We start from the raw sequence: 288,358 nt of genomic DNA, 5'->3' as shown, positions 1-288,358 counted from the left end.
GATTTAACTATGGGGATCAAACAGAGGGTTACTGGAGGGGTTGGGGGAGGGGGGATGGGCTACATGGGTAAAGGGCATTAAGGAATCTACTCCTGAAACCATTGTTGCACTAGATGCTAACTAATTTGGATGTCAATTAAAAAAAATAGAATTACAAAAATAAAAAAAAAAATAAATGAAATAAAATTGGAAAAAACAAAATAAAACACTGGGGAGAGGTGAGAGCTTCCATATTTGATAAATAGGCAAAAGGGACACCAAAAGCTGGGTTTCTCCCTCCGAAAGTGGCCAGGGGCTCTGAAGATCTGGATTCTGAAAGTCTTCCTTCCGGCATCCGCGTATCTCCAGGGAAATGACTAATTCCTCTGTACCTCACTTCCAGAGAAAAGATCAAAAGTGGCAGAAAAATTTCCAGCTCCACAGAGATATCACTGTGAATGAGCGAACTGTGGCTTATCGTTCACGTGATTGAGGTCAGAGTTTTCCACGACAAAGGGGACTTCAGTCGCGTACAGAGAAACAGCCGGCGAGCCCACGACAGGCCGTGGGTCGTATCCGCTCCACGTAGAACTGTTGTCGCCGCTCGGGGCCCTTTATAAATGAGCAGATCTGCAAATGCCAATCCGTACTGTGAATTGCCACGTTTTCGCTTGTCCATCGCACACCCCGGCAGTGGCATTTGCAGCTCTGCTTCGGCGCCCATACGTTCTGAAACACGCAGCTTGGCTTGGTGGTTGGATAAAAAAGCATTCATCAAGCAAAATTTAATTGCCTGCCCTTCCAGCGAGACTCTGGGCCTGGGAACCCCTTCCCGTCCCACACTGACATTTTGAAGGCTGACTTTCCGTTCATTTTCCCTTTTGACCACTAATGAAAGGAATGGAACTCTTTGTACTTTCGCGAGTAAGACAGGAGCCCTGTCGATGATCCCCCAAGGAAACTAACTAGGCAAACCAATCTTGGGGGAGGTGGTATCCACCCTGGCAGGTGGGTCAGCCTCCTTCCTATTTTCCTGGTTCTGTTTCCTCCAGCTTCTCACTGATGGATCTGCCAGAACTTTCCTGGACAAACCTGAACAACCGCAAGGCGGGGAGGCGAATCTACATCTGGCTGCTCCTGTGGTTAGGAGCTCGTGGGCCCAAGAGAACCTCAAAGTGCCTCCAGGGCACGCCTCCCACCCCAATATTTCAACACAGTCTGTAGCAGTGGGCTCCTGCCTCAGTTTCCCTGGCTAGCGATCGGATGCACGCTGAGGAGCAGAGGAGGGCTCTGGGTCCCGGCCCACCTGGCCAGTTGCCAAACTCTTGCCTATGCAGGGGTTAGAATCCCAGCACGACAAGCCTTTCAGCAGACACTGTGTGGCACCAGGACATCTTGCGCATTTCAGGCTGGGCCTCTCTTCTACGACGCCTGCGCAAAGCGGGCTGAGCGGAGCCTTCTGGACTACAGCGACGCCAGGTTCCCAGTCCCCGTCCTGCCTGGCCTGTTTCTCTCCCTCCTCATCCGTTTACCCCAAAAGCAGTGTAACCCTCTGTCAGAGCACCCCAAAGAACTGGGACTCCTTGTTGCTGGAGCATCCCAGGGGGTTCCAGTTCCTGCTGTCTCTGGGATAACGTACCAGAGTAGAGTTCTGGAGCTCCGTCCCCATGTTGGGGAAGACAACCTCCAAAGCTTTGCTCCAGCCCATTTTCCCTCTGGATCCGGACTGACTTTCCCATCCATTCGAAGTGTTGATTCTCACTGTCGGTCCTTTGACGCTTCGACAGATGACACGACGCTGCTTTCGAAGGAAGAGAGTAACTGAGATCCATTTCCACTCGTCTCCCCATCACCTTTTTAAAACCATATGAGCATAGGGCAAGTTGGAACTTCTGGAAGGTGAGCCCACTTCTACTCTAGATGGAGAGAGACGCGGGCAAAGGGTGAGGCGGCCTGGGACACTGCACCGGATGGGGCTCAGCCTCCTGGGTTTTCCCACCAGAGACTGGAAAGTAATACCACGCTCCTGGTAGATGGTGCCGTTCCTGGGGGCCTTTCCCCATCTTTCCGAACAAGAGGGATTTGTATCATTTTGTAAAAACATTCTTCCTGTTTGGGAATAACTGCAGATTCCCAGGAGGTTGCAGAGAGTATAAGAAGGTCCCCTGTCCTCTTTCCCCGGTTTCCCTCAATGGTGACATTTTTCCATAGCGATTGTATAACATCCAGAGGAGGAAACTGACACTGGGGCAAAGGTGGGTGTGTAGTTCTAAGCCATTTTATCACATGCGTAGATGTATGTAACCACCACAGTCAAGATACTGACTCTTCCATTACCACAATGCTCCTCTTTCCTCTTTATAGTCCAACATGCTCCCCTTATCCCCACCACCCCCAATCCCTAGAAACCACCAATTTAGCCTCCGTCCCTATACTTTTGTCATTTTGAGAGTGTTATATCCGGGGAATCACGCGGGGTGTGACCTTTAAGACTGGCGTTTTTCATTCGTCCCAACGCCCCTGGGCTCGAGCCAAAGTGTGGTGTACCTCAAGAATTAATTTCCTTTCATTATTGAGTGGAGTCCATGGTATGGATGTACCACAGCTATTCACCCATCAGAGGACATTGAGGTCATTTCTAGTTTTTGGCTCTTGGAAATAAAGCTGCTATAATAACAGTGCTCAAGTTTCCGTATAGATGTAAGTTTTCTCCTCTCTGGGATCAATGTCCAGGAGTGTAATTGTGGGGTTTGTGGTAAGTATACGCCTATCTTAAAAAAAGAATCTGGGTGGCTCAGTCAGTTAAACATCGGACCCCTTCCAACCGCTTCAGTGAAATGTCCCTTCGTGTCTTCTGCCCAATTTCTAGTTGGATTGTTCGAGTTGTTCTCAGTGTTGAATCCCGAGTGTTGTAGGTATGAACCCCCTGTCAGACACGAGGTTTAAGAAAGTTTTCTCCCAGTCGGTGGCTTGTCTTTTCAACCTCTTGACAGGGTAATTTGCAGAGCGAACATTTTTAATTTTGATAAAACCCAACTTGCCAATTTTATTCTTTTATGGATCGTGCTTTTGGCGTGTTGTGCCTAAGAACTCTTTGCTTGGACCTACATCGGAAAGATTATTCTTCTATGTCTTTTTTTTTTCTAGAAGTCTCTAGGTTTTACATCTTACATTTACATTTATAATCCATTCTGTCCTAATTCCTGCATAAGGTGTGAGATTTAGGTCAAGACTCCCCCTGCCTTGAATATCCCATTGTTCCGGCACCATTCTGGAAAAACTATCCTTCCTCCATTGAATTGCTTTTACATCTTTGTATCTGTATGGATTTATTTCTGGGTTCTGTTCTCTGCCACACAGTCTTGCTTACTGTAGCCATAGAACGAGTCTTAAAATTGGGTAGAGTGATTCCTCTTGCTTTATTCTTCTTCTTTAAAACTAGTTTTAGTTATTGTAGCCCCTTTACCTTCCAGTGTGAGTTTTAGAAGCATCTTGACCACATCTACAGAAGGTTTTGCTGGGATGCGGATAGGAATTGGATTAAACCTACATACGGACATGGAACGCACATCTGTACTCTGGTTAGTCTTTCAATCCACGAACTCAATGTGTCTCTCCATTTGTTTAGATCCTTGATTGTGTCCTCGGCACTTTGTAATTTTCGGTATACAAATTCTGTACGTGTTTTGTTAGATTACATGCAAATATTGCATTGGGGATGAATTTTAAGTTGTCCTTTAAATTGTGTTTTTTGACAGGTCCATTGCTAGTTTAGAGGAATACACTTGATTTTTGTACGTCAATCTTTTGTCCTGCAACGTCGCTGAACTCACTTATTAGTTGCGCACTCCTCCATCGGGCCTCTGAGGTTTCAGTGAGAAATTTTCTGTTTGTTTTAATTATTTTCCCCTACAAGTCAGTGTTATGTCTCTCTCCCTGATCGCAAGATTTTCACTTGGCTTTTAGTTTCCTGAAGTTCACTTACAATATGTCTTGATACGGATTTCCTTGGATTTCTCCAGTTTGGGCTCACGTAACATCTTTAATCTGTAGTTTTACGTCTTTTGCCAAAGTTGGAAAAAGTCAGCCATTATTTCTTCAAGTACTTTTTCAGCCCACTCCCTTCTCCTTTCCCTCTGGGACTTTGCGGACATGAGTGTTCGATCTTTTTTTATGGTGACACAGTTCCTTCTGCTCTTTTTTTCTTAAGTCAGTTTTGTCTCTGTTTTCAGGATTGACTGATTACAATTGTTCTCTCAGTTCACTGATTATTTCTCTGTCCTCTGCCAGCCTACTATTGAGCCCTTGTAGTGAGTTTTTTTTCATTTTCATCATTGTGTTTCTTCAGGTCTAAAATTTCCCATTTCTGCTTTGTAGCTGAGACTTTCCCTTTTTTAATTTGTTACACGTGTGTTCATAGTTGCTTTTTTGAAGCATTGTTATGATTCGCAATGTGGAGGTGGAGAATTTTCCCTTCCTCCCTTCGAGGTCCTTTGGCCGGTCTAATAATTCAATTGATGGAAGGCAGGTTAACAGGAGAAAAACAAAAGTTCCAAAGCATGTACACCTCCTGTGTATTTGGGAGAGACCCAAGAACTTGAGTAACTCCTTGAAATGGCTGAAACCATCCCCTCAAAACCATCTCCAGCTAAAGACAGAAGATGTTGGGGGTGGGAGTCAGTTATGGGAGGTGACCAGGAAAAGCCTAGGAAACAGTGATGAGGTTGTTATGCAGATTCAAGTCACTGTCTTCTCCACTGATAAGAATTTCTAGAGATTTAGAGTCTTCCCCCTCTTCCTAGGACAGCCAGGGAAACATCCTTAAAATGGAGATTTCCCTTATAAATGTAAATACCTCTTATAAAAGGGTAACTTCTGCTCCGTTTTCACAACTTCATCCGTGTTTGCTGTTTCTTCAAAATAACCAGTTTAAAATAATCCCCACACCAAAGAGACATGGTAGGGGGCAAATTCTGCTCCCCTTCAACAGTTACCTTTTTTCCCCCCCGAATAATGCACTAGGATACTTATAAATAATTTCTGTGCTTATTATTTTAAAGCTCTTCTCTGTAGATTTCTTTGCACTTTTGACATATTATGTTCTATTACATATTATATATATTATAGTAATATATATTATAGTCATATATATTATCTATTATAAATTTTATATATTTATATATTTTAAATTATATTTAAATTATGTATGTGAAGATATACAAAATATATTATAAATTTTTATATAAAATTTAGAGAATTGTGTAAAAAGGGAGAATTACCATACATAATTTTCATAGGCCTCAGTGAATTTTATTTTAGCATGAAGTTTTTCATACTTAAAATTCACATGAAATATTTTGTGGATTATTCATTTAAAAGCTTTTTTAATGTTTATTTTTGAAAGAGAAAAGACAGAGTGTGAGCATGGGAAGGGCAGAGAGAGAGAGAGGGAGACACAGAATTGGAAGCAGGCTCCAGGCTCTGAGCTGTCAGCACAGAGCTCGACGAGGGGCTCAAACCCACAAACCGTGAGATCGTGACCTGAGTCGAAGTCAGAGGTTTAAGCGACTGAGCCACCCAGGCACCCCTGGATTGGTCATTTTGTTTCATTGTGAAATGTATTTGCAACTTGGTTGAGCTATACACACCTCAATTCTCTTCTTTTCATACCAAGTAACTCTTAAGTCACCAACTCCACATTTTCCCAAATCCCTCCTTGGGATGCAAATCTGAGTTTACATTTTTAAGAGGCATGTGCCCCAAACTCCCCTACTCAGATTACATATAAACACCCATAGTTGAAAATGAAAGGTTTATTTTGGTTTACCAGAAGTCAAGTCGAAAAGATAAAAGATAAGGTGATGTCATAAAGCAAGAGAGTAAAGTTAATTTTCCCAGAGAGAGGAAACACCCATACACGCACACACACACACACACACACACACACACATACACACCCCGACAGAAGGTAGCAACTAAGTCCTAGACACAATACAAAAAAATACTTTGTAGAGAAATGTTTTTATGTACTTCACATAGGAGTGGCAAACAACACAAGGCTGTGTCAAGAATTTTCAAAAAGGAATCATAGCAGCTACCATTTACTGGGGACTTTGCCTGTGTTGGACCTCTGCACCTTCTGCACACATTAACTCATAGAATTCCTGCAACCATTCTGGGATATGAGCAGATAGGATTATCCCAGTTGTACAGATAAAGAAACTGGGTTTCAGAGGGGCTAAGCAATTTGTCCAAGGTCACCCTGCCGGTGTGGACTTGAGCCCTGGCTTAATTCTGAATTTGTGTGACTTCCAATCCTACTTTCTTAAATACTATGTGTATTGCTTTCTAGAACCTTCCTTGGCAGCAAAAACAGATATTGTGTGTTCTGTTTCAAAAAGGATAATAATAACAAACTCATAATGGAAGCATTAAACTAGTTTACTTAAATGTTTGTCCATTTTACTATATGAAGATGAAGATTGTCTATCAGAGGATACCTTGGATGACATATAGGGAGGAATCTTGAGTTAATCCCTGCTTCCCTCTTGTGTCAGAGACCAGTAATGACAATTCCAATAGCTGCACACTGACTTCTACCTTCTTTATCTCCCCTTTTATTCATCCTGTAAATGACTCCATTTCTTCTCCATCCAAGTGAAGAAAAAGTCTGAATTTGAAAATTGTTTAATGTTTTTATGTATTTTTGAGAGAAAGAGAGAGATAGAGCCTGAGCAGGGGAGGGACAGGGAGTGAGGGAGACACAGAATGTGAAACAGGCTCCAGGCTCTGAGCTGTCAGCACAGAGCCTGACGTGGGACTTGAACTCACGAACCATGAAGTCATGACTTGAGCCAAAGTCCAAAGTCAAACGCTTAACTGACTGAGCCACCCAGGCGCCCTCTGAATTTGAAAAGTTGATCTGCTCGCAAAGAACACCTCAGATCCCTTGAAACTCTTAGTAAAATGTATCTATTTCCTTAAAAGCACCAATGTCAGGGTGGTAGAATAAGATTAAATCAATGCAACACCATGAAATAACCCTTCTTTGTCTCCTGTCTTCCACACAAACAATTTTCAGTATTAAGTGATGCTCTGACCAAGTAAGTGATGAACACTTTTCTGGAAGAAGCTGAAGGAACATGGGTGCCCTGCTGGGCTTTGGGTCTATTTTAGGACGTTGGTCACTGGTTTATAAATTACAGACGAATCCTTTCTGTTTACATGGCTATACCTCTGAAAAGTCATGCTACTTATTGCATCATTACATGCTTTGGAAGGGCTTTCTATCTAAAGAAAACTTTCAGGGAATCATTTTTCTAGAGCAAATAATGACTCTTCAATATTAGCTGATTTACAAATCCACTTTTTATGCAGATCGGGTTTACTCAAGAATGCTCTAGAAGCCAAAGCATAAGAGACGCTTAAAAACTGAGAACAAACTGAGGGTTGATGGGGGGTGGGAGTGAGAGGAGGGTAGGTGATGGGTATTGAAGAGGGCATCTTTTGGGATGAGCACTGGGTGTTGTATGGAAACCAATTTGACAAAAAAATTCATCTATTAAAAAAAAAGAATGCTCTAGAATTTTCATATAAAGGGATCTTATGGGTAACAGCTTACTTGGGAGTAGGGGCTGAATACTTGGCAACTGCCTCTTCATGGACTGTATGTTTCTCCAGGATGGTTTTAGAGGGTGGTTATTGATGCCATTGGCAGGGGTATTCAAGGATCTCCCCAGTTCCGGTCACCTTTTGGCATCGGTGCTGAAATTATCACTAAATATCTCTTCTTTCTGCTACAAAACTTGGTAAAGAGAGTAGTGTAGTCAAGATGCACAGTTCTACATGGGCTACTCTCCCTTTTCTCTGTATCTTACTGTCACTAAACTTGTCTCCCAAACCCGTATCAATAGCTCTCTACAGATTACTGCCTCTGAAAAGCTCATGTCTGGCCTTGTTGTTTGAGTTATGCCCGGGCACAGCTATGCCAGGAAGCAGAAACTGACTCTAAGGTGTCTGGGCCACCCAGTCAAGCTCTCATCTCTAAAGAAGCAGGTGCTTTGGAGTCACACGGTGGACAGAGTAAAGGGTGTTTTCGCATAGTGGGCTCGGTTATAGGGCAATTGGTAAATTTGACTGAAGTAGGAACACTCTAGCAGATCAGAGACATTTACATAGAGAAGTAACTAGTGACTGAACTGTACTAGCTAATACAGTTGTCACTAACCACCAATGGCTAGTTAAGTTGAAATCAATTAAAACTAAATAAAACTAGGGGGCACCCGGGTGGGTCAGTCGGTTAAGCGTCTGACTTCAGCTCAGGTCATGATCTCATGGTATGTGAGTTCGAGCCCCACATCGGGCTCTGGCCTGCAGCATAGAGCCTACTTCTGATCCTCTGTCTCCCTGTCTCTGCCTCTTTCACACACACGCATGCACACTGTGTATGTCTCTCTCTCTACCAAAATAAACATTAATTAAAAAAAAACTAAAGAAAACTAAAAATTCAGCTCCTTAGTTGCATTAGCCACATGTTACATGCTCACCAGCTACATGTGGCTACTGGTTACCATATTGGATAGCACAGAGATACAACATTTCTGTCACCACATAAAGTGCTCAAAGAAAATGCTTCTGGAAGACTGTGTTTCACATGACATTTCTTAACTCCGACGAGCTCATAATCAATGGCCCAAAGAATAGAGATTGAGAACTCCTGGAGCGTTTTCCCTTATAATTGTAAGTGGTTGAGCGTAATGCGGGAAAGAAGAGAATAGAGTAAATGCAGGGTTGAAGGTCCCATGGGGCCGGGAGCGGAGGTTGACTTTTCCCCTACCTGAAACTGGATCCTGAACCACTGTGGCTGGATTAAGGCACCAACATAGAAATTCAGTTTTGCAAGAAGTATGGAATACTTACACTCTTACATACATGCTCTTGCAACACCCTTAACCTTAGAACTCTTGGAAGGAAAAAAAAAGAAAAAACCCAGTGGAATATTTGTAGCAGAATAGACACAAAAGCACACCGTATAATTTTCAGGGTTGTGCACGTACCTCAATACATCTATGGGATAGTTTGGAAGGTCACACATTCAACACGCAGAAGTGACTTCGGACTATAATTATGCAAGTGAACTCCAGAAGATGATCTCTGACTCTGAAAATGCAAAGGTAGAAGGGATGTACAATTTCATGTTGACTAACACAAAGGACAAGTAGAACGCCCACGATGAAGTAGATTTTCCCACTCACGCTCATCACCATCCTGGTTCCATTCTGAGATTTCACGGTGGTTCTCTCGTGCTTCTCTGTTGCTGTAACATGGATAATGCCCCTCTCCAATGCACCCAATATCTTACTCACAGAGAAAAATATGAGCCAGCCTCATCCAACCTGTAAGAGTTAGACCCTGTACGTGGGAAGCGGCCCACTTAGAGAGAGGCACTGCACAGCATGGAATATGTCAACGGCCCACATCTAGAAACATTTGGAGCCTTTATAAATTCTAAGTCACGGTGCAGACTTGACATCATGGCATGAACATTCATGCTTCAACTAAGCCATACACGCTTCATGTAAGCCGTGCATGAAGGAAATTTTAATTGTCCTGTTGCAGAGTCTTGACTGGTGACTCAGTGATGCCCCCGCCTTAGCCCCATCTAGGTCCCCTATCGTACACAATCTCATTTTGCCCGTGCGGTAAATTCAGGGAGTAGATATTATCAGCCCTGTCACATTGGCAAAGAAGCTGCCAAGAGTATATTTTAGAGTTGAGTTTCAGGAGTGGAGTACTTGAAGGGTTTCTAGATACATCTCTTGCAAATTGTTCCTCTTAAATGTCAGGCATCTACTGCTCTTATGTGAAAATGCCACATGGAAAAAAAGTCCTAGACCATACGAGAACCACGTTAACTGCCTTTGTGTGTCTTCTGTCTGTGGTTCCTTTTTCAAAACCAGGTCCTGACAAGTACCTCTAGTGGGTTGGACGGTTTATTGGGCTGGTCAAAGATAGCGTACCTCCCTAGGTGCATTCCCAATTCTCTGCCCACTGAATGAGCTGACATTTCATTTCTTTTCCGACGAGTCTTCCAGTCTTCTCAATTGGGGCACACATTTTGAGTATATTCAAATATATCCGAGTACATACTAACATTTTTAAATTCATCTTACAAAAATGAACCTTCACATTGGCCTAAGGAGAGAACAAATCAGCACAAGAATACGGACAGATCTTTAAGAACCCCAGGACAGGGGTGCAACTGGACCACAGGAAGCCCCAGAACCAGGAGCCTGAGTGAGGACAGACCTCTTTCCCTCGCCCGTATCTGTCCATCTGATTTGTTGTTCTTTCTTGTTCTGCAGAACCACAAGACAGGAAACATAGCTAACAACATCTCTTGAGCTTTTTATTTTTATAGCTTTGGCCCCAAGACAGACACCAAGAGGACTTGTTTCCAAATGAACGTGCCAAGGAAGAGAGGTATCAACCCAGCCTGGAACAGATTCTGTCTTTGCACAAGTCAGCTCTGGATGTGGACCAGATCATGTTATTTAAAACAGCAAGTGGCTAACTGTGGGGAGTGTGTGTGTGTGTGTGTGTGCACATTCATGCCTGTGTCAGCTTGTTTACCAAGAATTATCACCGCTATTTTTCTCAGCCCCTTTTTTTCTTTAAAGTCAACATCTCAAAATATCACTAATGAATTTCTTTCTAGTTACCTGGGAAACTGGGAATAAAATAACTTCATATTTAAACATACCTTTAAATTATACAAACACCTCCCCCCTCCCGTTAACAAAATACTTCCAGGTACCAAGACTACAGTGTTTTTCACAAGGTGTCATTAGGCTGATCGAGCATCTTATCATCTGGATGCAATACATTTTGAATTGTCTGAAATATTTGAATTAAGTTGACATTGATCTCCCTTTTCAAAGAATTTTTTCATTATAAAAGCATAGTTGAGAACACTAAATGACACGCTGTGGATTCATAATATTTATTTCACCTAAAACAATCATGATTAGGGCTTATGCTTTGAGCATCACAAAAAGGAAAATATTAGCCATATCATTACTTCTCTTTTAACCCAAATTTTCCTTAACTGTCTACTCACAGACACTGTGTCCCTATTTACATTTTTATTCTAAATCATGATCACTTGTTGTCTTGAAGACAACCCATCAATCTGATAATAAGAGAAAAATGGAAAATAATAAATAGAATAGATCCTCTTTGGTAATAGGCAAGATTGAAAGTAGGCATCATTAAAATAAGCAAAAAAAAGATAATGAAAATAAGAAACTATCTCCAAACAGATATTTTTTAAAATGGGCAAAGGGTCTGAATAGGCACCTTTCAAAAGAAGACATACACGTGTCCAAAGGGCCCCTGAAAATATGCTTTCACACACAGCCACCAGGAAAATGCGAATCAGGGCCATAGTGATATGCCCCTTCACGCTCACTAGGATAGCGATCATCAAAAAGACAGAAAATAACAAGTGTTGACAAAGATGCAGAGATCTCGGATGTTCCCGGGAGGAATGTAAAAGGGCGCATCTGCTCCAGGAAATACTCTTGCAGCTTCCGAAAAGTTAAACAGAGTAGAATCCACAGTTTCACACCCAGGTACATAGCCAAGAGCACCGAAAACACATGCCCACATAAAAGCTTGTACACGATGTTCACAAAAGTGTTAATAATAGTCAAATAGCGGACACAACCCAAATGTCCATCAATAGATGAATGTATAAATAGAGTGTGATATGGCCACACCGTGAAATATGATTCAGCCATAAAAAGAAATACCGATAGAAGTACTGATCAGTGTTACCGCATCGATGAACTTTGAAATCATTAAGCCAGGTGAACAAAGCCAGATATAAAAGGTCCATAGTGTATGATTCCGTTTATGTAAAATGCCCAGAATAGGCCAATCCATAGAGATTAGGAAATATAGCGGTTGCCAGGATCTGGGGCGCAGGAGGGGGCATGAAATGACCGCTAAAAGGTATGAGGCTTCTTTAGGGGATGACGAGACTGTTCTGGAATTACGTAATGGTGATATTTCACACCTGGGTGAATATCCTAACGCTACTGAATTATACACTTTACAAGGTAGGAGGAAATAAACGAAGTGAGTCCTGTTATCCCTATTTCGCAGATGATAAAAAGGAGTCACTCAAGATAAGCCATGTATCCTATGTCGCACAATTACAGCCCAAACTTTAACCACCGCGTCATGCTGAACTCTTGCAAAGTCCTCCTTCCTAGCAAAAGTTCAACCAAGAAACCCAACAGCTGGCACTGATTTCTTTCCAGCTGGAGACAATGATATGCAATAGAGATATTTGTGCCACTTTTGGAAATTGGGTCGTTTACCCCAATATTCTACAGGATTCCAATGACCCATGATGAAATCTACAGGCACCTTTACAGAAATTGCCTCTCATTGGCTCATTTGTAAACCTGCGCCTTCTCTGCCACATTTGGAAGCTTTTCCTATAGTGGAACAGGAATTAGGCTTTTGCCCGCAGAATCAGTACCAGTGGGGACTGTCACTTCCTGTTTCACAAAATGGCTTAACTTCTCGGTGCTTAGTTTGGTTGACTCTAATACCGGGATAATAACAGCGCCCCCTTGGAGGATGAATGCGAGGATTAAGCACTTAAATTAATACACTTAATCTGCTGAGGTCAGTGCCACGGACAGAGTGATTATTCATAAATGTTAGTGATTATCGTCATCATTAATATTATGCTCACATCAATTCCATGAACAAATTATCACTTTTCCCCATAATTCTTATTACCATAGTTTACCACAGAAAAAAAACATAGGAGACTTTTTTTTAACCCGAAGGAGACGCTGGTCATCATGCACAAGCCACTACAATTGAGGCAAGAACAGGTAACCGCTCACAGGCGGAGGAACCGAGATGGAGTTCAATGACGCAGGGACAGCCACGCAGGGATGCGTTCTGCTGAACGACTGCATGTTTTCTTCAAGTGAAATCTTTGCAAGTGGATGCAAACTAAGGCCCGTTGAACTTTCAAAGGATTGCCAGGCTGAGGAATGGATCCCCGCAGGATCCGTCAGGCACAGCGCGTGGCCATTGAGAAGCACCTGGTACCTGCCTTTGCGGGTGGACTCACCCCCACCCCCTCCCTCTTCACCCCGCAATCCATTTGGAGGTCTTTGGGTTCCTTCTCTTGGCTCCTTGCCAGAGAAAGCTAACTGCCAGGGCCTCTGTGGCTAACCAGAAGTGGCCACGGGACAGCGGTCAGTGCCCGCGAGAGCCTGGAGGTCAGCAGATCACCACCGCTGGGCCCCACTTTGGCACCACGCGGCGCACAGTAGTCACTCAGTTAAACAAGCACAGCTTCTCGCGTGTAACTGACAGCTGTTTGAGGTTGTTACTCTTTCCCCACCCCCTTTTTCTTTTTCTCTTTCTCTTTCTTTCTTTCTTTCTTTCTTTCTTTCTTTCTTTCTTAGTAGGTGCATTTTAAAAAAGGAGACAAGGAGGCCAAAACCTAAAATCCAGACCGACTTGCTTTTTTAAAAGCTGATCATTAGTTTAGAGCAAATGTCTTAGACTTTAGCGAGACAAAATCGACCCACAATTACCCTGCGTTTCATTTGAACTGCATTTAAACTACTACAGGAACGCAGGCTGCGGTTGCTTAAAAATACTTGAGAGGGGCTTCTGGGTGGCTTAGTCGGTTAAGCATGGACTCTTGGTTTCGGCTCAAGTCACGATTTCACAGTTGGTGAGTCTGAGCCCCACACCCCTGTCAGGCTCAGGGCTGACAGGGTAGAGGCTGCTTGGGATTCTGTCCTCTCTCTCTGCCCCTCCCCTGCTCGCTCTCCCTGCCCTCCTCAAAATAAAATAACAACAACAAAACACTTGAGAAAAACCAACAAAACTCTTAACATTAAAAATTCAGTGTTACAAGAGTCTAAGGGTTATGCTGAATATTTAAGCTAATCTCTTTTCCAGAGATCTGGAATTTTTAAAAAACCATAAAGGAAGAGATTGTTAAAATCACTTAGTTCGAGTTCCAAGTTTAATAGAAATAAAAAGAAAGGCACACAAAAAGTTACATGTTATAAAAAATAATTATAACGGTAGGTGACTTCTCTAAGGTCAGAGCCAGTCAATACACTGTTTCTTTCAACCCCCTGCCTAAAGCAAATTCCCCTGTATGTGAAACTTCCTTATTTATTTGAATATATTGTTTAAAATAGTCCTTACTTATTTAGCTGTTATTTATAAAAATAAGCAATGCTCTTTATGAAAAAAAATAATATGTGTGTAAATATATAGTGATTAAAATGCAGGAAATATTATTCATGCCCCATCAACTTCCTCCAGTTAAATAAATTTTCCTTGTCACTTAAAGTATGGAATTATTTTAATTCCCCATTTACGTAACCATGGCTTATTGAGGATTCACAGTGTGGCTCTGTGCTGACATCTGGCTATGTCTCACCATAACACATCCCCGGGATGTTTCTGTACACCTGCTTATATTTCTGAATCGGTTTCTTGCAGCCTGTTGGGGAGTTGCTGGCTAGAGTTTGATGTACCCGTCATGGATCCTCGAAGATCTTTTTATTCGACACACTGTTGGGATACAATTTCCCATGCGTCTCTTGTGTTTCTGTGCGTTTTGGAAGCCGGGGACAGAGTGCCCCTCATGGCAGGCCATGTTTTCCAGTATTTTCTAACAGGAAACAGTGTTGGAAGATAGGAAGACCACCTCCCTCCAGAGCAAAGGATGGACATGCTTTCTGCCCATGATAAAAGCTTCGATTTCCTGAACTCAAGGCTCCCCTACCGTAATGCAGCCCACTTCGTCTCCAAGCACCCTCTGGCCCTCTTTGAGGTGAACAGGATTTGGAGGAGTGCACACAGAGTTTCCACACTCGGTTACTGGTGCACAGCTACTGCGGACTTCAGGGTCCCCTGCCTTCTGCCAATGGGCTAATCCGTGAGCTGTCTTTCTCCCAAACCCATGCCCTCAGACCATATAAAAGTAGGTAGAACACTAAATATCCTTAAACTGTCCTTGTAGAAAAGAATAAAAATCTGGTCTCAGGTAAAGTGGGAAGAGAGCCAAATAGTCATCCGTCCACCATATTTGAAAATAAGGTGCCTGGAGCAGCCCCTCTAATTATAAGGCAAAAAGAAAAACCATGTCACATATGCTAATATCCTAATGTAACATCGTTAAAATACACACACACACACACACACACACACACACACACACACACATCAAGGACAAATAAAGAGATTAGCCGGGAAGAAAATATAAGTTAATTCTCTACAGCTGATTTCTGCTATGAATAACTTAAAAATAGCATTGATTCAATAAAATAATATCCTAAAGATAAGTTATAAAACACCAGAAGAGGGAGACTGGAAACGCAAGAAATGAATTGTCAACCAAAACCACATCTCTTTATACGGAAACCGATTTGACAACAAATTTCATATTAAACACACACACACACACACATACACACACACACACACAATCTCCTTGGAAGCAGTTGATTAGGAAAAGCAAGGAACAGAATAGGCATTCCTGAAATTCAAACGAATCACAGAAAGGAAATATTCAAATGAAGATTTAAATGGGAAACAAAAGATTAGAGAGAAACTCATAAACAGAGAACAGAAGGATGATCCCACATAAGAATACATTTTTTTTATGTTTATTTATTTATTTTTGAGACCGAGAGAGTGGGAAAGGGCAGAGTGAGGGGGTGTGGTGGGGGAGAGCATCCCAAGCAGATTCTGCACTGTCAGCACAGAGCCCCACACAGGACTCCAAGTCACGAACTGTGAGATCATGACCTGGGCCAACATCAAGAGTGGGACGCTTAACCGACTGAGCCACCCAGGTGCCCCGAGAATATTTTTTACCTACAGGCGAGAATCCATCAAATTGAACAGTTCCCTGTTATTCCTTCATGGTCACAAGCAGAAATATATGGGACGTTTTCACCCTGTTTGTTACTGGTTTCTCTTTCTTTTTTCCTACTAGTGCTATTATTATCATATTCTGATTTGAGTAAATGGAGGTATGATGTCAGTTCTTTGGGATTTTTTTTCGGATTTTCTTGAGGCTTATTTGGGAATTAGTTTGAGGGGGATGGCTTATATATCCTTGAGAAAGAAATATATATTCTGAATGGGCAAGATGTATTTTCGATGTACATAATTGTGTGTTTCCACTGTTGGGAGCCACCTCTCCATTCTTTCTAGCATCTACTAGAAAAGTGTTGAGGAATCTCGAGACTGATCTCCGACTCTTCATCTGGACTTCTTTTCCTCATGAAACTTTTAGTATCTTTTCTTTGCCATTCATGAGATGTGCCTTACTGTACTTTCTTGCTTTGCTTTATTTCCATTCTATATGCTTGGTATTCTGGGGGCCATTTCAGTCTGGGGATCTCATGTTCCAGAATTCTAAAAAATGTGCTGATGTTATTTGTTTGAAAATCTCCTCCTCATTTTTTCCCCTCTTTTTAGGAAACCACCATTATTTGGATGCTGGATCTGGCTGACCATTCCTTAAGATATTGTCTGTATTTCCATCCGATTTTCTGTACCTTTATCTTTACGACTCTGACATTCTTCCTTAACTTTACCCGTCAATGGTTGCAGAGCTAATGGCAAACATGAGGAGATGGAAGATAGATGGGCGCCTGGGTGGCTCAGTCCGTTGAATGACCAACTTCAGCTCAGGTCAAGATCTCACGGTTTGTGAGTTCGAGCCCCTCATTGGGCTCTGTGCTGACAGCTCAGAGCCTGGCCTGCTTCAGATTCTGTGTCTCCCTCTCTCTCTCTCTGCCCCTCCCCCATTCATGCTCTGTCTCTCTCTGTCTCAGAAATAAATAAACATAAAAAAATTAAAAAAAAGAAAATAGAAGATAGAAGTGAAAAATCTAGATATGGAGTCCAGCAGTCCCAGTTTTTATAAAAATTCCATGTGTTCACAATTCTGCTCCAGGCATAGGTTTACCTAAGGGATGATTAGGAACGCCACAACAGGAAAGCAAAGAAGATATGTTGGGGCTTTCGAGTCCGCACCCTGACAATTACCTAGAAAGCCAAGCTTTTTTGAAAGTGAAATGACCGTCTAAATGACTCAGGTTTACTGGGTATGTTAAGAAGAACTGGTGTGTCCGAACGTTCAGTTAATTGTGAATCAGAAATAGGGGGACTTGAGGATATGATATACACAGAGATGTAGAAAAAAATCTTTCACTTTTGTTCCCTGGAGAGGGAGAGGAGGTCACATACTAGTGTCTGGATTCCCATTCTCCATGGGCTCCTCAATGTCAAAGTTCAAGGGGAGGAGTCAAGCAGTTGGGAGTTGGCTGTAAAGCAATGGAAGAAAAGGAATCTGGGACCGTTGAGGTCCAGTGACCTGCTTCCTGGGTACAGCCTCAGGAAGCTGCCAGCTTCTAGAGAAGTCCACCTTTGGTTCTCAACCATGGCCCACTTGACACGAAAACAATAGTTCTGAAGGGCAAAGGAAATAGTTAGATAGATGGCACTGAGGTCTCCATCCTGGTTTCTCAGAGTCTAGGTTTGACCCTTTGCCAGATTTAGTCAACACAGGTGAATCAGTTTTAAATTTGAATTTCAGATAATGATAAGAACTTTGAAGAAAACAAAAGAGGGTAACGGAAAGAAAGGGATTTGGGGAACCAAACCTCCCCTGAGAGTCTCAGTAGGTGGTAGCAGCTGTGTGATTCTGGGGAAGAGTATTCCAGGCTGAGGAGACAGCAGGTGCAAAGGCCCTGAGGAGGCCAGTGCGGCTTCGTGGTAGGAGATGAGATCAGAGTGGAAGCTGGGGTCACATCACTGACAGCCCTCTCAGTCATGATAAGGGAAGACATTAGTGGGTTTTAATACAGAAGTAATATGACAAGATTTCTCCTGGTAATGCCATTTCTTCCTGTTGTGTAAGGAAGACTCTGTTGAGACACACGAGTAGATGCAAAGAGAACAGGAAGGTGATTATTTCTGTTGGCCGCGCAAAGGATAACGGCTGAGACCAAGAGAAGTGACAGATTGGGGATATATCTTAGAGGTGGGGCTGACGGGACCAGATGGTAGACTTGATGTGGGGAATGAAGCCAGAACATGGTATAGTCAAAACCCCCCGAATAATAGAGAGTCACCTTCCCCATCATCCTTTAGCCAGAAGTTAATAATCATCCAGAATGCCATACGTTTTATATAAATGTCTTCCTGCGAGGTCGTTCCGGCTGGGTTAACAGCAGGCAAAGAAAAGCCAACACTAAACAAAATCAGGCAAATTCTGGAAATACGTGCTCAACCCCACTTTTCTTCTGGAAGAAGTAATGGATGATGTAAAGTAAATGGAAAGTCCTCATAGGCTACCTGTTTTCAAACCGGAAGTGAGCCGCCACAAGGTGAAAGGTTGATAGATGGTAATGTCTATGCATACGTAGTGAAGAGGAAATTCTCACCAGCAGGAGCCCTGACAGCAGACCTGAGAAGATAAGTCTACACGTTCCCTCCCTCTGAGCCAGAGCCAATGCTCCTAGCTTTGATAAAACATCAGTTCACTTTCAAGGAAGGAAGGAAGGAAGGAAGGAAGGAAGGAAGGAAATAAGGAGCCAGGGAGAGAAGGAAGGAAGGGAGGAAGGAAAGAGAGGGAAAGGAATGGAGGTAAAGAAGGCAAGGAAGAAAAAAAAAGAAAATCAGTAACACTAGGTGGCAGTGATTTCATGATTTATAAGATTCCAAATTGGGCAGACCATTGGCTTCATTGTTAAGATGGATTCTAGGATGAAACGAGACATCCAGGAGGCCCCAGAGACTTTTCTCCACTTCTACTTCCGACATTGCTGTGCAGCTGAGGCTGGGTTCATGTTCCTCGGCCTTCAGAACAGGTAAGTACATTTCTTTTTTTTATATATATACAATTTTTTTAATGTTTATTCATTTTTTTTTAATTTTCTTTTCAACATTTATTTATTTTTGGGACAGAGAGAGACAGAGCGTGAACAGGGGAGGGGCAGAGAGAGAGAGACACAGAATCGGAAACAGGCTCCAGGCTCCGAGCCATCAGCCCAGAGCCCGACGCGGGGCTCGAACTCACGGACCGTGAGATCGTGACCTGGCTGAAGTCGGACGCTTAACCAACTGCGCCACCCAGGCGCCCCAAATGTTTATTCATTTTTGAGAGACAGAGAGAAACAGCGCATGAGCAGGGGAGGGACAGAGAGAGGGAGACACAGAATCCGAAGCAGGTCAGCACGGAGCCTGACTCAGGACTCGAACCCACAAACCATGAGATCATGACCTGAGCTGAAACCGGACGCGTAACTGACTGAGCCACCCAGGAGCCCCGGAACGTAAGTAAATTTCAGAGTTCCTTCATATATCACATCTTTAGCAACTGCTGTCCCTTCCAAGACCCTTGTTAAGGGTGCAAAATTGGTACATTTACCTACCATTAAAGTTCCAAGCCTCAGTTGATTCTAGAGCTTGGTTCCAACCTTGGAGTCACCTGAAGAGTTTGTACACAATAACGATGTTTGAGTCCCATTGAAACTGATTAAACTGGGATACCTCTGTGTAGACCATGCAGTGGGATTTTTTTTTAAAGCTCCCCAAGTGACTCTAGTTTGCAACTGGATTTGAGAAACACCAAAGAACCAGAAAATGAGCCAGCCACCGCCATTGGTCTCTGAGCGAGTGTTGTCACAGCGATCCTACAGTGCGACCTGTAGTAAATCAGCCAACACAGACTTGTTTCTCCGGTTGGCTCTCTGGGAGGCTGGAGGTCCTCTCGAGCTCAGCCTACCAGTTAGGTGACACGTGACCCGCCCCCGCCCCCCAGAACCAGGAGCAGCACCAGCAGTATGACTCAGAGGCCAAGGACGGGCTCAGACTCCAGACCAGATGGACGCCAGCGTGACTTACTAGCTGTGACATCAGGCGGTGACTTTCTCTCTCTGAGCCTCAGTTCTCTTCTCTGTAAAATAGGAAGAATTATCACAACTCACAGACTGTAAATACGAATCTGACATATGTAAAACATCCAGAGCCATCCCTGGCATGACAAATTACAGCTGTGGGTCATCAGATTTCCTGCCGAGAGCCCATCAGGTGCAGCGTCAGTGCTCTGGGTTCCAGAGGCAATGATGAATTCTAATTCTGTTGCAAATAAAAAGCAGACAAGCGAATAAGACTTGAGGTGGAAAGTCCTGGCATTTACTTCCCGCTGCAGCCACTGCGGCTGCTCTCAGCTCTGGACGATATCCTTTGCTGCCATCCCCACTACTGTCGCATTTCAAACCTGCATGAGGGAGCCAGGTGATGGTAATATTGTCCAGTCTCTGTCCCTCGCAGCGTTATAGGTGGCAATGAAGACCGAAATACCAGACATTCAGTGGTGAGGGAGGAATTGAACAAATGGTGTCTTCCTTTCAATGGCGTAGCATGCGACAACGAAAAGGGGGAGGCTTTTGAGGAATCTCAAAAGATTTACAAGACGTTCAGAATACACAGTTAACCCTTGAACAACCTGGGGGTTAGGGGTGCGGACCCCTCATGCAGCCAAAAAGCCACGGATAACTTTAACGCCCCTCCCAAACGTAACTACTCATAGCCTACTGTTGACCAAAACCTTACCCATTATATCAACAGTCGTGTAACACATACTTTTTTTTTCCAAGTTGTTTTTCTTGAGTACAGCAGACATACAGTGTTATATTAGTTTCAGGCACACAACGCAGTGATTCAACAAATCGGTCTGTTTTTGCTACGCTCACTGCTGCTCAACATGATGTGGCTACCATCCATCACCAGATGTTATAATATCCTTGACTATCTTCCTTACGCTGTGCTTTTTATTCCCATGACTTATTCATTCCGTAACTGGAAGTCTGTATCTTCCACTCTTTCTTCACTCATGTCGCCCAACCCCCCATCCCCTCCCCTCTGACAACCACTGGTTTATTCTCTTCTGTATTTACAGGTCTGATTCTGTTTTTGAGTAACACATACTTTTTTATGTTATACGTTTTTATATACTCTCTCCTTAGAATGGCCACTATTTCATTTTTTTCCTGGTATTTTTAGGCTACATGATTCATCTCCAAAGATTTTCAAATTGTCACAAATCTCAAAAATTTTCCAATGTATTTACTGAAAAAAATTCGTGTGTAAGCAGACTCATGCAATTCAAATCTGGGTCGTTCGTGTAATGTTAAGTGACGAAAGAAGGATCAGACTGATTACATGGGTCAGTTCCAACCGTGCAGGTGGATGTATGTCTATGGAAAAACAGTCAGTTCTGATTAGAAGCCTCTCTTGAACTCTACCCCACATGCTGGTCTGAGACCAGTCGAATATTCTTGGAGGTAACTTTCTTTGAAAGAAACAATTATCCTCTCAGTGTATCTAAAAGATGGTAGTGTCTACCCAGTTATCCTGAGTTTTTTAAGAATTAGGCAAGGATGGGGCGCCTGGGTGGCTCAGTCGGTTGAGTGTCCGACTTCGGCTCAGGTCATGATCTCACAGTCTGTGAGTTCAAGCCCCGCATCGGGCTCTGTGCTGACAGCTCAGAGCCTGGAGCCTGTTTCGGACTCTGTGTCTCCCTCTCTCTCTGCCCCTCCCCCGTTCATGCTCTGTCTCTCTCTGTCTCAAAAATAAATAAACGTTAATAAAAAAAAATTTTTTAAAGAAAAAAAAGAATTAGGCAGGGGTTAATTGATAGAGATCAATTGCATAGATAAACAGATGAATTCTTTTTTCTAAAAGTATTTACATTCAGATATTTCCTGGGCTCCTAAGATGCCATAAAGGTTAAATTTCATCTACAGTCTGTGTCTCAGAGTAGGGTTTTCACTATTTTTCTTTGGGTGTACACGAGATAAAAGATATTCACAGACTGGGCACACCTCTGTGAATGTCCTCTGATTTATACACGATTCCCAGAGTGATCGTTGTAACCTCAGTTGTTTCATTAAAACCCCGGAAATGTAGGGGCGCCTGGGTGGCACAGTCGGTTAAGCGTCCGACTTCAGCCAGGTCACGATCTCGCAGTCCGTGAGTTCGAGCCCCGCGTCAGGCTCTGTGCTGACGGCTCAGAGCCTGGAGCCTGTTTCCGATTCTGTGTCTCCCTCTCTCTCTGCCCCTCCCCCGTTCATGCTCTGTCTCTTTCTGTCCCAAAAATAAATAAACGTTGAAAAAAAAATTAAAAAAAATAAATAAATAAAATCCCGGAAGTGTAGACTATTTGTGCATACACCACGGCAATCTGTCACTCATGCATTAACTAAACATCCAGCATTCTCTGTCTTTTAAGTTGTGGAGAGGAGCTTTCACTTGGGTTCCTGTTCGATGAGAAGGATTGATTTTTCATCCTGTGATACGGCCGACACCACAGCTCTGAAACGTCAGGAGATACAAACACCAGATGCAAGCCTATCGGGTCTTATGGCCACTGAGAGCCTTTCTCCTCTGCTGCCCAGATAGCCAACGAAAGAGCTCCTCTCACACCTTTCCTTTTCCCGATTATCTTCAACAAAACTTGAGGGCAACGTTTCCTCTGGCCATCAGGGCTGGCCTAAAGCACAGCGTGATCTGTTTCAAAGATGCAAAAGCAAGGAAAGTAAAGGTCCAAGAACACTGGCCCATTTGTACTCGGCGTTTATCTCTCTTTCTTGCAAAAGCCTAGCTGATACGGTGGCTATGCTCTGTGAAGTCCCCCAAGCCCCTGATCCCTCCTTCCCAGTTTCTCTTTCACCCTAGTCCTTGCCAACTCCACCACTATACCTGCATTCCAGCCCTGAAAAGGAAGAAAGGAGAAAGTAGGTCAGAGGCATGGACCTTCCCCTGATGAACCCAGACAGGGTGGAGATCACTTCCGTAAGTAGCCTCTGGCCATTGCTAAATCACACAGCTACACCCAGCCGAAAGCAAGACCGGGAAATGTAGACAGTGTTCTCCAGCACGGACCCATCTGACACCAGGGCACATGGGGAGGGTGGCCAATGAAGAGCGGCTTGCAGTTTCCCCCACAGTGAGGATATATGAAGAATCCGAAGGAAGAGCTTACGGGAACTTTGAAAACGGATTCCTATTCAGAAACTCTTGTGTTGTGACCCTCGTTTCTCGCCCAGACTGAATTCACGCTGCAGGTAGTTCAAAACAAGTACAAAGAGGACTATGGTGTGACTAGATTGACTTATTTTCTGGAAATCTAAGGTCTTGCCAGAACTTCTTTATTAATGTGGGTAAAACTTCCCCCCTTTCCTGTCCATCAGACAGAAATAGTCACACCTCAGAATGACTAAGTGTCTTTGTAGTCGACCTCAGAAGATAATAGCTTCGGGAAAATAACGAGACCCCCCCCCCCCCGTTTCTGCACCATAAATGTCTTAAGTGGATTTGGATCTTTAAATACTAGGGCCAGTGTTGATTTCCGGTCCCTGTAAGTTTCTCAGGGGTAAAGATCAAATAGTCAATCAACTGGGATGTTTGAAAAATGGTTTCAACGTTTTGTGCTCCGTCTTCTACTTGTCATTCTGTCTTCCCGAACACCTGAAATGCAAATGAGAAGTCAGCTGTGAAGAGTCACCTGGGAAGGTTGTTAAAGCACAGATCCCTGGACCCCCTTCTCCACTGAGTCTGGATTGGTTTCCAGGCACTTGTATTTTTCAAAAGCTTTAACATTTTTAAATTTATTTAAAAAAATTTTTTTTTTAATTTTGTTAATGTTTATTTTTAAGAGAGAGAGGGAGACAGAGAGTGAGCACGGGAAGGGCAGAGAGGGAAGGAGACACAGAATCGGAAGCAGGCCCCAAGCTCCCAGCTGTCAGCACAGAGCCTGACGCGGGGATCGAACTCACGAAAGTGAGATCATGACCTGAGACGAAGTTGGACGCTTAACTGACTGAGCCACCCAGGTGCCCCAAAATTTAGCTTTTTAACTTAAAGTTTATTTATGTATTTTGAGAAGGTGGAGGGGTGGAGAGAGAGGGAGAGAGAATTCCAAGCAGGCCCCACCCGCTCAGCATGCAGCCCCACATAGCGCTTGAACCCACAAGCCCGTACACCGTGAGATCATGACCTGAGCCAAAATGAGAGTCAGGTGCTTAACCGACTGAGCCACACGGGCTCCCCTAGTTTTTTAAATTTAAAATCCATGGTCAGGTTTGAAGTTCACAAGCTAGTCATGGGGATATCATCCCATGTCATAAATAATTATATGGATCAATCAATATATATATAAGCAAACCAGCATGAATTAATATCTACAATATTTAGAAATATTTTTCAGCAATGCTATTAAAAGCATGTTGATATATACATATATATATATGACCGTTACGAATCCCTTTACTAAATTTCTAGTAAGTAGCTTTTATTATACATAAAAATGTGTTCATGGAGTTGCATTGTATTTTCTGTAAGAACTGAAAGAGAACCTTGAATTTTTGTATTGGTCACTGACCCGCTGACCATTGAGAGTCGTGATTATGATAATAGATGCTGTTACAGACAATCAGAGAATAAGGCACTCTGTAAGTGATTGTATCCATTCGTTTTGTAGCCAGAAGAACAAAAAGGTCCTCAGATATTTACAACAGAGGGAATTTCCTGCAGGGAAGTGGTTACACGCAGCGGTGAGAAGGCTGAGAAACCAAACGGAGGCAGCGGATGAACCGGCGATTAGCAACAGTAGAAAGCCACTACTGTCCTTGGGCTGAGGACAAAAGGAAGAAACAGTGCCACCTGGGACTTGGGACCAGCACCACCTACTGAAAACTGGAGTCACCTCAGGTCTGTCTGGTAGGAGCTGGGGTCTCAAGCAGGTGTCGCTGCCACCTAAGACTGTGGGGTAGGAAAGCAATGACCTGTCTTGAACCCTCCCTAATCCTCCCATCTGTCCTCAGTTAGCTGCACCCAATGGAAAGCCAACCGATGGGGGAGACTGAGCAACGCATCCCGTGGAGGTCAGACACCAAGTGGGACAGGGGCAGGCGGAGGACCAGCTCGGACTAAGAGATGCTGTGAGGAGAAGCACGTTAGTGGTTAGGGGTGTGAAATAAAAGAAACTATGATCTGAAACAAAGAATGTTGCCAAAGATTACTCGTAGGCCAAGAAAGGATGCTTGATAATGAAGTTCAAAATAGAATGCAACAGGTAGAGATCAGGCTTTTTTCCTTCTGCTCTAAATTAGACTCCCATGTCTAAAAAAGTTCTGGGAAAATAAAATGCATCCTGTAAGCATGTGGCATATTTCAAAAGTCATAATCACGTCATCTTTATTAAAAACTGTCCTTTATTCGTTTAAACATCTCAGGACTGTTAGGGTTCAAAAATATGAATTAATCGGAGGTCAATTATACAGACTAGAGAAAAAGATGAAAAAAAGGTATCTGATTTTAGAATTTAAGTTAGGAGACAACTGTGGGCAATTCTGTGCCAACAAATTGGGTAACCTAGAAGAAATGGATAAATTCCTAGAAAGATACAACCTTCCAAGACTGAATCATGAAGTAGATCATCTGAGCGGACCAATTACTGGTAAGGAGATTGAATCAGTAATCAAAAATCTCCCAACAAAGAAAAGCCCAGCCCAGGATCAGATGGTTTCACAGGCAAAATCTACCAAACATTTAAAGAATAATTAATTTCAATCTTTCTCAAACTCTTCCAAAAAATTGAGAGAAGGGCACACTCCTAAATTCATTTTATAAGGCAAGCATTACCCTGATATGGAAGCCAGATAAGAATACTGCAAGAAAAGAAAACTGCTGTCCAATATCCCCGATGAATATAGATGTGGACATTCTCAGCTAAATAACAGCAAACCAATTCCACAGCACATCAAAATGATCATTCACCACGATCAAGTGGGATTCACTCATAGCATGCAAGATTGGTTCAAAATATGCAAGGCAATAAATGATACATCACATTTATAGAATGAAAGATAAAAACCATACGATAATCTCAAGAGGCGCAGAAAAAGCATTTGCCAAAATTCAACATCATGGTAAACACTCAACAGATTGAATGTAGAGGGAACGTACCTAACATATTAAAGGCCGTATATGACAGAACCACAGCTAACATCGTGCTCAATGACGAAAGCTTTTCCTTTAAGGTCAGGAACAAAAGAAGGATGTCCACTCCCACCACTCCTATTCAAGATAGTACTGAAAGTTCTACCCAAGGCAAGAGAAATAAATGAAATTCACCCAAGTCAGAAAGGAAGAAGTAAAAATGTCTCTGCTGCTGATGACACAATCTTATATATAGAAAACCCTAGGGGCACCTGGGTGGCTCAGTCGGTTGAGCTTCCAACTTCGGCTCAGGTCATGATCTCATGGTTTGTGAGTTCGAGCCCCGCATCAGGCTCTGTGCTGACAGCTTGGAGCCTGGAGCCTGCTTCGGATTCTGTGTCTCCCTCTCTCTCTCTGCCCCTCCCCTGCTCATGTTCTGTCTCTCTCTGTCTCAAAAATAAATAAAACATTTAAAAAAGAAAGAAAGAAAGAAAACCCTAAAGACTCCACCAAAAACCTGCTCGAACTAATAAACAAATTCAGTAAGGCTGCAGGATACAAAATCAACATACAAAAATCAGTTACATTTCTGTACTTTAATAATGAGCTATCTGCGAGAGTTATAAAGAGAAACCATCTCATTTACAATAGCATCAAAAACAATAAAACATTTGGGAATAAATTTAACCAAGGAGGTGAAAGGTCTGTGCACTGAAAACGATAAGACGTTGACAAAAGAAATCAAAGATACAAATAAACAGGAAGATATCTTGTGTTCATGGATTGGAAGAATGTTCTTAAAAATGTCCATAATATCAAAAGTGATCTTCATATCAAGTGCAATTCCTATCAATATTCCAATTGCAGGGCGGCTGTGGTTAAGTATCTGACTCTTGATTTTGGCTTAGGTCATAACCTCATGGTTTGTAAGTTCAAGCCCTGTGCTGTCAGTGCACAGCCTGCTTTGGATTCTCTCTCTCCCTCTCTCTCTGCCCCTCTCCTGCTCATGCTTTCTCTCAAAATAAGTAAATAAACTTAAAAAAATATTTCAGTTGCAGTTTTCACTGAAACAGAAAAAAATCAATCCTAAATTCATGTGGAACCACAAGAGGCAATGTAACTAAAGCAATCTTGGAAAAGAAACAAAGCAGGAGGCATTATACATCCTGATTTCAAACTATATTGAAAAACTAGAGTAATTAAAACAGTATGATACCAGCATAAAAACAGACACACGGGGGGGCGCCTGGGTGGCTCAGTCGGTTGGGCGGCCGACTTCGGCTCAGGTCATGATCTCACAGTCTGTGAGTTCGAGCCCCGCATCGGGCTCTGTGCTAACAGCTCAGAGCCTGGAGCCTGTTTCAGATTCTGTGTCTCCCTCTCTCTGATCCTCCCCCATTCATGCTCTGTCTCTCTCTGTCTCAAAAATAAATAAACGTTAAAAAAAAAACAGACACATGGACCAATAGAACAGAATTGACACCCAAGATAAACACAGGAATATACTATCAACTATTATCAAACAAGGGAGCTGAGAATACTCAATGGGAAAAAGATAGTCTCTTTAATAAATGGTGTTCGTAAAACTGGATATCCACACAAAAAAGAATGAAACTCTGTCCCTATCTTACAACATACACAAACATTAACTCAATATGTAATAAGAAAAAAAAATGTAACATAAGACCTGAAACCATAATTCTCCTAGAAGAAAATATAGTGAAAAACCCCTTGACATGAGTCTTAGCGATAATTTTTTGTATGTGATACCAAAAGTTCAAGCAACAGAAGCAAATTAAACAAGTGGGACTGTATCAAATTAAAAGTTTCTGCTCAGCAAAAGAAACAATAAACAAGATGAAAAGACATTCTATGGAAAGGGAGAAAATATATGCAAATGACATTTGATGAGCAGTAAATATCCAAAATACATAAGAAACTCATATAAGTCAATGGCAAAATAATAATAACCCAATTAAAAATGGGCAGGAGAATTGAGTAAACATTTTTTTCCAAAGAAGACATGTAAATGGCACATGAAAAGATGCTCAGCACCACTAGTCGTCAGGGAAGTACAAGCTTAAAGTACATTGATATATCACATCACATGTGTTAGAATGGTTATTATCAAAAGGACAAGAAATAACAAGGGCTGGTGAGAATGGAGAATAGAGAACATCAGTGTAGGCTCATATTGTAACAAATGTACCCCTTTGGTGTGAGATATTAATAACGGGGGAAGCTATGCATGTGTTGAGGCAGGGGGTATATGGGAAATCTCTGTACCTTCAGCTCACTTTTGCTGTGAACATAAAACTGTTCTAAAAGATAAAATCTGTTAAAAAAAACTTATAAATACTTAATGCAGTGACTATAACTATTAACTGAGTTTGTCAAGGTTATAGAACACATGGTCAATAAACAAATAAGTTGTGTTTCTTTATACCATCAGAAATTAGGAGTGCCTGGGTGGCTCAGTCAGTTAAGCATCTGACTTCAGCTCAGGTCATGATCTCACGGTTTGTAGGTTCGAGCCCCGCATTGTGCTCTGTGCTGACAGCTCAGAGCCTATAGCCTGCTTTGGGTTCTCTGTCTCCCTCTCTCTCTGCCCCTCCCCTGTTCACACTCTGTGTGTCTCTCTCTCTCAAAAATAAGTAAACATTTTAAAACAATTCAAAGAAAAAGAAATGAAATGTTTAAACACTTTCTGCTTACATTAGTATAAAAAATAAAATATTTTAACAAAAGATATGCAACAACTGCATACTGAAAACTACAAGCACGGCTGGGAAAAATCAAGGAAGGTGTAAATAAAGGGAGAAATATACCATGTTCATGGATTAGAAGACATTGTCACGATGTTAATTTACTTCAAATTGGGGCGCCTGGGTGGCGCAGTCGGTTAAGCGTCCGACTTCAGCCAGGTCACGATCTCGCGGTCCGTGAGTTCGAGCCCCGCGTCGGGCTCTGGGCTGATGGCTCAGAGCCTGGAGCCTGTTTCCGATTCTGTGTCTCCCTCTCTCTCTGCCCCTCCCCCGTTCATGCTCTGTCTCTCTCTGTCCCAAAAATAAATAAACGTTGAAAAAAAAAATTTACTTCAAACTGATTTATAGATTCCACGAATCCTTATAAAAATTGCATTTTTTGTAGACGTTGACAAGAAGATTCTAAGATGTACATGGAAATTCAAAGGATCTATAGTAGTCAAAGCAATCTTGAAAAAAATGAAGTTAGAGAAATATCCTTTCTTACTTTAGCACTTTTATGGAGCTTTAACAGACAAGATAATGTGTCACTGGTATAAATATAGACCAATAGATAATGGAACAGTAAAGAGAGTCCAGATAGAGGCCCAAACTTATGTGGTCAATTAATTGGTTTTTAACTGAGACACCAAAGCAATTATATGAGAAAATGTGTGATGTAAGTGCCCGAAATTGAGCTTTTGATTGCCAAGGCATCCATTTCAAAATACATCCATCTTGAGTAAACATATTGCCAACTTTAAGGCACAGGTACCCGCAAAACAACCAGACAAGGAACCAGATTACTTCTCCCATGAAGGTCCTTATTTCAGAAAGCCCTAGGTGACCTTGAAAATTGACTACATGCATAGTCCCACTTCTCCTTTCCTACTCTCTAACTCCCACTCTTATGCCTTACACATTAAAGAATGAACCACAAAACCCTAGATACCCTACTTTGAGACCCTTAATAAAGGCAGAAACCCAGGCTCATACTCTTGTTCTCTCTCTACCCAGGCTTTTCTATGTGGTCTCTTGGGTATGCCCCTCTCCCCTCCAGGACTTGTGAGTCAGTAATCTTCTTCATCAAAACAGCCTAATGATTTACTGCTAAAGTGTGCCCCTTGATCATAATAAAAATGATAAGAGCTGGTTCAACCGTAAATAGTGGCCACAGTAGAAGACATGTCTATGGTACTTCCTATGAGTGACGGGTGCCTGGGTGAGTGCTGCAGGCATTCCTAACTGAGTGCACTACCATCAATAACCTCAGGCAGGACCCATGGAACAGTAAGCCATTTAACAAATGGTAATGGAAAAATTGGGTATCCATATGGAGTAAAATGTACCTGATGTACACCTCACACTGCATGCAAAAATTAATTTAAGGTGGATTTGAGACCTAAAACAAAAACTTTTATTTTTTTTAATTTTTTTTTTCAACATTTATTTATTTTGGGGACAGAGAGAGACAGAGCATGAACGGGGGAGGGGCAGAGAGAGAGGGAGACACAGAATCGGAAACAGGCTCCAGGCTCTGAGCCATCAGCCCAGAGCCTGACGCGGGGCTCGAACTCACGGACCGCGAGATCGTGACCTGGCTGAAGTCAGACGCTTAACCGACTGCGCCACCCAGGCGCCCCAACAAAAACTTTTAGATAAAACTATAAGACTTCTAGAAGAATCATAAAAGAATACCTTCATGACCTGGTGGTGGGTCATGACCTGGTGGCGGGGTAGACAAATATTTATTAGACAGGATTCAGAAATTGCTAACTATAAACAATTGTTGATTAATTATGTTTCATCAAAATAAAAAACTTCTTATCGAAAACACTTAAGAAAATGAAGGGGACAAGCCATAGACTGGGAGAAACTATTTGCCACACCTATATCTGAGAACAGAGCTTGTTTCCAGAAAATATATGTAAAAAAAAAAACCCTCCAATTCAATAGTAAAAAGTCTATTAAAACACGGGCAAATCAACTTGAATAGACACTTCATAAGGGAATTTATAATCAGTGGCCAATAAGCATATGAAAAATGCCCAAATGTGTTTTATTAGAGAAATTCAGATTAAAATCACAGAGAGATATTATTGCACACCCACTAAAATGGCTAAAATTTAAAATACTGAGTAATCGGAAATTGCATGTATTGCTGGTAAGAGTGGTACAACCACTTTGGAAAAAATTTAACAGCTTCTTGTAATCTTTTTTTCCCCCTATTACCCAGCAATTGCACTCCTAAGAGAAATGAAAACATATGCCCACACAAAGTCTTGTAAACAAGTGTTTATTCATAATAGCCCCAAACTAGAAACAACCTGAAGCCCTTCAATTTATGAACAAATAAACCTCAGAAAGATAAAATGTGAGCATACTCAGCCATACAAAAGCCCTTTCACGAAGGTAAATGTGTGCCTTGGTCAAGTGAGAAGGCCTCTAGGAAGCTTCAGGGTGTTGTCCTTTAGTCAGCTCACCTGCTGCCTAAGAGAGTGAAATGATTATCTTGCAAACATTCGTAGATGTGGCTTTTATCAAATGGAGTGAAATCAGTAAAATTCGCTAAAGACCCACAAACTTGAGAAAATTGTTTCAGCAGAAACATGGCCAGCTTGGGCTAAAGAGGACAAAGAGAACAGGAAATTAAAAAAAAAAAAAAAAAGACAGTTGATTCCCAAAATTCTCTGCAGGAAGCTGGCTGCTTGGCTACTAAAATTGCTCAACTCCTTCATGAAAAAGGAAGGAGTCAGAGGATAGAACCAAGAGCCTAAACAGCGGATCTGGGAACCAGGGAGAATTATTCCCGGGCCTTGAAATCTGATCAGGAAATTCCCACTTGCTCAGCTGGATTTCAGGACTGCCTTTAATGGCAAATGGAAGAGCTGTATGTTCCATTTTACCATTTTTGGAACCACAATATCTGCAACTATTCTTCATACTCCTCCGAGTATGTTGGGAGCAAATAATTTATATCTTTTCACAAATGCACAGATGGAGAAAATTTGTGCCCTAGCCACTGTACTCAATGGATTACACCTAGCAGCCTTATTCCCACCTGGCACTGGTTTACATTTTGTATATGAGTTGATAAAATGTAGGTGAGATTTTGGGCTCTGAATGGATACTACAGTGGGATGAGACTCTTGGGAATATTTGGAGGGATGGATGTATTTCACATTTGGGAGGAATCTAAATGATCAAGAGCCAAGGTGTCTACTGTGGTAGGCAAAATTCTGTCCCGGTCCCCAAGATTCCCACCCCACGGCATATACGCCTTATATAACCCCTTCCCTTCGTTGTAGGCATTAACTGGAGCATGAACAGGTATGTCCCCATGATCGGGCTGAAAATCAGTTGACTTGGAATTAAACAAAAGACAGGTCATTGTGGGTGGGTCTCATCTAATCAGGTAGGCCCTTATAGAGAAAGAAAGCAAGAGTAGCCGTGCTGATTCTCTACATCCCTCTTTTAGAAATTTCTCTCAGTAAGGATGCGTTCTTTGACAATGCTCCGGGAATGGAAAAGGTGAAGTAATAATAAAAAAGTGTCAAAGTGCCATCCTGGTGGCAGGCCCGTTTTCTATGATGTGACTGAGTTCAGAGTACTTTTCAGGTCAAAATACCTTCATTCTGCTGGCTTGCTTTACCTGTGTGGACCATCCCCATGGCTTTGTTGTGCCTTTATTGAGGGATGCCTCCAGACACCAATATTTTGAACTGATTGCTTGATTGAAGGCATGGAATTTTTCAAACCCCAGGGTAACATCAGATTAAGATCTCAGGTGAGAGGTCTGCCTCTCTACGATATAGTAAAAGCAGAGGGATTGCGAGGGAGAGGAGGCCAAGGAGAACAGCATGAAGAGTTGCCCCAATTGCTTTCTATACAGATCATTTTTGGGAAAAAGGACCCAGAAAGGTCAAGAATCTGGAAATGAAGTCTTCAAGAACTACTTGATCCCTGTATCACCTGGAAAGTCTTCATGTAGCCCACGTTCCCCAGTTTGGAAATTGTAAATTGAAATATTCCTGAGTTAAAAGTCTAGAAACGTAACTTCTAAAAGTATGGGCCAGGGCAAAACAGGTCCTCCACAGTTTTTCTGACCTGAAAGAGACATTTAAAAAACAATTACTGGAAATTACTATGAAAGAACTTAATTCAAAACAACCAAGGTCTTTTAGTTTCATTTTAGCTATACACCAGAAAGCTGTGTGTGTGTGTGTGTGTGTGTGTGTGTGTGTGTGTGTGTGTTCTTCAGCATGTCTTTAAACAAATATTCTGTATAAGAAAGTAAACTAGCAACTCTAACCGAGCTGATAATACAATTTTGGGTATTTTTGTATTAGTCAAATCTTATCTAATATGGTGGCTCCACTGGAGCATCTGGGCCCAAAGACCCAGCTCAGGGATGGTGTTCAGTCAAAATATTCCATTGACCCATAGTAAACACCTGAGTATAAGGTTTGATATTACTTTATGACTCAAAATATCATAATTCAGAAAGACGAATGAATCCAAGGAGATGACTTCTATTTTGATAAGGTCTTTAAAAGTAACAACATTTTTTTTTTGTCCATTTCATTGTGTTCTTTGACTTACAGAGTAATTAAAGTCAAGTTTTGGTGAATGGCAGTAGGAAGTAATATATTTTCAGGACCTAAAGTGAAGCTATAAATCTCGTCTTTGCGTGGTATAGATGGAAAGAAGTGTTTGTAGAGTTTCACTACACCAAAACTCTGTGAGCAGTTCATTAACCTTCAGGTTGCTGCCATTTATTACATCCAAAGACAAGGAAAATCAAAACTTAATCCATCTCAGGGCAGCCAAGGTAATGAAGATAGGTCAATAATATTTTCTTGATTCTGAACATAACATGTCAGCCCTTGATAGAAGTAGCATGGCTGACTGAGTGCAATGCAGAAAGGAATATCCTTTCTATGTTATTATGACTCTCCCCTGGCTTTGCTCGCATAAGATCACCTGTTTTCTAGAATGCAACTGGCAAGTCTGTTTAATTTAGAAAGAGTCATGACCAGGAATTTTCAGAGCAAATTTCAAAAGCCATATTGGGGACTGGAAACTAGCTCTAAACTTGGAAGAAGTTTATCAGCCCGGGGTTACTGTATTTCATTCAAATCTGTTAAGTGCTATGACGCACTAATTTCTGCTTAGCACAAGCAATAAAAATTATAAGTAATATTTGGTAATTATGTAAGTAATTATTATAAGTAATAATAAGAACAGTCTTTTTACCTTTTCACTCTGCATCAAGAGCTGTTCTTAACATCCATGATTTCATGAAATTCTTACAATAACTCTATGAGACAAATTGTTTTTATTCCTCATTTTATATACAGAGAAAGTGGCAGGAGAATTGGGTTATCACAAAGCATTAAGGAATATGTGTGTGATGAACTCAAAGGAATTTGCATCATGGAGGTATTATCTTCACATTGAAAACACTTTGGTTTCAAACAAAACACGAATGTAATCTGTGATGTTATAGAAGGTCGCTGATTTTATCAGTGTTACACTTTTGCTTATTTCGTTTCAAGTCTTTATTTAAATTGCAGTTAGTGCAATATAATAGGGTATATTTGTTTCAGGAGTAGAATTTAGTGAGCATGGGGTGTGATAGGGAAGTGATGAATCACTTTTGCTTACTTTTTAAATTCTAAGTTTCATGGTTAAGAACCATAAACATAAACTTTGTGCCCCATTTATATTTATATAGGTTTGAATAATAGCTAACTTAACAATATATAACATATTGTGTTTTCTTTTAAGGGACTTGTGTTTTCTCACGTTTGTGGGGCAGTAGAGCACATCTGATACTATAAGAATGTATAAGCAAGAACTGATGATACCCTGGAGGGGAGAACATTGAAGGTAGAGAAATAAACACGTTAGAAGGATCTTCAGTTATTTGAAAGGTTGTTGCCCAAAGGAGTCAATGTGTGTTTCCTCATGGCCTGAAGTGCTAGAGCTATACTAAGTGTGTCAAAGCCACACACACACACACACACACACACACACACACACTCAAAGTTGTGGCAACATGGGACAGGCTACCCTGTGTGGAAATTAATTTCTTTCCATTAGGGACACTTCAGCATAGAATTTCATGATCAGTTGAGGTCTTGGGTGTAGACTGGACGCGGAGACCAAAAGGCCTTTAAGGTCCCTTCCTGTGCTGAGATTCTGTCTCTTAAGGAAAGAGCATTGAAACCAGGAAAGCAGAAGATAGACTTCACCCAGTACCATTTCTCCAGATCTACATCTGCTTGTGATGAAATTGGAAAACTAGGCAGTACCCCAGAGACATAGGAAGCACCAACTAACATTTAAAAAGCAGTAGTTGTTATTCCTAGGGAAGCTCCTTAACCACCGAAAGTGCTCCGGTTACCTCTCTCTTTGCTACACATTTAGATGGACAAGCGACCTCCCCAGACTTCCTTTTCATGACCCACTGTATTCCTAAGAAAAATATAAAACAGGGCTCATTCTCCACCCCAGAGAAGCCCTGATAAGAGACAAACGTTTATTGACAGACAGACAATAGATGAACTCAAAGGAAATACAGCACGCCACAATTTTAGAAGCACTGGCAGAAATGAGAGTCTCGGGGAAGTGACTAAGTCCAGGGCATTAAAGCTGACAGAGAACAAGAAGAGTCTGGTGACAGTGGAAGCGTCTACATTCCTTTCAGAGTCACTGTCTGTAACCAAACAATTGGTCACCTTATGTCTCGGTAAATAAGCACCTATGGACCAACGGAGTATCTTCGTCCTTTTCTGCAGTGTAACATTTAAAATTTTGCTTTGCAATTTCAAAATCCTGTAAAACGTAGGTAGATGAGAGGACACACTGGAAATGATTTTCTGTTTCCATGAAAAATATAGCTAATATTTCTGTAAAGCCGTACTGATTCAAGATATCCAACTTGACTTCTAGTATAAAATAAGCAACACCACCCAGATTTTATTTTCCCTTGGTTGGTGTACTAGCAAAGAGAAATGGGGAACACATCTGCAAATTATGCCTGAGTGATTATCTATTTCCCTCTCCTAGTGGTCCCAGCATGAGTCTATCACACCAGACCCACCTCCTCACCCAGGACGACAGTCCACCTCTCCCTCTCATACTTCTCGTTACCTAACTCTGTCTACTGTTCCTATGTTTCATAATTACCTTCGAAAACAATTGATAGTATACTTCTTTATTTGTTTATTATTCATTGTCCCCTCCTTGTAGAGTAAGGGGTCTATGACAGCCGCAATCTCTGCTCTTTTTTTTAACTAGCATACCCCATGTCCAACACAGCCTGATGAAGAGTAGGCACACAATCCGTACTTGTTGCTGAATAAATACCAATCTTCTATTTCTTACCTGTTTTTTTTCCCCGCAAAGTTGTCAATTCCTTAGAGACAGGAACCATTTGTAATTTGTGATGATATCCCAGCACACAATAAGCACTTGACAATGTTGAGTGAATTGAGAAAGGAAAAAAGAGCAGCCCGTGAGGTTCAGAGGCTGGGCCGGCACTCACGGGGAAGTCATGTTCTTCTCTCATTAGATGTAAACAATTTCACAGAATACCAACCTCAAACAAGGTTACTCTGAGACCACGACAAAACGAGATGAAGCGACTGCATAATTCTGTCTAAGCACAGACAAAACAAGGTCCCTGTGCCACCCACAAATACCAGACATTCCTCCTTCTTGCCTAAAATGAGTGACTTCACCGCTGTATTTTTATTTTAGTCTCCTCTCCCTATATGTAAGATTTATCGAGACACTCAGTCTTAGACATTATCCAATCTAGAGAAAACCTCTACTTGCTTTGACCTCCCCCAATTCACCCTGAGTCTACAAGTGGTTCTTTTCAATGCTTTCTTATGGGGATACCCCATTTTCCCCTACGGTGTGTGTTCTCACTCGATGCAATAAGTAATAATCTCAAGTTGTTGCACTACACATGTGTTTTTGGTTGCCCTTGGCTGAAGAACATTGACAGAATAAATGAATCAATTTACACAACCATTTCATAACTTATCTGCCTGGGGATTGCTTAATATCTTGAACTTTACAACTTCCCAAAGCGATGGGAAGGAAAAAGGCTTCATGTCTCTTCTTCTCCAGAAAAAGAGATGTTCCCCCATCTCTGGACGAACTTGAGGATACTTATTTCAATGGGATTTTGTCATCTAAAAGTAAATCCATCAGTCAGGGATGAGGGATGTGAAAGCCTTATGAGACATTTTTAAATTATAAAATGAACTACATTATACATGTGTTGTGTATTTATTCATTACCACAATGCCATCACTTATAAAAACAACTAATTCAAACTACAGCTCTGATCTGTGGACTGTTGCTTTTCTAAGGTACTGATACATCAAAGGCTTTAGCAGTTCTCTGAAGTTCAAAGTAATGACTCTTACTATAAAGTCTGTGTTATATAAACCCAGGGAAAAGGCAATAAAGGGAGGACACAGAAGGAATAGGGATTTGGAAGTCATTCTTGAATGGTGTGATGTCCAAGATAAGAATTGCCTGGACACTGCTTAAAGGCGCAATAGGGCAGAGAGTCTAACATAAGTCAACTTCATCTTCTATCTGTGCAGAGGTGACTGGGTGTTTTAAAGGGAGAATTGTAGGATTCAGGGGAAGTGGAGAAGCGATGGAGGCCAGAGAAGAGTTGAGGAAGTAGAAATTTACAAAAAGAGGCAGGAGGGCTGGTCAATGCCTTTAGGTCATTGGGTTTGTTCACCGGGGCTTATTCTTTTATTTTTAATATAATTTATTGTCAAATTGTCTAACATACAGTGTATCCAGTGTGCTCTTGGTTTCGGGGGTAGATTCCCGTGGTTCATCGCTTACATACAGCACCCAGTACTCATCCCAACAAGTGCCCTCCTCAATGCCCATCACCCATTTTCCCCTCTCCCCTGCAGCCCCCATCAACCCTCAGTTTGTTCTCCGTATTTAAGAGTCTCTTATGGTTCACCTCCCTCCCTCTCTGTTTGTAACTATTTTTTCCTCTTCCCTTCCCCCATGGAACTTATTCAAGTTAAGCTCCTGCCCTCCCACAGAGACTGGGACACAAGGGTGCTATCTTCAGGTGCTGATTGGACCAAACAGTGAATCTTTTCTCAGCCTTGAGTTTTCCCAGTCAGGAACTTAAGGAGGACTAGGGTCATCCCGAGGACCTTGAGCTGTTAGAAACTATGATCCTGCTTGCTTGAGTCTCCTGGTAGGGGTGGTTGGATGAAATCTTTTACGCTGAGTGTCTACAGTTCTTACTGGCCAAGGTTGAGGACTAGTCAAGACAAGGGCTCGGAGGAACCTGAGTTTGGTCAGAAAGAGGGTTTTGTCAATGGTAACATTGACCAAGCAGTCCTGGAGTTCAGTGTCCCCACACAATGAACATAAATGGCTTCTGCCAACGCAGTAACTAGGTTACTGGTATAAACAGAAGCAGACATTAAAACTGTCTTCACAACATCCACACTGCCTCCCTCTGTGTATAGCAGCCATACAACTTGAGAGCGTCTGGCCCCATTCTCAGCTTATGGGAGCAGGGGGTGATGGGGAGGTTGATGGCTCTGAACAGGATAGTCCCTGCCCTCTTAGTTCAGGTGCCCAAGTCTTAGCCAGTTGGCACACACCATTACCCTAGTGAATCCATGTGGATTCACAGGTGTGAGCCAGTTTGTGAGAAGCTCCCTGCTTATGCTAGGCGGCAGTGAGAAGTCACTTCATCTCTCTTCAGGCGTGCTGTGGTCGAGCTATGATTGTTAGCCAACTCCTTGCAGTGAGAGACACCAGCCCAAGGATGAGCTGGGATACCGAAGAGGGCAGAGTGCAAAGAAACATCTGGAACTAGAACCAGCGTTCTGATCAAACAGTGACGCCTACTCTGTCTCTAGCCAATAAATCCCCCTTTTTGTTTAAGACTACCTGGGTTTGCCTTCCTATTATTTGAAACTAAAGCATCCAACTGAAAAGTCAATTTTAATATAACCTTTTGAAAGCAAACAGTACAAACACAATCAGAGGACAAACTCTTCATTCGTTTTCAGTGGAACTGCAATGAGAAACAAATACACACAGAACTGTTTTACAATGTAATGGTTTGGTGTTTCGTGTCTCAGAGAGAAATTTCCAATCCTGCTCCTCCATGTGGAAAGATGGTGGGTAAGTGGAGACCTAGGAGTGACCACAGACATCATTCTTGGTACTGAGTGCGTTTGTTCACTGGGTACCTTTTATTATCCCCAGTAGTAATTGGTTGCTCCTAAGTATCTGTGAAAGTAAAATTAGTTAGTGAATAATAACCCCTTTTAAATTCATGTACCATAATGACTTCAATTTATTTGACTACTTGGCTTAAAAAGCCATTGTATTGAACTGGGCATATGTACATTGACGTGCCAGTGCCTTTTACACCCCTGTGCTCTCTACCCTCTCATCCATTATCTCCTAATTAAACAACAAAGGTTCTCTGGAAATGCCCCAGTTAGACATCATTACTAAGCATTTTGCCATCATTTGCTGGATTAATGTGACTAATTATGCAACCTGCAGCAATGAGTCAAGACCTTGGTGAAACAGTTGAAATGAGGTGTACAAATCCCTTTGTAAATTGCTTTAAATCAAAGCAAGTTCACATGTTATTGATAGACTAGATTACTTTAGATGTCAGTATCTCTCTTTCCTTCATAGTCATTGCATGCTCTAGAAGGTGATTGGATGATTTATAGCTCTTGGGAGTTAACTCTCTGGAACAGCATTGGATACATTTTCAGCTTCAGAACAGCAAATATTTAGGCTGGGTCAGGGACTAGATATTACACTAGGTGTTCTCCTGGTATAGATTAGGAGATAGATAAGAAGAAAAGTCTACAAAATGAATATCACATATTTGATAACCATTTATGTCTAACAGGATTGAAAGAGGAGAGCCTGGCTGGCTTAGTCCATGAAGCATGTGACTCTCAATCCCAAGGTTTTGAGTTTGAGCCCCATGTTGGGTTTAAAGATTTCCTAAAAAGAAAATCTTTAAAAAATGAAATGAAATAAAAGGATTGGAAGGGACACTTAGTGGTTTAAAAGGTGGGCTCTGAGGATAAATCACCAGGATTCAGATCCTGGCCCTACGCTAGCTGTACAACCTTAGGGAAATTATGTGATCCTTTCAAGCCTTATTTTCCCATTCTGTAAAATGGGTATAATAACTAACTATCACATGATGTTTTGAGAAGTCAGTGCTTATGAAGTGCTCAGCCACAATGCTTACTAATGGTCCATAAAAGTTACCTTACAATTTTATGAAAAGGAAAAGTGTAATCTGATGTAAAAAAAAATTGAGGGGCTCCTGGGTGGCTCAGTCAGTTAAGCATCTGACTCTTGGTTTCAACTCAGGTCATGATCTCGTGGTTCCTGGGTTCGAGCCCTGCATCGGTCTCTAGGCTGACTGTGCAGAGCCTGATTGGGATTCTCTGTCTCTCCCTCTCTGTCTGCCCCTTCCCTATTTGGGCTCTCTCTCTCTCAAAATAAATAAATAAAACTTAAGAAAATTGAACATTAATACAAATATGTTTATACTTATGTTTTTTCTTATTGCAGATTAGTGGCACCTCAGAAGAAAGATTTAAGGAATTTCTAAGATTTTGAAGTTTGATTAATGTGGGACTCAACTAGGTAAAGACCAAGATATAATAGTTGAGTATTCATGATAATAACAGTAAAAGGATTTCTACACCAGATGTTCAGATAGTCTCAGGGCAGAAAGTATTGTTTGCCGTTTTCTAAGGTTTGCTGATGAGTCTCAGAAAATCCTTGCAACGAGCAATAAGGGTATTTGCAACTTTTATTTTCCTGAGCGAGAGGAAAATTCTGTTGACGAACAGATTGAAATAATAAAGTCACGTTAATGTGGACAATAAGCTGTGTGAATTTCTGATTTTAATGGAAAATAAAATAGTGGTTAACTCATAATTCATTTCCATGGAAAATTTTATTTTTTAAAGTGTATTTATTTGTTCTAAGACAGAGAAAGAGAGAAAACATGTGAGCAGGGGAGAGACAGAAAGGGAAGGAAAGACAGAATCCCAAGCAAGTTCGGTGCATCTCACGAACCGAGAGATCATGATGCGAGCCGAGTTCAAGAGTCAGACACTTAACCGACTGAGTCACCCAGGCGCCCCTCTGTGGAAAATTTTCTATGATTAGTTATTGCAACAAATTGCTGTTTCAAATTTTATTTTGTAAAAAGTGCTGCTAAGTACCTGGGTGTTCATTTAGTATTTCCTACGTATGTGTGTAAGAAAAAGAACCAGGAAGGAAAGGAGTCAGCCTCAGATTACGATTTCTCTTTAGAGAATCCACATTCGCGGAATTAAGAAGCTAATTAGCATAATGAACAATCAAGAATTACATCAAGGGTCTGGTCTCTTTATTTGGGATATTCTCGAGGTTTAATTGGGGATCGCACCACTGACATCTTTTTTTTGTTTCTTTTTTGGAGATGAAGGAGAAAAGAATTATCGAGAACATGGCAACTCTCTTTATCCATCATTGGCGTCCACCATATTTTCTTACCATACAAGCTCCTTCTTGGTTCCACATCTTTCTTCATTCAACTCATAGTCTATAAATCAATTGGCAGGCACTCCCACATGCTAACACTTCAAATCTCTTGCCCCTTTCTTCCTGAATCCCACTTACCTTGAAAAACACCATCCATTGACGAGCCCAATTATTACAAAGGAGAGCCATGCCCACTTTTACTTAGCCACACAGACTTCTTGTTTATTTCTGATAACCGTAGTATGGAAAGTTTGAGCTGGGTGAGGGTTGGCTACTTCCTCACAAATCCATCCCTTGATTATAATAAAGTCAAGGCACAGATAAATACTGCCACAAATACAGACTTTTCGTGAACAATTACTTATTAACAAGCAGGTGATAAGAGCTTCTGTAGGTTCAGATTACGGACCTTCTAGAGATCTATGCACATCTTGCATGAAACTGACTCGAGGAAGACACAACATGGCAGGAACAGGATTCTGTTACCCTTATGTTCATCATTAATCAGAAAACCTTTAACCAATGTCTAGACCTGGGTCCATTTAGGGATAGACTTCACTCCTGTAAGAGTAAGTAACAGCTCCAAAATATTTTAGGCAACCCACATACCTTGAATACCCCTGATGTCACCACTGACAGCCCATTTCCAACAATTACGAGCCTCTAATTTCACAAATAAAATGCATTTTTAACATTAATTGTGCTAATAAGAAAAAAATCTTAGTGTTGATCAGGGATCAAAAGAGCTATATTTCTTGCAGTTAATGCCTATGAAGTGTGGCCTTTCTGGTATCCTTGAAAGGTAAATTTCTAAGATGACAAAGGACTGATCTCCCAACAGATTTTCTCCATTTTTTTAATCTGGAGGAACTTTTAAATGATTTTCAGATACAAAATGCTAAAGAGGTATGGTGTATGTGGCAGATTGTATATGCAAGTGGGCATTTTTCCCCTTGTTTTAAATTAAAAATAATGTGAATCAACCTTTGCTGGAAAAAAGGAAAAACAGATAATTAAGCTTAGTTTACCTTTCTAAAAATTAAGCTCTTCCTCTCCTTTTAGACATTTTAAACAATCATAAAACAAAGATAATAAATTTCTGTTATAACTGGTTTAAGCCAACATAGAATTTAATTTTTCTAAAGTTGTCTCAATAGAGGTAATTTAAAGAAAGATTATGAATTTACTTAATGTCATTTGTAGAATGAAAATATATTTACAGATAATAAATAGGAAAGCTTCTAAAATCATAAGCCAAAGCAAAATGAATAAAAAAACAACTCAAGAAATGATTTCACATGATGCTTTGAAAAACGTTTCTTCCGAAGAGATATAATTCAACTCAGGTATGGGCCTAGCCATTACAAAATGATATGTGTTGATTTCTTCATCTTTTTGATAAGCCTAGATGTGATGTGCATTTAAAAAGTGTTATTTTTGAAACTGAAAATAAAGGATGAAATTTACCTCTTTAATTTGAAACTGCTTACTTGGTGCCCCATGAAAGTTCAGTTCTGAGTCCAACCTGAGATAAACACACACAGATTTCATTTTCGACTGAAATTTGATGATTTTTGCCTTTCTCCAGGTGCTTGCTCACGTGTGTGAGGGTCTGAAATCAGCAGCAAAAGTCCATTGCTTCCCTGTGACTGTCACACAGAAATCCAGCCCTGGTCGAGGGAGAGAGCAGTAAATCTCATGGAGAGCGTCCATCTCACAGACTTTTTCTTCTCCCAAAAGTGTGTTCTCAGGCTGATCAAAAGCTTGAGAGAAAGGCTCCCTTACCTGGTCATGCACTTGTGTTTAAAGAGAAGGAAGATATGGTTCAAGTTTATTCTGAAATTCTTCTGTTTTTTTTTTTTCAGTAAGAATTGACATTTAATGATAGCCTTAGACCCAACTAACAATGCAAGTATCTCAAGATTTTCTTTGCAGAGTGATTTTTTTCCCCAAAAATCCTGTTTCCTTCTAAGTCCAAAAACCTTGACATTTGGGATGAAAACATTTTTCCAGGGCTTTGCAAAGGCTTGCTGAACTGATTTGTGTGATGAAAAACATCTAATTTGGTGAGTGTCGCCAGCCACCCTCCATCTTGGAAGCACTCTGCAAAATGTCGTCTTCTGTGTTCTTGAAATTTCCCCTCCAGCACACTCATGAAATTTCTGTTCGGGGGAGATTATGTCTCTTTATTGGGGCTTTCATACAACTTTTTAAAAAAATTTTCCATTGAAATAATCTTTGTCTAATAAAATTATCTGTATTTGTGCAACATCCAAACATTTTTCCACTTCCTTTCCAAGAGTTTTCAATCCAAGCATCGCTTTATGAACCTATCACCGTGTTGTGACAATGTCAGGATTTTCTCTTTCTTTTTACAAAAGAAGGAAGCCTCTCACAGAGCCAACCATGGGTAAGGCATTATCAGTACATATGTCAACGTGATTCCCTCAAAACCGATCCTTTGCTTCAAGATACAAAGACAAAATAGAAAATACATCTTGGCCTTGGCTTGTTTGAGCAGCTTTTTGTAGCTGACAACATTTCTTGAATTCTGTAATTATTTACACACCTTACAAGTGACACAATTGGTGTCAAGCTAGACGAAGAAGCTGTCTTTATCAGTTTATTAAACAAAACCTTTTCGCATCAAGTGGCTTGTCACCAATATGTCAACTCATCATACAGTTTGAGTAGACCCTTTTCCATTTTTCACACTGTAAATTGTCCTAGCATTTAAGTCAGTATAGTTTTATGTTCTGGGGATTCTTAGGTTCTCAACCAAAGGTGTGAAAGAGACCCTTTCACAAATATTCTACACTATCCCAAGGTTTCAATGGTTATTTAAAATAGTCAACATCTTTCCTTGTCAGATTTCATATAAAGTGTCTTTTCAATTTTGCCAGGGTCACTGGCAAACCACCTCATATTCCCACCAGCAAACTTTCATAAGTTCCACCCAACTTCATATAAACCTATTTGCAGTTGGACCCAAGTTTCCTTGCTTCCACTCTGCTTTCATAGAGGAAGCGTCCTTCCTTTTATCGATGACAACCTCTTTGCTTGGTCTGCATCCCATCTAGTCCCCTTAGAAACGCTGGTCTCTGTGTTGTCCCCTTTCTCTTACACCAATCTCTCTTTTAACTGGGTCATTTCCATCCACATGAAGACATTCTGTCATAACTGTCATCTTAAAGACAAAGTGAGAAGATAAACTCTTGACCTCATCACCCCTCCAGATGTTATCCATACCCATGACCTCCTTCACAGCAAAACCACTTGAAATAGTGCTTCCCACAAACTATTTCCACTTCCTCGCTTGTCAGCTCACCCTAAACTGATTCGTCCCTGTCACTTCACTTTGTCAGTTCTTGTCCAAGTGACCACTGTCTTCCAGGTTACCAGATATTTTCACCATTTTTTTTGTCCTACTTCTACACCACCTCTTGGCAGCATTTTGTGTAATTCACCAGCCCATCTTTAATTTATTTTTTGCTACAGGAATATTGCAACAGCTGTATTGAGATACAATTTCATATAGCACACAAATTGTTTCAACCGTTCAATTCAATGGTTTTTAGGATATTTCCAGGATTGGGCAACCATCACCACAATGTTTTTAGGACATTTTTATCACCCCAGAGAGAGACCATGTACTCTTCTATAGTCATCGCTCTCTAATCTCCCCAGATCCTTCTCCAGCCCAAGGCAGCTAATAATCTATTTTCTAGCTCTACAGATTTTTCTAGATTAGGCATATCATTTAAATATCATTGTACAATTTGTGATCTTTTCACGTAGTATTTTTTTAATGTTTATTTATTTTTGAGAGAGAGAGAGAGAAACCAAGTGGGGAAGGGGCAGAGAGAGAGAGAGAGAGAGAATCACAAGCAGGCTCCATGCTGTCAGCATAGACCCCAGCATGGGGCTTGAACTCATGAGCCATGAGATCATGACCTGAGCCGAAACCAAGAATCAGATGCTTAACTGACTGAGCCACTCAGACACTCCTCACATAGCATGTTTTCAAAGTATGTCCGTGTTGTAGTCTGTATTAGTACTTCATTCCTTTTGCTAACCCAGTAATATTTATGGGTATATCATATTTTATTTCTTCTTCATTTCTCTTGGGTACAGACCTAGGAGAGGAATTACTGAGCCAAATGGTAGCTCTTTGTGTAACCTTTTGAGGAACCACCAGACTGTTTTTCAAAGTGGCTGTGTCATTTTACATTCCCACTGGTGATGAATAAAGGCTCTAATTTCCCCACATTTTAACATCTTTTTGATTATTGCCATCCTAGCAGCTGTGAAGTGGCATGCCATTGTGGTTTGGATTGGGATTTCCGTGATGATTAATAAGCAATTTTCTGGTGCTTATAGGTCATTTTTCTATCTTTTTCAGAGAAATGTCTATTGGAATCCTTTGCTGGTTAAAAATGGGTTACTTATCTTTTTATTATTGAATTGTGCTATTTATAGATTTTAGATACGAGTCACTTATTCGATACCTAATTTGCAAATATTTTCTCCCATTTTGTGAGTTGTTTTCTTGCTCTCTTCACAGTGTTCTTTGAAACTTGAAAGTTTTAAATTTTGATGAAATTCAATTTATTTTTTTTCCTTTTGTTGCCTGTGTTTCTAGTGTCATATTGAAGAAATCATTGCCTAATCCAAAGTCACAAAGATTTATCCCTTTGTTTTCTTCTAAGAGTTTTATAGTTTTAACTCTTGCATTTACATGTATTTTGCGTTAATTGTTGCATAATGGTGTTGAGGTAAGGGTCCAACAACGTTCTTTTTCTTCTAGACTTCCAGGTGTCCTGACACCATTTGTTGAAAAACTTTTCTTTCTTCATTGAATTGCTTTGGCAACCTTGTTACAAATCAATTGACCGTTAGTGTGCAGAATTTTTCTGCATTCCTAATTCTATTCTTTTGATCTATACATCTATTCTTATGTCAATAACACACATCTTCTTCTTGTAACACATTATACCCTTGGCTTCCGGATCACAAACCTTTCAACTCTGGTTTGGGTGCCTTACACTACACATGAGGGCAAGAAAATTACCCCCGCCCTCACTAACCCCCATGCGTATACCCATAAGCACACAATCACTGACCCAACACTTACTCGACTTGAAATTGATCCTTTTGTGGATGAATACGACCCCCCTGCCAATACAGTGAGGTGATTCAACACAGCCTCCATTCAATCCATATTTACTGGGCATTATTAAATGGCAGGAGCTGTGCTAGGTGGTATATATGAAGTGATGAACACAGTATGAAGCTTATATGCCATTGATGAAGACAGACATAAAACAAATCGTCACACAAATAAACATATAATCAAAATATATGGAAAATATCATGACCTGAGCCAAAATCAAGAGTTGGACGCCCAACCAACTGAGCCACCCGGGCGCCCCTATTGTGCTTTTATTTTGCCCTAGACCCTGCAAATTATAAAGACAGTCTTGCTTACCGTATAGTTCTGGGCCAAACTATGCTAATCACAAAGCCATACATATGTCCTTCCCAACCCTGGGTTTCACTGGAAAACTTTATTTTATTAGTATGAATCTAGAAGGTGCTGTCACCTAGCACCCTTCCCAGTTCCTGAAGTCTCCTCCCTGCCCCCTACCACCAGAGACATCATTACTGTTATACGATAAGCACGGATGGGAATTCGTTCCAGCTTGAATTCCCCGAGATAAAGTTCACAAACCAATGGATCCTCTACAGATGATCTCGCGCCTCATAAACGAGGGCAGGGACAGCCCATGCTTTGGGGATATTACAGTGTATGGGGTTTAATGTAAACTTCCTCCCTCCTTTCTCTGATCCCTCTGATCCCTGGCCTCACAACAGCTGAAAACAAAGTGTGAATTATCAGTGCGTTATAACCAACCCTAGGTTTCGTCTTAACGGTTTGTGTGGTAAAAACCAAACTTTATATATAAAGCATTTGCTAGTTCTCCAAGTGTGTTTACCTACGTTGCATGCTTTGATTATTGTAGTAACTGTGCCGCAGGCAGGGCGGATCTTTCAATCCCCCGTGGGCCTGCTGTCAAGGACAGAGAGTGGAAAGAAGGCAGGTAAGTCAAGGTCAGATCTCGGCTAGACGGCTTTCTTGTCTGTAAAATGGGGTTTTTGAGAGATTAAATGGGAAGGTGTGTAAAATGCAATGCCCAGCATGTCATAGGTACTCTACATACGGGAGCGGTAGTGGCGTGCATGCTTTCTCGGGGAAACTGAGGAAGAGCACCGTCCCGATTCGAACCCATCTGCTCTGGTCGTTGCGACCCAGACCTGGGTCTGCAGTTCCCAGAGTGCACCGCACTCTCCCGTAGCCCTTCGGCTTTCCACCTGCCGCTCCTTCGGGAATTGCTGCTGACACTTTGCCATCTGTCTTCCACTCATCCCTGAACACTATCTCGGGGGTTCCCTTTGCTGGAACTTTCCCCAGACGGCCCTCCTCCATCTGCGTGAGGTGATCCTTCGCGGGGGTCCCGTCTCCCTCCCTTCTCATCTCCACGGCTGCTCAAGGTCGCACGACAGCTGTCTGTTCTCTGGTGTGTCATCTCTGTTGTCTTTAATCTCTGCTTCTGTAGTCTCTGAATGGATGCTCAGCAAATATTTGCTCCTAAATGAACAAATACATCAATGAATAAAAGAAGGCGGGAAGGAATGAATTAATTTGCTGTGTGTGTGTGTGCGCGCGTGAGCGCGCGTGCCCTAGTCACAGAACTGAGGTGTGAACCAGCCTCTCTAATAACCTGGAGATAAACCAGCACTCCCTCCTGAAGCTGAAATCAGCAAGACTTTTTTTTCTCTTGATAAAAGGGGGTTCTAGAGCTTTCAGGAATCTGGCCTGTGGCCACATGTATAGAAATGGCAGATCTGGGTTGGGGGAGGGAGCATCACTTGATTGCAAAGATCATTTTTCTTGGCACTTGTCAAAGAAGAGGACAGAGACATCTGCACGCCCCAATGACATCACTTGGCCCTGCCTTGCACAATAGAGGAAAAAAACTGTCAGGGCAAGTTTCCAGTTTATCTAGACAGAGCTGAGCTGAGGCCAGGATTTTCCACCCCTCTCCCCACCCGGACTGATCCCAGCACTGGAAACGGCTCTTGGAGCACTGGATAAAACTGCCTACAAAAAGCCAAACTCTTAATTGGATTTGCAGCCATGAATTCGAGGCACTGTTACCCTAACCCACTTTCCCTTTGTGCTTTCGTTCTCCTGACCCAGCTTCCGCCCAAGGGAACCACTTTCTTCAATTTAAGGGCTGTCGTTCCTAGACACTTCTTTGTACTTAAATTATACATGCAACTACTCTTAAAACTGTATAGTATTGCTTTATATTTTTTTAAACTTTACGTGTTATGCCATGTTGTATGCGTCTTCACCTTTAATTTGCTTCGACTTGCTGTGTCTTTGCAATGTCATATTGTAGAATTTATCCACATGCGTATTTGCAGCTCTGCTTCATTCACGATGTGTAGTGGCATTCCCCAGGGTAGTGTCACCTCCCTTGGGTGACTATCGAATGTGACAGGTGCCGGTTCAGGATGCCCTGCCCATGATACGTGAGGCAAGGGTGTAAAAGCAGAGGGCACGCTACGCACGGGGATCTGCCTCTTCTCATCTTGGGGCGTCTGGGTGCGTCATGGGGCTGGGCGTATCTGAGGTGTATCTTATCACGTGCAGAGACGGCTTGCCTTATTTCATGAGCCTTGTATATGCCTTGAGTGGCTCTATGATTGGATAGTATATTGTTGCCAGAACACCAGGCTGGAAGTCAGGACCCCAGATTCTTGTCCCAGTTCTCAATAAGAGCTTGCGTGACCTTGGGCAAGTGATTTCACCTTTCTGAGCCTCAGTTTCCACATAGAGTATAAATTGATTCCTACAAGCTGCACAGGTCTGAGGCAGACATGGGACGTGTTTATTGGGTGAAATGTGGTGAAATTGTTGAACGTTGTACAGAAGGACCTAATGGTCCTCTTTGCAAAGGGACTTTGCAGATGCGATTAGGTTAAGATTATGGAAATGGGGGGATTATGCTGGATTAGTAGGTGAACCCAATGTGATCACGAGGGTCCTTGTAAGAGGGAACCAGGAGGCTCAAGGTTGGAGAAGGAGACAGGACTCTGAAAGCACAGTTATGTGTGTGTGTTGGTGGGGGACGGAGAGGCAGAGAGATCTGAAGACTCTCCATGGCAGGCCTTGAAGAGGGAGAGGGGAGACACGGGTCAAAGAACGCAGTGGTGCCTAGAAGCTGGAAAAACAAGGGACAGACACTCCCCCAGAGCATCCCGAAAGAACACAGCCCTGCCAATACCTTGATTTGTGTACTTCTGACTTCTAGAACCATAACCTAATACATTTGTGCTGTTACAACCACTAAATCTGTGGCAATTTGTTACAGCGCCAATAGGTAATTAATGCAAGGGGTGAATGAGTTCAACATGATAAATCCACTCTAGCATTTTTATCTCCTTAAGTATTTTGGTTCCTTTGTGTGCCTTAAGCCAAGGCAATTCTGACATCGCTAAGTCCGTTAGCGTGGGCTACAACTTCCCAAGTCCAAGTTTCAGTCAGCCCTCCGAGCAAACGTTGAGAACCATTCTCAATTATTCAAGCTAACACACTGAATCCAGAATCTCAGGAAGGGTCCCTATTTGATAAACTCAGCCTCATCTAGAATTATGTTCTTTTCTTCCATGACCTTTAGAATCTCGTTCCCGTTCTTGCCTGGTTTCTGTCGATACGAACTAGCAAAATCCGGCGATTTGTTAAGTGTGTGAGCCTGTTCCCTTCAGGTAAGACTCCGTGGTTATTCCCTGAGCTTTACCGGGACCCTGACTCCACCGCTGAAGGAATGGAGAAATCCCGGAGCAAACAGGCATCCCCTTGTTAGATCGTCACCTCACAGAAGGAGGCTCTGCCCTTGCTGGTGAAGAAGCTTTGTTAGGGTTTGACTCTACCGAATCATCCTCCCTCCCATCTTCTCTTTCCTAACGTGGTTCTATTTTCACACACACAAAAAATGACGGTGTGAGGCTGGAAATGCACAGCCTCTGTTGTAATTCAGCAGCGCACGAAGGTAGCCCGTGCCTCCGATTTTTAGAGGCATCACCCCATCAGAAATGCTTTTTAAGGTGCTCTATTTATTAAAAATAGATTTTAAATCTTGCACGTAGCAGATATGGTTTTCATGAAGCTTTCTGGCACAGTGGAAAACAGGTCGCCCATATTCTGAGGGTATCGTATCTTTATTGCTTTCACATCCAACCAGATAAGATCACCATCCCCAGATGCCCTCATTTTCTTGGGAATCCTGATACTAATTACTATTAGGGTAAAAGTTCGGTTACAGAAGATAGACTCCACGCTAGCTGGTTTAAGTAAGAAAGACTCTTATCACAGGCTATTAAACACATTTCGGGATCGTTAGGGAAACTGCAGAAACAAATTCTGGGCTGTGCTTCGAAGAACAACTTTTAAATTACACTGCAGGACCTGGCAGTCGGGAGGGCTCCTGTTTTCTGCCCCAGTCACACATCAAGAGGCGGCTGACCTCAGGAAAATAGCTGCCTTTACACGTCCGTACTGGTTCCAGAACCACGCTGTGGCCAGGATCCACACAAACAGAAAGGGGGTTCGTTGCCCACCGCAAATTCAGACCCTAAGCAAATGTTTCTGCTCAGTGGATCCAAATCATATCCAACAAAACAAAACAAACAAAAAACAGCAAAGGGGTTCCAGGAGATATAATTCTTACCACCCCAGCATTTTCTCTGGGAAGTATGTGGGGAAGAAACCAATGCCCAGGGTTGGCTCCTGTCCCTTGAGGATTCCTGAATGAAGAGTACCATCAAGGACCTGTCTGGAAAACGGTGGTGCCAGTAACCTGAGCCAAATGGCTGCACTGGTGAGTTGGGGACACGCCAGGAATCTCTTCCTGGCAGTGAGCTGGGAGAAGGAAGGAACAGTCCTGAGAGAGAGGTAGACCAGCTGCCTTGCAAGTGAGGAAGGTAAGTGAGGAAAAACAACTCGGCCTCAGGGCCCAGGTTCCTCGGTCAGAAACTTGAACTTTGAATTGTGTTCCATTGTCACCTTTGTGTGTTTTAGATATTCCTTCACAGTGACTTTTATCCTATTTTTTTTTAAGCCCTCCAGTTCTATTCCAGAAAGAAAGGCGAACAAGGTTTCTGCCCTCTAGTCAAGATAGGCAGTGGGACCAACGGGGAGAGAGAAATGGTTCCTACCAGAGAGAAATTCCCTCAGACTAGCTTCTGGGTTTAAGAATTCTCAGTTTATGTGGAAGTTGGCAAATATGCACTGTTTTTTATTTGGAAGTTTGTATCCATACAATTAACTGAGCAAAAGCTAGCATGCCCGCGAATGCTAATTCATCACGCCTCATTTAAATAACAACAATTAAGACATTGTTCAGGCCGTCCTGGTTTGCATATGCAAATTGTGTTTTTCTCTGCCACTGGAAACTCACTCCTTGCAGCTGCGTGAAAAAAAAAATGTCTGGTTTATGAAGTTTCCATCAATCTTCACAGGATAATGCTTAGTTACGCTGAATTCATTAGCATTTGCAAACGAACAAATTTGACTTTCATTTATGTCTACCTTTAACTCCGAGAATTGTACGACGAATCCCTAAGAGAACTTGTGAAGAATAATTATTTAATATCAAATCAACTAAGAAGACGTTTAAATCGGGAAGCACACGTGTGAAGACGTTGGCGAACAGGCGTGCTTCTGACAAATCGAACATATGGAGCCTTGTGATTTATGTAAGACCAATGGTCCCCGTGAGCTCCCAGTGGCCCACGTTGGCACAGATTCTCTAGTGACGAAGACTTTTCTTTCCCCTCTACACCTTTTTCAATTTTTCCATAAGCAGTTTCATTTTTTTTTATTATTTACTGTTTTTTTCTGTATCATTTATTGTCAAATTGGCTTCCAGACAACACCCAGGGCTCATCCCCACAGGTGCCCTCCTCCATGCCCATCACCCCTTACCCCCCATCAACCCTCAGTATTTAAGAGTCTCTTATGGTTTGCCTTCCTCCTTCTCAGTAACTTTTTTCCCCTTCCCCTCCCCCCTGGTCTCCTGGTAAGTTTCTCAGGATCCATATATGAGTGAAAACATAATTCATAAGCAGTTTCACATGTTGTGCTGTTGCTTGACACTGACCTCCCCAAATTACCTCAGAATTTTACAATAAGGCAAGAGAAGGGTTCTTACTTCGTCGTTGCTTGTAACAGGGGTACCTGAGCTGTTTTAACATCTCCCATGCTCTCTGCAAACAGAAACCTTTGCTCCTTCGGCCCGCTCACACCAAGAATGACTAGTCTGTGTCATTTATTTGGATGTATGTCGGAGATGTGTATTCCTTTACAGAGAAGCTACCTCTAAGCCCCCAGACTCAAATCTTAGGTAATACCCCTTTCTCCCCCAGTTACTCGGTCTAGAAGCCAATGTGCTTCCTAGAAATACTTGGATGTTTCTACAAAGCCAATGAGGAATTCAGTGAGGAAATGGCCTCCAATTTTTCTCTCCATTATTCAAGTCTAGCCACAAACCACAAGGTTCCTCTGGGTCTTAAACACTGGGTGATTGGCATCAGACCTTTTCCTAGAGTTACAAGATTAGCATATGTGGCTGCCTAGGTAGCCCTGTCTCCAATTAAAGGCTTCTTTTGTCAGTGTTGCGCTATTGATTAATTGGTAATTTGCTGGCACATCTTCTTACGTTTATTACCTAAGACGCGGTTCCAGGGAGGGGTTCTTTGCGAAACACCTCGTCAACGATGATTCAAAGTACAATTGCGCACCTTAACGGCTTCTTGGAGAACAGATGGGAATTCTGAATAATCAATGTTCGTATTCATATGCCTCTCTCTTTGCTTAGCATCTTTCACAGATAATATTTATCAACTTGGATAATCCATCTTAATAATCCAGAAATTAGTCACAGACGCTTGTGGTGTATGGTAATTGGGGGAAAAGATTTCCTGAGACCAGGAGGGGTTGAAACAGATTGTAACTGACTCGGTAAACTGGCTTGAAATATTTTACCGATTCTCATAGACTGTTCAGAAGCATTCAGATGTTACCATTCAGTGCCCCCCACTCCCGCCCCGGATACGTAGCCGAGGACTCCTGAGCAGTGTTGGAAACGTCTAGGGTTTCTGCTGCCAACAGCATCTGTCTTCTTTGGCCTGGCTTCCTTGCCTGGTCCTCTAAGGAGGCCAAAATTTCCCTATCATTCCAGAATAAGTGCTGATTCCCATGAGAACCCACGTAGGAAATCCACACGTGTTTCAGTACCGGGTTAACACACGGGCACGCACAAGGCCTTGCTTCCACACTGTTTTCGATCATCTGTTCTGGAGAGGGCAACTTGGTTTATTCACGTGCCGACTCCAGTGGACTGATATCAGCTTTCTGGAACGCTGCGCTGAGAGGATTCTGAGGTCATATGTGAGTTGAATAGGAAAGAACACAAGTCAGATGTCACCTCACGTCTTTTGCTCTGGCCTTTTTCCCTGCAACTACCTGTGCACAAGTGGGGTCTGTCCGCGCCTCACTTCACCTGCATTGTGCATCTTTTGTCTTCTGTCCAGGGGCATCTTTGCTTCTGCCGTGACGGGTGTCTGCGGGAACTGGACTAGCCCTTCTTCCAGTGGGCAAACTGTTGGGGCAACCCTTGACCTTGGGCTGGGAGCCAGTGGTTAAGTACTCCATTTCTGTCTTGCACAGGCAACTCTGAAGAACATCCTACACTGTTCCTCAGATGACCCTTGGGGTTGAGCCTCAGTTGTCCAGAGCCCATAGCTCAACAACGCTTTCACGGATTCCCTCTTTCACCCCCTCAACCCTCCATTCCTATCCTCTGAAACCTCTTCTCAAAGTAAATTATTGCCATAAAAATTCTTATTTCTCCTGAAGCCAAGAGACACTGTATGTTAACTAACTTGAATTAAAAATAGAAAAAATTCTTATCTCTAGTTCTGCTTTTATCAGGAAATCCAAGCTAAGAAAAATGCCACACTAAATTACTGGGGTTAGCCATGAGCGAAGGGTCCATGAGGAGTTACAACTCTAAGCTACATAGTTGCCATGGGGAGTCTCATCCATCCTTTATAATGACTTAAATTCTAATAACAGAGCGACTGACTCTGCCCAGATGGTTGGTCAGCTGGAGGTTGTTTTCATTAGGTTTTAGAACCAACAGATTGTTTTAACTTCAAGTTCAATCTTTGGTTCATTATCCTTAAAAAACTGAGACAAATTGTTCATTCCCAGCATCACCCACAATATCAATAACCTTATCTGCATGTTTTTTCTGGGTGTGTACTTTCTCAAAATACGATCTAAATGTTGGGGAAGATTAAGCAGGAACAACAATAACACCTGCTTACAGGACTAAACCGATAAAGAGAAGACCCAAGGGCAAAAGGTAAAATAATACCACAAAACAGCATATTCTAAAAGCTAAATAAATGATGTGAAGAAAGGCTCATTACCTTCAGAGTGACCCTCCAGGGAAGAGGTGGAACTTGACTGGAGGTACAAAGCAGGATTGCACAGGCAGAGAAGTAGACAGAAGATTCCAGGCTGAGGACTGTCTTGGGCAAAGTGTGGCATGGGAATGAATGTACATGGTGCGGCCGAAAAATAACTAGTCGGCTGGTGTAGGAGAGGACATTTATGGAAATAGAAGGAGATAAACTTGGGGAGATAGGGTGGGACTAGACACTAGAGGAATATAAAGATTGGAATTAGAAATCCACAAGCAGTAAGGTCTTACTCAAACTTATTTATTAACTCTAACTGCTGTCAGTAATGCTTGAAGGGCTCCTGGATGACTCAGCCGCTTAAATGTCCAACTCTTGATCTCGGTTCAGGTCATGGTCTCATGGTTTGTAGATTTGATCCCCACAGTCGACTCTCTGTTGGCAGCGTGAGGCCAGCTTGGGATTCTCTCTCTGCCCCTCCCCTCCTTGTGTTCTCTCTCCCTCTCTGTCTAAATAATGATGATGATGATGATGATGATGATGCTTGAATTTTTCAGATCAGAGGCTGTAAGAAAGTAACTCAGGGCATATAGGAGACACAAAGAAGAACACAGTCTGCTCTTAAACCACACAGCTGCTGCCCCCATACCTTGGGTAGAGTAGAACGTGGATATGGGAACTTAAAATAATTCTGGAATGCAGGGAAAGCAAAAGGCTGCAGCCTCCGTGGATTTTTTTCTTTCTTTTTTCTTTTTTTCTTTTCCAATTTTTATTTAAATTCCAGTTAGTCAACATACAATGTGATATTTGTTTCAGGAGTAGAATTCAGTGGTTCGTCACCTACATATAACACCCAGTGCTCATCATTACAAGTGCCCTCCTTAATGCCACCACCCATCTAGCCCACCCCTACCCACATCCCTCCATCAATCCTCTGTTGTTTTTTATTTTAAAGATTTTAGTTTTAAATAAACCACACCCAACGTGGGGCTCGATCTCACAATCCCGAAATCAAGAGTCTCATGTTTTACCAACTGAATCAGTCATGTCCTCCACCACTGATTTTTCTGGGGAAAAAAAAAAAAAAGTCACTGTTCTTTACAGAAATCACCTCTAGATCCCAAGACTCAGAAGATCTTCTAAGATGCTTATGAAGCATTGAAGGCTTAGCCACCTAATATATTAAAGAGTTAGAATAATTCAGCAGGTAAGGACGGAGCAGGAAAAAGCCTTTAAAATCTGCAATGGGAGGATGGACTGAGCTATTTTATTTTTTCCTTTTTATTTTATATACTTAATACTATAAAAATATTCACTCAACAAATATTCTTTGTATGCTTACCGTGTACCATGGGAAGGGCATCAGAACACAGAGTTGGAGTCAAATCTGCATCCAAACCCACATTCTACCATTTTAGCAAATTGTGTATAGTTTCCAGCTGTCAATTTCCTTTTATGTAAAATGGGAGAAACGATACCGACTTCATAGTCTATTGTAGGAATTGTATTTACAAAAATCCCTCTAATAAGTGACCAATTAAATGAAGCTTAAAATTTGTTTAGTTTTGGGGCGCCTGGGTGGCGCAGTCGGTTAAGCGTCCGACTTCAGCCAGGTCACGATCTCGCGGTCTGTGGGTTCGAGCCCCGCGTCGGGCTCTTGGCTGATGGCTCAGAGCCTGGAGCCTGTTTCTGATTCTGTGTCTCCCTCTCTCTCTGCCCCTCGCCTGTTCATGCTCTGTCTCTCTCTGTCCCAAAAATAAATAAACGTTGAAAAAAAAATTTTTTAAATTTGTTTAGTTTTATTTTCCAGATTATCAAAAAAATACTAAAAAATCTATGACCACACCCTTGAGCATCAGCTAATTTCCTAGCTACAGTTGTAGCAGCTGCTTAGAACTTAAATGTCTCCATGAAATTTTTACATTGGGTTAGAACCTAACTTTGGTTAGAACTTAAACGTCTCCATGAAACTTTTACATTTCTTTCTTTTTTTTTTTTAATTTTTTTTTCAACGTTTATTTATTTTTGGGACAGAGAGAGACAGAGCATGAACGGGTGAGGGGCAGAGAGAGAGAGGGAGACACAGAATCGGAAACAGGCTCCAGGCTCTGAGCCATCAGCCCAGAGCCCGACGCGGGGCTCCAACTCACGGACCGCGAGATCGTGGCTGAAGTCGGGCGCTTAACCGACTGCGCCACCCAGGCGCCCCGAAACTTTTACATTTCTGTAGGAAATTCGAACTCATGTCATCTAGGAATGGCCAAATCAATGTCCACGGATGTGGTTTCTTCCACTGCTTTCCCCTGACTTAAGAAGAAAATAACAAACTGAAAGAGTTTTTTATTTGTTTCGCATGATTCTACTCAAGTCACTTGGGATGTCCACTTTCTATCTTCTCATTCAAAAATTCTCCCAAAACAATCTTGAAATGTGCAATAACTCTTTTAGATTGTTCTTCCCCTTCTGCTTTGAGTTTAATTCATCAAGATTCTGTTATTTAAGCTTTTGGTAAATGATCGTTAGGATTTTCATTAATGCATCAGAAACTCAGCCTGTAGATTTTCTACAACTAATCATTGAAAACGCATTTTAATACTTAAATTTCCTTAGGCTAAGATAACACAATGGATAAAAATCCCAGAAATTAGCCAACTCCCTAATATTCATTAATAAGCCTGTTGTCTCTGATAGTATTGTGGTGGTGTTTCTATGGAATGAAAAGCTTTGTTCAAGTTGGAAAAACACTGAAAAGTGACATGACCAGGTCACTCTTCATCTGTGTTTTTAACCTGTAGAAAAATAACAACAAAAAAGCACATCAAATAGTCTTAGTTTCAAGAGCTGCTTTTGTCTGACAAGGGGGGAGAAAAAAGCTACCATATTTACCCAGAGTTGACATGTCTCCATCTGTTAGAAGGGAGGGCAAAGGTATATAGCAAAATGCGATTTCAATCAGTAGCTTGAGGCATCTAACAAAAATATATTGACCTTATACTGTCTCTTTCCAAGGATGCTGTGCAAGCAGGTATTTTTTTTTCACAAAAGACAAAACCAGTCACTGTTCAAAACCAACATGGCTAGGTTGAAAATCTCAGCAACATCTGTGAATTTCTCTGCAAACCCATCAGCAGGAACAGGCGGTAATTTAACAACCAAATAAGCAAAGTAAATGGCTCTACAGAGAACGCCTTTAGATAGGATGGGCTGTGGGGGTTGATGCAATCAAATTACTCAGGCTGTCCCACTGAGTTTGCAATTTTCTTCTCCAAATATAATGCCAACGATTATGGCTGCTGCTGTAACCACCTCAGTGTGAACGTCCTCTACTTCCTACCATGTTTTCCAAACCCGCTATGAACTCACAGCTTCTGATCTTTGCCCATGCTATTCCCTCTTTCTAGAATGTCCTGTGCTTACTTCTTCCCTTGGAGAAAGCAGACTCATTCTTCCAGATCTCGTTCACATTACCTACCCTCGTAAGGCTTTCTAGACACCCTAGCTCCCAGAGGCATGTTACAGGACAGTTAAGTCATTTACCTTTTGCTATGGGCTTAATTGTATCCCACCCTCCAAAATTCATACGTTGAAGTCCTAACTCTCAGTACCTCGGAATGTGATCGTATTCGGAAATAGGGTCTTTATGGAGGCGATTAATGTTAAATGAGGTCGCAGGGGTGGGCTCCAAAGCAATATGGCTGATGTCCTTACGCGAAGAGAAGGCTACGGCATAGACATGCACAGAGGGAAACCCATAGAAAGGCACAGAAAGAGCAGCTAGTCTACAAGCCAATGCCTTGCTCTCATGCCTCCAGCCTCCAGAACTGTGAACAAATAACTTTCTGTTATTTAACCCCCCATCTGTTCTGTTATTTAACCCCCCATTTATTACACAGCCCTAGCAAGCTAATCCATTTCTCCAGCCCCTCCCACTAGAATATGAGTCCCCAAGATTGGGACTATGCCTCAGTCCCACAATATGTGCCCAGTAGGTACTTCCTGAGTGGAAAAAAAGGCTGAAGAGACAGAACAGAGGAATGGATGTAAGAAAGCAGTAAAGGAGTGACTCGTCCCGTTGATAGAGATGTTCACCCCTCTTCTAATCAAAAGGTTTAGAAACAGTCTCCTTACTTGTTATTAACTGCAAATCTGATTTTTCAAAAGCAAGGACTCCAAGATGAAAAAAGAAACAGCTGCTGAACACAGTTGCTCTCGCTCTGCTATCCGGTGTTCAGGCAGAGGCCAAAGGACGTCTGTCAATACTGAATAGCTGACGTCAGCAAGCCATCCTGTCACCCTAAATGGTGAGTTGTAGTTAGCATTACTTGTACTGATCGATGTTTCCATCTCACACTCTGAAAATACCAGTCCTCGAGCAGGATTGGGGAAAACCCTGAAATAATTGCCTTTAAGATGGCGTTGTTCACAAGAGCCAAGATCTCGTCAATGGTGAACGGATAAAGAGAATATGTTATATATGCAATATGGAATATTATTCAGCTTAGGAAAGAAGGAAAACCCGCCTCGTGCAATAATATGCATGAGACTGGGGGGCATTTGTGCTAAGTGAGATAAACCAGTCACAGAGAAAGACAAACTTATATGGGAATCTAGAAAGGGCAAAAAACACAACAAAACCTCAAAGTTATAGAAACAGAGAGTAGAAAATTGGCCACCGGGGGTCAGAGGATGGGGGGAAAGGGGAAGAGGTTGGTCAAAGGGCATAATCTTCCAGCATAAGATGAATAACTTCTGGGATCTAAGGCACAGCACGGTGACTATAGTTAATCACACCATATTGTATGCTGTAAATTTGCTCACAGGCTAGATTTTAAGCATTCTCACCAAAAAACAAAACCAAACACAACCAGAATGGAATTTTGTGAGGTGATGGATATGTTAATTAACTTGACTGTAGAAGTCATACACATTTCACAAGTGTATGTGTATAGCAAATCATCATGTTGTATCTCTAAATATATTACAATTTTATCTGTCAGTTATACCTCAAAAAACTAGAAAAATGGTTGTCAGTCTCTTCCCCATCTACTCTATTATTTTCATAGCTTTTTAGCTATAATTTATTTATTGCTCTATTAATATCCACAAATTTTATACATTAACTTTGTGCACAAACAAGCAACCTCATAACCTATTTATAGATTCTTTTCAGTTTTCTAAGTGCACAATGACCTCATCTACAGATAACGATTACTTTTTTTTTTTCCTATCCAATTCTCATATGTTTACTTCTTTTCTTATCTCACTCTGCTGCCTAGAATTTCCAGTTTAATGTTGAAATATGGTGAAAGCAAACACTTTTGCCTTGGTCTTGATATCACATGGTGAAGTTTTCAATGTTTGAACATTAAATTGACTCCAGGTTGTTTTTTTTTTTAGGTGCTCTTTATCGAAGAAGGTACTTTTCCATAACCAAGCTAAGAGTTTTATCATGGCTGGATGTCAAATTATACCATTTGGTTTTCTGCAAACCTCGTTTCTTAAAATGAGGGTAAAGTCTCTCTTTTAATCAGTTATTGTGGTGACATACTGATTTTCTAATGTTCAACTAATCTTGCAATCAGGCATGATAGATTAGTTTTTAAATATTACTGGATTTATTTTGCTCATAATTTGCATCTGTCTATATGAGGAAGATTGGATTATACTTTTCTGTTTGTCCTTCTCAAATTGGACAGACAAACTGATAAAGAAAATGTGGTGTATACATACAGCAGAATATGAGTCGGTCTTGAAAAACAGGAAAGCCAGACATATGTGACAATGTATATGAACCTGGGGGACATCATGGTAAGTGAAATAAACCAGTCAGAGAATGGCAAATAGTACATTATGATTCCACTTACACAAGGAATCCAAAATAGTCCAACTCATAGAAACAGAGAATAGAATGATGGTTGCCAGGGATGGGGGGCTCCTGTTCAACAGATAAGCTTCAATTATGCAAGATGAAGAAGATCTAGAAATCTGCTGTACAACACTTTGCCCACAATTAACAATGTGTATTATGTGCTTCGAAATTTGTTATGAGGATCCATTTCATGCTAAGTGTTCTTACTGCAATAAGAACTCAAAAAACTAAAAACATGGCACCAGTGTCGTACAATTTGCTGGAATAATGTCTCCCACCTTTTTTTCTATTCAAGAATGGGTATAAGGTGTATTTTATTATTTTTATTATTTATAACACATGTATTAAGGAACAATCTACCTACCGCAAAATTCGTACATTTTAATTATACAAGTCAATGACTTTTGCCAAATGTCTATCGAATACACCTAATGGAGATACAGAGCATTTCCATCTCTCCAGAAAGGTCTCTCGTGTCTAGGCTGTCAATTTCCAGCCCAGCCCCTGCCCCAGGAAACCACCGACCCATCACCTAGATAAGTTTTGCCTGCTCTAGCTGTTCATGTAAATGGAGCCATACACCTGCTTCTCTGAGTCAGGCTTCTCCCAATCGGTATAACATGGAAGGCATTGTTCCTGGACTAACTCTAGGTGGGAGGCTTTGCCGGTGACAGCACCAAAGCCGTGCTCCAGGCCGGTGGGAATCGTCTATACCATCACATCCTACGTATGATCAATTTAAACGTGGCTTCTCCCAGCTGAAGTCCACACTTACAGGCTTCCTGTCTGCCGACAAGCCTTTGACGATGCTTCTCTGTGTGCTATGGTTTGATGTAGCTGAGATTTCGTGTTGTTGCTATTGGCCTTGTTGCTTTGAGGCAATTTCTGATAGAAGAGAGCAGCACTGTTTTTCCTCTGCCATTTTAGTAGTGGAAGTCAGGGGCTCTGTACCTTAGGTTAGAGTTTGCTGTTCCCTCTGCCTTGGAAAACTATTGTTCCGTGCTTCCCCTCTAGGCATCCAAACTGCTGACGCATTCCCTCACTCAGATCTTGCTTCAATACACACCTTGTCCCCCACTCTGGCACCATATCTCTATCGCCTCGGCCTTTGAAACATTTATGATTCTTTGAAGTGATCTTTTTCCTTTAATTGTTTACTCGACCGTGTTCCCTTCTTCTCCTAGAATGGAAGCAATACTTGAAATAGTATCTGACACCAAAAAGGCTCGAATAGATATTCGTGAATGAAGGCACCAAAAAAAAGTTATCAGTTGACTTTCTGGTTTATAAATCAGTCTCCTATATGCTTCTTTAATATGAATTGGTATCTCCGGAGCTGATCTTTCTTGACAGATTTTGTTTCTATCAAAACCATGAACACAAAAAGTCTAAGGGGTCCTCTAAGTCTAAGAAGTGTGCCTGTCTGTCTTTCCACCCAGACCTGTACCTTGATGAAAGTCGAGAAGTAGCCCTCTCTTCTCAACAGCAACCTTGTTTTAGGATCCTTCATTGGCAGTTACATTTCTGGGCACAAAACCTTTCATTCTAGGAGGTAATATTTTTCTAAAACTATCTACAAGAATGCACACCTGTAGGGGCGCCTGGGTGGCTCAGGCAGTTGAGCGTCCGACTTTGGCTCAGGTCATGATCTCATGGCTCATGAGTTCGAGCCCCGCGTCGGGCTCCGTGCTGACAGCTCAGAGCCTGGAGCCTGCTTCCTATTCTGTGTCTCCCTCTCCCTCTGCCCCTCCCCTGCTCATGCTCTGTCTCTCTCTGTCAAAAATAGATAAACATTAACAAAAATTAAAGAATGCACACCTGCATAAGACAGACCGGTGCCCCCCAAAGACGTCCATTCCCTGACTCCCAGATATAACTGAGAGGGCAGGTCTTAAAAGGTATAATCCGGGGCGCCTGGGTGGCGCAGTCGGTTAAGCGTCCAACTTCAGCTCAGGTCACGATCTCGCGGTCCGTGAGTTCGAGCCCCGCGTCGGGCTCTGGGCTGATGGCTCAGAGCCTGGAGCCTGTTTCCGATTCTGTGTCTCCCTCTCTCTCTCTGCCCCTCCCCCGTTCATGCTCTGTCTCTCTCTCTCCCCAAAAAAATAAATAAACGTTGAAAAAAAAATTAAAAAAAAAAGAGGTATAATCCTAAATTATCCAGGTGAACCCAACCTGACCTAATGAGCCATTAAAGGCAGAGAATCTTCTCTGGCTTTAGCTAGAGATGATGCAGAAGGGGAATAGTCAAGGAGATTCCAGGACAGAGAAGGCGTGGACATTGCTGATCTTTGATGTGGGGCCTCGTGGGAGGACTAGAGAGAAACTTCAGGGTGGCCCCTGTTAACAGCCATAAGAAGGTAAGGCTTCAGTGCTACATCTGCGAGGGACCAGATTCTTCTACTAGCCCGAAGGAGCCCGGGAGTAGAATCTTCCAGAGCCTCCCAACACCCCAATTGCAGAGAAACCAGCTGAGTCCCTCCCTGGAGAGCCCACTCTGCAAACTACGAGATGACCCATTCGTTTTGTTTCAAACTAAGTGCATACTAACTTGTGACAGCCGCCACAGCAAACAAATGCAGCAAACTATTCAAAAATAGTAATTCCTTGACCCAGCATTATTGGGTAATTGTCAATGAAGAAATATATTCATTGACTTATTACTCATTTTTATGGAGGTAATTTGACCCCAATTTTCCGAAGGAAGAAATCCCATTTAAAGTAAAGACTTTGCTCTTTGTTGCCAAAAAAAAGGTTTTTTAGGGGCCTCTGGGTGGCTCAGTCAGTTAAGCTTCTGCCTTCGGCTCAGGTCATGATCTCGCGGTCCCTGCGTTTGAGCCCCGCATTGGGCTCTGTGCTGAAAGAAAAAAAAATTAGGTTTTTTCTTTTTAAAAAAAATTTAATGTTTCTTTTTGAGAGAAAGAGAGAGAGAGAGAGAGAGCACAAGGCGGGGAGGGGTAGAGAGAGAGGGAGACACAGAATCTGAAGCAGGCTCCAGGCTCTGAGCCATCAGCACAGAGCCCGACGTGGGGCTTGAACTCACCGACTGTGAGATCATGACCTGAGCCGAAGTCGGACGCTTAACCGACTGAGCCCCCCAGGTGCCCCTTCTCTTTGTCTTCACAAATAATATAGCAAATATTTCTTACGGTGTGAAAGCTAATTCCACACTTCTACAAGACCTAATGTACAATACTGTGACTATAGTTAACAGCCTTGTATTGTATGCACATCAAATTGTCCTGTTGCACACTTTAAATACACGTAAGTTTTTGAATTGTCAACTATACCTCAATAAAATTGGGGGGGGGGGGAAGAAGAAAATAAATATTGTAAAAATCAAGTAAAGCATTTGCTCTTTGTTTTTGCTTTTTTTAAAAAAATTTTTTTTAGTGTTTTTATTTATTTTTGAAGGGGAGAGAGAGACAGAGAATGAGCAGGGGAGGAGCAGAGAGGGCGACCCAGAATCCAAAGCAGGCTCCAGGCTCTGAGCTGTCAGCACAGAGCCCGACGCGGGGCTCGAACTCACAGACTGGGAGATCATGACCTGAGCCGAAGCCGGATGCTCAACCGACTGAGCCACCCAGGCGCCCCTGTTTTTGCTTGTAAATGTGTTAACTTGTGAAAGAATGAAGTAAATCTATAGCCGTCCAACTCGTTCACATAAATATACAAGTGAGTGCATTTCGTTCATGTATAAATGTATTGTGATTAGCTGCCTTTGAGTAATCCGTCCGTATAACAAATACTGTTTGGGTGACTGTGATGTGCCAGGTTGTTGGGGATACGATAGAAAACGAAACAAAACAAATACTCTTGCTTACACGGAGCCCATGGGCCAAAGTGGGAAGGGGGGCATAGAGGGAAGAGTGTGGATGGATGGATAGGAGGTCTTAGGGGCTGCAGCGTGATTGTGGAAATACCCACCGAGACACGGATGTCCACGCTAAGACCCAGAGGGGGTGAGGCTTCCCTGGCAGGTTGAGGAGCGTGACGGGGCCAGTGTGGGGAGCTGAGTGTGGTGGGTGCATCGGGCGGGGCTGGGCTGCAGTGTGGGTGAGAAGGAAGCCCCTGCAGGGCTGGGGCAGGGGAGTGGCACCCGCGCCTGGGGCTTGGGGGGGGGGTGCCTGGGGTGTGGGCAGAACCACTCTGGCCACCGGACTGCAATGGAGCAAGGGGAACACCGCCGAGGAGGACCTGGCCGTCGCCATCCTGCATTGACACGAAGACATATTTACCACACACATCTGTGCTTGTGTACCAACACGCACCTGCTGATAGCATCTCGCTCTGTGGCAGATAAGAGCGTGACAGACGGACAACAGTCACTCTGGCCTTCTTGTTACACCTACGTCGCTGTTGCCCTCTACAACGGAACCCACATGGGAAAATCACCCGTGTCTGCTCCTCCTGACACACTAAGGAGCTTTACCTACTCAGGAAGGCGACTCGCCATCGTGGTAGTGAGAAAAACATTTAATTATCGTGTGTTTATTCCTCCGCTTATGCGTTCTTCTCTGGAAGCTTGAGCAGACGGCTTCTCGAACCAACGATTCAGTCAAGGGGTCTCGCCCTCACTGCAAGGTAGCCCGGCCACCTGAAGGGAGGACTCCCAAAGTTAAAATAATAGTCTTGTGAGAACAGAATCTCCATAAAACTTACTCGGCACCGCTAACAGTCTTCGATGGTTACGTTTCAGAAAATGCAACGGATTTTTGTCTGGTTTGGTCTGTCGCATTTCCTTCTGATTCCCTGTGAAATCCGTCATAAACTTAGCTGGTGCTCCTTAAATACTTCTTGAAAAATTAATTAATTGATTGTGCTATAAAGTCAACTGATCACAGCGGAGGACACAGCCAGTCGTGAGAATAACCATGAAGGTCAAATGCAAGCAGAGAAGCGACCGCCAGTGGACCGATTTGCTTCAAGATGGGGTCTGCTGAGGACACACGGAGCTGTTTGGGAAGTGGGTAAGGTTTCCCAGGAAGGCATTCTCTCCAAATTTTCCAGAACTTCAACTGAAAGAAGAAACAAGTAGCTGCTTACAAATACACTGGAGGATTGCAAACCCGAGGTCCTGAAGCCCTCACGGCCGTGTGGCCACGGGTCCACTGGAGCTATGCCACCGAGGCAGTTGAGCCCTATTTTCAACAACTTTTGAAACGTGCAACAATTAACAGCGTTCTTCTCAAGAAAAAAAAGAAAAAAAAAAAACGCTTCTAGCAGAGGCTTTCATGTTTAAAGGAACTCCCCACAAACACTCTTTCTGAGCTATACTTTTTTTCTAATTTCTAGTGGAAATTATAACCGCAGGTTACCATGTTTTCTTTCCTGTGTTTGAAAACCACATGTGTTTTAGTGAAAACATTAGGGTGAATAATGAAATGGAAGAATTTAAAATACCAGGTAGCTGTCACTGGAAATGGAAATGTCTTACTTACGACTTCCTCTGCTGCAAAAACTCAAGTCAGTTGACATGTAACTTTAAGTCAATCTCAATGCATACAAATCAATTATCTGATCGATACCAATATAATTATCTGGAGTAAAAAAAAAAAGTAAGGTTATCTGATACCTTATGGATTTTTAAGTTGTTTTTTTTTTTTAACTTAGAGAGAGAGAGAGACAGAGAGACAGAGAACACAGAGGGGAGACAGAGAACACAGAGGGGAGGAGAGACAGAGAACACAGCAGGGGAGAGGCAGAGAGAAGGAGAGACAGAATCCCAAGCAAGCCCCGTACCATCAGCCAGAGCCCAAGGTGGGGGCTTGAACTCATGATCTGGGAGATTATGACCTGAGCTGAAACCAAGGGTCGGATGCTTAACCGACTATGCCACCCAGGTGCCCCACCTTATGGATTTTTTTGAATTGCGAGGAACATTATGTAGTCCATTGCTTCATTTTACAGCTGAGGAAACTGAGACCCAGGGAGATGGGACCCCCCCCAATATCCACATGGCTGGTCGGCGGTGAAGCCCAGTCATGAATCTGGACTTCTCCTGCTCTTAAGTCCATACACTTTCCACCAGACCAGCTGCCTGTATTCTTAACGTAGCGGAAAACATTAGAAAGGCGGGTGATATCTGGAGTGCTTTGCAAACTTCCACGTGTCTTACTCAAACTAATTCTTACCTGTGAGGTAGGTAAACAGGAGCAAAGAAGTGATTTCAATGTGTTGAGCATCTGCCACGCAAGCAAGAACTTCAAATGTCACAGGGAGCCTCTCATAATCAAGACGTAGTTGTGGTTGAAGGTAACAAAATAGGTGATGGCACTTGTCGAGGGCTGAGAGTCAGAAACCAAATCAGTTGACGTTTATATTTTCCTAAAAGCATAGCTTGAAAATTCCCTCTGTCTCTCTGAGTTCCTCAGCGACACCAGAAACACCCCCAGGACCACGTCATGAACAGACGTCCACCCCTGTACCGGAGAACATCTTGCTCGCAGGGTTACGTGATGGGGAGGAGAAGGGAGCCGGTCCGTGGGAGCCTGTGGTCCCTTTCACCCTGGACAGCAAGGACCTTCCCCCGTCCAGTCCCTTCCCTCCTGCGATGCCCCTCTCTTCTCTCTGGCCAGCTGGCCTCTCCAGCTTGAACCTCCTCCTTGAACGATTCCTATCCCAGCGCCTGACCCTGGATTTGGTACTTGTAGAAACTCAGTGTTGTCTGGTTAATCCACACCTGATGACAAAATATGTACTCTCTGTAGCGGGGGGGTGGGTGGGGGTTGCCTCTCGAGCAACCAGGATTTTACCAATCGCTCAGGAGGCTAGCCACAGATCCGATCGCTTCCTCGTGAGCAAAGAAATGTTTGAAAAAGCCATAATAAACGAGAGCGAGGGCTCCCAAACGGGTATTTATATCAAGCTAACAGAGGTTTATCTGCAGTGTAGCCACTCGTCTTTTGAAATAAATATTTTCAGCTCCTGCCGTAAAGAAGTACAATTAAGTGCAGTTGAACAATTCAAAAGACAAGCAGACAAATTCTCATCAGCCAGCCCTCCTTTTTGCTATTCTTTATCAATCCTTGGTTTTTATATCTTTGTAAACCTTATCTCTAATTAATTCAAGTAATTTTCCAGACGAGTCTCTATTGCCTTTGTTTATATTTCATGGAAGATGCTTGAATCTCACAGACATGCTACCTCCATGGGGAGGGGTCGTAATTATTCATGTTTGTACTTTACGCTCCTTATTGGATCACACTTAGAAACGGGCACAAACTGCCTTTTGCCCAAGTTGAAAAATATTTTGTTTGCCTTTAAAAAAAAAATTGAAAGCAAGAAACAAGAGGTGGGGAGGAGCAGGAACCTAGAATTCTAGCAAGGGGGGGGGCGGTCAGAAGGACTGAAAACACATCTTGTCTAACTCCTTTACTCATTAAACAAGAAAAAAAGGACTCAGGAAGTATTAATGATTTGTTTGAGGTCACCCTGTCATTAAACTTAATTTGCTGGCTTGCTAAAAAGCACAAAGAGAGAGGAAGATAGCGACAGAGAAAGAAAGAGAGAAACAGCAAGAAATAGGAAGAAGCAGAGAGAAACAGAGAAAGAGAAATAGAATGAGACAGAGAATCACAAAGAGACAGAGAAGGGGAGAGAATGAATACATCTGCACTCACTGAATTAATCAACTCTCCATTATCTGAGACGCCAACCTTGTTTCTGGCTATACAGAAAGGGCTTTATGAATATGAGAATATTGCATTCCGTTTTCAAATAACCTTTTTTAAAAAATGCAACTGATTTAAACGAAACCAAACCAGCAGACAGTTCACCCATTTCTCCCACCCCCTTCTCCCACCTCTGGTAACCATGAGTCTGTTCTCTGTTTCTATGAGCTTAGCTGTTCATTTGTTGGTTTTAGATTCCATATATAAGAGAGATCATATACTAATTTGTCTTTCTGTCTGACTTATTGCACAAAGTGTAACGCCCTTGAGGTCTATCCATGTTGTTGCAAATGGCAAGATTTCATTCTTCTTTTTAATGGCTAGATAGTATTCCAGTTTGTGTGTGTGTGCGTGTGTGTGTGCATGTGTGTGTGTGAGAGAGAGAGAGAGAGAGATTTTCTTTATCCATCCATCCACTGGTGGATACTTAGGTTGCTTCCATACGTTGTCTATCATAAATAATCCTGCAATGGACGTGGGGGCACAGATACCTTTTCGAAATGCTGTTTTCATTTTCTTTGGATAAATACCCAGAGATTAAATTGATGAATCATATGGTAGCTCTTTATGTAACGTTGTTTTTTTTTTTAATTTTTTTTAACCTTTTTATTTATTTTTTTGGCACAGACAGCGGACGGGAGAGAGTCAGACAGAGCGGCAGGCACAGAATCTGAAACAGGCTCTGAGCGACGGGCATGGAGCCTGATGTGGGGCTCGAACTCACAGACCGCGAGATTCGACCTGAGATGCAGTCAGACGCGCAACCAACTGAGCCACCCAGGCGCCCCTATGTAACGTTTTGAGGAAGTCCCAAACTGTTTTTCCAAAGTGGTTCCCACCACCCGGAGCACAAGGGTCCTTTCCTTTTCTCCACATCCTCGCCAACACTTGTGATTTCTAGTCTCTTCCATAACCTTTTTATTGGGGTTGATATACAAAGAAAGGTACAGAAGCCACAGATGTGCAGCTAGATGAATTTTTACACAGTGGACATATTTATGTAACCACTTCCTACATCAAGTGATTAAAATTCCCCCCCACAGCAGAAGCCCTCCTGATCTCCCTTCCCAGACACGACACCACCCACCTGCCCAGAAATAATAACTGCTATCCTGACTTCTCTTAGTATAAATGGATTTTACCCATTTTTGAACTCTATGTATAGGAAATCCCATAGAATATATATATTTCAGACCTGCTTCTTCCACTCAACGTTACAATTATGAGACATGTTCATGCTGTGGCAGTCATGTGTTAATTGTCATTGCTGCATCGTGTCCATTGGGTGACATACCACAGTTTAACTGTGCATTCGACAGTTGATGGGTGCTTGAGCTGTTTCCAGCGTGGGGTGCTTTTGAACGGTACTACAATGAATATGTTGCATACACCTTTTAGTGCATATCGTGTGCACATTTCTGTAGATTGCGTGGGAAGCCTGGGTCACTGGATATGCATAAATCAGCTTTAGTAGCTTCCAAAGAGTTTCCCCAAGTGGCGCTAATTTGCTTGAGAAGTCCACTTTCTCCCCATCCTCCCCATGGTACATCACGGACTCACTATATCCAGGGAGTCACAAAACAGATCGTGGAATTCTTGGAATTTTCTCTCTTAGCTAAGGAATAAAAGGAAGAATTTAAGCGTAGAACCACGGGAGAGGTCTCTGTTCCGCCCAAATGAAATGGTAAGGAAAAGACAGAGCGTGAATCTGCAACAAGGAAACAGAGAGAGATTTCGAGAAACAAATCGACCTACAAGAGTTGGTTAATTCTTTTAAATTCTTCGACAGGCCACGAAACGTGCCAAAGGTCATAATAACCTCAAGAACCTGATTTCTTGTTTGGTTTCTTTAGTGAAGTTTCTGACTGCGTTCCTAGGGAGAGGGGAAGCCGCATAACAAGCTGTAACGGCTAGAATTTGCTGCACCTTGCTGTGTTTCGTCCAGAAGCCTTTTTAAGTTCTTAAGGTCTTAAGTCTTTTTAAGTTCCCTTGGCTGGTCAAGTCACAAGACACGAGAGGTTCTCAAGCAACGGCTTTCTGGTCTTTTGCCCGGAGACAAACTTTCTTAGAGTGATTAAGACTAATCCACATTTCCGCAGCCCTCCCAGATTTACGTAACACCCAAACGTATTCACTTCATCTGGCAAGCAGGATCAGATGGTTTTCCCTGACCGAAAGCCTTTCCCTCTAGTTAAAACTGCATGATCCAATTAGTAAACAGGGAGTTGGTGGGGTTTTTTCACCCTGAACAGGATTCTTCTTAAAAGAAGTTACATTGAAGGAAAAGAAGAAGAAAAAAGCCATTCTGAGGAATTATAAGGGCAGATTTAAACAGTAGCATTATTCACTGTTGGGGGGGGGGGGAGAGGGGCATAATTGTTGTCATTTAGTAAAAGGCAAAGTAGCTAGTCCTATTTAGAGCAAGCAGAGAATTTCAATCATCTGCCTAGAAAACATATTTGTAATTCCTTGGCAAAATATTTAGGGATTAGAAGCGAATTAAAGTTTCTTTTATATACATGTTTATGCTTTTCAAATTTTCTGTGATGAATATTCAGTACTTTATAATCAGGCAGGAAGTTCCCCCAGATTACACGTAGTTAAAAGATAGTGAGAAAATACACCAAAATGTTCATTGCCTTGGATGGGGGAATTATGAATAACCTTTTTTCTCTTTTTACTTTTCCCTAATTTCTAGATGTGTGTGTGTGCATACAAGTAAATGTGGAGCTTTTCTCATAGGAAAAATAATAACCATGACTTTTCAAAATCTGCTTGCCCATTTTTAGCCTTTGTGGATGCTGGCCAGAATTCTGGAGACAAAGTTTTAGTGAGGTCCCAATGAGCCTCGCCTGGATTCTGATCATAGCTCTGCCTCTCCTTTGCTGTGTGGTACTGTGTAAGTAACTTACCCTCTCTGAACCTCAATGTTCTCATCTGTAAAGTGTGAATAACAACACCCATATTATGGGATTGTCGCAGCGGTTTAACAAGCTGATATATGTAAAATACCACTATTCAAAGTACAGCATTCTCAAGGTTTTCCAGGGATCAAAGCACTTTAGAGGTTTTATCTACTCGATTCTCCCTATGAAATCTGCAGGATGTCACGTGAATATCTCCCCTTAGACGACAACAAACATAGGACAGAATTTTTGAAATAATGTGTGATATTTATGGTCTATTTAGAAAAATAAGCACGTCCTCTAATCTGAGATAACACACATCTTTGATTTTTTAAAAACATTTTATTACTGAAGTATAGCTAACAATACAATGAATGATACATCAGGTTGGGGTGCACAACACAATGATTATATTATGCAATGACGTATAGCTTTGGTCCTTGAGTGTATCTCCATCAAGTTCAAACAGGAGGTGTTAAAACATTAGCTTTCCATTATTTTAAATGTTGCATAAATGTACACATAAAAGCTATTGATAGGATTACTTAAAAAGAATTATTTAAATATTACAGAGGGTTTTTTTTTATTTTTTTTAAAAATTTTTTTTCAACGTTTATTTATTTTTTGGGGACAGAGAGAGACAGAGCATGAACGGGGGAGGGGCAGAGAGAGAGGGAGACACAGAATCGGAAACAGGCTCCAGGCTCTGAGCCATCAGCCCAGAGCCCGACGCGGGGCTCGAACTCACGGACCGCGAGATCGTGACCTGGCTGAAGTCGGACGCTTAACCGACTGCGCCACCCAGGCGCCCCAGGGTTTTTTTTTTTAATCATCAGAATACATGTATTTAAGTACTGGGTAATGTGTGTGTGTGTGTGTGTGTGTGTGTGTGTGTGTGTGTGTGTTTAATGTATAAAATTGAGATTAAGCGTCTATTCTCCAAAGGGCGCCTCTGTGGCTCAGTCGGTCAAGCCTCCAACTCTCTTGGTTTGGGCTCAGGTCATGATCTCACAGTTGGTGGGTTTGAGCCCCGTGTCTGGTTGTGTGCTGATGCCACCCATGGAGCTTACTTGCGATTCTCTCTCTCCCCCGGCCCCATTCACTCTCTCCGTCTCTCTGTCTCTCTTTCCTCTCTCTCTCTCAAAATGAATACATAAACTTAGAAAAAAGAGTCTATTCTCAAAAGAGATGCTAACCCCCAAATGTAGTGCTTTACTTCTTTTCTGTGCTGACTCTGCAGAGTAACAAGCAGAAAAGAAGGAGAAGGAGGAGGAGGAAGAGGAGGAGGAGGAGAAAAGAAAATGCCAGCTTGGATCTGCTTACAACTTTATGAGCCAAGATAAGTTGAAAGAAATAACCCGTCTCAAGGGTTGCCATTTGGGGCTAACAACAAACAGTTCAGGGGTGAGATGCTTGAGTTGGGGGACAAAGTGTGACCGTGAAACAGAGTACCTCTGACTCACACAACGGTCAAATATGATCAATTTAGCCTCAGTAGGCCTCCGTTCTGACTGCTGAGAAAAAGCAAATTACCTGTATTTTTGTTCCACAAAATTTGTACTTCAGAGTGAATGGTTGAGACTGTGGTGTAGGCAGGAAAATGTACACAAAGAAGAAAGTAATGATTTTCTGTGTTTCCTGTGCTATCCGTGTATGACTTCCTTGAGAGTATTTGAATTTTTTATACCAGTGAATCTATTTAAATAGCAATGAGTACTAGAAGCAAATTATGTTACATTCCCCATCACTGACAATTAGAACTTTCTTTTAGTTGGCATTTATCTTCAGAATTTTAAAGCTGGAAGGAACCTATGAAGTCTAACATAAATTCTGCGTGTGTGCGTGCGTGTGTGCATGTTAATGTCAAAATAAACCCATAAATGGTGTGTGTCTGAGGGATACAGGTTGAAGAAGGGAGTAGGGAGGGATGGGTGTGGTATTTGCTTTTTCACAAAAGGGATTGAGAGAATAAAGTGGTTTGACTTACAAACACAATGAAACTTTATTGTGTTAAGGTATATCTATGCTAAAACAACACTGAAAATGTTACCATTAGATATCTGATTCAGATACTTATGTTACAATTAGATTCTCTCTGTTGTCCTTGATACCTTAAAAAAAAAAAAAAACAGTGCTATAAGATTTCAGAAGCCACAACTAAAACAAGACAGCAACATTGTGTTTTTAAAACTCCACTACCTTAAAAAACTGGCATTGGGGGTGATGGAGGGGAGACACTATCATGCTCAAATTCATTCTTCAATAATATAATAATAGTTGAAAAAAATGACCTCTAAATGTTCTAATCATTAAAGATTAAATTTTGCTTCATTTTCTATGGCTGCATTGTTAAGTGGGCATTTTGATACATTATGATTTATAAATCGGCCATGTATACATCTGTTAACTCTTCTTAGAATACCTTGTTAGTTGGGATATCCATAAACACACACAACTGACTTTACTGTTCCAAGAGGCAGGCTGTCATTTCAGCTCTTGTCTTGTTTCCGTGTATATAATGGCAAAGGTCCTGAATCTGGGGTCAACAGACCGGGGGTCAAGCCACACCCCACCACTCATTGTGACAGCCTGGCAAGTCATTTGTTTGATCGCTAAGCCTCAGATGTCACATCTGTCAAGTGAAGGGGATATTCCCCATCTTGGGGGATTCATTGTCACAGTCAAATGAAATAATTAAAGTATTCAACACCATGCCATGGCACGTGTCATAAATGCACAAAAAATATTAGCCACCTAAAATTGGGTCACTCATCATCTCTTTCCTAAATGAAGACATAATACCTACTCCCATACCTTGTCTAAGATCTAAAAACTAGCTTAACATCACCAGGCATACATAACAACATAGGACCTTTAAAAAAAATACCACATTATGAACACTGCTGCCTTTTAAGCTCCGGGTAAAATCTGTATTGACCCTTCCCCTTCCTGATTTGGAAGAGTTGGTGTCAATCTTATTATGAGTAGGAATCAAGGTTTATTTGCTCCCCTGGGGGAGAGCCAATTTTGGCTTCCGTGTTTACAGCTCCCTTCATGCAATAACAATTTCTAGCTTCTAATTATCCTTTTTCCCCGTCTGAATGCATAAAGTTAGATTGACTAGGGGAAAAAAGAAATCTCCCTTTCCCTTGTCCAAGCTGTGAATTTAAAATACCTGGTTTTCATCTTGCCTCTGTCACTTTCACCTACAGCTTCTAGAATAATTTTGACATTTTCTGAATAAATTTATGCAAGACTCAACATGTTTCTCAGGCCTCTGGGTAGGGAAGATCTTGGTCGTCTACCACCATGCTGATTCTTCTAGAGATTCAGGAAGACCACTTTAAAACCAACCTCTGCCAGGCCTTTGGCAAAGTGACAGCTGGGTAGCCAAACTCCTCATGAAATTATCCAAACGAGTGTCCCTCTGAGTGGTGACTTTCTGCAGAGACAGAAGTGGCCTTGTTAAATAGTCCTCTGTTCAAATTGCCTGTGTTTGTCATGTCCTACTACTCCCCCAAATACCTTCTTCCTCTGAATCGAGGCTCATAATGAGGACATCGTCTCTTTAGTTTCTATCCTAAATCCGTTATGGAAGGTGCAGGAAGTGGTCTCTTCGGGAAGTAGAAGATAATCGCCAGCTGGGTCCAAAATAAAAGCGAGGTGGTGTCTCAGGCTCCCTTTTGCAGATTCCAAGTTGAAGGAAGTTGGACTGTGATCTCTCCAGCGATAGCATTCTTGACGTCGTTCATTTCTTTGCTCTGGATCCAAAGCAGGGAGCATACCTCTTCCGGCTAAGGTGAAACCACACCACAGTCTGTCCTGAGCATCATTCCAGGAAACTTTAGGGCAGACACTGAAGTACACAACCAAAAGTCTGAGTGTGTTTCACACAATGAGTAGAACCTCACCGCCCACATGTAGTCCGCTCCAGGAAATGTCATTTCCTCTTCCAGGAAACAAAGGTGTGGAGAACTTCTGAGCAGCAGCCGTGTTTATAAAACAACGAGACAATGTCTGGTCATAAAGCAGAAATACCTAGTGGCCTGGGGAAGGAGAAGGCTGGCCCTACAAGACGCCGGGATCAAAAAGACGTGGAGGTATCCCTAACACCTAACACGTAACAAGAACAGATTTAGATGTTTTGCTCTTAGGGGAGAGTCAAGACAAATCAACAAACACCAACGCAAAACAAAACCAAAATCCTCTTTTTAGATATACGGTGAATATTGTTTTAGAAGAATCGGTCTTTAGATTAATGGGTTTTCAGCGGTAAGACTGCATGGTTGTGGCACAGTAGAGTGGCACGGGTCCCCAGAGACCAGCTGTCCAAAGGCAAGCCAAGCAGAAAACAGAGGGAATGGCTGTAGAATGCAGGCACTAATCAACAGCGCCTGATCGAGCTGCTCCACACTGGCCTGGGTTTGAATCCTGGTTCTGGGACTTTATTAACTGTAGGGTTTGGAGCAAGCTGGATTACCCTTGTAAGCCTCATTAGTCTCATCTCTAAAACAGAAATGATGATGATGATGATGATGATGGTGGTGGTGGTGGTGGTATAATTTCTACCCCATAACGTTTACAAAGAGTAAATGAACAGTGCATCAAAAGTGCCATGGACACGTTACATTGCCTCGTATATGGGCACTCAGTACATGATCATCATTATTTGGAACTTTTTAAAAGCCATTGACCACAGACTAAATTAAAAACACACACGAACCTTCCTTGAGCTTCTATACGTGCGTAAGCTCTTTCTCAAATGGTCAGTGAACATCCCAGCCATCAGGAATGAGTGGGTTTCCTGCTGGCACTGCAGACGCTCACTGCTGGCCATCTCTTCTTCTCCATGTGACAGGCTCTGTTTAGGGATGGCTGGAGAAGGACCAGGAGGAAGGCATTTCGAACTAGAAGTTTCTCTTCTGCAGAGAGAAGCTGGGCTTCTCACTGGAGCGAATTCTTCCAGCTCTGCCGCCTTGTTCCCAGCCATGCTTACCTTTCGCCACCAGATTTCAATAGCAAATATACAGTCAGTGCCTACTATGTGCCAGGCTCTCATGACGCCATGGTGAGAGGCACTCTGAGAGTCCATCTATCCTCGCACCTCCTTCCTGGCTAGGATCTTCCAAGAGGCAGCCTCTCTGTTGGGTGATTCTGGCCTGAGTATCAGTTCAATATGGCTAGAGATTAACAAGTGTGGGAGAGGGGCTAGTTTTCACGGATTGCATCTTTATCCTCAAAAGGAGTGTGTGTTTGTTTTGCTGAGTTCATAGAGATTAGGGGAAAGAGTGGCCCTATGTAGCTTCCCTGCCACAAAGCAGCAATGTGAATTTCTCAAGTCAACACACCCACTTGCGCCTACATTTTTCATCTTTAAATTAAAAGTTGGGAACTAGCTGCCATCAGAGATCCTTTGCAACTGACACTCTATATATACATCCACGATCAGAAGCCTGTTAATCCAAGATTTTGCTCGTTTTTACCTTTTAAATCTCTCTCTCTCAACTCTCTCTCTCAAAAAAAAAATATATATTTCTCAGACTAATGTGGTGTTAGAACATTATAGCAACAAAAGCCTGAAGCAAGTACACTTTAAACATTTAGTGTCATGATCGTGAGAGAATCGCTCTGGAACAGTTTTGGCAACCAGACATATAGTTTTCTAACCTGATTGAAAAATTAACCCCAGTCATCCTCATCAGGATCACCATCAGCATCACCAACAAGGTGCAAAGGCTTCAAATGACATGCACCTGTAAGGACATTATACTGCAGCTTGGAGGCTGTCAAAGTTTTAAAGCAATGCAACTTCGGAAACTATACATGAAGCCACAGGGTGCAAAAATAAAAACCAAAAATAAAATACAGTGGCAGCTAGGGCACACAACGTAGAAAAGAGCATCCTCCAGACAGAAAAGCACCCACAGTCCTGGGTAGGTAACTTTCAAAGAGAACTTCAGAACCATGTCGATGAGCCCTTTTGTAGTGTAAAAACAGAAACCCGTGAAGTTCTGTTCACCGAATGACCTTGATCCTTCCCTTCGGAAGGGTGGTTTTCGATTTTCAGATGGGCGAGGCGTGGAGTCCGCTCGAGCTCAGCCGGCGGCAGGTGCCGGGCGCCCCTGGCCGCGACCTCCCGCATCGTCCCCGGGGCCCGGGGCGGGCGGCGCGGGGGAGGAGCGCGGGCGAGGGGCGGGCGCGGTGGGAGGGGACGCGGAGCGGGACGCGGGTTCCTGGGCGGGCGTCCGCTGGGCCGGCTCGGGCGCTCGGGCCGCGGGCTCACGAGCGCCCCCTGGCAGGCGCCGGGACGCCGCCAGTGCCCGCTCCGCCGCCGAGCAGCAACGCCTGGGACCCCGGGCGCCCCGTCTGCAGGTAGGTGAGCTGGGGTGGGGGCGTCGGCCCCGGGGAGGGCAGGGGGTCCGCGCGGGGGGCCGGGGCCGCGACCCGGCCGGGCGGGGTGCGGAGTCGGGGGTAGGCCGGCCCGGGTCCCGCTGCGAGACGAACGGGGAAGGGGGCGCGGGACGCCTGCCCGGCCGCCAGGGGACTAGAGCGCAGCAAAGTTTGGGCCACTTGCCTCCGGTGGCATCTTAAGCGCGGGTGGGGTAGGGCGCAGCTGACCTTGGCCGTGTGGAGGCCACCGAGGCTGGGGCTGGGGGGCGCCTTCACTTCCTTCTCGTTTTCTCCCCTCTCACCTGGACTTACTGGGGTGGGAAGGAGGGAAGAAGGTGGAAAGTTTTTTATCCTTGGCAAATGCTATAAGGAGAGATGGTTGATGCAGATGGTGACCTGCCCACAGGTCTTGTTTCCTTAGGGTTTGCGAGAGCAGCAGGCAGGGCTGCCAAGACTCACTTCTAAACAAAACCAAATTTCTTTTCAAGGTCCTGGGGCAGGGTGAGGCGACTCTGTGATAGATGGGGGGGGGGGGGGGGAAGTGTGGTGCTCAATCCTGTAACCTCTAGTGAGATTCTCTGTATTTCGGCATTCAGGGCCACATGTTAAGAAAGTAGAGTTACATATCTTTATGTTATTGAATTTTAAGAGCCCCAGTTATCTGTGTGAAATGGACTGTTCACGCTAAAGGCTTGGGCACTCCCTATAGGCATGAGTGAGGAGAGGCCCAAAGGTCTGGCCCCGCTGGAGATTCAGATTCTTTCCGCCTGGAGTCTCCCACTGAGCTGCCTTGTCCTTTGAGGTTGTGTAAGAAAAGGTTATTCAGTCATGAGGGTGAAGCCTGCGGGAAAGGTGCAGGTCTGGCCAGGGCCAGGTGCCCACCTGACCCCCTGCACTGGTTCTCTAGACCTTCCCCCTTGGACCCGGCCTTCTGTAGAAGCGGTGACCAGCACAGCCCCCCTTCCCTGGCAGGGATGTTTGCTGAAGGCGCCCTGCTCCTAAGCTCCAGGGTCCCCCCTCTCCCACCCCACAGCCCAACCTCGTGAATCACCAACTTCGTTTTCCCCCCTAACTTTATCTCTGGCAACTCTTGTAAAATGGCAGGCTTAGGGGCGGATGCTTAATCTCTTTAAAAAATGCTGTGTCTAGTGGGAAGGAGGGTGACAAAGGAGGGTGACGTTTACCAATTTGGTTGCAAATTACTTTTGAAGTTTATGCACAGCTGTTTAAAATCCCTCTGAGATCAGTGCCATTGTTTGAGGCAGGTGTCTGTCACAGATTGATGTTGTTAGTCCCTTTTCTGCTGATTGCATGTACGTATATTTAAAGCCTAAGGCACAGGAAGAAGACCTTCTAAAACCTCCAAAGCCTCAGCTGTGAAATTCCTCCCCGTTAGTGATTAAGACTAAATTAAGTCATCTTGTTGGTTGTTGTTGTTGTTGTTGTTGTTGTTGTTGTTTCTTCTCGCTCTCATAAACTTTTGTCTCTGATTTCAAGAGTAACCTGTTCAGCCTCACCAGCCTTTGTTTCACTCTTGTGATTTTCTTGTAAATTCTTAAAATGTGAAGTTCCAGGGAGGACTTCTCATCGCCACCCTTCAATGTGTCATGCTCACTTCCGCCACCGTCTTGTGCCATGGTGGCTCAGAATGGCAAGAAACGCTTGGGCAAGCTTCTTTGTGGGTCCTCCGGCTGGGTCCACCTCCCTAGGATGGAAACACCCTTGAGTCGGCTCTGAATATCCCTGGGTCAGCTACTAGAACTTTCATTTCTTCTGCTGTTGGCATTTCTCTTTAGATACACAGGGATATTGTACAATTATTTACACCTTCGTCCTCCTTAGCATCTCAAAGATCCCTTTCAACTCTAAGACTCCATTTCCCTTGTTCAGAGCAGGTTCTGGAGGCTCCCCTGAATTGCCCATTTGTCTTTGGTCATTTCTATGAAGGTCCCTCATTTGGTTGTAATATATTCTCTCTCTTCTGGGGGAAGATGCAGGATTTCATGATAGGACATTTGCCTTCCTTGAAAATAGGAATTAGAATTAGTACTTCCTGTTTTTAATGCATGTCATATTTTAGATTTGCAGATTATGTTGTTTGCTCCCCAAAATATTGCAGATAGACTAATCGCATGTGACTGTTACTAAGGATATATTTTCCTCTCAGGTGGTTTCCTTTTTAGAGTCTTCACCCTTTTCTCTTTTTTCTTTGAAGTAATTTTCCTAAATTGTTTAAAATTTAAAAAATAAATTGTTGTATGATGAAAAATCCCAGGGAACACACATGGATCGTGTGATTTCATATTTACATAATTTTGTTGGCCCAAATCAAATGTGTAATTGAAAGTAGAGAGAATGGTCTCATGGTGTCATGCACAGCATTTGACTTCTCCATGTCCGTCCATTATCGTAAAACTTCCAGTATCTCATTTTCAAACAGCAGTGCATCTAATTTTGCCTGTTCATGCCTATTCTGGCTGTTAAGGAAGAGATCATGAGACACTCAGAAACACATCGAGGCAGAAAGTTGAATTAAAAGATATTTTCTTGCAATAAAGGAAACATCTTTCAATATCCTACCACATCAAGCATTTATACACAAATCCACATTTCCCTGTCATCTAAACATAACCCTTGGGGCAAAGGGAGAATCAGAGTTTCAGAAATTAGTTTCTGTTCCGCGATTAAATTAGCCCATTTTTAAAGTACTCTCTTTGGCCGGACATGCTTCTACAGGTTGATGTTAACTTTAAACTGGTAATATTGATGATAATAATCAGAGCCAACAAAAGCAATAAAATAATGGTTTGATTGATGCAGTATTACTTATCATTTGCGTGCCGGGTATGAAGCCCAGAATTTTATATTTGACAAACATTCCTATTTCATGTAATCTTTGCAACGCTTTTATAAATTGCATATTATTATCATCATCACCACTTTCATTTTGCAGGTGAAGAGCCTGAGTCTCAAGGAAGTTGTATCGCTTGCCCAGGTCTTAACAGCTCGTATGTCTGACTCTGACACAGAGCTGGACAACCTACCAGTTAAAGGTTTTGGGTTTTTGTTTTTCCCTTAATGTTTATTTATTTTGTGTGAGAGAGAGTGCAAGCAGGGGAGGGGCAGAGAGAGAGAGAGAGAGAGAGGGAGATACAGAGAATCCCAAGCAGGCTTTGCACTGTCAGCCCAGAGCCCAACACCGGGCTCGAACTCACCAAGCACGAGATCATGACCTGAGCCGAAATCAAGAGTCGGATGCTTAACCAACTGAGCGCCACAAGTGTTTTCAATCGTGACAACATGGTACACATACCACAAAACTCATCATCATAACCATTTCGAAAGGTACCTTTCAGTGGCATTAGGTACCTTCACACTGGTGGGCAGCCATCGCCACCACCTATCAACAGAGCTCCTTCATCCTGCAAAACTGAAACTCTGTCCCCATTTAACACTCCCCGTTCACCCTCCCACCAGCCCCTGGCAACCTCCATTCTTCGTTCTGTCTTTCTGAATTTGACTACTCTGGGCACCCCATATACGTGAAACATACAGTATTTGTCTTTGTGAGACTTGCTTACCTCACCATAAGGTCCTGCAGATGCATATGTGTTGTAGCATTTGTGCGAATTTCCTTCCTTTTAAAGGCTGAATAATATTCCATTGTGTGTGTATATCCTGTTCTGTTTATCTACTCATCTATTCATGGACGCCTGGGTTGCTTCCACGCTTTGGTTTATATATAATAACACTTTGAACATGGGTGTATAAATATCTCTTTAGGTCTCTGCTTTAAATTCTTTTGACTGGATTAAATGGCAATTCGGTATTTCATATTTTGAGGAAACATCATCCTGTTTCCCGCGGTGGCTGCATCATTTCACATTCCCACTAGTGCGTAAAGGTTTCCGTTTCTCCACATCCTCGGCGACACTTGATATTTTCTGGATTTTGTTTGTTTTGATAGTGGTCATCCTCATGTGTTGTGAGCTTTTCACTAAATTGTCTGATGCTAGACTCGGGGGTCTATGAGTCTCCTGAGTTCATTGGTCTTTCCTCTCTCTCCTTGTTTATGTACGTTTTTCTAGTGCAGAATCACTAGAGCGACCACTATTCGAGCGTCCCCTGAAGGACCAGGGAAACCAGGGCAGGGGGCTCTTGAAAGATAAAAGGTCCTTCTAGGAAGGGTTGCCCCTACCTACGTGAAGGACCTCGTGATGTAGAAATAAATGGTTGTTCAGGGCACCTGGGTGGCTCAGTCGGTTGAGCGTCCAACTTCGGCTCAGATCATGATCTCGCAGTCCATGAGTTCGAGCCCCGTGTCGGGCTCTGTGCTGACAGCTCAGAGCCTGGAGCCTGCTTCGGATTCTGTGTCTCCCCTCTCCCTCTCTCTTTCGGTCTCTGCCCCTCCCCCCCGCCTCACTCCCTGTCTCTCTGTCTCTCTCTCAAAAATAAGTAAACATTAAAAATTTAAAAAAAAGAAACGGTTATCAAGAATAAAGGAAGCATGGTGTTAGTGCTAATAACCTTAAATGTGTCAGACCTTTTGCAGATTAAAGGCTAGATTATCTCTTGTAGGCAACCAAAACAAGGCAAATTCTTGGGACACCGGAGACAGCCAAAAGGTTGATGGCTGTACTTTAGTTCATCAAGCTTTTGTTATGAGCCCCAGAGCCACACACTGTACTGTCTAACTCGTAGGGGAGAGGCAGACAAGTAAAGAGGAAATTACAAGGCAGTGTGATAATTTCATCATGCGTGTATATTGTTATGTGTCAGTTTATACTATGATGGTGTGCGACTGTATTATATATTTGTTTATTTCCTGCCTGTTTCCTCCTCTGGAGGGTAAACCCTGTGAGGGCTAGTGTTTCATCCATAGCTGTATCCCTGGCTGCTACAGCAGGGCCTGGCACATAGTAGGCCTGCAATACATAAGCGTATGGTGACTATGCGAGTGCCGTCCTGGGGATGTACATGGTGCTCTGGGAGCACTTAGATTTGGAGTGTCTGAGAAGATATCTCAGCGGAAGTGATGGCAGGTGGCAGTGAGCCCGGTGAGGGTGTTCTAGAAGTGGGGATGGCGTTTGTAGAATGGCCTGGCAGCTTGTGATCGTGACATCCCAGCAAAGGAAAGGAAGAGTCTGGCTGGAGTGCAGCAGGTGAGTACAAGAGAGCGGGGTGAGCCCGGTGGCTTCCCCTCAAAGTGTGTTTGTGGCATCCACTGCCACTCTTCAGTTAAAAGTACAAAGAGCAGGGGCGCCTGGGTGGTTAAGTCGGTTGAGCGTCCGATTTGGGCTCAGGTCAAGATCTCACGGTTCGTGGGTTTGAGCCCGGAATCGGGCTCTGTGCTGACAGCTCGGAGCCTGGAGCCTGCTTCGGATCCTCTGTCCTTCTCTCTTTCTCTCTCTCTGCCCCTCCACTGTTCGCATGCTCTCTGTCAAAAATAAGTAAGCATTTTTTTCTAAAAAAAGGACAAAAGGTGGGGCGCCTGGGTGGCGCAGTCGGTTGAGCGTCCGACTTCAGCCAGGTCACGATCTCGCGGTCCGGGAGTTCGAGCCCCGTGTCAGGCTCTGGGCTGATGGCTCGGAGCCTGGAGCCTGTTTCCGATTCTGTGTCTCCCTCTCTCTCTGCCCCTCCCCCGTTCATGCTCTGTCTCTCTCTGTCCCAAAAATAAATAAAAACGTTGAAAAAAAAATTTAAAAATAAATAAATAAATAAATAAAGGACAAAAGGCTGACCCTTCATTGCCCTTGCCTCTCTTATCCTCCTGCTCATCCCCTGCCCTCTGAGCTGTTCACCCTGAGTGAGCACTAAAATAACCCGTAAGTAGAGTGCTGCCAAGACACGGCTGTTTCCAGAGCAGACCATGTGCTGAGTTCATGGTCAGATAAGATGACTCTTCATAGCCCAGGTGGCCAAGAAGCCAAGTCTTTCATGAACATAAGACGAAATGCCCATCTTGCAATTTTGGGAGAAATGCATTTCAGTTGCATGCACGTTTAGAGCAGCGGTCTTAAACCGTCTCTATTCCGTGGCTCATTCATGGACTGATTTCTGTGGTGCAAAAACAGGCCTCTTGCACCATGTTTTTTTACCCTGCAAGACACAATCCATTAGTGGATTATGAAATTAATGTATTGCTTTGTGACAGGCTTCTCTTTCAAAATGAAATAGAACAGAAAACGCTAGCACCCATTTCATGTAGCAACAGTAATGATTTCATGAAGTTTTCTATCATGGAATTTAGGACATAGTCTCTTTCTCACCTGTTTGAAAATTACAGACTCACGGCATTTAGTTTTCTGTACCCTTCCTGGTAAGTCATGGGATCACACAAGCTCAAGGCTGGAGGGAAGAAGGAGAAACGGAAAGGAAAGTGACGTTCGTTAAGCGTGCGGTGTGCCAAGTGCTGGGATACATGGGATCACTTACTCTAAAGCCCTGTGTGTCAGATGGGTCTTTCATGGTTTATGGAGGAAACGCTGAATCGTGAAGATGTGAAGAAACTTGATCAGGGATCGCACAACAAATTGTTAACCGTGAACCCTGATCTCTTGGCTCCTAATTTAATATTCTTTTTTATGCCTCTGTGGGTTGTCTTCCCCAAGTGTGTTCATCAGTTGGCTGCTTGGGGAAGCTATTTTCTTGAGGAAAGTGGTGTAACCATATTCACATTTGTTAGGAAGAATGGAAACTTTGAGAGGTATCACATCAGCTTCTTAAAGGACTAGATCAGTGAGGTGGAAATAGTGTTGATTATATAGACTGGGAATCGTTCAACCTGAAGTTGACAAAGATGAAAACAGCTACCCCCCCCCCCAAAGCTGTCCCCCGGACGAGCATGGGTGGTGCCATGTGAGATGACATACTTTCCGTCCTAAAGCCGGGGACCCTGGGGCCACTGTCTACTTCTCCCAGTTTGTGTACAGAGGTTGATGAGTTATACTGAGCAAAATTGTGCAACTATGCAAATTCATGACGCTCTAATTCTGCGATGTCTAACATCAGCCAAGCCTCCTTGCTTTCCACAGCAGCCACTTGTGACCATCACCTGCCAGCCCAGCCCCCTACCCTCAGCCTGTTGCCTTGCTTCCCCCTTCACTGAGCAAAATGGAAGTTTTCCTGATGAGAACAGACTGAATTTGTGATCACAGAGCTACAGCCTAACTTCAGCTGGATCTACCCTCCCATCCTTCCTTCCTTTTCACAATGAAAAGACAAAGAAAAAAAGATGCCTCATTCCCCTGGCTAATACTCTTCCTCCTCCTTTGGTGCTCTGGGACCCATGCCTTCCCCATTCTTGGGCACGTTGTTCTCTTGATTCTGTCCTCTCTCATCTGTGTATTCCTTCCCTCCCTCCTCACTGGCCCCATTCTCACTGCATCAAACACGCCTAAATCCCTCCCTTGTTCTAGCTACTTTTTTCTCTTTCCTCCTCCTCCTCCGTGCCACACTCCTTAAATTGTCCTTTCCGCCTGCTACTGTTTTCTCGCTCCCCATGTCTTGCCACAGACATCTGGCTTTGCCTCTACTGCGTCTTGGGAAACTCACACTCCCTGTTGCCAACGCTGACTAAATCCCACTCCTCTCTGAGTTGATTTCTCCTCAGCGGACCCATGCACTGAGCGCTCCTGCAATCTTGGAGCAATGTCTCCCTTCCGTCCCCTCTCTCATTCTTCCTCTTTCTTCTCCTCTCCTTTGCAATCTGCTCTCCTTTCTGTCCCCTGGGAGGCTGATGATCCTCACTTCTCTGTTCCCGTGGCCACGCCATCCCTCATTCATCTTCCGAGCCGTGTCCTCGCTCGCCGCTACCCAAAACTTACCAATGCAAAGTTCTACCGATCTTTTGCCGCTACTGGATGGATGCATTCGGTACCGAACGCCCCAAACTGAACACATCGCCTTCCCCTTTCTCTTGCTGCAAATATTTCCCTACCGCTCTTTTCTGTACCTGGCACTGGCTTCGCCTCTTCTCACACAAGCAGAGGTCCTCTAGATGTTTTTCCTTTACTCCTCACCCCAAACCACATTCTGGGAGTTCCGTCCTCTGCACCTCTTCATTCCATCCACCCCTTCCCACCTTCCTTTCCTGCTCTGTGTAGAGGCCACCACTGTTTCTCCTCTGTGTTACTGCCAGAACCTCCTACCTGGTCTGTGACTATAGAAAGTTCTCCATGTTGCAGCTGGAGGCACCCTTCTAGATCCCAGATCTCAGAGTGTCACTCCTAGTATTAAACTCTCCAGTGGCGACCCAGTACGCTTGGAATGAAACCCAGACTTTATCACATGAATCGGAGTGTTCTGGTTGATCTACACTCCCCTGTCCTCTCAAGACTCATTTCTCCAGCATCACACACATCCCATTCCTATAAGTCCAAGCCTCTTTTGTGTTCCTTAGCGGTCCCATGCATCCTGTTGCCCTCATGGAACTTTTTTTTTTAAATGCCTATTTGTTTTTGAGAGAGACAGAGAGAGAGAGAGAGAGAGAGAGAGAAACAGTGCATGGGCAAGGGAGGAGCGGGGGTGGGGGGCACAGAATCCGAAGCAGGCTCCAGGCTCTGAGCTGTCAGCATAGAGCCCGACATGGGACTTGAACTCATGAGCCATGAGACCATGACCTGAGCCGAAGTCGGACACTCAACTGACTAAGCCACCCAGGCGTCCCCTGCCCTCATGGAACTTTATGCTCAGCCTCAAACCCCTCCTTCCTTTGGTGAATTCCTGTACATCTTCAGTGCCTCACTTAGATAAGTTAGAAAGCTTTTCCTCATCCTACAAATTTGGATTTCATTTCCTTCTACATGTTCTTAGAGGGCATATGAGATCATCCATGTAAAGTGCTTAGTACCTTGTATAGCATTTAGTAACCAATCAGTAAATGTTAGCAACCACAGCACCTAAAATGTATTGCTATTGTTTGTTTCCTTTTAGATTCCCCCAATAGATTACAAGCTCTCAGAAGGCAGACAGCACATTCCTACTTATTCTTTGTGGAACTGCGAGCATCCGTCACCGTATCTGACATATATGGGAGGTTCTCAATAACTATTAGTGGAGTAAATAAATGAGCCATACGTTTTAGAACATGTTGTGTGTAAGAGACTATGTGCTAAGTGACAGGAGAAAGGAATCCCAAACTAGGGGGTTAAATATTTGCACAAGTAGAATCATTATCATCTTGGCCCAGTCCTCTGAGTCTGAATACATTCTAGAAAGTAAGAGCCGGAGGTAATGGGAAACATTCAAAGATGCTAAAGGCAATTTGCTACAAGGTAAAAACTCCCATCTCCCCTACTTACGGTGTGATTTTCTCCCTCTGTCACCCTCAGTCTCTCACTTTGATGACCATTATAATGCCAACAATAAAAGGAAGAAAGATTAAACCAAGAATGATCAGGGAATACAAGGTCATCTTAAAATATTCTGAGGGGCGCCTAGGGGGCTCATTTGGTTGGGCGTCTGACTTCAGCTCAGGACATGATCTCGCGGTCTGTGAGTTTGAGCCCTGCGTTGGGCTCTGTGCTGATGGCTCAGAGTCTGAAGCCTGCTTTGGATCCTGTGTCTCCTCTCTCTCTGCCCCTCTCCCGCTCACACTCTGTCTCTCTCTCTCAAAAATAAACAGTAAAAAAAACATTTACAATATTCTGAAATACCCTACAAGCAAAAGGATGAGGCAGTAGGTAAACATTAAATGTAGATATACCAAGAACTCAACAACTATTTTAATGAAAAGAAAATATAAAAGAGGTAAAAGGACTTTAATGAAATGATAAAAGGTGTTACAGAATCTTCAGAAAAAAAAAAACATAATCATCTTGGAAATTCATTAAGGCAGGTAACAGCAGGAAAGGTAAAAAGTAAAGGACTAAATTCAAGAACAAGGATGATAAAACCATGTCAAAGATAAAATCATTGAAAGCATTCAAAGAAAAATGTTTTATTTTTTAAACTTTTAAAAATAAATTTTCTCTTTGGTCAGTTTTTTTCATGTTTATTTTTGAGAGAGAGAGAGAGAGAGACATGGATCGTGAGCGGGGCAGGGGCAGAGAGAGAGGAAGGCACAGAATGTGAAACAGGCTCCAGGGTCTGAGCTGTCAGCACAGAGCCCCCAGTGCGAGGCTCAAACTCATGAACTGCAAGATCGTGACCCAATGCGGAGCTCAAACTCATGAACCACGAGATCATGACCTGGGCCAAAGTCAGATGCCTAACCAACTGAGCCACCCAGGTGCCCCTCTTCTTTTTTTAAAGTTTATTTATTTACTTTGAAAGCAAGAGAGAGAACATGAGCATGGGGAGGGGCAGAGAGAGAGGGACAGAGAGAGAATCTCAAGCAGGGTCCGTGCTGCCAGAGCAGAGCCCAATGCACGACTCGATCTCATGAACTGTGAGATCCTAACCTGAACCGAAATCAAGGGTCAGACGTTTAACTAACTGAGCCACCCAGGTGGCCCTCAAAGAAAAATGTTTGAAAAGTAAAAAATAATAAAGTACTTCAGGGGGCTTACTTAAAGGTAGACTAAGCCAAAAATATGAAACCAAAGGGGGAAAAAATACCATAATCTTTTAAAGAAGATAAAAAATAAATCCCAGCAATAAAACAACAAAACAGGCACATGCATAAGTTCCTAACCATAAGTAAGCCACAGCTAAGACAACATTAAAAGTGGAGTGTAGGATTCTATCTTGTAACCCAAAAAAAACCCACCTAACCTTTATGAGATTTCAGAGGCAGATTTCCAAGCATACTTTGTTGCACGGATAGCCTTGTGTTTCCGGGAAAACTAGCACTGTGGGTTCCACTGTGGCCTTTCCCTCAAGTGGAGTGTCAGCATGGGGTCCGCTACGGGCCACCCAGTAGTTACACTCACCTTTGCCTGTAGAATCAGGGAGACGCTTCTCACTGTGCAAGACTTAGCCTCCTCTGCATTCCAGCCGCAGTGACTTCACCATCCCAAGTATCGACTGTTCCTTTGGGAAATAAAATGAGGAAGCCCCCTAAATTCTAAGTGCGTTCCTGCCTCTGTTCGTGAAAAGCTCTTCTCAACCAGAGTCCCTTTGGGCAATTACAAAATCGGTGTCCTTTCGCGATCTACCTTTGCTGTGTAGTTTATAACGTGTTTATCCTCTCTCTCATACTTTCTTGAGTCTCTGGCGCCTTGCGGTTTCTATCCAGCTCATAACCAGAGCTCAGTAGTGACACTTTAATTCAGCTCGTATCTCCTGAGAAGGCTCACCTAAGGGCACGTGTCACGTCTTCTGCGTCCTTCTTTTTCTTTAGCACGTGGCACCAAGCTCAGGCTGCATCTGGTCCTGAAGGGGATCAGGAAGCCTCAGGGAGTCGGGGAGTCTATTTTATCTTCCTCCAAATGCCAGTGTGAAGGATTCTATGAATGTGACATTTCTCAGGGCCTGATCGTTAGTATTTAAGAGCCCTAAGCTCTGCAATTTTTGTCCGTATTTGCAAGGTTGGCTTTAGGGATCTAAGTGAAAAGTGGTTCCTAGAGCCCCAAGTAGATGGTTGCAATTTGCTGTGCTGGCTTCTGGTAGCCAGTCCCTACCTTGACATCTGCCTCCGTAGTTCTCTGGTGCCTTCTCTGCCCAACAATCCCAGGCTCCTTGCTAAGTGGGGGCATGTGGTAGTTGGTACACAGGGTATTACGAATCCGAATTAGAGAGTCACTTTCAGTGGAAGAGACTGCAGAGATGCTCTGCGGTCTTGTGGCCTCGCGTCCTGGCCCTGCTTTTGTCCTGCTTCTCCATGGCCACACCAGTCTTTCATGGCCATCTAGCTATGAAGGCGAATGGGCGGGTCATAGACGTGGGGGCCAGAAGAGAAGGAGCTGTTCCCCATTCCAGTTTTCCATATTGACCAAAAGGTGCACGAGTTGGATGAGGGGTCTCTAGGATTCCTGGTGATCCTAATATTTTGTAGCTGTTTTCTGGGAGTTCCTTTGATGTCCACATATTCACTGGGGTGGTACGGTATTAGATAAGTGTCAAGGTTCCCAGGCTCTGGCTAGCCCACGTGCACGCATTGGTGAACAGTCTGGGTGACGAGCCAACGTCACCAAGAGAAGAATGTGTGACCCTTCACCCACACATGAAACCGTCGTCACCTGAACACCAAAGCCGTCCAGCTCTAGTTGGCTTTGTAGCAACAAAACATCTTTCCTTCAATGTTAGTGATGCTTGTAACATGCCGAATTCTCTCAGATACCGTAACAACCGAGTTTTCTCAAAGTACTGGTCCTCCAAGAGGAGCAACCTACCTTACCCAGCGGTTTTTGTTCCTGGAAGATAAGTGAATGAGGAGCAGCAGCCAGAGAGGATCTTCCCTCCTCTAGGAAGGGAATTTTTAAAAAATTTCCTCTGCGTTAGTTACTCAGAAAGAATAAATTAGCATGGATTTTTATACATAGGCTCTTTGGAAGGGGTGATATTCATAGCAGCCATAAATAAACTCTTTCATAAGAGGGACTTGGATCTCCCTGCCCCTCACATATAACCGAGTTTTATAAAAATCCTTTTCATGTTGATGAAATAATTCAGTGACAAATAGCCTGCATAATTCCAAGTTCTGGAGCAGAGGCAGCTGAAGTATTTGCCAAAGGCACAGCACAAGGTACTTGAACCTTCCTTCCTCTGTTCCAATGAAAAGAAGGATTTGACTAGTGGGATTCTTTCCTAGTTCCCGGGCACTGAGATTTGTTAATATTTACAGTACACTTGAGATCTGAGAGGGAAAGTGCTTTAGGAGAGTAAGCCACATGCACAGGAGGAAAAGGCTTTTCATCACCTATTAAAATAAATGTGACATATTTGACACACACAAAAAATAGTTGCCAACGTTGCTAAGCGTAAATTAGCACGTGAGTTTTGAAATTAATTAAGTAAAACTCACCCATTAGTCGTTTCTCCTGGGTGGAGCTGGTGGAGAGAAATGTCAACACATGACATCATATTTGAATTTTGTTTCTTCAATGGAAATGAAAGGAAGGAGTCCCTCCCGTCCAGAGAGCAGACTATTAAGTATTCAGAACAGAGAGCATATATGTTCATTTAAATATATAAAATTGATTTTCTCCTGGAGAAAAATTATAGATATTTTCTCATGGAAAAATAATCTAGTCTCTTGGGTCTAAATATCTAGACCTAGAGAGAGATCACACTATTTATTTAAGTACTGTTCTATCTCAAGACACTTTGCAATACAGCTATGAAAGCAAACTGTAAAGAATCCTCAAACATCCTGCAGGTCTAACAAGTGAAACATATATTTGTTTGGACATTTGTCTAGAAACCACCAACAGGAAAGGTTAGACGGAACTCTGGGGAATTTTAATCCGCACGCCGCATTTTCTTAGCCTTTTGCAAGATGGAATCAGAGGATTACATTTTCTAAGAGCTGCCCTTGAAAAAGCTTGAGCACTAATCAGTTAAGTGTGACATAGGCTTGAAATGAGATTTGGGAATAAATAATCGAGGGTGAAGTACAACCTAACACATATAGACAGTGGGCTGGTGCTATTACCCTGAAATTGTCAAGGTTGCAGTTTATTATTTATTTGACCCAGAGTGTTGCTTTGGATGTCAATCGCTGTGTAATGAACGTCCCCCAAAACTCAGTGGCTTCAAACGGCATCGTTTTATTTGCTCATGATTCCCCGGATGCGGGATTTGGGCTGGCTCTGCTCCTCTGGGCCTCACCTGAAGTCTCTCATGGGACTGCGGACAGATAGGAGATGAGATCTCCTTGAACTTGTTTTCGTGGTGATTAGAGCCTAAGAGTGAGTGTTCTGAGCACCCAGAGGCCAAAGCCGAGGTCTCTCAGGGGCCACACTGAGCATCAGCACTGCTGCACTTGCCTGCTCAGCACATCAGGGCCAGCCAAGGTCATGGGTGGGGGCGTTAGGCTGCACTGCTGCGGGGCAAGGCTGAGCAGCATTGCAGAAGAGCTGCGCAGGGCAGTGTGGTCACGGCCCTCTTTGGAGACACAGTCTAGCACAAGTCATTAGGCCATCTGGTAAACCATGTCACAGAGGGGACCTCACGTTCGTGTTCATGTTCAAGTTCCCACGCATGCCGGGCTCTGCTGACAGAGGTGCTAATGCACAATCTGAAGGCAGCTCTCCACTTCACAAGTCCACGGTGACTCCGCATCGCCCGTGGAACGTGAGTCAGAGCCTTGGCATGGCTTGCCGGGCCCTTCCCACCCTGTCCCCCCCACTCCTGCAGCGTCCCTACTCAAGGACCTGAGCGCCTTAGGTCTTCAGCTGGTCCACGTGGGACCGTGTGTTGGCACGCACTCCCCCCCCCACACGAATCCCCCCGCACACACGGACACATCCCCCGTGTGCCTGGGGTCCTGCAGCAATGGCACTGTCCCCTCCCATCCCCGCTGCCAGTGCCCACGGAGCGGGCATCTGTCTCTCTCTCGGCTGTCCAGCCCTCGCCTTCAGCAGACAGCCCTCACCGCCATCGAGTGCTGTGTACCATTTACTGATGTCAGTGTCCCAGGGCGATGGCCGGGGAGTCCAGACAACCCCAGGCAGGAGGAAGGGGGGGTGTGATGAGGGGGAAGGTGAGCTGTGTGACGGAGCCTGTGTGGCGGGTGCAGCATGAAGTGCAGGGAGAGAAGGCACTGGATAAACCCGAGACAAGACACGAGCACAGCAGGTGGAACAGAAAATTCAGTGAGATGTGGCAAGGGCAAGGCACGTCATGGTGAAGACAGCACCACACAGCCTTCCGTCACACCAGCCCCGTGGCCCCCGCAGAGGTGTTCGAGGAGCCTCCCTCCGGGGCGTCCCGGACCCGAAAGGACCCACCGGGACACCCGATTCAAGCACTGTGTGTGGCTCTCAGCCAGTGACCACCCGTCCTGAGAGGGCAGAGGAGAAGCTGTGCAGACAGAAGGGAAAGCGTGTGGGACAGTCATTCCCAAAGCCGAGACGTCTATTGTGTCACTGGGGGGAATACCTCGTCCCTCAGTTGACCGGATCACGTGAACGTGACACTGACGGTGATGTGCTGGGCTCCAGTGTCGAGGCACAGGGGACATGGTGTGACTGGGGACAGGTGAGCTGGCAGCTAAGCCCTGACCAGGAAGCCCCCCCTTGAAAGAGCCCAGAGTCATCTTCTGGCTGAACTGTATAGGAAGTAATCATCGTGCGAAAGTCTTTTTCCGGATACCAGATTCTGCGCTGGTCAACTTCTGTCCATTAGCTCATCTGAGGTAGGTTCTCTTATTGGCCTCACTTTGCAGGCGAGGAGACAGGTGAAGCAGCTTGTTCGAAGTCACAGAGCTGCTGGATGTAGGAGCTAGAACTTGAACACAGACAGTTTGATGCTCTAGTCTCTACTTTGTGCCACCATGCTTGGCGAAGCCTGAATTCCGCGATATGCTGTAGTCACGGACTCGTTTTTTAAAAAATGCTCCTTGACATCGGTATGAATTCTGAGACGTGAGTTTTGAGAGTTCCTCCCCTCTTTATATCTCTATTACTGTTTGGGGCACATTGAAAAATGGCAAATTCTATCACAGATGGACACACACACACGTGTACCTGTATCCTGGCCGCTATGACTTGTAAAAGATCCATGAGAAGAAAGTTTGTTTAATTAAAAATGAGTGAGGAATGCAGCCAGATGAACCTTTCTGTAATAATAACGTTGCAGTCTGAGCTTTAGCTTTATGGGATTGTTCTAGAAATTAGGTGAAGGGTATATTGTTATACTGTGAGGTATACTCAAGTTGTTTTTTTAGCATATGCCTGGTGTAACTTTGTAATTTGCTTTTTGGTCAGGAACCACTAAGAAGGTTCACGCTAAGTTTCTGATCTTTTTATGTCTATTATTTGTTAATTGTTATTACTTGACAAGTTCCTGAAGCCCAAGATTCCAAAAAGTTCAGAGACCTTACTTTTGCCAATGCTTTCCAAAGATTAATTTTTTTCAATCCCAAGAAATGTGTACTTTATTATTTTCTTGTTGTTGGTCTGCAGAATAAAATCAGGAATACGGTAGATGCTTCATTGTTGAGCCAAACGACAATTTTCAGAGGTCGAGCAATTCACTCAGTATAAATAAGTTATAGCCCTGAGAATATCTAAGTAGTTAAGTCACAATAACCGCCAAGGCACAGGACATCGTGATCCATTATCTCAGAGGCAGAAACCAAGTGTCTATGTTTTGTATGACTTCTGTTTTAAACTTATCCTTCCATCTTTCCTGGACCCCTGATGTGTCAGTACATTTAGAGGGAAATTCAGCCACAGAGAAGGGAAAGGAGCCGTGAACAGGACAGAGGGTTTTTTTCCCCCTTGGAGTGGACTTCCCAGCAAATCAAAGGGTGACCTCTTTTGGAATGCGACTTCCTCCCTGATCTCACAATACCTTCCGTTGCACTGCCAGAAAGTTCTCACTTCACTTTACTCCAGTACCTGAAATTCTGTCAACTAGAAGTTTAGGGAACAGAGATCGTCTTAGAAATGCCCGTCCTGATGAAGTTTCCTTCCCACGTGAGAGGGGCTTAATCAGTAAGTTAGACAAGATAGGAATCTTTTTGAGAAGGAAGGCTGGAATTTATTCAGTCCACAAATGTTAATTGATCAAGCATGTAATTGGTCATTGGTCAGAGATTGATCTAAGTGTTGGGGGTGCAGGGGAGAGAAGGGGGCCCAGATCCTGGCCCGCATGAAACCTACTCTCTTTTGGAGGATAAAGACAATAAAAAAAAAAAAAAGGTAAACGGTACCTAAATGAGATAATTTAGATTGTGAGGGAGCTATTAATCGCTGAAGAAAGTGAAGAACTAAGCAGACAACTTTCTGGAACATGGCCTGCTCTTAGACTACTAAATACTTTGTTTTTATGGAGAGTGAGGGAGAGGAAAAATACATGGTATTTTTTTTGCTAAAAAATTATGGCTAAAAAAAAAGGGAGTGCAGACAAGTCATGAGATGACAGAAGACCATATTCTGCCCTTCCCTGGTCCCAAGTAATGTATAATTCCCATTTTCTGCATTCCTCTCTGAAGCCTGGGGCCATGGCTACTTTTCCATCACTGTGTTCCTTTGTTGGTACATGCCTGGGACATAGTTGGTGGTCAACCAATATTTAGAATCAGATTATTATGGTTCCTGTTAGCAATGAGGAGCAATACCTTAAAAAATATATATATATTTTAAGCTTATTTATTTATTTTGAGAGAGAGACAGCTCTCATGCAAGTGGGAGAGGAGCAGAGAGAGAGAGAGGGAATCCCAAGCCGGCTCCGCACTGTCAGCACAGACCCCAAAATAGGGCTCGAACCCCCAAACTGTGAGATCATGACCTGAGCTGAGATCATGAGTCAGACGCTTCACCAACTGAGCAACCGGGAACCCCTAAAAAAAATCTTCATTTTGTTCTGCCTATTGCTACAACTTCTGCAGGTTAGCACGTGAGCAGAAGGAAATTAGAAGGTGACCTAATTAAATCCCACTCGTGCGTTGCCAGCCCCAGAGCTTTCACTTCCTATCTTCTTCATAACTTCCACATACGCCACATCTGAAGGGGTGCGCCTTGCTGTGCTTGAGAGCACGCTCAGTACTCTAAATGCTTCCTTGGGAAGGGAAGGACCCTTCTTCATTTTTAAATAAGGTCTTTTTCTCCCCGCCCCCCTTTCTTAAATCCTAAGGATAAACTGTCTCTTAGAATTTTCCCCAAATGTTAATAATACTGAGATGAACATAGTCAAATATGGAATGTTAGCCTGTATAAATAAGAGTCATTCTCCCCAGACTCTTCATTTTATTTTTTTATTTTTATTTTTTTAAAATATATGAAATTTATTGTCAAATTGGTTTCCATACAACACCCAGTGCTCATCCCAAAAGATGCCCTCTTCAATACCCATCACCCACCCTCCCTTCCCTCCCACCCCCCATCAGCCCTCAGATTATTCTCATTTTTTAAGAGACTCTTCATTTTAAAGGCAAGGAGAGTGGGACTCAAAGGAGCCAAGCAAGACACTCAGAGTGTCACAGCTGGTTGGGGGTCAGGTCAAGATCATGCTTTAGACCTCTTCACTCCCACTGTTTTTAACTCTGACTCCACACCAACCTTAATAAATACCGGTGATCTCCCATGCCAGCCTCAAAAATTCAACTTCAACCTAAACATCTTGCTTCTCCTCCTGTATCAAGGTGACCCTGTCTTCACAAGTGAAAGGGGCGTGATCCTATAAATGACACTATTCCAGCAAGCAGGGACTCTGCTGAGAACATTTGGCTCCCAGGCACTCTATGGAGTCAGTCCACCAGCTTCCTGGGCCACAGCAGTTTCCCAGACCTTCATGCTGTGCCCATGACGCTTCCTTGCTGAACCATGATCTTCATTTCTTTACCCCATATCTTTTATCTCAGTTTTCTGGTTGTATTTTATCTAAGTCATCTTTACTTTAGTTGAGCTAAACCTGTGGTTTTGCAAATTAAATCAGTTGTGGGTTTCTGCATAGATCTCCATGTGTTTATGAAGCCTTTAAAAAAAAATAGCATTCTATGATTTCATCTTTATTGTTGTATGAGGGGAGATTTTTTTTTTTAAAACAAATTCAAAACTGTTTAGAAGAACATACTTTAAGAAACCGAAACGCTTTTCCAAACTATAATTTTAGCCCCAGTTGAATTCCCTTAAAGTTTTGAAGTTTGATTGTAATGAAGAGATCATGTGGCATTTGAGCCTGGACTTTATGCTTAAAAGGAGAAACGCTGTTTCATGTTTTTCAACACGGCAGAGATTTTGGAAGGCATCTTTCATAGCTGCTGTGGAGGAGAGTAGGCAGCATGCAAAAATGAGAGAGGGTGGTAATAATTAGGAATCTACTGTAATAATTGAGAGAAAATATCTGAAGTTCTCAAGCTAAAATACTGAAGAGTTGGGATCAAGTACAAACTAACCAGATAGGATTCACAGGACTTGTTGCATAGTTGGATACAAAGGCGAGGTAAAGAACTCAGCGTTGAGTCCAGTATTTGTAGCTTGGGAGACTCAATAGATGGCCATTACCTTGATCAAGACGGAGGAGAGAGGAGAGGCGTAGGCACTGAGGAAAAGATAGAATTTGTAGTTATTTTGGTTGTGTGTGGAGAGCTAGTGGAACACCCCTTAGAGAGGTCCCAAACATAGCTAAAGTGTAGCATTGAAGGACGTGCGAGTATAGTTCAAGAAAAACATACCTTGTGAGGTTATCACTGAGTAGAAGATCACTGAGGCCATCGGCATGGATGAGATTGGTCAGAAAACAAAGTCAAGTCCAAACCTGGATGTATTCCATAATATCCAGGCAAAGCAGTCTGGGCCAACACAATAGACGAAGAGTGGCCAAAGGGATGGAAGGGACACAGGAGGGAAGAGGGGCAGTTGGCATGTGACATGTAATATCGAGGAGGCAGAGCAAGAGCGAGCCAGTGGATCTGGAGGTGGGCATCATCGCTGCCTTTGCAACAGCAAGATTAGCAGGTTGGTGGGTGGCAGAAGCCAGCGGGTGGGGAAGCCACTAGAAGGCGTGGAGATGATGGTTGGGGAGGAGATGATGGTTGGGGAAGCTCGTTGTGAAGGAAAAAGGCAGAACCACATGCAGGAGAAGCAGTGTCCAATGTTGTCAGGGGGAGGAGGCATGAATGTTTGCAAATGGGAGTGGGAGAGAGGCCAGGGGGAGGAGGCGTGAATGTTTGCAAATGGGAGTGGGAGAGAGGCTGGGGCCATACAAGTGACAAGGGGGGAAGGAACAGAATAGTTGCAGGGGCGCCTGGGCTGCTCAGTCGGTGAAGCGTCCAACCTCAGCTCAGGTCATAATCTCGCGGTTTGTGGGTTTGAGCCCAGCGTCGGGCTCTGTGCTGATGGCTCAGAGCGTGGAACCTGCTTCAGATTCTGTCTCCCTCTCTCTCTGCCCCTCCCCTGCTTTCACTCTGTCTCTCTCAAAAGTAAATAAACATTAAAAAAAATTTTTTTTAAAGAGTGGAAATAGAGGGAAGGAAGCTCAGCAGATATGTGCCTTATGGCTTCCGTTTTCTCACTGAAATGGACTAGTTCATCTGCCAAGGGTGGATAGAAGGCATTCCTGCGTTTCTGGAGACTTCAGGGGAACAAGGAGGCAACAGCCTATTTGGGAAAGGGGAGGGAAGTGGCCCAGGAGTGAGAGAGAAAAAAAATACAGATTGCTGGCAAATTCAGTAATGAATCAAATACTTATATTATTTGTTGCCTTTTTTACAGTAAAGATACACATAGCACAAAATTTACCTTTGTAACTATTTTTAAGCCAATAGCGCAGTGGCATTAGATTTGCTGGTTGTGCACTCACCGCTGCGATCGATTTCCAGAACTTTTTCATCATCCCAAACAGAAACTCTGGGACCCCGCTAAGCAGTAACTCCCCATTACTAGCCCCTCCCCCAACCCCTGGTAGCCACCGTCACACTCTCTGTCCCTGTGGATTTATTTGCCCGTTTTGGATATCTCATATTTGTTGCTTTTAAAGCATGATTCCACAAAGTAAGAGAAAAGGGAATATCACAAAGGTAGTAATTCTTACTTTAATGTTCTGTAGATGAAGAGGTCATTTTTAAAAATTTTTTTGAATATTTATTTATTTGAGAGAGACAGAGCATACAGGGGAGAGGCAGAGAGAGAGGGAGAGAGAGAATCCCAAGCAGGGTCTGGGCTGTCAGTGCGGAGCCTGATGCAGGGCTGGAGCTCACGAACCGTGAGATCATGACCTGAGCCAAAATCAAGAGTCAGAGGCTTAAGTGACTGAGCCACCCAGGTGCCCCATTTTTACCTTTTCATTTTTAGTCTGTCCAGTGGAGTTTTCCAGAAGCTGCATGTTGTGATAGCAGACGTAGATACGAGAATCCAGCTGTCTTTTGTGAAGCAAGACATTAAAAAGATTTGCAAAAACATAAAAGAGTGCCACATTTCTCATTCGTTTGTCTTAAAAAATATTACCTATCTGAAACTATTGTTATGTTAACATATATAATGGACTTTTATTGTTATTTCTAGTTAATAATTGTTTTTACATTTTCTCGGTGTTATTTTCTGATACAGCAAATAGATTTAATCCACGTAAACCAAAGCTCTTAGGCAACCTTGACAATTCTCAACAAGGTAAAGGAATCCTAAGACCAAAGGCTTTGTTTTCTTTTTTAAATTTTTGTAATGCTTATTTACTTTTGAGAGAGAGAGACAGAGAAACAGCATGAGTGGGGAGGGGCAGAGAGAGAGGGAGACACAGAATCCGAAGCAGGCTCCAGGCTCTGAGCTGTCAGCACAGAGCCCAACACAGGGCTCAAACCCATGAACCGTGAGATCGTGACCTGAGCCAAAGTCGGACACTTAACTGACTGAGCTACCAAGGCTCCCGTAAGACCAAAGAGTTTTAGAGCCACGGCTACAAAGTAAGGAGAGTGAATAAATCGAGACTATACGTATCAGCAAGAACGAATGTCTTTATCAAACATGATAAATGGAGTTCCAGAAGAATATAAACAATTTCTGCTGCATTTCAAAGCCAGTAAAGTATGTTACCTATAGAATATAGATATATATTCTATCTATAGGGACGCCTATAGGGTGGCTACTCTTGATTTCAGCCCAAGTATTGATCTCACAGTTTGTGGGATCGAGGACAGCATCAGGCTCTGAAATGACAGCATGGAGTCTGCTTGGGATTCTCTCTCTCCCCTTATCTCTGCCCCTCCCCTACTCCTGTACTTGTTCTCTCTCTCTTTCAAAATAAGTAAACTTCTAAAAAAGAAGATATATATATATATATATATATATATATATATATATATATATATATAGGTATATACTACATGTCTCAAAAACTGGTGGAAATAATAAACTCCAAAGTCTGGATAGTAATTCTCTTTGTGGTCAGTGGGAATATGAAAGAGAATGCAGTCAGTGGAAGGACATTGGAAACCTGAAATAGATTGGTTAGTTTTTCCTGTTTAGGTTGGATGCTACGTACAGGGTGTTCCTTCAGTTATTTTTTTTTAATGTTTTTGTATGCCTGGAATGTTTTATAATACAATTTCAAAACTAATAGCTACACAACTCAACAATAATGACAAAAAAAAGCCCAATTTAAAAGTAGGCAAAGGACTTGAACAGACACTTCTCCAAAGATATGATGCGAATGGCCGAGAAGTGTGTAAGACGCTCAACATCGCTAACTGTTAGAAAAATGCACAGTGAGATGTCGCCTCATACCTATTAGATGGCTTCTCTCAAAAAACCAAAATAACAAGCGTCAGTGAGGATGTGGAGAAGCTGGAGCCCTTGTGCACTGTTGTTGGGAATGTAAAATGGTACATCTGCTATGGAAAACCAGATGGCAATTACTCAAAAGATCAAAAATACAGTCATAGTATGATCCAACAGGCCCACTTGTGGGTATACAGCACATCTCTGTTCACAGCAGCATCATTCACAATAGCCAACCCAAAGATTGTTCGGGTTGTACAACCATTGCTAGATGAACGGATAAACAAAACGTGGTATGTACGTACATCGGAATTTTATTTGGCCTTAAAAAGGAGGAAAATTCCGATATGTTCTGTTGCACACGTGAAGCTTGAGGACATCATCTAAGTGAAATAAGCCAGGCACAAGACAGACAAAAGCTGGTTCATTCCACTCACATGCAGTATCAAAATAAGTCAGTCATAGAAACAGAAAATAGGATGGTGGTTCGCAGGGGCCAGGGGGAGGCAAAATGGGCAATTGTTTAATGGGGACGGAGTTTCAGTTCTGCATGATGGAAAGTTCTGGAGATCTATTGCACAACAGTGTGCATATATTTAAAACTACTGAACTGGATACTTAAAAATGGTTACGGTGGTACCTTTTTTTTTTTAAGTTTATTTTGCGTGAGAGAGAAAGCACGAGCAGGGGTGGGGCTGAGAGAGAGAGAGAAAAAAAAGAGAGAGAGAGAGAGAGAGAGAGAGAGAGAGAGAGAGAGAGAGAATCCCAAGCAGGCTCCACACTCAGGGTGATCCCAACGTGGGGCTCAAACTCACAAACCATGAGATCATGACCTGAGTCAAAATCAAGAGTCAGATGCTTAACCCACTGAGCCCCCCAGGTGCCCCGAGATGGTACCTTTTATATGTTATAGTTTTTACCACAATAAGAAGATTAATAGTTATAGCAAGAGTTTGTCTGACCTAGGGATTTTCAGGTTCCTTGCTGTCCCTCCAGTCATTGTTAAAAACAAATTTCATATATTGAAAAAAATAAATAAATAAAAATAAAAACAGTAAATTAATTAAATCTGAATGATCTAATTATATTTCTTGCTCAGACTCCCTGCATCTAGTCTGATTTGGGCTCGTATTGAGCATTCTGCCCTTCCAGAATACACTCTATTTCCTCTCCCCTACCTCAGTCCTACCTGCAGGAATTCTGATGGATCCCACTGGAGGATGCCCAACTAAGTTCTGCTTTCTCCTTGATACAATCAGGGGCCATTCTAAGTCCTATGGATCCCTGTTGCCTTGAGGGACTCGGTGCACTTAATTTGTATACAACCTATTGTCCATTACTCATTTACTCCATATATTGATTGTTAATTTTCAGAGATGTTTGATCACCCCAATTAGAATTTAGGCCATTGGAAGACAGGGACAAATAACGCTTTTGTCACGCTTATGTTTGCCTGTCAGTGAACTTTGCACGTGACTAGCACACAATAAGACCAGAGAATGAATGAATGATCAAAGGAATGGATGGATGTATCCCTGGGATTTTAAAGATGTAGCTGAGCTGAATATGGCAAAAATTAAGTATAACGTCTTCTCAGAACTACTATAGCTCTGGTTTCCCTCTGCTTTCCTTATATTCCTTGTACCAAACCCCAATTTTCCTCTCAACAGCCACATCTTGCCTTATCTGGAGAGGCAATTCTACCCCAAGCCTGGATGGAGAGTGAGTAAGGTTGTCTTTATTCCCCTACCCTGCTCCCCCTGGCACCCCTGCCACCCCGTTTTTATGGTCTTTTCTGTTTTAAGGGGCTTACTATTAACTGACACACACACACACACACACACACACACATAAAAAGACAGCAGGTAGCAGAAATAATAAATATCAGGGTTTGTACAGCATAAGAGGAATGACTGATATTTGATGTTTGATATCTCTGATCTCAATTCCTTACTATTCTACCTCCAAGCTGTGACAATTTATCTCTTTTTAAAATTGTGGCAAAATGTACATAGCATAAAATTTGCCCTCTTCACCATTTTAAAGTGTACAGTTCTGGGACATTAAGCACATTCACACTGTTGTGCAGCAAATGGCCATCATCCATCTCCAGAGTTTTTCAACTTCCCAAACAGAAACTCTGTCCCCACTAAAAACTAACTCCTATTCCCTCTCTCCCCAGCCTTTGGTAACCTCTATTTTACTTTCTGTCTTTTGGCTGTTCTCTGAACCTCATATAAGTAGAATCATAATATTTGTCCTTGTGTGTTTTGTTTATTTCATTTACCCTAATGTCCTCAAGGTTCATCCTTGAGGAGGAACATTGTAGTACGTATGTCGTATGCATGCATCAGGAACATTGTAGCGTGCATCAGCATTTTGTTCCTTTGGGGGCCGAGTAATGTTCTACTTTAAACTTCTTGGACTTCAGTTGCCCACTCTGTAAAATGAGATCAGTAGCCCATTCTTCAATGGGCTATTGCCGACTAGCTGTGAGGACTTCCCAAGATCATGAAAAATGGTGGACGGTGCCCAGCACAGTGCTTTGATGTATGAGAGATAATGATTTAGTTTCCTCTTTCCCTTTATAAATTATAAATTTCATGAGGACCAGGTGCAAGAAAGATGCTTTTCTCATTTACCTAGTTCTTTCTGTCACACATTAGTGAGTGCCCAGATATGATCATGTGTAATTGAATTGGAGAACCCCCTGATTTAATAAATTACAGATCCTCCACCAAGGTCCCAGCATCATAAAAGTGACTGTTTCACTCCTTCCTGCTCCTCCTCCTCACCCCTACCTATAAATCAACATCATAACGTTAATAATATCAGACCTCCATCACTCAGGAAGGCAAAGTTGATGTAATCCACCATGGGATTTGGATCTCTAATAGCTTAGGTAAGAAACCACGTTTGAACGGTTATCTGATAAATTCAGACAGTGAGGACAAGCTGAGAGAATCAAACCACAAGTAAAGATCCTGTTTTCAGTTACCTTAACTTGTGGTCATCCTTTGGCCCAAGTCAATTAGACTTAATCACTGTGGGGCTAATTATCCTATCACTCCTTGCTGTGACCAGTAGTTTCTGTGGCCTTTCCATTAGAATGGGCAGATGGATACTTATGTTGACAGTGTATCTGGGTCATTAAAGAGGAAAATCTGATGAAGAACCTTGAGTGTTGATTTTGGTAGGAACAGAAACTTCAAGGAACTTTCCAGAATGGATGTCAAGTCGCAGGAATTAAAACTAAAAACCTAACTGTGACAGTTTAACTCCTTTCTGATTGATTTTCCCCATTGGTAAAATTACTGTGAAAAAAAATTGCTTGACATTCTCTTTTGATTTCTTAAAACATTGTTTTCCCCAAACCTCTCTTTCTAGAGCTCCCTAAAATATTAATTTAATGCATACTTTTTTTTTGCCTTGAGAATTTCTTTTTTCTTCACTATGAATGAATGGCTCTACCCCCAAATTGATGGTAGGATTATGCTCAGGGAGAAAAGTCAAGTTTTTTGAAATCCTATATTCAATTAATGAACCTTGTCTGTCTAGACTAGGACAGCCATGAGTGTATAAGTTTGATATGTAGAAAATATTTTGTCTTAAGGAAAATTAGACTGGTTGAGTTGGTGAATATTTTATTAGGCACCTGAAATAATACAGCTTTCCAATTTGTTGAAAGTAAATGTGTCATCTTTGTTTAAAAATGGGCTTCCAGGGTATTTGGGTGGCTCAGTCAGTTAAGCCTCTGATTTCAGCTCAGGTCATGATCTCGTGGTTTGTGAGTTTGAGCCCCGCATCAGGCTCTACGCCAACAGCTCAGGGCCTGGAGCCTGCCTCAGATTCTGTGTCTCCCTCTCTCTCTGCCCCTCCCCTGCTTGTGCATGCTCTCTCTCTGTCTCTCTCTCTCTCTCTGTCAAAAATAAATAAACATTAAAAAAAGAATAGGCTTCTGAATGTTTTAGAAACAATACACTACATATCTCAGGAAGGCCAGCCTCAATTGATTGGAAAACAAGGTGCTTTATTTGCGCTATAGGCATGCCTTGGAGATATGGGTTTGGTTCCAGACCATCACAAGAAAGCAAATATCACACTAAAGAAAATCAAATGAAGTTTTTTGGTTTTAAGTGTATATAAAAGTTACGTTTATACTACACTGTAGTCTATTAAGTGTGCAATAGCATTATGTCTATAAAAAACAATGTACATGCCTTAATTAAAAAGTGCTTTATTGCTAAAAAAAATGCTAACTATTATTTGAGCTTTCAGCAAGTTGTAATCCTTTTGCTGGTGGAGGGTCTTGCCTCAATGGTGATGGCCGCTGACTAATCAGGGTGGTGGTTGCCGAAGGTTGGGGTGGCCAGGGTGATTCCTTAAAATAAGAGAACAATGAAGTTAGCCACATCGATTGACTCTTCCTTTCATGAACGATTCCTCTGTAGCAGGTGGGGCTGTTTGACAGCATTTGACCCACAGCAGAACTTCTTGCAAAATTGGTGTCAATCCTTTCAAACCTTGCTGTTTCTTTGTCAGGTTTATATGATATTCTAAATCCTTGGCAATCATTTCAGTAATCTTCATAGCATCTTCACCCAGGAGTAGATTCGATTTCAAGAAACCACTTTGTTTGCTCCTCCATGAAAAGCAACTCTTCATCTGTACATTTTATCATGAGATTGCAGCCATTCAGTCCCACCTAAAGCCACACTTCTGATTCTGGTCCTCTCGCTGTTTCCACCTCATCCTCAGTTACTTGCTTCACTGAAGTCTTGAAATCCTCAAAGTCATCCATAAGGGTTGGAATCAATGTCTTCCAAACTCCTGTGAATGTTGGTACTTTGACCACTTCTCATAAGTCATGAATGTTCTTAATGGCATCTAGAAAGGTGAATCCTTTCCAGAAGGTTTTCAATTTACTTTCCCTAGACACATCACTATGGATGGATTTGCCCAGAAGATTCACAGTTATGGCATCTATAGTCTTATGAAATGTATTCCTTAAACAATAAGAGTTGAAAGTCAAAATGACTCCTTGATCCATGGGCTGCAGATTGGGTATTGTGATAGCAGGCATGAAAACATTATTCTCCTCGTACATCTCCGTCAGAACTCTTGGATGACCAGGCACATTGTCAGTGAGCCGTCATATTTTGAAAGGAATCTTCCTGAGCTCTAGGTCTCAACAGTGGGCTCACAATACTCAGTAAACATGTTCTAAGCAGATATGCTATTATCCAGGCTTTGTTGTTCCACTTATAGAGCACAGGCAGAATAGAGTTAGCATAATTCTTAAAGGTCCTGGATGTTTGGAATGGCAAATGGGCACAGGCTTCACCTTCAAGTCACCAGCTGCATTAGCCCCTAATGTGAGAGTCAGCCTGTCCTTTCACACTTTGAAGCCAGGCATTGACTTTTCCTCTCTAGCTATGAAAGTCCTATTCGGTGTCTTCTTCCAACACAAGGCTGGTTCATTTATGTTGACAATCTGTTGTTTAGTGTGGCCACCTTCATTAATTATCTTAGATCTTCTGGAGAACCTGCTGCTTCACCTTGCACGTGTATGTCATGGAGGTGGCTTCTTTCCTTGAACTTCATGATCCAACCTTTGCTAGCTTCACATTTTTCTGCTGAAGCTTCCTTCCGTTTTTCAGCCTTCATAAAATTGAGGAGAGTTAGGACCTTGCTCTGGGTGAGGCTTTGGCTTAAGGGAGTGATGTGGCTGGTTTGATCTTCTATCCAGACCACTCAAACTTTCTCCATATCAACACGAAGGCTGTTTTGCTTTTCTAGTGTTCACTAGAGTAGCATATTTAATTCCTTAAAGAACTTTTCCTTGGCATTTACAACTTGGCTAACTGTATGGCACAATAGTCCTAACTCAGTTTAATCATATCTAGCTTTTGATTTAAAGAGAGACACGTGTGACCCTCCCTTTCACTTGAACACTTAGAGGCGACCATAAGGTTATTCACTGGCCTGATTTCAATATTGTGTCTCAGGAAACAGGGAAACCCAAGGAGAAGGAGAGAGATGGGGGAACAGCCAACTGATGGAGCAGTCAGAACACATACAACATTTATCAGTTAAGTTCACCATCATATATGGGTGTAGTTTATGGTGTCCCTAAACAATTACAATGGTAACACCAAAGATCACTGATCACATATCGCCATAATGAATATTATAACAATGACAAAGTCTGAAATATTGCAAGAATTACCAAGATGTGACACAGAGACACGAAGTGAGCAAATGCTTTTGGAAAATGGTGCCAACACACCTGTTTGAGGCAGGAGTGCTACAAACCTTTAATTTGTTAAAAAAAAATGCAGTTATCTGCAAAGCATAGTAAAGTGAAGTGTAATAAAATGAAGTCTCTAAAACTAGAGACTTGTAGGTCTCTAAAACTTGTAGTCTCTAAAACTAGAGACGTGTAGGTCTTACAGAGTCGAAGGTCTGTCTAAAAATAAAGAAAAGACAAAACGTAATATTGTACAAATTTCCTATCTTGCCTTTCCTTCCCAGGATCCCATCCCTTAAGGGTCACACATGGCTGAAGGACAGGGTATCTTAGCAATTAGGCAGAAATTGCTCTGGAGAAGATACAGCTGTGCCTGACTGTTGGTCATGAGCAGCGCAGGTGGGGGTACAGAAGGGGCTCAGATCCTTAGATCCGTCCTGCCCATAACAATAAAATAAAAATTAATGTGCACTCATACGTTTGCCGTCTTCCCTTTCCCCCTGAATATAGAGATATGATGGCTCCTTCGTTACAGACACACTGCAAGAAAACTAAGCGTGAATTAACGAAATTTCAGAATAAATAGTTGAACTGTTTCAATTCTAGTTAATCAGTTTGGGGGTATGTAAAGTAATTTAAATACTTAGACACAGGTTGACAGGAGCAGGCACCTTTAAAGATAGAAACCGGCTGCCTGGTGTGGTGGAAAGGGCCCCACATGCTAACTCCTGGCTCATTTTCTTTTCACTGTCGATCCTTGTGTGAGATGTTTAACCTCGATGCACGGTTTCTTCATCTGTGAAGTAGGGATGATGATTTCCACCTTGTGGAGCTCTTTTGGGCATTCTTTGAGATGGGTATAGAGCAGTCCAGCACATAGTACGTGCTCAGGCAATGGTAGCCAACCATATCGTTTCTGACTTGCATTTCCATTGGAAATATCTGTCAGTTACGCACTTACACATATCCACGTAAGACTCAGGAAGGTCTTAGTGCTTAGCAAACATTTACCAAAATATGTTTTCCAGAGGTTAACTTTCAATCTATCACTTCCTTGTGAAATTTGACACACGTTCCAAATTCATCAGGGGTGAGGTGTAGACTGAATTAACGAGATTCTGTTTATCGCCGTAAGGCTAGGTGATACAATAGGTTTTACTTACCCGAGGGAAAGATGGTAACCTGCTTTGTAGCTACGTGTACACCATCTGAAAAAAAAAAGTGTAACCCTCTCAACAATATGGGTCTAGAGATGACTTCTTCTAACCCTAATGAGGAGGGTTCACATGCTGGTTCCCAGTCCTGACAGCTGCCTACCCACAGCATCAGTCAGACAAGATCACTCTCATCTCAACCAGGAAGGATGCGCTTGAAGAATGAATGCCAAGAAGGGTTTGGGTAGAAACAGCATGGCCAGTGCCCAGGTTCCCCCCCCCCCCCCCCGCTAGTGTTCATTCCAGCACCAGCATGGATTTCCCTGAAGAGCAGCTCCACTGGGCACAGAGCAGCCTTGTCGGAAAATGTCCTTCGCTGGTGTGAGTTTGTCATCCTCAATGACAGAAGTGTCTGGAGGTGTGTGTTTGCCTTTCTTATGTAACCACAAAATAGCGGTTGGTTTCTCTCTAATAGATAAGGGTGACAGAAGTTGCTGTTGGCTTGAAAATGATGTATGAACTCTAATTCTGAGAATGAACTTAGTGAGTTTAGTCATGACAGACCTAGTTCTTACTTCTTCCCCCCCTCCTTTTTCCCAATGCCACCCAACCCCACTCTGTTTTCTCCTTCCTTTGGAGACGCAAAGAAACCAGAGTGGCCTCAGCAGAAAATGTCAGGAAGCGTGCGCCATGCTGACAGCATTTGCAGATGCCTGGGCTCCACCTGGGTGGCTTTTTCTTCTTTTCTTTTTAAAAGTAAACACAGCGCATCAATTACGGAGCCCGTGGAAATAAGGGACCGGCTTCAAAGGACTGACTGCCTCCCTGCCAGGCGGTTAAAGAGCTGTGCCGTCCCAGGAAGGAAGAAGGCTTTACTTCCCACTCCCGGACTTTTCTTAGAGCCCTGCGGAAAGACCTCTGATGTAGGGAAAGGACAGCTTGGCGCTGGGGATTCCTTCTAGTTCTTGGACCTTCTGAACCCAAGCAGAAAAGAACCCTTTTTAGAAGTTTATTTGGCAGAAACAAGGAAAGGATGTGAACTTGACTTTGAAATACCTTATGCCTTACGGATTGTATGTGTGTCCGGTGTGTTCTTAGGAATACCTAAGGAAATTACGATGTAGGTAACCTTTATTACCACCATTCTTTTTAAATAAGGAATTTGAAATGCAGACCAGTGGCCTAGGAAATCCAAGGCAACGCGGAGCTGGTCTTCCGACTTCCTATATGCCCCCGTGGGCCGCAATCTAACATTGCAAACTGGGTGGCATAGCTCACCTGACAATCGAGCTGCTGAATTCTGCTCAAGTTCTGCTCCAGGCTTAGAACCAGAGCTGCTTAGGTCTAAAATTACAGATGCTAGTTACTCACATCTCTGTCGTTTCTATCAGTGCTGTCGTCTTCAGGTTTTGTGGCTTCCAGTAAAATGCAAGTGGTTCAAGGAGGAAAGACCTATAATGCATGCTCAGTGACTATTTATTGTGTGAATATTATGGAACAGATCATTTATATGTTATTCCTGTAACACCTGAATGCAGGATGTCTCTCCAGGATGGCAGGTTTCTGTCTATTAGATACATTAGAATAGCAGAATGTGAGCATAGCCAGCAAACTTGGAAACGATTCTGCACCGGAGGGTGCTGGGGCTCAAATAGACTGGAGAGCTTGATCTCTACTCCCCCGTCTTATCGGCAAAGAAGCTGAGACCCCCAGAGATGGAGCGATTTTCCCAGGTTTGCCAGCTCTTCACTGAGCTTTGTCTTGGCCTCTCATTCTTGGTGCAAACACAAGCACCGGTCCCAGTTAGAAACTCGGCCCCTTTGTGTTGCGCAGGCCCCTGCCTCTGGCAGAGGATCAAGGAACACGGTGACTGTCAAAATGGGGTTGCTTTCCTAGACCTTGAACTTCGTATCGCAGAAATGCCCTTGGGCTCGGCATATTTATAAGTTCGCATCCGTATGAACATATCAGATACACTCCAGTGAGTAAGGGAAAAAAATCATTTGAAATTTGAATGTGAATACTTTTTGGAGAAAAGAATAAAGAATGGATATTACTTCATACGGGAAATAGAGGCTTGGGGGTGACTTTAATATGTAGCATCACCATAAGCAGGATAATTGAAAAGAGAGTGCGAACCAGGAGGTTTCTGATCTCCACCTAAAAGGGAGAAATAGGCTTTAAAAAAAATTTTTTTTTAACGTTTATTCATTTTTTGATAGAGACAGAGCATGAGTGGGGGAGGGGCAGAGAGAGAAGGAGATACAGAATCCGAAGCAGGTTCCAGGCTCTGAGCCATCAGCACAGAGCCCGACGCAGGGCTCGAACTCACGGACCGTGAGATCATGACCTGTGCTGAAGTCGGATGCTTAACCAACTGAGCCACATAGGCGCCCTGAGAAATAGGCTTTTAATAGAGCAGAAAGTTTTCTGTTTAGTTGTTAAAAAAAAAATAAAAGTGATAATCAGCAGAACTCAGCCCAGACTTACTAAACTTCATGCCAAACTCACCTAATTTCCATTTTCATAGGGTTCCCAGACTAGTGAAGTACTAAGCCAGCAAGGGAGCATTTTGATTTCAGTGAGAGGTTTAGCCAGAATGTCTTATAATCCTACTTCTGAATGTACAGAAATGTCGCAGCTCGTGCCAAGGAGTGACAATTCCAGGACTGGGGAGGAAGTGCTATCTTGGGGGTAAATTTCAGTATAGGAAAGAATCTCTAACCAAATTTAAACTACATTGTACATATAATCTGTCCATTTTATTTATATATATATATATAATATATTTTATAATTTTTTGATGTTTATTTGTATTTGAGAGATAGAGACAGAGTGTGAATGGGAGAGGGACAGAGAGAGAAGGAGACACAGAATGTGAAGCAGACTCCAGGCTCTGAGCTGTCAGCACGGAGCTGAATGCGGGGCTCGAACCCATGAACCGCAAGATCATGACCTGCACTGAAGTCGGACACTTAACTGACTAAGCCACTCAGGAGCCCCATATACATATATGTATACATACACATACACATACATATACATATACATATACATATGCATATATATGTATATATATAAAGGACTGTGATATATTTAAAGGACTGTGATAGCTAACTGCCTATTTGAATCGGACAAAGGGCTAGTATCCAAAATCTATAAAGAGCTCACCAAACTCCACACCCGAAAAACAAATGATCCAGTGAAGAAATGGGCAGAAAACATGAATAGACACTTCTCTAAAGAAGACATCCAGATGGCCAACAGGCACATGAAAAGATGCTCAACGTCACTCCTCATCAGGGAAATACAAATCAAAACCACACTCAGATATCACCTCACGCCAGTCAGAGTGGCCAAAATGAACAAATCAGGAGACTATAGATGCTGGCGAGGATGTGGAGAAACGGGAACCCTCTTGCACTATTGGTGGGAATGCAAATTGGTGCAGCCGCTCTGGAAAACAGTGTGGAGGTTCCTCAAAAAATTAAAAATAGACCTACCCTATGACCCAGCAGTAGCACTGCTAGGAATTTACCCAAGGGATACAGGAGTACTGATGCATAGGGGCACTTGTACCCCAATATTTATAGCAGCACTCTCAACAATAGCCAAATTGTGGAAAAAGCCTAAATGTCCATCAACTGATGAATGGGTAAAGAAATTGTGGTTTATATACACAATGGAATACTACGTGGCAATGAGAAAGAATGAAATCTGGCCCTTTGTAGCAACGTGGATGGAACTGGAGAGTGTGATGCTAAGTGAAATAAGCCATACAGAGAAAGACAGATACCATATGTTTTCACTCTTATGTGGATCCTGAGAAACTTAACAGGAACCCATGGGGGAGGGGAAGGAAAAAAAAAGGTCAGAGTGGGAGAGATCCAAAGCATAAGAGACTCTTCAAAACTGAGAACAAACTGAGGGTTGATGGGGGGTGGGAGGGAGGGGAGGGTGGGTGATAGGTATTGAGGAGGGCACCTGTTGGGATGAGCACTGGGTGTTGTATGGAAACCAATTTGACAATAAATTTCATATATTTAAAAAAACAAAATTAAATAAATGCGTATTTGAGCGTTCACAGTCTTCTCTGGAAAGAACTTTGAAGCAATTTGTGATTCAGAGTGCTGAACTTGAGCGAGTGTCCCCAAGGTCAGGGTATATAACTTTAGACAAAGTCCTCCAAGCTCTAACGTGTTACTGTCATTCACTGACAAGTCCTGGAATCCTGGGAAAACAAACTATTAGGATCAACAGAAGGGAAAACCGGAGGCTCTAATTATCAAATGCAGCAATATTTCTCCCCTCGTGCGAAGAACTATAACTTGATGCCCCGCCATGTCACTTTCGATTATTAAAAGTAAATTAAAAGCACTTCCTTTACGAGGTGTTTGGAAACCGTTCAGTTACAAGGTGACAGGCAGCCTAGAATCGGAAGTAGGAGGTTGGGTCTGACTCCAGCTCAGACTTCCCTCCGAGCAGCGAGCAGCGGTGAGGAAACTGCTCGGTCAGACGTGTGTCACCTCGGTGTCAGTGATGTGGCATCACAGCCAAGCAAGGAAATTCTCAGTTTTAGTGCTGCCTGGGTTCTCTGACACAGAAGCAGCCCCTGGGGAGGAGTCCTGGCTGTAGAGGACCATTCCCCATGCCCTTCGAACCCAGTCATGCCAACGGTAGTTTTGAAACCGAGGATTTAACATTTCCCAAAGAAACAGCTTCTATAAGATGCTTCTGGTCTCTCTGTGGCGAGGTCATTTCTGTCAGAATGCCATCTTAATCAGAATCTAGCTCGCTGTCCTAGCTTACTGCAGGCCCAGCAAGGAAAGAACCACAAGTGGTGTAGACAGGTTGGGCAGGACTTGCAGACCGATGTCCTGGCTGCCCCCGAAGCCAGCTGTCCCTGGGCCCCAGAGGTGGACACCAGAATAGGCACAGTAGACGTCCTCCCTAGAGAAGTTGCTCTTGCTTCACAGTCTAAGCAGCTCAGCCAGATGAGGGGCATTTCGGCCGGGAACTGAAGGCAGATGGCGGGGGACACTGGCCGGAGCCACGGTCCCGTTCTCACTGCTCTTCGAGGTGACGTGTACAGTCCTCCTGGGGAGAGGGCGTGCCGGGGAGCCAACCTCCCTCCTTCCTCTCTGCCTTCCTATTTGCACGAAGACCAGATGTTCTGTTGGTGCAACTTTTATGCCATGCCATCGGCAGGGAGGAAGCACAGGACTGCGGAAGCCCCACAGGAAAGCGCGTGGGGCGAGTGGCACCAGGGTAGCGCACCCAGTTAAGGGCAGTCCCGATCTGCTTCCCTGACCGATGTTGCAAAGACAGGAAGTGTGGCTTCATTACTAGGATCCACTCAGGCCAAGGTGCCTCCTGATGGCCCGAGAGAAGCATTAGATGAATAATACCTTGTAATCACCCCTGTGTCTGCAGCAGCAAAGATCAGCCACGGAGGACTCAGGGGGAACCCAGAGGTCTGACAAAGATGTCAATGTAACGCAGTCAGATGGAGTTAGAAATAATTACCTCCAGGGCAGCGCTGAGCTTACAGGAGATCGAACGACCGTGTGTGCTGTCCTAAAAGCGCTCCACCACGATCAGCTGTGCGACCGTGGACAAATGTCCTCACCTCTCTGAGCCTGTTTCCCTCTGTGTGACACAGGGATGAGAATACCAACTGGACTGTGTGTCACGAGACGTCAGCATTCAAATGGAGGAAACGTCTGCGAACTCGTTTTGAGTAAATGGCAGGTTCTGTTTTCCCTTTCCCATTCATTTCCTTAAGGGGTGGACTGAAGCAGAGATTAATGCAACAGCTTACCACTTTTCCATTCTTTTTAGAACAAAACGAAATGGTGGTTTTAAAAACAAACAAAAGGGAAACAGAATCCCCCACTGCCGAGAGCTGTTCACGAATGTCCCTGGTGAAGGGCCCAGAATACTTAGCCCCTCCCTTCTCTGCACCCGCTGACCCAGGCTCCTGCACCCCACGTACCTCAGGACCTGCCTCTCTGGCCCGTAAACATGTGTGTTTCAAGGAGGAAAGGGCCGTGGCCCAGAGCTCAGACTTTTGTTTCTTGCAGCCCAAGAGCGTGACGCTACTAAGTATGCGATGTGCTTCTTTCTGCTCTGTCTCCCAGACAGAGGAAGACTCCCCAGGCAAATCTGAATTTCAAATGTTTAAACCTCAGGAAAATACCTGCGCCCAGGAGATGGTTCGGTTCATTTTGTGCCGTCAGCTCTGGGACGGGAACAGGACGTCGATGCCAGATGCCCCGTTTGGTTGCCATTGTCGCATCCTCTTTCTTTTCTCGTGAGCGGGACGGGGAGGACTGGCTGGTCAGCCTGAAGGTGGGGAAGAGGAAGAAGCAGAGAGGGAGGAGAAGGACTTTGTAGAGTATAATAATAAAATTCTCTTTTGTGATCAGGACAGTTCTCTGTCGTTCAGCCAAGGCTTGCAGCTGTATTCTTGTTTCCTCCTGAAGTCTTGCGAGGTGAGGTATTCTTTAATCTGTATGCTTGGCTGCTGTCACAGAGGCTCCAAATTAACAGCGGTCTAAGCTTGATGGTTGACTTCTCCCCAACCTGAGAATCCGGGCCCCAGCGATCAAGGGCATTGCCAAGTGATTCAACGCCACCCCTTGTGTATTCTAGCCAGGGGTAGGGGAATCGAAGGGGATGGATGTGGGGGCAGCTCTCAGTCTCTGTGCTACTTGCAAGGTCTGTGCCATCGGCTGCCCTGACCTTCAGATACCCTCTTTTGGAGACCACCAGTGGCATATGTTCCCTGTCTTTTTTTTTTTTTAATGTTTATTTTTAACAGAGACAGAATATGAGTTGGGGGAGGGGCAGAGAGAGAGGGAGACACAGAATCCGAAGCGGGCTCCAGGCCCCGAGCTGTCAGCACAGAGCCCGACGCAGGGCTCAAACCCACGAACAGCGAGATCATGACCTGAGCCGAAGTCGGATGCTTAACTGACCGAGCCACCCAGGCGCCCCAGCACATGGTCCCCTTCTTGACCTCATCCTCCTTCTCCTCCTGGCTCACCTTCCCTGCTTCCCTCTCCACTGCCCCGTCTCCAGTCCCACCCCCAGCTGCAGTCATCTTTTCCCGCTCCACCCCTGCTCTCCGTGCTCGGCATCACCTGCCTGGCCCGTCTCCCCCCACTCCTGCCTCTCTCCCCAGAGTCCTTCCCCAGGCCCTTCTTCTCTCCACCCTTGGGCCGTGGGGGCCCCTCAAGTGTCCTGGAGCTGGGCAAGGGCCGGATCCCACTGCTCAGTAAAAACAAAGAGGAGTCTCTGATTGGACTGCCCCAGCTGTCTTAGTGTGTGTTCATAAAACCCCAAATAGGAGGTCGGGACACAGTTCCTAGTAAATCTGTTCTAAATCCATCGTAGGTGGTTTCATGGCACCATTTTGTGCTTCAGGAAACGTGCACATGTGGATTCAGCGTCACGGGTAACATTTCTGTGGGAAAAAGTATACTGTGTGATCTGAACAAGCTACTTGTTCATGGACTTGTGGGCCACTGCTCTCTGCTAAATTAGGAATCCCTGTGAGAAGAATTGGAGTGGTCTTGAAGTCAAGAGCTATGGTTTTGTTGTCTAAGCGCTGCCCCAAGACACCTCCTGTAGAGGACACCCCCAGTCAGCTGGTACTAAATGAAAGAAAGACTTGTTCAGTTGCCAGATGTTATCAGGGCCAGGGATCTGAATGGGTGCCAGGTGATACCCGGGGCCAGGCCCACAGAGGCCTTGCCATGGAAAGAGACTAGATACGAAATCAGAGGAGGTAGGCCCCATCACTTACAAGCTCTGCAAACCTGAAGAAAGCCCTAACTTCCGCAGGCATCCGCCTCTCTCCTCTCTGTAATGGGAACCATCCATCCTGCTTTACATAAGGGTTGGAGGGAAAAATTGAGTCACTATGTGCAGCATTTTTCCCTTTTTGCTAATGCAAGATCATTTTCAAAAATCAGAATGGTAAACTCTTCACAAGTAACTGTTTAAAATGACCTAAAACCCAGTCCACCCAGCGATGGCGTTTTGATTTAAATCTTCCCCGCCAAGATTTATGCATGTGACTGTAGAGCTCTTTAAATGAGCTCCTTTTTTATATACACACCCACACGTTATGGTTAGTACATCCCTTCTTCTTCTATATCCTGTAAGTATCTTTATTTTAGGGAATAATGATCTACTGGTTATAAAATATTCCACTGTAGTCGTTTGCCATCATTTTTTTCAACAATATCTTATTTTTGGACGTTGAGGCCAGTTAGGCCATTGTTAAGCGATGCCTGACTGGGCATTCTTGTATGTAGACCTTCAAATACTTATCTTAAAGTCATTTAATACACGTTTTCTTCCATAAAGATTGTACAGGTTTCCTTATCCAGGCCATTATGGCCGGATCTGTTTCCGAATTTATACTCTCTAAAAGTAATAAAGTTATACACTGTATATTACAAAATATTCCCAATAAACTGCATGCTGTGGGGGAGGACACTAACAGTTATGTTCAGCAGAATAAATAGACCATAAATAGCCCATATCAGGTTTTGCTACTACATTAGTTTGCACTACAGAATTTTTTTTTTTCTGTGTCCAGAGCATTTTGGATTTTGGAATGGCAGAGAGGGGATTATGAAGCTGGCTAATTTACATTTCTTTTTATTTCTAGTGAAACTGAACTTTTTATGCATCTTATTGGCCCTTTATAACATTTGTTCTGTAAAATGCCTGTTCTCGATCTTCACCAATTGTTTTATTAGGCAAATAAGATTTCACTATTAGGTGTGTCCCCTTTTATTGATGTTTAATAGCTTTTCACGTATTTATCAAATATTTTGCCACATACTTTACAATTATACCTCCCATTTTGTTGTTTTTCTTATACTTTGTTAATGTTTGACACACACACGGTATGGGAATGTATTCCTTTATGGACCTTGTCTCCAGAGACAAGGTATGATATTTGATAAGTCTTCCCTGATTACAAAAGATTACATAATTATAATCTACATATCTAGTACTTCTGGTTGTGTAGAGGTTTTATTTCTACATTAATGTCATCAATCTATCTGAATTTTATTTTGATGTTAGCTTTAATGTAGGTTTTAGCCAATGGCTACCACCCCATTTATTAAGCAATCCTAACTTTCCCCGCTGACATCACCTGCCGTCTTCACTGCACACAAAATTTTCATTACTATTTGGCTCGTTTCAGGATATTCCATTTTGTTCTGACAATCTGTCCAACTATTCTGCCAGTGCCAGATGATGTCTATTATCACATCTTTATTTTTTTTAACGTTTGTTTATTTTGAGAGCGAGCACGAGCAGGGGAGGGGCAGAGAGGGAGAGAGAGAATCCCAAGTAGGCTCCGCACTGTCAATGCAGAGCCCGACGCAGGGGTCGAACTCACCAACTGCGAGATCATGACCTGAGCCCAAAGCAGATGCTTAACCGACTGAGCCACCCAGTTGCCCCCATTTTAATATCTATTAGGTCTGGGGAGGAAGGAAGAATGAATAGGCTGAGCACAGGATCGTTAGGACAGTGAAACTATTTCGTGTGATACTATAATGATGGGATACCTTATCATTATACTTTTGACCAAACCCAATGAATGCCCAACACCAAGAATGACCCCTAAAGTAAACTATGGACTCTGAGTGATAATGCTGTCAGTGTGGGTTTGTGGATTGTAATTGGTATGCCATCTGGGGGGAGGGTGTTAATAGTGGGGGAGAATTGGGGGAGGGGACAGGAAGGGTGTGGGAAATCTCTGTACCTTCTGCTGAAGTTTGCTATAAATTTAAAACTGCTCTAAGAAATGAAGTCTATAAAAAAAAAAAAACCCAAACCTAAACATTGCTTCTGAAATCGTAGAGCTTACATTCAAGAGGGGGGGGGGGGCGTTATACAAAAAGATAAATAGAGAATTAGAGTAGATTGCAATTTAGCAAGTATCGTGGTACAAATGAGTGCCATAGACCAGCGCTGCTCAAACTCTGTGATGAAGAGCCAGTTTTGAAAAACAAAAGCAAGTTCCAGTATCTATCAAGACTAGCAACATGTTCATTACCTTCATTTTTGCAAAGCTATTTGTAAGCTGTCAGATGCTCGATGCATATTAGTTATTTGCCGCTAATCCGTAATGGATTCCTTGTTAAAATGAAGATCCTTCTTCCCTCCACCTTCCCTCCATTGTTCTCCTCTGGAGAACAATGAAATTGCCGTTACGCAATGCAGTGCTGTCCTTTTCAGAGATTGTTGTCTCATATGAAGATGCTGAAGTACATTTCACACAATGGCTCTGATCACACAATAATCTCAAGAGCTCGCTAAAAATTCACTAAGGGAAGTCAAGGCTTGGCATTTGCAAGAGATATATCCCATAATCGAATAGTTCTTTTTTCTCTTTGCCATTGTTTTTTCTTCAGAGAAGCAAAGGTATTAATCTCTTCACATTTCATGTGTGGATGAGGGATACAGAAGACCCCTTTGGGGGGTGTGGAATGAGCAGTCCGCCAGATTCATTCACTCACCGAGTGCCTGGCTCAGTGAGTATATGAGGTTGTTGGGGCTGGTCAAAATTCACTAGAGTGCCTATATCACAAATAAACCTGAGCGGGTGAAAGGGTCTCACATCTGGTGGGTTAAATTGTCTTTCTGTGTGAGCAGTACTAATACTTTGTGCAAATAAATGAAGAAGGATCTAGGTGGACCTGGGGCGTGGTAACACTCCTTCCACTAATTAGACAGTAACTTTGATCTCTTGCCTTAATTTCTCTGAACCTTAATCCCCTTATCTGGTATGAGAGCAGACAGACCATTTGATCACTAAGTGCCCTTTCAGCTCTCAGAAAAATGAACAGATCAGCGAATTTGTTCACCGATTTATTCATTCCTAATTGATTTATCCACTTACTTATTCAAAAGACACTTCTTGCGAGCGTGTTATAGGTCCGTTACCATGCTACTTGTGGTCCCCAAATGGGAAGGCAGAAGGCAGCGGAGAGATAGGTTGCCCCACGCCTATGCACTCCCTTCTTTCCGTGGGGCTGGAATCGCTGACCTTGGGGGAGCGATGAGAGATGGTGAGAGATGGAGGAGGGAAATCCTCTTGGCTTCACCACATTTAGTGCGTTTGGTTAGACCAAGGCTCCTGAACCCCAGCACTGTGCATGCATTTGTTGGGGGGGGCGGGGCTGCCCTGCACATTGTAGGTTGTTTGGCGGTATCTCTGGCCTCAACTCACCTGATGTGAGTCGTACCCTCTCCCCGACATTGGTGACCACCGACGATGTCTCCAGACATTGCCAGATGTCCCCTGGAGGCAGATTGCCCTGGTTGAGAACCAGTTATGTAGAACCATCTAGGTGCCCAGATCCTGGGCAAGTGAGATGAAAAGGACCCAGGCCCAGCCTTACGGAGTTTACGTGAGTACACTCTTCCTCAGACTTCAGTGTGCACCTCCTAAGTGGAACCCTCGGTTTGCTGAGCTCTGCCCACGGAGCTTCTAACTCAAGCGGGTCTGGGTGGGGCTGCAGGGTTTGTATTTCTAGAGTTCCCTCATTGGCGCCCATGCTCCTGGTCCTCAGGACCACCCTTGAGAACCTCTGAGCCAGTGCGTTCCTATCTTGCCCGGTAGGTGTGTGTCCACTGCAGTTATGGCTAACACTACGAATGTACTCTACTCACACAGTAAAACTAGTGTTCCCTGAGAGTCAGAGTGGTCTGTGGCTTTTAGAACGGGAAAATAGGGAAGAGTCGGTTAAGCGTCCGACTCTTGATCTCAGCTCAGGTCATGATCTCACGATTCATGAGTTCGAGCCCCACGTCGGGCTCAGTGCTGAGAGTGTGGAGTCTGCTTGGGATTCTCTCTCTCTGCCCCTCCCCTACTCTGTCTCTCTCAAAAATAAATAAACTTAAAAAATTAAAAAGTCAAACAAAATGAAAAAATAGACCCTATGTGGGCTATAAACCCACAATCAATTTGACATGTGTCAAGAAGAAAACCAAGTAGAGGATCTCATAAGCTCGAACAGTGACAAATGGTGGTCGATTTTATAAATTAATTTTGACTTGGCTCCGAGTGAGCAGATAAATAGGTCAGTTAGTGAGCTAGTGGAGGAACCTAATCATTTTGCTGTTCCCATGAATTCTCAGCTCTAACTACAAACGTGCTTTGACAACCCACTCATTCCTAAGTTGGGGACACTTCTCTGTGCAACAAGATGTGGGCGACTCCCTTAGATCCACACGCACACATCCACCCAAGATCATCTGACCCCACTCTGCCTCTTTCTTCTCCTTCTCGTGGTCCCCATCCCCGGTCCACCCCATCCCCTTCTCTGGGAAACTCTTCATGTGATGGGCAGTAATGCAAAGCCGCATTGCCTGTTGTTGGAGGGTTCCCTGTATGTTTATTCTGTGCAGAACTCTTAGTTCGTCTGTGGACTGCACGTTGCCATTTCCGCTTGCTGTGGTCATACTACCAGATACTGTATTTTCTTTGAAAAGTGTCACACACCCCGAGGAGGAAGTGGGGTGTGGTATCAGAGCAGCCCTGGGAGGGCAGGGGTGTTTTGCTACTGGTGCTCCCAGGAGTGGGAGCCTATGTTGCCATTTCTTGTCTTCTGAGTCTCTAACGCAAAGCCCATGTTAACTGGCCACATCACTTTATTAACAGGATAGAAGGGCAAGCAGGTGGAGCCCCGGCTCTCAAAACCTCCTTCTTGGATCCAGAACAATGCTTTGTACAGAGCAGGCAGGTTTAGCAAACGCTTACTGAGTAATGGTAAACATAAAATGGTGTACGTCGCTTCGTTACTTAGCCAGTAGTTTAGGTGTAGGACATAGTCCGTTGAACAAGTCACCGTCGCTGGCAGCTAATTTTCATCAGGGAGACTTTCTCAGGATCCCTTGGGAACGTCCCATGTGATTCCACCAAACACTATCGCAAGCATTTCCCATAAATCCACTCATGTAATCCCCGTAACAACTCTATGAAGTACATCTATTATTTTCCCCATGTTACAGATACGGAAACAGAGACACAAAGAGGTTCGGTCATTTGTTGAAGACGGTGCAGTTGGAAAAGCTGGCTTTCATGCCATGGCAGTGTCATTTGCCCATCCGTGTGTCTCCATCCTCTGTGTCCACTGGCACATAAAGGCCAGAGGAAGACGGACTGTGTGTCCAAGAATTTCACACTCACCTTCTCAGTCAAGGTGCCCATTGACCCGAGTGCCCTGGGCCCTGGCTCCGATTTGGTACCCCGAGTTGAGGTGGTGTACTTTTCCTCACTGAGCACCTACCTGGCAGGAAGCCCTCTTACTCTAGTGCCTTAGGAAGATTACAAAGTATCCCGTGTCTCTTTAGAGCTAGTGGGTTGCCAAGAAGGGACAGTCACAGAAACGATTGTCTCCGCGCTCCCCCCCAACTTGATTGAGAGGTAACTGACCATCTAAAATCGGATATATTTGAGGTATACAACTTGGTGATTTGAGGTACCTGTACATTGTGAAATATGACCACTGTCAAGCTAATTAACATACCCGTCACTTAATATAGTTACTTTGCGTGTGTGTGTGTGTGTGAGTGTGTGCGTGTGTGGGGGGGTGTGTGTGTGCTGAAGACTGTCTTTTAAGAGTAAATCTTGACACAGAGACAGAGCCACAAATTCAGTGTGCCTCCTATATGAGGCAGCGTCTTTAGACTCAGTAAGTGATTGCCTAACTGTGGCTAGAAAATCCTGCCAAGGAGACCAAGTCCCTCCCAACGTTACGTGAAGCAGTCAGCTAGCTTTGTTCTAGACCCCGGCCCTGGAATTCCTCACTCATCCCAATCTGCCATCTCTGACAGTGTGAATGAAGGGAGATTCAAGGAGATGGGAGAGCACACACTGGTGACATCCTGGGGAAGTTACTCAGATCTGCAGCGTTGACCTCATTTCTGGATGTGAGTTTACATTGTTCCAAGGAACTTCAACTCCAATTATATTACCTGTTTTTTTTTTTTTCACAGCTATGGGGTAGAAAGATCCTTCAACCACAGGTACTGACAAGGAGAAGCGTCCGATTGGTACCTAAGATAATTAAGCAAGTAGGGCAGCATGGAGGCCTGCTGAGAGAGCCCATGTGGGTGGTTGTAATCGTCCTTCCTAATTAGAGGCTGGGAGAACAGATGGAGACCATTCTATGGGGAAATCTCCATGCTCTCACTTCCTTCCTGACCTAACCTTAAAAGGCATTTTCTAACAAGAAATAATGTGCTAGTTTGGGTGGAGGTGCTTAGCAACCAAGGCTGAAATCCAGACTCTGCTATGTGCTAGCTCTGTGACCTTCAGCAAGCTACTCACCCACTGAAGCCTCAGTTTCTTGGCCGTAGAATGGAGTTGATTATACCCACCTGGTAGACTTGTTGAGAAAACTGAATAATATGAGCTATCATATATACACTATGGACTCTTCACATACATGTGAATTGTAGGGGGAGCCAATAAATACCTCCACTAGGCTGTGCTGTGTTTGGAACAAATGGAGAGAGCGATCAGAAGTCAGGGAAATGCAAAAAAAAAAAAAAAAAAAAAAAAAAAAAAAAGTCAACCTGAGGCTGGATTTGGTGGATATGGGCTAAAATATTCAAGCGATAGGTTGGTCTTTGTTCATGGTGTCAGAGGCCACGCTGGACAATGGCCAGTCTCCCAGGACTGAGGCAGATGGGTCCCACCCTGCTTATGGCAGAGAAGAGTGGAGAAACATGTTCTATGAAAGTCCACAGATTCCCCCCAAGGGAGAGAAGAGGCTGGGCTGGGCAGGTGCCATTTACTTGTCTAAAACTTACCCATCGGATAAACCACTCCTCTTTCTGTGGGGAGCAGGGAAGGGTTTCTGAATGAAGCAGTGTGTAAGTGAGGTCCTCAAAAAAATGAGAAGGATTAGGGGATGGCAGTTTTTTAAGGGGGGGAGAAGACACAGCATTCCAAACAGAGGGACCAGTTTACATAGCCACCAAGATGGATGGTTGCGATGTACCCAGCAAACAGAGAAGTCAGGATACGACTAAGAGGCATGCTGTGGGGACTGGGAGGTGGTGGCAGGGGGGCAGTGGGAGCCAACATGTAGAGGCTCTGAAATAATGGGTTAAGAAGCCATGATTTAATTCAGCAGGGACTGGGACAGTTTTCTTGAGTATCGGTATAATTTGATCAGAGCTAAGCTTTAGTGGACAATGTTCATGTCACACATTAAAATTAGTGTCAGGGGGCACCTGGGTGGCTCAGTCAGTTAAGCATCTGACTTCAGCTCAGGTCATGATCTCATGGTTCATGGGTTCAAGTCCCGCGTCGGGCTCTCTGCTGACAGCTCAGAGCCTGGAGCCTCCTTTGAATTCTGTGTCTCCCTCTATCTCCCTGCTTCTCCCCCATTCATGCTCGCTCGCTCTCTCTCACTCACTCTCAAAACTAAATAAACATAAAAAAATTTTAAATACTAAGAAAATTTTAAAAAATCAAATCAGTGTCAGAATATGCACAATGACATCCCAGATGGCTCATTTTCTGTATTTCAATCTTTGTTTTGTTTCTACATTATTTTGGGTTATATTAGTTATATTCTGCTGGGGATGTCACAATAGAATACCACAGATGGGGGGGAGCTGTCATGTTTCTGGCGGCTGGACATCCAAGATCGCGGTGTCCTCAAAGTTGGTGTCTGATGAGAGCTCTCTTCACCTTCCCACTGTGTTTTTACACCATGAAGAGAAAGAAATCTCTGGTGTCTCTTCTTCTTCTTACAAGGACACTATCCTATCGGATTAGGGTCCTGCCCTCACAATCTCATTTAACCTTAGGTAAATTAATTAGGGTCTCAACATGTGAATTTGTGGGGGACACAGTTCAGTCGCTAGCACTTGAAGGAGGGGGTGTCTTGTTAATGTTTTTAGGTTGGCGGGCGGTACCAGCTCTGTTGCTCTCTTAACAAATCCCCTTCCTGACCCTTTCTAACAGATGGTGGAATGTTAGGCTTACATTCTTTGGTCTTTGCAGCTCATGCTCTAGGGATTATTTTAAAATATTATCTTCAGGTCATGCTTCTTTTTTTTTTCTTGGTCCCCAAAAATATGGAACACTTCACGAATTTGCGTGTCATCCTTGCACAGGGGCCATGTTAATCTTCTCTGTATCGTTCCAATTTTAGTATATGTGCTGCCGAAGCGAGCACCAGGTCATGCTTCTTATTCTAATTCACTTTTGAGACCACATGTGTGGCCAAGAGGCTAATATTTATTTTTTCTTCCTTTTTTTTAAAGAATGTTTATGCATTTTTTGAGAGAGAGTGTGTGTGTGTGAGCAGGGGAGCGGCAGAGAGAGAGGGGACAGGGGATTCGAAGCGAGCTCTGAGCTGACAGCAGTGAGCCAGATGGGGAGCTTGACCTCACAAACCATGAGATCATGACCTGAGTTGAAGTCAGACGCTCAATCGACTAAACCACTCAGATGCCCCACGAGGCTAATATGTAATCTGACTCTTTTTATTATATTGTACTACTTTGTAGAAGTCTTAGTACCAGGGTAAAATGCTTTTCATTTGATGGTTCTCTTATTACCACCTTTCTTCTCTGCCCATTTCCAGGCAAGTAATTCTTAATTTGTAGGTTATTTTCCACAGCATGACTTTTACCCGAGAAACCTTTCTATCTGTAAAGAGATGTAAAAGCTACAGATGTCACTTCATTTGCCGACATCTGCCTGGTGTTTAATTCCCCAAACTTGGGCTTAGGTGACCCACTTGGAAACTATTGAGTGCTTTTTGTCCTATTCCTGGGTTGACTACAGATTCGGTTGTGTTCTCTCTTCTACATGTTTGAGGTTTTGCTGTTTCTGTGAGACTCTCCCTCTGTCACCGAGATACCTCCTGCTAGGTTATAACAATACAGATGCTGTCCACGCTTTTGTTTTTAAATAAAGAAGTGTAGGGGTGCCTGACTGGCTTGGTCAGTTGAACATCTGACTTCGGCTCAGGTCACGATCTCACAGTTCATGGGTTCGAGCCCCACGTCAGACTCTGTGCTAACAGCTGGGAGCCTGGAGCCTGCTTCGCATTCTGTGCCTCCCTCTCTCTCTCTGCCCCTCCCCTGCTCGAGCTCTGTCTCTCTCCCCACCCCACCAAAAATTAAAAACATTAAAAACATTTACATAAAGATATGTATGCTCATTCCTCTCATTCCTATTTCACATGCTGCAAAGAAAGAGAAGTCTTATTTTTTGGTTTTGTGTGTTGTTGTTGTTGTTGTTTTTTTTTTTTGCTGATGAGAGTATATAGAACTTCTGTTGCTTTCTATTTCTGTGGAACTTCTCCTCCTCGGCTTTTGTTATGTGGTGGCAATCCTTAACATCACTGTGAAAGCATTTGGCAGGTTTGAGTTGTGGTAGGTGAGTCAGTGTGGGTAAGTAGGTGAGTCAGCACCCAGGGAGTCCGGAATTCTCAGTTCAGCACTTGAGGTCTATGACCTTAACCATGCCGCTGAGCAATGATATTGTCCATCTGCTGGCTTCGAAGCTACCTGCTAAAGACAGATGAGATCATGCTTAAAGGGGAAAACATTGAGTCATAAGAGTAAAGATTCTCTGCAAATTTAAAGTACATATTATGAGATTTCGCAGCTGAGATAGCAAAAGCACAGAAGATTGGATAGGCATCCTGACTGTCCATCATGATAAGTGCTCGCATCGGGATGACTCTATCACAGGGTAATAAGTGCTCTAGGAGAGATACATGTGGGTTTTTATGGGAGTTCGGTGGCAGAGTGCAGAGGGAGGCCATATAATTCAGCCAAGATGTGCTTCTAACAGACGGTCTCTACTTTTCTTCCTGCCCATTTTTGGTACAAACTAATAAAGTCAGTAGAGTCCCTTGGAAAATATATCAGAGTTGCAATAATAATCATAACAGCTAACATTTTTGAGTTTACTCTGCGCCAGCCCCGTCATAAGCACCTCCGTGCATTTGCCCATTCCGTCCGTGTAGCCCTTTGAAATGAGTGATGGTATTATTACCCCTTTCCAAATGAGAAGACAGGCTTAGGGACACTAAATAACTCCTGCAGTTGAGTCCATAATGGCGTCGGGTCTTTGTAACAATGCCTGGGATATTTCTCTTGTATCGACTTCCTCTACTACTGCCTGCTGCTTGATTGGACCACACCATACCCTTGCAGGTTAAAATATATACATATAAGCATGAAGATTAAGAGATTATATAAAGCATTGCTTTTGAAAATCAAGTTCCTTAGCAAAAATGCATTGAGCATCTACTACTTATCAGACAGAGGGATCAGCCCTGGAGGTGCGTGAATGACTAAGACTTGGTCCCTGCTCTCAGAGCCCGCAGTCTGCTTATTTGGGAAGACCAGTGTGACCCAATATATCTAATAAAGTGTTAAAGGGAGATCTGGCAATGTGAGCACCAGATCTCCTTCCCAGTCCCACGAAGCTGACTGGAATGTCCAAAGGAATGTGGCAATAGAGAAAACCCTTTATCACAACTTGGGTCTCGTAGTAAGGCACCCACATGCACTGACTCTGGAGGGGTCTTGCTAGATGAAACCAGAAGGACTTCTATGGTTTGAGTGACAAACATGGTACCTCAAAGATGAAGCAGGAGAAATCCTGGTGGGGCTCTGCTGTGCCCCCCAAATTTGGAGGCTCAAGAGAAAGAGCATGGGAGCGACAGCATCTACCCCACTGGGAAATGGGAAATGACAGAGCCACGGCAAATAAATATGGCAGGCGCTGTCTGAAAGCCATGCCCTAGGAGCTGGGGGGGCGGGGAGCCTGGAGGACTGAATGGATTCCACCAAGAAGTTCCAGAGGGAGGAGGGAGGATGATGGAGGCGGAGGGAAGAAAGGCTTCAAAGAGGAGGTAGGGACCGAGCAGGAACTTGAAAGATGAAGGAAGTAGGGATGGGGTGCAGAGGGAGGATGGAACGAAATAGGAAAGCATTCCAGGGAGAGGGAACGGTATTGCTACAAGCCCAGAGCCGTGCAACAGCTTGACACGTTGGACAAATGGCAATAGCTCCGCATGGTCCTAACTAAGCTCCTTCGGGCTGCAGCGTGGAGATCTGACTGGGAGAGACAGGTGTCGGGACTGGGCAGGGCAACAGGTAAGTTGTGGTGGCTTGGAGTCACGCTGAGGCAAGTGGGGCCGGGAAGGGGAAGGAAGGGGCAAGGCAAACCAGCTCCGGTCCAGGAGGGGAAAGGTGACATCCGAGTGCTGGGCAGAGCGCCAGGGTACCCGTCACCGAGCTGGTGAAATAGACGGGGCCCATTCGAAAGGCAGGACCCTGAGTTCTGCTTGGACCCGGGAGATGAGGGGCTGATGACAAAAATCTTGCATGTTAATTTCATCCTTGAATGCTTATTACATACCATCTTGGTGCGCCCGTGCACACACACACGTGTGCGAGCCTTCAACAGGATTGCGGACATTTACATTCACAACAGCATTGTTTACAAGGGCGCGATTCGTGTTGCCCTTGCCAGTGTTAGGTAAGAGCATTTCAAAAATACTTGCTAGTTGCAGTGGCTTAAAAAAAAATGCTATTGTGTCGTGTTTTATATTTAAATAGTTTAACTCTTTTTATTGTTAGAGTTTTGTGAAGAGTTGAATATTAATAGATCCCCAAAGAATATGCATTATCAAATTCCAATATGATCCTTTCTCAGTTATTTGCTCCAAAAGGCAAAAACTTTCTTTTTTTTTTTTTTTCAACGTTTATTTATTTTTGGGACAGGGAGAGACAGAGCATGAACGGGGGAGGGGCAGAGAGAGAGGGAGACACAGAATCGGAAACAGGCTCCAGGCTCCGAGCCATCAGCCCAGAGCCTGACGCGGGGCTCGAACTCACGGACCGCGAGATCGTGACCTGGCTGAAGTCGGACGCTTAACCGACTGCGCCACCCAGGCGCCCCATAAAAGGCAAAAACTTTCAAGAGAGCTTCAATAGCAGAGTAAAAGCCATTTGTTTTTTTTTTAAGGCTTTGACATTTTCCCTCTAATAAATCGAAGCTACTCATGATTACTTTAGATTTTAATTCAGTGTTTTATTGTATGAATTCTTAGTTTCCTGATGTATATTCTTTTGTCCATACCGGTGTGCATTTTATCTATATCACCTCTGAATTTATAGTCCATGCCTTGAAATGCCAACAGCATATTTTTAAATTTTGGTTTTGAAATGGTCACGTGGTAGAATTGACAGTTGTTCTTGCTATATAATTCTGTGAATTTAAATCTAGATTTCTGTGACCATCACCGTGACCAGCTATACTACAGGGTCACCTCCCCACGCCCAAAGCTTGCTCATGCTCTATCTTTATAACCCCCTGTCCTCTGTCCAAACCACTGCTAACCACTGTTGTCTCCATACGGTTTTGTCTTTTCAAGAATGTCCTGTAAATGCAATTATATAGTATCTTGTTTTATTTTGCATTTCTTAGTATGTATATATATATATGTATATATATATATGTATATATATATATATTTTTAATGTTTACCTATTTTTGAGAGAGAGAAAGAGACAGTGTGAGCAGGGGAGGGGAAGACAGAGAAGGAGACACAGTATCCGAAGCAGGTTCCAGGCTCCAAGCTGTCAGCACAGAGCCTGATGCAGGGCTTGAACTCATGAACCCCAAGATCACGACCTGTGCCGAAGTGGGATCACCGACTGAGCCACCCAGGCACCCCCATTTTGCATTTCTTAAAGCGCTCACAGGCTGAACATCTTCCCACATAACTAATTGAAACTATGTTTGTTTGTTTTTTTAATATTTGGTATACTTTGTGTTATTGCCACTTAATTCCTTGGGTCATAGGTGGTTTTTATTTTGTTTGGCTTTTTCAAATTTGTGTATGCTTATTATAAAGAATGACAGTTATTGTCTGTTGTAGTTACTCTAGATATTTTCTTTGACTTTGTTTTATTATGGTCTTCAAATGTGTAAGACTTACAAATAGTAATACCACTTGATCTAGTCATATTGAAAACACTAGTGATCTACACTGATGCAGTATTCCTAAATTTAAAAAAATTATAAAAAGGTGCTTATTACGGCATGATTTCTATTATGAAAAAACATGTGTCTAAACATTTAACTACAAGACTTTAGTAAAACAGGTCATTAGAAGATGGTGCAAGAAGTTAAAGGATGTTTACAAAGATAACATACTACCTTGGACAATTTTTATGGCAAAATGTTAAATTAAAGCATTTGGGTTTTTTTAATGTTTATTTTTGAGAGGGGGAGAGGGACAGAGAGAGAGGGAGACACAGAATCCGAAGCCGTCTCCAGGCTCCGAGCTGTCAGCACAGAGCCCGACGCGGGGCTCGAACCCACAGACTGTGAATCGTGACCTGAGCCGAAGTCAGACGCTCAACCAACTGAGCCCCCCAGGCGCCCCTGGCAAGATGTGAAATTAAAAAGCCAAATATAATCCCGTAAACACAGTATGAGCAAAGCATGTAAAGCAAAACCACAAAACCTGTTCATTAAAAAAAGACGAAAGAAAATACATCAAAAGAGTAGTAGCGACTTGCTTCCGCTGTGGAACTATGAGAAGATTTTTTACAATTTGTGTATTTATTTTTCATAATGATCACATTTCACATTGAAGCTACAGGAGGGGAAAAACTCTGAGTAGCTCAGGAATGAAATGCTGCCTTTTACCTTAAAAAAATGCACCCCTACGGGTGCCTGGGTGGCTCTGTCGGTTGAGCATCTGACTTCCGCTCAGGTCACGATCTCACGGTTTGTGAGTTCAAGCCCCATATCAGGCTCTGTACTGACAGCTCAGAGCCGGGAGCCTGCTTCGGATTCTGTGTCTCCCTCTCTCTCTGCCCCTGCCCTGCTCACACACTGTCTCTGTCTCTCAAAAGGTGAATAAACATTTAAAAAAAATGTTAAAAAACAAACCACGCGCCCCTGAGCAAACAACATGTTAGGTTCAGCACACAGATGCCCGTTCTGTCTTCTAGATGTGCAAATGTCAGGTCCTGTCCCCGTGACTAGACCTTTAAAAAGTGAGGCAGTGGCCTGGCCAGCAAACAGATGCATGCCTGGGGTAAAATGCCAAGATGCTCATGGGTGAGGGGCTAGGGCTAGCAAATCTGGGTGGCTGGTGGGCTAGGAAATCAGCTAAGCAGGGCGTTCTGGAGGAGAAGGAGATTCCGCTATGATTCCCTCCCCTACTGCATCTGGAAACCCTCATCACCCTGGAGGTTTCTGTCTGCTCCCCGGACAGACTTTTCCAGGTGCATGTTGAGTTGCTGCTGTGAATTCTGAGCCCAGCCTGGAAATAGCAAAGTGACACATCCGTCACTAAAGGTCACAGTGGTTGTAACTCAGGCTTTATGAGTCAGTGATCCCTCCAGACTCAGAATTAATTACTTAACTTTACTCGTGTTGAGGAAATCTTCAGAGGGTCCACGTATGGTAAACACTTGTAAATGAGGACACTCTTGGCGATCTTTCCTATTAGTGCAGAAAAGTATAGATTTGTCCAGAAGACCTACGTGACCCAGGAAAGGGGCTGTTGTCAAGGAAGTTTTCTCCAGAGAGCTCTCAGTCATTAGCCTGGCTCCCGTCCAAGAATACTAACCTCAGAGGCTGTCAGAGGGTGAAGGGGGCCCCTGAAGACACATCTAGAAGTCATCTGGTGACCGTTTCAACAGTGTGACTTCTATGGAATGTATTTCAGAGACTAAGGACACCTGAAAAATATGATGATTTTACAACCGTGTCCTTTAGTTAAACCCTGCTAAATTGTGGGCGATTGAGACTTTCTTAGAATCCATGAAGTTCACAGCAGTTGTCAAGAGCCCCTAATCTCTCTCTGTAGGTTCAGAAAACACTCAAAGACCAGCCAGCACTTCAGAGAACCAGCAGTCTTGAATGGCCCTGCCAGATCTGGGATTATGCCATTGGCGCTCACATGTGGGGTCCTATCATTCTGAGGACTTGTCTTTCTTTCTACAAAGGTAGAAAGGACAGCTAATGCTTCATTGTTCTTATCTTTGGCTTACTTAAGAGACTGAGGAGAGAACAGTTCAAGAAGAGAGAAGAAGCAAAGACGTAACTTTTCCACCGAATACCAGATGGTAGTTTCAGATTAATGGGACCTCATGGAAAAGTAGGTAAAAGAAAGAAAAGTGGGGGTAATGGGTGGTTACTTGAGGTAAGTGTCCAAACAAGGCCATGAAGGAATAGCAGACGAAGAACGAGACTAGAATCCTGGAATTTGTTCGCCAACATTATGATGGCTTTCCCCTCATATCCCTAGGTATGCATAATTATCGGTAATTTGGCTTTTGTCATTTATCCTTAGATGATAAGGCGTTCTTTTATGGTGGGCAATGATTTGGGATTTTTTTAGGTGCTTTGGAATGTTCAAAGGCTTATTTTATATGGAGGTACATACGTGTGCATATATGTACATATACACAGGCATATATGACCGCGGAGAAAGTAGACCTTTTTGAAATGTCTGAAGTAAATAGAGTTCAGCTGCTAAATGCCCAGAGCCAAGTGCATCACACACATAAATAGCCCACGTAAGAATTTTGTGGTGTCATGTTTTTGTGACTAAAATAGACTCACCCTTTCTAAACTCATTTTCTTATTATTGTGGGTTGTTTCTTGGGTACCTGCTTGCTTAACAGAAGAAATAAAATGTTGGAAATTTTTCTTGCCTGTTTCTGCAACCATTAAGTGTAACCCCCTTAAATTAGGAGTGGAATTATAGTTCTAGCTGACAAGGTTGAGTAATGCAGACGTCGGGAAGCCTCTTTCCTTGGCTAGTCAGTCTGGGGTTTGGGGTGAGCCCAATAATGTCCTTTGCAGAAGGGGAAGTAAAAGTATTTGCTTAAATGGATCCTTGAGCCATTTGAGCCTCTGAGCTGTCAGTGATAAAGCGCTGGTTAAGTGGGAACGGGACACCCAAAATAACATATTTTATAGCCCCCAACAGCATGTGTCTTTGTCACTTTGCAGGGAGCAACCATGTCACCATTTCTTCGCATTGGTTTGTCCAACTTCGACTGTGGGTCCTGCCAGCCATGTCAGGGAGAGGCTGTTAACCCTTACTGCGCTGTGCTGGTCAAAGAATATGTTGAATCAGGTAAGCTTGAGTGGGTGTTCGAGGTGGGTGAGGAGGAAAGTCCTTGTGTGAACTAGGAAGCAAGTCCTTCCAGAAACGTCAGAGTCATCTGGTTCAACCTAATTTTGCAGTTCAGGAACCTGATGGCCAGCCAAGCTAAGTACTTCCTCAAGGGCGTATGAGCTTAGTGACCGACTCAGGCGGAGACCCAGGTCTCCTCCCTCATAGTCCATTTCACTGCGCCATTTTCTCACATACGCGAAAGGAACAAAGAAAAGGAGAAATGGGTTGAAGACATGATGTGAGGACTTAATGGGGGTAATAAAATCTACTGGTGAGCTCAAGTCGAACATGGCACCTGCACTGCTAACCCTGGTTATTTCCAGTGAATACAGATAGATTAAGTCTGCACAATCTCACAATGAACTCTGAAGATGGTTATTGAGGGGAGCCATCCCGGGTGGTTCACACGGTGCGTATTTATGGAGCGCCTAGTGTCCAGTGGGCGGAAAAAGTGCTTTTCCTTTAGAGCTTCTACTCTAGCAGAGGAAGAGAGGTATGGAACAAACTAGAATATAAGGAATAATGAGGAGGAGTGCTGGGCAGAAAACCGAAGCAGGGCAAAGTGGGGGGAGGAGAGACTTGGGGACAGAGAAGTGTGTGTTATTTCCCATGGGGTGGTACTGAAAAGGCGTCTCAGGGAGTGGCGTTTGCGGATGCGGGAGGAACCCGATTCGGCAGCTGAGAACCTCCAACGAGGTGTTTCCAGCTCAAAATCGTGGGTTTCCAAATCCCACCAGGCTGGCCTTTCCCTCCCTTAGAGACCTCCCTTCGTGACGGACTCCACCCTTGCAGCCACCGGGAGTGTGCACCAAGCGGAGGAGAAGGTCCAAATCATCCTGATTTCCCTTCTGCCCGGATTCCTCTCCTGTTTAGTTGCAAGTGAGAGTGGCACTTGCTCCGGATCTAAAACCTTTCAAATGTCACAGAAACCTTTGAAGTGTGACATGTCTGAGTTTCTCAAAGCCGCTTTCCACTTAATGGGTCTCCGGGAGCTCCTTCTCTCTAAGCACGGGCCTCACTGACATTTGCCTCCTGAGAGCCTCTTTTTCATTTCTTCTTTCGGCCTTGCCTTTGAACGTGGTCGGATCGGCCATGGGGATCAAGAGACCTTGTCAGAAAAGACGACAGCTTCGTTTTTTCCAAAAGGTTAGCCTGTGGCATCTGGAGAGTTTGGTTTTTGATTTTGTCTTTGGTTTTGTTCTGACGAGAAATCACTCTGCCCGTCACAATTCAAATATTATTTTTGTACAATTTATGGGGTTTGGGTTTTTTAGATTTTTTTCATTTGAGTATCGTTGACGCTCAAACGTCTTACTAGTTTCAGGTGTTCAGTGTAGCGATTCGACAAATCTATACCTTCTGCTATGCTCACCACCAGGGTAACTGCCATCTGTCGGCCTAGGACACTATTACAGTACCACTGACTATACTCCCCGTGCTGTACCTTTTATCCTCGTGACTTATTCCAGAAATGGAAGCCTAGCCTTCCCTTTCTCCTTTACCCATTTTGCCCATCCCCCACCCCACTCCACCCCTCTAGAAACCATCGGTGCTCCCTATTTATAGGCCTGATTCTGCTTTTTGTTTATTTATTCATTTGGTTTTTTTAAAAAAATATTCCACATATGAGTAAAATTGTATAGTATTTCTCTTTCTCTCTAGAGCCTACCACCCTCTAGATTGTCTATGTTGTTACAAACGGCACGAGCTCATCCCTTTTATGGCTGTGTAATATTCCATTGCACGTAGATCTTCCTTATCCATTCATCTATTGGTGGACTCTTAGGTCATTTCCATATCTTGGCTACTATATAAATAATGCTGCATCAATAAACATAGGGGTGCATGTAGCTTTTCAAACTGGTGGTTTTGTTCTCTTTGGGTAAATACCCGGCAGTGGAAATACTGGATCATATGATAATTCTATTTTTAAGCTTTGAGAGCCCTCCATACTGTTTTCCATAGTGGCTGCACCAATTTTTAAAACCCTATCAATCTTGAGGGTGTTAGGCTGCATTTTCCATAATGAGTCAACAGGGCAGAGTGTTGTCATTCTGGGAGCCTTTGAAAATGATAAAAACATACCATAAATAGAGAGGATCCTGAGCTCTGGTCCTCTTTTTGGGTGCTTACAAACCTAGTGAGAGAGCATGAGAAGCGCCATTGGGCACGTATCTCTGTCCCATGCAGGGCGTGGAGAATGGTTGCAGCTGAGGAGTTCTGAGAAAGAAGGGCTTCCAGTCCGTGGAAGCAAAATGTTACTCCGGTCGTTATAGAATTGCCATTGGCATTTTTCAAAAGTCCCATCTCCGGTTAAATTTTTTTTTAAGCAAGCCATAAAAATCTTCCCCTTCCTCTTCCACCCTCACCGTTGTCAGAGTTTATCCCTTTCATAGCCAGGTTTATCTAGAATTAGAAGTTTCCACTTATTCAAGTGCTTATATACTTCCCAAATCATTTAGCAAATGCTAGGCATGTGTCCCGCTTTGGCATTGTGCGTGAGAGAGAAGGGGCTATCGGGAGTCAGAACTGCTTTGTTTCCGTGCTTAGATGGATTTTTCCCTTTTGCTTTACCAACATGACTGCATTTAAATCCGCCACGTAGTGTGCTGTTTATCACAAGAAACCGAGGTTCAGATACAGCTGCAGTTTGCTGCTTTTGAAATGATTAAAGTATAAATACTATAGAAAATCCAGTGGGGATGAAAGCTATACCAACACTACTTAATTCCACCAGCAAACTCTTTCCCAGTCACCTTGGTGGTTCTGGGAAGGTTTTATTTACTCTTTATCACCCTGACCACGGTTCTCAGCAACTACATCCGGGTCTCCTGGCTGCCTGGCTGCCTTTTCTCACCTGTAGGTCTATAGCCTGCTTCCCTGACCCCATGGATTAAGACCACCGCCTCTCTGAGTCACCTGTTAGTTTTTGCTTAGGGTGCATGATACATGTAAAATGTATCCTTTCTTGAGAGTTAGAGAAGCAAATAATGGCTCCTTATGTTTTGAAGGTTTTATCTTGGGGCACCTGGGTGGCCAATTTGGTTAGGCGTCCAACTCTTGATTTCGACTCAGGTCATGATCTCACAGTTTGTGGGTTCGAGCCCTGCATCGGGCTCCACGCTGACAGTGTGGAGCCTGCCTGGGATTCTCTCTTTCTCCTTCTCTCTCCACCCCTCCCACCATGCTCTTTCTCTTCTCCCCAAAAAAATAAAGAATGGAAAAGAACAAAAGTTTTACCTCATAGTGCATGTATGTCAAATAGAAAACTTCTAAATATCTTTTTAAAGAAGCACTCACCATAAACCTTAAATTTTACCACAGAGTCTTTCAGATAAACACACAGCAGTTTTTTTTTTTTACCAGATGACAGTGAAATTAATTAGTGTGTCCACCCTTTGCAGATTAACAAAGGAAGACCCCCAAAGGCATAAAAGTATATAACAGGTAGAGAATGGGACCTAGGTCACTCTACCCTCCCAAATACATCAAGCCGAGGCCCTGATGTCTTTTTATTTGCTCAGGTGTTCACCCTCAAAGTGAAGAAACTAACTGTTGAATAGAGAAAGAACACTGCTAGTCCAAGACATGATCCAATTTTTGTTGCCTAAATTACTAGATTGACTTTAAAGTTTCAATACATTACCTTGCATGTAGACCTTGGGACTGTCTCATCCTGTCTCTAGTGTTGTGTGTGTTGTTTTTGACCTTCCAACGGGAATTATAGATCCTAGAGAACAGAGAGAATGGGTGCCAACGTCAAGTGGAATTATTTCCCAGAGTTGGCTAAAGGAGTAACGAGAACATATCTTTCTGTTCCCAGAGAATGGGCAGATGTATATCCAGAAAAAGCCCACTATGTACCCACCCTGGGACAGCACTTTCGATGCCCACATCAACAAGGGAAGAGTCATGCAGATCATTGTGAAGGGCAAGAACGTGGACCTAATATCCGAAACTACTGTCGAGCTCTCCTCTCTGGCTGAGCGATGCAGGAAGAACAATGGCAAGGCGGAGATATGGGTAAGTATCCAGGCTGCAGGCTCTTTGAAAGGTCACACCATTCAGTGGTCAGCACCACGTTCACCAAAGACAAGAGCATAGTTCCAGTGTCATCCTGAATTTATGACACACTAGCCTTGAGAAAACAGAGTCTCTGCTAACGACAGTGACTATTCGTTGTGGACTATAAAACTTATCAACACACTCTATCTTGATTCCTATGTTAAGGTGAAGAAGGTCTCTTAGGCTGTGAAGAACACTTATTGATTTATAAGTGCAAAAGTAAGCTCAGAAATATCACAGATCCCCCTTAACTTGGGAACCTAACTGCTCCCTATTTATGGAGGTATCATATCTGTGTGATCTCTTGATATCTTCGAAGATTAGAGAAACATACAGATAGATGAGAGGAACAGCAAAGACCCATGTGATATTTGGTCTGCCCTCTCCATACTTTGCCTATCCCTATCAATTTTTTTAGCCCCCCCCAAAAAATTCCCTATTCACTTGTAAGGCTCACTCTGCAGTAAAAAGTACGTCATAAACAATCCATGTTACCACAAGTTTTGGAAACCTTAGGTTATAACTGCTTGGGTAGCAAAGGCTTAGCAATGTTAAAGAAAAGAGCAAAATATGGATGCATAAAAAAATGCTAATGAAAATTTCTTGGGTCTACAAAATGATGAAAAAGAAAACCCACCGGTAAGTACTGATTTTAAATTACCTGAATCCCAGAAAATGTTTTCAAATGCTTTATTATTTATGCAAAAGGAGAGAATCTTATCTTTCTGCTTATTTCCTGTAGCTCAGATTTTTAAGAACTCCACCCAGAAGGTTTTGAAGTCACTGGTTTCAAAATGGGAATGCTAGAAACCTACCAACTAGATTTTTGTGTCAGTGTTCTACATGTGGCCTCAAAAAAAATCAATACTTTTTAGAAGAATATATATTCATACACATCTTTGCTGGTGACACTAAAGTAATCTTTGAAGATAGACATAGACCAAGAGTTTTTTTTAAGTTCCCAGGCTTACGTATGTTTAGAAAAGGTAGTCCAGCAATATCTGTTGGAGGAATTCCGTGTCCACTTGGAGAAAGGGTCATGGAAACAGATCTCCTCTTGAGGGACGGCGGAGGCAGGTAAGAAGAGGCAAAATGATCTAATGACGTCACAGATGTGTGAGTTGCCATGAAAGGATTTACACAAACCAGAGAATGTGAGACCCTGAGACTGTCTGTAGCTTAAGGCAGGGCAGTATTTAGCTCGGCCGGGAAAAGACATTCATTCGACCAAGTCTCCCTCCATATTCTGCTCATTCCCATTTATTTTCTGCCTTCTGCCTCATTTAAAAAAAATTTTTTTTAATGTTTATTTATTTTTGAGAGAGACAGAGACAGAATGCGAGTGGGTTGGGGCAGAGAGAGAGGGAGGCACAGAATCTGAAGCAGGCTCCAGGCTCCGAGCTGTCAGCACAGAGCCTGACGCGGGGCTCGAACTCACGGACCGCGAGATCATGACCTGAGCCAAAGTCGGACGCTCGACCGACTGAGCCACCTAGGCACCCCCTGCCTCATTTTTTAAAGTCACCAAATCCCCAATTTTTTTAAGTAGCATGCTATTTGATTTCCTTTTCAGGTAACGAAAGGACAACTAATTTTTAAATTATTTATTTAGACTTCGCTGATGAGCAGGTCTCTTTTCTATTATATCTAGATCTTAAAGTTGCATTTGCCTTCTTGCCTTGGCTGTTCCTGGTTTTATTCTTGTCAGACTTTTCACTTCTTTTGCATTCTAAGGTTATTTAGACACAAGCACTTGGTGGCCCTCAGATCCTCATTTATCTAGCAACCTTTTTTCAAGGTCACTTCTTAGTTTGCTTTCACTTATAGTGTTTAAGGGCCAACAGGGTGCTTTGGGCTTAGATTTTTCCCTCGCTCTGTTGAAATCCACTTCCTTAAAAATATCTCTACTTAAAAAATATCTATTGTCTGAAAGTTGCCTCTTCACCTCCCCAGACTCCATCCAGTTTCTCCGCTCCACACTCAGACTTACCGTCTGCTTTCCCAAGATTTCACCTGTTTGTGTGGTTCGCTCTCAAAGGCATGGTGCAAACAGGACTTCCTATGGCTGCTGGCTTTCCAGCAGCCAACTGGTTCAACTTCCTCCGCCATCACTAATTCCCACAACTTGGTGGTCACCTGGGACCAACTGTCCCCACTTCGCTTGGGAACGAGCCCCTTATTTCTTGCTCTTCCTGGTGCCTTTTTGCCAACGTCTTTATGATTTATACCACAAACCGGAGGACAAGGTGTATATACTTGATGTTAAAAGCACTTCTGTTCTCACTAATCTGTTTTAAGCTTGCGTGAAGATTTATAGTTGACCAAGCAGTAAATGCTTATGTTCTCGTAAAATTCAAATAGTTATGATGCTGTGACGTAACTCTCACTATTATGTCAGCTTTGCAGAGATCTTGAAAGGCTCAGTGACACGCACGAGGTCACACAGCCAGTAAATTATTTAACCACGGTTCAATTCAGTCCTGGGTTCAGCCACACATTTCTTACTATTTCTCAGTGAGTCTGGTGAACCCATGGATGCAATGACCAATATTGACCTTCAGCTCACCTTCTGAGTCTTTTCCGTATACTAACGACCTAGTGCCGTGGCTTCAGATGTGAGCAATAGTACTCGAGTTTTCTTGGATTTGTCATTTTCCCCCATGTCACATCACATGATATCCTGCATCATCCCTTTAATGTCACTCTGTTCTGGTCTCTTCTACATGACGATATTAAAATATGCATTTTTATCCATTCTTAGACTCATCTAGTTGAAGTTTCCCTTGGTAGATTATCCAGCACTTTCCCAAGGAAAACAGTCGCTCCTACCGAAAGGAAAACACTGTTTCCACTTAATGCCCTGGTTAACCTAGGGACACTGAGTAGGCACCCTCAAGGCAGGATCCATCTTTCCTTCCAAAAGACCTACTGCTCCCCCAATTAGCTGGCCCTGGTGTCTCTGATTCTTTTGTCATGGTGGCGATCTGAATCTGCCCTACGGCAAGTGTACAGATAGGAAGCAGCACGGGGCAAGAAAATCAAATAGAAACTGAGAACTGTGTTGCTTCCTATTGGAAATTTGGATCTCCAAGCAAAATTAATGAGTTTCTGGGGTGTTTTAATGAGAGAAAGGCTGTATCCACAGAGGCTGTGCTACTCTGATGATGACCTATAGGAGTAAAATGAAAGAAGAAGGAGTTGCTCGGGCTCTACATTGGAAATCTCTGGCCATCACTACACTCGCCAGTTACTATGTCATTAAATTCCTGATTATTTCACATTCTGACTGATATTTCTTTTTTTTTCTCTCTCTCTCCATCAGTTAGAGCTAAAACCTGAGGGCCGAATGCTAATGAATGCAAGATACTTTCTGGAAATGAGTGGCAAGTGATATTTTGTCTTCTCCTTTGGGGGTGTGGAGGGCATGGGCCTTTTCCTCGTGTGCAATTTATTTGACTTTTGCAATAATACAGAAGAGAATTGGGAGAAAAGGAAACCCACTGAGTTTTCTTAAAAGTTTTCAGTGGTGCTCAAATATTAGTTGAAAATATTCTATCTGGGCCAGATACACATAGAATTGTAAAACACATATAGCGTTAGTTTCCAAAAGGTGTGAACTCAGTGCTCAGTGCTTTTATAGTCTGTCTTTATTTCAGTTTGGGAATGTAACGTAAATATAAAAGGCTCTGTTTATGTGTCACTATGTGTATATACATTGTGTATAAATTAATAAATCAGGGATACCTGGCTGGCTCAGTTAAGCATCTGACTCTTGATTTTTGATCAGGTCATGATCTCATGGTTCGTGGGATTGAGCCTGGCATTGGGGCTCAAGAGAATCCTGCTTTGGATTCTCTCTCTCCCCCTCTCTCTGGCTCTCCCTTCAAAATAAGTAAATAAACATTTATAGATAGATGGATCGATAGATAACCTAGGCAATCACAATCTCAGTAAAATACAAAATAAATGGGACACTAGTAAGTATTTTCCATAATGCTAGTAGCAAAATAACAATGCTTCAAGTTCATCACGTCAAATCCTTTTAGAAACAGGAAGGAAAGCGAAAGAGTTTCATTCCCACGTGACACACAGACGTGGATCAGAGAGTTTACATTTCTGAGCCCTCACGCTTGGTAACTGTGACAGCCTGTCTCTTCCTTCTGTTGCATTTGTACTGTCACCAAAGGTCTGTGTAAATAAATCAAATGCTGCTACTCATAAAACCCTAAACCTCAGGGTGGATCTGTGTACTTACGGATTACAAATTGATTTTATTTTTTCCTGCATTAGTTTTACTACCAAGAAACAAGTTTTAGTGTAGATTTATGGTGCTTTCTGGGTCTGGGCCTAACATATACAATGTCTCTGGCTCCAGATTCAAGCAAATACATTAAAAAATATATATGATGAGATAATCGGGGACACTTGAACCCTCACCAGACATTTGGTGATATTGAGACATTGTTATACATTTTTTAGGTGCGAAATGGTATTATGGTTTTATTTCTTAAAACAGGTACTCATCTTTAACATACATACCAAAATACTTATAGATAATATCATACCAGGAATTTGCTTCAAAACAACCCGTTGGTATGCAGGTATGAATAGTAGATAGGGTATATTGAAAAAGAGTGGTGGTCATGGACTTGTAATTATTGAAGCCGGATGATCAGTGCTGGGAAATTGATTACAGTATTTGCTCAACTTTGGTATGGATTCAAAATTTTCCATAATCCTTTTTTTTTTTTTTTTTTTTTTTGGTAAAGAAGTGGATTCCTAAAGAGGCAGCAAAACAATCTGAACTTTTCTTCTTTTATCTTGTAGAGGCTCTAGAAACATAATACTTGGCATTGGACTCTTTCTGAGTTGGCCAAATGATACAGAGTGGTTGTAGGAAGCTGAATAACCAGGCCTGCCTAAAAAGTGAAAGTGCCGGCCCAAATGATAATTCCAATGGTGTTCAGTTCCCTCAGGCAGAGGAAGTGTGTTCTTCCCATTAGTTCAAAACATGATCTAATGTAAACTGAAAGAAGTCTTCTATGAGAATGCCAAGTATGTTGGGTAAATGATTTAAAGACTGCTGCTTTGAGAAACAGTTCATGGTTACTCATCCTATGGCTATAGAACTTCAATTTTCTGTTAGAATGAGAGAGAATATGGGGCACCTGGGTGGCTCGGTCGGTTAAACATCTGACTTCAGCTCAGGTCATGATCTCACAGTTTGTGAGTTCGAGCCCCGCATCGGGCTCTGTGTTAACAGCTCAGAGCCTAGAGCCTGCAGCCTGCTTCGGATTCTGTGTCTCCCTCTCTCTCTGCCCCTCCCCTGCTCATGTTCTGTCTCTCTCTTTCTCTCTCAAAAATAAATAAACACAGGGCGCCTGGGTGGCGCAGTCGGTTAAGCGTCCGACTTCAGCCAGGTCATGATCTCGCGGTCCGTGAGTTCGAGCCCCGCGTCAGGCTCTGGGCTGATGGCTCGGAGCCTGGAGCCTGTTTCCGATTCTGTGTCTCCCTCTCTCTCTGCCCCTCCCCCGTTCATGCTCTGTCTCTCTCTGTCCCAAAAATAAATAAAAACGTTGAAAAAAAAATTAAAAAAAATAAATAAATAAACATTAAAAAATTTTTTTAAAGATTTAAAAAAAGAATGAGAGAGAATATTCAGATAAGGTGAAAACAATGATATTTCACAGATTGTGATTACTCAAGTCCAGGAAGGGTTTTTTTTTTAAGAGTAAAATTTTGTCATATTTAAAATTTTTTATACCTAGACCCACACTGAGACTCCATTTCTAAATTTTTATATATCCCAAAGCTCTATTTTTAACAAACACTATTAAGGAATAACCCAACTAGAAAATTCCTTATTGATGACCAGAAGTATACAATTTCATTCCATTGTAAGAATGTTTATTACTATATATAAAAAAAATCGTTTTCAGAAGGATTCAAAAAACCAAGACACGAGTTCTCATACTCAAGAGCTTAAGCCTAGATCAAAGAGGTGGTAGAGACTGAACAATTAGAGAAGAATTTAGTCCTAGGCCACATAAATACTGATTAAGCAAGAGGTCAGTATGGGTTGCCTTCATTCCAGAAAATTCCATAGGAGTGGACATTGAAAGATAGGCAGAGTTGAATTTGCAAAGAAGAGGGATTGTTTTCTAGAAGGAAAACATGCAGGTTTAAGCACAAATATTAATGCATTGCAGAACTGTGGGAAGACCAGTCTGGACAGATCAGAGGGCCCTTGCTAAAATCAGAATGAAGAATCCAAGATAGATCTTGGAGGACTTGAATCAGGCAAGAGGAGTGTGCAGACCTAGGAAAGTCACCAAGGAGTCACAGTCCCATAACAAGCAGGCCATGTTATGTTGAAAGTATTTGGGGGAAATTTCTTGTGTCAGAATGTGGGACAAATCTGTAAAAGGAGATAGACTGGATAGGGAGAGAGCCTACACAATTTCATTTTTTCAGTGGAGAGGTGATGAGAATCTGGTCTAGGGGCATTGTTATAGGAATGAAATAAAGAGCCCAAAAGAAAATAAGATTTCATGGCAGTTTAGATGAAAGGGTATGCCCATTATAAGCGCATGGTTGAAGTGCTTTATACTTCTTTAAAAATGAGAGTTGAATGAAGGGGAAGACATTGACCATATTTATTAAAATAAGTAGAGTAGGAAAATGATAATAGGAGTGGTAGGAATGGGGGATATGGGAAGAGAAAACAATTGGGGGAGGACACAGAATTCAGTCTTGGATAAAGTTTAAGATAATGTCATGTCGGGGCGCCTGGATGGCTCAGTCGGTTGAGCACTCAACTTCATCCACGGCTTATGAGTTCAAGTCCCACGTCGGGCTCTGTGCTGACAGCTCAGAGCCTGGAGCCTGCTTCAGATTCTGTGTCCCCCTCTCTCTCTGCCCCACTCCTGCTTGTGCTCCGTCTCTCTCTGTCTTTCAAAAATGAATAAACATTAAAATTTTTTTTTAAAAAAATAAAAAGATAATGTCATGCCTCCCACACCCTCTTTAATGGAAGCATCAATAGTTTTCTACTCTACAGGGAAACAAGTTGCTCATTGCTCTCCACACACAAATCACTCCATTCTCTTTTAAAATCCTCATTCATTGGGGCTCTGTCACTTACCATCTCGCTCTTGATTTTGGCTCAGGTCATGATCCCATGGTCCATGGGATCAAGCCCTGTGTCAGGCTCTGCACTAGCAGCGTGGAGCCTGCTTGGGATTCTCTCTCTCCTCTCTCTGCCCCTCCCCTGCTCATGTTCTCTCTCACTCTCAAAAATAAATAAACTTAAACAGAGGAACAACTTACTTCACAAAAAAAAACAAAAACAAAAACATAAATGCCAGAAGAATTCAAGAAATTCTGAGCTTTTGCACAGTTGCTCTCTTGTAATGACCAAAATGGTTAGAGGATAAAGAAAATCAGAGAAAGGACCAAGGGAGTCAACTTATTTCTAGTACTTTCTGACCTTTAACAAAAAATTTACAGTATTCTAGTTTGACGCTCAGACTGTGTGTGTGTGTGTGTGTGTGTACATATAATTTTTTACAGTAATACAGTAGGGTTCCCAGAATAACTCACTTCCATTGTCTGAATTCAAAAGTAATTTTATACTTTATTGCATTTCATCTGGACCAAAATAGAAATGAGTCAAATCTTACTGACAAACCACCTACTCCGCCAGTCACAAGTTGTAAATAGATCTGCTTATATCAGAACTTGTGGAAAATGGCAGTTGCCTCAGTGACCCTGAATTCAACCCCTCATTCGCCAAACCCAATTATTTATAGCTCAGTTCCAAATAAAAAACCTTACATGACCTAACCGTAAAGTATTAGGCAAAGTATTATGTCTCATCTGTGGAAGTTTTTAGAGAGTTACGGGGAATGCTCTTTATCTGGGAATTTGGAGTTGCCATAAAACAGACCTGTGAACCACCGTAGAGAAGACTTTAGTCATAAAATGTAGCCTAGGACTTGGGTGGATTCCTAGGGGAGAGGTCTCCATCCATATGCCCCCTGCTCATTATCTACCAATAGGTTTCTCGCCTGGCCACTATTAGGGATGTGGAAAATAAGGTATCATGTCAGGGACATTTGTATCAAACGTGTTGTCAGAGCCTGCCACTACTTAGCCAGAATGGAAGTAATCTGGTTTAAATATTGTTAATTCTTTCTATTTGTGAAATATGAGCCTCTTACTGTTGCTAAACTTCCATGTTTTATGCTTGTATAAACACAAGAAATAGAATAATCTAAGAATCTTCCAAGGTATTTAAAATTATAATTTTAATTTTTTTAAATTTTTTTAAATGTTTACTCATTTTTTGAAAGAGAGAGGGCAAGAGAGAGAGGGAGACACAGAATCCAAAGCAGACTCCAGGCTCTGCACAGAGCCTGACGGGTTTGAACTCACAAGCTGTGAGATTGTGACCTGAGCTGAAGACCTATGCTTAACTGACTGAGCCACCCAGGCACCCCTAAAATTATGATTTTAGAACTTATAATCATTAAATTCATTATCCTTATTTCAGTAATGATGATTATATTTTTTAATCCTTTCTTATTTACTATTTTGTTCTTTCTTGCATGCTGGGGTTTTCATCACACTGTTGAGCCATGACTGCCTTGCTATTGTGTGTTTTCTTTGAGTCTGGGCTTCAGCCAGGAAATCACTAGTATTCTAGCCTTTTGGGAAGATGTCATCAGGGCATAGGGCACTATAGACAGTGACTACCATAGTACCTTCACCAATAGCCAGAACCCAGGGTGAACTGAAGAAATTAATGTTGTGATTTGATATAAATGACTAGGTTACATCCAGGATTACCTAGACATTAACAAATGATTGCAGTGATCTATTAATTTCTGGCTTTTTCTACACTGACCAGCATAGTCTGTAGCTGGTGCACCTGATTACTATAGACGTCAGGAACCAGAGCATAAACAACTTTCGAAAGTGGTTTTGCCCTCACACACAAGTCTAGCTACCTCCTCTCAGTCTATTGGACCCTGCCCATAAACAACCAGATGTAAAGCATTCTGGGAGATTAAAAAAAAAAGTGCTATTTCTAAGTTGCTGTCAGTAACCACAGTATTCTCTAGAATTACAGGCAGAAAAGTATTTGCCACTTCCTGCTTTTTCTGGCTGACTCATCATTGACAGCGAATAGGAGAGGTTGATAAATACCTTGAAAGTTCTGACCTCTGGTTTTAAAAATGGAAAGAGGATAGCTCAGCTCAGTCAGAGAGGAGTGAGGGATTGAGCCAGTGATGCAACCTCATTGTTTCAACCCTATAGTAATACACCCTGTGATAATTCTGTATCATATAATTGAAGAAAGAAGCTTAGTGCTATACCAACCTTAATAAGTACTTGGAATTTTACTGGTGTCGATGCTTGCCTGATTCCTTGTCCGTCTCTACCCCTTCCCCATCTCCCCATCCTCCCCACCCGGTTGTGACAGCCATATCGCAGAACTTCACTTTGTTCTCTGTCTTTCCTGTTCCTGCAGACACAAAGGATATGAGTGAATTCGAGTCTGAAGGCTTCTTTGCTTTGCATCACCGCCGAGGAGCCATCAAACAGGCCAAAGTCCACCACGTCAAGTGCCATGAGTTTACCGCCACCTTTTTCCCCCAACCCACATTTTGCTCTGTCTGCCATGAGTTTGTCTGGTATGGTAACTTGGCATTTTACTCCAAGCTTCCCGTTACGCATTTTGTCCCATCCTCTTAACCTGCCAGGGCTGGCATGCTCTACCTCAGTGGGATGTGCTGGCATAACTACTACATGAGCCTTTTCACCGGCCTCACCTGGATGGATGAAGCTGAAAGTGTGATTCTATACAGTATTTTCATAATGTGACCCCTATAGGGCAAGGAAGCCAGCTCGAGCAGGAATAATTTCCAAGAACTTTGGCTTCTGATTAAATGGGGGCTACTGGGGGTAAGAGGGAAGGGCAGAAGAGGGAGAGCTGGCACAGTTGTACAGTCGAAAGTTCTACCACCTTGATAGCCCAACTGTGCTGGTACTAATGTGTGCAAAAGGAAACACTTCTGCATTGGAGCTAATAGGTTTAGATGTTTACAGGGCTCTCGGGTGTCTTAGCAGTCTTCAGACAGAGATCAGTTCAAGCCTCAGTAGGCACATAGCAAAGGCGATGGGACAGCAGAGACCTGAAATGACTCTTGTCTCAGGTTTTAGCCTCCTCACCTCTTGGTGGGGGTGTTCTTTGAGCATTCATCAACGCACAACCTCAGCCTAGCTAGGGTACCCAAAGGTCAAATAGTGTTTTGGTGTATTTCCACCAGCTGTTTTCATTGAATGACTAGAATCACCTTCCTTTCTAATAGTGTTACACGGGAATGGGTCTTAAGCTTAAGAATTTAGTAATTGCAAATATTATCAGACACTCAGAAAAAAATAAAACATCGTACAGGTCAGGTGTCTTTACCCATCTGTACTGAGCTTAGAGAGACAATGACTTTTTACGTGTAGGACATAGAAATTTGCTGCTAGGTGCCTGTGATGCGTTTTCAGTCATTCATTTTCATCTCTACGTGTTGGTTTGGAAAATTCGCAAGTGAGGGGGAAAACAAAAGCTCCTCGTTTATTTAACTATCAGACTTTTAACAAAGCAGCTTAAAAAACAAACAAACAAATATATTAACACTCTTGGCCAGTGATAGACCAGGGCTGCTGATCAGTAAATGCTCTGATAGTAGGAAGCTATGAGATCTTGCTTACCTTTTAATGTTTGGGGTGCTGTTGACTCGAACATCCAAATAAATCAAACATCTGCTTTATTGCAGGGGTCTGAACAAACAAGGCTACCAGTGTCGACGTAAGTAAGAAGGGTTTCTGTTGTATTACTGTCATTCTTTGTATTTAATTGTTCCTTCACTTCTGAAAATCTTAAGCGGCAATCATTTCTTTCCAGAGTGTAATGCGGCAATCCACAAGAAGTGTATCGATAAAGTTATAGCTAAGTGCACAGGATCAGCTATCAATAGCAGAGAAACCATGGTATGTATTTAAGTTCCTCTTTTCTGTCTGAAATATGAGAACTCTTTATCCTGACATTAAATTTTACAACCCACTAATGTTTAGCACTGCTTGAGCTTGAATCCTTACGCATATCAATGAACGTCAATCTCCCCAAAACCCTTTCCTCTTCAATAATGATTGTTACTGAGATCCAAAACTAGAGGATGAATAAGAAAAGACTAATAAGAATATCGATGACTCTACCTTTTCAGGAAAAGCATGATAGAAAGTGGCCAGAAAACACAGTTTGGGGCAATTATATGAGAACGACTCTTGTGGCATCTAGAGCCAGAAGGGACAGTTAAAGAATAGAGGAAAACAATTATAAAATACCTGTAAGCATTTACACGGTTTGTATGAGATGTAACAGAAATATAATTCTTATGTGGAGAGGCAAGTGCTTCTTTCATAACGAACTTTGAGGCATATGGCGTGGAAACAAGTTACCCCCTAGGAAAGGGAAGCAGACCCAGAAAGTCAGGCACACTTCCTTTTCCTATATTTCCTTCTTCATTCAACAGGTATTTAGTGTGTATCCAATACATGAAAAATACTCTACTACAGACAATGCACAGCAGAGCCAAAACAGACCCGGTCCTGCCTTTATGGACCTTACCATAAAATTAGGGAACTACGTAATTAACAACAATGTATTGTTTCCACTTATATTAAGTGCTAAGAAAATAGCCAACAGGGTGTGATGGTGGAAAATAACTGAGTGACCTACTTAAACCAAAGGTCAGGGAATCTCCCAGGGGAGGGAGCCTTTAAGCTGAGAGCCTCCAGACAGAAAAGGCCCCAAGGGGGAAAGAGTCCGCATGTTCTAGGACCTGAAATGAGACCATGAGGCTGAAACAGCAAGGGCAAGAGAAAAAATAGAACACGAATTTGGGGAACTTGGCAGGACCTAGATTGGATGGAGGTTTTTAGACCCCAGGGAAGTGGTTGGATTTTATTTGACCTATAGTGGGAAGCCCACTTGGTGACTGCTGTAGGGAAATGGTGGGTTGAGGTGTGAACATAAAAAACCAGAGGTGACTACAGAAGTCCCCCTAAGGGGGACGGTTGATGTTACCAGTATGGTAACAATGGAGGTGGAGCGAAGTGAGCAGATTTTCAGGTGATTGCCATGTTAGAAATGACTGGATTTGCCAGTGGATTGGATGTGAAAAATAAAAGAGAGGGAAATAAAGATGATGCCCAGGTTTTTGTCTTGAGCAGTGGGGTAGAGGCAGAACCATAACAATGTAAGACTAGAGGAGAAATTACTATTTCATTTTTTAATAAGTCCAACCTGAGATGCCTGTAGACATCCAAGTAGAGGTATCAGTGGACAATTTTATATGCACTTGGAATTTATATGAGCCCATAGACCGAATATATAAATTCCCCAAAGGAATCTAAAACTGCATTAGGTAGAAGAGAAGGAGCCTGGGATAATGACTGAGAATAAGAGTTCAGAAAAGGCTCTCCATATATTAACAGTAAATGAGCTTACAGAAACCAGAAAGAAAAGGGGTCAATTGTGGTCATTGCCACTAAAATAAGGACCACATGGAGATATCTGGGGCCCTTGATCCAAGACATTTCAAAAAATTGTAGAGTGTTCGCTTCATTGACCAGCACTGAAGGTTCCTGGAAGCTGACGACGTGGACACAATTTATGTGCTAATACTATCAAGAAGACTAACCTGAAGCTCATTGAGGTAGAACAGTAGCTGAAAAGAGGTGCGACCCAAAGGATGGCAGTACTCCCATAGCTGGAGAGAGATGAGAGATGGATGAAGCTAGAGAGAGGGAAACCCAGAGCAGCCAGGAGGGAAGAAGTCCACCCTTGGCAAGAGGGGAAGATGTCCAAAGCACATGTGGGGATGAGTCTGTGATGGACAGACCGATGGTTCACCAATTGTAGCAGAAAGGGAGGAGAAGATGGTTGCAGATGACAGTGCGTTGTAGATTTGGGGGCAGGAAGGTGAGAGAGCCTCCCTTAGACAGCTTACTACTTCAGTGCAGTCTGGAGATTGGGGGAAGGAAGAAGAGAAAGCAGCAAGTGGCTTTGAGGAGAAAGGATCTGTGAGAGAATTTTCTTGGGATGGGAAAGCAAGGTGGTTAGAGAAGGACAGTAGGAGTGCCAAGGACAGTGAAAAGTCCATCTGAGTTTGAAGGGCCAGCCTGCCAGGTGTGGGATTTTCTCCAGCCATGGGGCAGGCACAGAGAAGGCAAATTGATTGAATTTTTGCAGAGCAGAATATCTCCTAAAATTTAGAGTTGGAAAGGGGACAGTCTTCTATTACAGGTGACTCTTCTAAGGCCTAAAGAGGTTAAAGTAGTTCCTCCATAGTCAACCATCTATAATATAAGTAGCCAGGCTGGGACTCAATTTCATGTCTCAATCTCCCAGAGCAGTGGTGTTGGGGGTTCCCCCTGTCCCAGTTTTATTGAGAAGTAATGACATACATCATTGTATAAGTTTAAGGCATACAGCATGATGGTTTGATTTACATATACTATGAAATCATTACCACGATGGGTTCAGCTAACATCCATCACCATTCTGGAAAACAGTGTGGAGGTTCCTCAAAAAATTAAAAATAGATCTACCCTATGACCCAGCAATAGCACTGCTAGGAATTTACCCAAGGAATACATACAGGAGTGCTGACGTATAGGGGCACTTGTACCCCAATGTTTATAGCAGCACTCTCAACAATAGCCAAATTATGGAAAGACCTTAAATGTCCATCAACTGACGAATGGATAAAGAAGTTGTGGTTTATACATACAATGGAATACTACTTGGCAATGAGAAAGAATGAAATCTGGCCTTTTGTAGCAACGTGGATGGAACTGGAGAGTGTTATGCTAAGTGAAATAAGTCCTACAGAGAAAGACAGATACCATATGTTTTCAGTCTTATGTGGATCCTGAGAAACTTAACAGAAGACCATGGGGAAGGGGGGAAAAAAGTTACAGAGAGGGAAGGAGGCAAACCATAAGAGACTCTTAAAAACTGAGAATAAACTGAGGGTTGATGGGGGGTGGGAGGGAGGGGAGGGTGGGTGACGGGCATTGAGGAGGGCACCTGCTAGGATGAGCACTGGGTGTTGTATGGAAACCAATTTGACAATAAATTTCATCTTAAAAAAATAATAATAAATAGATAGAATAAAAAGAGAAAACAGGATTTCTCCTTGTGATGAAAACTCTTAGGATCTACTCTCTTCCTTGTACATCACCCAGCCATGTTGGTTGTGGTCACCATGCTGTAGGTTCCATCCCTAGGATTTATCTATCTTATAAATGGAAGTTTGTACCTTTTGACCACCTTCCTCCACTTACCCCTGCCCCCCAACCCTCTGCCTCCGAGAACCACAAGTCTGATCTCTTTCTATGAGTTTGGGGGGTGGGGGTTGTTTTTGTTTTTGTTTTTGATTCCACATATAAGTGAGATGATACAGTATTTGTCTTTCTCTGCCAGACCAGTGTTTTGTTTGTTTAAACCAAATCACCACCTCGCAACCTGCCTTTCTGCTCTCTCTACCTGATGCCTTCAGCTTTCCTGGAAAAATCACAAATTATAAGAATGTCTCTTAACCTCAATGGCTAATGTCCACTGGAAATAGAATGAGAGCCACGAGTATAATTTTAAATTTTCAGGTATCCTCACATGAAAATTAATGAGATAGTTTACGTTCTTTTTCTCTTACAAAATCTTCAAAATGCAGTGTGTATTTTATACTGAGAGTGTATCGTTTTACCTCCTTGCAGGTGCTCACTTGGCCCACATGGCTAAATGAATATCATATTGGAAAGTACAAATCTATAGTCTTTCCCAGACATATCTTGAACTATTTGAGCTTGGGGTTTAGATTTGAGGGAGAAGACTCCCAGCCTGGACCTTGTCATTAATTGTTCATATTTACCTGGGAATGTTTATACAAGCTGAGATCTGAAAATTATTTTTTCTTGGTCGAAAATGAGTAGAAGAGGTTCTAGGCAACTTTTAAATAATTTCAAACAGCCATTCTAATGACCCGATGGTGGCTAACATCCTCGGTGGTAATATTAGATACATCACCGTGAATGAATAGGTCGTCTTTGCTGTGCACATCCCCAAGGGAATTGTCTAATTAAGAACTTCTGGAGAGATGATAAGTCTTAGGTAAAACTTTCTTACACAATATCGGTATTCTTACCAGGAATCAAACCTCCTGATGCTGTGGCTGCTGATGCTGTTCATGTGATACGGTTGGCTAACGGAGATAATTTCAACTCCAGAAAACTAAAAACAAAACAAAAGAATCCTGCTGTATATCTACCAACAGCATCCCTCTCTTATCTCCCCTCTCCCCATCCCCTAAATCATCAGGTTCATTTTGTTGGAGAAAGGGTAAGGGTGAAAGGGTACAGGCTGATTCTGACTTTCGACTTGTAGACGTCCTAGCCCACTCGCTCGTGTGCGACCTAGACAAGAGTCTTGGCCTCTCTGTGCTTAGCCTCCCCATGTATCAAATGAGGATTCTAATAGAGGCGACTTCCAAGGGGGTATTTGTAATATCACGTGTGTGAGAGGTAATATGTGCGGCATACTTGTCCCCAGCACCTGGCAGGCCCCTTTCCCTGCCTGTCACCCCCTCCATCCACATGCAAGAGCTGTGACATGCTTCACACGTAGGCTTTTATACTGTTAAGCCCATAGCAGTGTCTCCCCTAGAGGAAGTATTACGTAAACATCTTCCAAAGGTTAGCATACTCGTTCTGGGTTGAAAAAGAAAAGGAAGTATTTGTCTGAAAATAGGAAGGGCAGTGCAACGTTTACTTAGATCCCATTTAGATAAGTGACCCCAGTCCCCTCTTCCTGAAGCTGTGAGCCTCTCTGTGGGAACGCCCCACGCGTTCAGCTAACTCCAGGTTACCCGACGTCTGCATATTACGCACTTGCCCCTTGCCTGGAAGAGCTAATGGCTGCCTGCCTTCTTTGGCCGTGGCCGGAAGGGTTGACAAGTAACACTTATGCCCTGAAGTAAGTGCACATTGTTCCAGTGTTTTCAGTGCTCTGTTGGACTGGAGTGCCAAGAGACCCAAAGTTGAAAAGCAGGGACGCGCGTTTGGTCACACGTTCTTCCTTTTTTCAGTTCCACAAGGAGAGATTCAAAATTGACATGCCACACAGATTCAAAGTCTACAATTACAAAAGCCCGACCTTCTGTGAGCACTGTGGGACCCTGCTGTGGGGCCTGGCGAGGCAAGGACTCAAGTGCGACGGTGAGTCCAGTGGGAAAGGAGTGTGGGCCCCGTTGCAGGCCCCCTAAGGGGTGGCTCTGCAGCCTTGATGGAGAGCATGAGGGAAGGGGGGAGGAGGGAGGCTGGACTTCTCCAGCTGACCCGGATGACCCCGACGTCTTGAATGTGAAGTGCCCAGGATGAGACACCAGTGCTGTTCCTTCCTTTCCACCCCCAACACCTTAATCCTTGTAGCCCAGAGAAGTGCAAGCCCGTTGAGTCTAAATGTCAAGTCTCCTGACCTGTCCCCCTTCTCTCGTTCCCTGTTGTGCTGGGGAGAAAGGAAGATAGCATTTTCCCTGACTGGCCCCCCGGCTGGGACCTGCCCTGCCGTGTCTCAGTGTTCGGAGTCTGCCCCTTCTGACCCTGCCTCTCTCCCTCACACCAGCCCTACAGATTCTCTGTGTAGCCCATCGGGGAGCAAGCCCAGCTCATCTGCTTGGCTGATGGATGGTCCTGCACATGAGAATTCCGTGACTGAGACCGTAGGCTCTGGGCCCTAAGCGTGCTGCAAACTCACAGTGCCCAGTAAGAGGCCCACCCCTCTTACCATTCTCCCTCCTCTGATCTCCCCTTGAAGGCTGGCATTGCAGCTGGCAGTACAGCCGGACGGAGCCCACAGCTCTGCACTCGTCAAGATTTTTAGACCTGCCCTGAGAAGGAGTAAAAAGCACTGCAATGCTCTAAAAGTTCAAATGGCTAAGGCGATAACCTCTAGACACCGAGATGCTGTCACATCAGGATTAGGCCGGAGGGAGGGAAAGATTCCCACAAGCCACTTCTGCCTTTTGAGTGGGGCTGGGGGTGGAACAGGGCCAGATAGACTTTTGAAAAGGAGAGAGTTCTGCTGTGGCAGAGGCCTTTCTGTTTTGAATGATTAAAGGTAGAAGCCACTTTACTTTTTCTTGGTCACCCCATTTTGTTTTATGCCACTGGTTAAATCTTCTGCAATTCTTATCTTTTTTTTTTTTTTTTAAACTTCTTTAAATTCAAGTTAGCTAACCTACAGTGTAGTTTGGTTTCTGGAGTAGCGCCCAGTGATTCGTCCTTTCCGTATAACATCCAGGGCTCATCCCAACAAGTGCCTTCTTGAATGCCCATTCCCCGTCTAGTCCATTCCCTCCCCTCCAGCAACCCTCAGTTTGTTCTCTGTAGTTGAGCTATGGTTTGCCTCGCTGCCTGTGTTGATCTTATTTTCCCTTCCCTTCCCCTGTGTTCATCTGTTCTAGTAATAAATGCAAGGATCCCCTTCAACAGCCTTCTCTTCCTCATCCCCGTTGCGTTTACATGCCCGGTGGAGTCTGGAGTGACATGTTAGTGGAGGCAGGAGGAAGGTTAGGCTTTCAAACCGTCACTGAAGGCAAAACCCAGATGTAGTGAGAATTCATCTCAATAACCCCTCCGTAGCCCAGAAGTGCCACTGAGCACCTTGCTGTTTATACCTGCTCGAGAGCACACAGGTGGGCCTAGTAGTCTGGAGGATCTTTAGGAGTTCATAGGCAAGAAGTAATTCCCGAATGGAACAAGCGAGGCATGAGTGATGGCTCCCCTGGTCCTCTGATGGTCTCTCTCACAGCTCAGGTTTCCCCTCCCTAGAGCCTGAGCACCCCAGCTGCCCAGTGGTGCCAACAGCCTGTCTCTGCCTCTGAGCTTAGAACCCTCTACGACGGTTCTTCGCCATTGTTTCACAGACATTGTTTCTGTTCCGTCCTCCCTAACGTTCTTTCTCCTCCATTCCCTTCTCTTTCCCTGTCTCCCCCCACCTCCTGCATGCCAGGCAGCCCCTCTCCACTCTCCCTTCCTTTCCTCTTCCCTCTTCTCCCCTCCCTTCCTCCCCAGCACCCTCTGTAGGTATCTGGCCGATACCTACAGACATCCCTGTGTCCTCACCCCCCATGCCCTTGACTTCACCTCTCCTCCCTCTCTACTCTCTGGACTCTGTTCCTCTGCCTTGGCCCCGCTCTTTCTATCTTGTTCTTTTCTAAGCCACCTTCTTAAGTAGGGCCTCCCTTTGTCTCGATTCTGTCTCCTTTCCTCTGTCCACTTTAATTCCCATGAAAATCATCGTCCAAAGGGCCTGTTTGCACTCAAAGAGATCAAGTTGTCACCTCATAGGTTAGTAACAGAGACGTAGGACATTACCAGAGTGGGGGTGGGGCCTGCCTTCATGCCAGAGCATCCGAGACAAGCTTAGATCTGGCTACCATGTTAAAAAGCAAAGTGAAACTTCCCACTGCTTCATGCTGAGTCCTCGCCAACTGCCTCCCTCTGCCTTGAGGTACTAAGGAAATGCAGCTGGGACTTCCCAGTGTGCAACCCGCAGAAACACATCCAGTAGGAGTCGTGCTGAAATTCACAAGGGCAGAAAGCCATTATAAACAGCATAGTGACTATATTAAGGGCTTTAGTCATACATAAAAGATTTCACTTAGAATGGATTTGGGTTCTATCATGCAATATACCAGGACAAGTACTGGTTTATATTTACATAGAAAATGCTATTTTATAATGAACTGTTGGAGGAAGAGTAAGCCAGTTAAAACTAAGGGCTGAAGCCTGCTCAAATTCCACTTCAGTAGTTTAATGTATATCTCTTTGGAATAGATAATGAAGATAAAAGACAAGTTGTAGTTGTTGAGCATCTGATGCCAACCACTGTACTAAGCTCTTTGCACACAAATGGGTTAATAAGCAGGTAAGAGTACAGGGCACCTGGGTGGCTCAGTCGGTTGAGCATACGACTTCGGTTCAGGTCATGATCTCAAGGCTTGTGAGTTCGAGCCCCGCATCAGGCTCTATGTTGACAGCTCGGAGCCTGGAGCCTGCTTCAGATTCTGTGTTTCCCCCTCTCTCTGCCCCAACCCATTCGCATTCTGTCTCTGTCTCTCTCAAAAATAAACAAACATTAAAAAAAAAAAGCAGGTCAGAGTAAAAGTGCGTTGTTTTATAGCCTCTCTTGCGTAATGCCGTTATAACAAATGGTACTGATGGACTTGACAGAATGAAATAGGACTTGAAAACAGAATTCTATCAGCTGGAGTTTGAAAATCTTACGTTAGATTTTTTTTTATTGTAATAGCAGTGTTTCATAAGCAGAATTTCATTTGTCTAAACCAATGACTTGAAGTAGTAGCTGTCTTTCTACAGACGCCCTGGTCCACACACATCCCAATCCAGGAAGGCTCACGGGATCACAGAAAGTGGAGGGTGGACCTTCACTGCACTTTTTTCAAGACTCATAAATTGGAATATTCCCCGAGAATCATAGGACTTAGAGCTAGATCATTTGGTTCAACCAGCCCAACTCTGCCATATGGGGAGAATGGCCTCCAGGCCACTTCCCTTCTCCCCACTCCCATCCCGGAGCACAGACCACACCCAGCATGCATGCAGGCTGAGGCTTCAGCCTAGAGGGGAGGGAAGCTCCTTGCACCCCATGTGGGGAAGGGGATACTTGGACTCCAATCTAGAGTGGAAGTGAACCACCTTCTATCCTGGCATGGCACATTTTCACCAGAGAGAGCCAGCATTGGTGCTAGTCTCTCAGCAATGGCATAGTCTAAATGCATACCGACAGCAGCCTTCCTCTGCTGTCAGCAAAGCTCTGCTTCTGCCTCTGGTGGGAGTCCTTCCCCAGCACCACATCCAGGAGCCTCTGGTCTGTGTGTGTAGTCTTGGGAAGGGGAGGTGGACGTGTGGTGGCATTGTAGAAGCACTGCCCTCATTTATTTGTATTCAGTGTCTCCTGCTGCTGGGAAGATGGCTCTAGGGATTTGCCAATCGTTCTTCAATGTATGTGTGCCTGAAGCAGACCTGTGCAAAGTCCGCTCAGTGAGTTCTGTTCCTCTGGCTCACAGTGTCTCTTTCTCCTTTGCAGCATGTGGTATGAACGTACATCACAGATGCCAGACAAAGGTGGCCAACCTTTGTGGCATAAATCAGAAGCTGATGGCCGAAGCACTGGCAATGATTGAGAGCACTCAACAGGTAGGAAAGGCTTTTAGGTTAAGTTCCTCCAGTTTCAACTTAGCCAGGACTACTCGAGTCCTCCTTCCCTTTGATCTGTGGAGCAATATGGAGTCTGTTTCTGAGCATTTGCCTTGCCTCTGACTTTCATCCTTATGCCCATATCCCCACTCAGAGATATTAATTTACTTCATGCATTTGTATTATAGATATTTTTAGGATCTTAAATTCTTTGTGGCATGAGCAGGGGCAGAAACAAATTCATTGAAATCATTGAGGATTCATTACCAGCTTTGTACCTATCTACTGGCCAGAATCATCCCTAAAATGTGCACGGAACACTGAGTCGAGGGCAACTTTTGCCTTGCCATTTACTCACATGCACTAGGACTAGAATTGAATTTTTGTATCTAAGAACAAACCCTCTTGGTGTTGCCTTTGTAAACTCTCTTTCCATCCATTAACCTTCCATTCTTATTTGTGACCAAATGATGTAGACCGTACAGGAGAAACCAGTTAGCCCCTGGAAAAGTATGAAGGAAGTGAATATGTGCCTGTTCGTGTATAAAATATAATAGGTAGACTCTTACAGCATATGAGATCCTAAAAGAATGCTGAGGGAAAGAAGGATGTTGGGTATCTATGCATTTAGGATTATTAAACGGATCTCATCCCCGAGGGCAGCAGGCTGAGCTGATGGGGCCGTAGCGGGTGGGTAGGTGGGTGGTCTGACTCTTTGTTTATAATCTAGGCTCGCTGCTTAAGAGATAGTGAACACATCTTCAGAGAAGGTCCCGTTGAAATTGGTCTCCCGTGCTCCATAAAAGGTGAAGCAAGGCTGCCGTGTGTACCAGCATCTGGGAAAAAAGGTAGCTATCCTGATCCTCGGTAGAATCATTGTCAGCAATTAATCTTGGTCAGCCCTAATGGAGTCCTCTAGATTTCAACTCTCCATTTACCTGGTCTGATAGGTGGGAGGCTCCTACTTCTTGGAAGTGAAACTAAAATATGCCCCATTAGGAAACCTTTGTAAGAGGGTGGGAGGTGAGGGCAGGGAGAGAATGGGATATAGGTCTACAGTAGGGCTGCAAACGTTTCCTTATTTTTAGAATGTTACTTCCTGTCACTGTTAAAAGGTTTTGCAAAATAAATCTACCATGAATTTCAATGGTGGGAATGTCACAGTAGGCCATCCTGTTCTATACCTTTGAGACTTTTTGGGGAAGGTTAAAAGTAGAAAAGGGAAGACTAGTGCAACATACATGACATCATGGAAGTTCCCCAGCCTACTTTCTGAAAGTAGTTCATGAGAAGATATGCCTACATGAATCCGGGAGATGAATAGTTTCAACATACATTATAAAATATAGGTTTTCCCCACTATCCTAAAGTAGACTATTCCTGTGAAACCTTTTTTTTTTTTTTTTTGATTTTTTTTTCAACGTTTTTTATTTATTTTTGGGACAGAGAGAGACAGAGCATGAACAGGGGAGGGGCAGAGAGAGAGGGAGACACAGAATCGGAAACAGGCTCCAGGCTCTGAGCCATCAGCCCAGAGCCTGAGGCGGGGCTCGAACTCACGGACCACGAGATCGTGACCTGGCTGAAGTTGGACGCTTAACCGACTGCGCCAGCCAGGCGCCCCGAAACCTTTTTTTTTAAATTGAAGTATAGTTAACATACAGTGTGACTTAGTTTCAGGTGTACAACACATTGATTCAACAATTCTGTACATTACTCCAAGTTTTTCTGTCACCATAATGATGTTTTATATTATTATTGACTGTATCCCTTATGCTGTGCTTTTCATCTCTGTGACTTATTTTTTTGTAACTGGAATTTTATACCTCTTAATCCCCTTTATTTCACGCACTCCCCCACCCACCTCCCCTGTGGCAACCACCAGTTTATTCTCTATATTTAAGAATGTTTGGGGGCGCCTGGGTGGCTTGGTTGGTTAAGCGTCCGACTTCGGCTCAGGTCATGATCTCACGGTCTGTGAGTTCGAGCCCCACGTCGGGCTTTGTGCTGACAGCTCAGAGCCTGGAGCCTGTTTCAGATTCTGTGTCTCCCTCTCTCTTTGCCCCTCCCCTGTTCATGCTCTGTCTCTCTCTCTCTCTCTCAAAAATAAATAAACGTTAAAAAAAAAAAAAGAATGTTTGGTTTTTGTTTTGTTTTTTAGATTCCACATATAAGTGAAATTGTATGGTATTTGTCTTTCTCTGTCTTATTTCATTTACCATGATACCCTCCACATCCATCCACGTTGTCACAGTGGCAAGATCTCATTCCTTTTTACGGCTGAGTAATATTCCCTTGTGTATATATCATAGCTTCTTTATCCGCTCATCTATTGATGGACACTTGGGTTGCTTCCATATCTTGGCTATTGTAAATAATGCTGCAATAAATATAGGAATGTGTATATCTTTTTGAACTAGTGTTTTCATTTTCTTTAGGTAAATACCCAGTAGTGCAATTCCTGGATCGCATGGTAGTTCTATTTTTAATTTTTTGCAGAACCTCCTACTGTTTTCCACAGTGGCTGGACCAGTTTGCTTTCCCACTGCCACCATACTGTTTCTTTTTCTCCACATCCTCACCAACTGTTGCTATTACTTGTCTTTTTGATACTACCCATTCTGATTGGCGTAAGATGATACCTCATTGTGATCTTTATTTGCATTTCCCTGATGATTGATGATGTTCAGCATCTTTTCATGTGTCTGTTGGCCATTAGTATGTCTTCTTTGGAAAAATGTCTGTTCAGATCCTCTGGCCATTTTTTAATCTGTTTTTTTTTTTTTTTTCAGTGTTGAGTTGTACAAGTTCTTTATATATTTTGCGTATAAATCCCTCATCAGATATAGCATTTGCAAATATCTCCTCCCATTCACTACCTTGCCTTTTTGTTTTGTTTATGGTTTCCTTTGCTGTGCAAAAGTTTTTTTATTTTGGTATAGTCCCAATAGTTTATTTTTGCTTTCCTTTCCCTTGCCTAGGAGACACATCCATAAATATGTTGCTAAGACTGATGTCTAAGATATTACTACCTGTGTCTTCCTTTAGAAGTTTTATGGTTTAAGGTCTCATACATAGGTCTTAATCCACTGTAAGTTTAGTTTTGTGTGTGGTTTAAGAAAGAGGTCCAGTTTTGGTCTTTTGCATGTAGCTGTTCAGTTTTCCCAACACCATTTGTTGAAAGGACTGTTAAAAAAAAAAAAAACTCTTTTTCCCCACTGTATATTCTTGTCTCCTTTGTCATAGATTCACTGACCATTTGGGTGTGGGTTTATTTAGGGGAGCTCTATTCTGTTTCACTGATATATGTCTGCTTTTGTGCTGGTACCATACTGTTTTGATTATTATAGCTTTGTAGTATATCTTAAAATCTGTGATTATGATACTTCCAGCTTTGTTCTTCTTCTTCAAGATTACTTTGGCTATTCAAGGTCTTTGTGATTCCATACAAATTTTAATATTATTCTAGTTCTGTGAAGAATGCTGTTGGTATATCGATAGGGATTACACGGAATCTGTAGAGTGCTTTGGGTAGTATGGACATTTTAACAATGTTAATTCTTGCAATCCCTGAGCACAGAATATCTTTCCATTTGTTTCTGTCACTTCAGTTTCTTTAGTCAATGTTTTATAGTTTTCAAAGTACAGGTTTCACCTCCTTGGTTAAGTTTCTTCCTTTTATTTTATTCTTCTTGATGCAATTGTAATTCGGATTGTTTTCTTAGTTTTTCTTTCTGCCACTCTGTTATTAGTGTACAGAAATGCAACACATTTCTGTATATTAATTTTGTATTCTTTGACTTTGCATTTTCAGTTCTAATAGGTTTTTTGGTGCAGTCTTTAGGTTTTTCCAAATACATGTCATTTGCAAATGTGACAGTTTTACTTTTCCCTTATCAATTCTGATGGCTGTTATTCCTTTTTCTTGTGTGATGGCTGCAGCTAGGATTTCTAGCACTGTGTGGAATTAAAGTGGCTTGAATGGACATCTTTATCTTGTCCTTATCTTAGAGAAAAACTTTTAGTTTTTCACTATTGAGTATGGTGTTAGCTGTGGGTTTGTTATGTATGGTCTTTATTACGTTGGGGTATTCCCTCTAAACCCACTTTGTTGAGAGTTTTTATCATTAAGGTACATTGTATTTTGTCAAATGGTTTCTCTGCATCTATTGAGATGACCATGTGTTTTTTATCTTTCCTCTTTTTAATATGGTATATCACGTTGATTGATTTGCAAATACTGAACTACTCTTATATCCCTGCAATAAAACTCACTTGATTGTGGTGAATGACTTTTTTTAATGTATTGCTGAGTTCAGTTTGCTAATATTTTTCAAAGATATTTGCATCTGTGTTAATCAGAGATATTAGCCTACAGTTTTATTTTTTTGTAGTTTTGGTATCAGGGTAATCCTGGCCTCATTGAATGAATTTGGAAGTTTTCCTTCCTCTTCTGTTTTTGGTATAGTTTGAGAAGAATAGGTATTAACTCTTTCTTTCTTTATTTATTTATTTTTGAGAGAGAGAGAGAGAGAGAGAGAGAGCACGCACACGAGCAGGGGAGGGGCAGAGAGAGGGAGACACAGAATCGGAAGCAGGCTCCAGGCTCTGAGCTGTCAGCACAGAGCCTGACGTGGGGCTCAAACTCACAAACTGTGAGATCGTGACCTGAGCCGAAGTCAGACTGAGCCACCCAGGCAACCTCTCTTGTACTCTTTATTATTTCCTTCCTTCCACTATCTTTAGGTTTTTTTTTCCAGCTCATTTAGGTGTAAGGTTAGGTTGTTTATTTCAGATTTTTCTTGATTTCTGAGGTAGGCCTGTATTGCTCTGAAGTTTCTTTTTAGAACTACTTTTACTGTGTCCCAAAGATTATAGATCATTGTTTTTTCATTTTTATTTGTCTCCATGTATTTTCTGATTTTTTTCTTTGATTTGTTGACCCGTGCATTGTTTAGGAGCATGCTGTTTAGCTCTGTGTGTTTGTGGGGCTTTTTAGATTTTTTTCTTGTAGTTGGTTTCTAGTTTCATACCATTGTGGTTGGAATGGAGACTTGCTATGGCTTCAGTCTCCCTAAATTTATTGACACTTTTTTGTTGCCTAACATGTGATGTATTCCAGAGAATGCTCCACGTGTATTTGAGAAGAATGTGTATTCTGCTGCTTTGGGGTGGAATATTCTATACATGTCTGTTAGGTCAATCTGGTCTAACATGTTCAAAGTCACTGTTTCCTTATCGACATTCTGTCTGGGTGATTTATCCATTGATGTAAATGGGGTATTGAAGTCCCTGGTATCATTGTATTACTGTCAATTTCTCCCTTTATATCCCTAATATTTGCTTTATGTAATTTAGTATTCCAATATTGTGTACATACATATTTACAATTTTATGTCCTCTTGTTGGATTGATCCCTTTATCATTATGTAGTGCCCTTTTTTGTCTCTTGATCCAGTCTTTGTTTTAAAGTCTATTTTGTCTGATACAAGCATTGCTATCCCAGCTTTTTTTTTTTTTTTTTTTGCTTCCATCTGCAAAGTATGTTTTCTCATCCCTTTACTTTCAGTCTGTGTGTGTGTTTAGGGCTATGAGTCCCTTATAGGCAGCATATAGATGGGTCTTGTTTTTTTGTTTGTCTTTTGTTTTTAATCCATTCAGTCACCATCTGTCTTTTGGTTAGAGTATGAAGTACATTTACCTTTAGGGTAATTATTGATAGGTATGTACTTCTTGCCATTTTGTTAATTGTTCTGGCTATTTTTGTAGTTTTCTTCTTTCCTTCTCCCATTGCTCTCTTTCAGTGTGATTTGGTTACTTTCTTTAGTGTTATGCTTGGATTCCTTCCCCTTTATTTTTTGTGTATTTACCATTGGTTTTTGATTTGTGTTTATTGGGTTCATATATAACCTCTTATGTGTACAACAGTCTATACTATGTTGATGGACACTTAAGTTCAAACACATTCTAAAAGCACTAAATTCTTATCCCTGCCCCACCTTTTATGTATATGATGTCATGTTTTACATCTTTTTATTTTGTGAATACCTTGGCTAATGTTTGTAGATATAATTTTACTACTTTTGTGTTCTAACCAGCCTTTTCACTTTGTAAGTAATTAATCTACTACCTTTAATATACATTTGCTTTTATCAGTGAAATTTCATCCTTTCATAATTTTCTTTTAATTATGGCCTTCTATTTTCACTTAAAGAATTCCCTTCGAAGTTTCTTATAAAGCTGGCCTAGTGATGATGAACTCCTTTAACTTTTGTTTGTCTGGGAAACTCTTTCTCTCTCTTTTATTCTGAATGATAGCCTTGCTGGATAGAGTATTCTTGGTTGCGGGTTTTCTTCTTTTGTTTGGTTTGTTTGATTTTGTTTGGTTGTTTTTTGTTTTGTTTTGTGTGTGTGTGTGTGTGTGTGTGTGTGTGTGTGTGTGTGTTTAGAGAAAGAAAGCATGGGGGAGGGGTAGAGGAGAGAGAGAATCTTAAACAGACCCCATGCTCAGCATGCAGCCCAGTGTGGTGCTCCATCACATGACTCTGAGATCATGACCTGATCTGAAACCATGAGTCAGACGTTTAACTGACTGAACCATCCAGGTGCGCCTTCTTTCAGCACTTTGAATATATCATGCCACTCCCTCCTGGCCTGAAAAGTTTCTGCAGAAAAATCAGCTTATAGCCTTATGAGATTTCTCTTGTATGTAACTGTGTACTTTTACCACTTTTAAGATTCTCTCTTTATCATTGCTTTTGGGCATTGTAATTATTATGTGTTTCAGTGTGGACCACCTTGGGTTCACCTTGTTTGGGGCTCTCTGTGCATCCTGGATGTGAATGGCTGTTTCCTTCTCTAGATTAGGGAAGTTTCCAGCTATTATTTCTTCAAATAAATTTTCTGCCCCCCTTTCTCTCTCTTCTCCTTCCCATTCTCTATAATGCGAATGTTATGCTTGATGGTGTTGCTGAGTTCCTTAACTTATTCTTATTTTTTATTGCTCTTTTTTTCTTTCTGCTGTTTCCATTACTCTCTCTTTCAGATTGCTGACCTGTTTTTCTGCATTCCCTAAGCTGCTGTTGATTCCCTCTCGTGTATTTTTTTCTTTCAGTTACATCTTCTTCAGTTCTGACTGGTTCTTTTTTATATTTTCTGCATCTTTAATGAGGTTCTTACTTAGCTCATCTACTGTTTTCTCAAGCCCAGTGTGTGTCTTTATGGCTACTCCCTTGAATTCTTTATCAAGCAAATTGTTTATTGCCATTTCATTTTGTTCTTTAACTGTGATTTTTATCTTATTCTTTCATTTGAGACATATCCCTCCATCTCCCCCATTTTGTCTGTCTGTGTTCGTTTCTATGTATTAGGAAATTCAGCTACATCTCTTGGTCTTGAAGGTAGTGGCCTTGATCAGAAGAAGTCCATTGGTGTCATGTAATTCAATTCCCCTGGCCACCAGAATTAGGAACTCTAGAGGTGTCCCTGGGTGGGCTGTGGACATCCTACTATTGAGGCTGAGCCATAACTGTCTGTAGCCCAGCTGGATGCACTGATCCACTTTGCCTGCTGTAGGTACACAAGGCAAGATTTATTCCCCATGCTGTTGAGAGGCCTGCCTGAAGCTGTTGTGGGGCTGTTGGTGGGTGGGGCCAGTAGTCAGCCTATCTGTCTGCAGTTAGCATCTCTGTCACTGCTGCAGGTACATTGAGGGGCAGGGATTGCCCTTAGAGACTGAGCTGTTGGCACTGTGGGTGCCTGGTGTGTGGGGTTATCTCCCCTAAACCCCAGAGGAAGAAGTGCTCTGGAGTGGTACTGATCCCTACTGGGGCTTCCAGTTGGGGGTGATGGGGCAATATCTGCTTTGGAGGGTATACAGATTGAATGGAGCAGGTCCACAGGTGAGTGCTAGGGCAGGGCACGTGGTACTTGCAAGATAGATGGCTATCTAGGCTTAGGAAGGGGAAGATCCCTGAGCCTCCAGCACTCATTCTAAGAGTAGTCAACAAATCTCCTTCATCTATACCCCCTGGAACTTTTTAAACTGCTGCTTCTGTGCTGTCTTGGGTCAAGTTATTATGGTGGTTCTTTACGTTCTTTATGGTAGGGACTCAGTTTCCTATCACCCTCCTGCCCTCTCCAGGGTTAAGCCTGGCTGATTTTTAAAGCTCCTAATTTTAAGCCCCACTGTTTTTCAAAGCCAAATGTTATTGAGACTTGTCTTCCCAGTACAGGTTCCCCATGCCAGGGATGCCTTCTATGGCGTCTGATCCTCTGGCTTCCTTGTGCTTGTGGTGCCCTTCCCATTTGTGGCTAGACTCACAGGGGTTGGGTTCCCAACCACGTCTCTGCCCCTTCTATCTTTCTCAGTGTGGCCTCCTGTCTATAGTCAACAGTGGAAGGTCTGTTCTGCCAGTCTTCAGGTCATTTTCTGTGTTAGTTGTAGGGATGTAGCTGTTACTTTGGTGTGCCCAGGGAATGAGGTAATCCTTCTATTCTGCCATCTTCCGCATGACTCCCTATGAACTCTTTTGGAAGCCAGAATGGCATAAATTACCATTAATTTACATGGAACAATTTTCGAGTATTCCCTGAACCAAAAACCACCTTAGGCTTTCTGATAGCTTAGAACACATGTTGCTAATGGAGGCCCAGATGCTCACACAGTTCAAAGGTCTGGCAGCTGGATGCCGAGGTGCTGAGTGCAGATCCTGGGTAAGGGGCTGGATGGCACCACTCTCACTGCTCTGGTGCACTGGCTCTGTCTGCTCACTGCAACACCAATGTTGAATGTTGTTTGCATGTTTCTTTTTTCTGTAAAAGAGAAAATCCTGTCCAGTTTTTGTTTGTTTGTTTGTTTGTTTTTTTGGTTAGCAAAAACAGGTAGTGATGTAGATCTTTCACAAAAGCAAAGTGACAAATGCAAGCTTTCAAAACATGGGCGGTTCCTGTAATTATTTTCCTTGGACTTAAGGAGAAGATGAAAGTTAAATTTAGAGACTGAAAATAAAAAAGGTCATTCCAGCCACAAAGAAGACACAAAATTATGTGATATGCTAGAGGTGCTGTAAAATGGCAATCATATCACAATATATAAATGTATCAAGTCAACATGTTGGACACCTTAAATTACCACAATATGGTGTGTCAAATGTATTTCAATAAAAAAGGAAAGAAATGTTATAAGGGGGTAGGAGGAAGGTTCCAAAAAGTTTTCTGCACCTGTTCTGTCATTGGGTGAGGAATAAATTGGCTGACCTTGAATGTGGGGACGGATGATGTGATTCAGATTTTCAGTGATCTGCTTTTCATTTCCTGATCCCTCACGTGGAAGCCACAGGAATCCATGCCACTGAGCCTGTGAGCCATGCAAGTAGCTGAGAATCATTTTTCCTCAGATTTGGTTAAAATCTCTATTTGTCCATGATTTGACATTATTTAAAGCGCTCATGTGTTTTGCATGTATGGACTTCTGCTGATTGGAATGTTCCTTAAAATGAAATTTCTCCCAGTCAGTTGAGTAGATAAGAGATGCAGTCCACGCCCCAAATTCCAGGCTCACAGGAGGAAGGTGCTGCTTTGCCCTGCAGGGGACCTTTCCCTTCCATTTTTGTGGATGGAGCCTCAGAGTGGGAAGTGGAAGAGAAAGTGTTCTCAAAGTAGCTAAAATGCCCCCTCCATTGTTCCTTATTTACTTTTAACCACTGGCTTGCTATTTTCAGAGCCTCAGGGAATCTCTTGGGAGTCTCCTTTGGACGGGATGGAGAACATACGCCATCGTCCAGAACCTGAACCGAACATAGAAAGACCATCTCTACATATGAAGCTAAAAATTGAGGATTTTATCTTGCACAAAATGTTGGGGAAAGGAAGTTTTGGCAAGGTATGATACCATGCTGTAGAATTCTACAGACCAATTAACAGGAATTGAAAAGCAAAGCTCCTGAACTCATTGGAGCAGAGCAGGTTGTGGGTGTGTAGAGAGCATTCCTGTGCATTTTTTGACTGGGTAGAGAGAGGTCTGATTAAAAGGAAATCTGGAACTCTAGGGGATAGTGGCCTCTGGTTCCTGGGAATCATTGTTCCCAAACCATTTTGCTTCAAAGGTGTATATCCCATACACTTATGAGTGTGATGTATATGGATATCAAAGAAACGGGAAGCTGCCTCAGCCAGTGTCTATAGTTTCTATTTCATACAGGTTTTTTTTTTTGGTTGTTATTTCTCTTTTGCTACTTTCTCAAACTTGGAGAGTTGTTTTCCTTTGAATGCAATTTTTTTCCTAGCAAATGTCTTCAGTCTTGCATTAGTTTGCTAGGACTAATGTAACAAAGTATCACAGACTGAGTGATTCAAACACCACACATCGGTTTTCTTATCATTCTGGAGGTTGGAAGTCTGAGACCTAGGTGTTGATAGGGTTATTTCTTCTGAGGTCTCTCTCCTTGGCTTGTAAATGGTCATCTTCTCCCTGTGTCCTCACATGGTCGTCCCCCTGTGTGTATCTGTGTCCTAATCTCTGCTTCTAAGGACACTAGCCCCCCAGGGAACTTATTTTAAGTTGATTACCTTTGTAAAGACCGTATCTCCAAATATAGTCACATGCTGAGGTACTAGGGTTTAGGGCTTTGGCATGCACATTTTTTTGGAGGGGGCACAATTCAGTTCATAACAAAGCTATAGCTGGAGAGTCATGAGAAAAGTTTCATGGGGGAAAGTCCCTCCTCTAAATTCTTCCTGCCACACACTCAAGTTACGGGCTGTCTCTGTCAGTCACAGAAGACGAGAAGAAAAGGAGGAAGATGACATAATTTAACCATCAACGGTCAGTGATGGAAAATAATTTTCAAGTTCGCGAATGTAAAGAGGGATACCATGGAACATAGGCCTTGAGGTTATTCTAGATGCCAAGGATATCTACTGTATTAATCGCTCCCTTCATTGTTTTATATTCTTGGGTGAAACTCCTAGGAAGATTTTCGCCAGAGACTACCATTCTATAAATTTGTGTATCCAAGGCCAGCAATATGCTCTGCACCTGCTCGCCAGACTTTGGGAAACTCGCCCAGTTTATTTAATACTAAACTAGAATGCGAATACGCATCACCACAGCTGAATGACATTGTGCCGCAATTGGGTTGGATTTAAACACCAGTGCATTGCTTTTGGCAAAATGCATTCTGCCCTGCAAACTAGCTGATATCCATTAATTCTTTGAGTTCATTTCCACAATAATATGAAACACAGCAGGCTCATTTGCTGTTAATCTGTGTAATAAGCAATTTTAAAGCCAGTCTTCATTATAATTTAGTACCAATTAATGTGCAATTATAACCTGTTACCAAAAATTGAAAGCCCATTATAGAGATGGAAATTGCCTTTTCAGCTTCTCTGGCTATGGCTGGTTTGGGGATGTTTTATGGAAAGAAACAATTACCAAAAGAGTACTTTTAATTGTTAATGAAATGTTTATCATTCTTTGTTCCCATGTGGGTTTCTATATTTGAACAAGGTTAATAAGAAAGACATTAAGTTAAACCTACAAGCCTTCGTAAAATATCCCAAAGGACACTGAGAGCCTTAGGGTGTCCTCTGTTCTATGTCCAAAACAGTATGCTCTTGCCATCAGGACCCTGGGTCCCTACAGACTGAAGAGGATGGGCCATGGGGCCCCTGGAAAGGAGAATGAAACACAAAAGCAAAATGGAGTGGCCATATTTCCCTTTCTCACAACATTAAGAACACTCCAAAATTCGTTTTTCTTCTTTCTTTTGGCTTTATACAGGAAGCATGGTTTCTCAACAAAATGGTAGCCTCCATATTCTTATCTCAATGTACTTTGCAGTCCAGAAAAAAATAGCATTGTTTTCTGGGTATATGCACATCATCCATTTGCCTGCCTTCTCGTAAGTTCTATGCCCTCTGTCAAGCCAGCTACCCCAAAGCTAGCTATCTGCACCATATTATTTTTAAACATAGACACGTGCATTTTCAGTACTGGTTTAGTGTCATTGACTTCGACATTCCCTAAAAGTCAAGAAACAAATGACAAGTATTCTTAATAACTGTCATTTAGAGAGCATTTTATAGTTTCTAAACCACTTTCCCATGTGGTAGCCATTTGATATTCACGATGGTCCTGCAAGTTAGAGAATGTCATGACAATTATCTCTTTTACACATTAGGAAACTGAAGCCCAGAGAGGTTAATTGGTTTATCCACATTCCCACAGCTAGTAAATGTCTGTGAAAAGAGACCCAGGCTGGAGTTTTCTATTTCCAAATGCCACGTCCTCACAACTGTCAGTCATCTGTTGCTGCATCATTTGCAAAAGCACAAGTTGTAGAAACTCCCCATTATGTGCCATCTGGTGTCCTTTCATATAAGTCATGAAATCCAGTAGAAAAAGTAAATTTGGAGTTAGATTTTTCCACTGAGGAGCTCCATGAATTTGAGCAAGTGAAATTCCTCTTTGAACTTCGTTCTTTTTATTATTACTACCTGTCTTGCAGAGAGTTCTGAGCTAAGAATTAGATTGCACATGTAAAGGGTAGCAGAGTGTCTGACACATAGTAGGTCCAAAAAATGGCCTTAGGTCTATGCCATCAGATGAAATGGTGTACACTCTTTAGGCACATGAGGAAAACTCTATTCCCCTTGTATTATAGTTTCACCCTGAAAAACTGGGTAAAACTCAGAGCTGAGTTTTATGCTCATTTGCACTGATGTTTCAAGTATAATCAGGTCCTCCTCTCTGCTACTTGCTGCTGCTTTCTTCAATATGCACTTAGTGTCTGGGAATTTATATTATAAATTTACTCAGGTCCCTGGGCAGACAGGTCATACTTTTTTACACAGAATTTTTCAGGGCCTGAGAATAACCCATCCAATTGTACAGTAGTTTTGTGAATGCCTTGGAAAGGTACACAGCAAGTGTGAAACTCCTAGGTAATATCCCTGATCGATGGAGTGCTCTATTTTGTCCCTGTCAAGGGGAAGGAGGGGGTTGGAGAAGAAATCCTCTTTGTTTCGCCCAACACAGATCTCAGGACATGGTCTCTTCTTTAATGAGTGAGACCAAATTCTAAAATAAAGTTACTTCTTACCTTTGCTTCTAGGTCTTCCTAGCAGAGTTCAAGAAGACCAATCAATTTTTTGCAATAAAAGCCTTAAAGAAAGATGTGGTTTTGATGGACGATGATGTTGAGTGCACAATGGTAGAGAAGAGAGTTCTCTCCTTGGCCTGGGAGCATCCGTTCCTAACGCACATGTTCTGTACATTCCAGACCAAGGTAAGACTTCTGCTCAGACAACACTTCATCCACCTCTTGCCCAGCAAATGTGCCTGTCTAAGCCGGGGCCTCTGGTGGCGCCCTCCTTGGGACATGTGGGGAACTGTCCCCATATTTTTCCTTACCTTTCAGCTCACCTTCCATCTGTCCAAACAAACTTCTTCTTCTCCAAACACCAGTGAGATACTATTTCGAATTGTTTAACATAGTCTGTTGAGAAGGGGCTTTCCTTCTGGGTTTGTCTTTTCGCTTGTTTTTTGGAATTTGGTTTAACTTCTGTAACAACCAGGATTCTAGGCAGCCTGTGCCTTGCCTGACAAAGCAGTGCTTTGTGAGGGAGAAATACATGACACTATTTGTTCAGCTACCGTATGTGTATTTGAGGAGACAAAAGTTGGGCAGTAGGTCAAAATGCGTGTGTACTGTTATTTTCCTATATATGGGCCACAGAGAAACAGCCCATACAGTGGGCTATCAGTGAGCAAGGCCTGAGCAGTGAGGTAAAAAGGTAAATTTTGTCAGAAGGTGCTCTTATTCTGGGAGGATTCTCTTCCTGTTCTCCTTATGCCTTAAAAAAAAAATTCAGGACACCTCGGTGGCTCAGTCGGTTAAGCATCCGACTTCGGCTCAGGTCATGATCTTGCGTTTCGTGAGTTCAAGCCCCTCATCGGGCTCTGTGCTGACAGCTCAAAGCCTGGAGCCTGCTTCGGATTCTGTGTCTCCCTCTCTCTGACCCTCTCCTACTCGTGCTCTGTCTCTCAAAAATGAAAAACGTTAAAAATTAAAAAAAAATTCAATTGCCTCTTTTTTTCAGACCAAAAACTATTCAGGATCATTTTAGACAATTTGGAAAATTAATGAAGAAAATCATTTATAATCTCACCATCTAGGTATACTCACCACTAATACTTTGAAGTTTAACCTTCTAGACTTTTTCACTCAGTGGATTTTGTAAAATTAAAAATAGAAATGGGGGTGCCTGGGTGGCTCAGTGAGTTAAGTGTCCAACTTCAGCTCAGGTCATGATCTCATGGTTCATGAGTTTGAGCCCCGCATTGGGCTCTCAAAACTGTCAGCACAGAGCCCACCTCGGATCCTCTCTCTCTCCTTCCCTCTCTCTGCTCCTCCTCTGCTCACTCTCAAAAATAATAAATTTAAAAATTTGAAAAAATAGAAACCCATTGTAAATACCTACTGTTCTGCAACTGGTATTTTCAACACTCTCTTATATACATTTCCTCACATCTATGAATATTCTACAATGTGATTTATCTCACTAGAACATTTCTAACTTTCTGTTCTGATTTAAATAACACTGAAGTGAACATCCTTGTGGACCGGTCTTCATGCACTAGCATTATGATTTGCTTTTCCTTGTTTACTCTCTTTCACACTTCCGCCTTGTACATGGCCTAGAATGATAAGCAGACCCATGTGGGGCTGTGTGGTTAAGACCCAAAGAGCATGAAGACTTTATTCTCTTATTCCATTTCAAGTCTGCATGATAATGTTCTACCTTGATGTAAGTATAAGTAACAGAAGGCCTGTAAGCTGCCCCAGTCACAGAAAGCAGTAGTGGGGAAACCATGGGAATCTGTTGGAACATGTGGATGGCAACTAGGCCTTTTATCACTACTTTTCCAGCCCCCAGTAGATGCTCAACAAATGTTTAATGAAGGAATAAATGCATAAATACATGTAGATAAGAAAAAGAGAAACGAGATTATTTTTGTAAGTATTTTTAAAGGACAATAAAATATTGTAAGGCTTGTATCAAACTACTAAATACACCTTAATAATCATATATAGTATCCAAAGCACCACAGAGGATATGGAAATATATAATATAGTTCCTGACCTCAGGAATTTCATACTGTAATACTAGAGGGGAAAGAGAGATACTTCTAACGGTGGTGAGTGGTATGAAACTGCACAATGCAGACTCTACATTCCAGAGCTGAGAGAAACTAGAAATTAGAATATGAGTAGGCAGAAAGGGTCTTGGGCAGTAAGAGGTGTGGTTGGTTTCAAGAGAAAGCATAAAGGAATGAAGGGATAATAATAAGGTAGGCTCATTTTCTGCAGCAAGAAGGCATTTGGGATTTCTGATAATGAGTTAGATTTTTCTCCCAGAAATGTCCTCCTGGAGATCATAAATATCTGTCAATATGTTACCGAAACACAAGGTGAGGGCTTTGTCATGCACTCCTAATCTGCGTTCCAGATTTTCTGTGCATCATGGGATACATGATCTTACTTTTTCTCTAGAAATATTGTAAGGCTTGTATCAAACTACTAAATACACCTAAGACCAGGCTTCTAGAAGCATGATGTAATCACATTTCATCTGGTACTTTCTCCCAGCTGTGCATGTGTATACACGCACACACACACACACACACACACACACACACACACATATATATATATATGTATAATTGTTTTTGTGTCTTCTAGGAAAAGCTCTTCTGAATGCTGCTTTGTAGAAAATACCAGTATTTTCCTTCTTGTGCTTGTCTATCAGAGCTCCAGGCAGTGTTTGCTCCTTTTTGTCTCATAGGAGATGCTCTTAAGGTTCCATGCAGCTGTGATGTTTTACCAAAACCAGAGAAGTCAATGCCTGGGGAAAAGTGGTAGAGAATGTGTATATCAAATGTAAAAGTGACTGGCTCACTACTTAGGTTTCAAGGAATGGGAGTGCTTTCTTATTTCTAAGAAATGAGGGATGAGGGACAGAAATCTTGCACGATACTTTCCCAAGGATACTGAGTTGTTTTGGGGATGTCCTGATTTATTATTCAGATCTTGCGTGTCAAGCAGAATAACCAATTAAATACCACAGGTGAATATAGAAAGCAATAATTGAAATGAATGATTGGCTGTGGGGGGCATTTTGGAAATTGCCTTTCTTGAGGAAATGACAGTTACCTTTGCACACTAGTGTAGATATTAGGTAACATACATGAACTATTTACTCTTCTGGAGAATTGTTATTTTTAGGAAAAGTTATTCATTGGCTTTCTACCTACAAAGAGCCCAGCCCATTGAATGCCAATTATTCAGGAGATTCTGAAGACAGCTTTTCACTTGTTATTTATTATTGTTTTTATTGAAGTATAATTGACATGCAATATTCTATTAGTTTCAAGTGTATATCATACTGATTCAATATTTTTATACATTACAAAATGATCCTCATAAGCCTAATTGCCATCCATCACCATACAAAGTTATTAGAGTATCATTAACTATATTTTCTATGCTAAACATTACATCCCCATTACTTACTTACTTTATACCTGAAAGTCTGTATCTCTTAATACCCTTTACCTATTTCTACTCACCTCTCCCAACCCCTCCCCATTCAGATAACTCACAGTTTGCTTCCTGTGTCTTTGTCAGTTTCTGTTTTGTTTTATTTTATTAGATTCTATATATAAGTGAGATCACGCAGTATTTGTCTTTCTCTGACTTATTTCACTTAGCATAATACCCTCTAGGTTCACCCATGTTGTCACAGACAGCAACATTTCATTTGTTTTTACAGCTGAGCAATGTTCTATTATATGTGTGTGTGATATCTAGATATCTATTATATGTATATGTGTGTGATATCTAGATAGATAATCTCACATATTCTCTATCCATTCACCTATCAATGGACACTTAGGTGGCTTCCATATCTTGGTTATTATAAATAATGCCAGAATGAGCATAAGGGTGCATATGTTTCTTCAAATTGGTGTTTCTGTTTTCTTTGGATAAATATCCAGAAGTGCAATTGCTGGGTCATAGGGTAGTTCTATTCTTAACTTTTTGAGGAACCTCCATACTGTTTTCCATAGTGGCTACACCAATTTACATTCCCTCCAATGGTGCACAAGGGTTCTTTCCTTTTTTCCACATCCTCACCAACACTTGTTTCTTGTCTTTTTGACAAGTAGCCAATCTATGGGTGTGAGGTGATTTTGATTTGTGATTTTCATTTGTATTTCCCTGACAATTAGTGATGTTGAAACTCTTTTCACATACCTATTGGCCATCTGTATGTCTTCCTTGGGGAAGTATTTACTCAAGTCCTATGCCCATTTTTTAAAACAATTGTTTGGGGGGTGTTTAATAATAAATTGTGTAAGCTCTTTATATATTCTGTATATTAACACCTTATCAGATATATGGTTTGCAAATGTCTTCTCCCATTCAGTAGGTTGCTTTTTTACTTTCTTGATGGTTTCCTTCACAGTACAAAATCTTTTCAGTTTGATGTAATCCCATCTGTTTATTTTAGCTTTTGTTGCCGTTGCCTGATGATACTGGTCAAAAATATATATATATATATATTGCTAAGACAGATGTCAAAGAGCTTACTGCCTATGTTCTCATGTAAGAGTTTTATAGTTGTAGGTGTTATGTTCAAGCCCTTAATCCATTTTGAATTTTTTTTCTATATAGTGCAAGATAGTGGTCCAGTTTTCCCAACACTACTTATTGAAGGCACTATCTTTTCCCTTGTATATTTTTCCCTCATTTGTCATAGATTAATTGACCATAAGTGTGTAAGTTTATACCTGGGATCTCTGTTCTATTCTGTTGATTTAGGTGTCTGTTTTTGGCCAGTGCCATGCTGTTTTGATTATGATAGCTTTGTAGTATAATTTGAAATCTGGGACTGTGATACCTCCAGCTTTTTTCTTCTTTCTCAAGATTGCTTTGGATATTTGGAGTTTTTTGTGCTTCCATACAAATTTCAGAATTTTTGGTTTTAGTTCTGTGAAAAATACCGTTGGTATCTTGATTGAGATCGTATTGTATCTGTAGATAGCTTTAGGTAGTATGGACATTTTAGCAATATTAATTCTTCCAATTCATGAGCATGGTACATCTTGCCATTTATTTGTATTTTCATCAATTTCTTTCACTGGTGTTTTATAGTTTTTAGAGTATAGGTATTTCACCTCCTTGATTAAATGTATTCCTAGGTACTTTATTCTTTTTGATGCATTGTGAATGGGATTGCTTTCTTAATTTCTCTTTCTGATAGCTCATTATTAGTTTATAGTAACTAATGCAACCAGTTCCTGTATGTTAATCTTGTATCTTGTGACTTTACTGAATTCATTTATTACATCTAATAGTTTTCTGGTGGAGTCTGTAGAGTTTTGTGTATATAGTATCTCATCTGCAAATCATGGCTCTATTCTTTTCCAGTTTGGATGCCTTTTGTTTCTTCTTCTTGACTTATTGCTCTGGCTAAAAGTTACAATACTATGATGAATAAAAGAAGTGAAAATTGGTATCATTGTCTTGTTCCTGATCTTACAGGAAAAGCTTATAGCTTTTTACCATTGAGTAGAATGTTAACTGTGGGTTTGTCTTATATGGTCTCTTTTATGTGGAGGTACATTACTTTTATACCCATTTTGTTGATAATTTTTATCCCAAAAGGATGTTAAGTTTAGTTAAATACTCTTTCTGTATCTGTTGAGGCAATCATGTGATTTTTATCCTTTGTTTTGTTAATGTGATGTATCACATTGATTTATTGATGTTGAACTATGCTTGCATCCTGGAATAAATCCCAGTTGATTGTGGTGAGTGATCTTTTAAATGTGTTATTGAATTCAGTTTGATGAAATTTTGTTGAAGATTTTTGAATCCATATTCATCAGGGATATTGATCTGTAATTTCGTGTGTGTGTGTGTGTGTGTGTGTGTGTGTGTGTGTGTGTGTGTGTGTTGGGGGGGTTGGTTTCAGGGTAATGCTGGCCTTGTAAAAATGAAGTGTTCTTTGATTTTTTTGAATGATTTGAGAAGGATAGGTACTAACTCTAATATTTGGTCAAATTCATCAGCCATCTGGTCTTAGACTGGTACTTTGGGGGAGTTTTTAAATTATTGATTCATCATTACTTAAAATCAGTCTATCTAGATTTTCTATATCTTTCTGATTCAGTCTCAGAATGCTGTATGTTTCTGGGAATTTATCCATTTCTTCTAGGTTTTTCCATTTGTTGGTGTACAATTCTTCATAGTACTCTCTTATGATCCTTTATATTCTTGTGGTCAGTTGTAACTTCTCTCATTTCTGATTTTATTTTGGCCCCTCAACTTTTTCTTGATGAGTCTGGCCAGAGGATATCAATTTTATCTTTTCAAAGAACCAGATTTTAGTTTTTTTAATCTTTTCTATACTTTTTTTTTAGTCTCTATTCCATTTATTTCCATTCTGATCTTTATTTAATTTCCTTCTTTCTACTAACTTTGTGTTTTGCTTTTTTCTAGTTCCTTTATGTGTGAAGTTAAATTATTTATTTTGGAATTTTTCTTGTTTCTTATGGTAGACCTGTATTACTATAAACTTTTATAATTTCTTTTGGTGGGGCTCCCAAAGATTTTAGAAAGTTGTTTTTCCATTTTCATTTGTTTCCAGGTATTTTTATACTTCCTCTTATTTCTTTGTTGACCCATTGGTTGTTTAATAACATGTTGTTTAGTCTCCCTGTTTTGCATGTCTTCCACTTTCCTTCTGTAGTTGCTTTCTAATTTCATACTGTTGTGCTGGAAAAGATACTTGATACAATTTCATTGTTGTTGAATTTGTTGAGATTCCTTTTGTGGCCAAACATATGATTTGTCCTATAGAATTTTCCATGTACACTTGAAAACAATGTATATTTTGTTGCTTTTAGGTTAAATTTTCTGTATTATCAATTAAGTCAATCCGGTCTAATGTGTATCATTTAATGCCAATGTTTTCTTATTGCTTTGCTGTCAGGATGATGTCTCCATTGATAGAGGTGGTGTATTAAAGTCTCCTATTCTTATGGTATTATTATCAAGTGTATTGCTATCAATTTCTCCTTTATATTTTGTTAATGTTTACTTATTACACACAGATGCTCCATGCTGGGTACATAAATATTTATGAATGTTATAGACTCTTCTTAGATGGATCCCTTTATTATTTGGTAATGGTGTGTGTGTGTATGTGTGCGCGCGCGTGCACGTGTGTTTTCTAACAGCGTTTAAGCCTGTTTTGACTGATAGAAGTACTGCTCCATCCCTTTACTTTCAGTCTGTCTGTCTTTAGATCTGAAGTGAGTTTCTTGTGGGGCAGCACATAAGCTGGTCCTTTTTTTAATCCATTCAGCTATCCTAGGTCTGTTGATTGGAACATTTAGACCATTTACACTTAAATTAATTGTTAATGGATACGCACTTCTATTTTGTTGTTTTATGGTTGTTTTTGTAGCTTTTTTTTTTTCTTGGTATTTTTCCTTGTGATTTGATGGTTTTATTTAGTGTTATGTTTGGGTTCTTTTCTCTTTACTTTGTGTATATCTACGCTACTGTAGATTTTTGGTTTCTCAGTACCAGGATGGATGGATGGATGGATGTGTGTGTGTGTGTGTGTGTGTGTGTGTGTGTACACAAATACAAAGGTATTACAATATTATTAACTATATTCCCTATAATGAACTTTTGTTCCCTATGACTTATAACTGGAAGTTTATACTTCTTAATCTCCTTCTCCTATTTTGCCCATCCATATAAATCTTCACCTGAGGCAGCTACCAGTTTATTTATAAGTCCCTTTCTGTTGTTGTTAGTTTATATATTTGTTTTCTTTTTAGTATTCCACATAAAAGTAAAATCATATAGTAGTTGTCTTTCTATGTCTGACTTCTTTCACTTAGCCTAATACCCTCTAGGTCCATCCATGTTGTTGCAAATGGCAAGATCTAATTTATATATATACATATAACATATATATGTATATATACATATGTATATAACATATACATAAATATACCATGTTATATATATACATATATATACATATATATAGCATGTTATATATATAACATATACATACATATATACATATACATAACATATACCTATATATGAATATACATATATAACATATATTATAGAATATGGAAAAATATGTTATATACATATGCCAAATATCAGCCAAATACACACACAAACACACACACACACTCCACTTCTTTAGCATTTATCTATTGATAAGACACTTAGGTGGCTTCCACATCTTTGCTATTGTAAATAACACAGCATTGAACATGGGGTACATATATCTTTTTGAATTAGTGTTTTTGTTTTCTTTGGATAAATACCCAGAAGTAGAATTACAAGATTATATGGTACTTCTATTTTTAATCTCATTGGGGGGAGCGAATCTCTATACTTTTCCATAATGGCTACACCAATTTATGTTCCTGCCAACAGTACATGAGGGTTCCATTTTTTCCATATTCTCACCAACATTTGTTCTTTCTTATTTTAAAGCTGAGTATCGTTGACACACAATGTTACATTAGTTTCAGTTGTTATTTCTTTTTAATACTAGCAATTCTGACAGGTGTGAGGTGATATCTCATTGTGGTTTTGATTTGCATTTCCCCAATAAGTAGCAATTCTGAGCATATTTTCATGTGTCTGTTGGCCATTGGTATGTTTTCTTTGGAAAACGTCTGTTCAAGTGCTCTGCCCATTGTTTAACCAAATGGTTTTGTTGTTGTTGTTGTTGTTGTTGTTGTTGTTGTTGTTGTTGTTGTTTTGGTGTTCTTTCTATATTTTGGATAATAACCCCTTATTGAATAATCATTTGCAAATATCTTCTTCCACCTGGTGGGTTGCCTTTTTGTCTTGTTGTTGGTTTCTTTCACTGTGCAAAAGTTTTATAATTTAATGTCTAAATATTTACTCTTGCTTATGTTTCCTTTGCCTAATGAGACAGATCCAGAAAAATATTGCGAAGGCTGCTTTCCCAAGATTTTACTGCCTATGTTTTTTCTTTAAGTCTTCTTTGTTTTCAGGTCTTGCGGTTAGATTTTAATCCATTTAAAATTTTGTATGTGTGTATATTTTTTAAAAAGTGGTCTACTTTGTTTCTTTTTTCTTTCTTTCTTTCTTTCCTTCTTTCTTTCTGCACACAGTCATCCAGTTTTCCAAAAACCATTTACTGAAGACACTTTATTTTCTCCCTGCATATTCATGCGACCTTTGTCATAGATAATTGACAGGATAAGCATGAATTTATTTCTGGTCTTTCTTTTCTGTTTCATTGACATAGGTGTCCAGTTTTGTGCTGGTAGCATACTGTTTTCATTACTGTAGCTTTGTAGTATAGTTTGAAATCTAAGATTGTGTTTTTAGCCTTACTCTTCTCTCAAGATTGCACTGACTATTTGAGGTCTGTTGTGGTGCCATACAAATTTACAACTATTTGTTGTAGATCTGTGAATACTATTAATATTTTGATAGGGATTACATTGGATTGTAGATTGATTTGGGTAGTATGGACATTTTGTCAATATTCTTCCAATCCATGAGCATGGAATATCTGTCCCTTCGTTTATGTCATCTTCCATTCCTTTCATCAGTGTCCTACAAGTTTTCAGAATTCATGGTTTTCCTCCTCCTTGGCTAAATTTATTCCTAAATATTTTAGCTTTTTGATGCAATTGTAAATGGGATTGTTTTCTTAATTCTTTTTTCTGTTCATTATTAGTGTATAAAAGTGAAACAGATTTCTTTATATTTTTATATTCTGTAACTACTGAATTGATTTATTCTATAGGTTTCTAGCGGACTAATCATAGCTTTCTATATATAGTATCATCTCATCTTCAAATACTAACAGTTGTACTTGTACCTTACAAATTTGGATGGCTTTCTTTTTCTTATCTGTTCACTGTGGCTATGATTTCCAGTACTATGTTGAATAAAAATGGCAAAAATGTCTTGTGTCTTGTTCCTGATCTTGTCTTAATCCTGATCACCACTGAGTATGATGTTAGCTGTGTGTCTGTAATAAATGGTTTTTATTTAGTTGAGATATGTTCCCTCTAAATCCACTTTGTTGGGTTTTTATCATGAACAGATGCTAAGTTTTGTCAAATGCTTTTTCTGCATCGATTGAGATGATCATATGATTTTACCCTTTATTATTATGATGTATCACATTGATTTGTAAATGTCACACTATCTTGCATCTCTGAGATAGACCCCACTTGATCTTGCTGAATAACCCTTTTATATTGTTGGATTTGATTTGCTAATATTTTGTTGACGATTTTTGGATCTATATTCACCAAAGATATTGGTCTATAATTTCTTTTTTGTGGTTTCTTTGGTTTTGTGTAAGAGTTATGTTGGCCTTGAAGAATAAATTTTGAAGTATTCCTCCATCTTCTGTTTTTTGAAATATTTTTAGAAGATAAATATTAACTCTTCTTTAAATATTTGGTAGGGGTGCCTGGGTGGCTCAGTCAGTTAAGCATCAGACTCTTGGTTTCTACTCAGGTCATGATCTCAGGTTTTGTGGGTTCATGCCACACATCAGGCTCTGTGCTGACAGTGCAGAGCCTACTTGGGATTCTCTCTCTCCCTCTCCCTCCCCCCCACCTCTTCCCCTCCCCTGCTCATACTGTCTCTGTGCCTCTCAAAATAAATAAATAAACTTAAAAAAATAAATAAATATTTGGTAGATTCACCAGTGAAGCCAACTAGTCCTGGATTTTGTTTGCTGCAAGTTTTTTGATTACTGATTCAATTTCATTACTAGTAACTTGTCTGTTCAGATTTTGTGTATTTTCATGATTCAGTCTTGCAAAATTGTATGTTTCTAGGAATTTTATCTATCTCTCCTAGGTTGTCCAATTTATTGGCATATAATTTTGTGCAGTAGTCTCATAATACTATCTATTTCTGTGGTGTTGGATATACTTCTCTTTCAGTTCAAATTTTACTTCAGTCCTTTTTGTTCTGGATGCAATTGACTAAATGTTTATTGATTTTGTTTATTTTTTCAAAGAAGCATCACTTAGTTTCATTGATCCTTTCTATTGTGTTTTTAGTCTCTATTTCATTTATTGCCAGTCTTATCTTTATTATTTTTACCCTCTTAGTACTTTCAGCTTTATTGGTTTACCATAACCTTATTTCCTTAGATGTAAAATTATATTGTTTATTTGATTTTTTTATTTCTTGAGGTATGTATGTATCACTGTAAACTTCCCTCTTAGAAAAGCTTTTGCTGTGTTCCAAAGATTTTGAACCATTGTGTTTCCATTTTCATTTGTCTCCATATATTATTTTGAATATCCTCTTTGATTTACTCACTTACCCATTGGTTGTTTAGTAGCATGTTGTCTAGTTTCCATGTGTTTTTTTACAGTTTTTTTTTTTTTTACTTGTAATTGAGTTTGTTTCATACTGTTGTTGTGGCCAGGGGAGATGTTTGATATAATTTCTGTATTCAAAATTTATTGAAACTTGTTCAGTGGGCTTACTTACATGTCATTTATTCTGGAGAATTCTCCATGTACACTTAAAAAGACCGTGTATTCTGCTCTTTTGAATGGACTGTTCTGTTTATTAAGTTGATCTCAAATGTGTTACTCAAAGCCACTATTTCCTTTTTTATGTCTGGATGATTTATCCATTTATGTAAGTGGGTATTAAAATCCTGCATTATTATTGTATTTCAATTTGTTTATGTCTGTTAATATTTATTTATGTGCTTCTATGTTGGGTGTATAAATATTTACAATGGTTATATCCTCTTGTGGATTGGTACCTTTATAATCATGTAATGTCTTTTGTTGTCTCTTTGTTTGTCTTTGATTTAAAGTCTATTTTAACATAGGGGAGGGAAAAGAAAAATAATATAAAAACAGAGATGGAGGCAAATCATAAGAGACTCTTAAATAAAAACAACAAACTGAGGGTTGCTGGAGAGGAGGTAGGTAGAGGAGTGGGCTACATGGATGATGGGCATTAAGTAGGGCACTTGTTGGGATGAGCACTGGGTGTTATATGTAAGTGATGAATCACTGAGTTCTCCTGAAACCAATGCTACACTGTATGTTAACTAAATTGAATTTAGGAAAATAAATTTAAAAAAATAAAAGTCTATTTTATCTGATATAAGTATGGCTATCCCAGCTTTCTCTTGTTTACATTGCATGGGATGTCTTTCTATCCTTTCACTTTCAGTCTGTATGTGTCTTTAGGTGGAAGTAATTCTCTTGTAGGCAGCTAACAGATATGTCTTATTTTTTTGTTTTGTTTTTAATTCATTCAGTCACCCAGTCTTTTGATTGCTGTATTTAGTCCATTTACATTTAAATTAATTGTTGATATGTATACTTATTGCCACTTTTCTCAAGTTTTCTTGCTTTTTTGGTAGTTCTCTTTTCTTGCTCTCATTTTTTTTGATTTGTTGACTTTCTTTAGTGCTATACTTGGATTCCTTTGTTTTAATTTGTGTGTGTGTGTGTGTGTGTGTTTCTATTATAGGTTTATCATTTGGGTATATATATCATGAGGTTCTTCTATAACACTCTGCATTATTACGTAATAGCAGTCTATATTGTTGGTGGTCACTTAACTTCAAACATACTTAAAAGCACTATCTTTTTGCCCCCCCACACACACACATTTTATGGATATGATGTCATGCTTTACATCTTTTCATTTTGCGAATGTATCTAATTTCTGAAGCTATAATTAATTTTACCTTTTAATGTTCATACTAGATTTATGTGACTGATCTACCTTTACTATGTATTTGCTTTTACCATTAAAATTTTCCTTTCATAAATTTCTTGTAGCTATGGCCTTTACCTTTCTGCTTAAGGAACACCCTTAAACATTCCCTGTAAGGCTGGTTTAGTGGTTGTAAACTCCTTTAAATTTTGTTTGTCTGGCAAACTATCTCTTCCATTCTGAATAACCTTACAAGGAAGAGTATCTCGAATATAGGCTTTTTACCTTCAGAACTTTAAATACATCGTGCTACTTCTTTCTGGTCTGAGAAGTTTCTGTTGAAAAATCAGCTGATATGTGGCTTCTCATGTTTTAACTATTTGATTTTTCTCTTGCTGCTTTTAAGATCCTCTCTTTATCTTCAATCTTTGAAATTTTAATTATTTGCCTTGGTGTGAATCTTCTCAGGTTCTTCTTGTTTGGGTCTTATGGTACTTCCTGGACATCTGTTTCCTTTCCCAGGTTATGGCACTTTGTAGCTATTATTTCTTCAAATACATTTTCTGCTTCTTTTTCTCTTCTCCTTCTGGGTCCCTTATAATGTGATTGCTAATTTTTTTCTTTTTGCTGTTCAGCTTGGATGCTTTCCCCTACCCTGTATTCCAGGTCCTTGATTTGCTCTTCTATGTTATCTAATCAGTGCTGATTCCCTCTAGTGCATTTTTCATTCTAGTTATTGCATTCTTCAGCTCTGCTTGGTTCTTTTTTTCATATTTTCCAACTCTGTTGAAGTTCTTGGTTCTTCCTCTCTTCTCTAGTCCAGTGAGCATCTTTGTGATACTTCTTTGAACTCTTTATCAAAAAGTTTGCTTATCTCTGTTTCATTTAGTTATTTTTCTGAGATTTGATTTGTTCTTTCACTCGGAACATACTTCTCTGTCTTCTCATTTTGTCTGACCCTGTGGGTTTGTTTCTGTGTATTAGGCAAGTCAGGTATGTCTCCTGATCTTAAAAGTGGTGGTCTTATATAGGCATCCTGTGAAGCCCAGTAGCACAATCCTTTGTTGTTCTCTAGAACCAGGGAGTCCAGGGTGTCCCCGCTGTGGGCTACATGCACCCTCCTGTTGTGGCTGGTCCACAACTGCTGCTGGCACTCTGATGGGGCCCTCAACCTAGGTATCAGCAATGATAAGCTATGACTAATGCAGGAGCACTGGTAGGCAGGGCTGACTGTTGGCATGGCAGGCTGAGAAGCCCAGCTGTAGCTACTGCAGGTATACTTATGGGTGTGTCTGGCCCTACCACAGCTGGTTGAGAGGTCTCCTGCAACTGCTACAGGCATACTGGTCTGCCCCCCATGCTGAAGAAGTCACCTTGTAGAGTCATCAGTCTTTGCCAAGGCTGTCTGCTGGGTGTGGCAAGAGGTAGTCACATTGAGGATATGACAGTCCTGACAAAGGCTGCCCACCAAAGGTGGTTGGGTAGGAGCTACTTTGGATGGAGTGTCTGCTAGGGCAGGTGTATTGGATGGGGCAAGTCTACAGGGAATAATCTGAGTGGGGTGAGCAGTCACTAGCAAGATAGATGTAAAGTGTCAGAACTGGCCTTCCAAAAGTGGCTAGTTAGATTGAAGGAGGGCAAGAAAAATGGTGCCTGCCGGGATTTCTCCTTCTGGAGAGAGCTCCCAAAGATCCCTCGCCCTCCAGCACATGTTCTAAAATTAGTCAATAAATCTCTTCCTTCACATACAATGAGGTGCTTTTTTTATTTAAAAATTTTTAATATTTATTTATTTTGAGAGAGAGAGAGAGCAGGGGAGGGGCAGAGAGAGGGGGGAGAGAGAGAGAATGAAAGAATGAATACCAAGCAGGCTCTGCACTATCAGCACAGAACCCAATGTGGGGCTCAAACTCATGAACCACGAGATCATGACCTGAGCTGAAATCAAGAGTTGGGTGCTTTACTGACTGAGCCACCCCAGGCACCCCACATGGTGCTTTTTAAATGCCACCTCTGTGCTAGGTCTCAAACTGAGTCCTGTAGCATGCTGGCCATTTAAGAGTGGGTCTTGGTTTCTTATGGCCCTCTACCTCTCCCAGAGTTAAGCCCCACTAATTTTCAAAGCTCCTGGAGTTCAGCCCTGCAGATTTTCAAAGACAGACATTATGTGGGCTTGTCTTCCAAGTACAGGTCCCCAGGGACTGTGTGTGCCCAGTATGGGGCTTAATCCCCTCACTCCTCAGAGAGAACCTCAGCACTTGTGATATCCATCCCACTTGTAGTTTGCACGCTGAGAGTTTAGCTCCTGACCTCATCTCTGCCTCTCCTACCCTTCTCAATGTGGCTTCCTCTTTATGTCTTTAGTTGTGGAGGATCCGCTCTGTTAGACTTCAGGTCTTTCTGAGTGGGTTGCCCCACATAAGTTGGGTGTGTGTGTCCATGGGGAGAAGGTGAGCTCAGGATCATCCTACTCTGCCATCTGCAGTGTTTACTCCTATATGTTTCTTATTTCTAGTTATGATCTCTTTCACCAAAAACAGCCCTTTAACACTTTTTGTAAGTGCTAGTATAGTGGTGATGAACTCCTTTTTTCTTGTCTGAGAACTTCTTTATCTCTCCTTTGGTCTGAACGATAACCTTTTTGGGTAGAGTATTCTTAACTGAAGTTTTTCCTTTTAACTGAAAGTTTTTCCTTTTCAGCACTTTAAATATATCCTGACATTACCTTCTAGCCTGCAAAGTTTCTGCTGAAAAAAAAAAATCAGCTCATAGCCTTACAGGTCTTTTGTGTGTGACTGTTTTGCTCTTGCTGCCTTTAAGATTCTCCATGTATCTTTAGTTTTGCCATTTTAATTATAATATATCTTGGTGTAGATCTCCTTGGGTTGACCTTGTTTTGGACTCTCTATGCTTCCTGGTCCTGGATGTCTATTTCCTTCCCTATGTTGGGGAAGTTTTCAGCTATTATTTCTTCACATAAGTTTTCTGCCCCTTGCTCTCTTTCTTCTTCTTCTGGGTCCTCTATAATGTGAACATTAGGATGCTTGACATTGTCCCAGAAGTCCCTTAAACTTTCCTCATTTAATTTTTTTCTTTTTGTTATTCTGTTTCTGTGATTTTCACTATTCAGTGTTCAAAACCACTGATCCATTCTTCAATATTGTGTAATCTTCTATTGCCTCCCTCTACTGTATTTTTCATTTCAGCTACTATATTCTTCATCTTGAACTGGTTCTTTCTCATATTTTCTCTTTGTTGAAATTCTGTGTTCCTCTATTCTTCTCCCAAGTTCAGTAAACATCTTTATGATCACAGCTTTGAACTCTTTATCAGGTAATTTGTATCCATTTAATTCAGATTTTTTTTTTCTGGGCTTTTATCATGTTTTTCATTTGGAACATATTCCCCTGTCTCACTTTGTTTGACTGTCCAGGTTTGTTTCTATGAACTTCGGTAAGTGGAACACCCCCATCTCCCAGTCTTGAAGGGGTGGCCTTGTGTAGGAGCATCGCCTTGATGATGAGTTGTCTAGCAGCTTTGGCAGGCCAGCTAGAGCTGAGGCAGGTACAGTCTTGGGGCTCCCAGGGCGTGTTGCATTGGGGCACCTTGAGGGATGGCTGGTTCTGGAGCTGGCATGGATGAGAAAGTCCTGAGGCCTGCTTCCCCCGGGCTGCCTTGGCAGAACAGCTGGAGCTGAAGTAGTTGTGGGCTATGGGCACTAGAAGAAAATTCACTGTAGCCATCTTGATTAAACAGCTGGATTGGGCACACGCTGGGGAGTGGTCTTGAGATATATGGCACCCAAGCCACCTTGGTACAATAGCAGGGTTATAGTGCAGGCTGGGACTTCCCAGTGTGCACTGCAGTCACCCTGGAGGGATGGTTAGAGATGGAGTAGGCATGGGCTGAGGGACCTGAAGCATACTTTGCTGGGGCTGCCTTGGTGAACTGGCTTGAGCTGGAGCAGGCACAGATAGTGGTACCTGAGGCACACTGTGCTCGGGCCACCTTGAGGGGACTGCTGGAGCTGGTGCAGACAATGGCTTGTTGGGGTGGCCCTAGTAGGCTGGCTAGAGCACCTAGACCCTGTTCCTGTCTGCGCTATCAAGGTGGAGAGTGAACATGAAAAATGGCACTTGCTGTCACCTCCAACCCTAGACAGAGTCCCAACAGTTCCCCATCCATTGGCAGATACTCTAGGGTTTGTAAAAGGATTTTTCACTTAAAGTCTCATTGCCTTTAATTCAGATTTTTATTATTTGCTCTGCTGTGCCCCAGTTCAAGTGAGTGCACACCAGCCTCTCAGTGATAGCACCACATACCGCAGGTCACAGCATCAGGGGTAGAGTTCCCATTATTGTCTTATCTCCATCTTTCCTGCCCTTCTCTATGCAGTCCCTCTTTCATTTGTTGAGCAAAAGGTGTTCAGTTAGCCCTCAGTTCTTTTTCTGGAGGGATTGCTTTATATGTAGGTATAGATTTGTTGTGTCAAGAGAAGGTGAGTTCAGGGTTTTCCTATGCCACCATCTTGGACTGACCCTATTCATTTATTATTTATCTGGGCAAGAGGTTTAAATCATTAAAGGCTTTTAAAGTTCAACATGAGGGACCTATGACCGATTGAAGTGTAAAAATATGGCAAAGCCATTTAGGAAGCTACACAGCATGAAAATACCTGTGGACTTGGTTCTCAAGCAGTTTAGTCCCAGCTCAACCACTTATCAGCAGGGCTCTGAGGCTCCCTTCCTCCCCTGCGTCGGGTAGAGAGTAAGAATTAGCATGCAGAGGGGTTGTGGAGTATAAGCCAGGTGCCATACATGAAATCACAGTGCTTGGGACCTAAGTGTGCAAAACAGTATCAGTTGAATCTCAACCTGAATCTGAGTGAGGCTCAAAAATTGTTTTTGAAATTTTCTCTGTGACACAACAAGATAACTTTGTACATCACTAAGGTTATGACATAAATTATTGTTATCAAAGGCTAGTATAAATCAGTATTATGAGAATTTGTCTTAGCAGGTGGGAGTGGCTTCTTATTCCTTATTTTTACTAACAGTTCTCTATTTCTCAATACTTTTATTTTCCGTGTCTCATATGAAAGTCCACAGGGCTTAAAATTGCATGGTCCCTCTTGGAATCAATTTCAGTATGTATGCCAGCCAACTTCACACTATTGATTTTAAGCCTGTATATTCAGTACCTATTTTCCATCACCTACATTCCAAAAAAAAGCATAAAAGTAGGAAAATCCATAATAAAGTTTTATCTACAAGAATAACTGTCATAAATCCTTTCTCTGTACTAACAGGTAAATTAAAAATTATCAGAATCAAATTAATCATAAAGCCTTGAAAAATATCCATTTCACAATCTACTTTCAAAGGTTACTACTTACTTCAAATTTTTATTGTGGATCTACTAATTTGTGAATTCTCTAGGTTTCCCCAAAAGAGGCAAGACTCTAAAACTGTATGTGGATTAAATCACAAAGCTATTTCCCTTTCCCACCTAATTCTAATTAGTAAATAGAAAACAAAGTCCTACCTCACTTGGAAAAATTTTGCACTTTCTTGATCTTAATATATCATTAATAACTAGATGGACTATTAATTTTCTTGATAAAACAATGGTTTTAAAATTGTATATATTAGAAGCTATCTCCAAATTTTAAGATTGTCTAAATGTGAAATAAGGGTCAACTAGAAATTGCCATTGGTTGCTAGTAACAGGTACATGGCTTCAATGAGCTGGAAGTGTTTCTTCATCTAAAAGGAGTGAGACGTGCATTTCGGTGCAGCTATGACAGTTCCATGGTGTCATTGAAGATCCAGGCATTACCTGCTTCTATCATCATCTGTTCCATCATCCACAGTACTTTGCTTCCATGTATCCCACTGAATTAGTGTTCTTGTATTCTTTTAGTAAATACCCAGTAGTACATTTGCTGGGTCATAAGGTAGTTCTATTTTTTACTTTGTGAGCGACCTCCATACTGTTTTCCACAGTGACCTCTCCAATTTACATTTCTACAAACAGTGCACAAGGGTTCCTATTACTCCATATCCTTGCCAACACCTGATATTGTCTGTCTTTTGGACAGTAACCATTCTGATATGTGTAAGGTGATATCTCACTGTAGTTTGATTTTCATTTCCCTGATAGTGATGTTGAGCATTTTGTTCATGTGTATGTTGACCACATTCATGTCTTTTGTGCAAAAAAATGTCTATTCAGATTCTTTTCCCATTTTAAAATCAGATTTAGGTTTTTGGTGTTGTTTAAGTTCTTTATATATTTTGGATGTTAACCTCTTATATGAGATATCATTTGCAAATATCTCTTCCCATTCAAGGTTGTCTTTTCATGTTGTTGATGGATTCCTTCACTGTACAAAAGCTTTTTATTTTGCAGCACTCCCAACAGTTAAATTTTGCTTTTGTTTCTCTTGCCTGAGGAGATATATCCATAAACATGTTGCTAAGGGCAATGTCAAAGAGATTAATGCCTATGTTTTCATGTAGATTTTGATTTCAAGTCTCACACTGAAGTCTGTAGTCCATTGGGAGTTTATTTTCATGTAAGAAAGTGATCTAATTTCATTTTTTTGCATGTAGCTGTCCAGTTCCCCAAGAACCATTTAAGAGACTATCTTTTCCCCCAATGCATATTCCTACCTCCTTTGTTATAGGTTAATTGACCATATAAATGTGGGTTTATTTCTGGGCTCTCTATTCTGATCTACATGTCTGTTTTTGTTCTAGTACCATAGTATTTTGATTACTACAGCCTTGTAGTAGATCTTAAAATCTGGGATTGTAATACCTCCAGCTTTATTCTATCTCAAAATTGCTTTGGCTATTCAGGGTCATTTGTGATTCCACACAGATTTTAATATTATTTGTTCTAGTTCTGTGGAAAATGCTGCTGATCACATTGAATCTGTGGAGTGCTTTGAGTAATATGGGCATTTTAACAATATTATTCTTCTGATCCATGAGTACGGAATATCTTTGTGCCATTTTCTGTTTCTTTCATCACAGTTTTAGTTTCCAGAGCACAGGTTTCCTTGGTTAAGTTTATTTCTAGGTATTTTATTATCTTGGTGCAATTGTAAATGGAATTGTTTTCTTAATGTCTCTGCTACTTTGTTATTAGCATACAGAAATACTGATTTACGTATATGAATTTTGCATTCTGCAACTTTACTGAATTCATTTATTCTTTTAGTTCTTGGGTTGAGTCTTTAGGGTTTTCTATGTATAGGATCATGTCATCTGCAAATATAGATAGAAGTTTTACTTCTTCCTAACCAATTTAGCTATCATTTATTCATGTCTGATGGCTATAGCTAGGACTTATAGTACTGTGCTCAATGAGGGTAGTATGAGTGGTCATCCTTGTGTTGTTCCTGATCTTAGAGGAAAAGCTTTGATTTTCACCATTAAGTAAGATGTGACCTGTTAGGTTTGTCATATATGGCCTTATTATGATCTACTTTGTTGAGAGTATTTTTTTTATCAAGAATAGATGTTGAATTTTATTAAATGCTTTTTCTGCATCCATTGGGATGATCGTGATTTCTCTCCTCCTTGTAAGTCTGCCATATCATGTGGATTGATTTGCAGATATGGAACCATCCTTGCATCCCAAAGATAAATCCCACTTGATTGTGGTAAATCATTTTTTAAAATGTATTGTTGAATTTATTTTGCTAATATTTTGTTGCGGATTTTTGCATCTGTGTTCATCAGAAATATTGGCCTGTAGTTTTCTTTTTTGTAGTGTCTTTATATGGTTTTTGTATCAGGGTAATGCTGGCTTCATAGAATGAATTGGGAATTTTTCCTTCCTTTTCTGTTTTTTGGAATAGCTGGTGAAAAATTTTTGTTGAGGATTTTTACATATGTGTTCATCAGAAATACTGGCCTGAAGTTTTCTTTTTTGTAGTGTCTTTACATGGTTTTTGTATCAAGGTAATGCTGGCTTCATAGAATGAATTAGGAATTTTTCCTTCCTTTTCTGTTTTTTGGAACAGTTTGTGAAAAAATAGGTATTAATTCTTCTTTAAATGTTTGGTAGAGGGGCACCCAGTGGCTCAGTCAGTTTAGCATCCAGCTCTTGATTTTGGCTCAGGTCATGATCTCATGGTTCATGGTTCATGAGTTCAAGCTCCGTGTTGGGCTCTGCACTGACAGCATGGAGACTGCTTGGGATTCTCTCTCTCTCTCTCTCTCTCTCTCTCTCTCTCTCTCTCTGCCCCTCCCCTGCTCACTCACTCTCTCTTAAAATAACATTAAAAAAAATTGGTAGAATTTTCCTGAGAAGCCATCTGGTCCTGGACTTTTGTTTCCTGGGAGTTTTTTGATTAATGATTTGATTTCCTTCTGGTAATTGGTCTGCTCAAATTTTCTATTTCTTCCTGATTCAATTTTTGGAGGTTATATGCTTCTAGGAATTTATCCATTTCTTCTGGGTTGTCTAATTTGTTGGTATATAATTTTTCATAATATTCTCTTAGAATCTTTTGTATTTTTCTGGTGTTGGTTGTTATTTCTTCCCTCTCATTTCTGATTTTATTTATTTGGGTGCTCCCTCTCCTTTTTTTCTGAGCCTGGCTAAAAGTTTATCAATTTTGATGAACTTTTCAAAGAACCAGCTTCTGATATCATTGATCTGTACCTGTTCTATGGTCTTTTTAGTTTCTATTTTATTTTTGCCCTAAATAATATTTTGCTCTAAATATTTTATATTTTGCTCTTTATTATTTCCTTCCTTCTATTAGTTTGGGGTTTTGTTTGTTCTTTTTATAGTCCCATTAGATGTAAATTTAGGTTGTTTGTTTAGGATTTTTCTTCTTTAGATAAACCTGTATTACTATAAATGTCCTTCTTAGAACAGCTTTTGCTATATCTCAAAAATTTGGACCATTGTGTTTTCATTTTCATTTGTCTCCATGTATTTTTATTTCATCTTTGATTTACTGATTGACCCATTCATTGTTTAGTAACATGTTATTTAACCTCAATATATTTGTGAGCTTTTCAGGTTTTTTCTTGTGGTTGATTTCTAGTTTCATAGTGTTGTGGTCATAAAAGATCCATGGTATGACTTCTGTCTGTCTGAATTTGTTGAGACCTCCTTTGTGGCTTAATATGTGATCTACTCTGGATAATGTTCCATATGCACTTGAAAAAGAATATGTATTCTGCTGTTTCAGGATAGAATGTCCTAACTATATGTTAGATCCATCTGGTCCAATGTGTACTTCAAAGCTACTGTTTCCTAGTTGTTTTCCTGTTTGGATGATCTGTCCATTGATGTAAGTGGGGTGTTAAGGTCCCCTACTATTACTGTATTACTACCAATAATTTCCTTTGTTTTTGTTATAACTGCTTTATGTATTTGGGTGCTTTCATATTGGGTGCATAAATATTCACTACTGTTTTATCCTCTTGTTGGATTTTGCTGTTTATGATTATATTGTGTCCTCCCTTGTTACAGCCATTGTTTTAAAGTCTATTTTGTCTGGGGCACCTGGGTGGCTCAGTTGGTAGAGTATCAGACTTCAGCTCAGGTCATTATCTTGCAGTTCATGGGTTCAAGCCCCGCAATAGGCTCACTGCTATCAGCAAAGAGCCCACTTCAGATCTTCTGTCTCCCTCTCTTTTAAAAATTAATGAGCATTGGGGCACGTGGGCGGCTCCGTTGGTTGAGTGTCTGACTTCAGCTCAGGTCATGATCTCACGATTTGTGAGTTTGAGCCCCGCGTCGGGCTCTGTGCTGACAGCTCAGAGCCTGGAGCCTGCTTTGGATTCCGTGTCTCCCTCTCTCTCTCTCTCTGCCCCTCCCCGACTTGTGCTCTGTCTCTGTCTCTCAAAAATAAATAAATAAATGTAAAAAAATTTAATGAATAAACATTTAATAAATAAAGTCTATTTTTTTTGTCCAACGTTAAGTATTGCTACTTTGGCCTTTTCACTTTCATTTGCATATTAAATGTTTCTCCATCCTTTCACTTTCAGTCAACATGTCTTTAAATCTGAAATGAATCTTTTGTAGGCAGCATACTGATTTTTTTTTCATCCATTCCTTCACCCTATGTATTTTGATTGGAGCATCTAACCCATTTAAATTCCAAGTAATTATTGATATGTGTGTCTTTATCACCATTTTGTTAATTGTTTTATGGTTGTTTTTGTGGTTCCTCTCTTGATATCTTCTCTCATGATTAGTTGGCTTTCGTGAGTGAAAGACTTGGATTCTTACTATTTATTTTTTGCATATCTAATACTGTTTTTTGAATTGTGGTCATTCACTTTATATATAGCATCTTCTTCATATAGCAGTCTATATTAAACTAATAGTCACTTAATTTTAAACCCATTATTTACTCCTCTTCCCTACACATTTCATATATTTGGTACCATGTTTTATATCCTTTTATTTTGTGCTTCTCTTGACTGATTTTTACAGAGTGCTCTCTACTTTATTTTATTATTACTTTTTTTTATTTATTTTTGGGACAGAGAGAGACAGAGCATGAATGGGGGAGGGGCAGAGAGAGAGAGGGAGGCACAGAATCGGAAACAGGCTCCAGGCTCCGAGCCATCAGCCCAGAGCCTGACGCGGGGCTCGAACTCACGGACCGCGAGATCGTGACCTGGCTGAAGTCGGATGCTCAACCGACTGCGCCACCCAGGCGCCCCAGCTCTCTAGTTTATTTACTTGGATATGAGTGATCTATGATTGTAAACATGGGATGCGGTGAACTTAGGGTTCTCCTACTCTGCCATCTTCCCAATATCTTCCCTGGTCCTATACTTTTTTGTGTGAGGAGATTTTTGATTACTGATTCAATTTCATACTAGCAATTGGTCAGCTCAGATTTTCTATTTCTTTTGGATTCAGTTTTGGAAGATTGCATGTTTCTAAATTTATCCATTTCTTCTAGGTGGTATAATTTCTTGACATACAACTTTCATAGTAGTCTTATAATCTTTTGTTTCTGTTGTCAGTGGTTATTCCTACTTCATTTCTGATTTTATTCAGTTCTCTTTTTTCTTGAAGTGTCTAGCTAAAGGTTTATCTTTTCAAAGAGCCAGCCTTTTTCTTTTTTAGTCTCTATTTCTGATCTGATTTTTATTATTTCCTTCTTACCAATTCTGGGCTTTATTTTCCCTTCTCTAGTTCCTTTAGGTTTAAGATTAGATTGAGATTTTTATTTCTTGATACAGGTCTAGATTGCTATAAACTTCCCTCTTAGAACTTTTGCTGCATCCCAAAGATTTTGCACTATTTTCATTTGTCTCCATGTGTTTTTTTATTTCCTCTTTGATTTCTTGACTCATTGTTCCTTAGCAGCACATTGTTTAGCCATTGATTACTTGTGTGGGTTGTTTTCCAATTTTTTACTTGTAACTGATTTCTAGTTTCATGCTGCTTTTGTCAGAAGAGATGTTTGATATGATTTCACTATTCTTAAGTTTACTGAGACTTGTTTTGTGTCCTAATGTGTGATTTATCCTGGAGAATGTTCATGTGCACTTTATTTTTTTTCTCTTTTTCTTTAAATGCTTATTTTTGAGAAAGAGACAGAGTGTAAGTGGGGGAGGAGGAAAGAGAGAGGGAGACACAGAATATGAAGCAGGCTCCAGGCTCTGAGCTGTCAGCACAGAGCCCAATGCAGGGCTTGAACCCACAAACTGTGAGATCATGACCTGAGCCAAAGTCAGCCGCCCAACTGAGCCAACAAGGTGCACGCATGTGCACTTTAAAAGAATGCGTACTCTGCTGTTTCTGGATGGAATGTTCTGTATATGTCTGTTAAGTCCATCTACTCTAATGTATCAAAGTCATTGTTTCCATATTGATTTTCTGCCTGGGTGACATCCATTGATGTAAATGGGATGTTAAATTCCCCTACTATTATTGTATTATTGTCAACTTCTCCCTTTATGTCTGTTAACGTTTTATGTATTTAAGGTGCTCCAGTGTTTTGTACATATATATTTACAATTGTCATATCCTCTTGTTGAATTGATCCTTTTATCATTATTTAATATCCTTCTTTGTCTCACTACAGTCTTTGCTTTAAAGTCAATTTCATCTGATACAAGTATTGCTACCCTGCCATTTTGTTTGCTTCATTTGCATTTCATTTTTCCATCCTTTCACTTTTAGTCTGTATGTGTCTTAGTCTCAAGTGAGTCTGTTGCAGGCAGCATATATATGCGTTTGGGTTTTTTATCCAATGTGTCATCGTTTCTTTTGGTTAGAGCGTTTATACCATTTAAAGTAATTATTCATAGGTAAATATTTCTCATTTTGTTGTTTTCTGTTTTGTAACTCTCCTCTGCTCCTGTCTTCTTTTGCTCTCTTTGCTAGTGATTGATGACTTCTGTAGTGTTATGCTTGGCTTTCTTTCTGTTTTGGGAGGTTTGTGGTTACCATCAGGTTCATATATAACATCCTAAGTGTATAGGAACCTATATTAAGTTGATGATCACTTAAGTTCATACATATTTTAAAAGAACTTTCCTCTCCTCCACATTATATATATACGCTATCATATTTTACGTCTTCTTATTCATAAAATTTTTTTTCTAATTATGGCCTTTTTGTTTCCACTTAAAGAAGTCCCTTTAATGTTGTTGTTTTTGGGTTTTTTTTTTGTTTGTTTGTTTGTTTTTTTTGGTAAGGCTAATTTAACGGTGATTAATTCCTTTAAGTTTTGTCTGAAAAACTCCTTATCTCTGCTTCAGTTCTGAATGATAACCTTGCCTGGTAGAGTATTCTTGGTTGTAGGTTTTTATCGTTTGGCACTCTGAGTATATTACACCACTCTTTTTTGACCTTCAGTGTTTCTGCTGAAAAATCAACTGGTAGCTTTATGGTGTTTCCCTTGTATGTAACTATTTGCTTCTCTCTTGCTATTAACATTCTCTCTTATTTTTAACATTTGACATTTTAATTATCATGTTGTAGTGTGGACCTCCTTGGGCTCATCTTATTTGGAACTGTCTGTGCTTCGTGAACCTGGATGTCTGTTTCCTGCCCCCTTTCTCTCTCTCTTCTCCTTCTAGGACCCCTATAATGTGAATATTTCTTCATTTGGAGTTTCCCAAGAGATTCCTTAACCTGGTCTCTGTTTTTAAATTTTTCTTTTTGCTGTTCGGCCTGAGTGCTTTCCATTCTCCCGTCTTCCAGATTGCTGATCCTTTCCATACCTGCTAATCTGTTCTTCATTCTCTCCAGTATATTTTTCATTTCAGCTATTTTATTCTTTAGCTTTCATTGGTTTCTTTATATTTTTGAATTCTCTGTTGAAGATCTCACGGAATTGATCCACTTTTCTGTCTAGTCCAGTGAGGATCATTATGATTATTAAACTCTTATCAAGCATATTATTTGCATTCCAATATCTTGCTGTTGCATTTGGAGTTGATTCCTCAGTCCTATCATTTTTCTTGACTTTCTGTGTTTCTATGAATTACACAGAAGAGCTACTTCTCCTTACCTTGAAGGAATGGTCATGTGTGTGGTCATCCCCTCTGTAGACCATGCACCTGGTGACTTTGGCTATCTGGAGCTATACCTGGTGTGGGTTGGGGTCCTAGGGCACTCTGTGCTGGAAGAGTACATCCCTGCTGGGATGGCCGAAGCTGAAGTGGGCATTGGCTAGGGTGGTCCCTGGGCTCTCTGTGCAGAGAGCACCCTGGTAGGATGACTGAAGTTGAAATGGTACAGGTCTCAGAGTGTTCAGGGCTGGGGCATTAGACTGGCTAAGGGACCCAGATACTCAGTGCTCCTATCTGTGCTGTCAAAGTGGAAGGGAAATGTAAACTATGGCTTCTATCTGGAGAGAGTTCTAGCCACTACCACAACTTTTGGTGGAGTTCTAGGTCTGAATCTTTTATAGTCTAATTGCTCTTCTAAGCCACAGCTCCTTTTCCGTGTTCTAGAGCATCCAGAGCTTGTATGGGCTAGGGGCCTAGGGCTTACTGAGATGGCAGACTGGTTAGGACACCCAGACCTTGCCATTATCTGTGCTGTCAGGGTGAGGAGGAGACATAATCCATGGTATGTGCCTATTCCTCTGATCCAGAGAGACTTCCAGCAGCTCTCCCAGGTTGGCTAGGTTCTAGGGCTGGTTCCTTTATATTCTAGTTGCCCTTTTATTTTTTTTTAATTTTTTAATTTTAGTTTTTTTCTTTCATACTGAAATTTTAATTTTGATATAAATGTATCAATCTTTTTATTGATGACGTTTTTCTTTTTTTAATATGAAATTTATTGTCAAATTGGTTTCCATACAACACCCAGTGCTCCTCCCAACAGGTGCCCTCCTCAATGCCCGTCACCCTCCCTCCCCGCCTCCCACTCCCCAACAACCCTCAGTTTATTCTCAGTTTTTAAGAGTATTATGGTTTGGCTCTCTCCCTCTTTTTTTTTTCCCCTTCCCCTCCCCCATGGTCTTCTGTTTCTCAGGATCCACATAAGAGTGAAAACATATGGTATCTTTCTCTGTGTGACTTATTTCACTTAGCATAACACTCTCCAGTTCCATCCATGTTGCTACAAAAGGCCAGATTTCATTCTTTCTCATTGCCAAGTAGTATTCCATCAACTGATGAATGGATAAAGAAATTGCGGTTTAAAAAAATTTTTAATGTTAATTTTTGAGAGAGAGAGCACGAGTGGGGGAGAAGCAGAAAGAGAGGGAGACACAGAAAGTGAAGCAGGCTCCAGGCTTTGAGCTGTCAGCCCAAGCCCGACACGGGGCTCGAACCCATGAACCAGGAGATCATGGCCTGAGCTGAAGTCTGACACTTAACCAACTGAGCCACCCAGGTGCCCCACTAGTTGCCCTTTTAGATCTCAGCTTTTTTCTGTCCCCCAGCACCCTCAGTGCTATTCTCCCCACTGCAGTTCCCAGCCTTGAGGGTGGGGGTTCATTACCATGTTTCCATCTCTTTTCCTGTCTTCCATATGTTTTATGTTTTATTGTGCAGAATCTGTTTAGTCATCCCTTAGTTCTTCTTCAGGAGGAATTGCTCTATAAATAGGCCTAGATTTGATGTGTCCCTAGAGAAGGTGAGTCGGGGTATTCCCGTGGATTGGAAACTCAGTTTTGTTTCAGGAAATAGTCTTTCCTTAGAAATTGAAATGATAGGCTCCCTTCATTTGTTTCTCCTTTGAATTTTGAAAGGTCTCTCTGTACTCAGGTAATGTTAGATTGCACGAGAACAGCTCTGGGCCCCTCTAGTTGAGTGTGAAAGCACTGTGGTTTTGCAGGTCTCTGTGTGCAGCCTCTCCAGCATGATGTCAGGAGTGAGGATGCTAGTATTAATTCATATATAGTCAAATATATATTAACTTTCATACTCCCAGTATGAACCAGTTGAGCCCTTCATGTCAATATTACTTTGCAAATAGGATTTTATAAAAAAAAAAAAAAAAAAAAAGAGAGAGAGAGAGAACGGAGTTTCACTTTCCATATACAGAACACACAAAGCTTAACTTCCGGGCCAACCTCACCATAGACATCCCTCTGCTTATGATTTCAGGGTAGGAGTTTATGCCTGATGCTTCGTGTGCCTTTCAACAGGTTTATATCCTTGGCTTTCCTCTTTTTGCTTCCCAAAGGATCAGGTTTTTAAAAACAGCATTTACAGAGAAGTTTGAAGCCTGGTGGATAAAGTCCCATACCGACTACAAGGTATTATTACTATTCAAGACAGAAGAAATATCCCTTCACCTTGTTTTTGTTTTTATTTTTGTGGTAGGTCATTCTGGTATTTCCATGGTCTGAAGGCACAGTCCATCTAAGATTGCCAGAAGGTCTTTAATTGCAAGCATTTTACTCAGGAACTGCCTCATCTGAAGCTGTAAAACTTTAATCCATAATAAGCCTTGCAGTTGACAGTGCTGGTAATTATCACAGTTGTAAGCAAGAAAAGAAAAAGCCACACAAACCACATCCTCAAAAACACTTATCCATGAAGTAAGAATTAACTTTGTGCTGTCCCATTTATAGTGACTTATAAGTCTTTCTTTAAAGTACTTCGTGCAGTTTTTTGATACTAAGAATATTTGAAAGTTGTTATTTCAGAAACTGCACCTCACTTTGATGTGCTTTAGATGCTCTTCTTGTGCGACCAAACTAATTTGGCAGATGATAGAGTTATACTACATTAGTATAACACCCCCAAAGTTTGTTTTCGATTCCTGCTTTCCACCAAACACTGGAGATCATCAGCAATTAGGAAGTAAATATTCAAGAAGTCTTTGACTAGAGCATTGCCCGGTGAGTCTGAAATGTCAGGTCCTTTCTGCACATCTGCTCTTTAAGCCCACAGATATTTTCTCACCTTCGAGTAGGACTTTTGTGATGTTTCTTCAGGGCTTATATGCACACCGTCAGTCCATTCTTGTGTCAGCTGTTCTCTCAAAGCCCCCAAAGTATTGTCACCAACTTCCCCCAAGACGCGGACATTGTGCATCTCCTTCAAGAGTAGGAAAAGGCTCCTGCTCTGTGACTCTCCTCCCTAACAGCATTCAGATTCACTGCATCCTTAATTACCATGATCTTTTCACCCCCTCAGGCTTCTCAGCCTACAAGACCTAGAAAGGGTTTGTCTTGTATCACTTGGCCTTTTCTGTGATTGCTTTCATATGTACTTATTCTGATTCCTTCACATTGAGAAACAAGTTTTGTTCTTTTCCTTTTTTATATTTTCCCACAGAATGCCAAGGTCCTGAGTGGGGGTAGTGCAAGAAAAAGAAATGTCCTAGAGTAAATTATATTGGCTGGCTGTGACATGTCCGCCAGATTCTGGAGATAGCTGCCGGGGAGAGGCGGTCCATCCTCAGCAAGTACCCTCCCCTGGGGTTCCTCTTGTGCCCACTACAGCCCTGTGAATTCTCTGCCTTCATCTCCAAATCATTCCTTGTCTCTCCACATTAAAACTTGTGTCGCTTCCAATGACCTCAGCTAACAATCTTAGAGGAACTACACGATAAATAGCACATGGCGATTAAGATGTATTGTTCTCAGCAGTAATTTCCCAAAACAGGGTACTTGGACGGCCCTTATTAATGGGTTTGTAAAAATTCACCTGGGCTTTTGTTGATGATTCATGGGTTGGGGAGCGTCCTATGTAGCAAATAGAAAGGAGGTCCAAAGAGTCTTGTGAAACAACCCACCAAAAAAAGGCTTTTATAGGCAGAAAGGGGGCAAGACCTAGAAAGAGTGTATTGTTGTAGGCCTGGTTGCTTTTGTCGAGCGTCTGTCAAGCACCTTACCATGCTAGTGCTGACCAGGTAATTCCGGGTTGACTGCTTAAAGGTCACGTGCCTGGGAGAGGCTGAAACTACAGGTAGGTTAGATAGTAAGTCTTGGTTTGCTGTTGTGAGCTGCACACGGTTGCCTCTTACTTGGGGCCTTTTGCCTCTTTTTTAACAACCCTCCCTTTTTTGATCAGACTCTCAGTTTAGCTGAGAAATGTGGTCAAAATGTAAGGGATTAGCATCACTGCCAGCGACCACCCTGAAGTTCTCATAGGCTTCTTGATCCCTTGTGTGGTGTTCCCACGCTATGACTTTAGGTTCCAATTTCTAAGTTGGTCATTCTCTGTGCTCCTTTTCTGATGTTCCAGTCTTAGGGAGCCACCACTGGTGGCTAGTGGCTGCAAACATGCATGTCAGCCTTGGAGAGAATACAGAGTGCCAGAGAACCTACTATGATTCCCTTTGTTGCCCTGGTCCTCAAGACTGAAACAAATTAAAATCAAAGACTCCAAAAGTCAAAGTCAAAGAAAGACCCTATTGACAGAGTCCCCTTCTCAAGCTGAGGGTAACTAAGTTTCAGCTTCCCCCAAAGTGCATCAGGTGGTTTCGGCCAGGGAAATAGGGCCCTGCCAAAGGACACAAACCCTGAACGCATCTTGCAAATTCCTGTTTGAATATGTGGCTTGGGACTGGAAAGGTGATGACCAGAGACCAGTAAAATGTTCAGGGTATATAGACCACATAGGCAGTTTGATTCTAGTTACCTTTGTCTTGTGTCCCTTTCTTTGCCTAGAGCCTGAATACAAAGTTCTCCAAGTTTGGGGTTGTTAACCAAGAGCTAGGGAAATGATCAAAGTTTTTGATGCCAAATCCTGCAGTCTGAAAGATTACCTCCACCCCTTAGCAATGGCCTAGGAGATATGGATGATGTGGTTTTCTCTCCAGGGCAGTGCTGTAGTGAAAGAAAAAAAGAGAAGAAAGGATTTTACTTAAAGTATGAAGTCTTGGCTAGGTGTCTGGGATGAAGTAGTCTACATGGATGTCAAGCTACTCCTCTTCCTCATTAATTTGATTTATATACCAAGAGATGTTAGGCAAAGTTTTCTTTAGCTGTGAAATATATGCTTCAGGTTCTAGTCCCTGAAATTTGGCTGCTATCTGGGTAGGGAGGAGGAGGTGATATAATCCCTTTCATGAAGATTCGAGATCAGTCTTTGTTCTTAGTGGTTCCAAATTCTTAAGAAGGGTTGGAGCAAACTGGAAATCTTAGTTTTGAGAGTACTAGCCAGATATTTAAGGAAGCTTGGGCGCCTGGGTGGCTCAGTCAGTTGAGTGTCTGACGTTGGCTCGGGTCATGATCTCATGGTCTGTGAGTTCAAGCATCGGGCTCTGTGCTGACAGCTCGGAGCTTGGAGCCTGCTTCAGATTCTGTGTCTCCCTCTCTCTCTGCCCCTCCCCTACTCATGCTCTGTCTCTCTCTCAAAAATAAACATTAAAAAAATTTTAATAAAAATTTTTTAAAAAGATATTTAAGGAAGCTAGAATAACTCAGGACCCAGTCTAGTTCATAGATACATAACAAAATCTCAAATACAAGTAACAAGACTAGAACCTAATATCCACAAAGATCCAGATACAGTTTCTCCAATTACCCTCATTTTTACATCAAAGATAATCACAGTGAAATGAATTTGTTTGCATTAAATTTGGCCTAGTTATTTACATAAGTGCAGGAAGAATGGTAATTGACCATATACGCTCTTTTCTTTTTTTGTTTTTTATTTTTATTTATTTTAAATATGAAACTTATTGTCAAATTGGTTTCTGTACAACACCCAGTGCTCATCCCAACAGGTGCCCTCCTCCATGCCCATCACTCACCCTCCCCTCCCTTCCACCCCCCATCTACCCTCAGTTTATTCTCAGTTTTTAAGAGTCTCTTATGGTTTGGCTCTCTCCCTAACTTTTTTTTTTCCTCCCCTCCCCCATGGGTTTCTGTTAAGTTTCTCAGGATCCACATAAGAGTGAAAACATATGGTATCTGTCTTTCTCTGTAGGACTTATTTCACTTAGCATAACATTCTCCAGTTCCATCCATGTTGCTACAAAAGGCCATATTGCATTCTTTCTCATTGCCATGTAATATTCCATTGTATATATAAACCACAATTTCTTTATCCATTCATCAGTTGATGGGCATTTAGGCCCTTTCCATAATTTGGCTATTGTTGAAAGTGCTGCTATAAACATTGGGGTACAAGTGCCCCTATGCATCAGTACTCCTGTATCCCTTGGGTAAATTCCTAGCAGTGCTATTGCTGGGTCATAGGGTAGATCTATTTTTAATTTTTTGAGGAACCTCCACACTGTTTTCCAGAGCGGCTGCACCAGTTTGCATATAAGCTCTTTTTAAAGACTTTTTGCTGGAGCTTTTCTTTTCTTTTTTTTTTTCACATTTCATGTTTTTTATTTTTTAATTTATTTTTATTTATTTACTTATTTAATATGAAATTTATTGTCAAATTGGTTTCCATACAACACCCAGTGCTCATCCCAACAGGTGCCCTCCTCAATACCCATCAGCCACCCTCTCCTCCCTCCCACCACCCCCCCCCCCCCACCATAAGAGACTCTTAAAAACTGAGAATAAACTGAGGGTTGATGGGTGCTGGAGCTTTTCATATAGAATGTCAGACTGAACTCTTAAAAACCTTTGAAGCCAGGAAGCTAAACCAAGGATTCACCATCAGATTTTACCTGCAAAACCACTCTAATCAAAGCTATTATGATATAGCCAATGTTTTCAATTGTGCAGAATCTTACTGAACTTACGTAACTATACTGTCATGAAATAGATACTCAAGAGTTTCCCAGTGCTGGAAGGATCTGGTTGGAAGAAAAAAAACCCAAAGATACACTTTACCAAGTTGTTGTAAGTCATAAATAGCTTCGCAGAAAAAGTTTTCTCAAATCTGGAAAAATAAAACATTCATGAACCAACAGTGTTTCAAACGAGCAGTCATAAAACGATAATCCCCCTCCTGAGTTCATTCAGTCCCCTGATATTAATTCTTGTTCTGCTTGAATCTAGCTTTTTCCATTAGTGCTGGAAATCCTTAACCAGTTCAGTTTTATGATGTTGAAGTCCTTTCCATGAATCTCCTCAAGGATGAAGAATTTTTGCAGGAACACTTTTAGTGTCCATGGATAGAAACCTGATGAGAATTCATTATAACAGAATTGACAAGGATATATGGTTATTTTGTGCTATATGAAATTATGGCTAGTCATATTATACCTGATTTTTAGGAATTTCATATAACTTTTGGGACACTTACAACACATCCTTATACAAATATAACTAAGCTTATTGTTGGACAGTTCTTCCCAGGTAATTCAACGTAATCAAATAAGCCTAATCAATATTTCACTATCTTACTTTTAACAGAGTGTGAACAAATTCTTTGTGATTTTCTATGGACCCCTTCAAAATTCCCCTTCCAAAGTTAGTTGGGTCAAAAAGGCTTCGTTTAGAATTTGACTTTTGAAAGTTTGTCAGAAATCATATAATTTTTAAAGTTTTTATTTAAATTTCAGTAACTATATTCATAAGCTGGCTAATCTGAAGGTACTGATAACAAAAGTTCACAATTGCTGACTACTTAGTTTTCACTAGAAGCTAAGGATTCTAAGACCTAGGAATTTTAATACATGTAATTAAGACTGCTGAAATAAGAAACACAACTCTGTATGCAAGAAAAATATCATCTGTGTTTTATGTTGAAGGAAAAGAAAGTAATTTTGTCCTAACCTGAGACTGGTTATTTAGAGAAGGAACACTTAGGACAAAATCTGGATGTACAGAGTAAAGTTGCAGTGAGGGAAGCCTTAGAAGAAACTGTGCAGTCAGTGCTGGCTAAGAGTGGAATAAATTTAAGTAAATGACTTTTAATAGAAAAAATATACTGATACAAAGTTAAAATTTTTGTTTTCTCTTTGTTAAAAGTTTTCTTAAACTATTAATCTGCTTTTAATAAATTGACATTATAAATTAAAAAAAGAAAGAAAGCTTGTCAAAAATCTCAAAAGGGTTTAAAAACACTTGGTCACATAGGATCATAGATGAGAAAAAAATGGAGTCTTCCCTATGAAAAAACCTAAGGTTAGTGTTTTGCAACTATTTAACTCTCTTGTCACTATGGTTAGATGAATACTATTGTTTTAAAGTAATCAAACATCTGATAAAACAACATGAAACATAGGAAATTATTTTAAGAAGACACAAAATCTTTGTTTTCTAGGCATATTACTGAAAAAGGTAAAGAAAAAAATGTTTAAAATCTCTTATCCAGAAAACTTTCCCTTTTTAACAAAGAGAAAAGCAAATTCTAATTTTGTACTAGCTTACTTTTGATATTAAAACTCATTCAACTTAATTAAATTCATTCCAATCTTAGCCAGTTCTGACCACGGCTATAATTCCTTTCCACAAAACTTAGAGGCTTTAATTACATATATTAGAATTTTTAACCCTAAAAACTGACTTTTTAGTGCAAATAAACAATTATGTGTTGTCTTTTACACTAGCATTTAGTGAATTGGCAGACTTATACTTTTTATAATTTCTAGAAATGCATGCTTTCTCAAGTTAATATCTCAGCATGGCACAAAATATACTTACTAGTAAGCCCAAATATCTCTAGTCCCTCTGTAAAAGCAAGCCCAAGGTAGATAAACCTATGTTCAGCAATTACTGTTCTAGTATTTTATCTTATTTGGAAATGACCTCAATATTTAATGACTATTCACTATTTAATTTAACTTACCAAACTTTTTAAGATGTCATGTTACCAAAAAGATTGGGAAAACTATTTTTAAAATTCATCTAAAAACATTTATTTTGCTTACATGTATTTAATTCGCTTGTTCTCAATAATTACATTTAGATCATTTATGAAGATTTCAACATACCAGCTTTTATATTTTTTGCTGACAAGCTTTCTAATAGAAAGGCAATGAACTTATTTGACTAGTAAACCCAGGCAGAATAAAAGTTGTATGTCTGTGTCATATTCAATGTTGACAATGCTAAAGACATGTCTATTTTTTAAAAAATTTAAACATTTATTTATTTTGAAAAACAGAGATACAGAGTGCGAGCAGGGGAGGGGCAGAGAGAGAGGGAGACACAGAATCTGAAGCAGGCTCCAGGCTCTGAGCTGTCAGTACAGAGCTAGACATGGGGCTAGAATTCACGAACCACGAGATCATGATCTGAGCCGAAGTCAGACACTTAACCGACTGAGCCACCCAGGCGCCCCATAAAGACATGTCTATTTTAATTACACCCACAAACTTAGTTTTAATAAGTATTTTCCCAGCACATGTGAACGTAAAAAGCATTTGGGTTAGTTTCTATTATATCTCTGAGAATTTTAGCAACACTTTAATTCATAAAAGTGCTTATTTTCCTTGAAGCCAATTAAATAGAGCTCTTTTACAAATTAGTTGTAGCATTACCATCCTGAGGAAGAAAAATTCCACACATCTACCAAAGCATATATTTAGACACACATCAGCATACAGACATACGTAAACAGAGAGACTTTAATAACTTCCATCTAAAATGACTGGATTTTAAATGAATCCATGAATCAGGTATAGTACAAAGCTCACTAGTTATAAAGAAGTTGGATCCAAGTTGTTTTTCCTGGTAGACATAGTAAGTTAAAGTTATCTGCTCAGATGGCTAAAGGTTTTTACCAATGTTTGTGCAGGACACATCTATTCCATTTGAATTGATGTTGAGGAATTTGTATAGGACCTTTGAGAACACTGTTTTTCCTGGTGTCCCAGATAATTGACCTAGGGCCACTGTTTTGATGAAGGACCCCTAGAGGAGTGATGTGGGAAGGGCCCAGGTGTTATGTCAGGTGCCTGGCCTTGGAGCTTCTGTAGCTATAAGGACAATATCTTGGTGGACTTTTGTTTGCAGTCTTGTTCCAGAGTCCTTTCAAAGTGCTCAGCTATGGTCACAAGTTCAAACTGGTGTCCCCCCATCCCATTTGCTGCCTTTTGTTTAATCTACTAATCTTAGGAGATAATGCATGTACAAACAGGGAAGCTAGAGCAGTTTGGGTGCCCATATTTATTGTTTGGAACCTGGAGTGCCATAGGAAGAGAGCTTCCAGACCGGCTTTAAAGTCTGCCCCAGATTCCTCTTTGGTTTGTTTGCATGTTTGAATGATAGACCAATCAACGTGGGCCTGGAAGATTCCAAGAATGACTTTTAAGACATCAGTTGCTACCCTGCCAGCTTTTTCTGGTCCATGAAGGGACCATATTGAAAGGTGACCATCTTGGATATCATCCTTGGGTTACATGATCCTGCTTCTTGGATCCACTTTTTCCGACCAGCATGTGCACAAGTGGATAAAGATCTGGAAGCCCGACCTGATGACTCTAAATTGTTCAGAAACTTTTGGGTACCCTCCCCGGGTTTAGGAAATCCTTTATCTATGGACGTTCCAGTTTTGACCAAGGAATGAAAGACACCTGAGGAAGGTTTCTTACCACCTTGGGTAGCTCTATTTTAAAAAGTAACTGTTTAGGGGCACCTGAGTGGCTCAGTCAGTTAAGCATCTGACTCTTGACTTTGGCTCAGGTCATGATCGGGCAGTTCATGAGTTCGAGCCCCATGTCAGGCTCTGTGCCAACAGTGTGGAGCCTGCTTGGGATTCTCTCCCTCTCTGCCTCTCCCCAGCTCATGCGTACTTTTTCTCTCTCAAAATAAATATGTTTAGAAAAACCCAAGTAACTATTTAATAGTCTCTTCAGAGTGAAGAAGCAGTTCAAACTGAGGACCAATGGACCATGAATACCCAGGCAAAAGAGGTCAGGGGAGTCCTATCAGTTTTATTATCTTTTTTTTTTTAATTTCTGGCACCCCTTGTGTCTTTTTCATTAGCCTTTTGCAATAATTTTTTTAAAAAGCAATTTTGGAATCTTGAGGCCTTTGGGAAGGTTCTGCATATAAATGAAAATAGGTATTCCATTCTGTTGAATCGGGGAGTTCTTTCTTTCAAGTGCGCTTCTTAAATGAACTGTCTTGACAAATTGCAATGCTTCCCATAATGGTCGTCGTCGTAATTCTAGGTTGTCTTGTGTAAGATTTTGTCATTGTTGTCGATATTTATAGCTTCCAGGACCATAAGAGGTAGCATGCTTAACTTTTTAGAATTCAAGGATCTTTTTTGTTGTTGTTTTTCAAGTGAGCCTTTGGGTCTCTTGGCACCAAACTAACACCTAAGAGGCACGTGCTGCTGCTGGGTAGGGGTCGTGTGGTGTTTTTATAGTGCACCTCCCTGCTCAGAGATTTTATCCCAGCATGGAAGCCTTTGCGTTATGTGGCGAGCATTCAAACAGGTAACATCCCTGTTAGGAGAGCAGAGCTGGGAGGAGCTTACCCAGGGCCCTCCAAAAGTGGGGGGGGGGGGAGGGGGACGCCAAAGAGTTCAGGGGTACCACAGCTGTGTTTCTTGTGTCTGAATGCTGCCGGAAGTTTGCTTTGGATTCCATCGCTGCCACCAAATCTGTTAGATTCAACTGAACACATCTAAAGATCAAACTGGTTCTACCCAGGGATTCACGAATTAGGCAGCATCCCATCTACCAAATAGGAAGGAGTTCTGAAGAGCTGTGTGAAATGGAGGCCCGTTACAGGCAGGAAGGAGACCAGACAAAGGAAGCGTACTGTTTCAGGCAAGTCACTTTCCCTTGGAGGAAGGACAAGGATCTGTCAGGCAGATTACCTCACGAGGCATGGCCGGGTAATTCCAGGTTCACTGGTTAGAAGTCACATTCCCGAGAGAGGCCGACCCTGCAGTGAGGCTAGATATTAAGTTTTGGTTGGCTCGCATGGGCTCAGAAAAAGTGACTCCATTTTGGGTCTTCTGTCTCTTTTTTAACAAAACTAAAGGCCACTTTGCATTTGAGGAGATTACACACACACACTGAGGAAGGGAGAAGTGTGGGACTCTTTGCAAACAGGCAGTAGTTGAAAGTATAGGAATGTATGTGAGTTGTAATCAACCCACTGAGGAGGTTCAAGTACCAAAGCAAAGCACTGTCCGGCTCTTTAAGAAGTGCAGGAGCAAAGGTAAGTGACAGAGAAAGACCCCTCAGGGAGGGGAGGGGAAGATCAGAGGAGTAGAATTAATGGAGAGGGAAGGGTTTCAAGAAAGAGGGGACTGTGTATACCGAATGGTGGGGGGTGTTGCCTGGTTGTTCAGGAAGAACAGAAAGAGGCATCGCGCAGAAGGATGAAGGGCTAGGTCAGGTTACAGAGTCTTGAGTGAGTGGCGGGTGGGTAGACTCAGGGGTTATATCCAAGTCTTCCAGAAAGCATGTTTCTGAAAATGGAAGTTTGTGTGATTACAGGGCTCTAGGGTTAGCAGAGAACCCTTGAGATGGAGGAAGAAGCCAGACAAAAGGGAGAAATTCAGGGGGGGAAGATTTTAGAAAATGCAAAGCTTAGGGTAGGGTGTAGAGCAAACTCTGGTACAGAGAGGGGCACTTCTGAGTGTCGAAGTGAGCACGGGAGGCAGGAGAGAACATTCGAGAGTGCACATCATGGTTGTGTCACTATGGTAAAGAAGGAAGCTGTCTCAGACTGGACACGACAGGGACAGGAATGAACAGTGCAGAGACATCGAAAGGCCCATAAAGTCCGCAGTGAGGGCAGCGATAAGGAGTCCTACAAGACAGAGCATGAACTGCGAGGTATCATCTGAGAGCCAGAGTTTGAGGAAAAGGTGCAGGATGGGAGGTGGCCAGGTGAAAACAGCCTTTGGACAAAGAAGTAGAAATCCATCCACATGCATTCTATATCCACAAGGATTTGCATTTATCCAGAATGTGAATGAGCTCTTAGAAAGCCTGAGTGTTCCATAGGCTAAGAGACACAAGCAGTAATTCTGCAGGAAACTATTACATTTTTTTCTAGAAGAGCAGTTACAAATATTTTGATTAAGTATAAATATAAATATAAAAGTGGAAAGTAAATATAAATGTTTCTGGACATATTTTCAAGGAAGATTTCACATAGAACCCAAATGCTACCTTGTTTGTGTAAATTCCTACCTGTATAGGACACATAAACATTATAAGAATTTAGTAGAGCTTCACTAGTCCCCATATTCTTCTGTCATTATTTTATCAATCTTTGTATGAATTCCACATGAGGAAGAATCTTAAACATGTTTTTTTCTAGTCCTATATTAGCATCACTTTGTATGGCTAGCCTAGAACTACTAGTTTTTTTTTTTAATTAATAGACTAATTTTTAGAGCAGATTTAGGCTTACAGAAAAACTGAGTGGAAAGTAGATAGTCCCCTTTCCTCCCTGCCAGCCCCCCAGAGTTTCTCCAGTGGTACATTTGTTACAGCTGAAGAATCAATATTGATACATTATTCACTGAAGTCCATACTTTACATTAGGATTACTTCTTGTATTGAACATCATATAGATTCTGATAAATCTATGACATGTATCCCCCTATTATGGTATCATTCAGAGCCATTTCACTGCCCTAAAAATCCTCTGTACCCTGCATATTCTTTCCTCCCTTACCTCCACCCCTGGCAACCACTGATCTCTTTACTGTCTCCATGAGTTTCGCCTTTTGCAAAATGTCACGTAGTTGGAATCATTCAGTATGGATGACTTTTCATACTGGCTCCTGTCGCTTAATGATACGAAAAGCCATGGAGGAACTTTAAATGCATGACTTTACAGCTTATTTCATTGCTGAATTATATTCCATTGTCTGGATATACCACAGCTTGTTGATACATTCACCCACTGGGGGATATCTTGGTTGCTTCTAGCCACTAATTTGATTTGCTATACTCATTTCTTTTTCTTACAATGACAGCCTCCATAGATAAGGCATTAGGGAAGAGGTCTAAGATGGCATTATATGAAGATCTTGAATTCGTATTCTTCCATGGACAGACCAAATCCACAGTTACATATGGATCATTTCCCTCTGCAGGAGATCTGAAAACTAGATGAATTGCTTTCCACAGCAAAGGATAAAAGGACCCTGTTGAGATACAGTCTTGCAGAAACCTCACCCTCAGTTCAGCAACACATAATAGGGAGGGATCTCACCAGATAGGTACTTCTCACAAAGGAGCAAGGAATTGGCATCCCACATCAGACACGCTAGTCCCTGGAATCTACACCGGAGAGAAGAACCCCCAGAACATCAGGCTTGGAAAACCAACAGGGCTGATAGCCAGGGTCCCAAAGTACTATGGGAAACCAAGACTCCCCTCTTGGAGGGCTCACACACAGTCTCACTCACCTCAAGATCCAGTGGGAAAATAACAGTTTGAAAAATGCCTAGACTATATGTGAGACAGATTCATTTGCTGATTTGGGGACATCAACTGGAGTAGAGGACAGCTGTGACCCTCCGTGCAGATGGAGGCACTGGTAGAGGCCACTATCGCACTCTCCACATGGCCCATTAGCAAGGGCAGGCAGACTCTAACATGGCCCCCTTCTACCACCTGTTGGAACAGGTTGCCGCGAGCAGTCACAGTACATGCTGAGGCTGGAACGTGCAGATGGTTGCAGCTGTCCTTTGCTCCCTGCCTGGCGCAGGACTGTGCAAATGGTCATGGAGTTCTCCTGCTCTCCAGCTAAAGTCTGCAGGTGCAGGCAGTTGTAAAACTCCCCTGCTGCCTTGAATGCCAGCGGTCACAGTGTTCTCCCACAACCTGCCAAAAGCCAGCACACGTGCACAGACAAGGCACTCTCCTGCTGCGTTACTGAAGCCCACAGTCATGTACAACCAAGGCATCTCCCACTGCCTTTCTGAATAAGGAAGCTTTGGCCTTAACACGTTAGACCAGATGGACTTGGTAGATATATCCAGAACACTCCACCCCAAAACAGGGGAATATGCATTCTTTTCAAGTGCACATGGAACATTTTCTAGCCTAGATCACATGTTTGAGGGCACAAAATAAGATTTAATAAATTTAAGATGACTGAAGTCATACCAAACTTCTTTTCTGACCACAATCGTATGGAACTAAAAATCAATTACAAGAAGAAAACTGGAAAAAACATGAACACGTAGAGGCTAAACATGCCTCTAAACAATGGGTCAATGAAGGAATCAAAGAAGAAATTTTAAAATACCTGGAGATAATGAAAGTGGGACACAACAGTTCAAAATATATGGGACACCCCTAAGGCAGTTCTAAGAGGGAAGTTGATAACAATATGGGACCATCTCAAGAGGAAAGAAAAATCTCAAACAATAAAACCTGACACCTAAAAGAACCTGAAGAAGAAGAACAAACAAAGCCCAGGGTTAGTGGAAGGAAATACTAAAGCTTACAGCAGAAATAATGAAATAAAGACAAAAAAAATATCAATGAAACTAAGAACTAGTTCTTTGAAAAGGTAGATAAAATTGATAAACTTTTGGCCAGCTGCAAGAAAAAAAGAGGGCCCAAATAAATCAGAAATGAAAGAGAAATTACCAACACCACAGAAATACAAAGGATCATAAAAGACTACTACCAATCACTATATGCCAACAAATGGGACAACCTAGAAGAAATGGAAAAATTCCTAGAAACAGACAATCTTCTGAGACTGAATCAAGAAGAACTAATATCTGATCGGACTGATGACAAGTAATGAAATAGGATCTTTCGTATTACTGATTCAAACACAAGTCCATGATCAGATGGCTAAAGTCCATGATCAGTCCTGATCAGAAATGGGCAGAGCACCTGAATAGACATTTCTTCAATTCAGAAATACAAATGGAGGCACCTGGGTGGCTCAGTGGGTTAAGCATCCGGCTCTTGGTTTCAGCTCAGGTCATGATCTCACGGTTTGTGGGTTTAAGCCCTGCATCAGGCTCTTTAATATTTCAAGAAGAGTTAATACCTATGTTTTTCTAACCCTTCCAAAAAACTGAAGAGGAAGGAACACTTCCAAACACATTTTGTGAGGCCAGAATTACCCCCATTCCAAACCAAAGACACCACAAAAAACAAAATTACATAGTTACAGAGAGGGAAGGAGGCAAACCATAAGAGACTCTTAAATACTGAAAACAAACTGAGGGTTGATGGGGGTGGGGGGAGAGGGGAAAGTGGGTGGGAGGGTGAAAGAGGGGAAGGGCACCTGTTGGAATGAGCACTGGTTGTTTTATGAAAACCAATTTGACAATAAGTTGTTAAAAAAGAAAGAAAGAAAGAAAATAACAGGCTATGTCCCTGATGAACATTGATGCAAAAATTCTCAGCAAAATATTAGCAAACTGAATTCAAGAATACATTTTTAAAAATCATACACCATGATAAAGTGGGATTTATTCCAGAGACGCAGGATGGTTAACATCCACAAATTAATCAACATTAACAAAAAGGATAATAATCATATCACTCAATACGGAAAGAGAATCTGATAATTTTCAACATCGTTTATGATTAAAACACTCAACCAAGTGGTTACAGAGGGAACGTAATATAACAAAGGTTATGTATGACAAACCCACAGCTATCATCATATTCAACAGTGAAAAGTTGAAAGTTTTTACTGACTGGGAAAAAGACAACAGTGTCCTCTTTCGTCACTTTCATTTAAGCTCATGTTGGAAGCCGTAGTCACAACAATCAGACAAGGAAAAGATGTAAAAGGCATTCAAGTTGGAAAAGAAGTAAAACTATTTTCAGATAACATGATACTATACATACAAAAAACCCTAAAAACTCCACCAGAAAACTACTAGAAGTAATTAATTCATGTAAATCTGTAGGATATAAAAATTTAATATACAGAAATCTGTTGATTTCTATACACCAATAATGAAGTTGTGGAAAGGGGAATTAAGACAATTCCATTTACAATTGCATTGATAAGAATAAAATACCTAGGAATAAATTTAGCCAAGAAAGTAAAAGACCTGTACTATGACTAATACAAGACATTGATGAAAGAAATTGAAGATGACACAAATAAATAGAAATGTATTCAGTACTTATGGGTTAAAAGAATTAATACTGTTAAAGTATTTATACTACCCAAAGCAATCTACAGATTCAGTGCAATTCCTACCAAACTACCAATGGCATTTTCCACAGAACAACAACAAAACTTTTAATTTTTGTAGGGAATCACAGAAGAACCCAATGGCCAAAACATCTTGGAGAAAGAACAACAGAGCTTGTGTGATCATGCTCCTTAAATTCAAGCTATACTACGAAGTCATAGTCATCAAAACAGAATGATATTGGCACAACACACACATAAGAGAAGAGAATAAAAAATAAAGAATACAGGAATAAACCCATGCTTTTACAGTCAATCTTTGACAAAGGAACCTAGAATATACAATGGAGAAAAGAGTTTCTTCATTACATGGTGTTGGGAGAACTGGACAGCTACATGCAAAAGAATGAAACCAGACCACTTTCTTACACCATACACAAAAATAAGCTCAAAATAAAGTCTTAAATGTAAGTTAAACTACAAAACTCCTAGAAGAAAACATAGGCAGTAAGCCCTTAGACATTAGTCTGAGTGATATTTGTTTAGATCTGTCTCCTCAGATAAGGGAACAAGTACAAAAATAAATGAGACTCCCTCGAACTAAAGACCTTTTTCACAGAAAGGAAACCATGAACAAAAAGATAAGGCAACCTACTGAAGGGGTTCTACTGATGGGAGAAGAGGTTTACAAATGATAACTGATAAAGGAATAGCATTCAAAATATATAAAGAACTGATACAACTCAATATCCAAAAAACAACCTGATTTTAAAAATGGGCAGAAGACACGAAAAGACATTTCTTCAATTCAGAAATACAGATGGGGTGCATGGGTGGCTCAGTCAGTTAAGCATCCAACTCTTGGTTTAGGCTCAGGTCATGATCTCACAGTTCAAGGGTTCAAGCCCTGCATTGGGCTCAGCACTGGCAGCACGGAGCCTGCTTGGGATTTCCTATCTCCCCCCACCCCCTCTGCCCCTTCCCTACTCATGCTCTCCCTCAAAACAAGCAAACATTAAAAAAGAAAGAAAGAAATACAGATGGCCAACAGACCCCTGAAAAGCTGCTCAACATCACTCATCATCAGGGAAATGCAAATCAAAACCACAATGAGCTAGAACCTAACACCTGTCAGAATGGCTAAAGTCAAAAAGTCAAGAAATAACAAGAGTTGGCAAGGATGTGGAGAAAGGGGAACCCTTGTGTACTATTGGTAGGAATGTAAATGGTGTGGCCATTATGGCTAACAGTATGGTGGTTCCTCACAAATGTAAAAATAACACTGCCATAGGATCCAGTCACTTCTGGCTATTTATCCAAAGAAAATGAAAACATTCATTTGAAAAGATAATAGTCAAGATATGGAAATAACCTAAGTGACCATCAATGGCTGAGTGGATAAAGAAGATGTGTATATGTATGTGTGGGGGGTGTGTGTGTGTGTAATGAACTACTACTCAGCTATAAAAAAAAAAAAGAATGAAACCTTGATATTTACAACATGTTTGGACCTTGAATGTATTATGCCAAGTAAAATAATTAGAGAAAGACCAATACCACATGATTTCACTTTTACATGGAGTCTAAAAAACAAAAACAATACAAAACCCAGACTCATGGATACAGAGACTAGATTGACAGTTGACAGAGGGGAGGGGGATTAGCAGGGTGAAATGGGCAAAGGAGATGAAGAACTACAAACTTCTAGCTATGAAATGGATAAGTCATGGGGATGTAATGTACAGTATGGAGAACGCAGTCTATGATGCGTATTATAAAGTGACAGATGGTAATTATACTTAGGTGACCATTTCACAATGTGTACAAGTGCTTGAATCACTGTGTCGTATACCTGAAACGAATATTGTGTGTTAATTTTATCTAGATAAATTTTTAGAAGTTTAAGTGTAGGAAGGAGCTGTTGCGATTTTGGGGGTCAACAGCTTCCCTCATATTGCAGCTAAAGAAATGGAGATCAATGGGGTGCCCGGGTGGCTCAGTCAGTTGAGTGTCCTACTTCGGCTCAGGTCATGATCTCACGGTCTGTGAGTTTGAGCCCCGTGTCGGGCTGTGTGCTGACAGCTCAGAGCCTGGAGCCTGCTTCAGATTCTGTGTCTCCCTCTCTCTCTGCCCTTCCCCTACTCATGCTCTGTCTCCCTGTCAAAAATAAATAAGCATTTAAAAAAATTTTTTAAAAAGAAATGGAGATACAAAGATCAGCCTAGCTGATCACATCAGTGCTCTTTTCTAAATCCTATCATCTGTCCAAAATTATTAGAAAAAATTGAAATTTCAAGATGCCTAAACACCAAATCCAACTCACAACTCATTAGGGAAGTATCCTTTGCGTGATCTCAACCTTGGAACCAAGCAACAGAGGGGGAGCTGTCTAGCACTCTGTACATATGAATATATAGGAACATAGAATATATTTAATGCAATAGTGGGCATGGTTGATTTGTCACATTTAAATGTTTTTACATATGGCATTGGCATCCATTGGTACTCTTGCTCTAGACTTTGCAGATGTTGGGGCCAGCCTTGCTCTGACTGTAACACAGATTAATGCTTTACACAGGAAAGGTTAATATGTAATCCATTCTTACACTATCCCAGGCACAGAGCTAAATAGGTGTATTTTTTCATTTTAGTTTGGACGAGATAATCTTTGTTCTCCAGGGTGCACCTCCCACCCTTTCCACTGGCTCAGTTAGGGTAGATCCCAAAGAGTCTAACTCTACTCTCCAATTTCTGTCTTATCCTATAACATTGGATATTACAGCATTTATTAAATATGCTTCACATAGGATACTCTGAAAAAGGCACTACTTTCTAATATTCCAGTCTTATTTCTTCAGACCATGCAGGTCTTCTCCATATATGATTTGTGACATTAACTTACTAGCCTTTGGAGGAAAGAAAGCTAGGATTGTTTCCTCCTTTTTCCAGAGATGGAGTCTATATTCCTGACCTCATTTGCATGATATTTGCCTACTTGCCAAGTTCTCCATTTTTTTTCCAAAATTGCTCCTGGTTTGATAAGATTATGAATGTCTTTAGTGCCATTAAGTCCACATGCATCCAATAACATGTGCACATTTGGCAACTGTTCTTATTTATTCAGTGTTTGACTATATTGAATAGCAGTTAGCACTAAATAATGTCCCAGGCTCTTTATTTTCATTCTCTTAGTAAAAAGGATTTTTAATCCGGGCAGCTGGTGGCTCCGTTGATGGAGTGACTGACCCTTAATTTTGGCTCAGGTCATGATCCCAGGGTCGTGCCCCGCATCAGGCTCATGCCCCGCATCAGGCTCCTTGCTGAGTGTGGAGCCTGCTTGAATTTCTCTCTCTCTCTCTTTCTCTCTCTCTCTTTCTCTCTCTCTCTCTCTCTCTGCTCCTCTCCCCTGCTTGCACTCTCTCTCTCTCTCAAAAATTTAAAAACTGAAAAATTTTTTGAAAAGGGATTATGATCATTCTTAAGGAGAAGGCAGTATAGAAGGCACATTATATTAATAAACCTTTTGAGTCTACCTTTGCAATTCCCCCCTCATGAATTCTAGAATATTCATTCACAGGGGCACCTGGGCAGCTCAGCTGGAGCCCGCTTGGGACTCTCGCTCTGCCCCTCCCCCACTCATGCTCGCTCTCTCTCTCTCTCTCTCTCTCTCTCAAAAAAAAAATTACTTATTCACAAAATATCAATATTGAAAACAATATTTTTAAGAGACATGTGTTGACAGTTCTAGAACTCTTCACTTCTCTAAATGACATTTGTGTGTGCAAGCAGCCCCGTGGGGATTACACAACTACCTTGTTGAAATCTGTCTCTGTAATTTTAGAATCCTCTCTTTCCTATTAGGGATAGAGATTTTTATTTTCATGAGGCTTCCCTTTTTAGGTCTTTTCGGTTACTTTGGGTCTTCTTTGAAAGGATGACTCTATTTGTATCATTTTCATTAGAGGCGATGTTAAAAGTATGTAATCAGAAGATGCTCCTGCCCTGTGCCTGGCCCTTCCTTCATCAAAGTGTTTCACCTGCCATTTTCAACTTGGATGATCTACACCAGCCAGCACCTTGCTTTACATCAGATGCTTAATCTAAATTCCCACACCAGCGCTACAGATAACAATACTACTTTTGATCTCTCAGTGATTCGGACTTATTCCAGACCTCTTTGGAATGGATACATTGGCCAGAGTGCAAGGCCCCAGCTATTTAAATTCTAGTTAACATACAGTGTAGTATTGGTTTCAGGAGTAGGACCCGGTGATTCATCCCTTACATATAGCACCCAGTGCTCATCCCAGCAAGCGCCCTCCGGAATGCCCATCCCCCACACAGCCCATTCCCCCACACCCCTCCCCTCCAGTAACCCTATTTGTTCTCTGTAGTTAAGAGTCTCTTATAGGTTGCCTCCCTCTCTGTTTTTGTCTTATTTTTCCTTCCCTTCCCCTGTGTTCATCTGTTTTGTTTCTTAAGTTCTACATGTGAGTGACATCATATTTGTCTGACTTATAATTAAATCCCATTAATATGTTCCTGAATTATAAAATTACACCAAAACATACTTTAAAAATTGGAAAATGCGTAAAAGAACTATAAAAAGAAGAGACTCATTCCAAGTTCTAATATTCAAAGGCACTCAAAAGGTAGTACTCAAATTTCTACTTCTATGTTCCTTTTCATCTTTTTTTAGTAACTAATTTAGAAACTAGGTAATTTAGTTTAATTAACTAAATCTAGTATTAATAATTTGGGGACTAAAATCTTCAGCAAAGTAGGCCATTTCTACACCAAAACCATATATTCCTAACTCGTCTTTTATGTTAAAACTCAGCCTGTTCCTGAGATTATTTTGTACTTGTGAATATATGTCTCAACATACATCTTCACATATATCATACATGTACAATAACTGTAGCTGTAAATGTAGTAACAGCTGACATTTATAGAGCATTCACCAGGTGCCAATCCAGGTTGTAGGTGTGTTAAGTATTTTAGCTCATTTAGCCTTTATAGCAACCCTACGAAGTAGACCATGTTATCATCCCCATTGTAAAGATAAAGGCATTGAGGGGCTCCTAAGGGGACAAGCAACCCATCAAAGGTCAAACACCTGCCAAGCAGGGGACCCAGGGCTCCAATTCAGGCAGTTCAGTGGTGAAGTCCATAGGCCTAACTGCTACATCGCTTCTCAGTAGAGACCTTATCATATCGGGGGAACCATTTTAAAGTGCATGAAATGGAGTCCTGTTTATACTTTGTTATGAAAGAAAATAATTTGTTAGTTAATGCAAAAAGGCCCTGTGGGACAATCAAGCCAGGAAACACCTACTGAGCCGGAGTTCCCGTTGCAAGGTACAAACCTCTAGAAATTCAGGCACATTATTTCTGAAATGTACTAATAGGTCTATTAAAGGCAGGGAATTTTACTAATTAAAGTTTATAGTAGAAATATAAACAACCCCTAATGAGCGAGTTTGCAGGTCTGCAGAGAGCAATCTCTTTCCCCCACTCTCCCCACTCCATATTTAGACATAAAATGTACACAAATGATTATCTATTGGTTTGTTTGTTTTTTGAGGACGTGTCCCTAATGAAAAAGGAAATAAGCCTGTTGTTACAGGATGTTTGAATTTATAGCTCAATATGGAAGAAAGCGATAGATACAGGACTCCAGATTTCAGAATCCCCCAGCCTTCTAAACTGTAGGCACACCTAAGAAATTGAGCGCTGGTGTGACCAAACTGACAGAGGGTGTAAAACTATATGGGTGAGCCCAACATCCAGTGTGCCCCACACCTGTACCCACCGGATGCACACTCTGTGCCTGCCGTGTTCTGAGCACACAGCTTGGGCAGCCCTGCCCCCAGCTCTGTGCCCTCCCAGACAGGAAGCGCCCCCATTTCCGCACGACCACAGAGCTGAGGATGTCAAAAAGGCAGCCCTCACGGGTTGTAATTCTCAACCAGAACCTTGCTTTAGGGCAACGATAAGGAGAAGTAAAAACTTCTGAGGTAGTTCACACTCCGAAGGGGACCCCACCCCTACTTCTGACACGAGTTACACTCTCCATGTGCTGAGTCTTAAGTAAAAATGATGGGAGTCACTAAGGGAGAGGTTCAAAGGCAAGGTCTTAAATTTAGACGAGAATTATTAAAGGAATTTGGCCTTGAATACCACTGAAATGAGTACATAAGATATTATCTAAAAAATGACTTTTTCTGGGGTGCCTGAGTGGCTCAGTCGGTTAAGCATTTGACTTCAGTTCAGGCCATGATCTCAGGGTTCATGAGTTCGAACCTCGCATTGGGCCTCAGAGCCTGGAGCCTGCTTCAGATTCTGTGTCTCCTTCTCTCTTGGCCCCTCTCCTGCTCATGCTCTGTCTCTCTCAAAAATAAACATTCAAAAAAAATCTTTTAATGACTTTTTCTAGTTCTTAGATTAGCAAAATACTTAGATATTTTTATTCTTATGTACAATGTTTACTTCCTTTCCTTTTTCTCAGTATAAATTACTGTTATAGCTAAATTTTATATAGATATTTCATAAAGAAAATAAATGAATACAAAAGTACTTAGACATTGGAGTCTCCCTACAGTGAGCTCATATTTTTGTAAGAACATAGGAGAGCCAACTACAATGTTCCGTCAGCCAAGTAATGACATATTTGTGGAAAATGGAAAATATCCAGGACTTTGTACACATACCTACAGAATTCTTCGCAAAAATGCTAGGCTGTTTTGAATTTTTGAAAGTAGTTGATATATAATATTTAAGTGATCTTACAAGAATATAATAATACCATTTTTTAAAGCACCAAAAAAAAAAAAAAAAACTACAGAGCATTGAATACCCATCTATCTACAGAATATCAGCATTGATTATTGTGCTCAGCTGTCAGAAAATCACAGCAAAGCAATACATAACTGTGACTCTTGTTTCTGTGGTCTGGCATACAAACAGCCTGTATGCCATAGTTATAATCGGGAAAGTTGATAAATAAATGTAATTGAGTGGTATGTCAAATACTTTCTGGTTGGTCAGAGGTTCTTAAGGACTATTCAGTCAGTCACTTCTTCCAGTGGCCCCAATGTCCTTGTACTGTCAAACCGCAACTCAACTTACGTTCCTGACAGGATAGGTCAGGAAATATGCTCAGTGTTTTATCATTTCATTAATAAAATCAGTGGATGATGGAAGGACGCTCAGAGAACTCACACTGTAAAGACTACGAATAGTATAGACACGGGCCCTTACTGGAACATTCACTTTACAAATCCGTCCATTTGAGTTAACAGCAACAGAGATTGCAAGAACCTTAATGGGTTTCGTCCTGCAGGGAACTAGCTAAGAGAGGCAACAACCTTCCTTTTACAAATTTCGCTTTTCCACAGAGCTACTTGACAAAACGCTATGTTTTTGCCTCCTACGTAGGCAAAGTGAAAAAACTCACTGATTGAACTGGGGACAATAGCTCTACAGGTTATCAGGCTCTACTCCTTTGTTTCTATTCTTTTCCAAAGTCAGAAGTGTTCTTCTTTAAGCAGGCCTGCTTGAGTTCTAAGAGAATAAAACGCGTGATTCAGACACAAAATAGAAAGACCAGTCAAAAAGTTATTTTCTTGCCATTTGATGTCTACTCAAAACAGTGCTAAGGCAAATTCTGCCCTAACATATTCTGATCTTCAGCCATTGGTGGGATTGATTTAAATGTTAAAGCAGTCAGGACCCTTGGGACACAGGGGTATCTGCCCCCAACCGATCGCCATGTTCTAGGAGTGTAACCGGGAGACCACTTACATGGGAGGAAGCCATCTGACCCCTATTGTACGACCTTCCTTGGGGTGGCATGGTGGGCCATAACACTTCCTCTCCTTTGAGGAGGGTTCTAAAGGAAGGCTCATCTCTATCCTTTTTTTAAAAAAAAAAAAACTTTTTAATGTTTATTTTTGAGAGAGGGAGAGAGAGAGTGCAAGTAGGGGAGGGGCAGAAAGAGAGGGAAACACAGAATCTGAAGCAGGCTCCAGGCTCTGAGCTGTCAGCACAGAGCCCGACACGGAGCTCCAACTCACAAACCGTGAGATCATGACCTGAGCCGAAGTTGGACGCCCAACCGACTGAGCCACCCAGGTGTCCCTAATCTTACTTCAAATATGCATTGTTTCAAAGACATCTCTGAAGAATTTTGCAAGCATCACATCCTCTTAGAGGTATTTATCACCTGAGAAGCACCGCATGGATCTTATAATGTACTTAATAGTTTATTAATGTCATCTTTTTCCCCAAGGGAAAAAAAAAATTAAATGTATGGTGAAAACCAGGGAGTGTTGAGGCTACTGAAGGGGAATTTCATCAGCACTTCTTGTTTCCCTGAGGTTGAGACTGGGGCCCAAGGATGGCATGATCTATTGATCACCCAGCCAGTCAGTGGTGGCACAGAGACCAGAATTTCTACTCCATGCTTGCTATCCCAGGAACTGCTGGCAAAGTCTAAGTCCAGGGCAGATTGGAGCACACTATCCCCCAGACCCTCACAACTTCAGTTCTGATTCGCCAAAAGAATCGTGTGTGTTAATGTAGTTCCCGGTGTAAAGAGAGGTCCTTACTGGTGTGTGGGGGTCATAAGCCACCCCTGCCCCCGCCCCGTCGCTCCTCATTACCCTGCTTCACGTTTTCTCTCAGCTCATGACCAGAAAAGATAGGACAGCACTGGAGGAGACCTGGCTCTCTGCTTTCCTCTTTTCTGAGGAGTCCTTTTGCTGAGAACGATCTGCTGGAGTTTGGTTTTTGACGTCATGCAATTTTTTTCCAGAAGATGTAATGAAAATTAAAGGCGGAATTACTCATATAGATGTCCAGCACCATTTCTGGAAGAGACTACCTTTGTTCCACTGTATTATTGCTTTTGCTTCTTTTTCAAAGATCAGTTGACTGTATTTGTGAGGGTCTGTTTCTAAACTCTGTTCCATTTGATCTGTCCATTCTTTTGTCAACACCACACTGTCTTGATGACTATAGCTTTGTGGTGAGTCTTGAAGATGGGTAGTTCTGACCTTCAACTTTGTTCTTCCAAAATTTTTTTTGGCTGTTCTGGGTCTTTTGCCTCTGTGTAAACATTAGAATCAGTTTATAGAGGTCCACAAATAATTCAATAGGATTTTGACTGGGATTTCACTAAACCTATAAGTTGGAAAGAATTGACATCTTGACAATATTATATTCCTATTCATGAACATGGAATCTCTCTCCGTTTATTTAGTTCTTCTGATCTGCTGGGGTCTTTTGATTAGCTTTTAAATTGTTTTCCTAGGACAACAGCTACCAATTATTAAGGGCATGCTGAATGCGAACCCTGAGTCAGTTTTCTACATGTATCATCTAATACTCATGACAGTCCTCTCGAGACAGGAATATTATCCCTCTGTTTTGCAAATAAAGAAGATAATGCTCAAGGGAGGTTAACTTCTCCATGGTCACAAATAGAAGAAATACGAACTTGGTTCTCAGTAAGGGCAAAGCCCTGGTCTTGACCATTACCCTGAGTCTTGTCCTTCTGGGTTTGGTTCTACCTGAGTCAATCTGGAATCCTTCCAGTGGGCAGGCTTTTCTTCTCCAGAGCGGTGCTTAAGGGTTCCAGATCAGTGGAAGGTCACCTTCAGCTCAGAGTACTCATTTTTCTGCCATTTATGAAAGTTTGAGTCTGTCATATATGCATGTATGTTTGTATGTACGACTGGGGCTTGGGATTCAAATTTTAAAAGATTTATCCATCCTTCAAAACGTGATCCTTGAAACCCAGACCCCAGGACTGCATGGTTTGTGTGTGTAAGTTTATTCTGACTTCATCACCAAGCCATCTCCTTGGGCCCAGTGTAGACCCAAGAGTTCCCTGGATGAATGTCTTCCCGGGACTTCCAAACAGCATCCAGAACCCCTTAGAAAAAGGCAAGGACACTCAGAGCAGCACCTTCTAGAAGGATAACAGGTTTCCCCACCCTGCCCACCCAAGCTGGACCTCCAGGCATGGACTGCCCTTATTCCCTATAAGCAGCCCACATTTATCTGGTATTCACCCAAACCAAGCACTTCAACTGAAGCAAAATGCCATCATAAATAACCAAAGGCAATTGATTGGTTTTTTTTCAGTGCCTCTGGCTTAATATAAAGATGAGAATTAGAAGAGATTGTTTTAAAAGATTTATCGTGGAGACAAAAGATCTTTTAGTGGGATTAAGTGTGGCATCCAAGATGCTATAAATCTCCATTACTATTTAATTAATAATCACTATGGTAGTGTGGTCTTCTTGGAATGCCCAAGGGAGTAAACAATGACTGTGCCCTGTGGTACCTTAGAGTCTGTGTTTTGCCACACAGGTTCAACCCCCCAACCCTTCATAGCTAGGTACAGACCTGACTTAAACATGAGAACTGATGGGACCACTGTGCCCAGTGTTGTGTAGAAGTTAGGGTTGGCCTTTTGCCTCGAGTCCTAGCTGACAACATATAAATTCCAAATTTTCAAGTTTTATGAGGATTTATAAGCATCCTAACACTTAAGAAGAACCCTTCATTGGGGCGCCTGGGTGGCGCAGTCGGTTAAGCGTCCGACTTCAGCCAGGTCACGATCTCGCGGTCCGGGAGTTTGAGCCCCGCATCAGGCTCTGGGCTGATGGCTCGGAGCCTGGAGCCTGTTTCCGATTCTGTGTCTCCCCCTCTCTCTGCCCCTCCCCCGTTCATGCTCTGTCTCTCTCTGTCCCAAAAATAAATAAACGTTGAAAAAAAAATTAAAAAAAAAAAAAGAACCCTTCATCTGAGCACTGTTATAAATGGTCTTTAAGCTTTTATAGCTTTCGTTCTTTTGAGCACATAGGAGATTCCACTACTGTGTATGTACAGACCATTATAGTTTTAGGTAAAAAAAGGTGATTAGAAGTGGTCCACACGGTACTTACAAAAGTAAGAGCTAAAGGAAACATGTGCTATTGATGAAGCAGATGTGTGCGGACTGAATAAATGATTAATCTCAAGCTATATTTTAAGTATCAATGTTAAGTTAGCACATCTATCACTAGAGCTTTTGGCCTGTCCATAAGGGAAAGGGCTCCAGTTAAAGATACATGAAATCAGTAAATTAGATCAGTGGTCAACTTTAGAAAAAGCGGGATGACACTGATCTTTACCTAAATTATCGAGATATTTACCACAAGACTTGGTTTCCCCAGTTCTGTGGAGAACTGGCCTCAGTACAAATGGTGGGAAGTGTAGGTCACTATCAGATCAGAACACCGTCACTTCATATGCCCCAGGGCCTCGGTTAGTCTCACATGAAAACTCAAAGGTTAATTCTGTTAAAAAATCACCCAAGTGAGGCTTTGGGGTGCAAATTCATGAGCAGACACGCTAAAGGTCTTCACACTTTAAGGATGACTAATTCTGTGGCTCATGAGGACTCTCTAGAATTGAGATGCTCAAAGTGTCGTATATATACTTATTGAGGAAGCATTGCCTCACATAGGAGGAGGAGCCCAGGCTCACTGGAATTGTAGCCGCTTCTGATACTCTCACTACAATGTTGAAGACCTGTAGACCTGAAGAGGTCTTCAACCTGAAGACCACTCAACATTACTTTTGATGGCGGCCATTCAAGGGGGCCAGCTCTAGTAACATGCATGATGTCCTCTGGTGGAAGCAACATGCTAGCTCATCAGCAAGGTCTTGCAACAAGTGAAATCAGGACCGGCAAGAGATAAGGCTACACTTAATCGTAAGCTGAAGGCAGGACTGTGTTTCATCAAATCTGATGGGTGAGGCAGGAATGCACATCCCCACTCTCACTCCTACCACAGGGCCATACCTGGAGAGTATGTTCAGAACTACTCACTAAGTGTTGTGTTGAACGCATGCTTCCAAGCCCTGTGCCTGGAGTCAGAGACCTGATTTGTATTATCCTTACCATCCTACACACTATCAATTTCCACAGGTATACAATCAGCATTGTATACCATTAAGGGTCCAACACCATCACTGTTGGGTGGGCAAGTCCAGGTGGACCCTTCCTCATGCCGTGCCCCATCAGCTGCATCATAGCGTGTAAGTATCCCAGCAAACGTTACGCATATGCCTCCCAGGTGCCCCAAGCTGCTTCTTGGTGTTCGGAAATGCTATAGATCAGCTAAATTATCTTGGTCTTTTTATAAGTGATCTCAAGATAGAATTGGTTCCCCTGAAATAATCTAAATCCACTCAGAAAGTAGTGCTTGTTTCCTTATTTTTTTTAAAAGCTGAAATTTGGAATTGTTTTTGTTTTTCCCTAGGAAAACCTCTTTTTTGTCATGGAGTATCTCAATGGAGGAGACTTAATGTACCACATCCAAAGTTGCCACAAGTTTGATCTTTCCAGAGCCACGTAAGAGCCCTCTAAAGGGTTTGGGGTTTTTCCACTGTTCTTGTCAGGTACTGAGCACCTGCGATGCCCATCGATACTTCTCCCTTGTGGCATTTTTCCTGTTTCCTCACTCAGCATGCCACAACCTCAAGTCAGGGTAACGCCCTGGGGACCTATCCAACAAGGCAACTGTTTTCCCCATTTGTGAAGCTTAAATTGGAGTCTGTTTTGTTTCATTTCTCCATGTTTTGAAATCAAGAACTTAGTCTCTTAAGAAACCACTCAGCTCATCAAGCTTCTAATTAATCTAAACCCAGAAGCAAATATTTGCCCTTTGAAAAGAAGCAGTCAAATGAAACACAGATCTTAAAGGTGGTCATGGGGATGAAGCTCTAAGGCCTTTGATGGGAAGCTCAAGGTGAAGGCATAAAACATCTGGCTAAAGGGGGGTTGGGGATGAGAATTAAGAAACCAGAAGAGGTATTTACTCTCTGAGAATAAATCTTCACCTTTTTCGAAACCAGGCAGACTGCATTTGCCAGGTGGAAATGAAGCTGAGTCCCACACAACCCCCTGCCTCTCTTCCTCCCGTGGGCCCTGTTTCCTCAGTAATAAAACCGTGACACTCAGGAAAAAAGAAAATTGTGCCACTAGGGCCACTTAAAAATATGGGTACACACTAGCTTCCTTTTCCCGGTGCTCAGTAATCTTTCATTCACCCCTAATGAGCACTTTCGAGTGGTGTAGGCTGAGCTGGGTTGAAAGATGGACGGGTCCCACCAGCTCCCACAGAAACTCTGGCTGAAATGGCTTTTTGTCAAAGCCAGTGGCTCGCACAGCACTAAGCTCATCACCTCCAGGAACCATCAGCAACGTGCCCAGAGAGAATTTTATGGGATTTCCGCAGCAGAGAAATCACCAGGCAGTTTTCGTGCTAACGGATTCTCTCCGCCCACCTTCCTCACTACCTCTGGAAGGCGTGAACGCCATCACAGACACATGCTGTCTGTCGTGCCCTCAATGCCTCCCAGGTGTCTGTCATCACTGCAAATGGAGAGCATACCCCACTCCCATCTTCCATCTGCCTTCCTCTGCCTCTCGGGCTGCATTTCTTGCCCATAAACAAGCCGGGTCTATTTGGAATGACCCTGCACACAGGTCTAAGAGCTCCAAGCAGAGTTTAAAATAAAATGGAAAATTATTTTTCTGTAATACTTATACAATTACATTTAATGTATATGTGTGTTTTATTAGCAAAAAAAAAAAAAAGAGTTTGAGCATTATAGTTTAAAATAGAAGAATAAGTACTAGATGCAGGTAAGACTAAGTTAGTTTCATGCTATGTTAAGCTTTGTTTCATGCTATGAGGACTGGGGCTGAACATATAGGACGGACATCTCTCTTTTGTTAGGACTGAACGAAATTATGTGTGTACAGAGTTGTGTGGGTATACCTCAGACAGTACTTGCACAGAGTACCCACTATTTAAAATGGCGATTTTACTTTGTTCCATCAACGCATCCATACTCAACTTTGATTTTCCTTCCCTCAGGTTCTATGCTGCTGAAATCATTCTGGGTCTGCAGTTCCTTCATTCCAAAGGAATTGTGTACAGGTAAATTTTATTCTTTGGAAACACATACAGAGATATCTTGATTCCCTGTCCAGTTAATTTAATCATTCTGCTCTGGTGATGTGAAATGGCCAGTGTGCTTTGTGGCAGGAAGTTGCACGGCCGGGGTGAGGACAGTCAAGTCAGGAACTCCCATCTCAGAAGAAGTAGGGTTCTGCTCTCATTTTGCTCTTTATTCTGGTCCTTCCTTATATAGTTATTCTCCCCACTCACCTCCACTTTTCTCATCTCCTTCCATTACCCTGCTTTCCCTTTGGCATCTTAACCATCGCTTTCTCTGTCTCTTTCATAGCTCGTTTGTCCTGATTTTTGCTTGGGCCAACTAGAATGCTTGTTGAATGTTCTCTTGGGTGGGGGAAGAGGGGAGTTCTTCCTTGAACGCTCATACACACCCGTGGAAACCTACTTGCCTGCACCCGGTAGAAGTGCATAGGAAGCCATGTATACGCTCTTTCATGAGTGGATGTCCATCCAAAATGTCTCTATCATACACCATCTTTTCACACCCTCTCAGAGGAAAGCTATTGTACTTTAATCTCCTTACTACTTTGCTCAAAATATAGTTGACTCTTATTTAACATAGAAATCACCAAAAGCTTGGTTGTCTGGTTTCTGACTCACTGAAGATTAGGGGGTAAAAAATAAAATTAAAAAAAAAAAAAAAGAGAGAGCCAGACAGGAGGCTGGCGAAGCTGCTGGAGGCTGGCCCAGTGAGCACAGTGAGAGGGTCATGTTGAATCCAATATAAAGGGAAGATGCAAGTCAATCAAAAGGCTCTGGGAGAGTGGGATTATGTGCCCTTCTGTGGCAAGTGTTCATAACACTGGACCAGAGTCATCAGTAAGGTTCAATGGTAAGAGGGGGTCCAAGATGGCAGCATAGGAAAACCCTAAATGCACCTCCTCCCAGGGACACACAAATCTACTCCAACATATAAAGGAGCAATTCCTCTTGAAGGACTGAGGGCCAACTGGAAAGCTTGTGCTCGACAAAGGATAGAGGCACAGTAATGATGAGATCCCCACCCCCAATATTACCAACTGCAGGGGGAGGGATGGCACTGAAGAGGGCCATGCAGACTTGCCCCTCTGGGGGCAAAGTAGTTTAAGGGACAACTAGACTCTGAATGTCCACCAAATGGTGAGGGAGATGGTAGAACTCTCCTCAATGCCAGAGGTGCTGGCGGGTGCCATTGTTTAAGCTCCCCCTCCACTTTGATAGTGCAGACAGGAGCAGGGTCCAGGCACTGTAGCCAGGCTGCTGCTTCAGTGAGCCCCAGTATGCCAGCCTACACCAGATCCATCCATCCCCCTAAAGGTGGCCCCCCACCCATGCCTGCCACAGCTCCAGCCATCTCCCTAAGGCTGCCCCAGTATGATACACACCAGGGCTCTCCTAAACAGTACCCCCTATGACTCCAGCCATCTAGCCAAGGCAGGACAAATATAAAGTACTCTAGGACACCCCTATCCTTTCCCCACCCTAGTTCCAACCATCCCACCAAGGCAAACTGATGTGGATTGCCCCAGGACCCACCAGCCTATATTCACTTCCTGCCAGGATAGCCCTGGTGCAGAATGCCCCAGGGTCTATGGTCTATGCCTGCTTCAGCTCTAACCAGCCATCCAAGAAGCCTTCTGCATAGAGCACCCCAATGTGATAACAGCCAGCCAGCCAAAGCTTCCTGGCATATATAGTCTATACAGAGGACATTCCTACACAAAGTCACTCCTTCAAGACTGGGAGAGGTGCCTTTTTCACCTAATTCATATAAATAAACAGAAAAAGTCAAAATAAGGAGGCAGAAGGATATGCTCCAAATTGAAGACAAAACTTCAAAAAAGAACTAAAATAGAGATGGCAATCTACCTGACAAAGAGTTCAAAATACTAGTCATAAAGATGCCCACTGGACTTCAGAGAAAAGCAGATGAACCCTGTGAGACTTCAACAAACAGAATACAAAAAAAGAACAAATCAACTAAAGAATGCAAAAACAAAAATGTCAAATACACTAGAGGGAATCACTACCAGATTAGAGGAGGTAGAAGAACAGATCAGCATCTGGAAAATAGGGTATAAAAAGCACCCAAGCTGAACAGCAAAAAGAAAAGAGAATTTTAAAAGTTAGCATAGGTTAAAGGACCTCTGAGACAACACCAAGTATGCTAACATTTATATTAGAAGACAAAGAAGAGACACAAAGGAGTGAAACTTATTTGATGAAATAATAGCTAAAGAGAAGGAACAGACAACCAGGTTCAGGAAGCACAGACAGTCCCAAACAAGATGAATTCAAGAGGTCCACACCAAAACACATAATAATTAAAATGTACGAAATTAAAGAGGATCTTAAAAGAGGCAAGAGAAAAGCAACTAGTTATGTACAAGTGAAACCCCACAGGGCTATCAGCAGATTTTTGGCACATGCTTTGAAGTTAAGAAGGGAGTGGCATGATATATTCAAAGTGCTGAAAGGAAGAAAACTACAACCAAGAATACTCTACCCAACAAGGTTATCATTCAGATTTGAAGAAGACATAAAGAGTTTCCCAGACAAAAGTTAAAAGAGTTCATCACCACCAAACCAGCCTTACGAAGACGTGTTAAAGGGACTTCTTCAAGCAGAAAAGAAAATGCCTTGAAGAAAATTATGAAAGGAAGAAACTTCACTGGTAAAAGTAAACATATAGTAAATCAATCACTTGTACACCTAGTATGAAGGTTAAAAAGTAAAATCAATTAATGGATTCACAATATAAAAGTGTATGTAAACCAGACCATTACAAATATAAAACATGGAGTGGGGAGGACTAAGAATGCAATGCTTTTAGAATGTGTTGAATTTAAGTGACCATCAACTTACAAGAGACTGCTATATACTTAGGATGGTATTATATAAACTTCATGGTAACCACATTTATATATCTATAATAGATACACACAAAAAAAGAGAAAAGAATCCAAGCATATCACTAAAAAGCTATCAATCACAAGGGAGGAGAGCAAGAGAAGAAGAAAGGAACAGAGAAGAACTACATAAACAACCAGAAAACAATGAACAAAATAGGGATAAGTACATACCTATCTATAATTACTTTAAATGTAAATGGACTAAATGCTCCAGTCAAAAGATACAGATGACTAAATAGATTAAAGAAGACCCAACTATATGTTGCCTACAAGAGACTCACTTCAGATATAAAAGACACACAGACAGAAAGTAAAGCGATGGAAAAGATAATCCATGCAAACGGAAGCAAAAAATAAACTGTAGCAATATTTATATAAGACAAAATCAACTTTCAAAATCAAACTGCAACAAGAGACAAAGGAGGGCATAATCATAAAGGGATTGATCCAACAAAAGAGCAATTGTAAATATGCATCCAACATAGAAACAACATATGAAGCAAATATTAACAGACATAAAGGGAGAAATTAACAGTAATTCAATTACAGTAGGGGACTTTAACACCCCACTTAGAGCAACGGGAAGATCATCTAAGCAGAAAAATCAACAAAGCAACAGTGACTTTGAATGACATGCTGGACCAGATGAACATAACAGATATATTCAAAACATTTCATCCTAAAACAGAAGACATTCTTTTCAAGTGCATATGGGACATTTTCCAGGATAGATCATGTGTTAGGCCACAAAACAAGTTTCAATAAATTTAAGAATAACAAAATCATATCAGACATATTTTCCAACCACAGCAGTATAAAACTAGAACTCAGAAGAAAAAAAAAACTGGATAAAATACAAACACAGAGGCTAAACAACATGCTACCAAAAAAAAAATAAATAAATAAATAGGTAAATGAAATCAAGAGGAAATCCACATTACCTGGAGACACATGAAACTGGAAACACAGTGATTCAAAAATCTTTGAGACACAGGAAACTGTTCTAAGGGAAAATTTATAATTTTTACTTCAAGACAAAAGAAAAGTCTCAAAAAAATCTGAATTTAAACCTAACAGAACAAGAAAAATAAGAATAAACAAAGCCCAAAGTTATAGAAAAAAAGGAAATAATAAAGTTTGGAGCAAAAGTAAATGAAACAGAGAAGAAAAAATATTGAAAGATCAATGAAACTAAGAGATCTTTGAGAAGATAAACAAAATTGGCAAACTTTTAGCATAGTAATCACAAAAAAAAAAAAAAAAGAGGGAGAGGACCCAAATAAAAAATATCAGAAATGAAAGAGAAGTTACAATTGACACCACAGAAATATATAAAGGTTATAAGAGACTACTAAAAAAAAAAAAAATCATATGCCAACAAATTGGAACAACCTAGAAGAAGTGGATAAATTCCTACAAACTTACAGTCTTCCAAAACTGACTCAAGAAGAAACAGAAAATCTGAACTGATTACTAGTAACAAAATTGAATCACTAATCTAAAAACACCCAACAAACAAAAGCGCAGAACCAGAGGACTTCAAACGTAAATTCTACCAAACATTTAAAGAAGGGTTTAACCCATTTACTTTTAAATTTTTTTACCGTTTATTTATTTTTGAGAGAGAGACAGTATGAGCAGGGATGGGCAGAGAGAGAGGGAGATGCAGAGTCCAAAGCAGGCTCCAGGCTCCAAGCTGCCAGCACAGAGCCCGATGCTGGGCTCAAACTCATGAACTGTGAGATCATGACCTGAACTTAAGTCAGACGCTTAACCGGCTGAGCCACCCAGGTGCCCCTGGGTTTAACCCATTTAAAGAAGAGTTAATACTATCATTCTCAAGCTATTCCGAAAGAATGAACAAGAAGGAATGCTTCCAAATCCATTCTATGTGGCCAGCATTATCCTGATTCCAAAACCAGACAAAGACTACAAGAAGAAAAAATTACAGGCCAAATTCCCTGATGAACATAGATCAAAAGTCCTCAACTAATTATTACCAATCAATTTTGACAATGCATTAAAAGGATCATTCACCATGATCAAGTAGGATTTATTCCAAGGACACAAGAATAGCTAAATAGCTGCTCATCAATGTGATACTCCACATTAACAAAATGAAAAATAAAAATCATATCATCTTGGGGCACGTGGGTGGCTCAGTTGGTTACACATCCGACTTCAACTCAGGTCATGATCTCATGTCTCGTGGGTTCAAGCCCCGCTTCGGGCTCTGTGCTGACAGCTCAGAGCCTGGCGCCTGCTTCGGATTCTGTGTCTCCCTCTCTCTCTGCCCCTCCCCCACTTGTGCTCTGTCTCTCAAAAATGAATAAAAGTTAAAAAAATTGTTTTTAAATTCTATCATCTCAATAAATGTAGCAAAAGCATTTGAGTAAATTCAGTAGCCCTTCATGATAAAAACTCTCAACATGGATTTAGAGGGAACACACATCAATATAATAGAGGCCATACATGACAAACTCACAGCTAACATCATACTTAATGGTGAAAAACTGAGAGCCTTCCTTTGGAAATCAGGAACAGGACATGATGTCCACTCATGCCACTTTTATGCAACGTAGTACTGGCCGTCCCAGCCATAGCAATCAGGCAAAACAAAAAGACATCCATATTGGTAAGAAATAATTAAAATGGTCATTCTTTGTACTTGACATAATACTATATATAGAAAACCTTGAAGACTCCAGAAAAAAAAAAAAACTATTAGAATAAGTATAAATTCAGTAAAGTTGCAGGATACAAAATATACAGAATCTGCTGCATCTCTGTATACTAAACTATCAGAGAAACCAAGAAAACAATCCCATCTGCAATCACATCAAAAAGAATAAAATACTTAGGAAAAAACTTAGCTAAGGGTGTGAAAGACATGTACACTGAAAACTAACATACTGATGAAAAACTGAAGACAACACAAATAAAAGGAAAGGTATTTGATACTCATGTTTTGGAAGAACACTGTTAAAATGCTCATATTGCACAAAGATCTGTAGATTTGGTGCAATCCCTATCAAAATTCCAATGACATTTTTCACCAAACTAGAACAAAAAATTCCAAAATCTGTATGGAACCACAAAAGACCCCGAATGGCCAAAACATTCTTGAGAAAGAAAAACAAAGTTGGATATATCAAGTTTCCTGATTTCAAACTCTACTACAAAGCTATAGTAATCAAAACAGTATGGCATTAGCACAAAAGCAGACACACAGATCAGTGGAGTAGGATAGAGAGCACAGAAATAAGCCCATGCGTGTATGGCCAATTAACCTATGACAAAGAAAGCAAGAACATAGGACAGTCTCTTCAGTAACTGGTGTTAGGATAAATAGCTACATGCAAAAGAATGAAATTGGACCACTTTCTTACACCATACACAAAAATAAACTAAAAAATGGATTACATACTTGAATTTAATACCAGAAACTGTAAGTCTCCTAGACAAAAATATAGGAAGCAATAAGGCTCATTGACCCCCGTCTTAACGATTTTTCAGATCTGACTCCAAAGGCAGGGGAAATAAAAGTAAAAAGAAACTTTTGGGACTCTATCAAACTAAGAAGCTTTTTCACAGCGAGGAAACCATACCAAACCAAAAAAAACTTTTTGTGTTGTCTTCAATTTCTTTCATCAGAATGGATTACTGAATGGAAGAAGATATTTACAAATAATATATACAATAAGGGGTTACTATCCAAAATATATAAAGAACTCATACAACACCAAACATATAGTCTGATTAAAAATGCATAGAGGACATGAATATGCATTTTTACAAAGAACACATGGCCAGGAGACACACAAAATGGTGATCAGCACCACTAATCATCAGGGAAACATAAATCTAAACCACAATGAAATATCACCTCACACCTGTCAGAATGGCTAGAATCAAAAAGACAAGACATAACAAGTGTAGGCAAGGATATGAATAAAAGGGAACCCTTATTCACTGTTGGTGGGAATGTAAATTGACGCAGCCACTATGGAAAACAGTAGGAAAGTTCCTAAAATAATTAAAAATATAAATACCCTATCACCCAGTATTACTACTTTAGTATTTACCCAAAGAAAACAAAGGCACTAACTTGAGAAGTCATATGCATTAATATGTTTATTGCAGCATTATTCACAGTAGTCAAGCTATGGAAGCAACCCAGGTGTCCATCAAAAGATGAATGGATACAAAAGGTGTGGTGCATATATCTATATATATACACATATATACATACACACACACACACACAAAATGTAATTATTACTCAGCCATAAAAAGAATGAAATCTTGCCATTCACAACATGAATGGATCCAGAGGGTATTACACTAAGTGAAGTCAGACATAAAACGACAAATAGCATATGATTTCACTTATATGTGGAATCTAAAAAACAAAACAGAAAAAGACTCATAAACAGAAGCAGATTCTTAAATACTGAGAACAGACTGCTGGTTGCCAGAGGATGGGACAGTGAAAGGATAGGAGAAAGAGAGAGTAAGAGGTACAAACTTCCAGTTGTAAAGTAAATAAGTCATGGGGATGAAAAGTACAGCACAGGGAATAATATCGTGATAGTGTTGTATGTGACAGGTCGTGACTACGCTGTGGAGAGCACAGCATAAAGTATATAATTGTTGAATCACTGTGTTGTACACCTGAATACAATATTAAAAGAAAGGTTAAATGGTGTCCCACACTGAGTGTTGACGACAGCAAACTGTGTATAATACAGGCCAGAAGCATCCCATCAGAGATGGTCAATACTGAGCAGCTTACAGGGTTGGCTGAAAATTCACTTCGGGAAACCTCTCCATTCCCAGAGGGAACAGTCAAGGGAAAGTTGCCATACTTAGAGCCACAGAACACAACTTTAGGGAAGGCTTGGAAGTCATCTTAAGCAGTCTCTTTGGCAACCTTTGGATACAATGGGCTTTGGGGTGGGGGGTGTCCATCTACAAAATAATGTATTAAACAACTGTTTTATACAATTCCTTAATCTCCAAGAAAATGAAAAATACCCATCAGAACATTGAAAACCCTGATCAGAATCTATGGTTTGTTTTTTCTCTCTGTTATCTGTAATGCCTGCAATATATATAAAATACATATCACTGGGGAACTCAGTAGCTTGTGTAGGATGGATGGAAGGGAGAGAAAAGATTTGTGAGAGAGAGAGAGAGAGAGAGAGAGAGAGAGAGAGATCGATCAGAGCTCAAAGGAACCTCGTGAGAGAAAAGCCCACATGCCCCAGTATAGTCTGTCTCTCCATAGCACAATGCTTTTTTTCTAGCATTTCGTCTTGTTAGTTGACAGAACAGAAAGGACCAACAGGGTCCTTAATGGTCTTTAATATCCCAAATTGTACCCAGCAGAGGGCTCTTACTACATCCCTTAATGGGAAATCATGGTTTCTATGGCTTTTTATGCACCAATAAGAAAGAATATTGGGTTTATTTAGTAGTGTATTTGCTGAAGTTCTCGAGAATCCTTGAAAGACACCATCAAATAATTCAAGCTAAGGAGAAGTCATCTAGTAAGTACTGGAGAATGGGACTGTCTTGCATTAAAAACCATTCAACTCCCCATTTGTAACTTTACTGACCTGAACTGCCCATTTGGCAACCGAATTAACAAGGGGATTCTATGAATTTCCTTCTTCTAACCACTTGGGATTATGATTTCTGGGTTTGTTCACACACACACACAAAATTTATATATATATATATATATATATATATATATATATATATATATATATATACACACACACACACACACACACACGTGTATACACATATATATGCATATACATATGTGTATACACACACATATGTGTATGTATATATGTGTGTGTGTGTGTGTATATATATATAGACCTATACATACACACACACACACACACACACACACACACACACACACACACACCATAGAAATTACCACAAACTTGATGGCTTAAACCAACAGGAGTTTATTCTCTCATAGTTCAGGGGTCAGAGGTCCAAAGTGCCAGCAGGGTTAGCCTACTTCCCAAGGCTCTCAAGCAGAATGCTTCCTTGCCCCTTCCAGCATCTCATAGCTCCAGGTGCTCCTTGGCTTTGGGGGGCATCCCTCCTGTCTGCCTCTGTGTTCACATGACCTTTTCTTCTCTGTGCACCTCTTTTGTCTTCCCTGTATGTCTCTTAGGAGGACACTTGACCCCCTGGAAAATCCAAGATGATCTCATTCCAAGATCCTTAATTTAGTCACATCTACAAAGACCCTTCTCCCAAAGAAGGTCTCATCCACAAGGTTCTAGGGGTTAGAATATGAACTTATCTTTTGGGGGCCACCATTCAATGCCCCACAGCTGGTGATGTAGACAGACTGACCCCTGAATGTACGGTTCTTCATTAAGCATTGCTGTGTACACAAAAGCTACCAAAGTCCCAATTCCTGGGTACCTAATGACGACACTTTCTGAGTTTTTATTGTGCATTTTTTTGGAGATAAAGTAGAAGTGCATGACAAGACATAGGCACCACACTCTAACAAAAACAGTCCCAGTGAGTAAGATTCTAATTAAAGGTGTCAATAGGAAAGAAAATGGTAGCCTCAGAAGTGGGGGAGGGTTTGCCAAAAAAATAAATTCCTATCAGAAAGAGTTTTGTTTTTTTTTTTAGAGGAGGAGAAAGCCTTTGCAAATGGAAGAAGTGATTCCAGAAAAGGCACAGAAGCAGAAGGTCAAGGAGTAAACATTAGACAAATGGGTCCAGCCTTATTGGAAAGGCTTTTGCTAAGCAGCCACAAGAAATGAGGCCAAGTGATGTAGAGAAACAGGTGCCAACATCATTTACCACCCGCTGGTGTTATAAAAGTAGTGACATCTTAAAAGATGCCTCAGCCCTGGTTTGGGTTAAGTGTAAAAAACAAGCAGCTGGAAAATACCCAGACATGGAAAGAGAAGAATCTAGAATCTCTGATCTTAGAACTATTAGAACTGAAAGGCTGTCTGAGGATAGCTGAGCAGTGACAGCACTGGCCCAACCCGTGTTTTTGAAGCCATTTACAAATGCTTTCACATGGGTTACCTCATTCTATGCTAACAAAGGTCCTGTGGGATAAAGAAGGCAGGCACCACTGTACCCCTTTTACAGATAAGCCACTGGAGGCTCAGAGGGGATGTAGCTTGGCTGAGCAACTTAGCAATAAAGCTGGGATTTGAAATACAGTTCTTCTGACACCCACCCTCTGCCTCTTGCAAACGGAAAAGCTTTGCTTATGTTGACCACGCAACTGAATGAAAGGCTTCCACTGAATTCTGTTATACCTGACGCGCTGCCCCTGGGGCACACAGGTGCTTACCAGAGCCACGCCAGCTGATCTGGACTCCAAAGTTCCTTTCTGGGTGCCCTGGTATCCTATAAGGTGTATGTGAGGAGTAATTAGCTGACATACCTGTGAACACTCTGGCCATTGGATTCTGTGGCAGGTGCAGTTATCCCTCCTCTGCCTCCACTCCTTACCCTCATGGAGGTCTGGCTCTGCGTGGACGACTTTTAGACTTTTCCCATTCTGACTTAATCTCTCAAACCATCAATGACCTTTTCTCTCCCAACCCCTAACACTTGGTTCACCTTAGAGGGTGGAATGAAAATCAAACATGATGCTCATTTTCCTAGCCTGAGGCTCAGAGAACACTTATTTTTAGGACTGATTAAAATTCACCCTGAGTCACTGAAGACTCTGTCTCTCAGCAGGACCAATTCGATGAGAAAGACTAGGTCAGCTTGGTTTATGAGGATGTAGGAGAGAAGGCCTTGGTTTGCATCCAAACCAAGTTGGTTTACCCCACCCGTGAGCTAGGATAAATTGTGTAACCTTTAAGAGCCTGTTCTTTCAATCAGAAAAATATGACTAAAGATAGTAATTCCATATCAAAGGGCTGCTATGAGAATCAGATGGTGAAGTGCATGTGAGAGCAAGAAAATCCAATGCAAGTATTACATACAATCTTCATCATCCGTAGAATTTGCATATAGCACTGCAGCTAGATGTCTGGTTCCCTAGTGATGACCTCCAAACCATCCTTCAGCCAAATTTCTAGGAACATGTGTATGTGGCTATAAATGATGCAAATAGGTTTCATGTAGCAGAAACCCAAAATGATACCAATATTGCATACAGTGTGGATTAGAAAATGAATCTGCAACTGTAAGCATTAGGAGTAAAATATGATCCAGACCTGGATTTATTGGAATTCATAAGTCACAGTGAAAGGGTACTTCATTAAAATAATGAACAGCAAGGAAGAAGACCTAAGGAAAGACAGACATATTAGACAGACATATTCATCCTGATAATGAAAGTTATGACAGCATTTGAGTTAGGAGAGAGAAGCAGAACCGACATGGATATGAACATGAGATACATATTCACATGTCCTGGAGATACCCTGGCCACCCACTCAGACAGGAATGGTCTATGATGCCCTGGTCATGGAGATTATGAACCAAGCTGGCCCAGATGGAAGAGGTCAATTCTGGGGACATCTGCTAATAGTGTCACTCCACCAAAACACAGCTGCAGCCCATGCTCACTCTCTCTGGCTGCTTTGCTCCAGCAGAAGGTGGAGAGAGCAATGGAAGGGAACAGTTCCTCAGGAGTTAATTGCAACGGATAATGCCTGGTGGGTGATGGTTCCTTCAGCAAACATTTATTGAATGCTCTTTACATGCTCACCTCCTGCCAAGGCTGTCACAGTATAGCACACAATACACATTTCTACCCTCCTGAGCCTCACAGTTTAGCAAGAGGCACAGCAAATCATGATGGGAACTTTAGGCTGATATGAATATTGATGACAAGCAATAAAAGATCACCCACAGTTTGGCTTAAGTGAAATCTCAGCCTCCTTGAGAAACTGGAACTAAGAAGGCAGGCCCATCAGAGCCCAAAGGTACCTCTCTGTCATCACTGTGTCTCTTTGGATTTACATCGCCTCTGTCTCTGCTCTTGGCCAAGCCCCTTCAGCTTTCTGCTTTACTAAGGCCATGCTAGAGGACATCCGTCAGCAGTCCTGATTACCGGTCACCCACCGAGACAGATTAGGGCCGCCTTCCCACAATCCCAACCTCCCTAAAGAGAAAACCTGAATCATCCAGTTGAGTCCAGTCACCTGAACTGAAGGAGACAGGGCTATTTGCAAGGCCCTTTGGGAGCAGAGTCTTTGAGAAGGGAATTTTAAGCCAGTTCTCCAACAGGAAGTGAAGAGTAAGCACAATAGCTGTTCCTATTCTCTCCCAAGTCACCTTCGCTAAGAAGGGAGACCGTGGTGGCCATCACCGACCACACATCCTAGACGTAGGTTTCAGAAAGTTCAGAAATTCGTGGGCAGAGGACATAAAGAAAAAGAAAACTGGGTATTCTATAACAAACTAGAAAAAAAATTGAGTCATTGATGTCAAATGTTAGCATGTGGATGATCTTTTTAAAGTTTAATTTTGAGAAAGAGACAGAGAGAGTGAGAGGGGGAGAGGCAGAGAGCGAGGGGGAGAGAGAGAATCCCAAGCAGGCTATGTAATGTCAGCACAGAGCCCAACATGGGACTCGAACTCATGAACCGTGAGATTGTGACCTGAGCCGAAACCCAGAGTCGGACGCTTAACCCACTGAGCCACCCAGGTACCCCACACTTGGATGATCTTTAAAAACATCAATTTCACAGGTACAGAATGAGAAGAAATGGGTATGATGGCAATTTGTATAGGAAAAGAAAAGATACCTGGAGGTTTTAGTTTATAGTAAGTTCACGGTTACCCGCTACTGTGACCAAGCATCAGAACCTAACAGGGCAGTGGCTGGGCCATAGAGGGGACGGACAAGGGTGTCATGACAGAAGCCAGCAGTACCCCTGACATCTGCACCAACACATTTATACATCTGGAGGACTTAACTCAGTGAAGGTAAAACAAGACAAAAGTTGAGGTCACTTTTCAAATACTCAGAGTTATCATGGGTAAGAATATAAAGTGTTCTATGTATAATCACAAGGAGGCAAATCACAATTTGGCTTTGTTTTTAATCTTATCAGCCACATTCCCCTAAAAATGGAAGGGTACTTTACAAGGATATTGGTTCTCCAAGAAAAGAGGAATTTATTGACATGGTTTCTGGCATCAGATGGGTTCTAGTTCTAGAATTATTCTTAGTCAAGGGAAGCCTTCTTCAATTAGTCTTGGAATTAGATGCAGTATAATTTATCCATGAAGAAACAGATATACTTGGAAAATCGCATAAAGTGAGTTTTTCAGGCCTTTCTTCCCTCGTCATGAAAGTAAGGTACTCGGATAAAGAGCCTCAGGTCTGTATCTTACCTTTGTGATCATACTGAACTGCACCCCTTGGTAAATCAGACAGAGGAATCAGCAGCAACCAATAATTCCCTTGAAGAGTCAATGCTATCTCTACTGCTATCTTGTACACAAGCAGGCAGGTGTATGCGTTGTGTGGTATTAAATACCACCTTATGGCACATTCCCAACTACGAACCCCTAAAGACATTTATTTCACAACTAGCTGTCCTTTATATCCCAATATTGTTTCTCGAAGGCCCCTTAAAACTGAAGGATGCTACACTGGTGAGACTCCCCATCACCTACCCATTACATTATCCATTCCACCACCCATGCAGCCATCCACACATAGCTCCAGAGATGCACCAAGTGCTTTACTGGGCATGGGTGGGGGGACCAAAGTCTGTCAGAGCCAGGCCCAAGAAGACTGGCCTGGGCCGAGAAGGACTATTGGTGAAGTCCCAGAGCACGAGATGCTTGTCAAGGAGGAAAGACCTAGGAGACGGCAGTGAGCCCATGGGCAGAGCTGGAGACTGAAGAACAGGGCTGAAAGGGAGAGGAGGACCAGCAAGCATGTTCCCCTGATGACCTCAGGCTGTGAGGTGACAAGTGACCGCCCCTCACGTGGCAATTCTATTCTAACAAAAAATGTATGTATCACCGTGAGATGTTGCTTTGCTTGTGTTTTCCAGAGATCTGAAGCTTGATAATATCCTGTTAGACAAAGATGGACACATCAAAATAGCAGACTTTGGAATGTGCAAGGAGAACATGTTAGGAGATGCCAAGACAAACACTTTCTGCGGGACCCCGGACTACATTGCCCCGGAGGTACGGATGTGCTGTGGGAAGGGAGTGCGTGGGCACCTGCCCAGCTCTACACATCCCTGGCCAAGTGCCACTGCTTCTTCCTGTCCCAAAAAATCAGAAGAGTTAAAGTAGTTGGTTTCAGTATTTGTATCTGTTTGTCTCAGTATTTCATGAATGCAGCCGCACACGGGGACTGTGTTATTATTGAATGGCAGAGGGGCAGGGGGTGGTCTCCCATCCAACATGTCCTCCTCAGCTAGGACTTCTCCCCACCACAGACTCAAACTGTATTCACTCCACTCAGACCAAACAGAGGAAATGATGGGGAAGAACCAGGTGGACACTGAACAGGCTCAAAAGTATCCACCTGAATAAGTCAAGTGGTTTCATCTTGGGACCAGAAAAACCAGGAACTGTGGTTTCCAAGCTGCCATTGTGTGACCTTGGAGAGACTGCTAGAGTCTAGTGACCTGCAACCCCTCTTCTGTCAAATGAGATATTTATGTCCCATGTTATTGTAAGTCTAAAATGGGTGAGCCTATGGAAGTTAAAAAAAAAAAAAAAGAGAGAGAGAGGTATAGTGCTCATATTCTGAGCCCTTAGAAGAATGGCATTTGCTCAGAAGGCATTCATCATTCCTACTCTACCCATGTGCCCCCCTTGTTATGGAGTCCTCCCCAGCTGCCCACCTGAGGGAGACTGGACACCCCCTTAACACCTGGACCTTCTTCATTGCTTTTCATCTCAATCTCCATGCACCAGTGGATAATTGCTCTAAAGTCAAGCTATCCACTTTTTTAAATCTCTGTACTATGGGGCACCTGGATGGCTCACTTAAGTGTCTGACTGGCTCAGGTCATGATCTCACCATCTCCGGGTTTGAGCCCCATGTCGGGCTCTGTGCTGACAGCTCGAAGCCTGGAGTCTGCTTCAGATTCTGTGTCTCCCTCTCCCTCTGCCCCTCCCCTACTTGTGCTCTCTCTCAAAAATAAACATTAAAAATTTTTTAAAAATTAAAATAAAGGGGCGCCTGGGTGGCGCAGTCGGTTAAGCGTCCAACTTCAGCCAGGTCACGATCTCGCGGTCCGTGAGTTCGAGCCCCGCGTCAGGCTCTGGGCTGATGGCTCAGAGCCTGGAGCCTGTTTCCGACTCTGTGTCTCCCTCTCTCTCTGCCCCTCCCCCATTCATGCTCTGTCTCTCTCTGTCCCAAAAATAAATAAACGTTGAAAAAAAATTAAAAAAAAATTAAAATAAAATCTCTGTACTAGTTTGAAATCATTATAGATTCACAAGAAGTTGCAAAAATAGTACAGAAGTGTCACCGATATATATCCTCCACCCATTTCCCCCATTGGCTACATCTCCTATAATTATGGCACGACACCAAAATCAGGGAATGGATATTGGTACAATGAGTGTCCAGTTCTGTGCCATGTGATCTCATGTGTAGATTCACTTTTCGTAGATTCTTATTCACTTTTATATCCAATGACTGAGCACAGGGATTGGTGCATTAAGTTGCTAATACAACTTCCCCTCAGGTGGGAAGAATGAATGAATATTAATAAATTCATAAAGGGGGATGGTGGTTTGATAGGGATGGACTTCTGATTTCCCGGGTCAAAAATTAGCACGTCTGTCATCAAGAGCATAATTGTGGTGCCCTGAGTTTAAGAAATATGTGGCTTTGTCCTGTGCTTATTTGGTATTTAATTTTGACTGAACCTTGTTTTTTTTTTCAATATATGAAATTTATTGTCAAATTGGTTTCCATACAACACCCAGTGCTCATCCCAAAAGGTGCCCTCCTCAATAGCCATCACCCACCTCCCCTCCTTCCCACCCCCCATCAACCCTCAGTTTGTTCTCAGTTTTGAAGAGTCTCTTATGCTTTGGCTCTCTCCCACTCTAACCTCTTTTTTTCCTTCCCCTCCCCCATGGGTTCCTGTTAAGTTTCTCAGGATCCACATAAGAGTGAAAACATATGGTATCTGTCTTTCTCTGTATGGCTTATTTCACTTAGCATCACACTCTCCAGTTCCATTCACGTTGCTACAAAGGGCCAGATTTCATTCTTTCTCATTGCCACGTAGTATTCCGTTGTGTATATAAACCACAATTTCTTTATCCATTCATCAGTTGATGGACATTTAGGCTCTTTCCATCATTTGGCTATTGTTGAGAGTGCTGCTATAAACATTGGGGTACAAGTACCCCTATGCATCAGTACTCTTGTATCGATTGGGTAAATTCCTAGCAGTGCTACTGCTGGGTCATAGGGTGGGTCTATTTTTAATTTTTTGAGGAACCTCCACACTGTTTTCCAGAGTGGCTGCACCAATTTGCATTCCCACCAATAGTGCAAGAGGGTTCCCGTTTCTCCACATCCTCTCCAGCATCTATAGTCTCCTGATATGTTCATTTTGGCCACTCTGACTGGCATGGGGTGATATCTGAGTGTGGTTTTGATTTGTATTTCCCTGATGAGGAGCAACGTTGAGCATCTTTTCATGTGCCTGTTGGCCATCTGGATGTCTTCTTTAGAGAAGTGTCTATTCACGTTTTCTGCCTATTTCTTCACTGGGTTATTTGTTTTTCAGGTGTGGAGTTTGGTGAGCTCTTTATAGATTTTGGATACTAGCCCTTTGTCCTATATGTCATTTGCAAATATCTTTTCCCATCCCATTGGTTGCCTTTTACTTTTGTTGGTTGTTTCCTTTGCTGTGCAGAAGCTTTTTATCTTCATAAGGTCCCAGTAATTCATTTTTGCTTTTAATTCCCTTGCCTTTGGAGATGTGTCAAGTAAGAAATTGCTACGGCTGAGGTCAGAGAGGTCTTTTCCTGCTTTCTCCTCTAGGGTTTTGACGGTTTCCTGTCTCACATTCAGGTCCTTTATCCATTTTGAGTTTATTTTTGTGAATGGTGTGAGAAAGTGGTCTAGTTTCAACCTTCTGCATGTTGCTGTCCAGTTCTCCCAGCACCATTTGTTAAAGAGACTGTCTTTTTTCCATTGGATGTTCTTTCCTGCTTTGTCAAAGATTAGTTGGCCATACGTTTGTGGGTCTAGTTCTGGGGTTCCTATTCTATTCCATTGATCTATGTGTCTGTTTTTGGGCCAATACCATGCTGTCTTGATGATGACAGCTTTGTAGTAGAGGCTAAAGTCTGGGATTATGATGCCTCCTGCTTTGGTCTTCTTCAAAATTACTTTGGCTATTCGGGGCCTTTTGTGGTTCCATATGAATTTTAGGATTGCTTGTTCTAGCTTCGAGAGGAATGCCGGTGCAATTTTGATTGGGATTGCATTGAACGTGTAGATAGCTTTGGGTAGTATTGACATTTTGACAATATTTATTCTTCCAATCCATGAGCATGGAATGTTTTTCCATTTCTTTATATCTTCTTCAATTTCCTTCATAAGCTTTCTATAGTTTTCAGCATACAGATCTTTTACATCTTTGGTTAGATTTATCCCTAGGTATTTTATGCTCCTTGGTGCAATTGTGAATGGGATCAGTTTCTTTATTTGTCTTTCTGTTGCTTCATTATTAGTGTATAAGAATGCAACTGATTTCTGTACATTGATTTTGTATCCTGCAACTTTGCTAAATTCATGTATCAGTTCTAGCAGACTTCTGGTGGAGTCTATCAGATTTTCCTTGTATAATATCATGTCATCTGCAAAAAGTGAAAGCTTAACTTCATCTTTGCCAATTTTGATGCCTTTGATTTCCTTTTGTTGTCTGATTGCTGAAGCTAGAACTTCCAACACTATGTTAAACAACAGTGGTGAGAGTGAACATCCCTGTCGTGTTCCTGATCTCAGGGAAAAAGCTCTCAGTTTTTCCCCATTGAGGATGATGTTAGCTGTGGGCTTTTCATAAATGGCTTTTATGATGTTTAAGTACGTTCCTTCTATCCCGACTTTCTTGAGGGTTTTTATTAAGAAAGGCTGCTGAATTTTGTCAAATGCCTTTTCTGCATCGATTGACAGAATCATATGGTTCTTATCTTTTCTTTTATTAATGTGATGTCTCACGTTGATTGATTTGCAAATGTTGAACCAGCCCTGCATCCCAGGAATGAATCCCACTTGATCATGGTGAATAATTCTTTTTATATGCTGTTGAATTCGATTTGCTAGTATCTTATTGAGAATTTTTGCATCCATATTCATCGGGGATATTGGCCTGTAGTTCTCTTTTTTTTACTGGGTCTCTGTCTGGTTTAGGAATCAAAGTAATACTGGCTTCATAGAATGAGTCTGGAAGTTTTCCTTCCCTTTCTATTTTTTGGAATAGCTTGAGAAGGATAGGTATTATCTCTGCTTTAAATGTCTGGTAGAACTCCCCTGGGAAGCCATCTGGTCCTGGACTCTTATTTGTTGGGAGATTTTTGATAACTGATTCAATTTCTTCGCTGGTTATGGGTCTGTTCAAGCTTTCGATTTCCTCCCGATTGACTTTTGGAAGCGTGTGGGTGTTTAGGAATTTGTCCATTTCTTCCAGGTTGTCCAGTTTGTTGCCATATAATTTTTCATAGTATTCCCTGAAAATTGCTTGTATCTCTGAGGGATTGGTTGTAATAATTCCATTTTCATTCATGATTTTATCTATTTGGGTCATCTCCCTTTTCTTTTTGAGAAGCCTGGCTAGAGGTTTATCAATTTTGTTTAGTTTTTCAAAAAACCAATTCTTGGTTTCATTGATATGCTCTACAGTTTTTTTAGATTCTATATTGTTTATTTCTGGTCTGATCTTTATTATTTCTCTTCTTCTGTTGGGTTTAGGCTGTCTTTGCTGTTCTGCTTCTATTTCCTTTAGGTGTGCTGTTAGATTTTGTATTTGGGATTTTTCTTGTTTCTTGAGATAGGCCTGGATTGCAATGTATTTTCCTCTCAGGACTGCCTTCGCTGCGTCCCAAAGCGTTTGGATTGTTGTATTTTCATTTTCGTTTGCTTCCATATATTTTTTAATTTCTTGTCTAATTTCCTGGTTGACCCATTCATTGTTTAGTAGGGTGTTCTTTAACCTCCATGCTTTTGGAGGTTTTCCAGACGTTTTCCTGTGGTTGATTTCAAGCTTCATAGCATTGTGGTCTGAAAGTATGCATGGTATGATCTCAATCCTTGTATACTTATGAAGGGCTGTTTTGTGACCCAGTATGTGATCTATCTTGGAGAATGTTCCATGTGCACTCGAGAAGAAAGTATATTCTGTTGCTTTGGGATGCAGAGTTCTAAATATATCTGTCAAGTCCATCTGATCCAATGTATCATTCAGGGCCCTTGTTTCTTTATTGACCATGTGTCTAGATGATCTATCCATTTCTATAAGTGGAGTGTTAAAGTCCCCTGCAATTACCACGTTCTTATCAATAAGGTTGCTTATGTTTGTAATTGTTTTATATATTTGGGGGCTCCCGTATTCAGCACATAGACATTTATAATTGTTAGCTCTTCCTGATGGGTAGACCCTGTAATTATTATATAATGCCCTTCTTCATCTCTTGTTACAGCCTTTAATTTAAAGTCTAGTTTGTCTGATATAAGTATGGCTATGCCAGCTTTCTTTTGGCTTCCAGTAGCATGATAAATAGTTCTCCATCCCCTCACTTTGAATCTGAAGGTGTCCTCAGGTCTAAAATGAGTCTCTTGTAGACAGCAAATAGATGGGTCTTGTTTTTTTATCCATTCTGATACCCTAATGTCTGACTGAACCTTGTTTAAATGCAAGACTGGCCACTGGTCAACCAGAAATTATGGCCTTTGACTTACCTGTCTGCTTCTGCATCTTCCAGAATTTAGTGTTAGCGACTGACTTCTCTCTCTGCATCTTCTGTCTCTTACCTTCCACCATGCAGTCTTCTTACTATACATTCTCCATGAGCAATAATTAATTTAAGACTATGGTTATAACTCCAAGATCAATATGGCCAGCCCAAACTTCTTGCTTCTGTGGTCACAGGCCATTCAAACATAATAGGTCTCCAACTCACTTTCTCTGTTGAACCTGCTCCGCCCACCACCCCCTTTCCCTTCATCTCTTTCTTAGTAAATCACACACTCATCCACCTACTAACCTCACCAGAAAACCAGAGTAATTGAGTTTTCTTTCTTTCCTTCTTACCCTTCCCCTATCCAAACACCCAGAAGTTCTAGATATAGCCCCCAGAGACATCTATTCTTTCCCCTCCCCGATCTTGTGACTGCATTAAGAATCACCCTTGATTATTCCTTGATTCTCTAAGTGAGTCCCTTTGGTTGGACCCCCAATGCTTCTCCAGTTCCTTCCCCCACTTCCGGCCGCTACCCTACTCCAGGCCCTGAGCAGCTCTTGTCTGGACGCTGGGGACACCCTCTGGCTTTCCTCTCTGTCACCATCCAACTGCCAGTTTACCTTCTACATAGTTCCAAATTTTTGTAAGAGATGTTCCCTCATTAGTTAAAAAAAAGCATCCTCAGTATATGTATATTGTATATGAATCTCACACACTACTGCCAACTAATATAGTCTGTATATTATAAAATATGCATATAGAAGGATACAGTCAGGTTGAAATTAAAACAAAATATACAATTTTTTAAAAAAATTTTTAAATATTTTTGAAAGAGAGAGAGAGCATGAGCAGGGAAGGAGCGAGCAGAGAGAGAGAGGGAGACACAGGATCCGAAGCAGGCTCCAGGCTCTGAGCGGCCAGCACAGAGCCCGACACAAGGCTTGAACTCATGAACTGTGAGATCATGACCTGAGCTGAAGTCAGACACTTAATTGACTGAGCCACCCAGCACCCCTACAATTATTTTAAGTAATTAAATTTTATTCTGTTTATTGATAGTTTATGCTTTGTTCAAATAATGAGGTTAAATAACTTAAGATCTTGATTGAACACTCTAGGACTCAGATTCAAAGGTCTGATTAGATTTTTACTTCTTGGTTTCACTGGCCATCATAGCTGGAAAGGATAGCTCACAAAGGCACAGTATCACTTAGACTTTACAATACGTATTTTAGGCAAGGTTCGTTGTCGACAATGGAGGTTGTAATTCAAATCATTCCATAATTCAAAACAAGGTCTTTGATACATCTGACCTTTAGCTAACTTCTTGTCATAACTAATGACACTCTTTTAGCTTCCTTATAATGTAGGTGACCAAGAACTTGTACTGAGAGCAAGAGAGACCTCTCTGCTGCCATTTTCTTATGTTCTATGTGTTTACATCTGTCTCTCAAAAATAAACTTAAAAAAATATTTTAAAAAAACAGGTGTGCTCTCCTACCTCGGAGCCTTAATAATTTAACTTTCCCTTATTGTGTTTCTAAGTATATGCTGCTTAGTACTGGTTTTATATGTATTCGGTTGTTATCTCCAGGGAAGGGACTCTGTGGCAAACAGAAAGCCAGTGAGACCAGGCAAGTCACTAGAAACACACAGGAGCACAGAGCAGGACAAGGGCCATGGAGCCCACCTGGCAGATGCCAGTATCTCTTGATGGGAGAACCCGAATTCCAGAAGTAAATGCACTTCAGAGCGGCATCAGGAATGACACACAAAAATACAGACCGCACTCCCCACAGCCGGGGAATGTCCCCAGTTCATGTCTCCTAAGACATAAAACTCAATGACTCCCTGTGTCTTCCAGTTGTAGGACCAAGGGTCTAACATGTAACCGGAGGTCCAAGCCCGTTTTGACAAAACTAGGGAAACAGTTAAACACCCTACTCGCTAAGCCACTTAGTAATTCCATGTGGGATTCCAATACACGGAAGCAGCTCCCTGGAGAGACCAGGAGTCACTTGGGGACCAACACTATAAAGGGACTGGCTGGTCACCTAGTAAACTATGACCACACACCAACACAGTGAGCTTTATAGAGATGTAACTCACTAGCTCTACCAGGAGGATGCAGTTGCCAATGATAACTTTCACCGTTGGAGAGAGAGACTCTGACATAAAGTGGCAACGTCTTTAGTATCTGAATTATTTGAGTAAAGATGGGGGGAGGGAACAGGACAAAAGAGGATGAGGCCATACGAAGGCAGCAGGGGCTGAAACAAGGGCACCTGGGTGGTTCAGTCAGTTAAGCATCCAACTCTTGATTTTGGCTCAGGTCATGATCTCACAGTTTGTGAGATCGAGCCCTGTTGGGATCTGTGCTACGGAATCTGTTTGGGATGCGCTCTCTCTCTCTCTCTCTCTCTCTCTCTCTGCTTCATTGCCTCTCCCCTGCTCATATTCTCTCTCTCTCTCTCTCTCTCTCTCTCTCTCTCTCAAAATGAATATTTTTAAAAATGCAGCAGGGGTTGAGACAGAAAAAGGGGCTGCTTCAGCCAGTGTTTCCCTACCAGTTTCTTTAGAAATGTAGACAGTGTGAGTATGACCTTGTTAGGTTGAGATTTAATCCATGGGACATTAAAGATAAAAGGAACATTATGTAGCAAAAATCTCCCAAGGAGCAGGGTTCAGAACATAGCTTCAGCTCCCTAACTAGATCTTAAATAAGACAGTAACCTCCTGAAGTCCAATCCCTGTCCTTTATTAAACAGGGGTCCCAGGACCTACCTCAGGAATTCTTATAAATAAGACACAGATACCTAACACATGTCAGCATACTTCTGCAAATTTTCTGTTCAGGCAAGGTCACTCTGCATTTTGCTTCTTCCTCCTAACTTACGAGGAATTCTTTATGAACATCACCTAGCACTAGAAGACTTAATTTCCACCACAGCTGTCTCCTGTCCTCCAAATTTCTTTTCATCTGTCCTTCCAAATGAAGTTTAGAAAGACAGGATGCTCAGAGCAGTTTCTGGTTGCTTTGGGCTCCCCCTTGTGACAGAACTTGGGAATTGTGTGTGAACCAGTCCCCATTTGAGGCAAATTCACCTAAACTGAGATGTGTGTGTGTGTGTGTGTGTGTGTGTGTGTGTGTGTACACATCTTTATCACTCTCTCTGTATCTACTTTTAAACTTTTCCCTAAGGAATAATCCATCTTCTCTAAACTTTGAAGTTAACTTTATTAAGGATACTGGCTAGCAGTTGTATGCTGGAAGTCAGTGGCAGATTGCAAAATTCTGTTTGCAACTTGATCTTTATTTTCACCAACGGGTGCCAGTTGATCAAGATGGATAGTTATCGTAGAGCATGCAGTCATTTCCATAGGACAAAGCACTGCATGTTCCCTGCTTTTCACTGGATTCGCACAATAACCCAGTAGTAAGTCAGCCAGATGTTATCACCACTTTGTTTTTTTTTTAACAAATGAGACCCAGAGAGGGTGAAGGAATCTGCCCCAAACTATACATTAGGGGGACTAAGCCAGAAGTAGAACCCACAACATTTTGTATGGCCATCACGGTTTCGTCGTGGTTTATCAACTGTTGTGTTGGGAGACACTTCCACCATATTCCCGAGCCTCAGACCACACGTAGCTCATTCCCCAAGGACAGACGTGGAGTGGGGTGGGGTGGCAGTCAGAGACAGCAGACATGCACACTAGCCCACTGTATCAAAGGATCACCAGCATCCAGACATGCAGCTTTACTAGAAATGCTACAATGTCTAGAATGTAACATCGTTTTTCTTTCCTAAGGCCGCCATTGCTGCAACTGTACCATATATTCCACAGGCCCACGTAAGAAGACATTCCATTTCAAACGGAGACCTCTAATAGTAAAATGACCTGTGTGTTTATGTGTATGTGCTCACACACAGGGGACTGAGCTAGGTCTTAAGATGCAGCCAGCGTGGAAAGGATGGCCATCTCCAGAGGGTCCCAGCCTCGCTTTTTAATTTAGCGCTTCAATACTATCCTCACTTTCTCCATTTTGGTAATAAAGCATCTTGTCCCCACCCCCATCCTGGGAGCAGCAGGCATGAGACACAAGGGTTTTCTTGTCTTCGCCATTTAACAAATTGTTACTGTGTTCCTGCTGTGTACTGTTTTCATTGTAAAATATACATACCATGGAATATACCATCTAACCATTCTAAGAGTGTTATTCAGTCGTGTTAAGTATATTCGCATTGTTGTGCAACGAATCTCTGGAATTTTTTTTTTTAATCAGTCAGAACTGAAACTCTACAGCCATTAAACAACCACCCGTTTTCCCCAAACCCTCAGCAACCAGTGTCCCACTTTCTGTCCTTATAAATCAGACACCTCTAGGGACCTCATACAAGTGAATTCATACAGTATTTGTCTTTTCAAGTCTGGCTTCTTTCATTTAGCACAATGTCCTCAAGGTTTATCTAGGTTGGATCACGTGTCAGGATTTCATTCTGTTTTAAGGCTGAATAATATTCCGCTGTATGTATAGGTCACATCGCTTATCCATTCAGCCACTGATGGACCTCACGCATGGCACTGGAAAATGTCACAGCTTGGTTTGCTAGGATGACAAGAGTCACAGGTACACTCTCTACCTTTCAACATTCAACAAGGAAGCCACTGAAAGCCCAGAATACAGTCTTTTCTGCCAGGAGAGTAGATGGATGAAAGGGTAGAAATCTTTCTAAAATGTTAGGTGGAGGGCGCCTGGGTGGCTCAGTTGGTTAAGCATCCAACTCTGGGTTTCAACTTAGGTCATGATCTCGTGGTTTGTGAGTTTGAGCCCCCCACCCCCACCCCGCCCTGCTCAGGCTCCGTGCTGACAGTGCAGAGCCTGCTTGATTCTCTCCCCCACCCCTTTCTCTGCCTCTCCCCTGCTTAATCTTTTTTAGAAAAATAAAAGTTAGGTGAGATCCCAGACTTTAAATCCACTTCCCTAAAGGACAGACCAGACCAGTTCTACTCAAAGCACTGCTGTTAAGCTGCACATCACTCTAAGAGAGAGAATTTCTGGAACTGACGTCTGCTATCCTGGTCTCTCTCGGCACACTCACTAATTCTGACTCTTTAATGGCGACCACAGATGGGACACCTTAGTTGTACAACTGTGGCCAGAGAGGCTTTACGGGATGGATTTAGGGAGATGACCTCTTTGGAGGTGTGATTACCTACTGAAAGTTTATGCAAAGTCTCACGACAGACTTCAGTAAAACACGTGGGTTTGGTTTAGTCACAGAACAGCATACACACACACACACACACACACACACACACACCAGCTTTCTTAGGTCTGAATCGACTACCCAAGTCCTCATATCACAGGTGGGAAAATGAAGGCTAACGGCACAGGCCAGTGGTTGCTCTTAAGGCCACAGGGGAAGGAGACATTAAAACCAAAAACTGTTTGCTCAGTTTGGGCACTGTTCACTCATTTCTGCCGTCAGCATCTCAAAAGCTACAGTTTTCAGTGTGATCGGTGTTAAAACCACATGCGGTCATCACCATCGACTATTTACTGAGTGGCCTTGAAAAGTTCAAGCAGGGTTTTGGCTCATCCACCTCGTGTTCATTAATTATGCCTCTGCCTCTTGGCCACACAGATCTTGCTGGGCCAGAAATACAACCATTCTGTTGACTGGTGGTCCTTCGGCGTTCTCCTCTATGAGATGCTGATTGGGCAGTCACCTTTCCACGGGCAAGATGAAGAGGAGCTTTTCCACTCCATCCGCATGGACAATCCCTTTTACCCCCGATGGCTTGAGAAAGAGGCGAAGGATCTTTTGGTGAAGGTAAGAAGTGAAGCCAAGGAGACTCTGTAGAATTAGTATTGGGTATTCTGATCGGTTCTCCCATTCATTTGTAGTTCTGATTTATACGTGGTAAACAACAGTCATCTTGAACTGGATTTAAATAGGATTCTCACCATGTATTTCAACTGAGGCACCAGTAGGGTGGACGTTAGATACCAAAATGAGAAGATAAACATTCATGTGCCTGGTTTACATAAGAAATGCCCAGGAACCAGTTCCATGACTCTTGAAACCCTTACTTTGAGAGGAAATTGGCCCACTGACAAGCCCAGTTTGTAGCTTAAAACTCAGCCTTTGGTTTCCAAACATGCCCATTAAGCCTACTCAGGCCAGTTCATCTTCCCCTTCCCAACTGGACAGAATGCACAACTCTTCAGCCAAACACAAACCTCACATCACCCCTAGGCCATAAAACACGGTCTCAGTTGAAAAGGTAAAACTGTTCAGCCGGTGAAAGAAGTCAGCAAGTCAACCAGATCTCCAAAGCCAAGACTTTTAATCCCTCTTCTCCGGTCAGATTCAGGGCTGGTGGCCACTCACTTTGGGAGAAAGGAATGTGGTCATGTTGTGGCCAACTGTGTCCTGTTCTCTTCCTCTCCAGCTCTTGGGTCTCTGCTGCAGACCAGACCAGGTTAAAAGCAGGGAGAGGACATAGGAGTAAGGAGAAACCATTGTTCTTTTATGGCTGGGTGGCTTCATGCTTGGAGTCCGGTGGTTTGTGAAAGCCAGAACTTCTGTGAGACATTCTAGTAGGTCTTTTGGAAGTAAGAACTGGTCACCGGGGATGTTTTTGGCCAAAGCCCTTGACACACAGGCCATTTGTTCAGTCCGTTCCCTGGCCCAGATACTATACCAAACTCCATTTCACAGCATTCCATCTCACAGAGACCCTCACTGCTCACTGCCTGAGAGGGCCCCTTCAGCAGTATTTAAAATGCTGCAGATCACATCCCCTTCCCATGTCCACTGGAAACACTGATGCATCTTTCACCCTGTAACTCAGAATTCAGACTGTCACCATCCCTGCAGAATTCGCCATCAAAGCAAGACTCACCCCCCGGTCCACGACGGTCCAGGCTCAGGGGAGAACTGAGTGTGTTACAGATGGAAACCGGGCTCTAAGAATCACTTGCCATGAACCAGGAGCTCCCAGGGAAAGCCAATGAAGAGACCTAAGCAGCACCTGAGAGCCATCATTAAAGATTGGGGTTATAGGCAGAGTCCTGGTTTCCCTCTGTTGAGGATGCAAATTAACACCCACAGTGTGAGTACAAAAAATAAGTCACGGTAGTGCAACGTGCTCTTACATATAATAACAACGACCAGCACTCACTGAGCTGTCCCAGCAACTGTTTGGATCAAGGAGATACACCGAGGTGATCAGGAAGCGAGCAAATCTAAAAGAAGTGGACCAAGAGCACAGGTGTTTTGAATTTGGGCGTCTCCTATCTCAGCTGGCTTTAAAAATCATTTAGGAAAATAATTTTCAGTCTTGCTGTCTTTATATTGAAAAGGGGGAGCAAAGAATAAGACCTTTCAACATTAGAAGCTCTCGGTGGATTTTAAGGGTTTTTTTTTTAACATTTATTTATTTTTGATGAGAGAGAGAGAGAGAGAGAGCGAGCATGAGCAGGGGAGGGGCAGAGACAGAGGGAGACACAGAATCTGAAGCAGGCTCCAGGCTCTGAGCTGTCGGCACAGAGCCCAACGCGGGGCTTGAACCCACAAACCGTGAGATCATGACCCGAGCCGACGTTGGACGCTTAACTGACTGAGCCACCCAGGCGCCCCGGTGGATTTTAAATCTAAAAATAATTACCAGGCCCATCTTGTTTCACAAGTCTACTTTTTACTCATGAACTACCTGGACTTAAAGGGCACCCACTTCTCCTGGTCTAATACGACCGGCAACTTGTCCAGAGTCTGAGATGCTGAGGCAACTCTGCAGCCCTCCCTCAGGAGTCTAGTGCGGAGAGAGCCCCCCCCAGGGCACCCCACCCAAGGCTGATGGCATTGCAAGTCTGAGCCACTTCAACTCAGCTTTCTGTTTCTGTTATCCAAAGAAACCACAAACCTAGAAAACTCTCGGAATGACCCATTAGACACACTTTCAATGACTGAACAACACACCTATAAAATGAAAGCTGATTTCAAAATTAACCAATTAAGAAGATGACAACAGTAAAAATTATCAGGATTGGGATGGAAGCAGTGTTGCTTTACGCAAAGGCAAGTTGAGACATTATTACAGTTGCTGCATGGGTTGTACACGGACTGGACACGTGGGCTCAAGGTGAGGTAGGATTGGTTGGCTCCAGCTGCTGTAACAAAATATCACAGACTGAGGAGCTCACCCAACAAATTTACTTACAGTTCCGGAGGCTGGGAGTCCAAAGGCAAGGTCCAGCAAGGTCGGTTTCTGGCGAAGGCTTTCTTCCTGCCTTGCAGGCAGGTGCCTCCTTGCCGCATCTTCACTCACGCACGGGCGAAGAGCTCTCTGCTGTTTCCTCTTATAAGGACTCTAATCCTATTGGATCGGGCTCCCACCCATATGACCTCATTTAACCGTAATTACTTGTTTCCTGCAAGTTCACTCACATGGGGGGTAGGGCTTCGATGTGTGACTTTTGAGGAGACACGCTTCAGTCTCGTAGTGTGGGGGTGCACTGAAAAGCCCTGGGCCAACGAAACCCCCCAGAAGGGAATAAGGAAACAGCTCAGGGGCTGCCTGGAGGCGATCCACCTTTACCCCTTGATGTTCCGCAAAAGTTCAACAGCTATGCTTCCAAACCCAGTGCCGCCTCGGGATGTCGGGGGGGGGGGGGGGGGGGCTCACGGCCAGGAGGGAGGGTGAAGGAGTCACGGGACCAGGTGGAGTTCATCAGAAGTTAATGCTGGAAGTGACGGTTTTTCACAGGAGAGAAAGACGGTGTGGGAAGAAGGATCAGTTCCAGGTAGAGAGGAAAGATGACAAGTCACATACAAGGAATATTACTCAGCAAGAAAAAGGAAGGAACGGTTATCGATCTACAAAACAACCTGGGTGGATCGCAAGGGTGTCGTGCGGAGTGAAAAAAGGCCAGTCTCCAAGGGTCACATACTGTGAGTCCACTTGTGTAACCTTCTCCAAAGGGCAGTGTGGAGATGGAAATCAGATTAGTGGCAGTGGGGGCTGGGGAGAGTGGAGGCAGGACAGCGACTGTAGAGGGGGATCCCTCTACAGGCATTAGGGGAAGCTAGGTGACAGGGACACAGGACACCTGTACTAGCTTTTAACATCCTGTGAATTGATACGTGTGGACTGAATGTGCTGGCCCCAAATCCTATGTTGAAGCCCTAACCCCCAAAATGATGAGGCCTTTGGGACATAATGAGGCAGAGATGACATAATCGGGGTGGGGTCACCACAGTGGACGAGTGCCCTTATAAAAAGAGGAAGAGAGAGCTATCCCCCCCTCCAAGTGCATGCACCAGAGGAAGGCCATGTGAGGACACAGCAAGAAGGCGGCCACCTACACGCCAAAAAGAGGGTCCTCGCCAGAAAGTGCCCACACAGGCACCTTGATCTTGGACTTCCAGACTCCAGAACTGTGAAAAATAAATGTCTGTTGTTTAAGGCACCACTCAGTCCGTGTCATTTTGTTGTAGCAGCCCAAGCAGACTAAGACGCTGTGATTGTTTCAAAATAAAAAGTTTAAGAACAAAATAAAATCTAAGGGTTAATGCCAGCAAATACCAAAACCAAAATCATGTGCACTTTCAATAGCGGGAAAAAGATTTGCTAGAAGAATAGAAAATAAATCTGGCTGAACAGAGCAGAAACCAAGACAAGTAAGAATAAAAAGTGGGAGAGAGTGGGACTCGTTGGCGAAAGAGGTCTTAAATCCACGTGGAGGAGACTGGGCTTATCCTTTCCCGTAGGTGTTGGTAAAAATTCCATCTCCTTGCCCCACAAGGACGGTAGTCCTCTGCCATGTTCTAGAAGTAAGGCTGATAAAAATTAGTTTCCTCATGCAATTTGCTGACAAGAACATGGCTTCTAGTTTCATCTCTCCTCCTGGTTTGCTCTATAACTTTGGTCCCACTGCCCCCCTCATCCTTGAGTTCCGTTTTCTGCAAAAATCAAAGGTAGCATCATTTCTGAGAAACTTCCTGTAGAGAATTATAATGTAAAACCCAGAAGTAATGAGTCCTCTAAAAAAAAAAAAAAAAGGAATCTGTTACAGCAGCTGCATCAATATCACTCTCTGTTCCCTTTAGTCCTCACAGCACATAGATGCAGGTAGTGTACTGAACAACTGTGCAGAAGAGGCTGTGCTGCATCATGAATTGCAACTGGGACACCGCTGTTCAGTTGAGTCTTGAAAAGAAACACCCCTTTCTCCCTCATGTATTCATCCAGGATGTCCCGTCCATTTGTTTGGAAATGGGCGGAAAATGAAAGATCCCAAACAGAAGCACCTCTCCCTTCTGTAGAAAGATATATCTGCGCAGGGAATGAAGAGGGGAGAAGACCCCTCTCCAGGGACAGGGGCTAAGCGCTGGTGGCCCTCCTCAGCCGCCCAGCACGGCTCCCCAGCCCAGACAGTCGAGTAAATTCAAACAAACGACAGCTGCATCCTGGCCATTCGTGTACGAGGTGTGCTGTTTCCTGTTAATGTAAACCGCCCTCTGACAGCTTCTATGAACAAAAGCAAGTCTTTCTTCATGAACACGGAGTCCCTTGGTGCAACTTCTCCAGCACAGAGCCGATGGCCTCCCACAAGGTCACCAGACCTGGAAAGGGGGGGGGGGGCGTGCTTTGATGCAGGGGACAGAAGACTGTAACTCACTCCTGTGCAGGACGGGAAAGAAATCTGAGTCTCGAACATGAGGTCATGTTATATTCCCATTACATATTTTATCTTTGAAAGTATATTTTTTTAAATTTCACAGGTACATGGGTCAGTCTCAGAAGGCTCTGTCAGGATGCTCTAGGTACAAACGACACATGGTCCTGGAAAAATCCAACAGGAAACAGCATGGTCCGCACTTGGCATAGGGCAATTACTTCTCACTGTATTCAGTAAAGCCTTTCATTATAACTATGTGAGCTAGAGACACTCCCACCTTCTCTCTCATCTTGTTTCATGAAAACGTCCTTAAAAAGTAGGGGCCAGTAAGGTGTGATGATCGTTTCTAGGCAAGTCACTTATTCCCTCTGCTTCTAAAGAATCAGTCTGCTTTTCCATGTGTTGGCCTACATTGGTGTTCGAGTCTACAGAAGAAAAATTTTACTGTGAATTTGGTGCCTTTTCTATGTGCCGTTATATATGCTGAAGACAAGATTCTGGCAGAAGGTGAGGACTGAAGATCTATGGTCTGCATGTAATAAAGTAGAAAGACAACTTGCTCACTTCTTTAACAAACATTTATCGTGCATCTACTTTGTGCACAGCACTGTGCTAGGTTCTGTAAGAAAGAGAAACATAAGTGGTGTTTGCCCTCCATAGCTTACACTCTACTAAAAAAAAAATACTCTTAAAAATGCTCTTGGGGCAACCGGGTGGCTCAGTCGGTTGAGCATCTGACTTTGGCTCAGGTCATGATCTCATTCATTCCTGAGTTCGAGCCCCGCGTCGGGCTCTGTGCTGACATCTCAGAGCCTGGAACCTGCTTTGGATTCTGTGTCTCCCTCTCTCTGCCTCTCTCTCTCTCTCTCTCTCTCTCTCTCTCTCTCTCAAAAATAAAAACGTTAACAAAATACTATTAAAAATGATAGATACCTTCTTTAATGGAGGGAAGATATTCAGATGTCCTATGGAGCCCAGAGGAGAGACTAAAGAGGCTGTTTATAATTTGGGCTCTACCCCTGGCTAGACCTGTGATCTTGAGCAAGTTATTTAGCTACTCTGAGCCCCCGTGTCCTTAACTGACGATCGGGACAGTGATCTCTGCTTTTAGAATCTGTCTTCAAAGTCAGGCCGATACGGCGGAGGCATCTGGCACTACTCCTGACTCTCAACGCTGGTTGGAATAAGTCACGGAACCAACCATATGACAATGAGTATGAGTTGAAGGGCAGGGAGGGCTCACCAGGAGTTGAGGGAGTCAAAGAAAGCTTCACAAAGAAGAAGGAGCATAAGCTGAACCCTGAGTGATGGGCTGGGATTGAAAGCTGAGGTGAAGGAAATGGCAAAATGTGGGGAGACGTATCCCCTCACGAGATGGAGATGTCCATAGCGAAGGACAGAGGTGGGAAAGGCAGGTGGTGTATTCAGTGAGTAGACACGTCTGGACAGAAGAGAGGGCTACAGTGGGGACAGAAGGATGTGTGTCTACAGAGGCCACAGAGAGCCTGGGATGACCAGCCAGGCTCAGAGGATGTTAGGACTCACCAGGGCATAGAGATGACCTTGCCTCACCCTGAATTCTCCAGGGGAGGAAATGGAGACTCGGAAAACTTGCACAAGGCCACGTGGGTAGGAAGTCTCTTGGGTGACAGCCTCATGTTAGTGGTTTTCTAACGGAGCTTTGGCACATCAAGTTTCCATCGAGAGACCTCAGCCGCCACCGTATGGTAAAGTGGGACAGCTGACCGTGTGGCTGCACTAGCTGGTTACGTGGGTATTCTACCTGGACTTTTAAAAAGATTATCCTGATTTTTAAAAAGAAGAAAAAAATCTCCACTTCGCTACAGCACGTTGTGTTTTTTTTTTCTTCTTTTGGTTTTGGGTTTTTTGGGGGGGCCTTTCGGTAGAGCCTTTGAAGATTTTCAAGTAGGAAGGTAACATAAGTAAGGCAGTGTTTGGAAACACACAGACTGGTTATTCTTACAAGAGATAAAAGCAAGAGATCTCTGTAATTTAGTTGTTACCGGAGGTCCGGTCCTGCCAGAGCCTCGTGGAATATCCCTGTTTCAGAGACCCCACGGGGTCCTTATGAACACCCTACAGCTAGAAGTTACTCTGTAAACACACATCGAGCTGTGACTCCCCAGGTCTCGTGTTTGGACTCACCTATTCCGTACTGCCCTTGACCCGTTGTGTGGGGGTTTGAAGAGTTTCCAAGCCCCTTTCCTGTCCTGGCCAAGGTTCAGCGTGACCTCATAGTAACAGGAGAAGGAACAGTGCAAAGAAGAGAATATATCTGTAACAGACCAGAGGTCATTACAGAGGATTTGCATTAAGTATTACTTTGCCAGCGGGTTTGCAGGAAGCAGAAATGATTCTCACTACTCAGACGCCTTATCCAAAGCTGACCGTCAGGGACTAGTTTATAGGATATCATCAAAGCAACACTGTTATCCTTTGAAGGCAGCTTTGTAGGAAATCAAAGTCAATTAATGGGCGGTCAACCCAGCAACAAATAAATTGATCACTTATTCTCTGTTGTTGGGTTTTACAGACCACGAATCACTGCATACGTGTGTGTGCGTGTGTGTGCGTGTGCCCGTGTGTGTGCATGTGTGTGTGTGTGATTTCATCTCACGCACAGAACCGCCCTGCGGGAAGGATACTTCATTCACTTTACAGGGGACGACACAGACTCAGACTCCTGCAACTTGCCAGAGGTCCCGTAAATAATACAAGGCAAAGCTGATTTCAAAACCGGTCTATATCACTCAAGAGACTGCATTTCTAGGGCCAGGAGCAAGGGAGCAAAAACCCACACCCTGGAATATTCAGAAGGCTCATTTGAGGGAGAGTGCTGTCACCAGTTTGGAGACAACAGTTGATACTCGGGAGTGGAAAAATCGGGTTAGAAAAGCCTCAAAAAGCAGTCTTGGGGCGCCTGGCTGGTGCAGTCGGTTGAGCATCCGACTTCAGCCAGGTCACGATCTCGCGGTCCGTGAGTTCGAGCCCCGCGTCGGGCTCTGGGCTGATGGCTCAGAGCCTGGAGCCTGTTTCCGATTCTGTGTCTCCCTCTCTCTCTGCCCCTCCCCCGTTCATGCTCTGTCTCTCTCTGTCCCAAAAATAAATAAACGTTGAAAAAAAAATTTTTTTTAATAAAAAAAATAAAATAAAAAATAATAATAATAAAAAAAAAAAGCAGTCTTTACCTCGTGACTTGCGCCTCACACACTATGAAATGCAGCCTCGTCTGAGGCTAACCGGCTGGTCCCCTGGGAAGTAACTTTTCTTTCTGCCGCTTCTCAGCTCTTCGTGAGGGAACCTGAAAAGAGACTAGGAGTGAGGGGAGACATCCGCCAGCATCCTTTGTTCCGGGAGATCAACTGGGAAGAGCTTGAAAGGAAGGAGATTGACCCACCGTTCCGGCCTAAAGTGGTAAGGACCCTCCCGGGACCATTTGGTTCCAGCTTGGCTCCCGGGCTGCCTGCCTGCCCCTCACCCCTGCTTGAGCCCCTACCTTCCCTCCGGGGTGCAGTTCCTGGAGGAAAGTGCTTCTTTAACCATAATTCAGGTTACCTGGCTGGGAGTGGGGGGGGGATGGAGTGCAGGGGGGATGTTACTCTTGTTTTGCAATATCTAACCTGTGCGATGAAAATGTACCTGCATGAAAAATGAATTGCTGGGCGCATGCCTCAGACGTAACCTGCATGTGCCAGGTGGCTCTCTGATGACATACGGCGCTTTTGCACAGGATGCATCCGTGCCCCATGGTCACAGATTCTGTGACCCAAACGCGTATGCGGGGGATCTTGCAACCCTCTTTTCCATGGCTATTTATTAAAGTTTGCCTGACGTTTGCAACTGGTTCACGTTAACTATATTCCCTAACGGCAGTCGTTCAGTGTTACTTGGTTTAAGGAAAAAGTACACTGGGGCTGAGGAAGAGACAAGTCTCTAAATTCCCAGGTGTATGCTCACTAGTGAAAGTCACTAACCTCCATGAGAAAAGGCACAATGACCTGTCCATGTGCAGAACCACCATAAAGCGAAGACAGAGTGAAGAAGGGACGCCCCAGGGGGCTCAGTGGGTTAAGCGTCTGACTCTCGATTACGGCTCGGGTCATGATTTCACGGTTCATGAGATCGAGCCCCGTGTGAAGCCCCAGGTCAGGCTCTGCACTGACAGCTCGGACCCTGCTTGGGATTCTCTCTCTCCCTCTCTGCCCCTCCCCCACTCACATGCACGCACATGCTCTAAAAATAAGTAAATAAACTTACAAAAAAGTAAAGTGCAGTTAAAATGCAAAAGCTCGGCAGACGGATGTTGGTAAGTGTGACTGCACACAGCCACTGAACCGGACTCCTAAAAATCGTTCAGATGGTCACTTTGAAGTTAGGTATATTTTACTACAGTTTTTACAATAAATAGTTCTTGGGTTTTTTTTAATTTTTTTAATGTTTGTTTTTGAGAGAGAGAGAGAGTGTGTGAGCAGGGGAGGGGCAGACAGGGAGGGAGACACAGAATCCGAAGCAGGCTCCAGGCTCTGAGCTGTCAGCACAGAGCCCGACGTGGGGCTCGAACCCACGAACCACGAGATCATGACCTGAGCCGAAGCTGGATCTCAACCGACTGAGCCACGCAGGCGCCCCAGCGCTTTGCCTGGCTTTTACCAGTGGTGACATTTGGCCAAGATATGAGTGTTTTGTTTTGTTTTAATTGTTAAATGTTTTTATTTGCTTGTGAGAGGAAGTGGGGGAGGGACAGAGAGAGGGAGACCCAGGATCCGAAGCAGGCTCCAGGCTCCGAGCTGTCAGCACAGATTCCGACGCGGGGCTCGCACCCACGAACCGTGAGATCATGACCTGAGCCAAAGTGGGATGTGTGACCACCTTAGCCACCCAGGCGCCCCTCAAAAAATAGTTGTTTTAAAGGGTAAGGCAAATGGTAGATATGCCAGCTTTACCTGTCCCTGGTCAGTATGGATATAAACCGTCTCTACCGTCTCTCCTGCATGGAAATGGCACAGGCTCGTGGGTCCCGAAGGAGAGTGCCTCGCTCTAGAAAACGGCCACTGCTGTTCCTCAGGAGGGGGGAGGACGAAGTGAGTGTGTTCCTAGGACACAACATTGTCCCAAGCTCTGGGGACGCGCTAAGGGTTCCCCAGGCTGGTCTCTAGCACTTACTGTTTGGACCAGCACCATCCCTAATACGTGGGTTAATAATTTGTGATAAAATGATTTTTTTTTACCTAGTTTCGCTCATCAGAACAATGTAACTCATGCCTCAACTTTCACAGTACATTACAATTGACTTGATAGTGTCCATCTAAAAATCAGACTTTTGATCTACACTTTCCCTACAGGACAGTTCTCCCAGTAGGAAGGAATTTCCCTGACCTGTTGTCCAAGCAGCTATTTGTAGGCAGAGGCCACAGGCCATTGGCTTCACCAGCCCAGGGGCCCCCTTGAGGGGAGGGAGAGCCTCTGACTTTTAGTTATGCTCATATATATAAGGGTGACTTTTGATCATCTTAAAAAAAAACTGAACTATACACCATACTAAGCAGTGTTTATAAATAGGTGTTTGTTTTTACATTTTTTTTGGTCTCATGGGCACCAGTGAGCTAGGTGGCTCAAGGGGAGTTTGTCCCCATCCATCTATGGAAGACGGTCCAAGATGGTTAATGATAAAATGAACATGGGTGGAGAAGCCAGCAGTAGTGAAGGATATTGATGTAAGAATAGGAATATATAATCTGTAAAAGTCCTTGCCTCCACTCCCATCCTCCAGCCCTCGCCTCTTCCCCCTCAGTTACCCCCTAAAAACTAAAAGGATACAGGTCACATCTGGCCCCGCCTCTTTTTCAGAAGTGGCCAATCCTGTTTCAGGTAAACTATTAACCAGAATCATTAGACCCTACTTGGATGTATATAATGAAATTCCTTTACATGAATCTAAGTGTACTATTGACAAGCTAATGCCTCGGGATCTTAGGAATGTTCCATGAATCCACCTATGACCATCTATGAGTGTTACTTCAGTTCATCTGCAATGCGGATAGCATGCAGTGTCATGTACACATGACAGCCTACCTAGATAACAAAAAGAAAGATAATTAATGCAGTGGCTGATTCTCTTCCTTTTGTTCCTCCCTCCCTCCAACTCTGATCAAGAAATCACCGTATGACTGCAGCAATTTCGACAAAGAGTTCTTAAATGAGAAGCCCCGGCTATCATTTGCTGACAGAGCCCTCATCAACAGTATGGACCAGAATATGTTCAGAAACTTTTCCTTCATCAACCCAGGGATGGAGAGGTTGATATCCTGAACCACTTCCCCTGACACATGAGGGACTTTGCCTTCTCTCTGCGAACTGGTTCAAGTGACACTCCTTGGATTCCTTTTCACCTTGGAAAAGAAAAGAAACACTCAATAACACCGGCTAAGACCTTCGAGCTCCCCACTGACTCTGTATCTACAGCAGAACCCAGCTCCACTCATTACAACGCCCTTCGGTGTCTCTCCTGTCCTCTCCTGCGGCCACCCCTGATGTTAGGTCATCACTAACCATAGTTATTTACTGGAACGAGGGTTCTCCTCCACACTGTGAAAGATCTGAAAACTTAACACTGCCCTAAACTGTGGCTCTTCACGCGGGCACCAATGGCTGATCGGTGAAATACTTGATGACGGAAGGGGGCACAGTGAGCACGGGCTTCTGGAGACCGAAACAGCGCGTCGCCTGGTGGCAAAGCGGGCTTCATTCAGCCACAGACAAGTGGCCAGTGACCTGTTTTATTCTGTTCACGTCTGGGGAAGTGTAAATGGTGATGGGGGAAGCCCTGGGTAGGTTTTTATGGGAATTCTTCACAATAAACATCGCTTGTAACTTGAGATTTACAAATCCATTCATTCTGATTAGCCATGGCATTCTTGGGAAAGAGGAAAACGGAAAGTGAAAAGAGATCATGTCGCTGAGGTGGAGGGTTTAATAAAACACCTACTCTGGCTATCTTATCAACACAGATATTACACTTAGAGTCCAACAAAGATAGACTCATTTACTCCTGCCAGTGGAACCACCCCATCCACCCACTCTCAGCTGATTTCAATATCGTGGAAGCCACTCACTACAATCCTTTTCACGCTGTAACAAGAAGGGCATAGTGCTTCCAAGAGAAAAGAAAACCAATCTCTTATCACACCCTTGATGGTGATTTCATGACTCATAAGTCTCCCTTTAGGCATCAGTCAAAATAAAAGACCCATGCATGCTACTTGTAGCAGTCGATCTTCTTTGATGAGAATTCTAGCTATTTTTAAGGATCTGTGTTGTTTGTATATTTTGATAAAATATTGTGACTTAATGACAGAGGTGGATATGTAAAAATGGAATAAAAGAAAGAAAGATGCCTCTTAATAGTTTAATTCCCTACTTGTCCCCGCAAGAACTTGGTTTGGTCATGGTTGGCATCAAAGTGTCGCTCGCGTTGAGTGGATGTTGGAAATTTGGGGAATCACTAAAGGTCCCCAAAAGAGTGAGAGACTCATAACTTTTAAGTTACTGTTACTATGTTCCTCTTTCCCTTCACCACGAGATCTCTTGGGAGTGACCCACACATGTTGCTACAGGTCTACACATGTTGCGTCTACTCCTCCGACACCCAGATCCAGCTCTGCCCGCCTATCTGTCCCCAGGCACTGCTTCCTCTCAGAACTACCTTCCTGCCGGCCCTTGTGCAATGCACTAGGTCCTCAACTACCTTTCTGCAGTTTTTTATACAAGGAAAGACCCTCCTTTGATCTTGAGCCCATCATCACTGCAACACAGCAGTTTCCCCTTTCGCCCCCTCCACCTGCGACTGCTCCCTTGACGAGCCCCTTTCCTCCTACCCCCCCCCATCACTTCCAAGGCCTCTCTGCCCATCTTGTTTCCACTTTTCTCTTGGTTCTTTCCCACCACCTTGTGCCTTCTAGGCTTGCTTGCTTGACTTTTTTAAAATATAATTTATTGTCAAATTGATTTCCATACAACACCCAGTGCTCATCCCAACAAGTGCCCTCCTCCCTGCCCCTCTCCCCCGGCCCCCATCCACCCTCAGTTTGTTCTCAGTATCCGAGAGTCTCTTATGGTTTGCCTCCCTCCCTCCCTCTCGGTAATTTTTTTCCCCTTCCCCTCTCCCATGGTCTTCTGTTAAGTTTCTCAAGATCCACATATGAGTGAAAACACATGGTATCTTTCTCTGCCTGACTTACTTCACTTAGCATAATACCCTCCAGGTCCATCCGCGTTGCTGCAAATGGTCACATTATGCAAAGAGCCTAAATGTCCGTCAACTGGCAAATGGATAAAGAAGATGTGGTTTATATATACAATGGAATACTACCTGGTTTCTAGGCTTTAAACAGTCTCTGCTGACTAGCTCTATTTTCTTACAATCTCTACCTCTCTTGTATTTCCTACTTCCATTAACGGCACCATCCAGGTGCCAGGAGCCTGAGTCATCCAGGCTCAGGACCTCAGAGTCATTGTTGACTGTCCCCTTTCCCTATTTTTTTAACTAAATCCTTGTGATTCTTCCTCTGTAGTCTCTCCAAAAGACATACACATCTCTACTTTCTTTCTGCTACTCATGTCTGGATCAGTCTCCCCATCTTAAGTCTCTCTCCTCATTTTAATTCATATATATAACATACATTATAAACTACAGAGTAGGAATAACTTTTCCTCTGCCCTCTTATGTTAAGAACCTGGGGCCTGCTGATTAAACTGACAAATGACATTAGCAAGAGAAGCAGGCTTTTACTTACACATGCTACACACATATATGCAGGAGTGATTAGTAATTGAAAGGAGTAGTTAGAATTTGGGGCTTAAACACCTAGCTTGGCAGGAGAAAGGGAAGTGGGGGTGGGGGGAAAGGCTCCTATAGGAAGGACAAATATGCTTCTTTAGGAAATGTAAATGGGTTTTCAGGAAAATACATGGGAGATAAGAATGTCTACACAGCTATGAGTGGTCAGGGCCATAAAATTTCCACAGAGAGAGGATTTATGGTTAAGTATGTTTACTCTTGGTCTCGCTCCTATGAATAGACCCACCCTGAAGGATTTATGGCTGTCCTCATTTTTCTGAAATTTCTGCTTTGGGTCAGATAAGGAAAGTTTCCAGAAAGCCTCTTTCCGCATCTGTTGAATCCCAAGTGTCTTTAGCTTAAAATAATCCTTATTATTTATGAAATATAAAACTGTTATCCTCACAAATCAAAGTTGTTATCCCATCATACTCATGTTCAAAACTCTGTGTCATCTTCACTGGCGAAAACCCATGCAGGGCCACCAACCTGTCCCCAACCTCTCTACCTGACTCCATTTCCACCTTTCACTCACCTGTGCTCTGGTCAACCTACATTTCTTAATACTGCCCATAAACTCCCATTACTTCCTGCCTCTGTGACTCCTGATACTAGTATGCCTGCCTAGAATGCCCCATTCCCACACATTCTATGTCTTCAATGTCTTCCTGTCTCTCAAGATCCAGTTCAGTTGATGCATCTGCCAAGAACTATCCCCGTCCGGGTGTATCCACGAAGCTGGTGTAGCTCCCGCCTCTCTGAGCTCCCATCGGATTGTGTTTCTCTGTCCTTCTCTCAGGGCACCTATCAAGTTATGGAAGTGTGTGTTGTGCCTCCCTTTGTAGGCTGTACGCCCCCAAGGACAGGATCTCAGTCCCATTTGTCTTTATACTTCTTACAGTTTTTTTGTACAGTTGGCCCTGGAACAACACAGGGTTAGGGACATCAACCCCTCAGACAGTCAAAAATCCACATGTAACTTCTGACTCCCTCAAAACTTAACTACTAATAGCCTACTGTTGGCCAGAAGCCTTACCCATAACGTGAGCAGTCAATTAACACGTATTGTATGTTGTATGTATTATACGCTGTACTCTTACAATCAAGTACGCTAGAGTACAGAGTATGTTATTAAAAAAATTATAAGGAAGAGAAAATACATTTATAGTACCATACTGTAAAAATCCATGTATAAGTGGATGTTCAATTGTACCATACAGTTCAAACCTGTATTGTTTAGGGGTCAGTGGTGTATTAGAGCTCCAAAAGAGTCACTGGACCAATGAGGAGCATTTGAATGGTGACCCCTCAAAACAGATGTCCACCTGGAATCCTGGATTGTATGGATGGGCACTAAATCCAGTGTCAAGTGTCCTTAGGAGGGACATGCAGAGAAGAGAAGGACATGTGAAGAGGCAGACAGTGATTGGAGTAGTATGGCTGCAAGCCAAGGAACACTGGGAGCCACCAGAAGCTGGAAGAGGCAAGGAATGACTGTCCCACAGAGCCTTCAGAGGGAGAGTGGCCCCACCAACACTTGAGTTTGAACTCTTGGCCTCTAAAATCATGAGAGAATAGATTTCTGTTGTTTTTAGGTCATCCAGTTTGTGGTCATTTATTCTAGCAACCACAGGAAATTAATACACACTGTTAAATGAAACCCAGAAGTGCACTAGGAGGTTACAAGGATCTCTGTGCATCCCTGCCCACCCTGGCCACCACACATGCAAACAGGGACTTCTAGTTCCTGCCGGACGCTCACACCACTTCTCCTATGATGTAACTTCCCATATCACTCAACTTTCTGTCCGCAGGAATTCCCCACTGTTGCTCTCACTCTTCCTTGCATTTTTCTATTATCTCATTTCTCTTGCCTGCTTTTGCCCTCTCCTGCCTCCCTTAGCAAGATGAAGGGGGCATCACAATAGGTATAGGGACCCCTGCAACGGGGTCTTGCAGGGGGTGAGAGAGATTGGATTCAACTCCAAATACATCATGGCAAAGAGGGAGTTACTAAGAGGAAACTCAGGAATAAGGGGGATTCTGCCCAAACCCCAGGATTCTTGCTGAAGGCACCCAGGTGATCAGACATCACCTGAGAGATGCTAGAGAACCAAGAACTCAATCAGATATCCAGAATGGTGGCAGCCAGGGCGGGGGGGGGGGGGGGGGGGGAAGAGGCGGGGGCAAGGTTCTGCTTAAACTGATTTGCTAGGACTTGTGTTAAAATTGAACAATGCAGAGACAAACACAGAAGCCCAAAAGTCATGCCTCATTGACAAATAATTCAAGGGAGCCTGAACAGAGTTTGGTCAAGGAGAGACTATTTGTCAGGGTTTATAGCAAAGATCATAGTCATAGCATTGCAACAGCTTTGGGGCTACAATTACTTTAGCTAGAACAGCTGCTTCTATACAGTCCTGAAAGGCTACTGTCCTCCCTGATGTGATCATACTTGTTGAGAAGAAGTGAAGTTCCTATGATCTCATGTGTACACTGAGGTGAGCTGGATCTGTGAGGCCATAGGGTACTGTAGAAAGATGGTAGGTGGGTGAACCAGACAGACCTCAGTCCAAGCCCCAACTTAGCAGTGATAAGCTTTGCACCATCGTGGGAGTCACTGACTTTCCTGGATGGGATTTTCTCACCTATAAAATGGAGCCCCTTGTCCAAGGTATATTGGGTTGTTATGACAATAAGAGATGTTCTCGCACAGCGGGGGGGATTTGGCAGATATTTCCTAAATGAGAGTTACTGTGATATTTTCAAGTTGATTGTGAGCCTACCAGAAGATATCTATCTATATCTACCTACCTACCTATCTAGATAAATAGCTATAGAGATAGAGATACATATCTACAGGCATATCTCAGAGATATTGTGGGTTCAGTTCCAGACCACCACAATAAAGCAAGTATCACAATAAGGCCAGTCAAATGAAGTTTTTGGTTTCCCAGTGTATACAAGAGTTATCTTTACACCATATTGTAGTTGTTAAGTGTGCAATACCATTATGTCTTTAAAAATCAAGGTACATACCTTAATGTAAAAATACTGCTAAAAATTGCTAGCCATCATTTGAGCTTTCAGTGAGTCATTATCTTTGCTGATGGAAGGTCTTGCCTTGATGGTGATGGCTGCTGACTGATCAGGGTGGTGATTGCTGAAGGTTAGGGTGGGGTGGCAACTTCTTAAATAAGACAACAATGAAGTTTGCTGTAGCAACTGACTCTTCCTTTTGCAAATGATTTATCTGTAGCAAGTGATGCTATTTGATAGTATCCACAATAGAATTTCTTCCAAAACTGGAGTCAATGCTATCAAACTTTGCTGCTGCTTCATCAAGTTTATGTAATATTCTGATTTTTTTAATGGTTATTTATTTTTGAGAGAGACAGAGAGACAGAGCATGAGCAGGGAGGGGCAGAGAGAGAGGGAGACACAGACTATGAAGCAAGCTCCAGGCTCTGAGCTGTCAGCACAGAGCCCAACGCAGGGATCAGATTTGTGAACCGCGAGATCATGACCTGAACCACTCAACCGACTGAACCACCCAGGCGCCGCTGTAATATTTTAAATCCTTTGTCATCATTTCAATAATCTTCACAGCATCTTCACCAGGAGTAGATTCCTTCTCAAGAAATCACTTTCTTTGCTCCTCCGTGAGAAGCAACTTCTTATCTGTTCAATCTGAGGTTGTAGCAATTCAGTCCCATCTTCAGGCCCCACTTCTGATTCTGGTCCTCTCTCTGTTTCCACCTCATCTGCGGTGACTCCCTACACTGAGGTCTTGAACCCCTCAAAGCCATTCATGAGGGCTAGAATGAACCTCTCCCAATTCCAATTATCCTGTGAATGTTGGTATTTTGACCCCTTCCCATGAATCATAAATGTTCTTAATGGCATCTGGAATGGTGAATCCTTTCCAGAAGATTTTCAATTTACTTTGCCCAGATCCATCAGAGGAATCACTGTCTATGGCAGCGATAGCCTTATGCAATGTATTTCTTACATAATAAACTTGGAAGTTGAAATGACTCCTTGATCCAAGGGCTACAGAATGGGTGTTGTGTTAGCAGGCATGAAAACAATATTAATTTCATTATCCATTTCCATTGGAACTCTTGGGTGACCAGGTGCATTGTCAATGAGCAGTCATATTTTGAAAGGAATCTTCCTGAGCAGTAGGTCTCAACCATGGGTTCCAACTACTCAGTAAACCATGTTGTAAACAGATGTGCTGTCATCCAGGCTTTATTCTTCCATTTATAAAGCACAGGCAGAATAGATTTAACATAATTCTCAAGGGTGTTAGGGATTTTGGAATGGCCAATGATCACTGACTTCAACTTAAAGTCACCAGCTACACTAGCCCCTAACAAGAGAATTAGCCTGTCCTTTGAAGCTTTGAAGCCAGGCATTGACTTCTCCTCTCTGACTATGAAAGTCCTAGATGGCATCCCTTCCAATAGAAGGCTGTTTCATCTACATTGGCAATCTGTTGTTTAGTTTACCTACCTTCATTATCTTAGCTAGATTTTCTGGATAACTTGCTGCTTCAACTTATTCTTTTATGTTATGGAGATGGCTTCTTTCCTTAAAGTTCATGAACCAACCTCTTCCAGCTTCAAACATTACTTCAGCAGCTCCCCCACCTCTCTCAGGCTTCACAGAATTGAAGAGAATTGGGCCTTTCTCTCACAAGGGAATGATGTGACTGGTTTGATCTTCTATCTAGACCATTCAAATGTTCTCCATATCAGCAGTAAGGCCACTTTGATTTCTTATCATTAGTGTTCACTGGAGTAGCATTTTTAATTTTCTTCAAGAACTTCTCCTTTGTATTCACAACTTAGCTAACTGTTTGCCACAAGACGGCTAGTTTTTGGCCTATCTTGCCTTTTGACGTGCCTTACACACTAAGTTTCTCATATCTAGTTTTTTATTTAAGTGAGAGACATGTGACTGCATCTGACTTGCGCACTTAGAGACCAATGGTAGGGTTATTAACTGGCCTCATTTCAATATTATGGTGTCTCATGGAGTAGGAAGGCTAAAGGAGAGGGAGGGGGGGGATGGAGAAATGGCCCGTCGATGCATCAGTCAAAACCTATACATTTATCGATTAAATTTGCCATTTTATATGGGTGCAGTTCATGGCAACCAAAACAATTACTATAGTAACATCACAGATCACCATAACAAATACAATGATAATGAAAGAGTTTGCAACATTGCAAGAATTACCAAAATGGGAAACAGTGAGCAAAGGCTGCTGGAAAAAATAACACTGATAGTCTTGTTGGATGCAAGATTGCCACAAGTATTCAATCCGTAAAAAAAAAAAACAACATTATCTGCAATATGCAATGAGGCAAAGCACAGTAAGATGAGATAAGCCTGTTTAAAGATGGATAGACATGCAGACAGATAAATCTGTATCTTTAAATGGATGTTTAGGTAGATTTGAGATATATCTAGTGTGTCTTATAAGTCAAACTGTCAACAAGAGAAACAATTATTGATTGTCTCTACCAAGTAGCACAGAAACAGCCTCTATGACTGAGAGGCTATGGTTTTGAAGTGAAAACATCAAGGGAGATAACTCCATTGGGAGCTTTCTTGGGAGGATGAGAGGCTAGCTTCACTGGGCACCTTGTTTCCATTTGCAGAACTACCTCCTGTTCTAAATAGATGAGGAGTCAATTTCTCCCCTGGATAAAACCAGCCCAGGTGGTCTCCCCAGTTACCATGGAAATGTTAGGATGAACTACATGGGGCAAAAGATGCTGTAGCATCCTCTTACTTATCGTGAGGACATGTATCTATGAGAGGCTGTATCTGCTTCGCTGTATAAGGGGGTGGGATTCCTCCTGTCTTTGCAATCCCTGAGCAGATCGCCTGTGATTCACATTATAATCTGGTTGAATGCCTACTCAGTAACAAAACTGTGGTTTTTTTCTCTCCCATTCTTGTGGAGAGGTTTTCTGGATTGAGAGATGATTTGGTTTTTTTTTTTTAAATTATATTTCCCCAACACCAGCTTCTCCTCCCGTTCAATATAAGGAAGGGATTTGGGAAGACACAAGGAGGATTTTTTTTTGACTCCCTGCCCGTGACTCCTTCCCTCCCACCCTCCCTCCAATTTACCCTAAAGATAGTCTGGCATGAAAATTCTAATATTCTATTTAAAGGCACATTCTTGTGTTTCTCCCTAAAACACTAATAAGAAATTAGAAAACCATTGAGTCAGTCTGTTATTTCTCATTTTTTCATTTCCCAATCAGAAAATCACTCAACAAATATTTATTGTGCACCTGCTATGTACCTAGAAGTACCCAACTTATCTTCAAGACAAGTCCTACCTCGCAAGGAACTCTGCGAATCCTCCTACCTACTCCCTATTGCATCCAAGATGTGTGCTCCTCAAAAATTTTTAGCCAACATCTGCTAACTGCACTTGTCACAGACATGATTTTTTCTATCTGCATATCTTTCTCCCACAGACTAAAAGCTTTTTTCTTAAATGGTGATGCTATTCCTTAAGCAATTCCCTGAAGCTGTCTTCAGGGCTAGTGTTGCTGCTTCCTCCCAGAGAGTTCCCTTTGCTCTGAGTTGTGAGGAAAGCAGGTGAACTTCCACTATATTCGAGTCAAGGTGGTGGTTTTGTTTGTTCTCAGAACCAGCTGGCCTTTTCCTGGTGACAACCTCCACACTATTGCAAAAACTGCACCCATGGGGCTTGGGCTTGAGGGGACAGTAAGCAAACCAACAGATGAGCTGAACCCCGTAGAGTAACAGAAGATTAAGGACAGAAAAGTATATTCTAGCCAGATTTCCAGTGCTACAAAAATTTGGATAAAGAGTTTGAATGTCCTTCCATGAGCAAGGTGGAGCCACTGAAATTATGCCAACACAGCACAATGAAACTCTCAAAGCACAAGCACCAGCAGCATAAGTGAAAAAAAAAATAATTAAAACAAAAAAAGAGTTTTCTCTGGAAAACTGGAGGTGAAGTTTCTGAAGGGAAGACCCACTCAGAATTTCCTACATATCAGATCATATCATCTGCGTTAGAGGACATCAGCAAGACGGGAGAGTAAGAGGTCCCGGCCCTCACACCCCCACAAAAACAATGACTGAACAAATACTTATGGAGGCAAGTAGCTCTGGGAGAGGTCCAGAGTGCACTGAGAAGCTCCAACAACCCAGTGGAGGACAAAAAACCAACAATGGCCACATAGAAAGATGGAGTTGACCCTTCAACAACATGGGGAGTTAGGGGCACCAAATCCTGAGCTGTCAAAAATCCATGAATAACTTTTGACTCCCCCAAAACTTACCTATGAATAGCCTACAGTTGACCAGAAGCCTTACCAATCACATAAACAGTTGATTAACACCTATTCTGTACGTTCAACGTGTTGTATGCTGTATTCTTACAATCAAGTACGCTGGAGAAAAAAAAAGTGTTCAGAAAATCATGAAGAGGAGAAAACACGTGTACAGTACTGTATTTGTAAGCAAAACAAAACAAAACAAAACTCTGAGTATCTGTGGACCCGTGCAGTCCACACCCGTGTTGTTTGAGGGTCAGCTGTACCGGTGCGTTTTATCCCCATCACGCCTCCTCGCACTGGCAGCCCTCAGCAGCAAGGGATCCTCTTGAAACACCTGACATGGCTTCTCCCTGAAGAGGAGAGGAGCAGGAGACTCCAGCAGCCTGCACACCAAGGACCCCAGCAGCCCTTCCGCTGCTGCAGACACTAAGGGGTTAAGGGGCTCATACCCAAGCTATACGAGGAACTCGTACCACTCCACAGCAGAAAAATAAAAACTGGAAATGGTCAAAGGACTTAGATAGACATTTCTCCAAAGCAGACATCCAGATGGCCAAAAGGGACATAGAAGGTTCTCAGAGTCACTACATCATCAGGGAAAGACAAATCAAAACCACACTGAGATACCACCTCACGCCAGTCAGAGCGGCCAAAATGAACAAATCAGGAGACTACAGATGCTGGAGAGGATGTGGAGAAAGGGGAACCCTCGTGCACTGTTGGTGGGAATGCAAACTGGTGCAGCCACTGTGGAAAACAGTAGGGAGGTTCCTCAAAAAATTACAACTAGAACCACCCTATAACCCAGCAATTCCCCTTGTGGGTACACGTCCAAAGAAAATGAAACCAGTATCTTGGAGAGACCTGCAATCCTATGTTCACTGCAGCATTATTCACACTGGTCTGGGTATAGAGACAACCTAAATGCCCACAAATGGATGAGCGGATGAAGCTAGAATGGTGTGTATATACAACGAGTGTTATTCAGCCTTAAAAAAAAGAAAATTCTGCCATTTGCAACAACATGGATGAATCTGGAGGATGTCATTACTAAGTGAAATAAGCCAGAGAAAGATGAATACTATATGACCCCACTGACATATATAATCACACTCATAGAAGCAGTGAGTAGAAGGATGGCTGCCCAGGGGGGGCTGGGACAAGGAGGAAATGGGGAGATTCCTGTCAAGAGATACAAAGTCGCAGTTACACAAAATGAGTAAATTCCGGAGTTCTAATCTAGAGCAATGTGATTATAGCTAACAGTACTGTCTTGTATACTTGAAATCTGCCAAAAGAATAGATCTTAAGTGTTTTCATTACACACGCGCACACACACAAAAAGGTAAGCACGTGAGGAAATGTCTATGTTAATGATCTTGTGGGAAAAATTTCACAATGTATATATATATCAAAACATCAAGTTGTACACTTTACATATTTAAGTCTTGTCAATTATGCACTTAAGTGTAGCTGGGGAAAAATTAAAGAAATTTTAAATTTTTAATTTTAAAAAAGAACCTCGGGGGCGCCTAGGTGGCCTAGTCGGTTAAGCGTCCGACCGCGGCTCAGGTCATGATCTCGCGGTCCGTGAGTTCAAACCCCACATCGTGCTCTGTGCTGACTGCTCAGAGCCTGGAGCCTGCCTCGGATTCTATGTCCCCTCTCTCTCTGCCCCTCACCTGCTCACTCTCCATCTCTGTCTCCGTCTCTCTCTCTCTCTCTCTCAAAAATAAACATTTAAAAAATAATAAAATAATTTTAAATTTTTTTTTCAACGTTTATTTATTTTTGGGACAGAGAGAGACAGAGCATGAACGGGGGAGGGGCAGAGAGAGAGGGAGACACAGAATTGGAAACAGGCTCCAGGCTCTGAGCCATCAGCCCAGAGCCTGACGCGGGGCTCGAACTCACGGACCGCAAGATCGTGACCTGGCTGAAGTCGGACGCTTAACCGACTGCGCCACCCAGGCGCCCCTAAAAAATAATAAAATAATTTTAAAAAGAACCTCCAACATAAACACAAGGAGGTAAATAATCTCTCTATATTAAGCTGGCCTTACACATGCTTTGCACGGCTGTTTATTTCGTGTGAGCTTCTATTTAATGAATGAGGGAGCGTGTGCGTCTCCTCAGCCCTTTGCACCGATAGGTGCCTGAGGCATCAGTGCTAGAAAAGTGGATTCAGTTTTTACAGAAGGAAGATGGTAAGAGAAAAAATGCATTGACCAGAAGATAGAGTGACAGAGTAGCTGAGCCAGAATCGCAGTTCAAGCACTTGGCCCCCTGTCCCTTGGCCTTGCCGTCCCCGTGTCTGGGTGGAGGCCCTGTGGTTCTGGTGAACTGTTTGCAAAGAGCTCTCCGCGATCCCTTGGTGAGAAGGCCACCTGCATGCAGAGAACACAGACATCTATCTCGGCCCCAGAAGAGGCCCCCACTTGCACTGTGGGGACAAGGAGATGAGCAAGTGCTCATTTCTTCCGTCAGACCAAAGCTGATGGGTCCCTTGGCTGCACCCCGGTGGGTCTTCCCGGGCTGACCAATCAGCCTGACAGGCCCTCCAAAGAGTTCTCGGGATTTTAGTGCATTTGTGATGTTGATTTTTAGAATGAACTTGACACCAGCTTTATTTTTGGTCAGTGCAATTTTCCTGGCCTTTTCAGAAGAACTGAGGTTCCTTCCAATGCAGGAAAGTAAGAAGACCTCTAATCGCACGCTCACAAACTCCTGGTCTTTGGGTCACAAGCCCACCATTTCTTTCAAAGTAAGCTCTCCTTTTTCCGGACATCGTCGCCTTATATCACTGTAAATCTTACACACATTCCCTCCAGATGTGTGTGGGAACTCTGAGAATAAATCTGTATCCACTTTGGTTTCTTTGTTCATTTCATGTCACAGCTTCTGTGACAAAAGCACATTGGAGACATTTATATATACTTATATAGTCTATTTATAGCAGCGGGTGACGGTCTGATTTTTGAAAATGGGATGAAAGCGTTCTGTTAATTTAATACAGATTCTGATTTCTGGAGATCAAACTTCTGGCCTTGATCACCGAGTTTCACTCTCTCCTTGGACCTTCTAGCATCTTCCCAGAAAGGGGGCACGAAGGGAGATGGCTATGGCCTCCTAATACAGAGGTACCTCATTACATTTCAGAACTGGAGGGTACTTGGCTATCCAACCCCCTCCATCTGCATTTAAGGAAACAAAAACTTCCAGCTGACAGGTGGCATCCATAAAGTCACGGTGGGAGGGTGACGGACGGTAGATGCCATTCCTAAAATTCTTTTGGGTCTTTATGACCCAGTCCATTGCTTCCTCAACAATGGTGTGGAAGATAAAGATTACAAAGTTTCCACACCACAGCTTTCGCTTAGAGAAGGGAAGTTGGGTGAAGAAACAATATTGATTAAGCATCTTACGTATCAGGAAGAGAGTAGATCCATACAACCCCATGAGTCACATATTACATACCCATTTCACTGCCCCATTTTACAACCAATTAGCCAAGGCAGAATTTGGAGCCAGGTCTCTCTAATTTCGAAGCTCCAACTTTTATTCTGACAATATGCTTTTCCTAATTCTCTGCATTTTCAAACTCAACTGTAGTCAGAACCAGCTGTTTTTTCCATGTGGGGGCCATTCCCTCCACGTTACGCCACACCATTCCTTTTTTGAACCTACATCCCACCTTGTTGGCACAGAAAAGCCACTGTCACTGCCCTCAGGGGACTTATAGTCCAGGAAGCTCTGTCTCTCCAGCACCTTCCTTTACTTTTCATCACTGCCCCGTAACAAAAGCAGGGGTGGGCAGGTGAGTGTGTAGGGCTGCAGTGTTACTCTCGATCCTCCCTCCGAGCTTCTTGACCCATGCATGATCTTGACAAGTCGGTCTATTTACAGACGATGGGGCTGTGAGAAAAAATCCGGACTGCCATGCCTTCCCTCCCTTCCAAGACCAAAGGATGAGACAAGAGCCCTCACAGGCTACTGGTACTTGGGCTGGAAAGGCTGCCTAGGCAAGGCTGCCCTGAGTGTAGGTTATTACCCATGGAGTATGACCCTGAAATCCCTCCTTACGGTACAAAACACTCCTATCAAAAATAAGGTCCCATGGACTAGTGCCTGGTTACAGTTGCTAAGAACTTGGAAGGAACCAGCCTGTCTTCTTCTGTGACCAGAAACATCTGATAACCCATGATCACTGAAAGGGAGGAAGAAGGCATAAAAGAGGCAAAGGGGGGGGGGGAGACCTTCTTAGACATCACAATTTTGCAGATCTTTAAAAGTACTAGATCTTCCGGCTTTTATGAAGTATTTTCACCCATAGCAGTGTGTGGAAAGAAGACACAGACATCCACCCTTTTCTTTCTCCTATGGAAACTGGAGGCAAAACAGAATACCACGGACTGGCCGTCCTTTTCCTTTGTGTACTTCTAGCTTGGAATGTGTGGAGAAAACCCTTACCAGCGCTAGGTTAACAACAGAGCCCTAGGACCAAAGGAGGGGGCAGGAAATGCTGTTTTAGCAAACTGGTGCCTCCAAATACCCGACCTCAAAGTTAGACTTCCACAGGAGGCTTGTCATGAGGCTCCAGGCATCATAATGATATCCACGGGTTATGACAACTCCTGCCATAATCCCCATAGGCTTCCCTTCCAATGGGGCCATGGGGAATGACAGCAAATTATTACTTGTTGATTAATAAGTATAACATCCTACACCCCATCACCCTAAATGAGTGCTTGGCATCATTTCACGCATTCATTCATTCACTCGTTCATTCAGAAAACCTGGAGCACATTCTCAGTTTTGGAGCTCAGTCCCACAGCGTTCACTGGGTGCTGAGCATAGGCCAAACATGATGCTAGATATGAGGGAATGAATCACCAAGGATGACTCACAATTTATACCTTCATGGAGTGTGCAACAAACACACCGTTTACATCATAACAAATATAGAGTATGAAACACAGGGCGTGCTGCAGGTGCACATGGTGGGGAGTAAATGAAATAGTGGGTCAAGGGAGGCCTTCCTGGAGAAGAGACATGTGAATGATGCAAAAAGGGAAGAAAGTTCCAAAGACTCGAAGGTGAGGGAGAATGTGGTGGGTGTGGGGAACTGAAGAACGTCCAGAAAAACTGAAGTGAAAAGGAAGGAGGCATTAGGCAAGCCTGCCAACGTGTCACAGCCCAGGAGGCTGAACTTGATCCTACAGAAAACAGGAAGTATGCAGCAGGAAACCAACACGATCAGATTTCAAGTTGGGGAAGGTGGAGCTGGGAGAGGTCCTGAGAAGAAGGCAAAGGGTGCTCTCTGGGTGCCTGGTATTGTGCCTCACCAAATTCTCCAGTATAATTATTTTATTTCAGTATTATCTGTGGCTTAAAATTATGTAAATGAAGTTCACGATCGAAGTCAAGCTAATACTAAAAACTTATTCAAAAAGCATTTGCCTACTCTAAAAAAAGAAAGGTCTCTAAGACTGATAGGGAGCGCTTTCTAGGAGACAACAGTAGATGAGACAAAAAAGTGCAAGAAGATCCAACTGACCCTTTAACAACATCATGGTTGGGGCACCAACCACCTCCTCTGCAGCGGAAAACCCGCATACAACTTTTGATTCCCCAGAAATGTCACAACAGCCTACTGTTGACTGGAAGCCTTACCAATGACATTAACAGTTGATTAACACATACTTTGTATGTATTATGTACTGTATTCTTAAAGTAAGCTAGGGAAAAGAGAATGTTATTAAGAAAAATGTAAGGTAGAAAAAATACATTTACAGCATGTACTGTAAAAAATCTGCATATATGTGGAGCTGTGCAGTTCAAACCAGTGTTGTCCAAGGGTCAACTGTGTATCCTATGCAGTATTTTTTTTTTAATTTTTTTTTCAACGTTTATTTATTTTTGGGACAGAGAGAGACAGAGCATGAACGGGGGAGGGGCAGAGAGAGAGGGAGACACAGAATCGGAAACAGGCTCCAGGCTCCGAGCCATCAGCCCAGAGCCTGACGTGGGGCTCGAACTCACGGACCGCGAGATCGTGACCTGGCTGAAGTCGGACGCCTAACCGACTGCGCCACCCAGGCGCCCCTGCAGTATTTTTTTAAATAAAGGGAAAAGCTTTACATGTTTGCTTATTGTTGCAGGAAGGACGACAGGAAGGATAAGCCAGGGTGACAGAAGATATTTGGGAGACAGTGGCATTCTCTGAGAACACTTCTTGTATAGTTTTGACTTTGAAAAGTATGCTGATATTCTACATATTCAAAAACAAAATCAGAGTAGAGAAAAATAGGAAGGGGGATAAAGATCTCTGTCAGCCAACTAAAACAAAGCAATCCAGTTGTATTGCAAATGAACAACATAGCCTGGGTAAGGAGAAGAAAAGAGAGGGGGGAAAGAAAGAAAACTCATCCCAGTAACTCATGAACACAGTCTTTAAACAAATATCCTGAGTCCAGGAAGAGTGGATGGAAGAATTGCAAACAAGTCCTGAACTCCTTTCCAAAATTTTGTTTTAACTATAGTAGTATCAGCAAAGCAATTGTAACAGTGCTTTAGATGTGATACAGGGTTGAACAAATGATTGAATGTGTTGATGTTGGAAGCCAAGGTTATCACTGTGGAAGAAGGGACATGCAGGAGAGATGAGAAAGAACCTGGGTGGTAATCTGGAATTGCAGGAATCAGTATGGGCTCACGATTTCTAACCTATGTACACGTTTGGGTATAAGCACATTTCTGTGCTGATATATCTACATATGTGCATATATATGTGTGTGTGCATATGTCTGTGTATACGCACATATACATGAGTATGTCTCTCATGTGCATATATTCCCAACTCTTTCTGTTGAAAAGGCCAAGGACGCTCCATTGGCAATGAGCACCTCGTCTTAGTCTCCAATACTATTCCTCATTAGAGGAACCAGAATCCCTTATAGAAATGGCTTATTCAAGGGCTGGTGTGACATGAGCCAAAACATCTTGTCATACCACAAAGTAATGAAATGCTCAAAAAAATGATGGCAGCATGTCAAAAGGCACCAGATGGAAGGGGCTACCAATGATCACATCAGGGACAGTTTGAGCATCAAAATAATTCAGTACAGTAATGAATTCTAAATCACTGAACACAAGGAACCTGTGAGTCCGTACCAATAATAAATAGGTAAATAAGTGAGAAAGAATGGAGTCTGCCTCCAGTAGAAAGCTGGGGGTGAATGGTAAATATGGAGATATTGGTAGAATTGGAAAGTCATTTGGAGTAGGCAGGAATCATCTATGGATGTTAAATCTAGGGGGAAATTGTAATGAGGAGCAGAATATTTACACTGCCTTAAAGTGTCTTTCCATGAAGACACTTCCTTAGCAAGGAAAGGAAAAAAAAAACAGTGATTAAGTGGTATAGAAAGAAACTAGGCAATACATCAACCAGGTAACCAAGGGTAACATCACCAACGAGGGACAGGAGGATATTGTGATTCTCCAAACCATCTACGCTAAGAAGGACACATCACCTATGTGGTATCCCAGCCATGAATGCCTAACCTCAATATAATCCTGAGGAGAAAACATCACTTAAGTACAAGATGTGAAATGTTCTATTTAAAAAATAAAAAGAAGAGTTGAGAAAGAGAGGAGAATATTGTTCAAAAAAAATCAATGTCATAAAAGGTGAAGGAACTCTGGAAATGTTCATATTAAAGGAGGCTAATGACTCATGACATGCCTGCCTCCAGCCTGGATCCCACACTGCAGAGAAAATACACCAATACTGCGTCGGTTGGCAAATTGGAACGTGGAAGGTATATTAGCTAAAATATTGTATCACTGTAAATTTTTAGAGCTTATCAGTGAACTAGAATTTCATAAGAGATTATCTTCATTCTTAGAAAATATACACTGAGGTATTCACAGATAAAGAGCCATAATGTATGTCACTTACTTTCAAATGGTTTGGAAAAAATACTGTGAGAACAAATAATAAAGCAGAGGGGACAAAAAGTTTAAAAAATAGGCGAATTCAGTAATGGGTGTTTGGGTATTCTTTGCACTATTTTTCTTTTTGCATTTTTTTATAAATTTGAAATTATTTCCATACAAAAATTTTTTTTAATAAAAAGCATCCTGCCTATTTTTTTTCAACGTTTTTTATTTATTTTTGGGACAGAGAGAGACAGAGCATGAACGGGGGAGGGGCAGAGAGAGAGGGAGACACAGAATCGGAAACAGGCTCCAGGCTCCGAGCCATCAGCCCAGAGCCTGACGTGAGGCTCGAACTCACGGACCGCGAGATCGTGACCTGGCTAAAGTCGGACGCTTAACCGACTGCGCCACCCAGGCGCCCCAACATCCTGCCTATTATACAGAATCATAGATCATTAGTAATAGTTGCAATGAGTCCTTTTTATTTTGCCCCAAATGCTGCCTTGACATGGTGTAGCCATGGTGTGGTGGAAAGAACACCAGACTTGATGTCAGAAATCATGGTTTTGACTTTGGAAAGGCCATTTAAGGTCTTTATAACATGGTTTGTACATTTATAATGTGCAGAGAATGAGACACACTTCAGAAGCAAGGATTTTAAAATTAAAGATACTACATAAAATCTACAGTGTCATACAAACTTCAGGGAAGGTCAGCACAACCCCTCCACCTGAAGTTCAAGGTAGAAACCTTGGCCTCATCCTGAAATGTCACCCCCTCTCCCCCTATTTATCAGACCCCAAGTCTTATCTTGTCTGTCTCTCCCCTCTGTCCTCTTCCCTCCACCTCCATTGCTATAAACTTAGGTCCAGTTCTCATCTCCTCCTGGCTGCACCAGAGCAAGAGTGTCCTAAGGGTCTCCCAGCCACAGTAACAACCCCTCTGATGCATCCTCAGGGCAGCTCAAGATCATTCGAACAGGTTAGTGATTGTGTCATTCCTACTTCTACTTCTTAGGTTCCTTTAAAGCAATGATCCGGACCTTTTCTGAATGCAATTTGTCAAAGGGGCTCCCTAAATTCTCTCCACTGAGCCTAAATTAAGAACCCAGGTTTTATGGTTCCTCATTTTCCTTCACGTCTGGGTCCTGCCTCCCTCTCCATTCTCATTTTCCTCCTTCCCTCCACCCACTTCCTAACCTCAGCCACTTACAGTCCATGGAACCCTCCTGTTGCTCACTTCTTGGCTTTAAACATCCAGTTGACCATGCCTGGAATAGTGTTGCCACTTATTGGCTTGGCCAATTCCCAACCATCCTGCAATTTTTCATCCAAAATTGCCTTGTCTGGGAAACATTTCCTGACTCAATCTGGCCAAATTAAGGGCCTTCCTCTATGGTTCCACAGTACCCATGCACACCTCTCCCCTGGCTCTTCTTATGCTGGACTTTCTGCCACCAGACTGAACTTCTGAGGATGGGACAATGAGCACACCTTCAGCCCTTGGAATCATACCTAGCACATCACAGGTACTCAATATGTGGTGAATGCACAAATGAAATATGAAGGAGAGGCACCATTATTAAGACCTCATTCCTCTTCCTGTTCTCCCAAAAGGACAACTGCCAATAATCAATGATGACATAAAGACAGGAAGAACAATATAACTAGAATGCTGATATGATCCAAAAAATTCCCTCTTAGCCATTTGGCTCAATATCTTTGCCCTTCAAGCATTTCTGCAGAGCATGGGGAAAATGTCATCAATACTGCAACTCCTAATCCTCTGCACATACTCTAACAAAGATGGTCCCTAAAAGAAACTACATTGTAAATTCAGAAGGATAAGTTGTTGTCTTAACACCCACTGACCATATTAAAAAGGTCAACATAGGTCTACCCAAGTCGGAATCTCTGCCCTGAAATTCCAAGGCACTTAAAATGTCATTGGACTGTTGGGGCGCCTGGGTGGCACAGTCGGTTAAGCGTCTGACTTCAGCCAGGTCATGATCTCGCGGTCCGTGAGTTCGAGCCCCGCGTCAGGCTCTGGGCTGATGGCTCGGAGCCTGGAGCCTGTTTCCGATTCTGTGTCTCCCTCTCTCTCTGCCCCTCCCCCGTCCATGCTCTGTCTCTCTCTGTCCCAAAAATAAATAAACGTTGAAAAAAAAAATGTCATTGGACTGTAAATCCAAATACTTGTTTACTCATGGGAACAATTAGCTTTTGTGAAGGAAATCAGCAGCCTGTTCATCCCTCATAAAGATGATCTTGATGGAAATAGTAAAATGGCCAAAGAGTAGGAAACAATAAGTAAACCTGAAAAAAAAAGATAATCATTTGCCTAAATCTATAAAAAAATTAGAGGCAAAAAGCACACAAGGTTTAAATTTTTTCTTTTAATATAAGGGTAGACACTAGAGGATTAGAAATAGGCTGTTTTACTTACAAACAATTAGAAGGGAAAAATAGAACAACTAAAGTTTAAGGAAACAACTACAAAAAGGAATAGTAAAAGGGAGAAATAAATTCAAGCATGACAGTAATCATAATATATGCCAATGAGTTAAATCTTTATAATAAAAGATACAGTCTCAGATTCGTAAGGCAAAAAAAGCCTGTCAAATGCTTTTTAAGAGTGGTAGACCCATAACAAATGACAAGAAAGTTTGGAGAAAAAAAATAAGAAAAGACATACTAGTCAAATGTAAAAGAAAAGAAAGGTAAAGGAAGGAAGAAAAAAAAGGTGGAAACAAATGTAAGGGAAGAAGGAAAGAAACATCAGGTGTAGTAATACTGATGCCAGATAGAATTGAAACAAATACATTCCAGATTGAAGAAAAACATGAAAATACATGTAAAAATAAAGATTTTAAGACTATAAAAAACAAAACTGATAGAAAAAGAAGAAAGATACATTCATTGTCAAAATGGAAAGCATTAAAATACCCATGTGTTAGTGATGAAGTTTTGGGGTAATGGGGGTTTGTGGGGTCCGGAGCTGACGGCCAAGAAAGAATTCTTGAAGACGTCTTTGGTGCAAAAAGGTGACTTTATCAAAGCATGGGGACAGGACCCAGGGGCAGGAAGAGCTGCACTGGGGTCCTGCCAGGTAACTCATTATATACCCTCGGGTTGGGAGGGGGTCAGGGATAGAGTAAGTCTCTAAGGAATTTTAGAAGCAAGGTTACCAGGACCTTGAGGGGCTAGCGGTTGCTAAATAAACACCATTTACTACCATTTAATAAAACCTCAGTCCTGAGACCCTTTAGAAGTATATCACGGCGGGGGGGCGGGGCATAAGCTTGGAAGATGATTGCCAGCACATATCTTGGGGCAGCTGAGATAGAGGAAGTTGACTTACAGGATCCTCGAGGTTGGGGTAATGTTAAGCTAAGGTTCTCTTTTGCCCCCAGCAAAGTGCCATCCTTGAGGCCGCTGAGCTCCTAGAGACAGGTCACTCTGCAGGTTTCAAGGACTTCTCAACGGGCTGTAGGTAGTAGGGGAATTTAATTTTTCTTTTTTTTTTTTTAACCTTTATTTATTTTTGAGACAGAGAGAGACAGAGCATGAACGCGGGTGGGTCAGAGAGAGGGAGACACAGAATCTGAAACAGGCTCCAGGCTCTGAGCCATCAGCACAGAGCCCGATGCGGGGCTCAAACTCACAGACTGCAAGATCACGACCTGAGCTGAAGTCGGACGCTTAACCGACTAAGCCACCCAGGCGCCCCTAATTTTTCATTTGCCTTAGTTTCCCACATTACCATGGCAAGCACTTAAACCCCTTGCCTTTGTTCTTGGGGAGCTGTTAAGAAGTTTGACCTAATAAATAAAAAGAGAACTTTAAAGTCCATAAACACTGATAATACACTCTTTCCAAGGAAAAATGTACCCTGCCTCACAGAGTTGGTATGAGAATGAAATGAGTTAACATATGGAAAATACTTAGTGTGTGGCACATAGTAAATACTCAATAGGCATACGCCATTGTTGTTCTAAAAACCCGCCACTGAAAGTGTCAACAAATTCTACAAGGAAAAAAGTGAAAAGGTTGTAGCCACTGACCACAATTAGAAAGTAGCAGTAGGAAGATAGCAATAATATTCTATCTACATGAGGAATTTAGAACAGACTTACAAAGACCTCTAGATTAAACAGAAAATCAAAATGAAATTTATAAATTATTTAGAAATGAATGACAATAAGAATATAGAGGTTAATACCTCTGGGATAGGCCATAAAAGTACTCAAAGAAAAATGTGTAACTTAAGTTTATATATTATAAAACAAAGAAGATAAATAAGGGAAACTCGTGGTTTTATTAAACAAACCAGCAAAAAAAATCAGTCCTTATCTGCTAGAAATACAAGTATTCAATTGAAAAATATGACATCTGGGACTTGCTTTAAAATACTCCAGAAAGACAAGTTTAAATGTAGAGGAAAGAAGATGAAACACATTCAGAAAAAACTTGATGTCTGTTGAAACTAGGTGATTGATGCCCAGGGATTGTTTTTGTAGCATCTTCTCTGCTTCCGTGTATGTGAAACTTTCCATATTAAAAGTACTTTAGTTTCATGTGTAAAAAAAAGTATTTAAAAATGAACTAACCAAAAACAAGTCACAAAAATAATAGCAAAGAAACCTTAAAAATTGGAAAAAAGAAAATTTTAATGATAAAAAACAAAAATTAAGAAAAATTATGTAGTATACTTCATCAGTAAATCCAAAATTTGATTTTTTAAGTAAACAACTATTTGACTACTTGTTAATAATTGAGATGCCATTTATTATAATTACAAAAACAAAAGGCAATTATAGATGTTAAAAATTATAAAAATCTATCATGTGTAATTATATCTCAATAAATTTGGAAATCTGGATGAAATAGATCATTTCCTAGAAAAAAAGCATAAATCATTAAAACTGACTACAAGAAATGGGTTTCTTAAAAAATCTAATAATCCTGACCAGGTTGGATTTATTTATGTAAGAATGGTTCAATACATAAAACTCAATTAATTTACTATACCATATTAACAGAATGAAGGGGGAAAAACACATGATCATCTCAATAATATAGGACAATCATCTGACAAAATTCAACACCCTTTTATCATAAAAAATACTCAACAAACTACATATAGAAGAAAACTATCTCAAGATATAAAAGCCATATATGAAAAGCCCAAAGCTAATATCATATTCAATAGGAAAAGACTGAAAGCTTTTCCTCTAAGATCAGGAACAAGACAAGGATGCCTGCTTTCACCACTTCTATTCAACATAGAACTAGAAATCCTAGCCAGAGCAATCAGGCAAGAAAAGAAATAAAAGGCATCAAAATTGGAAAAGAAGAAGTAAAATTATCTGTTTGCAGATAACGTGATCTTGTATGTAGAACTCCCCCATCGAATACACACACAAACTATTATAACTAATAAATACAAATACAGCAAAATTACAGTATACAAAACCAATACACACAAAATCCACTGCATTTCTATATACTAACAATGAACAATTCAAAAAGGAAATTAAAAAAAAAACAATTCCACTAACAGTAGCATCAATGAGAATAAAATACTTAGGCATAAATTTAACTAATGAGATGAAAGGTATGTGCACTGAAAACTACAAGATACTGCTGAAAGAAATTAAAGACATAAAGGAATTAAACATCTCATGTTTAGGGGCACCTGGGCATCTGACTCTTGATCCCAGGGTTGTGAGTTCAAGCTCCACATTGGGTACAGATCCTACTTTTTAAAAATCTCATGTTTATAAGTTGGAAGGCTTAATATTGTTCAGATGTTAACATTCCCAAAATTACCTACAGATTTACTGCAACCCCTATTAGAATCCCAAGAACAATTTTTGCAGAAGTAGAAAAAAAAAATTATCCAACAACACTAATATGGAATATCAAGGGACCCTGAATAGTTAAAAAAAAAAATCTTAAATAAAAACAAAGTTAAACAACTTAGATATATCATGGTTGCAAAACTTATTTAAAAGCTACAGTAACCAGGGGCGCCTGGATGGCTCAGTTGGTTAAGCATCCAACTCTTGATTTTGGCTCAGGTTATGGTCTCATGGTTGTGAGATCAAGTCCCACATCAGGCTCCACACTTGGAGCCCGCTTAAAATTCTCTTTCTCCCTCTCCCTCTGCCCCTCCCCTGCTCTCTCTCTTGAAAAAAAATAAAACAGGGGCACCTGGGTGGTTCAGTCAGTTGAGCAGCTGACTTTGGCTCAAGTCATGATCTCGCGGTCCGTGAGTTCGAGCCCCGCGTCAGGCTCTGTGCTGACGGCTCAGAGCCTGGAGCCTGTTTCAGATTCTGTGTCTCCCTCTCTCTGAGCCTCCCCCGTTCATGCTCTGTCTCTCTCTGTCTCAAAAATAAATAAACGTTAAAAAAAATTTAAAAAAAAAAGAAAAAAACAAAACAAAACAAAAAACAAAACGAAACAAGATAAGACAAAATGCTACAGTAATCAGAAGAGTGTGGTACTAGCCTAAACAGACATATAAGCCAATGGAATAGAATAAAGAGCCCTGAAATAAGCCCTCACATCTATGGTTTAATGTTTTATTTTGTTTTGTTTTGTTTTGTTTTGTTTTGTTTTGTTTTGTTCAAAAAAGCGGCTAAAAATCTTTAATGGAGAAAGGACAGTCAATTCAACAAATGGTCTTGGAAACCTGGATATCCACATGCAAAAGAATAAAATTAGACCCTTATGTTACACTATATACAAAAATTTCAATGGATCAAAGACTTAAATATAAGACCTAAAACAATAAAATTCTTAGAAGAAAACACAGGGAGAAATCTGCATCACATTAAGTCTGACAGTGATACCTTGGATATGAAACCAAAGGAACAGGTAACAGAAGTAAAAATAGATATTGGATTAAAATGAGATAAAAAAACTTCTGTGCATCAAAGGACACAATCAACAGAGTGAAAAGGCAACCTACATAATAGGAGAAAATATCTGTAAATCATACATCCCATAAGGAATTAATATCCAGAATAATAAAGAACTCCTAACTCAATAGCAAAAACAAAAACCAAGTAACTTGACTTAAAATGGGCAAAGGACTTGAATAGACATTTCACCAAATAATATACAGAAATGGCTGGCAAGTATATGAAAAGATGGTCAGCATAATTAATCATTAGTGAAATGCAAATCAAAACTATAATGAAGAGGAAAGCTCAAGATGGAAGAAAGAAAAGAGGATTAAAAGAAATGAGGGTGGGGGAATGCAAATTGGTGCAGCCGCTCTGGAAAGCAGTGTGGAGGTTCCTCAGAAAATTAAAAATAGACCTACCCTATGACCCAGCAATAGCACTGCTAGGAA

At 42.1% G+C, this 288,358-nt stretch overlaps 1 protein-coding gene, 4 long non-coding RNA genes and 1 other non-coding gene across 9 annotated transcripts; 1 reads left to right on the top strand and 5 right to left on the bottom strand.

Annotated features, from left to right (window-relative positions):
- Positions 1–31,085: 31,085 nt before the first annotated feature.
- Positions 31,086–36,385, bottom strand: LOC123386431. Its single transcript, XR_006600279.1, has 2 exons — positions 36,198–36,385; positions 31,086–32,912 (listed from the first exon to the last, which is right to left on the bottom strand). It is a non-coding gene; the product is annotated as an uncharacterized LOC123386431 (long non-coding RNA).
- A 28,894-nt stretch (positions 36,386–65,279) lies between these two features.
- Positions 65,280–74,285, bottom strand: LOC123386429. Its single transcript, XR_006600277.1, has 3 exons — positions 73,824–74,285; positions 66,957–67,109; positions 65,280–65,840 (listed from the first exon to the last, which is right to left on the bottom strand). It is a non-coding gene; the product is annotated as an uncharacterized LOC123386429 (long non-coding RNA).
- Positions 74,286–77,626: 3,341 nt separating this feature from the next.
- On the top strand, positions 77,627–263,751 carry PRKCQ (protein kinase C theta). 3 transcript variants are annotated; one of them, XM_045060841.1, is made up of 19 exons: positions 77,682–77,773; positions 130,374–130,664; positions 131,525–131,651; positions 135,517–135,716; positions 139,081–139,141; positions 145,294–145,456; positions 146,594–146,625; positions 146,722–146,807; positions 151,964–152,093; positions 155,989–156,098; positions 156,829–156,946; positions 165,821–165,981; positions 169,217–169,390; positions 224,606–224,697; positions 226,229–226,291; positions 240,267–240,405; positions 251,814–252,002; positions 260,162–260,290; positions 263,030–263,751. In XM_045060841.1, exons 2-19 carry the CDS (start codon positions 130,647–130,649, stop codon positions 263,183–263,185), a joined length of 2,148 nt encoding a protein of 715 aa, XP_044916776.1. In that variant the 5' UTR covers positions 77,682–77,773; positions 130,374–130,646; the 3' UTR covers positions 263,186–263,751. The 3 variants fall into 3 exon arrangements, with proteins under 3 accessions (XP_006933279.1, XP_044916776.1, XP_019689463.1); XM_006933217.5 differs by lacking the exon at positions 130,374–130,664 and having other exon boundaries at positions 77,627–77,773; XM_019833904.3 differs by lacking the exons at positions 77,682–77,773; positions 130,374–130,664; positions 131,525–131,651; positions 139,081–139,141 and having other exon boundaries at positions 135,539–135,716.
- Positions 123,586–123,692, bottom strand: LOC111561501. The gene has a single exon (XR_002744154.1). It is a non-coding gene; the product is annotated as a U6 spliceosomal RNA (small nuclear RNA).
- Positions 142,648–153,764, bottom strand: LOC102899605. 2 transcript variants are annotated; one of them, XR_006600276.1, is made up of 4 exons: positions 153,554–153,764; positions 151,025–151,110; positions 145,143–145,287; positions 142,648–142,705 (listed from the first exon to the last, which is right to left on the bottom strand). It is a non-coding gene; the product is annotated as an uncharacterized LOC102899605 (long non-coding RNA). The 2 variants fall into 2 exon arrangements; XR_440656.4 differs by lacking the exon at positions 142,648–142,705 and having other exon boundaries at positions 144,187–145,287.
- Positions 256,904–260,183, bottom strand: LOC123386430. Its single transcript, XR_006600278.1, has 2 exons — positions 260,065–260,183; positions 256,904–257,474 (listed from the first exon to the last, which is right to left on the bottom strand). It is a non-coding gene; the product is annotated as an uncharacterized LOC123386430 (long non-coding RNA).
- Positions 263,752–288,358: the final 24,607 nt, after the last annotated feature.

This window comes from Felis catus, chromosome B4, assembly GCF_018350175.1.
Source record: "Felis catus isolate Fca126 chromosome B4, F.catus_Fca126_mat1.0, whole genome shotgun sequence".
Classification (NCBI taxonomy): Eukaryota; Metazoa; Chordata; class Mammalia; order Carnivora; family Felidae; genus Felis; species Felis catus.
This window is presented reverse-complemented; position numbering and strand designations above follow the sequence as displayed.

What these genes read in the sequence shown, in the direction of transcription:
- PRKCQ (XM_045060841.1), top strand. An exon ending in ACAAGGCTACCAGTGTCGAC is followed by an intron (nt 146,626 to 146,721) that starts GTAAGTAAGAAG and finishes ATTTCTTTCCAG; the next exon opens with AGTGTAATGCGGCAATCCAC. An exon ending in GCAAGGACTCAAGTGCGACG is followed by an intron (nt 152,094 to 155,988) that starts GTGAGTCCAGTG and finishes TCTCCTTTGCAG; the next exon opens with CATGTGGTATGAACGTACAT.